Genomic DNA, 209,534 nt, shown 5'->3' on the forward strand with positions numbered 1-209,534 from the left:
TCAGCTACATCTATATTAGAGTGTTTCCTGCATGCACTCAGTAAAGCCAACCATACCATAGAATTTGCTTTCATTGGCATGCTCATCACCAGTGCTTCTGCTTCCTCAAGCTCTCCACACCGGCCAAGCACATCCACCATGCTTGTGTAGTGCTCAATCGTTAGTGTAACTGACCTTTCCTGGCCAAAGTATCTGAAGATGCACCTTGCTTTCTGTAACATACCAGAGCGACTACAGGCAGAAAGCAAACCGGTTAATGTGACTCCATTTGGATCAACTCTTTGACGCAGCATTTGATTAAAGAATGCTAGAACCCACATGCCACATCCATGCTGTGCACAACCAACAATGACGGTGTTCCACGAGACAACACTCTTTTCATTAATCCCCTTAAACACAGAAACTGCATCACTGACATAACCACATTTACTATACATAACAACTAGAGAACCTCCCACATATCCACCACTTTCCAAACCCATCTTAACCACCTCGGCATGGATCACTTTCCCCCTCTCAAGATCCTCCAATCCACAACAAGAATTCAGAGCACTGGTGAAGGAAGACTCATTGGGAATCACACCAATTCTCATCATTTGTCTAAACACCTCTAACGCCTCTGGATGCTTATCATTGAAACCATACCCCGTCAATAGTGCTGTGCAAACCACCACATTCTTACAAAGTGCCTCACCAAAAACCCAACACGCAGATTCCATCTGTTTGCAACAACTATAAAACGTAACCAGAGAAGAAGATACAAATTCATCAAAACGCCAGTCACCCAGCTTGAGAGCAGAGCAATGAATTTGAATCCCCACGTGAAAAGCCAGTATCTTAGCAGCAGCAGACAACCCACAAACCAAGCCAACAGAAGATGGACAGACACCAGAAGCCACCATGTCGCGAAAAACAACCAATGCTTGTTCACTCTCCCCATTGTGATCAAGCCCAGAAATGATACAACTCCAAGAAATATCATCCTTAGAAGGCATTTGGCGGAACAAGCGCAAAGCATCATGAACTCTACCATTACCACAATACCCATGAATCATTGCATTCCACGAAGCCACATCCCTGTCCAAAGGGTCCATTGACCAGAACAAGGCTTCAGCCTCCTCGACAACTCCCAAGCGAAGTAACCCATCGACGAGGGTGGTCCACGACACAACGGTTCGGTGGGGCATTTCGTCGAACAACTTCCTGGCGGTGACCATATCGCCGCAATGGAGACACCCCTTAATCATGGCGTTCCAGGAAACGACGTCCTTGAAGGGAATTTGACGAAAGAGGTCGATAGCTTCGCGGAGTCTGTGGTTGCTAGCGTAAGCATGGAGCATTATGGTGTAGAGGGAAACATGGGGGGAAGGGATTTGATCGAAAAAGGCACGAGCTTGGTCTAAAGTTCGATTATTTAGGTAGTGGAAGAGTGTATGCTTGTGCGATTTGATGATGGTGAAAGGATTTGAGGAAATCGATGAAGTAGAAGCAAAACCATTGGTGGCATTGGTGATTGAAAAGAATCTCCAGTTTCGAATCGCAATGCATGAAAACGTGGTGGAATGAAAAATGGACTTGGGTGAAGAACCGAAAAGAAGCATTGGAAGCAGGGATACTTCTGTGAATTAAACTTTGAACAATTGACTTATACAACACAATAGAATGAAGTATGTGAAAGGAAGAATCATAGAACATGATTTTGGAGTATGCTATGAACAAAGTCTATTCCAAAATGTTTTCATCTAGAAGTTCTTAATGGGATTGGATAAAAGTTCAATGTTGACGTTGACGTCAAAGAACATGATATCGGATGCAAGAAGTGGAAACAAACCAAATGTCGATCACTTGAAAGTTTTGTCCATATCCCTATAGTTCCCGAAAACATCAAATTTCCTTTTATTCTTCGATGCTTTTGAATAGAAAATAAATAATTTAAATTTAAATAATGCAATTATATGGCGTAGAAAAATAAAAATAATCTAAACCGAGATTAGAAGAATCTTTATAACATTCTCACTAACACTCTTTATATATCTATAAAAATATATATCTATAACAATATATAAAGAAAATTCTCTTTTTGTGTCCACATTTCAAAATACCAATTTTATCCTTTAAATATAATAATTTATTAAATTTTTAAAAATAGACAGTTACTTAATTTTAATTTATATATTAACTTAATAACATTACAATATTATCACCTACTAATATAATAACACACATATTTAAAAAATATATACGTACAAACACGATAATGCCTGTTTTTACGCTAATATATATATATATATATATATATATATATATATGATTGATTGGAATTTTATTGGTTACGTTTAGTTTTACCATTGAGAATTTTTTAAATTTAAGATAATTTGAATTGTTCTTTGTATACACTTTCTCTACTTTTTGGATGAATAATTTTAAAATTTGTAATATATATATATATATATATATATATATATATATATATATATATATATATATATATATATATATATATATTTAAAAATGTTATAAAATAAAGCAATAAAGCGAATAACATATAGAATAATAGATAGAGAAGAAAATAAACAATAAAGGATGAGAGAATATGGAGCAACTCAGGAGTGTATTATTATTGATAGGAAGAATCCTATTTATAGATACAACATGTAATCCATAAAGGAAACAAATCAACTTAGTTAATACAATACAAATATTTACATAAAGAGTAATGTATTATATGAGTATCAATCATATGAATAGATGTATCAAATCAATGGACAATCATTAATTCATAACATTCTCCCTTGATGTCCATTGATATAAAGAGAATGTGCCTCATTAAAACCTTACTAGGAAAAATCCTTTGGGATAAAAAACCTAGTGAAGAAAAAAAGAGTACAACATTATGTATTCTTTAATACAATATTGTTCATCACATATTCTATTTCTCCCCCTCCCCTCATATAAACTTACATCATTAAGGTGACGGAGTCCGAACTTGTGAGTCATTTGCTCAAAAGTTCTTGTTGGCAAAAACTTTACAAATAGACCTGTATATTTTCAGATGAATGAATTTTTGGAAATCTATATCATCCTTTCAATTGAACCAATTGAACAATACACTATTGTCTTCATATATGGTTGTTGATTCCATCTTTGTCGGGGATAGTCACAAGTTTCTTGCACATGTTGAATTATAGACCTTAACCAAACATATTCACAACTTTTCTCGTAATTTTGTATGATTAGACGATGTTGCTACTATGGTTTGTTTCATATACCATCATGAAACCATTATGCTACCACATGTGAACAAACATCTTGTTGTGATCAACCATTGTGACATTGTGAGAATATGTAAAATAACATGCATATATATAACCCATTAGGTCTGATTCTGAATCATTTGGATGAAATAATCTCATATTCGTAGTACCCTTAAGGTAATGAAACATATGTTTTACTCCAAATCATTTTCTTTTTGTAGTTGAAGAAATATATCTTGCTTAACAAATTTACAGCAAATGCAATATCATCGAGTATAATTAGCAAGATACATTAGTGTTTCTATGACACTAAGATATTGTGCTTCTGGACCAAGAAGATCTTCATCATTTTCTTGAGGTCTAAGAAGAGCATTTATCAACATCTAACGACCTCACAACTATTAGAGTGCATAATGAATGTGACTTGTCCATTTAGAACATTTTACACACCTTAATTATATAAGCCTCTTGATGCATAAAAACATCTTTGTTTAAATACTCAATTTGTAATCTAAAAAAAAAAATTGTCTTTTCAAGATCCTTAATCTCAAATCTTTTCTTTAAGCAATCAATTGCCTTTGTAAGCTCATTAGAAGTTTCAACGATATTTATGTCATTTACATAAACAATAATTATGGAAAATTCATTCTCGGATTTTTTCATATAAATACAAGGAAAAATATGGTCATTTTTATACCCTTCCTTTAACAAGTACTCACTAAGACGATTATACCACATACGTCTTGATTGTTTCAATCCATAAAGATACTTATTCAATTTTACTGAATAATCCTCTTTAAAATTTGCATTGTTAGGCAAATAAAATCCTTCAGGGATTTTCATATAAATATGATTCTCAAAAGAATCGTACGAATAGGTTGTAACATAATCCATTAGATGTAAATGCAAACCTTGTTATGCAATTAGGATAATCGAATATTGCAATGTTGTTGCATCTAATAATAGTGAATATGTTTTTTCACAAATCAATACAAGGTTTTGTGAACAACCTTGAACAACTAATTGTGCTTTGTATTTCATCATTCTTTATTTGATTTTTGCGCAAAAATCCATATGTACCCAACAGGTTTCACACCTTCAGGTGTGCGAACTATAGGTCCAAAAATCTTTCATTTAGCAAGCGATTATGCTTCTTTGCATATTTTCATTTTGGCCAATCATGTCTTTGTCGACAATCTTCAATGATCATTAGTTATTGATGCTCATTGTCATTCATAGCATTCATCATTATATTATATGTAAAAGTTTCATCAATGTTGACTTTATTTTGGTTCCATATTATATGATTCATGACATAATTTATTGAGATCTCATCATTTTCAACCATTTCAGGTACTTGAGGTTCTTCTGGAACCGAATCATTAATTATGTCAAATGAATCTTTTTGGGATTTCAACCTTTTCGATTAGGTCATTTTACATATTAACTCCCTTTCTCATTCAAGAGTTTTTATCTTTGGAACCAATAGGTCTACCACGCTTCAAACGTGTCCACATGAGTTTTTCAATCTTTTTTTTTCGCATCATAATGACTGATCATGTCAAACAAGACAATCATTTTGATTTGTAAATTTCTAGTTTACCATGACATGCATTTCAATTGTACTAATAAACTTGTAGTACAAACTATAAGAGAGTGTTGATAATTTCTCCAATACACTTTCTTTTTCAACTTAATCATAGAGATATAAAGATATTTCATATCTTTTTCATTGTTTGTCTCAATATAATATCCATTTAGACAAATATCATTGAAACTTAATAAGTTTCTATTCAACTTCTTGGTAGAAGTATAATAGCTCTTCTAGAGTCTTCAAATATATTTGTAATACTATAAATAATACTAACATCGATGTCTCACATTATCAAACAAGAGAAAAATTTATTACTCTTGAGAATTGTATAAGTTGTTGCACTATCAATAAGCACATATCTTTGCGGTACTAGTGCAAACATTCGTTTTTCATATAAATGTAAATATCAATATGAGATTTTTTATATTTTAACACTCTCATAATCAATGAGGTGATCAAAATGCTTCCATTTGCTTTAGCGAAGAAAATAACAATGTCAAGATGAGTAACATTCATATGGCCATAATCAGAATCACCATCTTCATAAGCAAAGTGTGTTTTCATGTTTTTCTCATCATTTGTAAGATGCTTTGGTGTACAATAAGTACAACTCAAATGACCTTTACCACCGTAATGACAATATATACTTTCATCTTTTTGCAATATTTTCACATTTTCCTTTTTCTTTTTTCACATTATCGTGCCACTTCTGGTAATAAAACGTGTCTTTGAAATTTTCTTTATAACCATGTCCAAAATCAAGATCATGATCACGATCATGAAAATATAAATCAAATGTTGTTACATTCACTTCTGGGAATGGAGTAGAACCAATTTGGACAAGTTTCATGATTTTCTATCAAACGCTCATTGCTTTGCTCAGCCATACAAAGGCATGAAATAAATTCATAATATTGATTGTTGCATTCACTTTTGGGAATGAAGCAGATTAGGCGGATCTCATGATTTTTCATCAAAAGCTTTATTGCTTTGTCCAGCCAGCCATACATAGGCATGAAATAAATTCATAATATTTGTGAATCCTTTCTCACAATATTTTTTTCGCATGAGCAAATTAGTTGCTTAGATGCTTTATTTCTTTATTTAATGGTATCCCAATATCCATTGCATCTAAATGTATTTCAACATTTAAAATCCATTATAAGGAATTCTTCCTTGCAATATCAAAGGTCACAAATCCAAATTTGGCAAGATTTTTGGTTTTTAGAACTAACACATAAAATAATGATATTAATAATAATAATAATAATAATAATAATATAATCAAAATAATAATATTAATAATAATAACGGTCAAAATAAAATTAAATAATAAGACGGAGATGAAAATTGATAAAGTCAAACAATTCTTATCACAAGAGGAAGAATATAAGGTAAAATTATAAATTAAGAAAAGATTAGAAAGAGCCTGGATTGAGACACGCAGAGCACTATCGTTAGAGAGAAACAACTTCTACTAGTCCTCAATTGGTTCTAGTCCTCAATTGGTTGGAGCATCGTGCTGATAACGTGTTATAAAATAAAGCAATAAAGCGAATAATATAGAATAGAGAATAATAGATAATAGAGAAAAGAATAAACAATAGAGAATGAGAGAATAGGGAGCAACTCATATTCATAGGAAGAGTCTTATTTATAGATACAACATGTAATCCATAAAGGAAACAAAATCAACTTAGTTAATATAAATATTTACATAAAGAATAATGAATCATATGATTTAATGGATCATATGAGTAAATGTATAATCTTTAATTCATAACAAAAATTTGTTTTTTTTTTAACATAACAAGTTAGTTAAAATTACATCTTTAAAGTGAGAGGAAAGAGTATTTCGGTTTTTAAATATTTACTTATAGGATAAAAATAAAATTGTTACGCTTTTAAGAAATTAAAATATATTATAATTCTTTTAAAATTTTGATAAAATTAAATTTTAAGAGAATTATAATATATTTTAAAACAAATTACGGCTGAAAATTTCAATTCAATTACTTCTCGTTTAATTAAAATTACCCATTTTAATTATGTAGGACTAGAATTACCAATATTATTTCAAGTAAGTTGAAATTATTCAAGTATTAAAAAGGAAAATAGAATAAATAATTGATTTAGTTTTTAAATGTGTGTTGTGTTGTCGTAACAAAAAAAAAATTAGTAGGTGAATATGTAAAAAAGTGTACTGCAAAGATTTTTGAATTTAATTTGTTCTTATAATATAATTTTAGGATTACTTTAGTAATAAATTAGGAATTATTTTATCATGACATTATTATATTAAACATCACATTAAATATTTAAACTCTTTAAAAATATAAATTAGCGTTATGATAAAAAAACAAGAAAATAATCTAAAAAAAAAACTTGGTTAAAAATTATAAGCTTAAATACCTTTTTCATCCTCATTTTCATACTGTTTGTTGCGGATGATTCTCATTTTGAGAGAATATTTAAAATGATCATCATTCTTAACGAATGTTTAGAATGATCCTCATTTTCGCAATTCATGTTTTATTTGATCATTTACTGTGACGCCGTTTAAATCAGTACAATCTGGGGAATTAGGGCTTGAGTTGATTGCATTCGCGCTCTTCATCCTTGGAGACTATTTCTTCATCTTCGTCTTTCTTGAGCTCGAATTTACAGAAGAAGCAGCTAATACTTGTCATTTCATCTTGTCATTTCATCGTTGGATTGCAGTCACGCTCTTCATTTCAATTCTCCAGTTAATAATATTAACGAAGTAAGAAGTAAGTGGGTTTAGGATTCTCTGGGTTGTGTTTGCTCGTGGGTTAGGGTTTTCGTAATTCTATTTTGGGATTTGTTTGTATTTGGATTGTTGTGATGTTCTGCATGGTTTCTAAATTACCACACATAACACACAATGTAATACAAACAGTGTCACATGTACAGTGCTCCGTTACTGATGTAAAGACAGTGCTCCGTTACTGATGTAAACAACTTCACATAGAATGACCAAATAAAATAACGAATTGCGAAAATGAGGATCATTTTACCCATTTGGTAAAAATGATGACCATTTTAAACATTGTGTCAAAATAATGATCATCCGCAACATAAGAACGAAAAAGTATTTAAGCCAAAATTATATTTCTTTAATTTTTTTTATCTACATTATTTTAAATTGAAAAAAAAAACGAATCAAGTTGCTTAATATATTATATATTTCGGATCGATTAACAACTAGTAAGTATATATATGAGAATCTATTTTTGAAGGTTAACTTTTTACTGTATTTTATTCATAATATATTTATATTCATTAAGATATAATAACAAATTATATTATAACTTTTAAGTATAAAATTATGTAATTTATTTATTAATATTAAATAAGCAAAAATTAAGAATATAATAATAATTATACCAAAATCAGTGCATCTTTTATTTTAATTTTTTTATCATAAAATATTTAGCAAATTTTAAAAAGATATTTAATTTTTTTTTTCTTTAAATTGTTTTTAACCACTTTACCATTGTTACTGGAAGAAATCTATCCAAAAATTAATAAATATTAATTTAAATTTAAAAAAAAAATATTTCTTTCCTTAGGCTTTGTGTGGATTCAATATTAGATTTGAGAAAACGCGAAAAAAAAGAGAATGAAAATTAATGCTATTTAGATTGAAAAATAATATAAAGAAAAGAATAAAAAGTTTGTAATTGATTTATTTATGTAATAAAATAATAAAAGCTGTAAACTATTTTAATATGAAAAATAATTTTAAAATTAAATAGAAATATTAAAATAAAATTTAAATAAAGAATTATGTGAAGTGTTAATAAAATCATATATAAAATAATAAATTAAAACAGTTTTACAATATTGAAAAACACATTAATGAAATGTTAATAATTAATAAATAAATTATAAAAAATTTATATATATATATATATATATATATATATATATATATATTTCAATATATTAGATCTTATGCCGTTATCACCGTCGGATTCTACTATAAGAAAGTCACATCTACACCATTCCCCGAAAGCACAGTCTGCGTGCTTTCAGCTCCACCAATCAAAGGGAGACAGTTATTTAGGACTTTGATTGACTCAGATGTTCTTTCTGTGCACAAATACTCACTTCTACTCTTTCAATTGCAATCAATGGCTTCCTCAGTGTTTGTGAGCTTCCATCACGAAGACATCAACTTCATCACAGGGTGTGTTCTTGATCCTCTCAGAAATAGAGGCATCCACGTCTTTGTTAAAGGTGAATCCAAAACATTTGACCTATTTCAAGCCATTGAGCGCTCTCGCCTTTTCATTGTGGTCCTTTCGAAGAACTACGCTTCCTCAATTTGCTGTTTGCGTGAACTAGTGGCCATCATCAACGCCGTTGAATCTTCTCCAAAGTCTGTTCTCCCTATTTTTTACGGTGTCCATCACTCTGAGGTGCTAATTCAGAATGGATGTTATGGGAAAGCCTTTTCGAGACACGAAGAAAGATTCAGGGAACGTAAGGAGAGGATGGAAGAAGTGCAGAGATGGAGAGAAGCTCTCGCACGAGTGGCCGGTTTCATGGGTTTGTATATGAAAATTGTGTTAGTATTCCGCTCTTGCCTCCGTCATGCATCTTAATTTATTTTCTCTATGTTTCATCATTTCTTAGTCAGTCATGTTTATAATTTTTTGATGGAGTTACTACTTAAGAATTGAAAACTACTCTTTATTATCTTCTACTGTACAAGTAAATTCTGGTTTGCTTTTCTTGGGTGATGATTTTTACATTCTTCATTTTTCTCAATATTTTCAGGACAGGACATGGAAGTTTTGATTTTGTTCCATATGCAGAACATATTTTGGGTCGTGAATTTTTTACTCCTCAAAATGAAATAATAGACGACAGTAGATATGGAAATTTTGACGATATTGTTCAATATGAAGATGGAGATGAAGTTTCATACAAGGAGCTGCGAGGTTTGGTTAGGTTAAGGGATTTTATCAGCCTCGTGTTGACTTATCCAGTGAAATTAGAAGAGGACGGCGTATTAAGATCCTGGATTAATGCATTTCCTGAATGGAAAACTCAGTTATTTTTCACTGAACGTTATCCTGTGATTTACAAACCATGGAGTCTACTAACTGAGAAGGCACTGAGATGCATGAAAGGATTCATGCCTGTGGAAATAATGGCTGAAATAGAAAGTGGTGAGAGATCCATCTTCAACCGCGATAATGATGTAATACCAGAAGGCCTACTCCCCCTAATTGTTGATCTTGCAGTTAACCAACTAATTCAAACTTTGTTTTCTGGAGATTTCTGTGCGCGCTATATCAGATTGTTGACCAGAAACTCAGCTGAAAAAGAATCTGTAGTGAGCAAAATAGTTACAGCCTTGGAAGATAAACACAACGTGTTTGGAATTGGCAAAGATTTTCTTATGGCCGTATGGATCAATGCCTTGACAGGTGAGACTGATGCGGAGGTTCAAGTTCAAGAAGAAATCAATAAGATCATGGGAAGTATTTCTATGACAGAAGGTGATGACATGTTAACCACACTAGACACTGACGAGAAGAAGAGGAGGAATAGGCTGTTAGTGGTTGTAGTGGATGCAGATAGCAACAGGAAGCTGGACCTCCAAAAAGTGCAATTTCCAACTGGGATAGTGGTGTTGATAACAACTGAGTCTTCAACACAGGCGGTTATGGATGATGACTTCGGAATTGCATCCTCAATGGATTTGAATATTTGGACCCAGGATCACCTGTTGCCTTGGAAACTCTTCTATACCTATGTGGGAAGTTGTATCAGCTGTAGCACAGTGGGTTCATCAACGACTATTCAGAAAATAGCGGTGGAAATAGTCAAGAAAAGCCATGGTCATCTTCTTGCCATTGTCCTTGTGGCAAAACATCTTAGGTATGTGAAAGATGATAAATACTGGGAGCTTGTACTTGACAAATTAAGCAGTCCGAACCCTTTCTATGATTATCAAGATTGTGATCGAATTGGCATTAGCAGAGTCATGGTCAATGCATTTGTAAATATCATTTGGGAAGATATCGATGATGAACTAAAGTTTTACCTCCGACACAGTTTACCTGTTCCCAACATTAAAAATGGAGTGAGAGATGATATCTTGGTTTCTTATTGGGCTAATGTATTACGATACGCAGAAGAGCTTGGTGAATACAAAAGACAGTTACAATATTACATCGATGAGCTTCTAGACTGTTTTGTCTTGTTGAAAATTCAAAGTGGAGTCGTCTATTTGCCAATAGAAACCTATGATATAATTAAATCATTACGCAAATCAAAATCATTAGGATTGACGGAGCCACCTTGCATTGGACAATGGCAAAATCTTGTGCAGATACAATTGATTGACGATAAAATATGTGAACTACCCCAATCACCAGACTGCCCTAAACTCAAAGTGTTGTTGTTGCAGGGCAATGCTGATTTATTGGATATCCCTGATTCATTTTTCAACCACATGCCTCTACTTCAACACTTGGACATATCCTACACTAGTATAAGGGATTTGCCCCCTTCTCTCACAAAATTGATGCAACTTAAGAAATTATATCTTAAAGGTTGTGATCTCTTAATGGAAATATCCCCGCAAATTTTTCAGCTGAAGAATCTCGAAGAGCTTGATCTTGACGGGACTTTGATAACCCATTTGCCAAAAGACATTCGAGAATTGATCAACCTGCAACGCTTAGTCCTATGCTTTGATGCATACCATCGTGTACTTAGTCGTGGTAAAAAAGGCAAACAGATTTCTAACACAATGATAATTCCTCCTGGAGTGATATCAAATCTTACTCAGTTGAATTATCTAAGCCTTGACGTCGACCCTGAAGATGAGCAATGGAGCGAGAACGTCAATAGTGTCTTGGTGGAAATTTTGGGACTAGAGAAGTTGAAGACGGTGAGCATATATGTCCCAAAGGCTGATCTCTTGGAACTCATACCCGCCAAAAAATCTCTCGATTTCCGATTGGTTGTTGGTCATCACATGCGGCGTCTAATATCCCGTGTAACACCTGAACTAGAGACAAAATTCAAACATTTTGACTACAGCATGAAGTTTGTTAATGGTGTAAATATTCCCAATGGAGTAGACATGAATCTTGGACGCTTCAAAGCCTTGTACCTTGATCGACATATGACCATCAAGAGTCTCTCGGATTTCAATTTGAGCAACGTACGCGGGTTGAAAGTTTGCATATTGGCGGAATGTAATGAAATGGAAACAATTGTTGATGGAGGTAATTCACGTGATGAACCTGTTTCTCTAAAGCTGGAGTTCTTGAGTGTATTTTATATGAAGAATTTAAGAAGCATTTGCCAAGAGTGTAGTCCCTTTTCCTACCTAAAGCATATAGCATTACACACTTGCCCCATGTTAACTACTATCTTCACTTTACATACTTTCATCAGCATTCCCTTTTTGGAAGAGATTAATGTTGAAGACTGTCCAAAAGTAACCACCCTACTAAGTCATGACTCACCAAAACATAAACTAACGTTTTTCTTCCCCAAGTTAAGAGTGATATCGCTTCTTCATCTTCCCAACTTGGTCAATATTTTTAATGGCATGCGTGTTGAACATGTTTTAGAAGAAATGGTTTTTTATTGTTGTCCAAAGCTCCAAAGTATTTCCAGATCGGAGTTACCATGGAAATATTTGAAGTTCATCAAAGGAGAAAGCATGTGGTGGGAAGCATTGGAATGGAGTGTATCAGAGTGGGGTTCTGCTGGTCGACCCAAAGTTTTTGAGCAATTTTTTAAACCAATTAACGTGGAGGCTGATATGATGAACCCACCAGCTGCACATAAAGAGACTCAGTTAAATGAATATCGAGGTAGAATGTATGAGGTAATTTTTACTTATCCTCCTTTTTCAAATTTCATGATGTTGTAGATGTTGTAATCTTCCCAGACTCAGAACATCTTTATTGAAGCTCATTCATAGGGTTATAAGATTAGAGTTTCGATCTTACAAAATCTTCCCGTCGAAGTATGCTGATAAAATAAGAATTAACATCCAGGAATAAGACCAAGAGTTAAGTTGTGACATCCCATTTAAGTAGATTTAATTCTACCGAATAACCACGTCACATAGCTATATATATATATAAACAGGGAAAACAAAAGAAGTACATAGGAAAATCATTGTTACAGTCATCCATAAACATGTAAAAGTCTTAGGCAGAAACACAGTGCCTTAAACCACAATTTAAAAGCCAAAAGAAAGGATAGTTTTCAAAAGAGACATGTCCTAGGACAAGAGTTTTATAACAGCTCTAGGGCCAAAACGTCACTCCTAGGAGCCACAAGAAACAGGTCCAGCTATGCAACACCGCTGCCCCATCGGATCTACCACCAGGATTTGCCCCATCTGCTCCCAACAGGAGGTGATCATTGCAAAGAAAAGACAGTACAGGAACATACACAAAATGCAAGGGGTGAGCTAGTGCAAACGTCATTAATCATATTATAAAACACGTACAAGACAAAGTAGATTATTAACAATGAACTTATAAACATTCCAATAATGAGAGGGCATACAAATGCAAGTTCCTATGACTCGATATCCGGATCATACACTTGATATAGAATTCTAAAGGGAGTATGCACCTGTGCTGGTTTCTAAACTCTGCAGAGTCTAGACACAAGGGGTTATTACCCAACCACACCCAGGGTTAATCCTTTAATGTCTCGGGCCCAAACTGTCCCAAGACTAGGACCTCCTGCCACTCTCACCACATAAACCATTCTGCTCTACGTGAGCGTGAAGGTCTATTAGAGTTCAGGATACCTTCCTTTATCTAGACATCTCCTATATCAAGGTATACACTAGACATGCACTTATACATACATACATACATATATATATATATATATATATATATATATATATATATATATATATATATATCTCACTAGGAGTTTTCCCCTGAAACTCCCTCTCAACACATATCACATGCCTATCCATCATCCAAATTCAGTGCATTCAAACACTCAAGAATATCATGTTTTCGTGCTCATGCTCATCACATGCATAACAATATATCTTCCAACATTCAAGACATAAATCATACATAACAACGACTGTTTTCAGTTCCATTCAAGTACACATACCAAGCATGATCACATACTATGAACAAGGAAAGTAATTAACATAAGCATAGAGTAGCATCAGCTAACACAACAGCCCCTGTCACGAATTCTCGCCTAACCTGAAGATCCTCGCCCAGGCGTTTTCGCTCAGGCGACTCCTTCTCGCCTAGGCGAGGGTCCAACAGTGACCACTGCAAGAATTTCATCGAATTCTCGCCTAGGCGAGACTGTGCCTCGCTTAAAAATCATGCTTGTCGCCTAGGCGACCACTCAAGGTGAAATTCAGGGGTGAGTCCCTGCTATTCTCGCTTAGGCGAGGGTTACCCGCTTGGGCGAGATTAGCAGGTTTCTCACCTGCCAGTACATGCATTTTCTTATCTGATCGAACACACACCCAGCAACCAACTTCATACATCAAGCCACAAGATTCAAACACCAAAACACAAGATCAATTCAAAATAGGTAAAAACACTTAAGAAAACGATTTTCCTAGTTTCCCTTACCTTGCTCAGAGGCTAACCAAAACGAAGACAATCCTGAAACTAAGGGTTACTTCAGTTCCAAGGCCAAGGCAGTGAGCTGAAACATCAGGATTCGCGCAAGATGAAGTCAGGAAACTTTAACCCTAACTTGACTAGCATTTTTCAACAGTGGAGGAATGAAAAGAATGGACTAGAAGGCCTATTAGCTCAGCTTATCTGGAGAAGTATGAGTCTTGCTAGCTCCGAGACGGACAATTTTGTGCCCTAGCAGAGTTCCTAGCAGAAGAACAAGAGGGGGATAAGGAGACAGCTTCAGAAACGGAGACAAGTGAAAATGAGAAAGCAGAAAGGGTCTTGGGGTTCCCTTACTGGACTGGTCTTAGGCCCACGAATAGCTAGGCCCAAACAAAAAATAAAACTGAAATGGGGCTTACATAAGTCATAGGAAAAAATATATTTTCTATTTTGTAAATGTATATTTTTATCAAAAATCAAATAAAACAGTTTTTAAAGTGTAAGTTTTGCAATACCTTTATATTATAGTAAAAATTGCAAAAAGATATTTAAGAACAGTGAAATTCACAAAAATTAAATAAAACCTAATAGAATGATCCTCTAATAAAAAGTATTCAGATGGGTTGGTTTTTAATATATTCCTTGATTTGTTTCTGCTATTTAAGTGAGAGAACAAATTCATATAGGGGGATATCTTTCTCATCTTCGTAAAAACTTAATAGATTAAATATATCAATTTATTAGATTAACAGTATTGTCTCTTCTCAGATTAAATTGATTTTTACATTATGTAGCTATGTAATTATTAAGGATTGCTTTGTTACATATTAAAAAAAAGTGAATATGATAAAAACAAATAGTTATTATTTTTAATATTTAAAAAAATATAGTTAATATATGTTTGTTTAGCATCATAAATATAATTATTAAAAAGAATAATTAAATCCGTAAATTAAGTCTTAAGATTATTTTTCATGATAATAACTTATTTTTCATGACAATTTAAGAGAATAATTTATTTATTAAAGAATTTAAAAAGTTTTAAAGTAAAATAACTTATTTGTAAAAACTAAAAAAAAGGAAAATTTAAAAATTTAAAAAATATTTCAAATAATTAAAATAATAAAATTTAAAATTAATTAAAAAAAATAAAATTTTATAAGTTGTGAAATTTTACAAAAGTTGACTTAGTCTGTTCGGACTAAAAGTTGACCCATCAAGTTGTGGCCCATTTTTTGGCAAATTTTGTTTGTTTGAACTTAATCATGTTTAGAGATTTAACTAAATAAACAAGTCTATTAATATTTATCTTTCTACCCATCAAGCTACAACCTCCGGTATAAATCTACAATAATTAATTTTGCTACTGCAATCATACCCTCTGAACTACTTCTTTTGTATTTAATTACTTAAATATCTTTCTTTTAGGGAATTTCAAGTTCTACCGAGTTGATGACGAAGTTACATTTGGAAACACCTGCTTTGTCGTCTTCAAACCCAGTTTTATTATCGGGTAGTTCAGAAGGTGAAGCCCATAAGCGGAAAGCCGTTATTGAGCCAATAATAGTACAACCCTTGTCAAAAACGAAAATAAAGCAGGTTTGAGATGCCTTTTTTATGATTCCTGATTGATTGCTTTTTGTTTATCTTCGTGAACACTAGTTTTATATGAGTCGAGGACAAAAGAAAATTTAAATATTTTTTCTTGTGTTTTTGTTAGAAATTTAAGTTTGAGTTTAAGTTCGTTAAAAATAGAAAGTAAAATATTATATAAGAATAAAGACTCATAAATTTATTGTCTTAAAGTTTTAGGTTTAAAGTGATATCAATGTCTTATATGGTTGAACTTAAATTTCATTAGTATTGTATCTTTTTAGTAAAATCCTTCGGTAAACCTAAGAGTTTTAACATTTTTAACATTCTTGTATACATGTTACTATTCACGATAGTTTTAATATTAATTTTCGGATTTACAAATTACTGAACGCAAACCAAACCAATTATATATTTATTTATTATTAACTATTATGCATTGAGTTTAATGATAAATGATATATACAATTAATCTAAACCGATGAAAATTTAATAGTGGAGATTTTATTTCAGTTTTCATCCAAATCCATGCATGAATACCTCTACTATGAATCAATCCAATTAAGGTTCAGATTGGTTTGGATTTTAATATTTATTAAGATACAGCTTAATGACGCTCATGATGATGGCTACAACTGGAGGAAGTATGGAATGAAACATGGTAAGCTTAGTGACAGTGACTCTTCTCGAAATTATTACAAATGCACACATCCAAGTTGTCCTGTTAAGAAAAAGCTGGTGCTATCTCACGAGGGTCATGTAACTGAAATTATTTACAAAGGAAAGCACAACCATGAACGTAAGACCACCAAAGGCACCCTAACATCAACTGAGAATTCAGATAGGTTGAAAGAAAAGATGAGTTCTCACTCGCTGTCCCAGATGGATCTAGAATCTAGTGAGGATGGACATGGTTCTGTAATAACTTACATTGAGGAAGTAGGTGGTCATGAAACTAAAGTGGATGAGAAAAATGATGAACCTGATCCCAAGAGGAGGTAAGGGTTTAGTTCATATATATAAACCTGTTCGTGGTGGGACAATTATTTGACCTTATGTGATTTTGTAAAGTTTTATTATTTGGCAGAAACACAGAAGCCAGACTCCAGGATCCAGTTGATCCAGTTGCAGAGCCTAGAATCATTGTGCACACAAGAAGTGAAGTGTCCGTCTTGGATGATGGATATAGATGGCGCAAATATGGGCAGAAACCTATCAAAGGCAACCCGTATCCAAGGTGATTTTGCTTTTCCTCCACATTCGATTGCTTATCATTTCCAATTTCAAGAAACTGTGAGGTTGATAAGGAGAGGTATATAACACCAATAAGACTTGACTACAATCACATAAAAAATTGATACCACTCTTAACTCAAAATTTTAAGACAATAGATTTATGAACTTTTATTCTTATATAATGTTTTACTTTCTCATTTCTAACCAATGTGAGACTTAAACTCTATTAGATTCCTAACAAAAACTTTGGTTCTGTGATGCTTAATTATTTTTCATACTGAGTTATGCATGGTTTTATGATACATAGGAGTTATTACAGGTGCACGACCCGAGGTTGCAACGTTCGGAAGTATGTGGAGAGGGCTTCAACGGATCCTAATGAGATAATAACAACATATGAAGGAAGACATAATCATGATGCAGCAGCAGCTGAGACTAATAGTCAACACTTGCCAACAGTAGTTCATCACAGATGAGAAGCATAGTTTCAGCAATAATGATGCGTAATGGGGAAAAGTAAAATATTCCCTTCCTTAAATGGATTTATATGTTTTTAAAATGGCTTTCAATTTGTATATTTATCTAAGACTTAAATATTAATTTGTTATTTTCCTTGAATTTATTCCTTCTAATGTTTTTCTTTTCTCTAATTTGGTTTTAATTTTCTTTAATTTGATTTTTTAAGGTGGTTTAAATAATTAACACACAATAAATTGTTTGCTTTTTTTTCTTATATTTTTAATTTTAAGAAAGTATTCAGATGTGTGGTCAATGTTTTATATCTAATTTATTTTCTATATTTGTTATTTTTATTTAATTTAGTTTCATTTTTTTAATTTTGTTTCTTTTTAAATTAAATTGAAAATAAATATTATTTTAATATTTTTATTATTAAATATTTTTATTAGTATGAAAATTTTAACGATAAGATTAACATCTGATTTAAAATTTTAATAAATAAAAAATCACATCAAGTAATCATGTTAGTCCTTATACTTAAAATTTTAAATCAATAATGTGACTCTTCACTTTTAAAAATTTTGTTCTAATTTAAAATATTTATTACAAATGTGAATTTTAATAAAAATATCAGTATAATATTTATATAAAAATTAAATTTGGTTTTAATTTGAAGAGAGAAAAAATTGTTAAAAGTTTTAAAAGAAGTTGTGATTAAATTAAACAAAAATGATAAATATAGAGTAGATTGAATATAAAACATTGATTATTTTGGTCAAAGCACTAAATTAGACGTGTGAAATGATGAAAACCCAAAAAAAAAGTTGTTCAAAGATTGACACGTACCAAAGTACAATTTTTCTTTTATATATATATATATGTAATAGATAAAGAGTCCGACAGAAAGGTTGTTGCTAAGAGTCCTTCACAACTTGCAAATAACAAGATAATTTAAACTATTATATATGATGGGAAGTCCAATATGTTAGATATTGTTTATACATGATAATCAAGATTATAGAGAATGTAAGGCCCCATTTTATTTTCTGCCCTAAAGTTGGTGAGCTGCCCTTGTAAGTGGGCCTAAGGTCGGCCCAACGTATAAAGTCCTTAGGTCTGCCCTAATTCCACACTCACTCTCACCATTGCAGAAACTCAGCAGTCGTCACCTTCTCCTTCTGCACTAGAGCTCTGCTAGGGTTCCTCCCCAAGTCTCTCGAGCTAGCTCCGAATCAGTTTCTACTCCACGTAAGTACCCCCTCTAGATCATCAGAGTACCTTTTTTTTACTTACCCTTGTATTTTCGCAGTTAGGGTTTGGTACTAATCTGCCCTGGTTCCGTGTACCTTCTGTTTTCAGCTCCTTAGTACGTTTTAGGGCTGCTGTACTCCTTGGTTACGCGTCGAACGTCCTGTACGAACCCATTTCCAGGTACGGGAAGTTAGGGTTCAAGTTTTTTATGTTGTTTTGGTCGTTCTTGAGTTAGTTACTGATTTTATGAATGAATGCTTCAATTTGATGTGTGAGGATGCCTTGTATGCTTGGTTGGTTCGAAAAACATGGCTGTTGCAGGTGAAACAGTGGCGAGACCTGTAAATCTCGCCCAAGCGAGCCAGTCTCGCCTAGGCGAGACAATCAGGGATTCGCCCAAACTCCTTTTACGCGAGAGGTCGCCCAGGCGACCCGCTCAAGATTTTGAGCGAGCAGGCAACTCGCCCAGGCGAGAGGGGTCTCGCCTAAGCTAGATCCCGCGTTGCTCATGCCCCTGATCTTGTGCCCTCGCCTAGACGGAGGGGGAACTCACCTGAGCGAGACTGTCTCGCTTGAGCTAGACCACTCAGCCTAAGCGAGGTGCTGGGCGAGACAATGTTGTGTTTGGATGTCTATTGGTTCCTGAATGATCTGTTTTGGTTGAGTATGATTGTATGATGAGTGATATGTATATAATGGAGCGTGAAGTATATTTGGCATGGTTCATGAATTGTAGATGATGGGTTGGTATGAGAATTGGCATGTGAATTAAATGAGACGGATAATATTAAAGTGGCATGATAACATGCTGAGTTGGATCTTATTTACATGGATAAACTATGAGGTGTTGGAATGAGTGGGGCCTGGATCACGAAAGGCATTGGCTTCAAAGGTTGGTACGAGTGATGTATATCTATGCGTGGTAATTATTATTTTGGTTATGTGAATGAGGTCGATCTGTGTCAGTGCATAATTCCTTGGGGTCTCTAAGTGAGACTTTCAGGGTTGCGCTTCAGTGGTCGGGACGTAATTCCATGGCTCCTGTTAGTGGGTGTCCATGGTGGTGCCCCATCTGTATAACTAGGTAAGGATTCAAGGTAAGGACTGCATCCTGACACTCTAAGGGGTCGGTTAGTCTCACTTAGAGCGGATTGACTCCTGTGGTGAGAGTAGCAGGAGGCCTGAAATTCATTAAGGGCTAACCTTGTGGTGAGGGAGATTTGATTCATCATAACACTTGTAATACATAGCTCGGAGATGAGCAGCTCAGGGTCGAGCAGGGGTATCCACCACAAGTGCAAGCATCCGCTGAATCCGACTAAGTTGTACGTATCTGGATGAGTCGAGTCGAGTCATAGTGTATTGAATGAAGAGTCATGACATGCTTGGTTGCTATATGGATATGGGATGATGATAATGTATTTGACTGTATGATGAATATGTGTTGGCTCTAGCTTGCCCGTTTTGTTGCATGGTTGCATTGTATGTGGCTGTTCTTCCTTGCGATGATCATCAATTTGATTGGTGGGAGCAGATGGGTGAAGTTCTCGTGGTCAACAAGGGAATGGTGATTCCGCTGCTTAGCCACCTGGGCTGGAGTTTTCTTCACGTTTTCTTTAGGGCTATGGCTCATGTATCTCTTTATGCATTTCTACTCTACACTCTTTGTTAGACTTGTATTCAGTCTTCCTTTGACATCTTGGTGTGCCCGGTTTGTAGGGGTTATGTTTAGGACCCCAGGACTACGCTACATTGTTATCCCTGTGTGATGTTTCCTTTAATTTTACGCATTAAATTAAATGGGGCGTTACAGAGAATAATTCAATGTCTGTTTTTATGTTTGACACAATTTATTTCTCGGTTCTCTTAAAAGAATATAGCGTCGCTTTACCCCAAACAAAAAAAAAGGAGAATTGTTCCAACATTTGGTGAACAAGAATTCTTAAAAAGGGGATTACTAAGGTTTTCTTTTTCTTTTTTACAATAATTTAGCAATCAAACACTACTAAAAAACCTAATATTTCTTGTTAATTTTGTTTTAAATTTTTTTTCGTAAGAAGTACTTATAAATTTTGTTGTGAAAAAAAGTTTGCAAGAAATTACTACCAATTTTCTTGTAAAATATTTTGTATAAAACACTTTTCACAACAAATTTTGTAGGAAATACTTATAAATTTTATAATTTTGTAGAAAATAATTACCAACAAAGGAATTATCTGTCAATTAAAATTTTTAGAAAAAATGACAGAAAAAAGTATTTTCTTGCAAATTATTTTAATAAATTTACAAGAAAAATCTCATGTAATATGAGAATTTTTAGTAATGAAACTCAAATAAAATATATATTATATATTGATGTCGAATTATTTATTTATAAATCTAAATAATGATGAATTAATTATTTTGGTTGATGGTAGGAGTGAATGGTCTACTGTATTCAACAAAGTAATCGAGAAAGTCATTCATAAAACATACAAGATTTATACAACAACTTGAGTGAAGTATTAAATTGAATATTAGTCAAACATTAGTTATATGGAGTGTTTGTGGCCATTTATTTTATAATATTTTATTCTCTTTTTTACTAATAGTTATCTTACTACGTTGGATTATCTATTACAAATTAAAACTTTTAATAAAAAATATTAATTTAGTTTCTATTTTTGTTTGATTTTGTCAATTTAGTCCTAATATTATTATTTTTTGTTTGATAAAATATCAATTTTGTTCAATTTAATCTTTTTACTAATGTCGTTTAAATAATTAACAAATAGTGAACGGTGTATGTCACGATTCAATTCATGGTTTTTTAAATTATTTTAATCTTTCTTAATTTAAAAAAAAAAAATACATGTGACAAGTCAACACTATATCACGTGACAATAGTAGTACCATGTGTCAAGGTTAGTGACATGTATCAGTGTAAGTGTCAGTGTGATAGTGCCATGTGTTAGTGTCATATATTTAATTTGATTTTTATATTCGTTACTTTTGTTCAATTTAGTTCTATTTTTTGTTTCAATTGAGCAATTAAGACCAAATTTAATTTTTATCTAAATGTCACTACTAAAAAAATTTATATTTCCTGTCAATTTTTTCGTAAGAAATACTTACAAATTTTGTTGTGAATTTTTTTTTACAAGAAATTGCTACCAATTTTTTTGTAAAATATTTTGTATAAAACACTTTTCGCAAGAAATTTTATAGGAAATACTTGCAAATTTTATAATTTTGTAGGAAATGATCACCTACGAAGGAATTACCTGCCAATTAAAATTATTATAAAAAATGACAAAAAAAAGTATTTTATGAGAATTTTTAGTAGGATTTGATTTTCAGGTTAAACTATTTAATTCATTTTCAACCAAAAGTCACAAAGTATTAAATAGTTTAATGGGTTAAATATAATTTTGGTCATTGAACTATCAAGCGATTTTGGTTTTATTTCCTATTGCAAACTATTATCTAGTTAAGCCCATTACATTTTGAAACTCGTGGAATTATAAATTTTTTGATAAAAATTGTATAACATTTATATAAAAAATAAAATTGGTTTTAATTTGGAAAGGGATAAGATTGGTCCATTTAAAAAAATTGGGATTGAATTGAAAAAAATAATGAAATATAGGGACCAAATTTAATATAAGACATTGATACTGATGTGTGGTAATGACATTGATGTGTGGCAATGACACCGAAACATGTCACGAACCCTAACACAAGGCACTGTTAGTGTCATATGGCAAGATGTTGGCTTGACACGTGAACATTTTTTTACAAAGTGACATGTGACATACATTGTTCACTATCCATTAATTATTTAAACGGCGTCAGAAAAAATTAAATTGAATAAAATTAGCGAAAATTGAAAACTTATAGAATAAAAAAATATTATGACTGATTTTTTTTTTTTAACAAAAATAGAGATTGATTTAGTATTTTAACATAGGGACGAGTTTAAAATAATTAATATGCAAAATGTCATAGATAATTGTGATATTAATTAAATTATAAGCTAATAATCATTGATGAAATTTTATTTTATTTAGAGAACAAAAATATTCATAAATATTATACGATTATATTTAATATTTTATTTACTACAAACAAATAAAAAGTTAAAAAAATAATAAAATAATTGAAACATCATAAAAAAAAATAGTATTAAATATTTAAAAAATTTACAAAAAAAAGAAACAATCAAAATATGAATGTGAGACTTTATTGAGTTAAAGAGATATTGGTTAAAAATTTCAAAGACATTTTTATCTTTATAACATCTGTTAAATGAATTTATAAACTTCTAATTAATAATTTAATAATTTTAATTTTTAATATAAAAATAATAAAATCAAGAATGATTAATTATATATTAACCGGTGTCATCTGCACCTCCTGTTAGAATTCTTTTTTGACCTAAACTTTTAACTTAATATATATATAACTTTTTATGATGATTTTTTTTATTTAGGTCGTATGCTTGTTACCTCTAAAAGAAGTCCTATCATCTATAATTTCTCCTTATTTATATTTTATTTTCTATTTTTCCCTTAAATAACTTTTTTTTAAATCTAAAAGTTATTCTTTTTTGATTTAACGTTTTTCTTTTTAAATTTAACTATTTTCTTAAATTACAATAACTTAAAAGACTTATCAATAGAATAAATAAAAATTATCTATAATAAAATTGTAAAATGTAATTATTATTTTTATTATTATAAAAAATCAACACAACATAAATTACACCTGGTTAATAACCGTTTTCAAAACTGATTAGAATAATAATTGATCAATAAAATATTTTAAAAGACTAGAACATAATATTAATTCTATTTTATATCAAATTATGAAATATAAAAAACTATCATATCTATTATAGCGACATAAGTCTAAAAATATATACATTGTAAATTGTAAATTAGTTATCTTACGAGTTTATATATATATAATAATCTATAACAATATATAAAGAGATTCTCTTTTTTGTGTTAACATTTTATAATATTAGTTTCATCTTTAATTATTTTAAAAATTAATTATTTTATAAATAATTTATTTTTAACTATTATTCTAAAAACTTCTTTTGTCTTAAACTATTATTTTAAAAAATCTTTTTATATATCTTATTTTTTTAATTTTATATTTAACAACTATTTTAAAAATTAATTATATATTTGTTTTTTATCTTAACTTAAATTTTTTTGAAAATTAAAAAATCAAACAGACAGACGTTGTGCACATTAGTTACATAAATATCACGTGTGTGTTCGCTAGTAATAATAAAACTTAAATACTTTTTTTGTCCCCATTTTCATAGTGTTTGTTGCGGATGGTCCTCATTTTTACCAAATGTTTAAAATGGTCATCGTTATCGTGGTGTTTGTTACAGATGGTATTTATTTTTACCAAATGTTTAAAATGGTCATCATTTTCGCAATTCGTGTTTAATTTAGTCATTTTCTGTGTGACACCGTTTAATCAGTAACGGACAAGTGACACTGTTTGTATTACATTGTATTAGGTATATTACGTGTACTGTATAGGTGTAGTAATTAGATATTTGGGGATAAATAGGTGTATTACAATTAATTTTCAAAACCCTAGCTTACCTATTTATCCCCAAATATCTAGTTACTACACCTATACAGTACACATAATATACCTAATACAATGTAATACAAACAGTGTCACTTGTCCGTAACTGATTTAAACGGCGTCACAGAAAAGGACTAAATTAAATACGAATTGTGAAAATGAGGACCATTTTAAACATTTGGTAAAAATGAGGATCATCCGCAACAAATACTACGAAACTGAGGACGAAAAAGGTATTTAAGCCTAATAATAATAATCTATATCTATATCTATATTTATAACAATAAAGGCGATTCCTCTTTTTATGTCTACATTTCATAATACCTGTTTTATCTATATCTATCTATCTATCTATATCTATCTATAACAATAAAGGAGATTCCTCTTTTTGTGTCCACATTTCATAATACCCGTTTTACCCTTAGTTATTTTAAAAATTAATTATTTTATAAATAATTTATTTTTGATCATTTTTCTACAAATCTCTTTTGTCTTAAATCATTATTTAAGTTTTTTTACATATCTTATTTTTTTTAATTTTATATTTAATAACTATTTTAAAAATTATATATTTATTATTGATCTTAAATTTCTTAAAAATTAAAAAATACGAATATACAGGCACAACATCGCCTATGTGTTCGCTAGTAATAATAACTATAATAACCTTAGTAACATTACGTGTGCACATTCAAGAATGTTGACCGGTCAAAATTTATATCAAAATTTTAAGAAAATTCATTAGTATTTATATTTTCTTTTTCATATTTTACCATCAAATATTTTAATTTTCCATATTTATATTTCATTAACTTTTGTCTATCGAGCTATTTTAACTTTTAATTTTCCATATCGAGCTATTTTAACTTTTAATCTTTTTTCATTTGAAATTTAATTAGGATATACAAAAATAAAATAAAAACGTAAAATGTGCGAATAAAAAAAATTGATGATGCAACGTATTTTATTAAAGTCATTTCATGAACTCATTGATTTTCGTTTTTACATTTTCTCTTTACGAGAGACTTCTGAGTTTCACCGTCTCTGTATAAATAACCCTTCCGGCATTCATAAACCGACGTCGTTGCCTATCGCCTTCTCCGACCGCCGCTGTCTCCGGCCGGTTAGCCTCTTCTGCACTTTCCGACCATTGCATGCTTCTCAATTATCGTCGACACGACGAAACCCACCACTGAAGTTTACGTAGGAACTACTATGAATACCATGCATTTGACAATACAACACAGAAAACCCCTCCAATTTTGTTGCTTTCTTTATCGTTGTCATTTAAAAATAATATGAAATCCCCTATTTTACTCTTCTTTTTAGTTTCATCCAGTGTATGGACTTCTGTTGTGGGTTTATGGAATATGTCACAGAAGTATTTTTTTTTTCTTTTATGAGAGTCATAGAAGAAGCTACTTTTCACTATTCATGGTTGCCTTCACATTTTGATGCTGATACTCTATGCGATATGATGTTGGAGGGGACTAAGTTTTATCAATTGGAGTGAAGAACTTTTTTCTTTTTTTTTGGTTGATGCTATTGGTGTTATTTTGTTTAATGAGGATGAATATTCCATTATTTATTGTTATAAGATGTTGCGTTGTATTTATATTATCTCTTTAAACATAGCTTAAACTTGTATTTTTTTTTTCTGTCCATCTTTTGCCTATTTGTTGAGACCAGATCATAAAGAGAAGAATTCTATGTTATTGTGGAACATGAGAACATGGAGTTAGAACCATGAGGTTATGATTAATGATTTAGATTGTGTGTTCAAGTATAAATTCAACCCGATTTTTTTTCCATTGTAGCAAAGAGATTAGGCAGAATTCGTAATTAGGTATGCAATCTGAAGCATTAAATTTAATGTATTGGTTGTAATTAAATGATCATTGCTCACAATAACCAATAGTTCTCACCTGACGTGTATACGTAATACTTGTGTTCGTTGTATTTGGCTTTTTTAATGGTCACTAATCTTCTATTATAGTATGCTTATATTTTGATAATGTATAATTATTTCAAGATAATATCTGTTTGCAGCCTGGATGCCTGAGTTTTGATGCGAGGGTGAATTAAATTTGTTGCAAAATGAAAACTTTTGGTGGTTGTAAGAGCAATTGTACGTCCAGTTATCCGTTTAGACTGTGGAGAATTCGAAACTGAATACAGTGCAGCTGTTGATAAATTGATTGTTCTAACCTGGTGAATTGAAAATTATCAGTGCCAAATGTCACTTTAAACAGCCTGACTAAGGTTTTGGTGTGAGAGAAAATGATACGCTGCTCTTGTTTCTGATTGTTCTGTTTCAGAATTCATTTCGAGGGGCCATGGCAAAGAGAAAAGGTAGAGGACGACCAAAAGGGTCCAGCGTTCAGAAGAAGGTTAAAGAGAGTGAAGATGGTGAATTGGTCATTCCAAATACTCCCTTGAATGTGGTGAAAGTTGAGCCTTACTTTATTGAGGAACATGAGGGAGGTACACATAGATTGACTTTATCATATTATATCCTTTTTACTTGTATACTTGTATTTTACTGTTTCTTTCTTGTTGTGAGAAGAATATGCTTACTGTTGTTATATATTAACTTTGTGATTCAGGTACAAGTAGTATGCCTGCGAAAAAAGGACGGGGACGACCAAAAGGATCACAGGCTGAGAATTTTCAAGAGAGTGTCCACAGCATTTTGAATAGTCGTATGAATCCATCCAAGATCGTTGAAGTTGGTCTTGACAGTGAAGAACCACAAGATGCAGGTATGGTTACGATAATACCTGGCTCTGATTTCTCATTTTATTGTTTTGTTCAGTTCATCTTTCCTCCACTTTACACATATTCTTATTTTTTAGAAATTTGATGGATTAGTATTGATATTAGGAGAGCCACATGGCATTATAGAACTTATTTGCCTATGACAAATATGATGTTTGATCATATCAAGACGCTTATCCGATGGGAAAAGTTTGTGATGATAGCTTTGATAGTGAGTGTTATTTTTGTTTTTCATAATATTTTTTGGTAATGATAGTAGGAAATATCAAAATATTTATTTCTTGATTTGATTGGTACGTTGATTAAGGTAATGCGACAGTTATTTTCTCAACAGAGTTATTAACTGGTGTCTCTCCTTCACTCTCCGCTTCTCCCTTCTTTGTTAGCTATGTTGAATGTAGCATATATTTTCTCAAACACCTTGGGGTCGGTACATTGAAGAGGACATGTATACTGATCAATGTCTTATATTCAATATTTGTTGCATTTAAATACAGTTGTGCCCAACAAAAATGGACAAGAACGACCAAGTGGTTTGGGGCAGTACTGTCAAGAGAATGCTTGCGAGAACTTCTATGGCAATCCATCAAATATGATGGAAGTGAGTCCTCGATGTAAGGAGGAGCAAGAAGCTGCTACCACTGGTTAGTATATGTTCTATTGTCTTCTTTATTAGCTGTATACCCTTGTTTATCTAATTAAAGGCAATTTAATTTTGTCAGAGAAAAAGCTCAGGACAATTTTAAGTATATGTTCTATATTCTTCTTTTCATTAAGATAGTTTTTCTCTCTGAAAAATATCATGTTCTATACCACCAAAAGCATAACATACTCATGTTTGGGCTGCCTTTCAAATTGCTGCAGCACACATTCTGAAGCTTCTTCAATGCATTCGGCATGGATTGCTTCGGCAAAATTAATTCTGAGGCACTTAAACATTTACTAAAGCATGTTGTTCATTTGTCTTACAATTTTCAGTTGCAGTTTTTAACTTCGCTGGTTGTTATGTCATTATTAACGTTGACTGCTTGGAACTATTTCAATAACAACTGACTTCTTTTCAACCCTTTTTCGTTTGTGTATGTTTAAGATGAAGTTGACGAGCCTAGGGAGAGGGGATTATGGCAACCAATAGAGTCAATAAATCAAGAGAATCATCAACAAAATGCAGGTGGAAAGTTGGACGTGTTCATTTAACTGGCGGTCGTTTTTTCCGTGTATAAGGCTTTATTTGACACTTCTCTTGTTTTATATCGTGTTTCAGATACGGTTGTCAAGCCTAAGAGAAAGGGAAGAGGACAGACAAAAGGGTTGTCACTTCAAATGAAGCGTCAACAGAGTGCAGATGGAAAGTTGGATGTTCTCATTCATCCTACAAAGATGGTAGCAATAGGTCCAGGCCGCAATGATTTCATTACTGATCTTTCTCTTATTGTTCGCCAGAATGCACGTCTTAATGTGCGCCAGTGGAAGAAGGTTCCACAAAGTACCAGGGATACAATAGTGCAAAATATTCTGGTACGTTATGACATTTATTATGTTTGGTTTTAATCATGATTTGTAAATGATATTTGATATTAAAGGAGATATTTGTTTTTTGTCGGCTGGTACGTGGAGATGAGGCTTATTTTAACCAATATGACAAGAGAGATGTAAATTCACCTTTGAGCAAATGGTTTTAACGAAATTCAATTAGAAAGATGCTACTAATCTATTACACTGTTATGCATGAGGAATCATCAGTTTGTGGAAGTGAAAAAAAAAAGGCATGGCAGTGTTTGTGGATGTGAGGGTGGCCCAGTTGTGCTGATAGATTTTTTGAAACTACTTAATTAGACAAAAGGTATGCGTATCGCAGTTAAAGGTTTGATGAACAAGGGTGTTGCAATGTTGATAAATTGGCGCTATAGTAGTGCTATAGTGCTACTGCATTTCAGAATTCCTCGGAATGTGGTCAGATATCCTTCCGCTTTTGTAACTGGCTGATATTGCAATCTGGATCGTGATATTTACTTTGTGATTATTTATCCAATTATTTTAGCCTATGCTATGGCATTCTTCTCTTTCTTTACTTACATAAACTCTGTTTCGTAATTTTGTCTGTTGTACCATTAATTATGTGACTATCTATGTATTAAAGCAAATATGTGTTTCGAGCTTGTTAAAATTCATGCAGTGTAATATCTATTCATTTTAGGTACTCCACTGTATTTGTGTCCATGCACAGCCTTGCGGTGTCTAAGGGAGCTTCTCATTTGTGTAGTATTCTAATGTTCTTACTCTAACTTTCATTCTACTCTAGCATTGAATCTGTGTTAAATAAACCATTAGTTAATTAGTAGTTAGAAAGTTAAAATCAGTGAAAAGTATCACATGTTTGAAAATGTAGTTTTTTGTTTTCCAATCACCTTGGTAAACAGCACCAAGGTTATCAAGGTCAAACTCTAATTTCAATTAGAGAAGTCTACAAGCACCTAAAGAATAAAACTTGAGTTTGATCCTAAATATGATAAGAGAGAGGAAAGGAGAGGATCTTGTATATTTGTGTGAAAATTGGTGCCTTTGGGCTAGGGAGGTGCAGACCCTTTTCAATTACCTTATTCTTTGTAACAATATCTCAGGTTCCTATTACTCTTGTTTTTTTCTATCGGTTATATGTATGTGTGCTATAAGAGAAAAATTACTTTGTTGTTTGTAAGGCTGTTCCATTTGGTCTGTTTTTTCCTTCATTTATTCTATTAATCAATTCAAATATGTGGGTGCTTGCGTGGATAAATTAACTTCTCTGGTTCAATTTTTGTTAACAGAACAATTGGAGACTTCCACATACAGATATGGTACGGAAGGCTATTCTGCATGAAGCAGGCCGTCTATATCAGAATTGGCGCAGCAGGCTTCATGAGTATTACTTAAAGTTTGAAACCAAGGACGAGGCCTTGAAGCATGTCCCTAATGATGTTAATGATTCTGATTGGCAATTCTTGGTTGATTATTTTAGCAGCTCTTATTTTGAGGTACAATAATTTATGCCCGTCTATACACCATTGTGCCCTGTGAATGTCAATAAATTCCATGACTTGCTCTGTGTCAATCTTCAGATAATGAGTGCAAAAAACAAGGCAAATAAGGCAAAACAGCGGGTAAAACATACTACTGGGTCAAAATCCTTTCTAGCAACCAGCTATGATGCAGTGAGATTTCTGCTTAACGTTTGTTCTTATGATTATTACGTCTAATTGTATGCGTTTTCTTTATAATGCTAATAAGCATATGATTTTAACAGCGTGACCCAGTGACAGGAACGGAGCCCGATATGCAGACTTTTTGGCAGTTGACACACAAAAGGGGAAATGGGGAATGGATTGACGAAGCGTCTAAGGAAATCAATGTAGTTGAATTTCATATTACTGCTATATTTTTCTATATAATTTGATTTGATGTTCACTGTCTTCCCTAAATGATCAATTGTTCGTAGGACAAAGCTGCTCAACAAATTAATGAGAAAAGATGCCAAATAGAATATTCTGAGGAAGGGGGAGAAACAAATGAAGAAGAAATTATTAGTACTGCCTTCCAAACATTGGTTGGGAAGAAATCATATATGCGCGGCTTTGGTCCTTTTGGAGCAGAACTAAGGTCATCACCATCATCAAGCTCCGGTAAAATTCAACAGCTGCAGGCTGAATTAGATGCCCAAAAGAGAGAGACAGAGAATGCTAGGAAAGAATGTGATGAAATAAGAGCTAGACTTGTTGAGGTCGAGTCCCATCTAGAGGATGAACGGCTGAAACGCATAGAGCTAGAGGCTCGTCTCTTGGATCGTCAAAATGAGATACAGGAGATCAGCTGTCAAGTTCAGAACACCATTCAGGCTGCATTGTCTCAGTATCTTCCTCCAGTAAGTATAAAAGATAAACATATTGATGCTCAATTTTATGCACATTGGTTTAAGCTGACTTTAATTTTGAAATAAAGTAATCTTTAATATGTGAGTGAGATTCGAATTTTCATTAATAATGCTTTTGAGTCATAAGAAGCATTGGAATGATTTTCTGAACAGCAAAATATCTGACCTTTGGTATCAGAAACGTTTGTTTTTCACGCTAATTGGCTAGATGTTTTAAATTCTTATGTATATCATAACAAGGGAAGAGAACTCTCGAACTCTAAAAAACTCACACGGAGAATTGCATTCAATCTCTTCAAGTTATGTTTTAAGGAGACTCCTTATTTACAATGGAGGAGCTCAGCTTAAGGGAATGAACAAGAAAATGGAGTTAACTTTCTTAATCAAAAGTTAACTCCATTAAACATGATTAGTACATTCTAACCTCTTGAAATTAGGAAAGTATAATGATTATATGTAAAAAGCAATGATGACTTGAGAGGGAAGCACATGGATGGTGTCTGAGGGAGTTCCAATATACACAATAAGACTCTTGAAAGCTTGAAGGGTCAAGTGGAAGAGTCGAACTACCCATGTGCACATGAAAGTGACATCTCGTAGTTTAGAAGCTCCAAAAAATGCTTATTACTTTTTAGAATTTCGTAGTTCTAACTGCTCTTAAGTTCGTCTAAAGACTTTGAAACTACTTATATACAAATCTTCTAATCTAATGTTGCAAAGCTTTGAGTCTTTCTCTAGTTAGCCTCCATTGGAATCTCCCTTTTATTTTATTTTTTGTCTTTCTTTGTCATGCTTATTGTATTTATTCCTTTAAGTTCCTCTCCTCTTTTTTCAACAAGCTCTTCTTCATTCTTATTTACACCAGAATATATATGGATTAAGCATTTATCATAGGTGCCCTTCCATGAGTAGCTTAGATTTTAGCACGAACCATATATAGAAAGTTCTTTAGGTGTTGTGTCCTTATTTATAATTTGAATCTCATCTCATAAAATGGATACTTTTAGTGTAAACTTTTACATGTTATCAAGATGAAATACTAATTTTAATCTAAAGACAGTACAAATAGGTTCCTATAAAATCAGTTAAGTTGTCCTACATTTTATTACATAGTAGTATCATACTATAAATTATAAATTAGTATTTGTCGTAAACTTTGAAAGTAGTAATACTTGGCTGCTGAGCTGAGAATTTGTCTGCAGTTAAAGGAGAGAACTGTTGTGTTTTAACCATTTAAAGATTACTATACATTTTGGGTTTTGCCTTTGATCTTGTGGAATGAGAGTAATATTTAGCCGTTTCAGCTGTAGATTTCTTTCCTTCTTCTTCATCTTGAATCTTGTCAAAGTCTCCAAAATCTTTTTTTAGACAATAGAACAAGTTACTTGCTAATTAGATGTATACATTTTTAACTATCCGTCCACTTTGTGTGCGTTTCTTCTTTTCATTTTTCATATGAATGTTGCGTCTTTAAAATTTTCCTCTGATGTGTTCTTGTTTCAAAATATTGTTGTGGATAGAAAAGCGAAACCGAGACCTCAACGAAGAATAAAAGAAAGATCGCAGAGCTTGAAGCACAGCTCCATGGTGCAGAGGATGTGATAACAGATATTAGATCAGAATTAATTAAATATCGGAAGGATCAGGAAAGTAAGGATTAGTATTAAATTTCTTTTGGACTATGCTTATTATGTTCCAATAGCTGCTACTGCTAATTGGTAAAGACTTATTTATATTATATGTCAATTTAGTGCACTGTACTGTATATGCTCGTTCAAAGTATTTACCAAACCTTTATTTGTTTAATTTTAGATAATCTATATTAGAACTAGGCTTTTAAGCATTATACAATAATTCATCGCCATTGGATTGAGTGGGTCTACATGACTTTTTAAAATTTTATTAAACACTAAATATACTTTTAGTCATATGCTCAAAATATTTCACTTTTTTATCTTTTGATTTATTATGAAAATTTTGTTAAGGGATGTCATTATTTAAGTTTATTAGATAACTTTATATAGAACGATTATTTTGGTGGTCATACACAGATGAGCAACAATAGTATTATTAATATTGTAAAACTTCAAAGACAAAAATTAGCATTTTGTAAATTTGGAGAATTGTAAAATGATTTTTTTTTTTAATTTGGGGACTAAAAGAAATAGTGCATCCAATTTAAAAGACAAAAAGCATAGTTAAATTTTTAATAAAATTTGAAAAAAAATCATGTTCTATGAAGGTTTAATTAATAATTTATTTCTTAGTTCTTATATTTTATCAAAAGTAATAAAATTGACTCTATTTAAAAAATATTAAACTCAATTAAGTAAAAATAAATATAGAGATTACACGAATCATTTATTTCTTCCTACACCTCCCTTTTCTCTCCTTAACCCATAAACCTCAAATTAGCCTCATTTAAATTATAATAAAAAGGTAGAAGTTGTCCCTTTTAAAATGAATTCGAGACTATGCAATCCCGAAAGTACTTTTAATCCAAAAACAAGTTTCGAATTATGCATTCAATAAATACCTTTTTATTATTCAATTCAGAATATATTTAAAAGTAATTATATTTTTAAACACACAATTCGAAAATTATTTTTAATTCAGGAATAATAATAAAAATTTTATTTCAACTTTTCCTGTCATCGCACGTACTATTTTTGGGTTTTATCATTTTTACATTACGCTTCATCTATTGTCATTGTGTTTTCATTTCTATTATTATCTAAACCAAAAAATAAAAATACAAAATTTTTATGCACGATATCCTTATTAAAATTCGAGTTGAAAAGAGATTGATTCGTTAAGTGTTTAGGTAAGATTCGTTTATGCGATTAACAACTTTTACATTAAATTGATTTTCTTCATTGATACCTAAACATGAAAATACCTTAGTTAGATTGAAATCAAGTGTAGGTAGATCCTATGGAAAAAAAATCATATCAAGTCGATTTAGTTGTAAACAACAATATACAATATCAATCGAGATTAAATTCTCGAGAAACACATCTTTCATTGTAAATTTGTTTACTAGTCAGAAATCCTTAGGAGTACATTTTGATATGTTGTCAATACTGTTAATATGTATAATACATCAATAGGACTTTTGGTTTCAAAACGAATAAGTAATGTGAAAAACCTCTAGCACTCTATAAGTATATTGGGAATGAGATTGATGTGACCATTTTTAGTGATGGGTGAAGTTATCCTCAAAATAGACCGCTTAAGAATAGAATGACAAATAAATTCGTCATCGTCCTTGTCTTTCATGTTTAAATTATTAAAATATCTACAATTCTCTTAATCTTTAGCTTTATAACCCGTTTTAGTCTTTCACTACATATCTTTTTTCTTTTCTTTCCTAATTGTTTCACTTGTTCTATATCCACTAAATTCACATACATCTTCAAGGCATTTTTCCTCTTATCACAACTTTTGTTGTTAAAATTGTGTATTATCAATTATAGTATTAAATAGTTTTTATGTTCCACATTTGAATATTTGCACTACTTTTTAATATTTTTATTCAATTATAGTTCAAGTGGTGTATTATAATTTTTATTATTGTATAAAAAGAAATTTCATTAGAATTTAAGAAAATGAAGTAAAAATACATTTAAAATATTTTTAAACTTTAAGATTTGTTTTCATTTTATAAATTTTTAATAATATTGATTTAATTTTATCCACTGTGTTTCATTAACGTTTGTAAATTTAATAAATGTTTTGGTTGTCATAAAATTTTATTTGGTACTATAATTTGAAATGTATGCATTTTTTTTTCTCTAAATATTTGACAATGAAGAAACAAGAATAGATAATTTTGATAATTTCATATTTTCTTTGTCATTATTTTTTTTATGAAAATTATTTATTTGATATTGAAATAGTAAGAAAACAAATCTGGATATATCTCTTACCAGGTGTGGATAAGGATGAAATAAAAATGTTATACCTATTAAATATGGGAGAATGATAAGTTAATAAAGTTTTTTCTTACAAACTTTGACAAACTACTAATTTGGGTAAAAATATTATTTTATTATTTTATTTTAGTTAAAAAATAATAAATAATCTATTTTAATTCTATTTAGGGAAAATTTGTCAACTTTGTCAAAAAATTTCTTGTGAAAAGATAATTTTCCTAAATATGTATATGGTTATGGGAATAACCTTTTTATTTGAAAATGAAGATACATAATAAAATTCGTTCCCGCCCGTTATCATCCTATTGAAGAATTTCATGGCTATCATTAAGAAAAGTAGAAGTTGAAAGTTAAATACAAAATGAAATAACAACAAAAATTCAAGGACAAGAAAATCTTTGTTCATGAGCATATATCAACATTTAAGATTTTTTTTAAATAGCACTAGCTTTAAATGCTTTACTATATGAATCTTTAGGTATAGAAATATCATTGGTGTATTAAAAGTAATAAAATCAAAGTCATTAAATTGAGTGGAAAAGAACTTGGAGAAAAACTTAAATAACAACAAAAATAAATTGTTTGATAATATTACTTCTGTGAAAGTAACATTTGATGATCATATCTTCAAGATTCATTGAGAATTAAATGTTTAACTTTCTCAATAACTTTATACGTTTGACTATTTTTCATCGAAATAGCAGTTGGATCTAAAAATGACGTAGGCAACATATTGTATAGTACGAATTTTTTTAGGTCAAAATTTGGTTTCTGGAAAGCCAAATTCTGAAGTGTATTATTTTTTAGGTTAAAATACCTTTTTTGTCTCAATTTTCGTCAAATTTTTTCAAAGAAGTCCTAATTTTGGTTTTGTGTTCAAATAGGTCCCAATTTTCGTCAATTTTGTTCAATTGGGTCTTTTTTTGCTAACACCGTTTAAATCATTAACGGCCATGAACCGTGACTGCCACGTGTCACTTCGTGATTTTTTTGAATTGTTTTTAATATTTTTTTTAAGTGTACATGTGTCAACCCAGGAGCGTGCCATGTGTCATTTTGTGGTTTTTTTGAATTTTTTATTTTATTTTATTTTGTTTTTTTTAAAATGTACATGTGTCAATCCAGTAGTGTGCCACGTGTCAAAGTCAATATTCTATATTCAATGTGGTCCCTATATTTGTTAATTTTATTCAATTAGGTCCCAATTTTTGTTAACATTAACCAATTTGGTCCCTATCGAATATGTGACCAAATTTAATTTTTATATCAAAGTTATAATGATGTGAATTTTAATATATTATATAAAAATATTTAATAAAAAATGTGAATTTTAATATAAAAATTAAATTTGGTTTTAATTTGGAGAGGGACCAAATTGGTTAATGTTAACAAAAATTAGGACCTAATTGAACAAAAATAACAAATATAGGGACTAAATTAAATTTAGAACATTGACTTTGACACGTGGCACTCTACTGGGTTGACACGTGGACAGTTAAAAAATATTTTTAAAAAAATTTAAAAACAATTAAAAAAAATTCAAAAAAAATTCAAAAAAACCACGAAGTAACACGTGGCAGTCACTGTTCATGACCGTTAATGTTTAAACGGTATTAGCAAAAAAGGACCCAATTGAACAAAATTGACGAAAATTGGGACCTATTTGAACACAAAACCAAAATTAGGACTTCTTTGAAAAAACTTAACGAAAATTGGGACCAAAAAGATATTTTAACCTATTTTTTACAAATAAATCTCTTCCTCCTTTAAATGAAAAAGGAAAAATTAATATTCAATTCAGAATAAAAAATGTTATAGCACGATTATTAATTGTATTAATCTTATTTAAAATTAAATGTTTATTTACAAGATAAATATCTTTTCAACCATCATTTCCCGAAAATTTATGTCAACAATAAAAGACTCAAAATATAAAACTTTAATTAAACAGATAAATTTGTTTATTTTAAAAATAAAATTTTGAAGACATTTTTTCTCTTATAATCTGTATTAGAAAAAAAAAACTCATGAAATGATGATATAATTAGTTATGTTTTTCATAAAATATTCTTATTGACGAGTTGAAAACTTTATATATATATATATATATATATATATATATATATATATATAAAATTTATGTTAGCTATCATGTTGAAAGATAACATCACACTCTATAAAATTTAAGAAATAGATATTCTTAGTTTAATTTTTTCTAAAGATTGAAAATTTTCATTGTATCATGTTTGAAAATCTTATGTTTCACTACCTTTATTTAAAAAATATCGTAGCATGAAAATTATTTCTTTGTCATTTTGTTACTCTGTATTTAGAAGAAAAAATAAATACAAACATGGACGTACCTTTGTAATACTTTCTTTATACCACTATAATAACAATTAAAGGATTATTTAGAAAATAATGTGTTAAAAGATATAGCAAAAATGTATTAAGTTGTTTAGAAAGTTTAGATCAATCGAAGATGTTGAGAACCAACAATGAATGCTCTAACATTCTACAGGCATGTATTACAAAATAAAAGTTTACACAAAGTAATAGAAATTTTTAAGGTACTAATATTTAAAAAAAAAAGTTAAATATATTTTTTCCAAGTTTCATAGAAATTTAAAATTAGTCCCTCTTCAAAAATTTTATCTAATTTAATCTTTTATATTTAAAAAAATGCGTGAATTTAGTCATTTTAATCAAATTTTATTAAATTGATCTAATATTTCAAACACATTTCATAATAATATTTAAATTATTTATACCGTTTAATACATTTTTATTTTAATATTAACTCAATTATTATCATAAAATTTTTAAAAAGAAATTAATTTCAAATTTTAATTAAAGTACTAAAATCATATTTATTCCTTAAAAGAAAAAAAAAGATAATATTACAGAGAAAGGCATGAACACCACAGACTTCATGCGTTGACTCAAAAAACCTCATAAGGCAATTACGAAACACCTCATTCATCATTTTGAAAAAAATCAGGACAATCTATGAAAAAGAGTTGCTGGCAGAAGTAGACACCATGAATCTTTTTTCTTAAGTGTCGGCATGGATTCTAATTCTTAACTGTTAGCAAAGAAGGTACACATGAATCATTCTTAACTGTGTTTGCTCCTGTATGTTTCCCTCGTATAGATCCCAATTCTCATGATCACTCTTGTTTTATCTAATTTCATTTTGTATACTAGTTTCGTTTTAACTGGTGCTAATTCCACACTCACTGGTTTCACTTTATGTAAACAAATATCCGTAAAACCTGTAATAAAAAAAAAAAAAAAAATTGTGCTTCTTAATGATTACATGAGATTCAATCATTAGTTTTTACAGGTTGAATGTTTGGAGTGTTTCATATTCATATTGAATAAATTGATGTGTTTGATTATGCTTCAAAATTCTATACTGCTGATGACTAGGGTTCAAGTTGTGTATCATATATATTGAGAAAATAGGTAATGTGAAGTAGTTTTACACTTTCAAGCTTTTCTTTGTTATCTTAGGCTTTCAAAATAATGTCTGGGCTTGAAGTTGTTGGCCCTCTTGTTGGAGAGATGGGATCGATTGGGGTTGGAGAAATGCATACTACAATTACATCTAAAATTGCATTTTCCAAAAATCTGGATGACAATTACAACATTTTGGTCAAAGATACAGAGATGTTACATGCAATAAAGAAGGATAAAGAGATGAAAGCTCAAAGAAACAGCCACAAAGACACTACCAATGCCTACAAACTGTGGACAAACAGGGTATCAGAGACCACAGAAGAAGTACAGAAACTAAAGCTTAAATATGAAGAAAAGACCCTGCCCTGGTGGCGGATTCAAAAGCGTTCTCATCTGAGTGAAGAAATGGAGAAGAAGAGCAATTGTATTCGTCAACTTATGAATGATGAATGTTTAAAAGATTTTCTTGTTGATAAACCACCAGAGCCTGTTTTAAAGGAGTTAAATGTTCCTCAGATAAGTGGATATCCAACCCTTCAAGGCGCCTTCAACAGTATTCTGGTTTTGCTGAAAAATAGTAAGATCAAGATCATTGGAGTGTGTGGAACAAAAGGGGTGGGGAAAACAACTATAATGCGGAATCTAAACAACAATGAAGAGGTAGCTAAATTGTTTGAAATTGTCATTTTTGTAAAAGTCACCTCTAATGATAGTAACCTTCAAGAAAAAATTGCTCATCGGTTGATGTTGGAGAAAGGGACCAACAAAGAAGATAGTGATTATGTTGCAAGAAGAATACACAGAGAGCTAGAGAACAAAAAATACTTATTAATTTTGGATGAGGTTGAGGATGCCATCAATTTGGAGATGTTGGGAATGCCAAGTGATAGTAACAATGGCAGTAAGGTGGTGATTGTCACTCGATTCCCTCTTGTTTATAAGTTGAATAGGGTGCAGAGGGTCATCAAAGTCACGGAACTATCTCCCGATGAAGCATGGAAGATGTTTAGAGACACTGTCCATGCTTTCAATCCTAAGATCGATTCCCCTGACATTCAACCAACTGCAAAACTTGTATGCAAAAGATGCTCTCGTCTTCCACTTCTCATTTACAATATAGCAAACTCTTTTAAATTGAAAGAGTCTGCTTCTAGTTGGTGGGCAGGACTTGAAGATCTTAAACCATGGCCAGAACTTCAAAGCCAAGGTTTAGAAGAGTTGTACTCGTGTCTGAAGTTCTGTTACGATGAACTCAATGATAAAAGGAAGCAGAAATGCTTTCTATACACTTCACTGTATCCTGCAGAAAGCAAGGTTTACTCTGATTATTTAGTGGAGTGTTGGGCAGCACAAGGTTTGCTTGGTGATATAAATGATAAAAGATCATATCAAAGTGCACGCAATTGTGGTGTTGATATATTAGAACATCTTGCTAATGTCTCTCTACTGGAGAAAGGAGAAGCAATGATATATGTTAACATGAACCATTGCATGAGACAACTTGCATTGCACATATCCTCTAAAGATCCTGAGTGTAGCTTTTATCTTCAAGACGGTGAAGAATCTGAAAATCTCTCAAATTCAAGAGCTTGGCAGCAGGCTAGGTGGGTCTCTATGAGACAAGTACATGATTTACGAAGAAGTCAAGATTGCAGCACGATTTTGACATTATTGTTGAGAAAAAATCCCGAGCTAACTGCACTACCAGAGAGTTTTTTTGAGAACATGAACAATCTACTTCTGCTAGACTTGTATAATAGCATGATTACACAACTGCCATCATCTCTAGCAAAATTGACTTGTCTACGGGGTTTATTCTTGAACAGGTGTGAGCTATTGGAATCACTATCATCTGAAATAGGATTACTTCAATTTCTAGAGGTCCTTGACATACGAGATACTAAAGTAACTTTCATACCTCTACAAATTGGTTTTTTGACCAAGCTAAGATGCCTGCGAATCCCATTCATTGCAAGTGAAGATAATGGAGTTCAAAATGTTCATGCTATTTCAAAGCTTCATAGGTTGGAAGAATTAACTATTCAAGTCATATCCTATGAAGAGTGGTGCAACCATGCTGAAAATGTGCTGCAACATGTGGCTTCTTTGGAAAATGTAACTCATCTCAGATGTTGTTTTCCCTCCTCAATCATTCTTGGAGAATTTCTTTCAAGAAGCAAATCATGGCATAAGAAGCAGAGTTCATTTATATTCACTGTAGGATGCCAGAACTCAAGGCGACCTCAAATACTTGAATCCTTTGAATATAAAATTACTAATTATGTGAGGTACTACAATGGTGGACAGAAGGATGACCCAGCAATTATTGAGGTACTACCAAAAACTGATGCATTTGAATTAGTCTGCCATAAAGATATAAAAAAATTGTCCAATTTTGCTGGCATAGCTTGTTTGGAACGCATTCGTGGGCTTTTGATTAAAAGATGCAACCAAGTTTTGACAATTGTGTCAGGCGAAACAAGTAACAATGCCATGAATGGAATCCAAGTAGAAACAACAGTCATCTTACCAAATTTGGAGCAACTTTATTTGGAAAATTTGCTCAATTTAAAATGTGCTTTTAGAGGCCCCCTGCACAGTGGAACATTTTCCAGATTGCAAACTCTGTCATTGAAAAATTGTCCAAGACTGAGTCAAATTTTCAGCAATGGAGCAATTCAATATTTTTCAGAACTTCAGAAGCTGAAACTTGAAGATTGTTCAAAGATTGAAGAACTTATCGCAGAAGACATTGAAAGAGAAAGGGATGTTCTTCCAAAACTGGAAATACTTCTGCTAGTTAACTTGCCTAACTTAAAAAGTATATGCGCAACTCATACATTGGCTTGGTCCTCTTTGGAGCTGTTAAGGATACATAATTGTCCTAAGTTTAAAACTTTACCACTGGAGAGTGCCAATGCAGTCAACTTAAAGTCCATCAAAGGACCGCAAGAATGGTGGGCTAACTTGGATTGGACAAACAATGAAGAGGTTCATCAGCGATTGCAACCCATGTTTGTTGCTTCCAATGAGTACTTTTCTTAAGTATTTTCTTTCATGCTGTTGAATATCAAAAATAAGATGTGCTTGCTTCTCCTTACTTTATTGGAAGAAACTAGAGAGAAAGGCAGCTTGTATTGTATTGTTTTATGGTTTATGGTGTGTTTGTGCCTAAAAAACTTTTAGACTTGGAACTAAGTCAATTAGAACCGGTAATGTTTTTTCATTCAAACTTATATTTCTTTTTATGTATATTATTTGTCTTTATAGTTAATGGGATAATGAAGTGAGAACCTCTTTTATAAGTATTATTGGAGATATCACTTCTACTAGAGATAAAGTCAAATTATATTATATTTCATCTAGTAGTTGGATGAGTGAAATTTGTGCATTTTTCGCCTAGTGAAAGGATGGTTTGCTGAGCGAGTAAATCAGAGTCTAAGTAGTTTTTATATGATCAATTGTTGAAATTTTGGGTTGTTGTGAATGATTTTTATGAAATGGTTGGTGTATGAGATTAAATTAAGAATAGTTGATACTAATTCAAGGATGATTAGTGGTGATGGGTAGTAGTGTATGCATTGAAGTAGGGGTTCAGTTAGAAGTTATCCCTGATGTTCTAATAACCATTCAATTCTCAAGTAGAGAGGAATGGGGTATGTGGTGAGAGGAGAAGGAGATCCTAGTTTAGGGGCTTTACCTTGACCAAAGACGCTAACGGTGGACTAACCTTGTGTGTGATAGGGTGAAACCCTTTAGTTATGGCTATGCAGAGTAGTAGTTGTCACCACAAGTGGACAACTTACCAAGGTCCAATATCAATGCATGTATCTGAAAAATTGAATCATGTTTAGGTCCTTGTATGAAATAGTATGATTTCAGTAATTGTAATCTCTGATGATTAAACATTTTTGTACATTAGCTTACCATTTTCTCTATGTCTTGTTTTTACTTGTGTTTTATTCTTATTTGTAATGATCACCTTACTGGTTTGAGTAGACGAGAAAGTTGTAGCTGGACCAGTTCAAGGAGTGAATGATGCAGCTGTTTAGTTGATGTTTAGGACTCTTGTGTATATTCCTTTTTTTTTTAAACTATATGTTCGTAGTTGGTTATGTATAAACCTATACTTCAGTATATCATTTAGATGACTGTAATAGGTTGATTACATTTTAGTACTCATACTTATGATTACCGATATGAAATATCTTGTTTAGTAGTGACGCTATTTACTTCAAACTTTTTTAAAAGGTGAAGATCATAAAAGCAAAATATTTTTACAAAATAATTTACAACATGTTTTCATGCACTCCAATTGGTATGAAGATTGATGGTTCGATGAACAATAGTTCTACTCCATCACAATTCATTCTTAATAGACAAAACTATCATCATATTGAAAGTTTATTGTCAGAAGACAGATCAAACAGAGTTTGCACAATTGAATATATGATAAGAAAATGAAATCAATAACATAATAAAATATTTTATGTTAGTTAAAATATATTTTATGCTTCTTAAAATATATATTTCTGTTACAATTTGTTGACCTTTGTTTTATTAAATATATTTTAGGTCGAATTCAAAAAAAATCTATAGTAGATAAATCATTGGTTAAAGATTTTAATCTATTCATAACGAATGTAACTTGAGTCAGCAAATATCCACAAATATGATGACACGACGAACTCGACAACTTATATGAAGGCGTACCTAATCCAGGTTGGTATTCATACTTAAGAGAAAAAAGTGCTTTGAAGATCACATCATGCACATGGGTCTTTCTTCTTGCACCTCCAAAATTTCTTTAAATTTCCAAAAAATTCTTTGACCATTTAAGGAAACCCGCTGACGCCACACTCCCAAAATTATGTCGACTTCCGGAAGTTAAAATATGACTTCCGAAAGTTAAAATATATCACCGGAAGTTGATTTCTAGAAGTCAAAATGTATCACCGGAAGTCGACTTCCGAAAGTCAAAATGTATCACCGGAAGTCAACTTCCGAAAGTCAAAAATTATTACCGGAAGTCGACTTTCGGAAGTCAAAAAATATTACGGAACTCGACTTCCGTAAGTCAATAAATTAATTTTATTTTTAATATTTTTAATTTTTTTAAAAATTTATGTTTTCTAATTTTTAATTGTTTTTTTAGTTTATTATTTATTATTTTACTTCTTCTTCATGTTTTCATATTTCTTAATATATATTTTTAAAAAAACATTAATATCTATATATATAATTATTTTTATTTAATATACTGAAAAATAAATATAAATATAAATATAAGTAACATTAAAATAATATTAAACTTTAAATAAAAAGAACAAAAAAATAAAAAAAAATTATTCTGCTTCATTTAATTTTATTTAATATTTAAATTAATTTTAAAATAATAAAACTTTAAATTAATATATATATATATATATTAATTTTAAATTTCATATTATATATATATATATACATATATATTATTTTAAATATCATTTTGTTTAATTCTTTTTTATTTTTATTAAAGTTATCTTAAATTATATAAAAATAAATTTAAATTTAAAAAGATAAAAAGATATATAATTGAAAAAATTTAACAATTTGATTAAAATTAAATATTTAAATTTTAAATAAAATGAAAAATTCAAATAAAATATAAAATATTATACACATGAAATATATAAATATCATAATTATAATAATATTAGTAAAATAAATAAAAGTAAAAATAAAAGTAAAATAAAAAAATAGTTTAAATTAAAATAGTAAAACTTTAACTAAAAACAGAGAAAAAAAAAATATATATATATATATATATATATATATTCATTTTTTAAAATTTAAAGTTTTATTATTTTAATTTAAATTATTTTTCAATTTTATTTTTTATTTAGCATTTTTTTACTTATTTTTTATTTTCTAAAATATTTTTTAAAAATTTATATATTTTATAATTTTTTATATTCTTAATACGTGTTTTAAAAAATAAAATAAAATAAAAAGTAGAAAACATAAATTTTGAAAAAAATTAAAAATATTAAAAATAAAATTAATCGTTTGATTTTCGGAAGTCGACTTCCGGTAATTATTTTTGACTTTCAGAAGTTGACTTTCGGGGATATATTTTGATTTCCGAAAGTCGACATCCGGAAGTAATTTTTTGAGTGTGATGTCTGTAAGTTTTCTTAAATGATTAAAGGATTTTTTGATAATTTAAAGAAATTTTGGAGGTGCAGAAAAAAATAAAAAAAATGAAAAAAATGCTTGAAGGTGTAGAAAGAAAGACCCCTTGCACATAGAAGTGTGTAACTTGGAACTTATCCAACTTCTGGAAGCCCAACCACCTCACCCCGTGTGACCCAACAAAAAAGTGTTCCTATTAACAAAGTATTGAAGGACATTGAAAATACTTTAATTTATTTTTTAGTTTAATTGATAATTGATTATTCTATTATGAAATCTCTCGTTAATAATTTAATTGATGAGATGACAACTTACTAAAATTACCAAGTAATACAACCCTGTTTCTCATATATTTAACTTTATAAAAAAATTCTTTTAATTGCTGGATTAAAATCTTTTAGATATACCTTGTATTAAAAGATTCAATAACATAATAAAACCTCAAAACTCTTAGATACATCTTTTAACATCTTCATCATCTAAACATTCTCAATAAAAACTTTAGTCTCTAGAATTAAGTTGTCAAAAGAATTATTTTTTATGTGAAAGAAACAAACATATACATGTCAGATTTCCTTTTCCACATTATTTGTTTATGTAAGGATGGTGATATTAATGTTATTCTATTGCAAGAGGGACCAACAAATTGCACATATAATAACAAAATCTCTTAAGATAATTATATTTTAGAAATATGAATAAAGCTTGTTCAATAAAAAAAGTTGGGTATGATAATAAGATACCGGTTTCCTCTCACCTTCATTTAAGTTTTGTAAAACTTAGTTTTAAAAAAGGACATGATAATGACATGTTAGAAAATATTAAAATTTATTTAGTATTTTGTTTTATCTTTACACGAGTCAATCTAACCACATTAGACATTGACACAAATTTTAACCTAAAATTTTAAGACAATGAATTTATGAGTCTTTGTTCTTATGTGTTGTTATATGGTGCTCAACTTTCTCATTCTAAATCAATGTGAGACTTAGACTTACACTTAAATTCTTACAAATTATATTACGTTGGAAATCATTATTCTTAATAACTATTTTTGAATCAATCCATTAATCCTATATGAACCTTAATTTGTTATCATCCTTATTATCTTTTCAATGGATGATAACTTAGAGGTAATCATAACACCCCTAGTTTCTTAGAGATAAATATGCTTTCCATCATCAACTTAATAATGTTATTGTAAGACTGCTATTAGCAACTTAATAATTAACCCTTTCATTCCCCCTAACTTTGGATTAAAATATTTTCAATATGATAAAACAAACATAGCTATTTCATCAACATTGAAATTGATTTCATAAATATAGCTAGGAGAATAAATAAGGATATTTCACCAACAATTTATATATTTTAAAACATTCAAATTATAACCACTAAAAAAAGATAAAATACTAAGTGTTTTTTGCATCATAATTCCCGAAAACATCAAATCTCCATATTCAAGGACATTCCTCAAGGCTTTTGAATCAACATAAAGTAATTTAAATCATGCAATTATATCGAGCATGATATAATTTAAATTGAGATTAGAAGAATGTTAACAGCACTCTCTCCAACACTCTACATATGATTGATTGAAATTTATTAGCTACGTTTAGTCTTACCATGAGAATTTTTAAAATTTAAGAAAATTTAAATTGTTTTTGTTTAAATTTTGTAATAAAAACTTTTATATAAAATTTTAGTTAATATTAAATATTTAATGTGAGAAAAAAAGTATGTTAATTTTTAAATATTTCTGTTTTATATAAAAATAATTTTTTTATCCTTTTAAGTAATTCAAATAATATTATATTTTTAAAATTTAATTTTATCTAAGTTTTTATTTAAATATTTTATTTTAGCATAAAATATTTTAATTATTTTATAAAACAAGTTAGGGTCGGAAATTTCAATTTAAAAAATTACTTCCCCTTTAATTACTCATTTTAATGACGTAGAACTAAGATCACCGATAATTCGTGTAAATTGAGATTATTCAAGTATTAAAAGAAAATAGAGTGAATAACCGATTTAATTTTTAAATGTGCGCATAACAAAAAAATTATTTTAGTAGGTGAATATGTAAAAAGTGTACCGTTAAGTTTTATGAAATTAATTTGTTATTAAAATATATTTTTAGGAATACTTTAATAATAAATTAAGAATTATTTTATCATGATATTATTATATTAAATAGCAAATTGAATAAGATTTTAAACTGTTTAAAATATAAACTAGTGTTATGATAAAAAAAACTACTCTAGAAAAAAACTTGGTTAAAAATGATATTTCTTTACTTTTTTTCTACTTTTATTCTAAGGCTTAAATATTTTTTTGTCCTCATTTGGGTAGTGTTTGTTACAAATGGTCCTCATCTTGACATAATGTTTAAAATGGTCATCATTTCTACATAATGTTTAAAATGATCCTCATTTTCGCAATTCATGTTTTATCTAGTCCTTTTCTGTGACGTTGTTCAAATAATTGTACAAGTGACACAGTTTGTATTAGGGTGTGTTACGTGCCACATGTACAATATTTTGTTAATAATTTAAACGGCGTAACAGAAAAGGACCAAATAAAATACGAATTGCGAAAATGAGGACCATTCTAAACATTCGGTAAAGATGAGAACTATTATAAACATTCTGTCAAAAATGACGATCATCCGTAACAAATACTATAAAAACGAGGTCCAAAAAGTTATTTAAGTCTTATTTTAAATTGACAATAAAAAAAGCGAGTCAAGTTGCTTAACATATTATGCATTTTCAGGTTAATTAATAATGGGTAAGTATATATATGAGAATCTATTTTTAACGTTGTTTTATGACTGAATTTTATTCATAATATATTAAAATATAATAACAAATTATAATATGATTTTTAAGCATTAAATTATGTCATTTATTTAATAATTTAATAATATAAAATAAATTAAAATGATGAATATAATACTAATTATAAAAATTATAACATTTTTTATTTGGTAGCTTTTTATCATAAAATATTTAATAATTTTTTAAAGTTATACTTTATAAATTTTTTTCTTTTTTTTAATCACTTTATGATAATTAAAGGTTGAAGAAATCATCCAAGAATTAATAAATATTAGCTTAATTTTATAAAAATTAAAATTGAATTTCATCTAACTTTTATACCATGTTTGTTTGTGTAGATGAATAACTGCGAGTAATGGTTAGTATTGATTGATTGTGTTCTTTTGTGCGTATTTAGAGGAGAGTGAAGGCGCGAAACTGTGATAGAAGACCCTTTTTCTCATCTCGTTTTCATGAAGAGATTTGCAGGTAAATGATGAGATTTTACTGAACTATCCTCACAAAAGACCATCATGATGCTGGCTGAATGGTGCAACCAACATGGATAAAACATGAAAGGTGGGGTGTGTGATGCAAAGAAGAAGAAAATGAAGTTGTAGAACGTCAATGGTGCATGGAGGCAAATACGGAATCAGTTCCAAGGACTTTTGGAACCAAATCTAATAGTTTGGAAGTGTAGAATGGAACCGGTTTTGGTTATTTTGGAACATGTTCCACTTTCTATTATAACTTTAAATATATCATCTAAAATTAACCCATCTTATTCAAAAGTTCCAACTTCATGCATCAAAATATTAAATTTTTTATATGAATTGTATTATAATTTCTATTTATTTCAATTAATAATTATTTTTAATAATTTTATTCATCATAAAAAAATAAAAAATATTTACAATTCATCTAAATATTATTTTATTATACTTTTTAACATCAACAACAAGTCATTCTACATTTTCATTTATTAAATTTACTTTTTTAGTCACATCAATCGAATTCTTCACAAATTTTCACAAAAATTATTCTAAAATTCACTCTATTATCAACTCCAAATCCATAAAAAAAAAAACATGACACTGATATTTTTGACACCACATATTTTTAGTACCATTTGATATTGTCCCTTCATTACTATTCATTTTCTCTTTTTTCTAAAAATATAAAAATTAAATCTTATTAAAATTATTTTATCTTTATAAAAATTATCAAATAGTCATGTCGAAAAATCTTTTTCCAAAAAGAACATCATTAATGTCACTTCGTCCTCTCCCTATAATCATTATCCACAAAAACACACCTTAGTGCTTAAACTCTTTAATAAAAGTCGAATAATTATCCTCAGAAGATTAAAATAAGTGTAATTGAATGAACCCTTCTCACTTTCGATTCTACCATAAGAAACGTCAAATCTACACAATTTCTACTTTTGCAATGGCAATAGCTTCTCCAGTGTTTGTGAGTTTCAACTATGAAGACACACGCCACGACATCACAGGTCTTGTTCTTGATCCTCTCAGAAGGAAAGGCATCCAAGTCTTGGTTAAAGGTGAATCCAGAACATTCGACCTGTTTCAAGCGATTGAGCACTCTCGCTTTTTCATCGTGGTCCTTTCCAAGAACTACGCGTCCTCGATTTGCTGTTTGCGTGAACTAGTGGCGATCATCAACGGCGTTGAATCTTCTCCAAGGTCCGTTCTGTCTATTTTTTATGGTGTCCATGAATCTGAGGTGCTATCTCAGGATGGATGTTATGGGAAAGCCTTCTCTAAACACGAAGAAAGATTCAGGGAACATAAGCAGAGGATGGAAGAAGTGCAGACATGGAGAAAAGCTCTCAAACGAGTATGTTCCCTGGGTTTGCATCTGGAAAATGCGTAAGTCATGTTTTACTTTATTTTGTATATGTTTTTCATCATTTCTTAGTCAATCATGTTTGTAAATTTTTTGATGGAGTTACTATTTGAAAATTGAAAACTACTCTTTATTCTCTTCTACTGTACAAGTGCATTAGGGTTTGCTTCTCTTGGGTGATAACTTGGCATTCTGCATTTTTTTTTTTTTTTTATATTTTCAGGACAGGACATGGAGGTTTTGAATTTGTTCAACACGAAATAAATATTTTGTGTCCTGAATTTTCAACTCCTCAAAATGAAACAATATACAGTAGATATGGAAAATTTGAAGATATTGTTCAATATAAAGATGGAGATGAAGTTTCATACAAAGAGCTGCGAGGTTTGGTTCGATTAAGGGATTTTATCAGCCTCATGTTGACTTATCCAGTGAAGTTAGAAGAGGACGGTGTATTAAGATCCTGGATTAGTGCATTTCCGGAATGGAAAGCTGAGTTATTTTCCACTGGTGGTTATTCTAAACCATGGAGTCTACTTACTGAGAAGGCACTGAGATGCATGGAAGGATTCGTGCCAGTGGAAATAATGGCTGAAATAGAAAGCGGTGAGACATCCATCTTCAACCGCCATAATGATGTAATACCAGAAGGCCTACTCCCCCTAATTGTTGATCTCGCAGTTAATCAACTAATTCAAACTTTGTTTTCTGGAGATTACTATGCGCGCTATATCAGATTGTTGACCAGAAACTCGGCTGAAAAGGAATCTGTGGTGAACAAAATAGTTACAGCCTTGGAAGATAAACACAACATGTTTGGAATTGGCAAAGATTTTTTCAAGGCCGTATGGATCAATGCCTTGACACGTGAGACTGATTCGGAGGTTCAAGTTCAAGAAGAAATCAACAAGATCATGGTTAGTATTTCTACGGCAGAAGGTGATGACATGCTAACTACATTAGACACTGACGAAAAGAAGAGGAGCAATAGGCTGTTGGTGATTGTAGTGAATGCAGATAGCAACAGGAAGCTGGACCTCCAAAAAGTGCAATTTCCACCTGGGATAGTGGTGTTGATAACAACTGAGTCTTCAACACAAGAGGTGAAGGATGATGGCTTTGGAATTGCATGCACAATGGATTTGAATATTTGGACCCAGGATCATCTGTTGCCTTGGAAACTCTTTAATACCTATGCGGGAAGTTGTATCAGCTGTAACACAGTGGGTTCATCGATGACCATTCAGAAAATAGCAGTGGAAATTGTCAAGAAAAGCCATGGTCATCTTCTTGCCATTGTCCTTGTGGCAAAACATCTTAGGTATGTGAAAGATGATAAATACTGGGAGCTTGTACTTGACAAATTAAGCCGTCCGAATCCTTTCTATGATTATCAAGATTGTGACAGAATTGGCATCAGCAGAGTCATAGTCAATGCATTTGTAAATATTATTTGGGAAGACCTCGATGATGAACTAAAGTTTTACCTCCAACTCAGTTTACCTGTTCCCAACATTAAAATTGGGGTGAGAGATGATATCTTGGTTTCTTATTGGGCTAATGTATTACGATACGCAGAAGAGGTTGTTGAATACAAAAGACAGTTGCAATATTACATCGAGGAACTTCTAGACTGTTTTGTCTTGTTGAAATTTGAAAGTGGAGTCGTCTATTTGCCAATAGAAACCTATGATATAATTAAATCATTACGCAAATCAAAATCATTAGGATTGACGGAGCCACCTTACATTGGACAATGGCATAAACTTGTACAGATTGAATTGATTGACGATAAAATATGTGAACTACCCCAATCACCAGACTGCCCTAAACTCAAAGTGCTGTTGTTGCAGGGCAATGCCGATTTATTGGATATCCCTGATTCATTTTTCGACCACATGCCTCTACTTCAACACTTGGACTTATCCTACACTAGTATAAGGGATTTGCCACCTTCTCTCACCAAATTGATACAACTTAAAAAATTATATCTTAAAGGTTGTGATCTCTTCATGGAAATATCCCCGGAAATTTTTCAGCTGAAGAATCTCGAAGAGCTTGATCTTGACGGGACTTTGATAACCCATTTGCCAAAAGACATTCAAGAATTGATCAACCTGCAACGCTTAGCCCTATGCTTTGATGCATGCCATGATGTTCGTGGTAAAAAAGGCAAGCATATTTCTAACACAATGATAATTCCTCATGGATTGATATCAAATCTTACTCAGTTGAATTATCTAAGCCTTGACGTCGACCCTGAAAATGAGCAATGGAGCGAGAACGTCAATGGTATCTTGGTGGAAATTTTGGGACTAGAGAAGTTGAAGACGGTGAGCATATATGTCCCAAAGGCTGATCTCTTGGAGCTCATACCAGCTAAAAATTCTCTCAATTTCCGATTGGTTGTTGGTCATTACATGCGTCGTCTAATATCCCGTGTAACACCCGAACTAGAGACAAAATTCAAACATTTTGACTACAGTATGAAGTTTGTTAATGGTGTAAATGTTTCCAATGGAGTAAACATGACTCTTGGACGCTTCAAGGCCTTGTACCTTGACCGACATATGACCATCAAGAGTCTCTTGGATTTCAATTTGAGCAACATACGCGGGTTAAAAGTTTGCATATTGGCGGAATGTAATGAAATGGAAACAATTGTCGATGGAGGTAATTCACCTGATGAACCTGTTTCTCTAATGTTGGAGTTCTTGAGTGTATTTTATATGAAGAATTTGAGAAGCATTTGTCAAGATTGTACTCCCTTTTCGTACTTAAAGTATATAGCGTTACATACTTGTCCCATGTTAACTACTATCTTCACCTTACGTACTTTGATCAGCCTCCCCTTTTTGGAAGAGATTAGTGTTGAAGACTGTCAAAAAGTAACCACCCTAATAAGTCATGACTCACCAGAAGAACGTAGATCAGCGTTTTCCCTCCCTAAGTTGAGAGTGATATCTCTTCTTTATCTTCCCAACTTGGTCAACATTTTTAATGGCCTGCGTGTTGATCATGTTTTAGAAGAAATGATTTTCTATTGTTGCCCAAAACTCCAAAGTCTTTCCAGATCGGAGTTGCCATGGGAATATTTGAAGTTCATCAAAGGAGAAAGCATGTGGTGGGAAGCATTGGAATGGAGTGTCTCAGAGTGGGGTTATGGTGGTCGACCCAAAATCTTTGAGCAATTTTTTAAACCAATTAATGTCGAGGCTGACATGATGAACCTACTAGCTGCACATCAAGAGACTCAACTAAATGAATATCACGGTACAATATATCAGGTAATTTTTACTTATCCTCTTTCTTCAAATTTCATGATGTTGTAGATGTGTTGGAATCTTCCCAGACTCGGAACATCTTTATTGAAGCTCATACATAGAGTTATAAGATTAAAGTTTGGATCTTACAAAATCTTCCCGTTGAAGGTCGAAGAGATTGAAATGTTTCTTTTCACACTTGTGTTTTTTCATTCAAATAATTTCTTTTTTCATTCATTTCTTCCTATCTTTTCTCTCTCTACCAAACGGAACATATACATAATTCATAATTTATTTAATATTTGAAATTAAATGATTTAGTTTGTAAAAAATAAATATTTAATGTCACTTAGATAAATGCTTATACGAATTTCTCGCATCACCACATTTGTTAAAATTGGGTATATTAATAGCAAGACTATCTTTTAAATGAGCGGATCAAAATCAAGCCATTAAAGCCTGGAGGACCAAAATTACTCAATTTTCAAATGTACGGATAACACGGAGCAATTCAAACTATAGCAATCAAAATCATTCGCACACTAAACTGGAAAAACCAAAAGTGCAATTAAGTTAATTTTTTTTTTATGAATAAACAAAATTAACTTCACAGCCATCCTTCTTGGTGCTTGTTGAACTGTGGCAAATTTTTTGTTTGCTTGAACTTAATTATTCATATTTATCTTTCTATCCATCAAGCTACAATCTCGGGGTATAAATCTACCATAATTAATTTTACTACTGTGATCATACCCTCTGAACTTCATGTTTTGTATTTAATTACTTAAATATCTTCCTTTCAGGGAGTTTCAAGTTCTACCGAGTTGATGACGATGAAGATACATTTGGAAAGACCTCTTTTGTCCCCTTCAACCTCAGTTTCATTATTGGGTAGTTCTGAAGGTGAAGCCCAAACGCGGAAAGCCGATATTGAGCCAATAATAGGACAACAACCGTTGTCAGAAAGGAAAATAAAGCAGGTTTGAGATTTCTTTCTTATGATTCGTGATTGATTTTGCTTTTTGTTTTCGTTCTTGTATGAATGAGTTGGTTTTCTCGTATAATAAAGGCATGTTTGATAAACCTGAAATTTTATGTTAGATCTTGTGCTGATAAGCTCATTGGCGAAAGGTGTGGAGCTGATTTGTTTTTTCGATTATTCTTTCTAGTAGCCTTTTAGTTTTAAACGAAGGCCAAGTAGCTGATAGACTCAATGTTGAAAGGTGGACAGTTTCTTCCTGCACCCTCATAGATTTGATGAAATAACCGTCTTACTTTCTTCTTCAACTTTTGTACTAGCCCATGTTCCCCCACCTCCAGATCCACCCTGCACACCTCCACTCTCTTCGATGCTCACCTCAAGGCACTACAGAAAACTTATTTTTGTATAGTAAATATTTGTAAATATTTTTTATGACTTATATTTAAATATTTTTACTCATTTTTAATATTTTTATATTTCTTTTTCTTCATAAATAAAATGTTTAATTATTAATTTAAGTATTCAATAGCATAAATACTTAATTTATTGATAAATGTCAAAAAATTATCTTTTTTTATTGTTTTTTTCATTTGAAGAACTTTTTTTGTTTTGATAAAACAATTTTGATTATCTTTCAATAGTTTGACTAATTTGATATCTGAAAAGATTTTTTTTATTTTTTTATTTTTAAGGTATTTTTCATCTTTATCATACCCTTAATTTTACATTTGTTTTTCTTTGTGCGATTCCGTTGCTAAGACACATATTTGATTACTTCTACTTCTTTTTAATATTTTTATTTATTGTTTATATTTATATGTAGAATATTGTTTTGATACTTTTTATATAATTATTTTTATTTTCTAATTCATTATCATACATGTAATTCTATCACTACAATTGTATTAAAAAATTTATTTACTATAATATAATATTGTCATGAATCTTGTTTATCATCATTCAACATATATTGAAGTTTAAAAAATGAAAAATATATGCTAAATTTCAATAATTTTTGTTTTTTGTGTGATTTCATTCAAGTGTGTATTATAATTTTTATTAGTGTTTAAAAACTGAGACTTCATTGGAATTTAAAGAATGAGAGTAAATAGACATTTAAAATATTTTTAAATTTTAATATATGTTTATTTTTTATAATTTTTAAAAATATTTTTAAATTTATCAACTTTTTTTTATCAACATTTGCAAATTTAACAAATGTTGTGGATATCATGAAATTTTACATGATACTCTAATCTTAAATGTATACAATTACAATTTGTTTCTAAATATTTAATATTAAAGAAATAAATATTTAATAGTGAAGAAACAAGAATGCGTTATTTTAATATCGAATATTTGATAATATTATGTTTCCGTTGAGAAAATTTTTATTATTTTATAAAATTAATTAATTGATATTAAAACCATTTATTTAAATTTGAAAGGCAAATCCAATTTTTTTAAATGATTAACATTTTTAGTGAAATATTAACTCCTTTTGTCCATTCTTATTCCAATCCAATATCTTTAGTTTAAAAATAAATCAATGTTTTCAATATTATAGTACCAAGTAGGACTTGAAAGTCTTTCAACTTTAATACAATATTCTTTCCAGTCCAAAGTTATCGATTGTTCGATTAATTCAGTTTTCAAACTACTCATAATAACAAAAAAAAAAGTTATATATATATATATATATATATATATATATAATTTATAATAATAAAGTTTAGAACCCAGTAATACAAATTAAAATACTTTTTAAGAAAATCTAAATCTTTTTAGGCTTTAGATAATTTGATGTCTAAGGCAATTGCCAAAATGTCCTTGGAGTTGTTCTCACGAGTCATATTAAAAGTGATTCTTATATGGATTTGAAGCTCCTAATAATACTCAAAAAAATTAGTTACTGTTTTCCTTTTTAAATTGTTTAAAGATGTGTTATTATTTTAGTTGGTCAACTCGACTGTCAATTTGAATTAGAGAGAGGTATACAGGTTAATCCAAAAATTCAAATTAATTAAATTGGCTGGAACCTTTAGATCCAACAGATCAAACTAACTCAATTGGATGATGATTGTTTTAGTATTGATTTTCTGATTTGCAAATTACTGAACTCAAAATACCCAATTATGCAGATTTCTTTACTGTTATTTATTATGCATTGACTTTATGATATAATTAATCTAAACCAATGAAAATTTAATATTTCAGTTTTGATCCAAACCCATCCATGAATACCTCTACTTTGAATCAATCCAATTAAGGTTTAGGTTATGTACTAAAATACAGCTTATTCAACCCAATACTATGTGATATTTACACCACCTAGTTTGATTCATGTATAGACATCAAATATTGTTAAGTGAAGTTGTGTCCTGAACTGAAGACGTTTCGTAGTCTTGAAAATGAAATTTCACGAACATGACATATTGAATAAAGGAGTATTCTGGTTTTTATTTTTGGAATGACAATTAACAGGGTCGTGAAGGAACAAGTCTTCACCCCGAAGCTGTGAAAATGATACGTACAAATAGTGAACAGGTTTCAGATAGACTTTCCTCGATAAAATATGAGCAGAAGGACATTTCTGGAGCTAAGTATCAGAGGTTAGTTAAAAGCTCTGTATTCATTTGGCTTTCTCTTGTTATTAAACGCGTTTAATTAATATGTTTGGTAGGATAAACTTATATAATCTCCATTTGATTTGACTGTCACAAAAAGGTTCATCTAGAACATTAAAAGACTACAATGAAACTTGAAAGGTAGGATAACGTGCAGATTGGCATGTACTGTTTCAAGGATTAATCATCCAAAACTTCAAGCTGTTAGATGATGAATAATGAATAATGTGGAACATTAACTAGAAATATAATTAAATTATAATATATAAATTATAACAGTCACAACACAATGCATAAACTTCCTTCTCAATGCATAAATTAAAACGGGTTTCTATTAATATATTTATTTGCTATTCTTACCGTACTAACTTTGCCAGTCTAATTTTTATACTTTTTCTTTATCGGCACCAGTCTAATGTTTATACCAAGAGTATATAAAGAAGATACTTTCTAGTTTTACCGAAAAATAGTATTTTTGCACTATCTAAACTGATAGTACTAAGTATTCAACTATTGAGTTCAACTACATTATAAAATAATGGGAATTCATTTCAACATCAAATATGTTAAAATAGGTTAAAACAATCGAATGTGTGAACAACACACGACATGTCCGAGAAAATCCCTCAGTCATTTGTGGTATATGCTAATGTTGACGTGCTTCTTCGTTGACTTGCTAAACTCTACTTCTTTGCTTGCAATTGGTCTCCCACACAGTTTCCACTATTCACTTTCTTTTAAACTTCACAATTTTCATTCATCTTGCACTCATTTCTCCTCTTCTTTACAGCTCTCATACTCATTTCAACTTTCTAACTCACAACCACCATGAACCTTACTAAGTATGTCACAACATAACTCTTCCTATACTCAATTTTGTTTCTTGGGTTTTGTTTCAAAAGTCATAAACTTGAAACACTTGAATTGAATCTCTTACAAAGCGGATTTTAAGCGTAACTCATATATGAGAAAATCTCTCTCAACTCTTTTTTTTTCTTTCCTTGCAATGGATCTTTCACACAGTTTCCGCTATTCACTTTCATTTAAATTTTGCAATTTTCATTCATCTTGAACTCAATTCTCCTCTTCTTTACACCTCTCATACCTCCTTTCAACTTTCTCACTCACACAACCACCGTGAACCTTATTCAATTGTATGTCACAACTTAACTCTTCCTACACTCAATTTTGTTTCTTGGGTTCTGTTTTTTGTTTCAAAAGTCGTAAACTTGAAACACTTGAATTGAATATGTTAAGAAGTGGATTTTAAACTTAACTCAACTTTACAAAACCGACTTGTAAGGTGAGGTTTGCATCCGTTAGTATATTATAAACTTGCCTTATCTCTCATCGATATGGATCTCCAATACACAGTTTCATGCTGCTGAGATATATATATCTTGAACGTGAGATTAAACATTAATTATTGGTCTAATAGTGAGTTGAGTGGAACAATAGACTCAACCAGCATCAAATTTCATAAATTTCGCTAGTATAGGCACTAAACCATGGCTCTGATACCAGAAAAAAAGGAAACAAACAAATAAATAAATAAATCAAAAGTAAAAATCAAAAGAAAAAATATACCTCATCTTATAAGTCGATTTTATAGGGTTGAGTTAGGTTTAGATTTCATTACTTAGAGTCGTAACCAACATGTTTGTTTGTTTGTCTCTAATTAACTTTGTGTTGTGAATTTGTTGTGATTGCAGATTTAACAGTGGAGTTGTGCAAGCACATTTTGTGACAAGCTCTCATCTTCTTCTAAAAGCATGGGATGCTATCTCCTCACGTGATGAAGATGTGGTTCCACACATGGGGAACGGATTGTTCTGGAAAGTTCGTGAGGAATTGGATGGGATGGTTGTGGTGTTTGAGATCAACAATGATTTTGATCTTTATCAGAAATTGGTTTCTTCTTCTAATCTCAAGGAGAACAATAACTTCCACCGCTTTGAGTTTCTATGTACCAAGAAAATTCCGGAGTTCTCCGTTAATGGGTCTGCAGTTTCGCTATTCATTGATAATCTTGACGAGCTTGATGAGTTGAAGTCCAAGGTACATCTTCTCCTTCCCCTTTCATTATTTTTGTGGTTTCTATTTGAAAAATTGCAATCTGAACACAATAGATTGATTGAGATATTGAATTTCTTGTGTGGCCCGCATGACAAAATTTGTGCTACAAGTCTAGAGAGGCATTTTGGTAAAGATCATGGGTAACTTCCTTTACCCGAGACAATTCTGCATGAGTCAGATAGGATCACTATAAGTAGAGATGAGTTTAATTTTACTTAATCATTTACTAATACAATGACCTTTTGATGTAATTATTTCAAAATTTGACAATTTTCAATTATATGACAATTCATGGTTGTAACATAAAGTGACGTGTGGAGTTTAAGGATTAGATTGATTTTCATCTTACTTTTGCTTTTAAAAGCTAGTTTCCCAATGACCAAATTTTCATCCACAATGTATCAAGTTTTGAAATTTGTTTCTGGGACAAGTGTTTTTAAAAGCAGAAAAACTGAAGGGGAACTGTATCCTCTTCTTCTGATTTATAGTCCCAGCTCAAGAGTGAGTCATTAGGTGTGAGTCATGGACTTAGTGTGAATATTTGTTCTGTCATCTTTACTTTTTTTGAAAACTAAATAATTTTTGAAAGTTGAAAGCAAACGTACTTTGTTTCTTTAATTTCCTTAGAATTTATTGTTCTTCCTATGTGAGCCCTTGTAACAATGGTAATACTGATGCAGGTTAATAGCAGCTCCCATCCATTGATTGTTACTGGACATGGTGTTGGAGGAGCAATTGCTTCTCTCTTTACTATGTTGCTTTTAGGGAGCATTGGTTCAGGAAAGAAACGTCCTCTCTGCATCACCTTTGGTTCTCCCCTTATTGGTGACAAAAAGTTGCAGGAAGCCATATCACGAAGTTCTACATGGAGTTCTTGCTTTCTACATGTTGTCTCTTACAAAGACTCACTTCTAAGGAATTTTAATCCCCACCCAGCTGATTACATGCCTTTTGGGACATTTCTCTTCTGTTCTGATTCAGGTTCTACTTGTTTGGAGAACCCCGAATCTGTTTTGGAACTACTTCTTGTGAGCTCTATCAATGATCAAAGTAAAGGTTTTGAAGTAGTAGATTATGGAAAACTTGTGGAAAATCTCAAACGTAAAGCAATTTGCAAGGACTTTACTCCACGGGGGATTAACTTGACAAATTCTACTTCACTGAATGCAAGTATCTATTTGCTGTTGTGTGCAGCACTAGAATTGACGTCAGATATGCAGGTCGCTAAATATCTTTTAAGTTCTAAGCCGCATGCATTTAAAATAAGAACAGAACTTATAAGCAATACCATGAGTGCCGTGTTCTTATTAAATTAAGAGTTTGAACTTGATAATATATGATGAATGAAATATTTCATTAAAGACTTGAAACTCTAAATTTGATTAGAGAACAATGTCTACGATTCTGCATATGTATGCTCACTAAATCTTGTTAGTCTTGTGTGTAACTAGACCAGAATTTGGTGAGTAAATTTTTTCATAATACCTTATCTGAATTTGATTTTACAGGAGCTACAACAACAGAACATTGATATAAATGCTTTGGCAGCAAAGTTGGAAAGACTGGAGAATAAATTCATGTTCCAGAAGAAGGTGAAATTTGATCCATCCAAGAAATTGAATGTGATGAAGACAAACATGGCAACACTTGAATGGTACAATAAGCATTGTAAAAGTCTGGGTGTTGGTTACTATGACTCCTTCAAAAAGGCCTTCTCAACAATTGACCAAGATGTTGTTTTCTGCCAGAAAAACCTCAGAAACTACTGGAGTGACATAGTTGAAGAGGCAGAGATGAAACCTCAGACAGAAGCTGCAGCTTTTCATACTAACTGGCTTTTTGCTGGAACTAACTATAGGAGAATGGTTGAGCCCCTAGAAATTGCTGAATACTATGCAAAAGGTCGTAAGGACTATGAGGCTAAAGGAAGGTCTAGACATTATGCAGTGTTGGAGAAGTGGCTGAAAGAAGATAAGAAAGAAGAAGGTGATTCAGAATTGATTTTAACATTTGATTCTTGCTTTTGGGCAAAGCTTGAAGAGGCTCTCCTTTTGTGTGAACAGTTGGAGAATTTGAAAGAGAATGAAGAGGCAAAAAGCAAGTTGCTTGAATTTGAGAACTATGTTTATGAATCACTCAAAATGTATAAAGTATCACCAGAAATTTTCTTGAAGGAAAGCAGTTACATGACTTGGTGGAATAAGTATAAAGGGTTTGCAGATAATCATAGACTAGCAAGCTTCATGAGCGATCCTCAACATTTTGATCAGTATGCTGAGGGAGCCTATTTTTTCCCCTGAAGTACAGTGAATGCAATGTGGTTGGTTGTACAATAAATTATGATTTAATCATTCTACATTTCCTTTGTTGATTTTGGTAGGGATCTTGGTTTTATCCCTTTTGGTGTCTTAATTGGGAGCTCTTGCAGTTGTCTTTCCCTTGTAAACTTCCACTCTCATTGTTCTGGAAAATTTGAGTGTAATGGAAGCATTGTAACGCATTAACTTACTTTGGAGTTACATTATTACTAATCACTTCACTAATCACTAACATAATAATTGATGAGTCTCGGTTTTGTAGAGTTTTTCTAGGCTAATTTTGTCTTCTTGAGATTTAGTTTGCTGTTATTTCCTGGTTTTAGTTCATATTTAGATTTTCTTTAATAAATTGCTAATTTTCTGAAAATGTGTTAACAGAGTGGAATTAAGTAGATTTAGAAATGAAATTTTGCAGGCTTTCTGAAAAATACAAATTCAGTTTGAATTTAGTTTTGAAAGTGAAGAGTCAACATTTCAGCTCAAATTTCAGTGCAGTGTGAATTTTAAGGTTCTTGTGCTGTGGACTGTAGGGTTACTGTTTGGAGAGCTCATTTTCAGTGTCGTGATGAAGTATGCAATGCAAAGTTCAGTCCAGTTGAGGAAATTATTACTCAGCACATGATTAGCTTGGAGCAATCATTACTTCAAGTATGAATGCAACTTGCTACTAGCAGTTTTGAAGGTTGAAGAAGCTAAATCAGTGAGCAAAGTAACCTGCACCTGCCAGTGAAGATGAGAGTAACCTGCATTTACCTTTGAAGAAGCACTGAGCAACCTAAATCAATTGTAATTCGAGACCTGAAACCTGCTGAACCAGTGAGCATCACTTGCTGCTGCCAGTAGGGAGTGGAATGGACAAAAATAGCTCAGTTTAGAGATAACTAGTCACTGCCAGTGTTATACATATAGGATAAGAGAAAATATTGGTGACCCAAAAAATCATTATAAAGTTATAATGAAAATCGTAACGGATTATATTGGGAAAATTGCAGTAAAAATAAAAATAATGTAATACCACCATATATAATTTTAATAAAAAAGTAATGATATTATGTCCAAAAGTTCAATTAACGATAACATCATATCAAAACACTATAAATTTAAAGTTCAAAACATAAAATAATAACAAATCATAAAATATATATATTAAGTTTTTTTCTAATCATCAGGTTCCCTCCTTGTCTTTCTTTTTTGAGAGACTCTTGTACGTAATTAATTTTGAACTTGAATTTACCTTTCTTGGGTTGTGTTAGAGTTGAAGTTGTAACTGAACCTTTCTTAGAAGCATAGGAAGATCAAATAACAATACCATCACTTGATGGTTGCCTTTTTTTATTAGTTGTTTGTCTCCTTGTATAAAGTGGTTCTCCAATACTTAAAGCTTCATAAATAATTGTCCAATCAAGACTGGGATCATCATCAAAAACCAACTCATTACCCCATCTTCATTATTGTTATCATCATCAATTTCTCCCATTAACCATTCATTACATTCATCAATGTCATTCAATAGAATAAAGTCTAATTCAATCTCACTAAACTGACTTGTAAGGTGAAGTTTGCACATCATTTATATATTATGAAATTGTGTTATCTCTAGTCGATGTAGGACTTCCAACACGCCCCCTCATGCCGAGGCATATTCATCTCGTGCGTAAGTCTAGAAATGGATGGTCCGTTAGCGGTCTGATGGATGAAACAAAATGTCTAAAAAAGTTCGCTAGGATATACTCTAACTTTCTCGTGCGTAAGTCTAGAAATGGATGGTCCGTTAGCGGTCTGATGGATGAAACAAAATGTCTAAAAAAGTTCGCTAGGATATACTCTAACTTTCTCTGATAGTATGTTAGAAGTAAGTTTTAAACCTAACTCAATCTCAATAACCGGCTTGAGTGAATCACACATTCAAAAATACTTGGTTCCATTTAGAGAATCAAATTTTGTTCCAAGAACGAGAATTGTTAGAGTAACAGAGAATGGACACGAGTGTAGTCGAAGAAGAAGCAGTTGCAATTCGCGGCTATGAACTTCACCTCATTCGTTGCACCCTCAATTCTGAGCAACCACAACAAGTTTGCGCCTTGCAGAAATGTGATCCTTTGGATGATTCCATCAAGCACCTCTTGGATTTGATTCAGTGTGGCAGTTATATTCAAGCACTCACCTCCCAACCCTCCTTTCACCTTGTTTTCCGACTGGCCGCCCTTGACTCACCGTCACTCAGCGACCCCGGTCACCTCTATCCTCTTTTGGTTGATCGCGCTGAGTGCTTCATCACCGCCGCAGCCAGCGACGCCGTTGAACAGCGACGTAGGGGCATGCTTGTCACGTGCATCGTAGTGGCCGCGTTTCTTGGCTTCACTCAAGCCAATTTCACCTGACCCTTCAAAGGCGCAGAGCTACCAAGATGTCCTATGCGTTTGGATGGTGATGACGAAGAACGAGACAATTGGGCGCGGAATGAACTTATATCTGCTGGTTCTGACTTGGTTGGGAAGTTCTCCAATCTTCAGTAAATAGTTTTTGCGAAGATGTTGCTTATGCGGGTGAAGGATTTAGACGTTGAGATGAAAAGCCTTTGGTGGTGGCTTGCGCGGGTTTTGGATGAGCGGTGTTCCTCCTTGGCAGGATGATTTACACGTCTCTGTCATTCATTTGGAGGCTGGAAATATTGAATCCTAAAGATGAAAATGGTGGCCATGTTACTGCTACTTTGACAGCAACTCAACAAGCTGTAATTCTGGCATTTTGCATTTTGATCGAGATCAAGACCGTGATGAGTTGCAACTATCAGGTGTTTACTAAGCAGCGTGCCTTGCTGATGATGGATGACTTGGTTAAACATATTTATGAGCCTTCTCCAGCATTAGCTGATAGAATTGCTTTTAGTTATGCTGTTTATATGCCTAGTATTCTTGAATTGAAGAAGGTATATGGCTCACTTTGTGGGAGTCTGCACTTGCAATGAACTCAATGGATCCTGATGGTTGGTTTGCACTTGGGACTGCTGCATTGAAGGCTCCAGATCCAGGAAAGGCTCTAGATGCGTTTACTCGCGTAATTCAACTTGATCCTGAAAATGAGATGCTTGGAATAACATTGCATGCTTGCAAACGATGAAAAAAAAAAAGGGGCAACTTGAGTGTTGGGTTTTTAATAAACTTAAATGTATTAACCATTATGGGTAACTAGCCGTTGTAAGAAACTAGCCGTTGTGAGTGGTTAATGCACTAGTAATCGGAGTCTAAATAGTTAATAAGTTAGTCGTTTATAGCAGTTTATAGTCGTTGAGAGTACAACGGTCAGGAGATATGGGTGTATAAATATATCATGTATTGTATAAATAAACAACAGCAACAACAAGAGGTGAATAAAGTTGTTTTACAGCATCACAGAGTTGTTGTCTACAAAGTACCAAGGAGGCATTCATCACACTCAAAGAATCCTTGGAATTCAAACAAATCAGCTTGCATTTATGGGAGAGATATAGTCTTGTTGCGAGTGGTTTTTTTCCAAAATCACTTTTCGTCTTCTTTTTCTTCGCTCTCACCCCTTGAAAAAAGTTAACCTTCATTAACTTATCCTTCAATCACATGCCACTAACTCTTTTGCAAGTAAAAAAAATTAAAAATCATTTTTCACCTTAGTAGTCAAAAATGCGTAGTCATTGAATATTTTCCTATTATTATTATCATGGTTGATGTTATTATCCTTATTAATATTGTATCGTTGAGATTCTTAATACATACATTTTACTTTAGCAATGACTCATACATACACATTTCATGTTACTCTACTTTTTTTAATATATATTATTTTTGTTTATAATATTTCAAGTTTAACTTCTTCTTTTTTAATTTTATATGGCTAATTTTTTTTAAATATTGTCTTTAGTTGTTTGTATCAATTTGTGTTTCTATGAACAAATTTTAAGCTCAATTTCAAATGAACAAATTTTAAACTCAATTTCAACTTCATGTATTTATTCTGTATATACCTACATTTTACCTTTGTACAACCATGTAGATCTCATTTAGAGGTATAAATTTTAATTATATAAAAATATTATTTTATTTCACATAATTAATACTATAATACAACTATTAGTATTAATATGATTACTATTAATGAATATTTAGTATTATTAATAGTATTACTTTTATTCTATTATTATTATTTTTTTTTTACGAGATCTATGATCTATAATATATAATATATCTATATTTTATTTTAGTAATAACCGTATATATGCATTTATTCTAACTTTTTTAATCAACATTACATGTCACAATAAAAACAAAAAAAAAATTATATATATATATATATATATATATATATATATATATATATATATATATATATTATACATGTGTGACTTTTGATTAGAATAATTTATATTTAACTCTATATTTTTATGATTTCATATGATCAATTTATTTTAAATATTAATTTAGGTTTATATATATATATATATATATATATATATATATATATATATATATATATATATATATATATATATATATATATATATATCTTTAAAAAATTGAACATAAACATCATCTTGTATTTTGGTTTTTGTACAAAATTCATTACACAGAATATTCCTACGTCTTATTTTAAGATAATCCTATATACAAATTTTGTTTTAATTTATTATATAACTCAAAAATTTAATTATAAATTTGAGTTATACGATAATATTATTTTACTACACCTACACTATTTCTATTATTAATATAAATAGTATTGATAAATATTTATTGTTATTATTAATATTACTATTATTATTAATATTATTATTATATTATATTATATTATTATTATTATTATTATGTAAGGAATTCATAATTCATAATCATCGATGGATTAAATTTGAATTAATATTATTATTATTAATATTATTGAATATTTAATATTATTATTACTGTTTTATGATGAATTTATAATATGGTTACATTTTATTTTTTAATATATATATATATATATATATATTGATAAATATTGATTTAAGTGTTTATTTTTATATTTTTGTTAACAAATTTTATCATCATTTATGTTTTGTATTTTTATGTTGTACGGAATCCATAATAAATAATATATCTATATTTATTTTAACAATGATACCTGTATGTGCATTATATTTTAATATAATATATAATTTTAATGTTTAATTATAAATTTTAAGCATATAACAATATTGTTTTAATATTGATATTATTGTCATTAGTTGAATTATTATTAATATAATATAATATTATTAACATTTTTAAATATTTTATATATATAAATAATTACACAATTATAACACTTAAAATATAATTATATAAATAAATTATTTATTTGAAAATAATAATAATAATTTTCATAATCTAAATTTAAAAGAAAACAGAAAAAAAAAATTATTTTGCAATAATACCTTATCAAACATATTTTTTTTATTTAAAGTTAGTCTATCAAACAATAATCCAATTCTAACCACACATCCATCAATTAATGTCACTATTTACATCAAAAACATGTTAATAACCAAAATAGTATAAATAACTACTAAAGTCAATATAAAATCTATTATATTATTTTTAAAAATTATATAAAAAAATATTACTTATTTATAGTTAAATAATCTATTATTTATTATTTATTATCTATGAAGAAAAAAATATACTATTAAAATTATCACATTACCCATTACACATTTATAATTATTTAGTCATTTTTTTATTATTTGATCTACAAGACCTGACTTCAAATCCAGCAACATCCAATTTGTTTTAATTTTTTATTTTTTATTATTTATAATTTCAACTATAATATCTATTATAAATAATATTATTATATGTGATATTAAGTATTATTGTTATTATAAATTTTATTAAAATAATATTACAATTATTATCGGTATTAGATATTATTATCATTATAATAATTATTATTATTATATGTATTATAATAATAATAATTATTATATGTATTATTAGTGATAAAATTATTAATATTAGTATTATTACTATTATTATAAGTATTATTACTATTATATATTACTACTATATAATATATGTTATTATTATTGTTAAATTTATTAATATTATTGGTAGTAAAATTATTAATATTATTATTAGAATTATTACTAAAACTAATATATATACTATATTAGTATTATTATGGTTATTTTTATTAGTACTTTTACTAATTATTGTTAGAATTAGTCAAATTTATTATTATTGTTATTGTTATTATTAAATATATTAATATTATTAAAATTTATTATTATTATTAGCAATATTAATATATATATATATATATATATATATATAATGTATTCATGTAATTATTATATATTTTAGTATTAAATTTATAATATTATTAGTAATATTATTATTGTTGGTATTATTTGTAATATTAATGTATAATATATTAACTAGAAAAATTATTATTATTATATTTGATATTACTATAAGTATTATTTATAATTATTAGTAATATTATTATTATAAATTTTATAAAAATAAATATTACAATTATTATTATTTTTATTAATATATATGTTATCAGTGGTTAAATTACTAATATTATATATAATATATTATTATTATTATATTTATTAATATAAATTATTAATTTTTATAAGATCAATTTATTTTTAAAATATATATAATAAATTTTAAAATAATTGTTAAATAAAATAACTGTTAAAAGAAAGTTTTTAGAATAACGATCAAAATAAAATACTTTATAAAAAATGGTTAAAGATAAATTAATTTTTAAAATAATAAATAAAAATAAAATTAAAAAATGAGAAGTGAACACAAAAAGAGTCCTTTATTATTACATATTATAAAATTATTATTATTATTATTATTATTAGCAATATTAATATATAATCTATTAATATTATTATTATATATTAATACTAGAATTACTATTATATATTACTATATTTAATATATATTATTAATATTGTTGTTATTATTAATATATTTATGTTATTAATATTATTAGTAGTAAAATTATGAGTTACAGTGAATATTATTAGTAGTATAATTATAACGCTTAATAAAATTATATAAATAATTATATTTTTAAATATAATAATTATTTATTATTTTTCTTTAAAATATAATATAAAAAAATCATGCATATGTAGGGATCAAAACCTAGTTACAGTTACAGTGAATAAAGTAGATATAAAGAACCTTTATTTGTTTAATTTTAGATACGCGAACCCGGTTTTTAAGCAATATAAAATAATTCATCGCCATTGAATAGGTGTAATATTTAACCAAGTTACATGACTTTTTAAAATTTCATTAAAAATTAAATATAATTTTAGTGATATGATCTATTTTTTGTAAATTTTATTTTTGATTTATTATGAAAATTTAATTAAGTACACCTTTGAGTTTTGGATTGTCTCGGCCTCCTTCAATGGACCATTAACGTCGGCGCGAACTTCATTCATGGCAACGTGAAGGTTCTAACGGTTAACCTAGATTTATCCCATACACACTTCACCATTCCTTAATTCTATCAAGTCCCCAAAATAAAACTTAATAAATGACTATTATAGTAATCAGAGAAAAAAAATTGCATCTTTGCTCATTTTTCTTCCTTCAACTTTTCCTTTCTCAAGCCCTTCATCCTTTTCGTTCTACTCTCAATATTATCTTCCATTTTCATCTATTTCAAAAATTAAATAGTACCATGTAAAAATTCAAGTTCCAATAACCATTTTAAACCGATAAGTTTTTTTTTTTTTTTTTGAGTAAATTCTACTCTCTTTTTCTATTAACAAAGAATAAATTTTAATTAAAAAGAGCATTTAAGGAGTGCTTAACCCTTATACAAAATATCTTATATAATTTGATGCTCTAACTTAGCACTATAACACTAGCAAAAGAGATGTTAGAATCAAAATCAATTGCTGCAGGACCCAATTTTGTAAATCATGATCAGGAAGGCAAGCAATATATATGTCCCATTATGTTTAGACTTGGCATATTCTGCCAAACAGCCTAGACCAATTGTTTGAATGCTAGCCTAGTGTCCCTTTCTATTTATAATGCGTCCAGCCCCACAACTTTTGCAGTGTTATATTAGATCCAACTCTGTCACAGATACCAAGCAACAACAAGATCCAACTAGTTCTAAGGGTATATCACTTTCCTAACTTTGCCTTGGATATCAGTCACTTATACCAACATCAAGCCCCTTCATACATTGCTCCTGTAACCTTTCTAAAGCAACAATACAGACATATATGATGGTGTGCAAAATGTACAGCAGTGAGGAAAAGAGCCTCTACATACATTGGAAAAATTTCTTTGTCATTGACAGTATACCCAGAGTGTAGCATCTCAATTATCCTTTTTGCCTTCAACCACTCGTGCATCAGCCTTATGCCTTGGATACTTGCTTTGGGTTTCCTTTATATATAGGCAACACCTATATACTATTCCCCTTTAATATTTAAAGTTATCTTTATCCTTGTTTGAGGAACCTGCATTTGGTTACCTATCAACCTGAAACACACTGAAACACACAACATTACCATATCACGGTGATTTTAAACAAGTATGCGGCGATAGGTACCAATCGCTATATGAGAACATCACAGCTGGAATCTTGTGTTTCATCCACACCCAAGCTACCATTTGAGCATGACTAAAGATTTCTATAGGGTCAACTTTTCTATGCTTAAAGATCACTCTATTCCTATAGTTCCAAATTTCTCCTATAATAGCTAACCACATTCCTTGCCAAGCTAGATTTTGTCTGCTATTGAGGTCAAGAAGGTGAAAATGTTGAAAGTTAACCTTAGGTTTGATATGGTGTATAGTACTCAACCCCAACCACCTGTCGCACATATTCCACACCACTTGGGACACCTTACATGAGAGAAATAAATGCTTTGTAGTTTCTTCGTGTGCATTACACAAGTTGCAAAGACTATGTTGTAGTTGGACCCCCTCTTTAGTAGGTTATCCTTGGTTGGTAATTTATCCAAGAATACCCTCCAACCTCGTATTTGAGTCTTTAGGGTTACCCTTGTGTTCCATAATATTTTAAGCACTTTGCATATACCTCTACCATTTTTTTTCTTTAAATCAATTTGTCTAGCACTTTGCATATAGTCTTCTTCGATTATATTCTATTTTCTACCTTTTAGATTTTATTATATCCAATTGCAATCTTATAATCCACAATTAGAGCAAATCAAAGAGGAGAAGTTGTGTATGTCACACTCCAATTTTTTGTTCTCTAAAATTATAATTAAGATATTGACTCCTCTTTCTAACCTCGCACATCTCTCTTAACACTTTTACTACTTCAGTATAAAATATGATCATCGTATGTGAAAATCGCAACAATAAATAGGTAAGTGAGAAGACGTAAATAATAGTTGTCATAATCATAATTTTCATCTCATTATAAGTTCAATAATAGTTTTCAATAAAAATCATAAACTCAAATAACATATCATACAAATAGACATTGTTCTTATTAGTGACTTGAGATGAGCCATGGGACAAGTGACAAGATCCTGATGACTTTAATGATTCTTATAACTGGAACAAGGGAATCAACTAGAAGACTCGATATAGGAACGGGGGAATCGACTAGAAGACTCTCCAATGCTCAAGAGTCAAGAGTGATGATCTTTTAGAAAGTATATAAGAATGTAATTATCATAGAATGTGAAAGAATTAAGAGTGAGTATTTTTTTTTAGTTAAATATTATATGTATTTATAGGATATTTGAACCCTTGTGATTTATGTAATAAAAGCATAATAATAACAACTAACTAAATATGATATGATAAGATAAAAATTTACCTGATAACCGTATATTTTGGAGATATATGACATTAAACAATATCATAACCTAATCAAATTACCGAGATTTATTTACATTTTCTTTTATTAAATGAGAATTGTGCCAACAAATATATTTTAGAATATTATTTAACCATTTCAAGTTAATAATGTTGAATGAGTCTTTTTGACCATATTACTTAACATATGTTGTTGAGTTGGTTAGGTACCGAGTCGAAGCTGGCTTAATGTTTTGCAGGCTCAATCCTTTGTAATTTTAGAAAGTTTATTTTTTATTTTTTCAAATGTTATATCTTTTATATTTTTCACATTTAATTATATTCAAAATTTATTTTTAAACTTAAAATTATTATTATTATTATTAAATATCTTTTAATATAATATATAATTAAATACCTTTTATTATGATATATATTTTCTAAACGCAAAAAATAAAAGTATAATGATACTTTAATCCACTTTTTTTGACCCACTTTTAACCTACAACTCTCATCACCTTTAGATCATCACATCACATCACTACAAAAAATTAAAATAGATGATCTAAAGGTGATAAAAGTGGTGGGTTAAAAGTTGGTCAAAAAAAATGGGTTAAAATATCACTATCCAAAATAAAAACACACATAAAAGTAATATTATCTCGTGGGTATGCACATGTTTAAAATTAGTTACTTATAAAAACTTTAAATCAATTTTAAATTTTTTAAATTAATGACTAAAATAATTTTAAGTAAAAGTATATATTTCATATTTATAAACAAATATTAAACATTTATATACCTTTTACCCTATTTTTTTTCTTTTATAATTTTAAAGTTAGTATTTTTAAACAAATTTTTTGTTTTTGTTTTATGTAACATTTGAACTTTACTTTCATTTTTTCCTTTGACCAATTATTTTTCTTTTATGTGGTCAAAGTTTCTCTTTTACAAAGGATTTCAAAAAATATTCAATTTTTTATTCTTTTTCACAAAAAATATTGAGGAAATATTATAATTATATATATATATATATATATATATTTCGTTTTTTTCTTTCTTAAATCAAACTTGATATATGTTTGTTATATGAGATGCAAGTTCATCAATTCCATCAATCTTTTCAACTTATTTAGGTTTCTTAATTATTCTTACTCTTTATTACGCGACATTAAGTTTAAATCAAATAATAATATGTACTTATCATTTATAATTCAATATTTTCTAAATATTTATTTTAAATTATTCAATTATTTATTGTACAAAAATATTTAACTATTTATTACAAATAATATAACAATATTTTTTCACACATATCAGTTATTTTGTTCAATATGTTTAATATCTAAAATTATTCTACACAAATATTTAATCACAATTCATTTTAATATATATATATATATATATATATATATATATATTAAATTTTTAATTACTTATTATTATTACTCTATTGTTTGTTACTATTAATATTAATCTTTTAATTTTAATATATTTAATTATTTTTTTAAAATATAAAATTTATAGTTCAAATTAAATATTAATACATATTATAATATGTTCAGTGCGTTTCACGCATACAAAGACATGTATATATAAAATAGAAAAGTTTACATCAAGTGATAGAAGTTTTTTTTAAAAAGGTAAAGGTACAAAGGTTATCTTAAAATAAGACGCCAGAGCAATGTGTTGACTTAATGAACTCAACCAGCAATCGTCAAACACATTATTCATCATTTTGAAAAAATCAGAAATCAGGAGGATCTGTGCACAGCAGTTGCTGGCAGAAGTAGACACACATGAATCTTTTTTCTTAGTTTCTTAGCTGTCATGGATTCCAATACATAACCGTTGACAAAAAGGTACATGAATCATTCTTAACTGTTGCTCCTGTATGTTTCCCTCATAGATCTCAATTCTGGATCAATGTTGTCTTACCTAATTTCATCTTGTATACTAGCTAGTTTATTTAATTGGTGCTAATTCCACACTCACTCACTCACTCACTCACTGGTTTAACTTTATCTAAAACAATATCCCAAAAACATGTAATATAAAAAAAAATTGTGCTTAATGATTACATGCAATTTAATTTAGTAAAGGGTGATTAACAAAGGGTTCAATCATAATATTTTTTCATGTTCAAGTTTTAGAGTGTTTCATATTCATATTGAATAAAGTGATATATTTGTTTGTTTCAAAATTATATACTGCTGATGTCTGATACCTAGTGTTCAAAATTGTGTGGCATATATATTGAGAAAATAGGTAATGTGAGGTAGTTTACACTTTCAACATTTTTTGTGTTAACTTAGGTTTTCAACCTAATGTCTGGGCTTGAAGTTGTTGCCCCTCTTGTTGGAGCGGTGGGAACGATTGGGGTTGAAGAAGTACGTACTACAATTGCATCTAAATTTGCATTTTCCAAACATCTGGATGACAATTACCACATTTTGATTAAAGATACAGAGATGCTACAAGCAATACAGAAGGATAAAGAGATTGAAGCTCATCAAAACAGTCACAGAGATACTACCAATGCTTACAAACTGTGGACAAACAAGGTATCAGAGGCCACAGAAGAAGTACGGAAGCTGAAGCTTAAATATGAAATAAAGACTCTACCCCGGTGGAGGATTCAAAAACGTTCCCGTTTAAGTGAAGAAATGGAGAAGAAGAGCAATTGGGTTCGTCAACTTATGAATGATGGATGTTTAACAAATTTTCTTGTTGATAAACCACCAGAGCCTGTTTTAAAGGAGTTAAATGTTCCTCAGATAAGTGGATATCCAACCCTTCAAGGCGCCTTGGATAATATTCTGGATTTGCTGAAAAATAATAAGATCAAAATCATTGGAGTGTGTGGAACAAAAGGGGTGGGGAAAACAACAATAATGCGGAATCTAAACAACAATGAAGAGATGGCTAAACTGTTTGAAATTGTCATTTTTGTAAAAGTCACATCCAATGATCGTAAGCTTCAAGAGAAAATTGCTCACCGGTTGATGTTGGACAAAGGGACCACAAAGGAGGATAGTGACGATGTTGCAAGAAGAATACACAGAGAGCTAGACAACAAAAGGTATTTATTAATTTTGGATGAGGTTGAGGATGCCATCAATTTGGAGCTGTTGGGAATCCCAAGTAATGGCAGCAAGGTGGTGATTGTCACTCGATTCCCTCGTGTTTATAAGTGGAATAGGGTGCAGAGGGTAATCAACGTCGAGAAGCTATCTCTTGATGAAGCATGGAAGATGTTTAGAGATACTGTTCATGCCTTCAATCCTAAGATTGATTCCCCTGACATTCAACTACCTGCAAAACTTGTATGTAAAAGATGCTGCTGTGGTCTTCCACTTCTCATTTACAATATAGCAAACTCTTTTCGATTGAAAGAGTCCGCTTCTAGTTGGTGGGCGGGACTTGAAGACCTTAAACCATGGCCAGAACTTCAAAGCCAAGGTTTAGAAGAGTTGTACTCGTGTCTGAAGTTCTGTTATGATGAACTCAATGATAAAAGGAAGCAGAAATGCTTTCTATACACTTCAATGTATCCTGCAGATAGCAAGGTTTACTCTGATTATTTAGTGGAGTGTTGGGCAGCACAAGGTTTACTCGGTGATATAAATGATGAAAGATCATATCAAAGTGCACGCAATCGTGGTATTGACATATTAGAACATCTTGCTAATGTATCTCTACTAGAGAAAGGGGAAGCAATGATATATGTTAACATGAACCATTGCATGAGACAACTTGCATTGCACATATCCTCTAAAGATCCTGAGTGTAGCTTTTATCTTCAAGACGGTGAAGAATCTGAAAATCTCTCAAATTCAAGAGCTTGGCAGCAGGCTAGGTGGGTCTCTATGGGACAAGTACATGATTTACGAACAAGCCAGGATTGCAGCACGATTTTGACATTGTTGCTGAGAAAAATTCCTGAGCTACCAGAAAGTTTTTTTGAGAACATGAGCAGTCTACTTCTGTTAGACTTGTATAGTAGCATGATTACACAACTGCCGTCATCTCTATCAAAATTGACTGGTCTACGGGGTTTATTCTTGAACAGGTGTGAGCTATTGGAATCACTATCATCTGAAATAGGATTACTTCAATTTCTAGAGGTCCTTGACATACGAGATACTAAAGTAACTTTCATACCTCTACAAATTGGATTTTTGACTAAGCTAAGATGTCTGCGAATCCCATTCATTGCAAGTGAAGATAATCAAGTTCAAAATGTTCATGCTATTTCAAAGCTTCATAGGTTGGAAGAATTAACTATTCAAGTCATATCCTATGAACAGTGGTGCAACCATGCTGAAAATGTGTTGCAACATGTGGCTTCTTTGGAAAATGTAACCCATCTCAGATGTTGTTTTCCCTCCTCAACCATTCTTGGAGAATTTCTTTCAAGAAGCAAATCATGGCATAAGAAGCAGAGTTCGTTTAGATTCACTGTAGGATGCCAGAACTCAAGGCGACCTCAAATTCTCGAATCCTTTGAATATAAAATCACTAATTATTTGAGGTACTGCAATGGTGGACAGAAGGATGACCCGGCAATTATTGAGGTACTACCAAAAACTGATGCATTTGAATTAGTCTGCCATAAAGATATGAAAAAAATTTCCAATTTTGCTGGCATAGCTTGTTTGGAACGCATTCGTGGTCTTTTGATTAAAAGATGCAACCAAGTTTTGACAATTGTGTCAGGCGAAACAAGTAGCAATGCCATGAACGGAATCCAAATAGAAACAACAGTCATCTTACCAAATTTGGAGCAACTTTATTTGGAAAATTTGCTCAATTTAAAATGTGCTTTTAGAGGCCCCCTGCACAGTGGAACATTTTCCAGATTACAAGCTCTGTCATTGAAAAATTGTCCAAGACTGAGTCAAATTTTCAGTAATGGAGCAATTCAACATTTTTCAGAACTTCAGAAGCTGAAACTAGAAGATTGTTCAAAAATTGAAGAACTTATCGGAGAAGACATTGAAAGAGAAAGGGATGTGCTTCCAAAACTGGAAATACTTCTGCTAGTTAACTTGCCTAACTTAAAAAACATATGCGCAACTCATACATTGGCTTGGTCCTCTTTGGAGCTGTTAAGGATACATAACTGTCCTAAGTTTAAAACTTTACCACTGGACAGTACCAATGCAGTCAACTTAAAGTCCATTAAAGGACAGCAAGAATGGTGGACTAACTTGGATTGGACAAACAATGACGAGGTGCATCAGCGATTTCAACCCATATTTGTTGCTTCCAATGAGTATTTTTCTTAAATATTTTCTTTCACGCCGTTGAATGTAAAAAATAAGGTGTGCTTGCTTGTCCTTCCTTACTTTATTGGAAGAAACTAGAGAGAAAGGCAGCTTGTATTGTATTGTTTTATGGTTTATTGTGTGTTTGTGCCTAAAAAACTTTTAGACTTGGAACTAAGTCGATTAGAATGTTTAATATGTGATTGAGTTGAAAGAGAACCGGTAATGTTTTTTCATTCAAACTTAAATTACTTTTTATGTATATTATTTGTCTTCATAATTAATGAGATAAAGAAGTGAGAACCTCTTTTAGAATTGTTATTCGAGATATCACCTCAACCAGATATAAGATCAAATTATAATTTATAGGTGAAGTGCAAATCTAACTTACAAATCGGGTTTTGTTGAGGTTGATTTAGGCATGAATTCACTTGTTAAGATAGTATTACAGTCTATCAAAAGTCTATTCTGGCAAAATTTGTTGGAGTTATTATGCCACAACCATCTCATACTTAAGCAATAATTTTATAAGTAGTTTTATCATTACAGAGATCTAAATTGTTACTCAAATTTTAGTAATTGTTGAATTAACAAAATAGATTCCTTACAAAAACAATTGTAAAAAATATTTTTTTATCATTATCTAGCACATATACAAGCCTATATACTGAGGTCTTATTAAAAAGAATGTCATCATTTTATATCTCAAATAAGTAAATTGTGATCACTAGCGTGAACATGCTTTTGATTGAAAAAAGATCATTCCAAAGACTTTCTACGAAGCTTTAAGCAATCAAGTAGATGAAAATACTAGCCTGAAAACAGAACATTACTGCCAATAGACAAGTAATAGTTCTGCTAATACTGCTTAGCATTGTTGACTCAGTCAGAAGGCTTCCGTCTAATTAAGTCAAGCACATCAAGCTTATCGATCTTAGCAGCAAGTATGAAGTCATTTTCTGTCAACCCTCCTGCAAAAACATGAATATAGGTAAATGCTCGTTTATGGTATTCTATGTATTAGATAGTAAATTTAAGAAAAATAAATGCTTAAAATAACCAAGGAAGCAAGTTTATTGAGCCTCCAAATCTCTGCTAATCTTAAAATAGAGCATGGTTAAGCTATGACGTTACTGAAACCATCTACTACAGATACAAATGAGTTTAATATGTAGCTATAACCAAGGCTTAAGAGACACACAAAAAATCATTATCAAAGATCTAAGAAGTATATCATAATATCATTTACTACCATTTGTGCCATAAGAATGAAATTTTCTACTAAAGGTATAAATTAGGGTGCAGCTTTACAAATTTAGTAAGAAAATGGAAAGAAGACAGAAAGGGACGGAAAACCGGTAAAGCATAATTAACAAGACTATGGAAAGGAGTATTTAAGAAAAAAAGTTGCACAATTTCTGTGAATATGGATAACATGAAGAAAAATTAGTACAGGATTCAACTAACTTACCTATTTACTTTAGTGATCTGTACGTCGAAAATACATAACATTGATCAAAATGTTTATTTGATTCAACTCTTTTCCGTCATTGTCTAAATGAGGAAGATGAACGTAATATCCAAAAAGTAGGGTTTACTCTGAGAAAATAAAAACCAATTTTCATCTCTCTTGTTTTTTATTTTTAATTACAAAATGTTACTTTTTATTTTATTTTATTTTTGAAAAGATTTTACTTTTATTATTACCTGTAGGAATATTTGAAAATAGAAAACAAAATAAAAACTAAGCATGTCCTAAATTTTTTTCGTATAGCACATTTTCATATACTGTGTTCACTGTTAGCCATTCCACGGCTTCATTAATTTTACTTCCAAAGTACCGTATGCTCTCAAACGGGGTTTTCTAGATTGTCTTCATTTCATGCTTTTCTCACGACACACACTTTCTGCAAAAGATCAAATAGAAACTGAAGCTTATTTTTTTGTGATAGGAGCTTCTAGGGGAACTCGTGTAATCAAAAAAGGGTAAGTTTCATAGATCCACTGAGTATGCTATTTTTCTCTCTCCAAAGAGGGAGGAACTTATTGCTTTCCAGAGAATAATTCATACCAATAGCATGTGTCCAAATCTCTATAGTAACATTATTCCAGCCGACAAGGTGAAGATCGGGATGATGACCTGCATTATAAACATCTCTTGGTCACATGTTGTGTTTTCCCTTGAAAGTGAGATCAATAACAAAATGAAAACAGAACATAATACCTTCACTTTCAGCAAGAACAGATACTATCCTAAGAAAATCCAGTCCCTTGGAGAAGGTCCTTGCTGTCCATGATCGCTTCAGTTTCATGACACCACCATCGTTTACCAAATTCCACTCAGCAACCTAACCACTCAATATCAATAGCCAAGACCATGAGTTATGAGACTTATTAACCTTGAATTGACAGATACAAACCTGTGGCATTAGAGTCTGTGCTGAATCCTCACTCATGGGCCGTAATTCCTTCAGATTGCATGGCACACATTTCTTATCTGTCAGACCTAAGGGAGGACAAAAGAAAATTCATCTATAAAAATCTAGAAGCTCTTTCATAATTTTCATATCTCAAAAGTACAGTATAAAATCAAGATTTTACTGTAAATATAATGAATACAAAAAACTTGAAAGACTAATGATTTATTATTTACTACAAGTACATGAGGTAGGCTGGATCAGAATGCACTTTAACTTCAAATGGCTAGTCTTGTTATCCAATATAAAACTATGGAATATACAATGTCATACACTTGTTCCTTAATTAAAGAAGCCATGAGCAAAGTATGCAAAGCAGTTCCAGGTAAAGAACATGCAGAAGAGAAGTATATACATATATAAACATATTGTATGTACAATGACAAAATTCCTAAACAACACTGTCAATCAACAAAATTCCCTGGGGACAAAACTCCTTACCACTAGAATAGCACAAAAGATCAACCCCACAAGAGAAAAGGGTCAACTTTAATTTGTGTATCACATGCAACAGGTTCTGCAACATCAACTAGAGTAACATTTCACAACCACAACACACAGACATGAGTAGCATGTCCAGTTTCAATAAATTCATATCCCATTCAACAGTATCTGTCTTGATCGTCACATACTACACATTTTTTCTAGTCTTGGTGATGCAAATGTTGTAAATCTAAAGAGAGATCCAATTTGATGAAACTAAAAACATGACCTTTATACATATGATCGGCATGACGAGTACCAAAAAAAAAATCAATCAGCAATGAATACACATTTATATAGACAGGAGGAAAGCATGAGCATATGAGGAAGCTATTTAATGCAGCAACGCACGTGTAAGCGATGTGTGAGAAGCAGCCATGTCTGGAGCAAGAAAAGGTAATGGTAGATTAGGTTGGAGAGAAGCACAAGGGAATAGGAATCGAAATTGGAATAAATGTACACAGAAAATGGATGAAACAATGCAGAGGATGTCACTCTTCTTTGTCTGATCCGAAAATGAGGCACCGCCACGCGGGACCTTAAATTAAATTATGTAATTGTTTTAGCTATTTACAAAGAAAAAATATAATTAATACGTTAAGTTAATTATTTTTTCGTAAATAATTTTTTATATTAAATGTTTTTGAAACAATTTTTCATTTTTGTTTTATTAAATGTTTATAAATTTCTATAATTAAATCTTATATTTAATTAGTATTTTTCTAAATTTTAAAGTTTTCAATGTAAATTGTCAGTTAGTAATGTCTTGGTAAAAATGTATTCTCGTGTGATCTTTTAACCATCAAAATAATACGTACTTAATAGAAAAGCAATTAAAGTGTATCAAGTGATATTTGCTTAAAAAATAGGTATTATAAAATATTATGTTCATATATAATTTGGATCTAGGTTGAATATCATTTTGAAGTTATTAAACATGTAGAACGACTCCTCGCATTTGTAGTTTTATTTAAACGGAAATTATTTTTTATTTTATTTTTAGTTTTAGTTCATTTCCTTTTATGAATAATATATATGGATGAAGTGGATAAAACGTTGAAATATTCCTGAAAAACCAATGACATCTATTATCAACAGATATATCCTTCCCTGATAAATATTTAGTTAAAGTTATAAATTTTATAAATCAATAAATGTCCTTGATGAAAAAAAAAGAAGAAAGAAGAGACAACAACATAAAGAAGATAGAAAGAAATTGTTTGAAAAAAATTATTTAATTCTTAATATATATATATATATATATATATATATATATATATATATATATATATATATATATATATATATATATATATATATAATGAAACATGCTATGTCAACAATATTAATAACATTAATGCTAATTTTATGTATTGAAATAACTAACATAAATTACAAATTATTGTTATTATGGATTGATTTTGAAATCTAACTTGATTATAAATCATCAAATATATGCAAAATTAAACATAATAATATAACTTTTAACTACACGAGTGTGTTTATTTGTTCCTTAATGGACTTGTCAATATAACATAATACATTTTGAAACTGGCCATATATCAAAAAAATAAATTATTGCTTTTTGCACTTCCATAATAATTATTGTGCCCAACGTAGAAAAAAATGTTTCACGACACCGTCACAACTTTCACTACAGCCAGCCAGTCTGCGGCATCAATAGTGTGGATGAAGGAAGCAAAAAGAGGAGAGAGAAAGCGGGAGGGGTGAAGAGAAGAGAAAATGTAAAAATAACCTATTTCTAAAACATATCTTATGTGGAAAATTATTTGTAAAATATATCTCAGAAAACTCATTCAAGAAACATTTTATGAGTTTCACAAAAGCTTTTTTTAAAATTTAATTCCAAATAAATTATTTCCAAACATATTTCATACATTTTGAAAAAATCTATTCGGAAATCAATTTTTTTCCAAAATCCTATTTTAGAAATTTCAGACAAATTGCAAGTTTAATCATTTAGGGAAAAATGTCATTTTTGTAATTATAATTACAGAAAAAAATATTAGTGCCTTTTAACTCTCAAAAAAGACCGTTTTCAATATCACTATGCTTTGCAATGACAATTAATAAGAGTCAAGGCCAAACGCTTTCGAGGATTAAACTTTATCTTCCACTTTCAATATTCACACATGAACAACTATAAGTTACTATTTTTAGTGTTAAAAACAAAAAAAGTTTAAAAATACTTATTCTAAAAGAAAATGAGAATGTGACCAACACAACAAAACATTGTGTACAAACAAATTTTTGAAACTCTTTAAAACAAAAGAGATATAACAAAAAAATAAGATATGTGTATTTCACTCTGTATTTATAATTCTTTGTGAAAATTTTTGAACTCTTTATCTTATTTTTTGAACAACTTATTTGCTTTTGATTTTTGTACGTGATTTGGTTATATCCAATACATCAAACAATAACTTTGTGCCTTATAAATTACATAGTTTGGTGCCTTGACTAATAAATATTATAGAAACCAAAAAGGCATGATACTTCCAATATATATGTCATTATATGTACACCATTTAGTGGTATTTTTGTAATTTAGTATTATTGTCACTATAAAAATATTAGAATAACTGAAGAAATTTTTTTGACAGATATATTTTTCTCGGTGAATTTGAATTACTAACGAAACATTCAATGTAATTAAAATTTTAATTATTGACTTAAAAATTCGTCAGTAAAATTTGTTGTTAACATAGATTTCAATTATCGACAGAAACGTTAATCGATAAAATTTGTCAATACTTACATAATTTAATAATTGTCATTAAAATTTGTCGATAATTTTTTTTTACCAATGGATCAATGCGTCGATAAAAGAAGCGGGAAATTTCCTACCTAAAATTCACCTTAATAGGTTGCATCATAAATATAAAACAAGAAAAAAAAAAGAAAAAGAAAGAGGAAGAGGAAAAGAAGGAGGGTGAGGATGAGATGTCGCGAAGGCACAATAGTGACAAGGCAGTGGCATCACACAGTGCTTGTGCAATGGTGGTGCAACGGTGACGCGGTGGTGACATAATATGGGTGGTTAAGGAGAAAGAAAAAGGAAGAAAGAAAGTATAGTGAGAAAAGTGGGGAAGGATAAGGAAGAGGAGGAATAGACGACAACAGTGACGATGGTCGTGGCAACGATGGATCTATTGAGGTGCAGTGGAAGAGATTCTATGCCAAGAAAAAGTTGGAACATATACCCTAAAGGAAAAAAGAAGAAAAAAGGAGAAGGAAGAATATGAACCAATGTGCGCTATTTATTGACAGATTTTTCGATCGATAAATTTTACTGATAGATTTTTCTGTAAGTAATTACCAAAGGATTTTATCAAAAGATTTTTTTGATCGGTAATTATTGATGAAACAAAAGTTTCGTCAGTAAAATTTATCGATAAATTTTGACCGTCGATAATCCATTGGTGATTTTGGATTGACGGACCAACAACAGGATTGTGACATCCAATTTAATAGCAATTTTGTAACAAATAAAACATCACATAATATAGTCTAATAGAACAAACTAATATTAATATACTATAATAATTAGTATAGTCATCCAAAATATATTAGATAAACATAAGGATCAAGGGCGCAAAACAACCCAATAAGCAAATTACGAAATAACAAATTTGCAAAAGATTGCTCAATGGAGCATAAAAGACACAAGACAAGTTCTTCAAACGGTGTTAAAAAACATATATCTAAAATGTCTACTCTAGACAGCAGTGCATCTACCATCTTGATGATGAACAAGTGTCTCCTCATTTGCTCACACCGACATTGGTGGTCATTGCAAAAAGAAAACAACAATACAAAAAAAAAAGGTAAAGTAGAGAAAATAAGTTAACAGATAAATAAACAAGTTAGAAACATAAGCAACATGTGATAGCAAGCAATAGAAGACTCTCTAACTCAATCACCTAGATACATGTAATGAAATCAAATTCATTAGAAACTTGCACTTATAGTGACCTCTACTACTATGCAGAGCCATTGCCAATGAATTTCACCCTACCACACACAAGGTTAGTCCATGATCATTTAAGGTCATTATCCTACTAGAGATAGAATCCTGCTACTCTCACCACGTGAACCAATATGCTCTATGTGAGTGTGACTGATCCATTAGAGTGTCAGGATGTAACCTTATTTGAATCCATAAGTCATTACATACACTATTTTATGACCAAAATAATTTCTCCATTAAATGCTTACATACTCCACATGTTATCTTAGAATAATCATCCCATGCTACACACATCAAGTACAATTTTAAAAAGATACTATAATATATGCATAGTCACATATTTCATGCTTTTAAAGGTATTTCGGTCAGCCACAAACTCAATAAGAGAATTATAACAAATCTGCATCATTTTCACTTAGGCTATAAAGTCTCGCTCAAGCAACAACTCGTTCAAAAAATCAAACAGAAAGTACAATAAAAATCTATGAATTTCTCGCTTAGACAAGATTTATTACTTTTATTAACATAATTTAAAATTAAAAGAATCATTAAAAATATTTAACTTGGAATAGAAAGACATTTCTGAAAAGAAAAAAAGTAATTGAAATTTAAAATTGAAAGATAATGTGTACCATTTATGTTATACAAATTACCTGGTAACGAATAAAAAAAAGTTAATATATATATATATATATATATATTTTTTTTTTTTTCTTTTGATTGTTACGTAAAATTAGAGAGTGGATATAATTATTATCTTAAGCAAATGAGATATAACCCAGTCTCTTAACATATCAAAATCAAAATGAATATTACGTGTAAAAAAAATATGAGCAGGTCATTGACTTAAAGTTTAAGAACAGTAGTTACGGAATTCAAAATATCCAAGTTTTCATTATAAATTGCATTAAATATAGACCGGAAATTACATTAAAATTGTGTGAATGATATTTTTTAATGAAAACTTCGATTTCAATTCTTTACCTGTTTCTATCAGCATTTTCCATATTAATAAAGAAAAAAGAGTAAAATTGTCTCATACAAACTTATTTCAAACCATATCTTTCGTAATTTTGCTTTCAATCTTTACAATTTAGAATAGTTTTTTTTTTTTCAAAATTTATATTTTAAATCCATGTAATTTTAAAATATTAAGTTTAATTTATTTGTGTAAAATACTATTAAAGTTTGCCAAAGAATTGGAAGTACCATATAATAACTTATTTTAAGAATTAATTACTCCTTTAATCTTTATCTTTATAGTTATACAAATTTTACTTTTTAATTTATACAGTAAATATGATCTATTATAGTACATACATATATTATTTTGTCTTTTATAGTTTTATAGACTTTTCTATTTTGTTTTAATTTTTAACTCAGAGAGACTAAAATATATTAAAATAATATATATAGACACTAAATTATGCTTTTTTAATATGATAAAAATAATCACTGTTTAACCATAAAAAGTAAATAAATAATAAAACTCTACTCTAATTTTACATTATGACTATCATACACTTTGCAAGATGTTTATTTTTTAAAATATTAATTTTAATGTCAATAAGATATATCGCATTTGAGTAGAGAGACTATAATTTTTTTTTTCTAAATAACATAATTAAAAAACAATTCAAAGAGTAAAATATAAAAGCAAAATGAACACACATCTAAACCTATATTTTTAAAACAAGCTTAATTTTTTTTTTTTCTAAAATAACTAGTTAACCATAAGAAAATGCGAAGGTTAAGACCCAGGCATGAAAAAAAATAATGCATAGCATAAAAAGAGAAGAAAAGGTTAAAGAAGGAAGAAGTTGAAAAAAAACCAAAACCCTTTGTACCTACGAAGAGTGTGTTAGCGAGTGAAGCCCTAGACTGCACACACATACTCCCTCCAATGGCGGTTGTTGCGCAAACCCCTGACATCGCCGGCGAGCGGCAGTCCGGCCAGGACGTTCGCACACAAAACGGTACCGTTTCTGTCTCTATCTTTATCTGGTTATATTCTTCGTCTTCCACAACGAATAACGAAGCAACCATTTTTAACATCGTTCCTTCATTTCTCGGTTAACGCAGTGGTAGCGTGCCAAGCCGTTGCCAACATCGTCAAAAGTTCGTTAGGTCCCGTTGGTCTCGACAAGGTACTCTCTCTCTCTCTGTAGTTAGATCTTAGATGAAGTTGGCAATGTTTGAATCGATTCGCTGCGCGCTTTTTTCAGATGCTCGTCGACGACATTGGTGACGTCACAATCACCAACGACGGTGCTACGATTCTCAAGATGTTGGAAGTGGAGCATCCTGCTGCCAAGGTGAACGAGAAAACTATTTTTTTTTGCATTTTTATTTCTCGTTTCTTCGCTGTTACTCACGTGCGTGGTTTTTAGGTTTTGGTGGAGCTTGCCGAGCTTCAAGACAGGGAAGTAGGAGATGGTACTACCTCTGTCGTCATTGTAGCCGCTGAACTTCTCAAAGTAACTGCGACGATCTCTTTTTGCTACTCTGTTTGCGTTGTGTTTGTCTCGGACGCAACGGATGTAACTAACGAGTGTTATTTTTCTGCAGAGGGCAAATGATCTTGTCAGGAACAAGATTCATCCTACCTCGATCATCAGTGGATATAGAGTAAGTGTCTTTTTATTTCTTGAACTTAATTTATTGTCGATTGCTTTTTCGAACTTTGTAGCTAGTTATGAAGTTTTGATGTTCTTCTATAAGAACGGGGAGCTTGCATTGTTTAACTCCTTTTTGTGTTTATTATTCTGGATAGCTTGCTATGCGGGAGGCCTGTAAATATGTAGAAGAAAAACTGTCTGTCAAGGTAAGATGTTCCTAACCTTTTTAATTTTGTGTGTTTGAAGATGTTAATCACAATTTGTATGTTCCAAGATGCCGTTATAATCTCTTTCTTTTAAGATCGTTGATAGGTGTTATTGTTAGTTTAACTGAAAACCAATAATGTTAGTTCCATAATGGTTTCTCTTATAACCGTTTTAAGTCATGGATTTGTAGAGAATTCTGAGTTGCATTCCACTCATTAGGTGTTCTTATGATTTGTTTTCCTTAACTAATCCATTGCCCATAAATCACACGTGTAAAAAAATTATCGTTATGCTTCCTGTATTCGATTTTGCATCAGCATAAAAAGTTTAGGCTGTGAGGATGATATTTAGCATCTGTTCGCTATTGATTCCCAGTGTTATTTTTTTCATAAGCTTACTTTCATAGCCATTTTCTGTACCAATATCAATGCATTTGCAAATTGTTGTGTATAATGTGTTACTCAGTCAGATTGTTCTCTTTACCTGTAGGTTGAAAAGCTTGGAAAGGATTCACTAATTAATTGTGCCAAGACCAGTATGTCCTCAAAGTTGATTGCTGGTGATAGTGACTTCTTTGCTAATTTGGTATGTTTGTGATTGCAATGATCTTAATGAATGTTGGGTGTTTATTTCGCATGATTAAATGCACACCATGTTCTGCTTATGCAAAATCTAGTTCATATCCAATTGTGTAAAGCTCATATGCATTTTTCTGCTTCATGAATCATTTTGTAGTTGGAATAGTAGTTGAACTCGATATTGGTAAAGCTATATTCTTTCAATCCTCATCTCATTTTAAAATCTGTTATTTATAGTAAAACATCCTAGTTTTTTTACTAAATTTTACACTTCATTCCTGCTTGAGAGGAAAGGAGGTGAAATATTTTCTTGATTTCATGTGTAAACTTGTTTGTTGTTGACTATATTTGGCTTGGAAATATTGAGTATTTTCACATGAAACTGAAATAAAAGATTTATTATTGATACCATGAGAGTTATAGAATCAATCAAAATGATTGCAATGTTAACCAGAAAGTAATTTGTTCAAACTGTGGGTGTCATGGAAGTTTTGTAGTTAAATAAATTAATTTTTAAGCAGTATTCTTTGGGGTGGGGGTTATTGGAATATGTGATCTCATGTGTTGAATTCAACCCTAATGCAGTTTGAATTTTGGGGTTATGGGTCCCTGTGGATTTTGAAAGAGGTTACGTTAATCATATGTAGGCTTATTGTTCTGAAGTTATTATTTAGTTATGGAAACAGTGCTAACTACTATTTTAGGACAGGGTTTTCTTCTGATGACTGTAGGTATTAGTAATTATTTTATGTTTTGAAATTGACTTGTATGTGCAACTTACACAGGTTGTAGATGCAGTGCAATCTGTTAAGATGACCAATGCTCGAGGTGAAGTTAAATACCCAATCAAGGTTGGTAGTAGAATTTCTCTTTTTCAGTTATTTTCCTTGAGGAAAGATGCCAGTTTTTAGTGGTATGTTGGATTTGAATTGATTTAATTCCTGTTTCTTTTGTGACTCATGTTCCAGGGAATCAATATCTTGAAAGCCCATGGAAAAAGTGCTAGAGATAGCTTTCTGATGAATGGTTATGCTCTAAATACTGGCCGTGCTGCTCAAGGAATGCCTCTCAGGGTTGCCCCTGCAAAAATAGCATGTCTTGATTTCAATCTACAGAAAACAAAAATGCAATTGGGTGTTCAAGTTTTAGTCACTGATCCTAGGGAGCTAGAGAAAATTCGTCAAAGGTACTGTCAGTAGGATCATATGGCTTCTAACACTATGATACCAACCTTACTGAATTCATTTTCTTTCGATATGAGAGTAAATTTATTATCTTACTATGAGAATAAACGTATTATCTTACTGAAAGTAATAAAATAGAATTTTGGATGACAGGCATGAAGTCAATCCAAAGCCTCTCAAGTGTTTAGCTAAATAACATAAATATTATGGTTATCTGTTAGTTTGTTGTAGTTCTTTTGATAAATATTGATCTAATTGTGCAATCCACCTTATTATGTTAAGTTTCAATATAGGAATTCACTTTTGCCTGGCTCGGGACAATTCTTTATCCATATCATCTTGTAAGATAAAATAACATCTATAGTACATTTTAACAAATTGCCATTTTTGTAACTGCAGAGAGGCTGATATGACTAAGGAACGGATTGAAAAGCTATTGAAAGCAGGAGCTAATGTTGTTCTGACTACTAAAGGAATTGATGACATGGCACTTAAGGTATGCTTCTTTGTCGTACTCTTTTAATGATATTTTTCTTCAAGCAAGATGATTCATTTCAAATCTTACATTTAGGCTGTCAGAGAATATGTTTGACTTCATCTATCTGTATTATATCTTTTGACAGCTTAAAATATCATTGTTTTTACCCTTGTATGTATTATGCTTCCTGATATCCAATCTGATAGACGATGCAAACTAATGGTCTGATTTAAGTGCATCCAAATTAGAACATGTTTTATTATTCTTGAGATTTATTTCTTGATTATCGTCATCATCATTATGGGGTCTGGTTATGTTGCTAGTAAACTAAAAATAGCCTCTTTCTGAGCGGTGAAGACTGACATATTTGTAGAGCATGCTGGTGTGTGCACACATTTTCGGATTAATGTTGAATTGAGCAGCTACTCCTTGTACTGTCAATCGATAAATGAAAGTACACAACATTTGCTTTCTTTTTCACATCTTGGAGGTGGGAAAATGCTCGTGTCTTTATCCCTTCTCTCATACTCTGTTTTGTAGAATATTAGAGGGAGGAACATACCCCCTTCCATATGTTTCCCTTTACTGTCTATATATGTCCCATCTAAATATATTAATGCGTGAATACAGTAACTATGGCCTGTTTTTAAGGAAGTAAATGTCTTACCTTATTAGTTTTACTATAGAATGATGAAATTATGAAATAATATTTAGTAGAGCCCTAATGATGAAGTTACACCAAACTTGTGTGTACCTCTATGCCTATGGATCTTTAAACTTGGCTTAGTGACTTCTGATTTTCTTCTGTTTTAATTCGTGTTTGTTTTTAAATTACATGTTCTTCTGATGAATGACATAAAAAGTCACGAATTTATCTATTTCTTTCTGACTATTTAATTTTCGTCTCAGTACTTTGTTGAGGCCGGGGCAATTGCTGTAAGACGTGTGAGGAAAGAGGATATGCGTCACGTTGCCAAAGCTACTGGTGCTACATTGGTAGGCTTTTGTTTATTTTAAATTTCTTGATTTAATTGCAATTTAAGTTTGTAAAGCTGAATATTTGATACTATAGACTGATGATGTTATAGTTCTCCATTCTTTCCTTTTCATCCCCCCTTTTTTCCAGATGATAAAATTGTTGCTATTTATATGGGTTCGAGAGAATGCAACGAATGTCTGATTCAAATCATTGAATTGATCATTCTGAATTCTACCAGCCTAGAGTCTTTAGGCTTTTTAAAAGCCTGTCATCCCAAGAAGCCCCTTTTTCTTTCTGAAATATGAAGTGTTTTCAGCTTATTAACGTGAGGTTTAAGTTGAACGAAAGTAACCTTATTTTGTTACCATGGTGTCTCTGTTTTGTTGGAGGGAGTGAGCTGTATTCTGTGATTTCGGCTGTAGGCTGGCTTCTAATTCATTGCATGACTTCCCTGAGACATTTTATCTGGGTCTCTTGTATACACCTGATTATGTCTTAATTAGCAATCAACAGGGATGAATTTGTAGTAAATAAAATGCCGCAAGATTCAAGTAATCAGGATCCTTGATTCTATCTGTTTCAATTTGTATTTATACACCTTCCTCAATAGTCATTGACTGTCTTTGATAGAAGTTTACAGTACCAGTTCCTTTATCTATTGTCTGACTTAATTTTTACTTTTGACACAGGTCTCAACATTTGCTGATATGGAAGGAGAGGAAACTTTTGAACCATCTTTTCTTGGATCTGCTGATGAGGTTGTTGAGGAGCGAATATCTGATGATGCTGTAGTTATGATCAAAGGGACCAAAACTACAAGTGCAGTAAGTAATTTGATTGACTTCACCTTTTTTTCTTTTCTCAACAAAAAAAAAGTAAATTCATGACAGAAAAGCACAAGGAATTTAAAGATTCAAGAATCCTTGATGGCCAAAAAAGGGAAACTGCTTAAAAGAACACCATAAAGCATGAAATGAATTAAAATTGGACAATGCCTATACTTACCTCTTAAGGTGTTCTTTTTAAGAATCCATGTTCAACATCAAATAGAAGCTAATTGCCTAATCCTATAATGGCTTAATTTGTGCGGAATTGGTATGCAAGCCCATACAGGTTGTACTGGGTAATTGCATTTAAACATTGAATACTGAAAATAAAACGAATAACTACAAAATTCGATAAAATTTATTAACCTCTGAAGTAGGCTTTCATATTTGATCTCTGAAGTATCATGAAAATGTGGACCTGCTTGTGCTCTGGTTATAATTCCTTCATTGCAATGGCCATTAAGTTGCATCAATGCATTATTGATAGAAAAGGTCATCTTAATGGAGTTCTTTTATGAGAAAAAAAGGAATAAAATCAATCAGATCCAAAAGTGAATCTAGTTAACAAAATTGTCTATCGTATGGAATTTGAACATTGTAGGAAGTGTGGATATGAGGAAAACGGATGTTTATTTCTGGAATTAAGTGGTGATCATGGGGTCATGAGAATCGTATATTAGTATTATATTATAAAAAAAATGTCTTTCTAGCCGTACCGTTTCTCCTCTCTATGAAGATAATTATATATTATTTAGATTCATAATTTTAATTTATTGAAAAGTATGTTTTTTTTATTATTATCTGTATATGATACAATTCATTAAATTAATTTACCATTATTTACATAAATTGTGTTTGCTTAGATCAATCTACTATTTATATTCAATGGTATATAAACCCCACAATTTTATTTTATTTATTTAAATTAGAAACACATCAGAGAATTATTCCTTTATCAAAATAGACAAATACAATTAAAATTTATATATCAAACCCTCATACAAATTCTTAATAAATATATTTTTATCCTACGTATAATTAATTAAATTTTGATCTCATTATCGAGACACTTAATTACGAATTATGTTTAAAAATTTAAAGAAAGTGCATCATGGGTTATTATTTTGAAATTTAATTTTAAAATTCAAAAAGTGTGTTTTTCCTCATTTTAGGTATTTTTTCTCGTGATTCTAAATCATCGGATTCTCTCAAACCAATTGGTGTTCTCACTAGCTTTTTCATGAAAAAATGACATTTTTTGGTGATAATTAATTTCTTATCTGTCAAATACCTGTCTTTTAGAATATTATTGTTATTATTATTATTATTATTATTAAAATGTATTAATAGTCATATTCATGTGTTTACAATATCACCTGATTCTGTTATTCTTCTATTAAAGGTATCTTTGATTTTAAGAGGTGCAAATGACCATATGCTTGATGAGATGGATAGAGCCCTGCATGATGCGTTGTCAATTGTCAAGAGAACTCTTGAATCAAACACGGTATCCTGCTTTCTTTCGCTTTTATCCTACTTTGGTTAAAGTAATTATGTTACATTAGATTAATTTTTTCAAATGATATTTGAATTGGTTTCTTCCAGTGAAGTTGACCTCACGATAAGCCTTCGTTACTGTTGTAATATAATTTGCCTTGTTATGGTTCTGTACCGCACATCCAGCATGAAAGCTATTATAACTTTAACAATGCACTTGAAAAGATACAAGATTCTAATTATCAAGAGTCAGAATTTAGGTTGTGTGCCTGCTTGTTATATATTCTCTTGAAAAAGAATCACTTTTTTAATTGAAGAATTGGCTTTAAAGGTTTGTCATATGAAATCAGATGTTAAAAGCAAATTTTTAAAATAATCAGAAGCACTTACAAATAGCTTGTCATAAAATTAGTTGTTTTTAAAAGAAATTTTATTATTGTAAGCAAACATAAATTAGTTTTCTCACTTCTCTAAATTCTTAAAAAATATCACTAATTTTATTCAGATCAGAATCTTTTTTCGAATTTATAAGAAACTACTCCTATTTGGTCACTGTCAGTGGCAGCGAGGATTTGCAATTAGGGTTTGATGGTAAAAAGGTTACTCCATAAAATTTTCATTGATGATTGTGAACTTTCTCGTGTATATGTAGCCTACATTTTTGTAGATACACTTATTTGTTTTTTCAAATTTCCTATTTTGTTTGCCTTGTGCTTGATTTTTCGAAATATAAAATTCAGGTGGTAGCTGGTGGAGGTGCAGTTGAAGCAGCTTTGTCAGTTTATTTGGAGTACCTTGCTACAACTTTAGGGTCTCGGGAGCAATTGGCTATAGCAGAATTTGCTGAGTCTCTGTTAATCATTCCAAAGGTAATTACAAATCTCTAGGGTGTAGGGGCTTAATTCCAAAGGTTTGGTCTTCATCCAACGTTCAATAAATAGATTTGACTGTATAGTTATATGATTCTACACTAGGTATTCTGTAATTTTAGTGCAGTTGAGCTTTCAAGTTTGTTGGACATGTTAACAATTTATTAGTTGACTTGATATTTAACTTCAATTGCTTTGATTTTTGTGTGAATCAATTTTGATAGATTGGTTCTTGTTGCCAACCATTTTCAAATGTATATATTGATGTCACTTCACTGGCACAGGTGCTTTCGGTTAATGCTGCTAAGGATGCTACTGAGCTGGTTGCAAAATTACGGGCCTACCACCATTCAGCGCAAACTAAAGCTGATAAGAAACATTTATCAAGGTATTTGCTTACTAATAATAGTTTCCTTTGTATTTGGAGGGTTTTTGTTGAATTTAGCTTTGCTGTGACATTATATTTCTCATCGTTAGTATTTTCTTGCAACATGTGTTGGGTAATGGTAATTCCGCTAGTAGGTTTTCTTAACCATTCATTTGACGTGAATCTATTGACATGATTTTGCATTGTCATGTGCATTTATTTGGTATTTGGGCGTTGCGGGTCAATAATATATAAAAAACAAGATTTAAATTTTATCGTCGGATTTGGACAGGTAAAATAAGTTTGTGCATTTATATATAATATAGAGATTCAAGTAACAAAGGAATGTTTTAACAACGGAAATAGAAAAAAGTAACAATTGAGAATACAGATGAAATGGTGCTCGATAAGCTTTGGCTTATTTTCTATTCCATTAAAATACCGATACTGTTTTGCTCTTTCTTTCCCCCAGCATGGGTCTGGATCTTTCTGAAGGGAAAATCAGAAACAACTTGGAGGCTGGAGTCATTGAGCCTGCAATGAGCAAAGTCAAAATTATTCAGGTATGTACTTAGAATATCAGTAATTGTTGACTTCAAGAAATAGCTCCATCTTAATGTCTGAGCAAACTTTTTTGGTTATTTATTTCAGTTTGCTACAGAAGCTGCTATTACTATCCTACGAATTGATGACATGATCAAGCTTATCAAGGAAGAAAGTCAAAATGAAGATTAGTGTGATTGAATTTAGAAAGCGTCTTACTTCCTGGTTCTTACAGAAAGGGAAGGTTTTGCAGGTTGTGCTGGTGTGCATTTGAAGAGGGTATCTGCATTTTATCTTCAATGCCCTTGTTCTTGAAGAGAAAATGTTATAATTGATTTTATTAAAGTAGCGTTTATTAATATTTATAACTAGTATTTTATCTTCCTACAAATTTTAGGCACACATTTTTGGTCATGCATTGGCTGGTTGCATGTTTGTACATCTGAGGCAGTGTTTGGTTTCTGGAATTTTGGTGTTTTATTTGTAGTAATTAGTTTTTAATGTATGAACTAAATCCGTGTGCAAATTGGATTACGATGCCATTTAATCTTTTCATATCAAGAGGATACATACACATAATTTGGCTGTGATGGATATCATTGAAGGGGTGGGGCCGGTAACAATAGGAACTAACATGAATATAGGCGAACCATGTATTTAATAAAATTAGGGACGGTTTTTATGCTAATGTTCATTGATTACTAAATATTTAATTTCCCATCGATTGCATTGAGGAAAAATTTGTTATATGTTGGATAATACATTTTTAATACAATTGGCAAAATTTTCATGCACCGTATATTTCGAAAGTTAGATTAAGTTTTAAGTATTATTTTAACCAAATTGTAAAAGTAATATCATTATTATTTAAATAAAAAAAATAATTGAAGATGTGTAATTAGATACTCTATTATGACGAAGAATAAGATTTTGTTTTAACAAACCAAATTATATTTTTTAATTGAAGAAAAGGCGGTGGAGATTTTTAGTAATCTATTTGTAGAGTAAGAAATGTGTACATAAATAGATTCTTTGAAGAAAGCTTTTAACAACATAGAGTTTACATGACAATGACAAGGAATCACAAAATTTTCATTTTTATATTATACATTAAATGCTTTAATATTTTAAATTTAAATTCCCATTTTAAACTTTAATGTTTTCTAATAAATTCCAGAGGTATGTGTTTTTTTTTTATCAAAAAATTCTCACTTAATTTATTTATTTTTTCATGTTACAATATTAAATTCTCAAATATTAACTTTATGTAATTTAAATTATTCGGTATTAATTTTTTAAAAATTTAATATTAGTCCAACTAAAAAGCTGCTTTGTTCTACATATTAATCATAGAATGTTTTAGAAGGTATTTTCTTGTTTTTCAAGAAAATTAACTGTCTCTTGTGAACACAAAACCCACGCCGTCCGTAGATACAGTCATCAATTTCAGCACGGGAACATCTTACCTTGATCCGCAAGGTTCATGCCTACGCCCACACTTCATATATAATATTCTACATTTGCTTTCGCCCATTGCTAATGACACATTGAACTTAAAAAGGGAAAACAAAAAATTAAGAAAAACTCAATTACGTATAAAACCATCTTATTTTAGAGGAAGAGAAAAAATGCAGCGAATAGAGAGTTGGGTTGGGAAGGGATTAACGAAAGTAGAAAATGAAAGTGAAGAATACGAATCCATTAAGAATGGTTTCTTGAAGGGTATGGGATTTATGGGACATGCCACAACTATCATGGCCATTCACAAGAACGATGTTTCCTCTAGTTTGGCAAGGCAAGCTCGTTGGGATTCCTTCAACATTTTCTCCAAGGCTGTGGCAATCAAATCTGGTGGAGATGCTAATGTAAGGTACGCTTGGTACGGTGCTTCATTGGATGATCTTCTAGAAATTGTATCTGAGGGATTCAATGGATGCAAAAACCACGATGATGATGATGATGAGTCTCATGGTGTTGGGATTCCCTTATTTTCTGTCGATTTCTCCATCGATAGGTGCGTGCGTATGAACCAGTTCAATTTTCCATTCCAATGCTATGTGTATGAGAAAATAAATAGATCTAAGAATTTGTTTACTTCATTCACAGTGCTATGTGTACAGTTGCAGATGAGCATGGTTTGAGACATGTGTTACTATGCAGAGTGATTTTAGGGAAGGTGGAAGCTGTTGCTTGTGGTTCAAAGCAGAGCCAACCTAGTTCTAAGCAATATGACTCTGGTGTGGATGATATTTTAGCACCTACAAAGCATATTATCTGGACTGCTTTTATGAATTCACACATTCATCCTAGTTATGTTCTTAGTTTCAAATACAATTACACAAAGGGTAATTAATTAATTGGTGTTACCTTTTGATTTCTTCCCACAATTCTCAAGTTTCAGCAGCATTTAATTCGTATTTGTTTGCAAGTGCTTGAATCAAGGGTTAATCATTTCTTGTGCAGATTCAGTGATACATGGGGCACTAAAACCGCAATCACCGTATGTGTTGTTTCCCAATTTAGTAGCAAGAGTTTCAAATAATTTGAAACCAGCTCAAATGACTATGTTACTCAGAAGCTACCGAATTTACCAAGTAATCATCAATATTAAATAATTGTCTTTTCAGGTTCTTACTACCCACTGCTTTATTTGTAACGTAAATTAGCACTGAATGAGTTTAACACTGTTTGGTATCAGCAACGGAAGATTTCACGACAAGTATGGATAAAGAAAGTGAGATTGATTGTGGGAGACACGCTGCTGCATTCAGTGATCACGAACTCCAACTACGATGTGCACATTCTTTAGTCTCTCTTGAGATTCTTTAGTTTTAAAACAAATTTCTGGAATGGGTTTTTCAAACACTTATCTGTTCTTCTTCTTTCTTTGCAACATTCTCTCTTCTTTTTCCATTGTAGTAGCAGTTATGACGAAAGCGACAGAGGTAACTATGGTGACAGTGATGACAGCAGCAATAGCGATGTGATATAGTGGTGAAGGACGTAGTTAGTAATTGTGGGGGTGCTGAAGGCAATAGCCATTGGGTTTACATTGTTACTAACATTTTATACAATACAATAGAATACAACAAATTCACATGAGTAGTACAAATAATAAAAAATTGTATTATGTTGCTTTTTTTCCTATCTTTGCTTCTTCAAACTTCACAGTTTTCTTTAAATGGTCCTTTTGTCTAAGCAATTCACTTTCAGTGTAAATTATGTTGGAGATGAATATTTATTTTCCAAGATTCAGTTTATCCATTGTCTTGTTAATTTTAAATACGGATTTTTTTATCTTTATATTTATTGTTTGATTAAATTCCGAATTTCACAAATTCTTTTATCAAAATTTAAAACTAGTAAACATTACCACAAATAATAGATGTGAAATTATAAGAAAGAATTGTATATGTGCAATTTATTTGATTTGTACTGGGCTAGGTATGCCTAAGTGGAAGACCATCCATTTTTGTGTTTCGTTCTAGTGTTTTTCTTCATATATCCCGTAACTGCTATCTGCACCACCAAGTTATGGTGATTATCTATTCCAGAAACATTCTGAAACATCATATTTTTTCATAAAAGAAATTTTGAACAAGATTTCCGGAATAAGTTTAACATGAAATATTTTCCGAAACAAGACTTCTGAAATAAGATTTTAAGAATAAGTTTTCAAGCACATTTGAGGATATGTAGATAGTAATATGGAGGTGTAGGAAGCAAGAACCGTCGTTTTGTTTTATATATTTTTATCTTTACGTTATTTTATATTTCTATTTGTGTGGAAAGATAAAAAAAAAAACAAGAAGGTTTAAAGGAAAAGAGAAATTGTTTGTTCATTAAGGAAGGAGAAAGTTTGAATTTAAAGTATGGATGGAAATAAACATACAAATAACTATTTCCTTCAATTGATCAAAAAAACTGTTCCACTTCCACCAGGCATCACCATTCTTCATAATTTTTTTTTAAGTAAAATCCATCCATTCATACACATTCCAAGGAAGGAAATTTCAATTTGCCTCTTCCATTTTCCTACATATTCCACCCCTTCGATTTCAATGCTCATTTATAGTATTTCAACTCAAAAGCCTCTTCTTTCTCTAGATACATAGCACTTTCAAATCAAATGTTCTTTCTTATCTTTTGCACCCAATTGTTCTAAATGGCAAGAAATTATCTTCTTAGCTCATAATAAACAAAGCAATCAAAAACATTCTCAGAAGTTCATCAATGAAGTCCTTATTGACCCGTGTCAAATCCTTCTTCTCAAACCATTTTCTACGCTTCACCAGTAGAAACACTCTTCTAATCCTCGATCGCTTTCACTGGAATGGAGAAACCTATGATCATGACCTCTTTCTGCTAAATGTCAAAGAAAAAAAGCTCAAACCACTCAATGTTCCAAAGGTCACGGATTCTGAAATGGGTTTCAAGATGGTGGGTTCATGCAACGGTTTACTCTGTGCCATTCACTATTCTTTGGATCCTAACTCTACCATCATTCTTTGGAACCCTGCCACAGGACAAACCAAGCGAATCATGGAACCACAAACCGCTTTGCTTCCTTACATGGTGCCACCACACTGTCTTGTAGGCTTTTACTTCAACAAAAGTGACAGTGATTATCAAGTGCTTAGGGTTCACTCTTTTGAGGACACAAACGGAGAAGTGTGTTTGGGTGATTCTCTTACAAAAACTTGCGCTGTTCGAGTAGAAAAGTACTCTCTGAGTGAAGGGTTGTGGAGTGAAATCCAATATTGTGACAATCAATGTGTGAGTGTGAATGGGTGTTTGTTTTGGACTGAGAACAGTGTGACAGTGAGGGAAACTTTGTTTTGGATGGCTATGGAGATAAGTGAAAAGGTTAGTAATGAAATGATCATTTCTTTCAATGCATGTAGTTATGTTCTTAGCAAGATTGGGTTGCCCCCTTTGGTTGCTGGTGATGCTGAAGTTCATAAGAAACTTGCAGTGTATAAGGATTCGGTTGCAGTGATTATTTGCTTGGAAACTGAAAATGTGGCACAGTGTTTAGATTTGTGGGTTTTCTATGATAAGTACGAAGGTGTGGAGTGTTGGTGTAGAATGCACACAATAGAAATGTTATTAAGGTTAGAGCGTCCAGTGGGTATTTTGAAAGATGAGATTCTTATGTCAACAGATAAAGTGATACGTAGTGTTAGTGGAACCATAGCTTTTCTTCCTGAAGATGATGATGGAGCTGAATTTTCCTACAACGTCTTCAATTATGTTGAGAACTTTTTATTTGATGGAAATGTGGTTGTGGAAGAAGATGATTCACTTGAAAATGATGGGCTCTCGTTGCTTAATTCGTTCATCAGCAACATTGGCAAATTAAGCATTGAAGATTGTGTGTGCTATTGAATAGCCTTTTTTCTTTTCCTTTAGGTTTTATGCATAAAACTTGTTAAGGTGATTGTGTAGTTAAAGGTTCCATTTGTTTGATGTTTGTTTTTCTGATTTTGTGGGATGCTATGCATGATTACACACGGTAAAACATGACATTAGAACCAAAAGTTTGTTTGAGTACATATTTACATATCCTTATTATGATTAATGGACTTTTATTTACATCCTTGATATATGTTGTATCTGAAAAACATATGCATTAACTTTGCTGTTTCTATGACATTGTTTCGTGTGTGCCCCCGAAGAGTGTATGATAGGAACATTTTCGGACAAACCAAAAGGGAAAAGCAAATTAACATTTATATCAATGTCTTCCCACTAAAAGGGTGAAATCTATACATTCTCCTGACAAACATTGAGATGTGAGAAGCAGAAAAGTTCGTCTTTAAGATAGTAGATTGAGTTGTTAGGTAATATTAAAAAATCTTTTACACTTTCAAGATAGAAGTCCCTATGCATCTAAGCACCAGAATGACATACATGGGTTTCTCAGCATTTGCAAAACAACCAAGTTACAGGGAACTCTTACCAATTTCACAAAATCTAGAATAATTTTCACATAGACATTATTTATCACAAGCACTCAAATCAATATTTGACAAATAAGTTTAAGGTTGTTGTCATAAAAATACAACAATCATAAAAAAGGTTTTTGCAAAAGACAGTAATGATTTGAGTGCCTAATGTATAATGTAATAATATATGTGCCCATATAAAAGTTTGTCCTAATTCTATCCACAGCGAAATTGATAGGTTCATGCTGTCCTAGAGAACCATGTCGACCATGGATGGCCATGGCCAAGGTATGATCCATGTATGTATGTGAAGCCAATCAGGCCAAGAGCCAGAAATTTCTGTGAGTTTTTGAATTGAGAACATAACCTCCATTTTGGCCTTTTCTCTGTACACTAACACAGGTGCAGGAGCAGTTTTGAATCAAATACTCTGCTGTGTCTATGGGTTTCATCACTTTCATAGTTCCTCCTGGTTGTCGCTTATATCTGTTTCCAAGCAACATAAATCATCAGCAACAGGGTTATAACTTCACCATCACATACATAAACATTGAATAGTAGCATAAACAATGTTTAGACCGGTAATAATAAATCAGAGCTACATTCTACTAAAAGTATTCAAATAAAAAGTATTCTACTCACACAAGGCTCATTTAACTTAGGTAAAATTCCGATCACCTAGAGCATACACAAATGTTATCTCCTTTTTTTCTGTCTCTAAAGGATTTTTTATCATTCTTGTCTCGCCTCTCCATTTCCCCCTCTAATGTCTTTCATTTATTGATTGAACCTCTAAATTTCCCTTCAGATCTCCTAAATTATGATCATTAAAATAGTCGATTTCCATTATTCAAAATAGGTTATATTCTACCCAATCAACATTAGACCTAACACCACACACTTCCCTACGCCTTAGCTTTCTAAAGAGTAAGGCTATCAGGATATACGAAGATCTTGATCCAATCTTGATCCAATCGGCTTTAGGCTATATTGACCCAGACTAACACCACAAACAAAAGTGTCTCACACGCAAACATCAATATCATGCAAAGTTAGATAGACAAACAAGAACATATTCCATTTGGAAATAAATAACACATAACCATATCTAGATAACATATATTTATAGTTTTCAATTACAAAACAAAATTAATAACGCTTAGATGTCACCTAAAATATTTTCAGCAAGACCTGGAATGAGATGTCACAGATATTGTTTTTTCAATGAAAATTGAAGGTTGATCTGATTAAAATTTGATGGTGAGATAAAATGATAGGTAATATGAATGAGAAAAGGAAGTTTGTTATACGAACCCTAACAATGCAGAAGAAATACTGCGTTTCTGGCCTATAACTATGACATCCACCCCATGGGTTTTGGTGAGGGAGAGAATGGTGGCGGCCCTGTCTCTTCCATCCATCTCAACCCTCATTACACGCACTTTAATCTTTGGCTGAGATGCCTTGCAAATTTGCTTCATCTCCTCCAGAAAATCAACCCCTTCTCCCTCGGCCGCAGCGGCGCCGCCGCTTCCGCCAATTTCAAGGGACACGGTGTTGGAGTTTCCCAAGGAAGGCATCTTGAGGAAGGTGGAAATAGTGTTGCGCCAGGAGCTAGGGTTCTCAACGTGCAGGAGAATCAACTCGTCTTGTTCGATGACGGCATGCGAGAGCGCGTACTGCAACGCGCCCGCAGACTCGCGCGTGGGGTCCGCGACTACCATGACCTTCCTTGCCTCGGCGCTGGAGTTCCGGTTACTAGCCATGCCTTGCGCCATGCCTAAGGTCGCCGACGACGCCGCCAGCCGAAACTCCTAGAGGGGTAAAGAGAAGAAAAACTAAGGTCGAAATGAGTTGTGATGAAAATATTGATGGTGATAATATGAGAGGTTCATTATTTTTTGTGATGCTACCGACTACAATGGAACAGCTATCATCCATCGTCCTTCTTCTCATCTTTCTTCTCACTTCCTCTATTTTTAGCATCTCTTCTCTCTCCCTCTGACTCGCTCAATTCCTTTTCTTTTCTATATTTCTCTTTTTATTATTCTATGCTTTTTCTTTCTCCTAATTTTATTATTTTATCAACTATATCTCATTTTAACTTTACTTTCTTTTAAAAAGGAGATTATAATAACTGAATTTTACAAAAATAGACGAAAATGTTTTTTATACTCAACATATTCTTTCATGATTTTGAAACCAGTTCTTCTATCAACTTCTTTTGGTTAAGTTGCTCCAAATAACTTATCAAAATCAATTATTTTTAAAATCTTTAACTTTGTCAACTGCGACAAAGAAACATCCTTTTGATATTAGATAAGTTTGGTCGTATGTTTTTTTAAAAATATAATGTTGGTATCATTTACTTATTTTAAAAACAAATAATTTTATATTTTTCAATAAGTAAATCGTAAATATTTTAAATAACATGTAATTTTAAGTTATTCATTTTAAAAATAGTTATTTTAAGTTTAACTAAACTGGGTCATTAGCTAACTTCAAAATTAATTAGGGAGGTATCATTGAGGGCAATGTACGTTGATCATAATGTTCTGTCGACCTTTTACTCTTGAATTCATGATTTATTTGTCAGAACGATGGCATGTCTATTATTTTAACACGGTGAGGTGTCATCGAAGTAAGGAGTGGCACAAAATGAAAATCTAAAAACTGCGTTACCAAGTTGGGTATATCCTTGAATTGGAAAATTCATAGATTTAATCACAGAAGAAATTCACAGGGTTTCAAAACGATAGTGGCAACCACCAATAATCATTGAGGCAATTGAAATAGGTATTTGCTTCTGGAGATAAAAAAAGACTGATCAAATGTGACTGCGCAGTGAATGAGGAAATCGTTCGAGGTCTGTTAATCAGAAGACCATTGCAACAGTTGTTTTAAGGCGTTAAAAGAGGAAAGGAGAAGAAATTAGTAAACAAAACATGTTTTATTATTCGATAATTTTAAAAATACGCATATCCTTTGATGTCAAATAACAAGTCCCAAACTTATAAAACAGTATTAATTACTTCCTTTACTTGAATTGTGAAAATTGAAGAGAAAAGTAGATAACAAACGATCGATAAGAAGATAATTATAATTATACTTTATAATTTGTGTTCCCCTTAACCTTTGAAGATTTGAAAAGGTTGGATAAATGGATACGAAGAAGGAGGAAACTTACTTTCCACTATAGGGAGATGCGATGCGAAGAATGTTGAGAAAAAGGGTAATGTACGTTGTACACCAAATTAGCACACTTAATTAAAACCTAAGTTAAAGATGAGGAGCATAATTTATATTATATAGAATACAACTTCGCACAGGGTGGCGGCCATATACGGTGTCTTCTCTTGGCTTGGGACCAAACAATGCTACATTTAAAGCCTGTGACCGGTGACTTTCAAACTCACATCAAGACCCTTAATAAAAACCGGGAGGTGAATAGGAAGGAGGGATTAGTAGCTGTTTTGCCATATTTGTTGGGTCTGTTTTGGTGGTTGGCTTTGAGAACCACCAAGGCTTGCTTCCCTAGGATTCTGCTGAGGGTGTTCCAGAGATACACCACTCTGAGAGTGATAGAAATTAGGGTAACCAAGGGATCCAAAATGCTGAGAAGCCTGTTGTTGACTTTGCCGAAATCCCCCACCTTGTTGATTCTGTCCCTGCTGGAAGCTGTAATACGTGCTGGGAGGAACTGCAGACATTGTTCGAGAGCTAGGTCCATGAACCCACATCGGAGAATTCTCATTCTGACACAACCAAACACAAAATCAGCACGTCCTTCTTTAATAACCAACCAATAGGGACACATCTTAAAAATTGTATGTATATGCCCTTAAATACTACCTCCCTTCCACAATAACTGTATTTTAAGGTTATTCCAAGAACAACAATAAATATACTACTTTTTGAAACAATTTCACTGAAATAGCCTTACTCTTCACATAAATACGTTACTCTAAATAAGAAAAAAAATTATTGGTTTGAGGGAATATTAGGAAGAAAAATAAATTAATGCTTCATTAGAATGTGAGAACATCAATCATTATTTTTATATGACTAAAACTGCAGTTATTTTGGAACAGAGGTACAATAAAAATTAACAAATAACTCCAGTTTGTAAAGGTGGAAATGTTAGCGTTGAATAGGCTCAAACCGTAAGGCATTGCACATGAAAAAATTAAAAAAGCAGTTAACTGAAGACCTTTTACCTGCTGCAGTGAGATCATATGATTAGTGTCCTTGTACTGAGAGTTTATAACATCATCATATCCGATAGTTGTACTAGTAGGCGCAGCAGGTGGATTCAATGGATAGTTTCCTCCAGGAATGCTGGTGGAACTTCCGAAACCATATCCAGATGCAACAGCAGCAGACTGAGGTAAGCTACTGACAGAAATGCTATTTTTATATTGAGGAAGCATGGCAGCCAAAGATTGGTGGTATGTGTTATTGCCAGCAAAAGCCTGCTGAAATGCTGATGGCATGTAGGTATAACTCTGAGGCAAGAATGGATAGCTAATCATATTAGCAAAATGTCCCAGGGGAAGGGTGGGCTGGGAATAGGGATGCAGAGCAAGGTGTTGTTGGGGAACTGCAGGCCCAGTGGCAACATTGGCACCAGGTAGAGCTTGTGGATTAGGTTGAGGCGTTGAAATGTTATTAGCCCTCAGAGCCTACAAGTTGACAAATAATATTAGTGACAATGAGTACCATGTTCTTCTCCCTCGTAATAAACATAATTATGAAATCATAATACAAATACGGATACGAATGATAAACTACAAATGCAACTGTTGGCAATGCCAATATAAAATGCACCCATGACCTGGGATTATTTTAGATTCAATATGATAAATCCCATGTTCGCTTTCACAAATGTAAGGCACAGATACTTGTACGAAATCTCCACATTCATTATAAATACTAATACAATTACACCCCATATCTGGTCTTATATTATACTCTGTTTTCTAATATCCAGTAACCACAAAGTACTGGCCAACCTCGAGTATTACACTTCACACGGACTGGGCAATGGAAAAAACCGTCAACTTGGATTGGAATAGGATAAGCAACACATTGATAAATATAATTATATATTTTTACATAATATATATATATAAGCATATTTTATTTAATATATAATGTCTCACCAGGATCTTCATTTTTAAAAAATCATAGTATTCCAGTGCCTTTGCACAATATATATACACATAACAATGTCATCCCTAAATTATCCACTCCCATTTTTATGGGAATACCAAACTGATTAGTAACACAATGGACATAGAATCACTCAAGGTTTATCACAGGTAGATTGCAGAGCAAAGTGCAGAAATACTCAAGATTAAATCAAACAAAATGCAGACACAGGATACCATCCTTGCAGGAACGTAGGCATAAAATCCAAAATGCCTCTTCTCACCTAATATATCCTTTTAAGTTGCTAATTAAGTAATTAATACAAACTTCGTAGGTGTAAACAGTTATTGGACAAATATTGGCTCATGTGAAGACTCTATTAACCATCAATACTCACTCAAGTAGCTCAAATCAACACTTCCCTAGTGCTATTATGTACCAGAATAGAATATAACTGCAGTCCACAAATATAATGAACATGCAAACACCAGTAGACATTTTCTTTGACTAAGAATAATTAAGCTGTCTCAAATGCTAAAGAAAAACTAAGATAAGCAGGAGCAGAAGTTCACCTCTGACATGGTTATAGTGGGACCACCAATTGAAGAAGCAATGTTGCTATATTTCGCAGGCATTGATTGTGTTGCAGGGAAGGGTGAGTATGGGATATCCTCCCTTGCTGTTTGAACAGTTGAAGCCAACAGAGCACTGGGCAAAGAATTGGTATAAGCCTGCAAAGAAAAAACACTATAAGTTTGGTCCAAGTAGCAAAATAGCTAGATAACATTGAAACGAAATGAAAGAAACTACAGTGATACAAGTTATTACTACATGACAGTAAAACAATAAATGGCCCTGTACAATATTTTAAGTCACTAGTGATAACTTGTTACCCAAATTTGTGTAGTAAGTTCACTCAGCATAAATAAGTGTGATAGAAAAATCATAAATCATGCCAGTAATACGGATGACATATCAAATGGGGGAATTTCTATCCTCAATTTCATCACAATAATTGATAAAAATTGCCCATTCAAAGTGCGCTTTTTACTTTGAAATAGAGGTGATGTTTCGCCATAGTCCCTGTTGTCTTTCATGTTATCATAGCAGCAATTGCTTTGCAGAGAAGTTTTATGCTCACTTTCTCTGGTGACATGCAAGTTGTTTGTGTCCTGGTCACAGCAGAAGCCGGAGAGCCTAGCTATAACCAATGGACATTCTCAGAAGTGGATGTCAGATAGTTCAGTGTGCTCTAGGCTTTCTATGCAGGAGTCAGGTTATTTATTGTCTCATAAAGCATGGCCATTTTGATGCCGCCAAGACAATCCAAGTTTAAAATGGTCCTCATTATCACTGCCTACAAAAGCTTTGAACTCTGATTTTGTTATGTATATAGTGCAGAGGTCGTTTAATCAATTTTCTGAAAGTTATAACAAAGGGGCACATTCCTTCCTGGAAGTAGAGCATGAGATAGTTCAGTGGCAATCTATACCTCCTATGCAAGGTGGTTTCTGTCTCATAAAGTATGGCAATTTTGATGTCTCTAAGACAATCCAAGTTATGGTCCTCGTGATCACTGTCTATGAAAGCTTCCGGTTAGCAACACCTATGTAAACTGTAGAAGTTGTATAAATATTTTTTTGCAAATACTTTACTCGACACTGTTGCCTTTAAGGACCGACATCCAGGTTGTAGTTCAAGAAGAGGCACAAACGTCAAATCTTCAGTCAATAGCTCAGAAAGATGGATTTGTACCAGATGTCAGTTTCCTTATCTCGAGCCTTGGGGACAAGGCTGTTCATTTAGTGGCAGGTAGGGTTATAACAATGAATTTGGGCCTATGCTCCCCAACAGCTACTTATTAGGAGTTAAAGAGTAGCTGATGTGGCAGTTAGTTAGGATATGTGACTGGTTATGTGGAAGGGGCATGCATGTAATCATCATCCCGTACTTTTGAGGTAGTCCTTAGGGACTGGGCAGAGAGAGTTATCTCTTCTCTCAGGTGCATTTGCTCTGAGATTACAGGGATCTTTCCCGTGTTATTTCTTGTTTTTCTAATCAAGAATATTGTTGTGAGGTTCTACTGAATCTAGTTCCAACAATAACAAAATCATTTCAGAACTAACTCTATATAACTAACAGATTCAGACACGAAAATGTTGCATAATGGAATTCAAAAGATTTAAGAATTCTATGCATTACCATTACACTAGAGAAGGGAGACAGGTTCTGTATCTGTGAGCTTGTCTGTGAATGGGGGAATGTAACATCTGGTTGTTGGGCATTTTCGTAAGCAAACTCGTGCTGAGAAGAAGGAAATGAATATTGATTTTCCTGAGCAGTTTCAGGGGGTTCAGATTTTAAAGCCTCTGATTGTGAAATGGTGGAATGCTCAAAAGTCCCAGCATCTACGCCAGATAAGTGAGCTAAATTTGCATCCGAGGTTGAAGTCAGATGCTCATCCCCATAATAGTCAGGATTTCTGCAAGAACAAAAAAACAAATAAGTAAGATGAACATCCCCAAAATCCAGAATATTGCAGAAAGTATACTGATATTCTAAGCACTTGCCTGACATCAGAGGATCCAATTGTTGAAACGTCAGTTGTTCCAGATGTATCCTCCAAGTTACTTTTCAAGGGCCTAGAAGGATATGGTCCAGGTCCAGAAAGGGCGGCATCATTAGCAGATCCAAAACTTCCAAAGCTCAGATTCAAGCATTCAGGGGTATGCAGTTGTAAGTGATTTGGAATTAAAACAGAAGAACTTTCCTCCTCTTGTTCTGTCCCTTGATCATTTGAGTGTAAATTTAGATGCTCTAAATTTGCAGCAACTGATGAAACGCCTTCAACTGAAAGGAAGAAGTTACAAAATTAGGACCTAAATGAAGGCACTAGCTTGATATGATCATGAACTTCAAACAATATTATAATAACAATCTAAACCAGTACAGATCATACATAGGCAGGTCTGTGAACATACTAGAAATACAATAACTCTTTTTAAACCAATCATGAGTACAAAGGATGACAAAGAAAAAATAATAACAACAATAATCAACCCATTGGATTGACAAGTCAATAAGACATTACAATTATATCAATTGTGGGTTGTGGAAAATGGCAGAAAGCCAATAATCCACCATACCATTTAGCAGATACTTTCAAGGAAAAAAGCAGAAGTTGCATAATAGTTTTCAAAAACGATAAAAATCAATGAAATATAAATAAAAAGTCATGCTGTGTGCCAAACAAAATGAACAAAGGTTAGATAATATGTCAAAAGTCCAATCACTCATGAGAAATGACAAGATATGGGACACATGACACAACCAAGACACCCATGAGCAGACGGAATTGCAATTGCAGATCTAAGAAATTCCCCACTACAATAGTTCTATAGCAGATATTTAACACCACTGATTAAAGTAATATTTCAGTGTGCTATGTCTGTGACTTAGATGATTCCAGACAATTCTAGCAACAGCAAGTGTAATTTTAAGAAAATCACCAAATACAGAAACAAAAGGCATATAAACATGAAAAATAAGCAATAACAAAGCAGCTTTATACGAAAATACTTGTACCATCATTCCAATTACATGATAACTACGACTCATTCTGTAGAAACTTATCAAAAAGCACTAATAGAAGAAGATAAAAAATAAAATAAATCAGACTTCTTCCACAAATTAAAATAACTTCTGCACCTCATCTTGTTTAGAAGCTCTTTGGTATAATTCACCTTTCCAAACACTAAGGTGCACAATTTAATTCTTAAGCGAGAAGTTTGATTATTCTACCACCTAATCATGAAGCCTATCTATAATGGTTAAAAGAAATATATATATATATATATATATATATATATATATATGAAAAAGTAGATGTTCAATATAAATAGAGATAGAGATACAAGACAAGCAACAAATAAGCATCGTAGTCACCTTCATTATTTTCAAAAGGGTGCAGATGAGGTTGGTAGGGATTCATGTCATTGTACAAGCTACCATCAAAAGCAGATGTACTTTCAGGGTTCTCTTCAGATGTACTTTTAACAGATCCAGCGTTGTCTGGATTCTCAACAGGATCATCTTCAGCTACAAGTTCATTTACATGGGTCTTCAGCTGCTGGTTAGCTTCAGCAGAGTTAGAAGAGTTTGTATGGTACTCAGATGTTGGCTGATCATCTACAACTGAGGATACACAAACAGCTGAGTGGTGCTCAATAGATGGCCATTCATCATTTTGTTCAACATTTGAGTTAAAACCAAAGCCTTGATCATTGTTTGTCTCCGACACCTTAGAAGCATGACCTTGCAATGAATGCAAATTGTGTTGTGAAGATGCTGGGGGTGCAAAAACATGCTGATGGTTACCACTGTGGAGAGAAGAGTTGGGAATGGATGCCTTTGCCTGTGGCCTACCCATCCTGACGATATCAGCCATTGATACTTGACCTGGATTTGCTGCCCATGCAGATTGCAATCCACCGTGTTGAGATGAAGATAGCCCATCACAGACACGGACAGAATCACTGCAACAGTTTTGAACATTTATGAAACACTCCTAGCTTACATTCTAAAAATGTGATTAGTACCCAATCACTTACAGCAAAAATTGTTTTATAACATAAAAGAGAAGACAAATGAGTAAAGTGAACACCAACTTTGGCCACCTCAACCTATATGAAACATCATATTGGTCCTTTAATGATATCTAATGCCATAAAATTCATTCTCCAAAAGCCAATTTGATTACAAACATGTCAATTTGAAAGATAATTTGATGTTACATATTCCATAGGAGGAAAAATTTAAATTTAAAATAATTATATAGTTATAAAAAGAGGAGATTTTTATAAATAGAGTAGCAGATTGTAATCAGTTTGGTGTCTTGTATATCTTTAGAAGACAAAAATAGACACTAATTTGCTTTGTTATAAAGTTCACACCGTGAGATAAAGTAATCAAGAGAAAAAAGGCACATAATGCATCGACTGTTTGAGGAAAGAATAAAATTGAATCTACAGTGCTTGCAAAAGTTGCATGCTTTAAAAGCCAACCTGCTTTTTAGAAGAAACAGGAGGAACCATAACAAACACCTCCTAGTACATGAATAGAATTAAAATCCAAGTTAACACAAGTCGGCAGAATTTTCTTTTTACTTGCATAATAACCAGACCAAACTCGCAAAGAGATCATAACCAAAAGAATATCATTAGTTCTACTCCAATAATGAACAAAATTGTTGAAGGAAAATATACCTGTAGGATGGTAGTTGCCTGCTTGCACTATTATCCAATGCGCTAGGCGCAGAATAAGTAGAAACTCCATAACCAGGCGTTCCATTTTCCTTTTTCAATACAGGTTTTCCCTGCAGAAGACCAGAATCTGACCTCCAAACAAAGGTGATGATGATCACAACCACAACAACAAAAAATCAACAACAGATATTAAAGAAAACTTTGTCACGTACAAAGCAACATAAGACAAAGCGTTATTAAAAAAATAGCAACCAGCATCCGCTTACCACCACTACTACTGAATTGAGTAGCACCTCCACGCCCAACGTAGCGGTCTGCACTAACCCTAGCGCCGCCACCGCTGCCACGACTAGACGTATTGCTTATCCCTCGAGGCCTTGAATCCGTCGTGTCCTTAGTCTGGAAATAATATACAGTTAAATTCTCATCGTGAGCATCAGAAGCAAATACATAAACAAAGGTACCAACTAACTCCGCATAACACACATCTACAATAAAAAACGAAAACGAACTGAACGTAGCTACAAACACACCTCCTTTTTCTTCTCTCGCTTGCTCTTGACCTCATGAAAAGGATCTACGCAAAGAGCAACGAAGTTACATAAGATTGGACACGTTCGAAGAAAGCGAAAAATGAAAGCAGTGATTGAATTGAAAAACCCTAGTGCAGTGTAGTGTTATACCTTGGGAAAGGAGTCGACTAACGGCTTCGTTAGGGTCCATGTTACAGTCTTTGAGGGTGGCGTAGATCTCATGTTCGGGGATGTTGCTCACTATCTCCTTCAGACTCTGAACCATCTTCCGACTCGCCGGAGGAATCCCTGCCTTGTGGCCCCCACCGCCTTTGCCGCTCATCCTCCTCGTTCGCTCTCCGATCTGCCACCGCCCCCGCCGCTCTCCTCACTAGGGTTCCGCCGCGATGAAAATATCTCTGCTCGCTGTTTCTCTCTCTCTCTCTCGATGATTTGCACCCGAACGGAAAGAGAACAATACCGAACTAAACCCTCCTTTTCACTCTTCTGAGTTTTCCCTTTTTCCCCCCTTTTTCGGCAAATTACCATTAATCCATTCTGAAAAACTTCGTGTTAAGTAAATCAGGGATTTGTTTTGGCTTTTAAAGATGATTAATATTATTTTTTTTTTTGGAAAATAATCGGTATTTATTCGGAATATAATATCTCTCTGTTCAATCTGATTACAGTGTATAGAGTCTATAGTAAAAATATTAATATCAATAATTGATATACCAAAGGGATAGTCGTCTTTATTTTACACTGTTTTTTATTTCTTCCATCTAAAAATTACCACATTTTTTCATAAAATATCGAACTTTAATTTCTATTCTTTAAAATAAATTCCGTGTATATTTGTAGCAAGTAAAAGTAATGCATTTTTAATATGAAAATAAAGTAATTTTAATATTATTTACGAGTAACGACGTATTAATTAACTATGGGGTTCCTTAGAGACCCTGTTAGCATCATAATTTTTAACCACTGCATAGAAACCATAACTCAATATTTGGACAAAATAAATTAGGTTCAATCATCCAAAAAATTAGAAGCAAACAAAACAAAAAAAAAAAAACTTAATTTATTAGAAAAAAAAACGAAAATAAATGCTTAATCACCATAAAAGCAGAAGCAACAAAAATTAACCGTCAAGGGTAGAAGTTGAACGTGGTGATTAGCCACTTAAAGATAGAAGCAACAATCCAACATGAACAAACAATCACTAAAATGAATCTATCTTTAGAAATAAAACTAAAATTTGAAAATTTGCATCTTTATTATCTGTTAATCATAAATATTACTTATTAATTTTTCAAGTGTGACATTTTAAATTTTTTCAGTTATTAATGTTTTATTATTTTCTACTCTTTTATAGTTATTAATGTATTCATTTGTGTCATGAATATTTAGAAAAGTAACCTTAATTGTGGAGAAACTGGTTTATTGTTGAATTCTTATATATTAAGATTCATTGGAATTTGGTAATACGGTTCATGGTTAATAAGAGGATTATTATGTTATAATTCATTAAATTTAAACAATAAAATTATATTTTTAATCCATTGTATTTAATTTATTGTATTTTATATATTTTAGTTCATTTAGTAGGGATTTGGTGTGATGAGCAATTGAAAAAAAGTCTAAATTCGATGATAATGATGTAAATTAGTAAAAAAATTAATGACAAATCATGTAACTTGTTAGTGAAAAACGTTTACAAATATAATAAGTGTATCCCATAGGACAAATATTCGATATACATATATGTTTATTTTAAAAATAATAGGATATGGTATGTAATATACGCATATAGATAATTTTTAAAAATATTATAAATATATAATTTATATTGTGTGAATCCAAATTAAAATCATTTGTATTAAACGTTATTAACATAAACTATTATAAGTTATTAGCATAATAAAAGTACTATTATTTTATAAATTAGATATTTTTTTAATAAGTATCGATAAAGTATCTTAAAATAAGTATCTGCCACACAAATACAATTAAAAAATCATGTTGGTAAATGTTGCAAGGATATGATTGTTTGGAAGACTAAATTCATGTGAAATATTTATTTTCTGAATGATAAAAACTTTCAATCTTTCTATACATTAACTGATTTTGATTATAGTAATTTTTTAAATTAAATGACATGGAATTTTAAAAATATAATAAAACGAATTCTACTTATAAAAATGAAAGATGTACTTTTACTTTTATAGTGTTTACGTTCTAATTAGACGTCTAGTGAAGAGTTCAAACCTCATTCTATTAATTAGAGTATATTTATTAAGAGGATGCATGGTACATTATTCATGCTTCTTCGATCGTAAAAGAAGAAGAAGAAAAGAAGTTAATTATGTACCTTTTAGTACATAATTATAAAGTGCCACAATCAATAATCGTCACTAAAACTTGAAACCTACCTTTGTGTGAGGTGTCCCCTAGAATTCCCCCAAAAATTGAAACCATGTAATGTACATATATTAATAATGTGGGGAATAAATGCACGGTACCATAGAAACACTTTTATTTTTCTCTTATGTTAAAGGTTAAATGCATGGAGACATAGTAGCGTTCAAATGCATGTAGCGTAAGCTATATTCTGGAATATTAAAAATATTTAACAATGTAGGAAAACATGGTTGATAAAGCACATGAAGATAGATAGGTATGACACCATGTTCAGTGAAATTGAAATAATAATAATAATAATGGGAAGTGAGCTTTAACTTTGAAATATTAGGTACAGGAGTAAAAGTGGGACCCAGAAGAGAATTTTGTTTTTGGTACAGGAGAAAAGAGTCTCGAGTATTGATCCACCAAGACAACACCAACAATGATTAACACTAATATTTATTATGTTTATTGCGTACACACACTTCCCACTTCGCTCAAACCGTATCTTCTGTACTTTTGGATCACTAGTTGAGTCTTGTATTATATGAGTTTGTGACTATGGCTGAATAGGATTTTTATTTCAGAGTCAACTTACTTCCCTCACCAGATCAATTTAGCATTTCTAATTGAACTCAAGTATCCAACTTGTAACAACAAATTTTATATCAACTTCTATATACAGTAATGTGATAGCTTGTACACATCCATTCTTTAAAACACAAATACTCATCCAACGGTCGTTAAACATTATTTTTCTACAGTAATTTTTTCTTTTATTAAATATTAAATAATAAAATAATATATTATAAATCAATTTATCATTAAGCATTTTCAAATGTTTAAGTGTTTTTCTTTATATTATTACTCTAAATCTTTTAAACTTCACGATTTCATCTGTTTAAAGTTTGACTGTATTGGGTTCACGGTATTTTTTCATCTCAAAATAATTAATCTAATTATTTTACACAAATTAAGAACAAGAATAAATGTTATTTAATGAAATGATTTTACTGATTTTTTTTTTTACTTAACACATATTTTTTAGTCTCTGAAGGGAAACATTAGTTTAATTTATTTAAGAACAAATTGAAACTAAAATGAAAAACTAAAGTTCAATTGAAAATTTATAATTTAACACTTACAGATTAAAATTACAATCATTTAGGACTAATGAAGCATTGACTAACAAACTGCAAACCTAACCACCATTGACAATAGACAGATTCACCTTATAAGCCAAAAAACAATAACTATTACTCGTTGAAAATTACCAATTCTGAAAAATGGGGAAATGATCATGCATTCATTATGGGCATGGATTTGGAAACCTGGAATGTATCTTGTTAATTTCATCAATTACTTCAGATGTGAGCTCGATCTTGCATGCATCTAGAACCTCCTGGAGTTGCCATGATTTGGTAGCCCCAAAAACAACACTGGCAACAAGTGGGTGTCGCAAAACAAAGGCTGCTCAAAACAAAAGAAGAAGGATAAATAGAAAAGAAAATCTGACACGCATCAAGCAAATAAACTAATGCCCCAGAAGTCCATAACCTCTAACGGATAAGCTCAAGGACCACAATCAATAGAATAGACAATGGGCGTTTGAAAAAGAAAATTAAAAAGCATTGGTTAATTGCAAATGATGGATAAAACTTCATTATTCGTGGGCATGAACAATAACAACATCCAGAAAATCTAATATACTACTAAATTAACCATTTTTTTGCATCCTTTTAAAGTAATAAGATAAAAGAAAACCCATTACATTCTTGTTTATTCAGAAGAAGCCAATATATGGCATCCAACAATATCACGAGGCGAGAACGCCAACTTCGAAGGCATGGCTTATCCCCATTTACCAAACCTCTATCAGTATTCAAATTCGACTGAGGGCCCATAACTAAATTCTACATAAGCACTGATCTTAATTACCTACAAATTTACTTAAAACATAGGCCTGGGAGATAAAAGAAAGAACGGATAAAATATGTTCTTGTAGCTCTAAAATATATATAAAGTTTAATTTTATCTTTCTAAAAAAATTGTGCAGTTTTAATACTGTAATTCTTAGAGCTTGAAGGACTAAAGTAATATAATTTAGAAAGACCAAAAGTGGATTTCAAAAAAAAAAAATTGAACTTTACATTTTACAGAGATAAAAAATATTTTTTTTCCCAAAAAGTAACTTCGGCACAAACACAACTAACAACCTACTATGAGCATTAGTAATCCCTCCTACTAAATTTTAAACGGCATCAACAAGTACGGTCGACCCAGCACAAAATTTAATACAATGGTCGTTTGGAGTCATGCAAATTACTGAGATACCCCACCCCAAATCACTCAATATAAAGGAAAGATTGGGAGGGGGGCTTGCATTTGCAAATGAAGATCTAGGAAAAGATTATTAAACCTATAGCCAGAGATACATGATGAAGACCATATAATAGAAGAGAGAAAATTTTGGTGCCCAACACCTTGAATATTTCTTATTGTATTTTATATGTGATTTTATCACATAAACGTTACATATATTTATAATAATTAAAGTTTCTAAAAATATTATAACTCAAAATACTTTTACTGTAAACAAATATAGTAAAAAAATAATAAAGACAAAAATTAGTGTTCTTCATTAAACGAAGGAAAGTAGGAGAAATAATCATCATTGTTCTTAACATTCCCCTCAATGATTATTTTCTCGTTAATATAAGCCTTGTTGTCATACCAAGGTGTCTTCTAAACTCTTCAAATTTTGAACTGCCCAGACTTTTGGTAAATACATATGCAAATTGACCTTCAGTGTTGATATACTTCTTTTTTATTTCACCTCATAACACTTTTTGTCTAATGAAATGATAATGCACCTCAGCATGCTTGGTTTTAGCATGAAAGATAGGGTTCTCTATCAAACAAAATGTAGATTGATTATAACAATATAATTTGATTGACTGCATAACGAATCGGTTGAGGTAAAAGAAACTGCATCAACCACACACATTCTTGAGCAGTCATAGCCGTTGTTCTAGACTCTGCCTCTGAACTAGATCAAGAAATTGTTGGTTGTCTCTTGCTACACCAAGATACAAATCCTGATCCTAGTGAAAATATATAACCAATCGTCGACTAGTGTCATCATCAGCATCGCAATGTCTTATCACTTCACTGCTCACTTCTCTTGAAAAATATTCCATGATACCTTTCACATATCTCAAAACTCGACACATAACTTCCAAATGCCAATCTACAATTCGTTTGGCAGAGAACCCTCTCTTCCATGCTAGAACCAAGGTGAAATCAAAATGAAATATATCAACACGGAAGGTTAGGTTGCAGATGTATTTACCAAAGGTCTATGCAGTTCAAAATTTGAAGAGTTTAGAAAACAACTTAGTATGACAAGGCCTATATTGAAGAGAAAATAATCATTGAAGGGGGGCGTTAAGAATAGCAATAATGATTTCTCCTATTTATCTTCACTTAAGGAGAAACACTAATTTTGTCTTGATTATGTTTTTACTATATTTATTTACGATAAAAGTATATTTAGTTATAATATTTTTAAAAAGTTTAATTATTATAAATACATGTCACGTTTATGTAATACAATCACATATAAAATACAAGAAGAAGTATTTAAGGTGCAGGGCACCAAAATTCTCTCTTTTCCATTATTTGATATTCAAAATCCCAACCCCAAATCACTCAATATAAATGGAAGGGAAGATTCGGAGGGGGGCTTGCACATGAAGATCTAGGACAAGATTATCAAACCTATAGCCAAAGTCACAGGATGGAGACCATATGTTTTTGCAATATTAAGGTATTCCTGTAAAAGGGGAAACATGAATTTGGAAATTAAAATTAGTATGCAGAAGAAATATGTACGAAATTCAAAGAATTTTAGAAACTGGGGGGACATTCAGATTCAAAAGTAAGTTAAAGTATTAGAATTGTAACAACGTTGAGGATAATCCACTTACCATGGTAGCTGCCTCTATAATTTTACTGGACAAATTGTATCTAGATTCACCTTCTGAATACTTCCCTATGAATAATAACAATAGTATTAGTTGGATAAACTCATGCATACCATGTCACTTCTTTTCACTTTCCTTCCTTCATGTTGGGAAGGAGGGTACGAGATGAAAATGCTTGATAAAACAAAACGTGTCCCAAAAGATGTCAACTAACCTTTAAAACGATTTAAACGAGCATCTGTTGGACCACCGCCTGGGGAAAAATATTTCCCTGACAGTATACCCATTGCCAGGGGACTGTAGGCCAACAAGCTAATACTGAAAAGAGAAATCAATTATTCAACAATGAGGTTTTCACTAAAAACGCAGGAAAGCGACTTAGGCCGACAAATGTAGCAAAAGTTATAAAATTTCAAGCATTAAGCTTTCATTGTTCCATTCATCTGATTGAAATGGAATTTTAACACCGTGCCTGTATTAAAGTTGATTTATATAATATAAATCTTCTAGTTATTGTTTAACTCATAACATTATATATCTTAGATACGCTTCTTTAAGGGAGCCCAAACATGAAGTAAGCTGGAACTTTTATTTTAATAATTGTTATGAACCAACCATCATATAAATTAAAGTTGTTGGGTGAAGAAACACAAATTATTTGTATGAAACATGTCCCCTTATGCAACCTTAACCTTAACCTTTGAACATAAAGGGTGGACAATGTACTAGTCCACCTTGTAATGAAATTTTACTTTTATCCAAAAGAATAGGGTCAAATATCAAACTCTAGACCACTTAGTCATAGAATATGTTTTCATATCAAACGATAATATAAAATACCTCTCCTGATGGCAGCATTCAGCCATTGCAGAATCAAAAGTTCTACAAAGAAGGCTATATGAATTCTGTCACTAAACAAAAGAAAATTAGTGTCAGGAATACATTTTGCTCCTACGGATTGTAGTATTGAGGGTGAGACTTCCATGACGAAAATAAAAAAACAATACAGCAGGATTTGAACGATAGTAAGTAACCAAACCTGCAGAGATACTATCTTGAGGTGTGAAGCATATTTTTCAGCAACCTGAATAAACTTCATCAAGCCATAAGGTGTTTCATTACTGAGACCAATGTATCTGATCTGCAAAAGTGCGTTCATTTTCATACTCACGAACAATGATTCAGGAATCACAATAGTGACAAGTTGACAATTGAAACTATTTAACAATACCACTTGCCTTCCCAGCTTTCACAGCTGTACTGAGAGCTTCAAGTTGTTCATCTATACCAACTGAAGCATATTGTCGGACTGGGTCATACTCGGTTTCTCCAAACATTGGAACATAGCTACAAGAATTGGTGTAACATTTCAAGAGTTAAGATGCATATATGTATGTTCATTGGGCAGAAAATGAGAAAACCGACCAACAGGAAATGCTCAAAAACAATGTAAACAAACGCCTAAATACTTAAACTAACAAAAACATACAAACCGATCAGGCCAATGAATTTGATAAAGATCAATATAATCCATCCTCATCCGCAGCAAACTGCACAAATCCAATTGCGTAAGCTATCAGCGTTTATTACTAGACAGAATCAAAAAGATGCAAAACTTAATTTTATCTTATATATCTTCAGAACAGCACCCCTACTCCCCACTTCCACCCGGACCAGCATATTTCTCAGGAGTGTATATTATGAGCCACCGCAATCTAAATCTCCACTATTGTTCTGATCATTTTTTTTTTCTTTCTTATTTGACAGTCTAGGTGAAACTAAACAAGTTAAATGAAAAAGCTTCTACAAAAGTTAAGTGCATGAGTTAATTTTAACCTATTAAATAAAATCAATTCATTTTAGCTTTGTTAATTTTTAACTTGTGTTTATGGAACAAAAAAGACCTAAAAGAGTTTCTACTGGTATTATTTATCCACCATCTACTTATAAACAAGAGGCAGTCATTAGGATCGTGACTGTAACCACTATTAGTTTGACTCTGCATATACGATACAAAAATGACTCCGCACGTAGGACATGAATTGAGAAAGACTTAAGAGAGCAACTAACCTACTATCAATAGCTTCAATAATATTAGCGGCGTCCAAACATTTAGGACCACCTCTAATCCAAGTCATCTGCCCCGATGGTCCAGCAACCTGTTCTTGCGTCAACAAACATTAATTAATATGCCACATAACAACTTGAGCAAAACAATTGTAAAACACCGAGTTTAGTTCCTGGAATTGCAAGGCAGTATCACATTAGTCCGTCAATCAACCAAAGTAAAAAATAAGTCCTTAAAAGTTTAAATAACCAAATGTTAATCCGAAATTAAAAAACGTAACTTGTATATAACTAGGCACGAAAATAACAGTAAGTTTTAGGGCATTAGTAGTGATTTTCAGAGTTTTATACATACTTGATTATACATTTTATTACAAATTTCACCGTCCTAGATCCGATTTTCAAAATGCATAACGGAGTGAAATATATTGTGCAAAAAGAAAGTTAAAGAAAATTACACAGCCTCAATTGAATACTAATCTAATCGCGCATTCAATTTTAGAAACTACGATGACTTTTAATAGCGAACAAAAGAGACAGCGCAACATGCATAGCGAAGAAGAGAGAAGACCGGAACTTTAGTGGCAATAACGACGCTATCCCTGGGGATATTCCGGTGAGCAATCCAACGGCCGAGATACTCCTCGCTCCTGCCGCACGTGCGACGGCGCTGAGGCACGGGATACATTTCGGCGGAGTCGAAGAAATTGATGCCGGCATGGAAGGCTTGGTCGAGAAGGCGAAAGGACTCGCCCAGCGTGTTCTGCTCCCCAAAAGTCATGGTTCCTAAGCAGAGCCGGGAAACGGTGAGATTGGGAGCGAGGTTGAAGAGAGGAACACCACACATTGCCTTCAATTACAGAATCAAACGGTTAACGGAATTTACCGTGAACGGTTGAGGAAGAAGATGAAGAGTGAGATGATTGAGTTACCTGTGTAAGCGGAGGTACCACAAACGAAAGTGCAGACAAAATCGATGGATGGATAATGTGATAGCGATTAAAACATTTCAAGCGCAATTCAAAATAAAGGATTAAATATATTAATAATTCATTAATTTAACTCGTATTTAATTTTTATTTTAATGTTATTTAATCTATCCTAAACATTAGATCATTCTGGACATTAGACTAGGGATATTATTAATTTGGAATATAGCATGGAGCTTTTATTAAAAGAAATACAATAATATTTATTAAAGTAAAAATAAATAAATACATGTTATTTTCCAAAACTAAATTTAATATCTTCAAAACTTAAACATATTTATAAATTTAAAATAAAATTAACTAAATATACAATATTATATCATTCACAGTAGTCTAAATTATGCCACGTTTCACTTGTGGAAAACGAAATTATACAACGTAACATTATATACTTGTGTACTTGTCTAAATGTTGAAATTATGACAAAAACACATTATTCATCGGTATTACACGAAAATTTATTAAAAAAATAAAATTAAAAAAAATACAAAATAAGAAAATACTACATTAAATTTATAATAAAAATCATACTTCACGAAATATAAATGAACTAAATTTATTATAAATTTTCTGAAACATTGACGAACTATATTTATTATATAAGAAAAATTTAAATAAATATATTAAACCACTTATATGATTAATTATAAATAAAAGTTAAATTAATTATTTTATTATTATAATTTTCTTTTTCACAAAAAACATAAAAAATTTTGAATTTTTTATGCTTAAAAAATGTCACCCCTTCTAAAACTCTAAAAAACCATATATTGATAAAAGAAATTACAAGAAAAAAAAATACCAATTAATGTTTTCACAGCATAAATGACACTTTCCAACTAAAGTCTTGTGATTTCATAAACTCAATATAAACAAAAGTCTACACCAATACCCTAAAAAGCTAAAAAATTATTCATATATTTATCTTGATTTCTTTTAAAAATACCATTACCTCGACTTCCTTTAAAAATACCATTATCTCGACTTCTTCTAAAAATATCAGTACATAAAGTTAAATTAGGATAACCCCGGTATCACAATGAGTATTCGCCTTAAGCCAATTAGCCTATAGACTATGTCATATTATGTTCATAAATGAAACAATCATACCCTTCTTTGGTTTAAATATTAAAACATTTTTAGATTTAATTCAAAAAATATGCACCAACTCCTTATTTTGAAAAATAGCACAAGGAAAAGCATTGGATTATGAAATCTACTGTGATTTATCATCTTCCAAATTATTTAAATAATCACAGCAATGATTACATTAAGCAAAAGATTACACATAAATTTCATAAAGTAAACAACCAAATCCAAAGAGAAAAACTACAATTTCTAAATAACTTTCTCAATCAATTCAATAACTGTAAGTAATAGGAAATGAAAGAACAAATGAGAGAAATATTCAACTTTTCACACAAAGAATGCATAGAACATAAAACCATTTTTAAACCCTAAATCAACAAGTACACAACCATAGAACAATTTCTAAAAAACCAAAATTTTAACTAGTGACACAACATTCAACCAAATCAAGTTTCCGATCCACACATTACACACCATAAGAGTATAAATTTAAACATTTTTTTGAAAAGAAACATGTAAGTATCATTCATAATTCAATCAGGCACGTCTTATTCTCATTAATCATTAAAGAAAAAAATCATATAAACTAACAACAACAAACAAAACATTTAAATTAATATTTATCCAAATAGAACTAACAATATAATATAACCTTTATATAAGTAAAAAAATTATAACCATTTTAGATATACAAATATCCGAACAACAAATATTCGAACAACGATCATTTAAACAATTAATACGATCACTCTTACTAAGTATAAAAATGTATTTTCAATAATATCAATATATTCACTTTTAATATCATACAGAGTTGACAATGATTTAAAAAACATACTTATACTTAAAGAATTAAATACACATTAATTATTATTATTTTTGATTCTTAACCTTTTTCGCTGTAAAAAGTTTGAATTTAATTTAGGTGAGTTTCGGTGTATGATCCAATAAGTTATTATAATTATTGAATTGTTGCGTACGTGTGATGATGAGTTTATTGAAGAATAATTTTTCTATCAAAATATTTATATGTTAAATGATTATAGTACTAGTCAAATTAGCACTGAATGGACAAAATTACACATTCATACAAAAATTAACATATTTCATATCCTAAGAGAAAAAAAAGTAGGGTGAAATGTTTTTGAAAATGAAATTAAATAAATCCAGAGAAAGTAACACAAATACATTAAATAATCCACAAAATTAGGAAGAGGGTTTGCATTGCATTTTGCGGTGTTTGGTTTGGTTGTGTTTTGGGGTGTTGGTTAGGTAGGAGATGAGAGTGGGATCCACCTATGGATCACGTAACGGGTGACTCTACATGCATTCTTTTCTAAACAAGTAATGAGCTAATTAAAGAGAAGAGAACAACGCCAACACATTTCACTAAGAGAATGTGAGTGAAGATGAGTGGCTATCTCTGTCTCAAACTCTCGCCGCCGCCGCCGCCATCGCAACCACCGCCTTCAACTCTCTCCAAACATCATCTTCCCCTCCGCAACACTCTCCTCGGCGCCGCCCTCTCCTTTGGCCTCCTCTTCTCCTTCCCCTCCGTCTCCGCACTGCAACTCCCTTCCCAACCGTGTCCTCACCGCCAGCCTCCGCAAGAGACGCTCCAAACCGCTCCCGAGGTTGTCACTAACCAGGGCCTCGTCGAGGAAGCGTGGCAGATTGTCAACGACACCTTCCTCGACACCGGTCGCCACCGCTGGTCTCAGGATACGTGGCAGGTAACAGACTTCAACTACTCATACTGATAATACTCTCGCACGCAGTGTCTGTTACTACTGCGTTATGGTTTGTTGATGCTGATACAGCGCTTCTTTGTCGATTCCAGCTGAAGAGAGAAGCTATTTTGAGCAATTCCATTCAGACGAGGTCGAAGGCGCACCAAATCATCAAACGAATGCTCTCCGGTTTGGGCGATCCTTATACGCGCTTTCTCTCCCCTGATGAGGTAATTTGTTCGTCAATTTTGCATGGGTCATTTGTTGGACGCTAGTATTAGTGTTGTCGGATTCAGTTATTGGAGTGCTGTTGCTTATATACTTTATAGGTAACTTCACTCAAGGTCATTTTGCTTTGATATGCAATCTAACTTGATGACACATCGCTTACACCCTTCTCCATGTTCTGCCATCACCTGTCCGATACGTAGAGGGGCTTTTTAGAATGAGTATGGGCACAATTCAATACCAAAAGCTAAAGTTAGCTAACAAGTTCACAGTTGCATCCTATTGTTCACGGTCATATAACAAGTTAATGTGAAATGAGCACTTCGGGCATTATATTAGCAAGCCTGGACATTTGCATGTAGTTGGCTGGAAATGACTGAGTTGAGCTAAACCAAACTCGATTTAATAAGAATGTATTTAAGTGAAAAACTCAACTCGAGAACCTCTTTTAGCAAGTAGTTGATTCGATTCAAACTCATGAGCGACTCGGTTAAAATAGTCTCACACTAATTTTGAATTGCTTTGGTTTATTATTGGTCTTAGGTGACACAATGAGCCCGACAACAACTAGATATTGATACTATCATAAAATTTGGGTTTGAGCCTGATATATCTGAAAAACTATTCTTACAAGATGAGGATTGTACTCACTTATAAGTTATATGTACGATTTTGTCATATCATTAGTTATTTTGTCATATCATTAGTTAGTACGGGTTTTGGAGCAATAGGTGAAAGTGCCACATGATTTGCCTCAATTCTTGGATGCAATTTCTATAGATGTTGGACAACTTCACGTAATGCAATTAGTTTTAGGATGAAAGCTAGTATATTGTTTAAAAGAAAAACTAATAGCACACAAATCACATACACATCTTCCAAAACATGTAATCCTCAAAAATATTGCTTCCCTTGCATATTATTGGAGAGAATAAGAAACTAGTGATGTGTTTTTTGTATTATCTTATTCTTCACTGTTCTTTGTTTTAATTATGTATGATTATATAGACTGGTGATTTCTACTGCCGTGCTTCTCATGTTTCTTATTGAATTGCATGCGAACTTTTCCCACTGTTGAAAGTTCTCCAAGATGGCGAGGTATGACATGACTGGAGTTGGAATAAACCTCAAGGAAGTTCCTGATGAAAATGGAAACTTCAGACTGGAAGTACTGGGAATTATACTGGACGGTCCTGCTCATTCTGCTGGTGTTAGACAGGTAGACAGAGTTGATGGACATTCTTCAAAATTTGTGAATCTTCAAATCATCATTTGCACATTCAAAAATCTGCACCGACAGCGCTTGTCTTTGCTTTTGTGCTTTTTTGTCAATGAGATAAATATGTTACAGTAAGCATTCTATGCATTTATAATTGCTACATAAGCAATCTATCATATTCATTACTTCTACAAACAGAGTATAATATATTTCTTTTTATTTGCAAGAGTATTTGTAGTCAGTATACTACTAGGTAGAAATAGGTGAACAAATTTTTTTGGTTCTTTTGACCATTCAAAACAATTTCCCTTCCCCGCCTTTACCATTTATAAGCATAAACTCTGCCCTTCACTATCTCCTATTGCAAATGGGGTAGGCACACAGAACTATTTTGGGTTTATGTTAGAAATATAGGTTAACATCTTTTGTTATTTGTTATATTTCTGATACTCTGCTTTGACGCTGAAGCGTACTAAACTTTAATTTGTTACAAGAAAGTAATCACTTTCCCATAAATTGTAAATAAAAAACATAAAAATTGAGATCCACCCCAAACAATAGTTGAAAAAACTACTTGAGATGTTGGAGAAGTTGGTGATAAAAATAGCTTTGCCAAATAGCTGACATGATCTGCGGCAATTCATGGCAAGCAAAACAGGTCTGCCCTTCTCAAAATCACATTTAAAAGCTTCAAACTAGTATTGTTAGAGACCTAAAATGTTTAGACTTGAAAAATGAATTTTTGGAATAGAGACAATGCCAATGCATTCTATAAGATCTAGTGCATGTGGGACAAAGCCGGGACTAGGGCATTTGGCAAAAGTCGGGATCAATGCTTCTGGAGGGCGGAGCATCTAGAAAAAGCTGGGATCATTGAAGGGTGGCGGGCATTGGGTGTGTCAATAGAAATGTCTGACCATGGTGAACAACTGCTGGTGGCAAACCAAATTAGGTCATGATGCAATGGTGGCGGTCATACTAGAAATACGAGTAACATTGAAAAAAGTGACTAATTTTTTATCAGAGCATTTTTGTTGTTGTGAGGAACTTAAAAGCGGAATGGTGACAGAACAGGTTGGGAGGATGGTACCATTTTGATGCCATGTTGAATTTGCTGAAAACTGTTAGAATTTATTCTTATTTTATATTCTGATTTATTTCCTTATTTAATTAGGATCATTATAGGAATATCTAATTAGATTAAGATTTATTAGAATATTATTTATAGACATATCATATCATGTATACAGGAATAAAATATCCTATAATTATTTATAGAGCTTATACAAAATGGATTTTGTTGTGTAGTCCAGACACAAATTCCTACAGCTTCCTTCATCTTTTTTCTTCTTCGCCAGGGGGATGAAATTTTGGCTGTCAATAACATGGAGGTAAAGGGAAAATCAGCATTTGAAGTATCATCCCTTTTGCAAGGTCCTAGTGGAACATCTGTGACTATTCAGGTTTTGGATTCTAATTCCAAGTTAGTTTGGTACCTGCTCTAGCCTTTGTTCTTTTGAAATTAATAATGTTTGATGTTCTAATTTAATATTTGGATTACTACTGTCAGGTCAAGCATGGCTACTGTGGACCTGTCGAATCAATAGAAGTTCAGCGGCAACTTGTTGCTCGTACACCAGTCTTTTATCGGTTGGAACAATTGGACAATGGTGTTACTCCTGTTGGATACATACGCCTCAAAGAGTTCAATGCATTGGCCAGAAAAGATTTAGTCATTGGTCAGTTTTTCTTAGCTTCATGTCTGTTTCTTTTTCAAACTAAAATAATGATACTATCTCAATAAGAAACATTTTTTTGCTTATGCTTATGTATTTTTATTTCAATAGCAGTGGAAAAATAATTAGCAGTCCTCTGTCACTAAATAGCAACTTTTGCATAACTAACTTGACATTGATCTGCGGAGGGGGTTTTATTTGCCTTATTTTGTCAGTAGTTTAAAAATTTATCTGGGCTATGTAGCTCATGTAAGAATGAATACCATATATTGTTAAAAGAAAGTTAAACAATGAAAGCTACCACTTTTCTGGATCCTTATATTCATGGGTATGGTACTGTTACCCGTGGACTTTCCTTAGTTATTTCCAGTTTCTTATACATGACACCAGAACAAATAATGTATTTTGCAGCAATGAAGCGACTTCAAGACATGGGTGCTTCATATTTCATATTGGATCTTAGAGACAATCTTGGTGGGCTAGTACAGGTTGTTTTTCCATATATCCCTATTTACCTTTCCTACATACATGATATTTACAGGCTGAGTGCTGGCAACTTGTAATCCTCTAGATATTTTTGTCAATGAAACACAGAAATCAGTGTTCAGTTTTCAGAAAATTTATTTGCAAATCTCTGTCATTGTGCGAGTGATTCCATCATTATAATGAAGTATATGGCTTGGACATATCCCATCATTATAACTTTCAAAAAATTCACATAACATGATAATCTGGTTAATGTCTATACTAAAATATTTTACTGCATACCTAATAATCAGTAAGAAGCACAAATAATGGATCAAGTAGCCCATCATTAAATAATTTCTGTCGGGAGATGGACTCCATTTTTTTAGCAGGGCCCAACATATAGCTTGAACATAAATCTGCATATATTTTGAATTTGAGATGTTTAAGTATGTTTACCATAGCAGAATTTAAGAACTGATTTAGAGCTTTGAAGCTCTTTACTTTTGAGTCTCTTATTGTGAACAAATTGAATTTGTGTCTTTTCACTTGTTTGTACATATTTGTCTGTTTGCCTATGTAAACACATGCGTTTTGCAAGATATTGTGGCACCGTAAAAGAATTTCTGTTCTCTTGTTTTTTTAAATTTAAGATGACAAGATCAATGATGCCTGCATTCTGTTAATTATAGTTTTTATTTGCCTTTAAATTGCCTAATTTGTTGCAACTTTTAACTTATTCAGGCTGGAATTGAAATTGCAAAGCTTTTCTTAAATGAAGGAGATACGGTATGTCAGTTTTGTGCCCCTTACTGATTGTAACAGTTTTGATCAAGAGTAAATTGTTGCTAACCTCCTTGAACTTATGCGTACTCGATGATTATACCTTAGGGTTTGAAAAGTTGCAAACAAGCTCCTTTCCTTCACATTTTATGGGGAAAACACTCTACCATAAGAGGCAACATCTAATATTTAATAGAATTATCATTTGACGCCCAAAACAATGATTTGAAGTTACAAATCAATGAGGTGTATTATGTCAGGTATCCACTTAAATGTTGTTTTTCCCCAAAACGATATAATGAGGTTAAAACATGTTTTTATCCTTAAGTTTTTTATTTTTTTTATTTTATGATCTGTGTTTTTTCCTGTAATAATTTTGGTGTCATGTGAAAGTCACATGATAATTTTTTCTTAGATATTTATTGGTTTACAAGTGGGGTCCCATGCCCCACCCCTTTTCTTGCATAATGAGGAGATCACATTTGGGGATTACTTATTTATTTTCAAATTCTAACATCTCATCCGAACATACGTCAAGTTTGAAGCGTGTATACTCCAATTTAGCCTATTATTATTGTTGTAGTTGTTATTATTTCCAGCTTGTCCAAGGCTTGATATTTGCTTTTGAATTCTGAATAAAACATGAACCATAATTGAATTGTGTATGCTTTGATTTGCTCTTTTATTTATTCATTTATTATTGTCATTCTTATAATTATAATTATTATTTTTATTATTATTACTACTATTGTTAATAATTATATAGTTCATCTAGCAGAGCAAAGGACTTGATTATTCTTGGTGTGATTGTATAATGGTAAAAGGCTTTTTCTAGGCACTTCAATTGCTTTGGCATCCTGTTCTGATTACTTTGTTTTCAATATTTATTTTCTATCGCATGAACTCAGTTCAGCGTTAGAAATTGTGTATATAGCTGTTACTTTATTTTATTATACTGTAGGAAACCTTGATCATAAAAAGGTCTGCTACGTTGTGATACTTATTCAACTGTTCTTTTGAACATCTTAGCTTTTTTTTTTTTTCTAATGCCTTCATGACAGGTGATCTACACTGTTGGAAGAGATCCTCAGTTGCAGAAGACTATCGTTTCAGATACTTCACCATTGATTCAGGCTCCTGTTGTTGTAAACACATTTCTATATCTTACTTTCTATCATTGAATTAACCTTGAATTAAATTATTCTACTTCTCAATTTCTTTTTTGGTTTATCATCAGGACAGGAAGAGTTCAAGGACATTTCTTTGACGATATTATTTATAATTTGACTGATAAATGGTGACTCTAGATGCCAATTTGATGAACTTTGGTAACATGAACCTTAGAAATTACAAATGACACCTTCCAAAATACAAAAGACAGCAAAACACCTACAATTCATTTATTTATTGTGGATTTTTCTCTTTTAAATACAGGAGAAGATAAAAACTTGAGATTTGTTCAACAGGAAAAATAACGCATGTTTTATATTAACCTATTAAGATAAGGCCAGATTGCCCAATATTGTTATTGTTTGTTGGGGGAAAATAGATTGAACTAACTCAGGGGTCTAGTACTCTAGTTTTGTGGGACTTAAACGTATGAAGCTATATGGTAGATATGATATGTATGATATTGATAGGTAATGATTTGAGTGCAAACACATTGAGGGTTATCGGAATTTACTGTTATTGAAAACAATGATGGATATGTTATCTATGATGGGTCATTGATTTGTTTGAACCGTTTGAGTAAATATCTTTCACCTTACTATTGAAGGTTCATAATTGGTACTTTCAGAGACAGTGCTCAGTTTATGCTTTTTTGTAGATTTTGGGAAATAAGCTTTTGAATTCAAGTGTTTTTATTAAGAATACAGAGTTAATTTTAAAACGTGGACGCCAAGGCTGCAGCACTGGAAATTAGGTCGAGGCATTAAGAATACCTTACTTTGCAAACTCGTGATAAGGAGAAGTACAAGAAGTTGATTGAGATGTTGTCTATAGTCATTGGAACCTTGAGTGGCATTGCTTCTGCTAGGTAGCCAACAATGACGCTCTTGGATTTAGCGTTGGGTAAGTTCTGTCAATCAATGAAGAAGGTCTAGTTGCTGATGCTCGACAAAAATCCTATAGGTTGGTGTCTGTTGAAGTTTATTTCTATACTTAGGGAACCACCCTGACATGAAGGTGAGTTTGTGTTGAACTTTGAAAGGCTATGATCCATTTGAATTGGGCCAAGCTTTTGGGATACAGGTTTGACAAACGCAAATCAGGACCGGAGAGTGGAGGTGTACAGTGAGAATAAGTTGCTATCTATCATTGATGGATTGAAGGGAAATCCATCTAAACTTGGTTCCTCTAATCAAGAGAGGTACTCTTTTGTATGAGGGTGTATTTGTGTTGTCTTCAATTTTCTTACGGAGGATTCTGGAGATGATAATGGAATTTCATGAGATACCACAAGGGGCCCACTCAAGATATACCAGTGTGGAGGAGACGCTACCCTCAGAGTTGGATAGTGACAATGTTTTGCCACTTGAACTTGAAATAGTCTGGCTAGGAGGTGCATCATAGAAGGTGGAGAATCTGTTATTCAATTGCTCATCCAATTGAATGGGTAAAGCATGGAAGATGCAACTTGGGAAGGGGGGTTCAGCATTAAAAGTCAATTTCCCCAGCCGAGACTTGAGAACAAGTCTAATATTGTTGGATTGGTTGTGTGTGCTTGGAAATAGGAGAGTGGCTCAATGTGGACTGTTCTAGGAGAAACAAGGGTATGAAGAGAAGGGTTCATAACTGTTTTACCAAGAATGTGAGAGGGGAACTAGGGTAGATACGGGAATTGTGATGAGAGTGGGGTACCAGAATAATATAATTTTGTTGTGGACAGAGGGCATTAGCCTCTCTGATAGGAGCTCAGCTCTCAGTGGGATCATCTCCTGTAATTTCTTTTTGTCAGTGATTAATACTAACATTCCCTCGATTACTATTCCATCTTTATTTTTGTTTGTTTGGACCCCTAAGAAAAATACTTGGGAAACTGTTCGAAAGGGATTTATTGAAAAAATGGATTTTAATTGGATCCAATACTTCAATGACATCATTTGGTCAAAACATCTTGCTCAGTGATGGCTTGATAGTTAAAATGTTCCACAATTCATTGTAAATAAATAAGTTAAAGAACGTCTCAGATTTGAGATTATGCTCTAGTTTTATGGACATTTTCATTACCCCTTGCACTTGACTAGCTAAAAGTTTGAAATAAGTTGAGATCTTATATGTTTGAGTGTATAATTACATGTTTTCCCGTCATGATGGCAATGCTTATAATCCTTTTTGGTTTGAACCCTTGCAGGTTTTAGTAAATGACAAAACTGCCAGCGCAAGTGAAATAGTACGAAGCTCAGTTTCTTAATATATTTGTTTGATTTTTCACTCTTCTTATGATGACACAATTGGTGTTGTGCTTATTTCAGGTTGCTTCTGCACTTCATGATAATTGTAGAGCTGTTCTCGTTGGAAAACGGACATATGGCAAGGTTCATAAATCTATGATGTTTTTTTTTTCCACCGGTGCTGTATGGTTCAAACCATGTAGACTTTATCTGCATGCTTTTGTTCTGAAAATCCCGTGCATTTGAATGCATTTTCTATTAAACACACGTTAGCTTTCTTTTAAGGTGTATATATTTTTTGAAGGAGCACCACGATGACAGTGCAACATTTTATCTGCTTCTATAAACGGGTTTCTTTTCTCGTCTGCTTCTCTTACTAAAGGGAAGATAATAGAGGAAAATCGTATAAATATCTATAACTGACTTGTTATATTTGCAATGGTTTTTCTCTCACACAAACTCTTCTTGACACTTTAATGTGCAATGCTTCAAACAGGGTCTAATCCAATCTGTATTTGAGCTTGACGATGGGTCTGGTGTGGTTATCACTGTCGGGAAGTATGTAACACCACATCACAAGGATATAAATGGCAATGGAATAGAGCCTGACTTCCAGAAACTTCCAGGTACAATTTTTTTCCCGTCTTTTCTTTTTCACCTGCGTGGTCAAAAGTTGTAATATGGAACGTGATCTGAGCCCCATTTTGCAGCATTGGATGATATCAGCCAACATCTTAAAAAATGCAGTATGCCTCAACAGGGATAAAGCAGTTTCTTTGGTATTCCAATGCATTCTTTTGCTTTGGATTTATCATTTAATTTGAAACTTTTGAAGAATCTGCTTCTGGAAGTTGCCATATATATCTCAAGAGTTTCAGATTAATATATATGCATGAAAGGTGTACCTAGCCAACAAGGACATTTAATTTGACATACATTGGCTTAACACCCAAGATTGGCTTGGAAGATTTGAAGTGTTCCGTGGAAGATAAAGTGTATAGTGAGTTTGACATGAGAAGAAATGACCTATGAAGCATGCAAGAGTTTGCATTCAAGCAGCCAGTGCAGCACTGAAGTGAGTTGGGTTTAATACATACTAACAAAGAGAAACTTTGTTATACATTTCTATATGAATCTTTTGATACCATGTTTCTATTTTTGCCTTACCTCTCAATATTAAATTGTATCAGAACCAATTAGTTGATTGTTTAAGCACATTGAAAATGCCACTTCATGGATAAAGAACTCGTACATATTGACAATGATGAAAATAGAAATTGCAAATAACTTATGCTTCTTCTTTCACTATTTTGTATGTCATTTCTTCAGTTTTCTGATGTGAACAAGAGAAGTCCCTTGCATCAGCGTTGAAACGTGGCGTTAATTTAATTTTCGTGCCTTAGTTATCATATATGATTTTGTTCATTTCTTACATCGAGATAGCTTTTTATACAATTCAAAACCGTATTTTGAAAATTGTATCGAAAGGCCTGTCAGACTCAAAAACCTATGAATAAGTAAAGTGATTGATTCACATAACTTACAAAATCTACTTGGACAAAAATGGTTAAAAAACTGGAAAACCAATAAAAGTTATTTTGTAACAGTTCAATGGAAAATATTTAATATAACATTATTTTAATTTTAAATAAACGAAAATAAACATTAAATATTTGTTATTCTCTTTTTTATTCTAAATATGAGCTCTCCATTTATATATATATAACTTTAATTCAACTAAACAAGTCTCCAAAAATTAAGATTATTAAATAAGGATCTTTAAAATGAAAGAAAATAAGTCTAACTAATGGGGTTCCTCTATGGTGTGATCTGAGTTTCTTTCCAGACGAAAAATCTTTCAAAGAAATAATTATAACCAATCATCTTTTAAAGTGCGGTTATGATTTTTTAAAACAAAGAATCATTACAAGAACAAGATATTAGTATAAATCTTAAAAAGCAACAATTAAACTTATTATAAATAATAAATTATTACAAAATGAACCTTTTTTTTAAAGGATCTTTTTCTCAATTATTTTTTTTAGTTAATTTTTTCGAAAATGTTGAATGTGATTTGGAAAGAAAATTGTTATAAACAGTACAATCCATCATTATAAGATTATTAAGTATGAATTGAATTATCTATAAAAATTACACTATTATCATAAATTCTGAAGTAATTAATCCAAAACCTATTTTATATTCCAAATTAAAATAAACATTTTTTAAAAATAATTTCGTTTAGTGATTCTCAACTCAAAATAAGCCTTATTTATTTAAAATCCAAAATAAACACACCCGAATTCAATGGTTATAAAATAATAAAACTTACATAACATCAAAAGTATTTTTGAGTCTCAAAAACCTTATTTGTGTTTGGTTTAAACATTAATTTTTAGATTTACCAAATAGTATGTGAATGAAATTATGTTTTGATATATAATTAGCATTGAAAAAGTCAAAGTCGCGTGACAAGAAGCCACTCATCACTCATCAAACCTTTCATTTGAAAAGGATAGTTAATAACATAAGATATTTGTTATTATGTTTTCAGTTTACATGGATGAGACTTGTATATTTAAAAAGATTAAATGATAAAATATTTATTTTAATTTTAAAAAATATTTAATTTAAATTTATAGTTATTAAAAAATAAAAATAATACAGTAATTATTTTAATTTAAAAAATATTACTTAAAAAGATGAAATGAAAAAAGAAATTGTAGGAGAATCTCTTATGGTATAAATGAAGTTACATGCCATTTCACATCAAATCTTAGAAGTGCCACGTCTACGTGACAAAAACAGATATCATATTGTCTCCATTGATGATTCAATTCAATTGAAAATTGATAACCCATAAGTGATAAAACACTCAAAGTTAAATAATTGGATACTTGAAATTAAATTTTCGATTTTTTGAAGTTAATTAAGAACAATTTGAAAGTGTATTAGTCATAAATTTGTCATTTAATTATAGTAATAATGATTTCAGAGTCTGAGCATATAAATCACATGTTCGTGTAAAAATGAGAACACAACACTACCAAGGTTCGAGTAAAACAACTTCAGTGTCTCCTCTGCTCTGCGTTTGTAGTAATTTTCTTCCTATTCTGACTCAAAACAAGTTTGTTAGCTTTTACTTTTAAAGAAATTCTCTGTTTTATTCTTAAGATATCTTTACAAATTTATATTTATTTTTCTGCATTTGTAAATATATGTTTTAAAAACTCCTTCTTCTAAAGTCTAAGTATATAGCATTTTTGTATTCATCGAGAAAAAAAAGAAGACGATGGTAGTATTTAGTAGACACGTTAATAAAACACAACTACTCTATTTGTTTATTATGAATAGTAACTTATTCCTTTTCTTTATTTATTGTTAATAAAACATATTCCAAAATCAATCTCCTATTTCTGTTCTGTTTGCATGCTTATAATTGACATTTTGTTATTGACTTTCTATTTACAAAATGCATACCCTCTTCAAAATGAATTCTTTGCTGCAATACTTATATTGTAGTCTTTATGAAATTTCCCTTGTGATTTTTTGCAAATTCCTAACACAAATCTTCCCTTCCATGTTTATTATTACGTGGACAACAAGAAAAATGCTAAAGATGAGAAAGACATTTTACGAAATCTTACACGATTCTACGTGTAAATTTTTAATAAACCATTTCTGATAAAACCGTTGGTTACATTTTTGGTAGCCCTTATAGTTGATAAAAGTATAATGTAATTCATTCTATTCTTTCACTGTATCTAGTTAAACTTGATAGCGTTACAGCCATACTTCTCTCTAATTCTAGACTATTGCAAGTGAGTTGTTAATATTGTTACATTTGGGAATTTGATATACTTGTCTTTTTTATTTATTTAATTGCATGATATTATTTATAGCAGAAGTAATAGAAGTTATGCAATAGAGAACTTATTTGGGTTAGAATAGGCAACATAGTTGAGACAAGGAAGCTTACGCATGACAAGACTATCCTGAGTTCTTGTTGAACAAGGCAGCAGAAGCAGCAGCATAATAACTTGAGTTTCTTAGGAAAGGAATCGTACTTGGAAAACAAAATAGAGAAACTAGTTATTCAGAGAATAGAAAATGAGTTTTTGTGTTGAGCGGTGGAGGAAAAAAAACAATAGAAGGGAGACAACTTTCTTCATTACAAACCTGAAAGGCAAAACCACTTGCTCAGGCTTTACTTTTGGGTTCAGTCCCATGAAACAGTAGAAAAGAGTGGCATAAAAGAGAAAGGACGTTGCAGAGATGTCACCGTCACATAAGTTATATAAATATTGCACCTCTTAAGCATCAGATCACTCTTTCACCTTTTTCCTTAGCCATGCACCTTTTCCCCCCTCAGTTTGCACCTTCTCTTGCTTGCTTATTTCAACTATCCCATGTCTCCTTTCTCAAGTTTGCTTATATTCTTCCTTCTCTCTTTGATCCAAGAAAGCTATGATTCTTCGACATTTTCTCATATATAAAATATAAAAACATGTAATGAAATTCCTCTTCACAGGAACGGACAAGGTGCTGGCCTAGTTTAATAAATCTTACCGCGTAAACATTTCCCCAGAACAAGAAGGAAACACCCGCAATCTAAGCACAAGCCAACCTGCAGTAATGGGTACTAGAAGCTGCCACCTCCTGTTATTCTCCTTGTGTCTTTTCTATGGTTCAGGTAACATTAATAAGGAAGATTTTTTTACTTAGCTTTTTTTCTACATGCATAAACCAACTTTCATTATTAAGAGCCGTTTGATTTTGAGGATAGAATTTATCAATCGAAAACATGATCGAAGTTTATCTTCAGGCACAAATGATGACAGTTTCCAAACCTAAGAGATGTTAGTCATGCATGCACTCTTATTAGGCACTACTGTAATGAACTTGACTAGGCGCAATTTGCAAATTGGCAGTAGCTTTAGAAAGGGTATATACCTAGCTCATGTGCATCACATAATTATTGAATGAACGTGAGTCCAAGAATCACATATACCCGTCACCTTCAGTGGCAAATATAGAGAAAAAAAATGGGGTTATCTGATATCAATTGACCAGTTCAGTTTCAGCATGGTTATTCTCATTTGTCCTACTGAAGCATTAAGTTACCGTTCCTTTTTCAGGTTTAGGAACAGCCAAAATATTAACGATTAACAAAAACCAGGAAATATTCTCATCTTCGGAATTGGGCACTCAATTGGATGATGTTCCAATCGTCAATCCCACAGATCCAGACACAGGAAATCCGTATATGGGAAACCCTACAAACCCTCAACCACCTGACATGTCAGGACAAAACCCCACAACCCCAAACACAAATCCAACCACTCCAAACACAAACCCAAACCCAACCACCCCAACCACAACCCCCACAACACCAACCCCGACTACTCCTACATCATCAGGTGGTCAATGGTGTGTCGCTAACCAAGGAGCTTCAGACACTGCTCTACAGGTTGCTCTTGACTATGCTTGTGGATATGGAGGTGCAGACTGCTCACAAATACAACCAGGAGCAAGCTGTTATAACCCCAACACTGTCCGTGATCATGCTTCCTATGCATTCAACGACTACTACCAGAAGAATCCAGCACCTACTAGTTGTGTATTCGGAGGGACGGCGTCGCTTACAAGCAATGATCCAAGTAAGAATTTCTTCCAACTTAAAACCACAATTATCCTCTTGTCATCATTTTCTTGCTTGTGGTCATGATATGTAAAACATTTTACGTGTCCTAAAATCGACATATAAAATTTGCATAAAAAATTGAGTCTGCACAGCAAGGGTAACATGTAGTCTCCGGTACATATCAAGTATCCATCCAATGAATATCATCAGGCAACCAATATCTCAGATCTGTTGGGAATTTCGGGTACAGCTTTTGGATAGCTGAAATCACTATTTTTTCATATAAAATGTGGATTCTTATGGAACTTTCTAGAACACGAGAGCCAGTTTAAGGACTTCAACAAGCACCTATAACCCACTAGTTGGATTACCCCATCTCCAGCTCTAGTTTTTTAAAAAATTTAACTAAACATCTTGACATGCCTATAATAAGATTTTCTAAATTACGGTATCTCCGTACGCATAACTTACCGGTCCAGGAACTTATACTTTCATCTGTGGAGCAATCTGCAACGCATCAACTGACTTCATTTCACAAAACTTTAGGTTTTATTTATTAGAAGTAATGAATACCCTTCCAAGTAACCAACTAGAGTAATAATGACTCTTCTTTCAGTTACTGCTGAAGGTCCAGCCACTGTTGAACCCCTTTCTCAGTAAGGGATAAATCATGAATGTCTTCAGAATTTGATCCGTGTGCTTAGCTTATTGTTTTCGCATTAATTTGTGACTCCAAGGATTGCGGGCTTCATTTGTTTTGTTGTTTTTTTAAGGGGATTAGATTAGACTTCGTCTGTATACAATTTCTACTTTATTTTATGTCTGTTACTTTTGCTTCTCCAAATAAATATAGAAAATAACATCTAATTCCATCACAGGTAGTGGGAGTTGCAAATTCGCATCACCCAAGGCAACAAGGTGAGAATATTTGCAGCACCTATATCTCTTCTTTCACCACATAATGAAGGTGAAATCCTAATGCATCCTAATATATTATCTTATAAATGCAGCGTAAGTCCACCACCACCAATATTTGTCAGTCCACCAAGTCCACCAACTCCAATGACTCCTACTCAACCAGGCTTGACAGTTCCTGGTGTTCCTAGTGGTGACGGATCAACTGTCTTTGGTTCAGAACCAACAGGAAGCCCCAACGCTGCCACATCTGCCTTTTATTCCCTGCCGCTGTTGCTCACATGTGGCTTGCTGGCTTCCCTTCAAATAGCAAATTACATCTAGATGATGAACAAGGTCCAGTCATTCTTTATGTGATGTGTTGGAATTCAATCCGTCTTCCAGCAGTTTTTGCAAAGTTTCAAGGAGTCAGAGTCCACAAGTCTTGCAATTAAAATTACCTCTACCTTTCATCTATGTATGGCTGTTAGTTGATCAAGCCAAAAGGATTTATAGGTAGTAGACAGTTTTTCTACAGTATTAGCTACTCTTCCATAGAAAATCCTTGTAATTAATATCAGCCAGCATGCCATTTTATTTACTAAACAGAATAAAATACATTAAAGAACTTGAAATCATCGCCTTTGGACTAAAACAGGTTATTGGTGAGATTTGATAACACGACGCTCAGATCCTTTGGAAAAATCTACTTCACAATAGATATTCGAGCAGGGTATGTGATCACACAACACAAACTGGCTTCATGGTTTTAGTTGCAGTTTTTATCAAACGACTTTGATTTTAAATAAGACATAACAAATTCAACATATTTACACTTAAATGTGCTCATTCAATTCAATATAAGTGAATGCTTAACTTGCCACAGTTCGAAGGCAATATTCATTTTATTACACATTTTAAAGACTGATTAGTCTTTAGTATTTTATGGTTCAACGGGATAAACTGATTAGTCTAATTTGGTTCTGATAAATATGATAATAAACATGTTCTAAAAACAATTTCTATGACAAATACCAAATACTGATTCCAACTTCATTATTTGAATTAACAAGTGAAAAGTAAAAGATGGAGGATCAAACATAATCCATACATTTTTTATATCAACATTCTAACAAGGATTGTTCTTATTTACAACATATTAGGGCGTATCAAAATCCAACTCAGACCAGAAGTAACAAAGATACAACAGTGATAGAAATGACAGCTAAGGTGGCAACAATTGAACCTTGGTCAAACGATTGCTGTAAGCTTGTTCTTGAGAAGTGCTGGAAAGCCAAATACACCGCAATCAACAATGAAACCACAGCACCTTCTTTTGTGTGCCTGACAAAGAAAGATGTAGAAAAATTTTATTTTACCTTTTTGCAAAATGTAGAAGAGGCAACAGCCCAAAGTCCTAAAAAAGATGGACTTGCTTACCTTAATTTCGTAACCTCATAAGGAGCTATCATAACCAAGAGTAATGCCAGAAACGGCAACTCAAGCTCACCTAGAAATAAAAAAGACCCAGAAGATAATTTTTCCTTCTTTAAATCAATATTCAATAAGTATGAAACACGAAATGCACAACTTATTTGTACTATTTATTACACTCCACAATCAGGATTTTATTTCTCGTGTTTTATAATTTATACAAAGAGAAGATATAAAGTCGATCCTGAGGTTACTGAAACAATGCATACATTTATAATAACTTCAACAAGCGCTATACATCTTGACACTTCAGGTACGTAATATCCACTGTCTCCTGTGATGCTCAGATGCATCAATTTGAGTCACATCATGATCCTTTAGTGATACTCATCGATAAAGTATGTAATCTATAAAACACTAATTTATAACTTATCTCACTATATGATACTTTAGTGATACTTTTAAGATTACAATGCTTTATAGTTTATTTTGAAAATGTCTAAAAATGTGATTTAATTTAATTGGGATTCTACACACACACACACACACACCCATATATATATATATATATATATATATATATATATATATATTATGTTATAACAATTTTTAGACATTATATGTTATGTAACATATCCTGTTATTTTTTAGAATAAGTATAGCTTTATCAGATACACATTATACCTAATACACGGATGGTATCCCTGCATCATAAATCATCTCTCTTTCAACATTTCTTTTATCACGCAAGATGAATAAGAGAACATACCAGGAATATAGAAGAATAGACGAATCAGAAGTGCCAAGAATGCCGTCCACACACCATATCTACCTCTGTATGTCCAATTGGCAATTGGTGTACGAAAGTAGACCCATTTAAAAAAGCGTTGATAAGAAGAATAATACGCAACAAAGTTTGGTTGAACGAATTAAAGAATGTCGAATATTCCACCATATAAACTCTCTAAGAAAACACAACAAGAGAACGAGCGACATACTTGATCCAGGCAACGACACCAGCAGGTGCTTGCAACGCAAACAACGGAACAATATACGATTTCGGCACCGCAGTGCCTTTTGCCAGTATCAAAACCCTACAAACAATGTCCCGAACAGCCATCAGTCACATATAAATATTTTAGCATAATTTCGCATAGAAAGAAAGCACATCAATCGAATCACAGCTTTATACACACACGAAAAATTACCGCCAGCGAGAACAAACAATTCCGTTTGGAAAATCAATCGAAGATCAGAAAGAAAGAAAGAAATAAAGAATTGTCCGATAATACGTTTCTTTCAGTCGTTAGAAAGCGAAACGGAAAAAATCACAAGAATTAATATAATACTATTTAAAAATGCTAATATTATATACATAACTCCATGAAACTCAATTTCCGAAAATATAATAAACGATAAATAAATAAGGCGATTGAATAAGTAAAGGAAGTGCACGAACAGTGACGAAACGGTAGAGATCCATCGGAGATTGGGAGGAGGGAGAGGAGCGGGAGCGTAACAATGGATGCGAAACGCGGCGTTTCGGTTACCGGTACTGGATTTGGCAAAGCTAGCGATTCCGTGGTGACCGATGAAGGACCTTAAATCGGAAAAGCTAAGTGAGAAATGAGAAAAGTGTGAGAGAGATTGAGATGAGAATGAAGGTAGGGTATACCTGAGGGGGTTGAAGGTGTGAGAGAGCGATGGCGGTGAAGAGCGAGAGAGAGAAGGTAGATGAATGCATGAAATTGAAGATTGGTGCTGGCGGTTGAGGAGAGAGAGTGCAGTTAGCGGTGAAGCTGAAGCTGAAGCTGGAGAAGACACAAGCATTGCCATCGCCATTGCTGACGTTTCTTCTTTCTCTTGTTCGTTTCTATGGTTAGTTCCAAATTTTGGACCGGTTCGGTTCACCGATTTCGTCTTCAAATCTGTAGACCGGAGTAAAGTTCACCCCTTTTAATTTATTTATAAATAAATAGTTATAAGTTATTGTCTGGTTGACTCGTAATTAGATTTTGGTATTCAGAAGAAAAAAAAGTATCTCTGTTATCTGACTAATCTAAATTTGCATAAGTATGGATGTGTATTTATTAATGTTGATTGTATTAATTTTGGATTAATTTGTATAATCCATGGATTTTAGGGACAATGAAGTTTTTAAAACCTAAAATCTATTTAAATGCATGCTATACGAGCTAATATTTGTACTATAGATTTATAAAGTAACCGAACCTATTTGTTTATGTACGCAACTAGTATATTATTAATTAGCCTTTTGCTTCTGCACCCTATCTTTATTAAATGCACTCACACTAATTTAAAAAAAAAATTAAAATAATCTCTTTTTGTTGTACCTGATTTTTTTGCTATTAGTATCATTGTTGTCACCGCAGACGAAGAACAGATGAAGAACATTACAGAAGAGAGGTAACGTATCGTAAAAAAAGAGCGAAAACAGATAGAAGAGTCAGGAACAAGTAAGAAAGCATTTATTTTCTATTATATTTAAGTATTTTGATTGATTACAAAAGGGAACAAAAGCCTATCTTAAATAGGTCGATAGACAAAACAGAAAATTCTAGAAAATTAATTGAATCAGTTATTGTATAATTTTAGGAGAAAAGTAGAAATCCTAAACTAAAGGTTTCGATACTCTCCCCTAAAGTTGATGACGATGAATACTCAACATCCCTATCTTGCAAATATTCATCTTGAAATTGGTACTATGAAAGGTTTTCGTGAAAAAATCGGCGAGTTGGTCATTGAAGTAGATCGGAAGAAGGTAGTGATAACGGTTAAGAATCCAAATGTGAGTTTAAGTCCCACATCGACAAGAAATGAGAAAGTAGAGCACTATATAAGAATTGAGACTTATATTATCTTAAGGTTTTGGATTAAGAGTGGTGTCAGAGTCTTATGTTTATGTGGTTAGGCTTAGATCTCATTGGTGTTGTTCTCCCAAGTGAAACTCCCTCTATAAAACCTAAAAATAACATCCATAGAATCTCTGGCTAATAGCGCTAACAGTTTTATGAACAAAGAGAGAATAATCAGATTAAGATCGGACAAAACCAAAATTTAGAAAAAAAGAGAATAGTCTTGCAAACCACTGTTAAATTGCCTGTTTAAGTCCACATAAAGACTTGGTCAGACGAAAAACTTGTCCTTGCTTAGGAACATTCAGCCCAAGTGGAGATGTCATATAGACTTCTTTTACTCTCCAGTGTTTTATGAAAATATTTTTCCCCACAATTCTTTTGAAAGTGACACTGAAAATATTGAACAAATGGTCCAAGATCTTAGTTTTTTGAAGAATTCCCAATGTCATGGATAATTACATCATTTCTAAAGATTTTACAGGGAGAAACAATGATGATGAGGATATCATTACTACTCCTGAAGATATCAGGATAAAAGACAATGCTAGAAGTCTTGAACAAATTGATGACCAGTCTAAATAAAAGTAGAATAATCAACAAGTTGTTGATTTTATTGAGCAAGAACAAAATGATGATAATGCCCAAGGACTAAGACAATCCAAAAGAGATAAGAAGATTTTGAACTACTTGAAAGATTACTAGATTAATGGTTCCTTTACTATTGATAATTCTTATAGTTCCATGAATATCGGTTAACATAAGCTCACTTATAAATATGCTTACCCTATCAATTCTGTTATGACTTATGATAGTCTAATAGAATAATTATGGATTGAATTTTTAATGATCCAACAATTCACATTCATTTTGGATCCAAATAATTGGATTAGATTTTCGATCCAAACCTATTTTTTCAAAAAAAGTAGATTGAATTTTTTAAAAATCCAGATCCAAATATTTAGATCAAGTTTAAATCCAGATCTAAATATTTGGATCAAGTTCAAATTCCAAAATCCATTTTTCATAAAATAAATTCAAATTAAATTTTTTAAAACTTGTGTCAACAGGGCTGACACCATAGAATTTGGTAGACTTTTTGTCGATGCCAAATTTTAGCATGGGATGAACTTGGATGACTTTCGAACGAATTTCGGTCGGAGACAACATGACCAAATTTGGGCCAAGGTCGACTTGACAAAATTTCAGTCGAGATCGACTTAACTGGATTCGACTGAATTTCGGCCAGGGTCGATTTTGTCTAATATAACAAAATTTTGGCCAGAGCCGACTTGGCCAAATATGACCACATTTGGGCCAGGGCCTGATCAGTCAAATTTCGGTCAGAGTTGACTCCACTAAATTCGTCGGCGGGGGCGACTTGACTGAACAAAGCCAATTTTCGATCACAGTCGACTAAGTTGAATATAGTCAAATTTCGTTCAGGACTTAGTCAACCGAATACGGCTAAATTTGGGCTAGTGCCGACTCGACCAAATTTTGGTCATGACCAACTCGACTGAATTTGGCCAAATTTAGGTCAGACTGACTTGCCTAAATATGACCAAATTTCGGTCGCGATCGACTCTGCCGAATACGACCAAATTCAGGTCAGGACCAACTTAGTCAAATTTTGGTTGAGGACAACACGATCGAATTTTGACCAGAGCCGACTCGACTGAATTCGGCCGAATTTCGGTCGTGGCCAACTCAGTTGAATACAGCCAAATTTTGATCGTGACCGACTCATTTGAATACGGCCAAATTTCATCCTAGGCCGTTTAGGCCGTCTCAGCCGAATACGACCAAATTTGGGCCAGAGCCGACTCGGCCAAATCTCAATCGGGGCCAACTCGATTGAATTCGACCGAATTTTGACTAGAGCCAACTAGGCTAAATACAGCCAAATTTTGGTTGCGGTTGTCTCGGCCGAATACGGTCAAATTTTGTCTAGATCGACTCAGGCCAATGTAGTCAAATTTGGGTCGGGGTGAACTCAATCGAATACTTCCAAATTTTGTCCAGGACCAACTAGGCCAAATTTCGATCAGGACCGACTTGACAGAATTTGGCCTAATTCAACCAAATTTTGTATAGGGTCACGTCAACTCAATCAAATACGACTAAATTTGCGCTAGTCTGTCTCAACCTTTAACCAAACCTAACCAAAAATATAAACTGAAAATTTGGATTGAATATTTTGATTATCCATTTTGAAAATCTAGATTTAGAGTATGGATATACAATCCATAAAATATATAAAATGTAGATCAGATTGATATCCAAATCCAATAAAATGGATTGAATTTTTAATAAAATGAATATTAAATGGATTGGATCATAGCAAAAATGGATTGGATCATGAATATTAGATTTTTTGTCCATCCTTAGTTTGACTTTTCAGATCATCATCTGCTTCCTTTCGCTCATTTAAGAGTTCAATAAATATAAATTATTGTTGTTATCCTTATAATTTTTATTTTTATGTGTTAAATACACATTAATTATTACTTTTACCCTCATATTTTTATTCTTTCAATTTTATATGTATTTAATCTCTTTTTATTAATATATTTTTTACAAGAGTATAATTTAAATTTGTTAGTACAAATTTATGGATACATTAACAATTCTTTTATTAAACTTCTAAAATTTTCAATTAAATTGTAAGTTTTAAAGTTTATGAATATAAATTTAAAGGTTTAGTGTTTACGGACGTCTCATGTCTCACGTCTCATATCGCACGTCTCACATCTCACATCGCACATCGCACGTCGCACGTCTCACGTCGCACGTCTCTCACGTCTCACGTCTCTCACGTCCCACGTTCCACGTCTCTCACGTGTCTTACGTCTCACGTCTCACATCCCTCGTCCCACGTCTCTCACGGTTCATATATTTTTCTAATTTTTAATTTTGTTCTGTCTAAATATTTCGTATGCAACTTTTAAATAAATATTATTTCATAATTGAAAATTTTGAAAAATAATTAAAGGAATATTCTACGTATTTAAAATATGCACATATGGTATTTTTCTTTAATTCTAACCGTAAAAAATGACCATTTTTTTTAGTGAACGCTAGACTGAATTGGTTATCAAAGTAATTTTTGCAATGCTTTTGTTACTTGTGTTCCAGAAACGGCTTATATTTTTTTCATGACATATTTTTTATTAAAACATGTTCCAACAGTATGATAATCGAATGAAATTGTGACAAGAAAAGCAAAGACCTTCACAAATAAAAAGAAAAAGAACTTGAAAAGACCACTCGCACAATGACAGAGATTTGCAAATAAATTTAAACAGAGAATGAATATTAAATAAATTGGATCATAGAATAAATAGATTACATCATAAAAGTTGGATTTTTTGTCCACCTTTATAGTTTAAGGAGCATATGAACTACACTTTTGCTATTTCTATCAATCATGAACACCAATCTCTTATGTTGAAGGCAACAAAAATAGTGAGTGGATTACTACTATAAGTAAAGAAATACAAGCTTTAGAAAGTAACAAAACTTTTTGGTATCTCACTTTTCTCCCGCCGGAAAGAAATCTATAGGATGCAAATGAGTTTTTAAAATAAAATATAATGTTGATGGTACCATAGAAAGACATAAGATTAGGCTAATTGCTAAAGATACTCTCTATTTGAAGGAATAGACTATTTTAATACTTTTTTCATGTGGCTAAACTTAGTACAGTGATGGATTTTGATAACTTCTGAGCTAAAGTAGAGATGGAACCGATTCCATTCAAGTTTGTTTATATTTATGTTGGGAACCGATTCCCTTCGTTATGGATCCGATTCCATACATGTATTTTTATTTTACTTCTTTTGTGATTGAGAATGGAATGATAAATTAATTATCCATGAAAAGAAAAGTGCTAACAACTTATCCTCTCAAACGTATTCTGGTTTTTCTATTTTTTTTTAACAGTGTGACACCTAGCTCAAAAGATTAAATGTAGTTTAATGAGTGCATTAAAGTTATGCAACTAGATTCTTCCTTGTGATCTTCACTATAGATAGAGTTCTCTTCCGTTGTGTTAAGTTTCTTTTCTATATTTGTTTTTGCTTTGTTATTAAATTTTATTGTCTTTTTATCGTGTTCAGTTTTTTTTTTTTTAAATTTTATTGTGCTATCATTTGTTGAATATTAAAAACATACTGTTTTTAATATTTTAAAGATAATTTTAATATATTTTAAAATTTTAAAATAATGATTTATCTGTGTATTTTGGGAACAGATAAGAGAAACAACGTAAAACTAAACTCCTTTTTATCGTTATTGTTTTGATTACTTTCTTTTTTCAGATAATCTCTCTTACCACCATCCACCTATTTTTACACGCATCTCTCATTTCCCTTTTCCTAAATACTTTTGTTTTTGCTAATATACTATCACTTCAAAAAAAAAAAAAAAAAAAAAATATATATATATATATATATATATATTACTTTTCTGTAAATATTCATCAAAGTTATATATTGAAAAAAGTAAAAAAAAAAACTTGTAAAAGTGAGAAAATCTAAATATACTTAACATCACCACAACTCAATAAATTTTTTAGCTGTGTGTAGAGAGCTTGAGTACTTGTATAAGATAAAATTGTTATCCTTATGAAAGTTATTAGAAAGTTTACCTTCTTTTTATAAAAATTGTATGAGGGAATTGTAATTTTCTACTTACAAAAATTATATATGGAATAATAAAATATTTTTATTCAGTTTAAGATTTGAGGTGAAAATCAGATTAAATTTTACTGTGTTTAATATCTGGATACTTCCGCTTGGTGAGATACAAATTATGCTAATTCTTCCTCTCTTTATTGATAATCGGTCCATACGATTAGTTGTAAATAATAAAAATTATTTTAATTTTCATTGTGTATTTGAATTGTAGCATTTGAAAGTCGTTTTCCTTTGAATAATAGAAAATAAATAGAGTCTTCTCTCTTCTACTTTTAGTTTTGCAAATGTGAAGTTTCATCTTAATCACTTCGTTCATCTTCATCAACTTTGCTGATATTGTGGTACATATAAATCTAGGGTATATTTCTTTGTGATTGTTAAAAAATAATCATTTTTAACTAATTTTCATATAAATAATATTTGATGTGTTTGTTTAGGGAAAAAGGAGTCAATTATCGATAGTATGATAAAACATTATATATAAAATTTTGAGGATAATTTTGTCTAATAAAAAAGTTATAAATATATTGTTTTTTTCTTCTTCTTTAAACTAGTCTCTCTATTGTGTTTTCTTTTTTAGATAAGTTTATATAAATATATTGAAAATCATAATAAGTCTACAGCTTAAATTCGTTGACATCATGTTTAAAGTCTTTAAATATAACTAAATTTCGAATGATACTTGTAATATGGTTGATATCATTATTATAAATGGTTACATTTTTTTTTTATTTAAAATTTCAACTATCTATCATTACGTAAATTTGACAATTTTTAACAACAGTACCTTTATATTGATTAAACCTTAAGCTTATACGAATTATACAAATTTTTAACAACAGTACCTTTATATATAATTAATTTATACAAATTTAAATATAATTTATGCATAAATTTTAATTAATATATAAGTTACTTTTAATTTATGAAAAATATATTTATTATTATATTTATAACTATTTATTGAAAAATATGCAAATATATATATATATATATATATATTGTCTGCATTTACTTAAACAAATACATGTTCTCATATTAAAAGAAACAAAATTTGATTAGTTCACGTTTTAATTATTATTTTTGATATACAATTTTTAGTATCTTTTGATTAAATACGTTACTTCAAAACTTATTTTTATATTAAAAGTTGCATTACATATACATGTGATGATATCCACATAATTGCCTCTATAAGTGGAGGCATATCTTGTTAAGAATCTAAGTGTAAGTCTAAGTCCCACATCAGTTAAAATTGAGAAAGTAGAGCACTATATAACGATAAAGACCCATTAACTCATTACTTTAAGGTTTTGGATTGAGAGTAGTGTCAATGTCTTATGTGATTAGACTTAAGTCTCATTGGTGTTTGTTCTTCTCAGTGAAATTTCCTCGTTTCAGCTAGGCAGAAAAAAAGGGGAGGGTGAGATTGTTAAAAATTAAAAAATTTAAGTGTGAGTCTAAGTCCCACATTGGCTAAAAATGAGAAACTCCCTCTATACACCTAACAATCCTTTTATCAATTTTACATTTTCTAGAGTGACTTAAAGCATGAGTTAAAACCAGAAAATATGTTTTTGCTTTTGAAATTAAGAATATAATTTACATCTCATTAAGCATTATAAAAGTACGTACACATGAAGGGTGCTTTAAGTATTTGAAAATTAAACTTGTTTCCGACAATCACTTGGTTTGAAGTTGAAGGTGGTAATTAGTTACACTATTTACTTAATTTGGTTAGTTTTGGTAGTTAACATGTACATCTTCTGGACCACACATTTTGTTGTTTCATGTATTATTGTAGACAATGTTCACATATGCTTGTGTCATTCAGAGTGCGACACAATTGTCCATATTCGTTTTTCACAAGTTAAAAAAATTGACAAGAAGAGAAAGAGCATCTTAAGCACTAAGTAAAGATAAAAGGAAATGAGGCGAAAAAGAAAATTACAAAAAGTTTAAATGATGTAGTAACACTTTCGGTAGAAAAGGATGTGTTCATATATATAAAAAAAAATATTATTTAGATAAACGTAGAAAAGGATGTGCTTATTAAAAAAATATTATTTACATAAATTTATATGACACGGTTTTTAAAAATAAAATTGTGATAAACTTCCAAGTTCCAAGTAGATAGTACTTTACATATGTGGTATAATTGATTTTAATAATTTAAAGACTTGATATGTTACTTAATATGTTAAAAGTTCCAAGGACATAAAAAAGTAAATTTAAAGACATAATATACTTCAGAATCCACCTCATAATTTAAATACACCTTCCTCATAAAAATATTTTTTTTCAAAAATTACGAAGTGTTAAGTTTTAATGTAGATAATATTTGATAATTCATCGACTTGAGATCAAAAGAATGAGAGAATTTTCTTTTAGAGGATTAGATTATATATAAAAGATAATTTTCCCTCTATAAATTAATAAAAGTTACAATATTTGATTGGTCCTATGGTTCGAAAATCTCAAATATGTTCTTAAGTTTTAATCAATCTCCATTGAATTTTTATTTTTGAAAATGTGATGTAATTTTATCATTTTTATTAGTACAATATAAGTATCACGTGTAAATTCATGATTTTTTTAAATTTTTTATTTAAAAAATTGTTATGTGTCAAGAGAGCCTCATGCCAGTTGCAAGGTAATATGATGTGATAGTGTCACGTGTCAGTGTTACGTCAAGTGTTATGTAAAAAATCTCAATTTAATTCATATATTGTTATTTTTATTTAATTCGGTCCTAATTACTTTTCAAAATAGAGCAATTATGTCCTTCTCCTCATTGGGACCAAACTTATATACAAATGTTATATTGATCCTTCTATTAAAATTGTTATTTTTATTAAATATTTTTAACAAAGTTAATTTTATTTAAATATATTTCACATTGAACTTTATTTAAATTTTGTTTTTAAATTTTAAATATATTTTTATTGATATTTTATTACATCATACTTTAATATTGTTTTTTTTAATTTCAGTTTATATTTAAATTATTATATAAACTTATAAATGTATACAAATATTTGAATATAAATTTATAAATCTCTATAATCTTAAAATTCATTTTAACAAAGAAACACAAATACTCCATATTTTATTTCTTTTTATATTCATACTTATATTAAAATTATATATATATATATATATATATATATATATATATATATATATATATATATATATATATATATATATAACAATATATAAATAGATCCCTTCTTTTGTGTCCACATTTCGTTTTTTCAGTTTTATCCTTAATTATTATTTTAAAAATTAATTATTTTATAAATAGTTTATCTTTAATCGTTATTCTAAAAACCTCTTTTATTTTTAATAGTTATTTTATTTAACAATTATTTTATATATCCTGAAAGTAAATATTATTGATCTTAACTCAAATTTTTGTGAAAATTAAAAAATGCAAACACACAAATGCGATAACACTTGTGTTTTCGCTAGTATAGATTCATATTAGTAATAGAAATTAAAATATAAATTTATAAATTTATAAATCAATATAATAGAAATTAAATTTATACAAATATTTAAAATATAAATTTATAAATCAATATTCATAATTGAGTGAAAATCTATACAAATATTTAAAATATAAATTCATAAATCAATATAATGGAAATTAAATTTGATATCGATTTAGAAAGAGACGAAATTATTCAATTAAAAAAATGGAATTGAATTGAATCAAAATAGAGAATTTCCACGGTGACATTATATTGATACGTGATACTGTCTTTGTCACTGTTATATTACACTGCTTCTACCATGTGACATGATGCTCTCTTGACACATGACACTTGAATTAACATCTTTGGTATAATACTAATTAAAATGACTAAATTATATCATATTTTAAAAAATAGAAACTTAATTGAAATCAATCAAAAATATGTGAATTTACTTAAAATTTTTGAACAAATAAGAGTACGAACCAAATATTTTAACTATGAATAAAATAAGTTGGATTTTTTATACATGATATAGAAATGCTAAATAAATAATATATTAGAGATGAAATTTAACATTAATGAGATGTATGATCCATATTCACGTTACAACGCGTTTCTCACGGAGCAAGAAAGTGGCAATATTTGACTGAAACCACAAAAATAAAAAAGTGGGATGGATGAAGGCTCGTACACTAGGGTGGCCATGCATGCAGCTTAACGAGGAATATAGTCAAAAAGCAGAAAACGAATTGAAAATAGTAATATAGTAATGAAAAACTTAGACAACAAAACTGGTGGAGTATTAGGTACATATTTGTGGGTAACATCTACTTACATAAAAACAAAATACATGTAAAAAATATTTTTTTATTATTTGATTTGAGACCACATGTAGTTTAAATATTAATTATATATTTGAGTCGCTGCTCTATTGATAAAAAATCCTTTTTATGAATCTTGATGCTGAATTAGCTGTTCAATATTTATTATTAATTAACGTATCAACATCAATATACATATAATTATACTCTCTTTTTTTGTGTGCGCACGTTTTTTTACTTCACTTGTTATTTTTAAAGTTTTAAAACTCACAAGTTCATATATTTTTCTAATTTTTAATTTTATTGTGTATTTCTGTCTAAATATTTCGTATGCATTTTTTAAATAAAATATTATTTTATAATTGAAATTTTTGAAAAATAAAAGGAATATTCTACGTATTTAAAGTATGCACATATGGTATTTTTCTTTAATTCTAACTGTGAAAAATTACCATTTTTTTTTTATTTTTAGTGAACGCTAGACTGAATTGGTTATCAAAGTAATTTTTGCAATGCTTTTGTTACTTGTGTTCCAGAAACGGCTTATATATATATATATATATATATATATATATATATATATATATATATATATATATATATATATATATATGAGAATTTTAATTCAATTAGCAATTTCTAAACTTAATGAAACTTTTTTTTATAATAAGTAATGATCGGTTAAGAAAAAAAAATCACAGTTCGAAATGTAATCTTATAATGTAAAGAAAACCATTTTAAAATTAATATTTCACAAGTATTTCTAAAAACAGTTATTTTATTTCATTTTACATGCGTACATCCCCCAAGTTCATGAGCAAAGAATAAAAATAATTTCTTTGGTTCCAACTACAAACCTTAGTTTTAATAAGATAAATTTAGGATAAGTAAAGAAAATATAAATAAATATCGAATTAAGTCAAAATACAATTAAAAGAAGTTCCTCTTCCCATTTATTTATAAAAAAAAAAAAATGTAAACAAAGAATATATCCATTCAAATAATCAAACACTTTCTTACCATTTCTTTAACTACATCAACCATTGTTTTATCATCACTCGTGCTTATTTTTAAATCTCATTCCTTTTTCAGGAGAAGTGAGCCATGCTATATACAAATAAAAATGTGATAAATTAAAAAAGTATTTAATATAACGAGAAAGAGAAATGTGAATGAGAAATAATAGTTTTTTTTTTCCTGCAAAACGTCAAATCACTTGATGATAATGCAAATAATAATAAGTAATAATGATAAAAGTGTGGTGAAGAAGCCTTTAGGGTTCATGATATATGATAAATGAACAGAAAAACACATTCATGTTAACCCTAGTCCAAAATTTCGGTTAAGCACGATAGCAGCATCAACAATTGGCGAGTTTCTCTGTATTCTGAAGCAACATATATATAAAAGAAAGTCATAGTTTTGAAAACTGCTCTTTGTCTATAGTATGAAGGCTATGAAATGGGTTCCTAGGGTTCTCATACTTCTTCTTCTTCTTCTTCCGCTTTATGTTACATCTTCTCATCAAAACACAGATCAGAAAACAGTCTCATCAGAATTCCATGTCACGAAAAGGGTTCAGACTAATGATCATGATGCTAAAGTTTTTTACAAACACACTTGGCCGGTAAGAGTGCTTGCTATGCATACTTTGAGTCAATTGCAAGTAAACTACATATATAAGTTTCTAGATCTTTGAATGCATCATTTATACGCTTTGTCTATATCTATTAATGTGTAGGGTCTTTCTGTTTCTGTTTTTGGTTGTGTATTTTGGAGCAGCAGAACAAATTTATGGCTACTGCTTTAGTTCCATGTGCATCTTCTTTTTAATCTTTGATGGATCTCTAGTTATTGACTGTCATGTTTTGTAAGGTTTCGATGTCAAGCTTTTGCATCTTTTTCACAGATTATTGATCTTTTTGTAAAAGAGTTAGAGCATTTCATAAGTGTTCTTCTTTAATTTATTTATTCTTTGCTGAAAAAAATAGACCAAATATGTAGCAGAATCTTTTTTGGATACAATGTTTTTTTAGATATTTTCACTAATAGAAACTAAAAAACTTTTGTATTCATATATAGAATTGTGATTATCTTTTTGTTTTTGGTTGTAGAGGATGAAATTTGGGTGGAAAATAATAGTGGGAAGCATAATTGGATTCCTAGGATCATCATTTGGGACTGTTGGAGGTGTTGGTGGGGGTGGTATCTTTGTACCCATGCTTACCCTAATTGTTGGATTTGATGCAAAATCAGCAACAGCAATATCAAAATGTAAGAACTAGTACTATTTTTTATTTCTTCAATTTTCTAAAACTTGCTCAACGGGTTATGAGATTCATGGCATGAGGGTTGCTTCCTTATTACTCCATGCTCAATGCCAACTTTTTAACTAGAGATTCAATTATTTGCATGTTTTGGTGTGCAAGTACTTGGGGGAAAAAGATTAATTATTTTACTAATTTTAAACTTTAATTTTTTTAAATGTTTCATCCACAAGATGAATTAAATACAGATCTATGATTTACAGCGAAATTTATTATTTTTTTAACTACGCATAAAGGATTTTAGAAATTTTCACTGGTTATTTTTTTTTTCTCCTGCTCACTGGTTCGTTTTCACGGACTTCAAAGAAAAATAAAATTAAAACTAATTAATTTTGTTAACATGGATTAATTTATCAATTTTTTTTATTTGAGTTAATCCAATCTATTTAACAGGAGGTTGGTTCGATTTGAATCAATAAAGTTGAATACTAAACAAATGTACAAAGCTCTTAATTGGTACAACTTTTACGTCAAATATTTAAGATTAGGTATGTCTGTTAGGAGTTCAATGTCGGTTAGGAGTTAGAAGCGAGAAATGAAAATTTAGGAAGAATTTTTTCTTCTACATAAATTTAGGTTGAAGTACATATTTACCGACATAAATTTATGTTTTACTCACTAAGGTTTAACATAAATTTTTGACATTATTTTTAAAATTTAAATGATTTCAACTTAATATTGTTCTACATACATCAAACACAAATGACATCAATATACAAAAGATAAATTAAAAAAAATTTGAACATGAAAGCGTGGATCATCTAATATGTTAAGCTTTGACATATAAATCACTATTTGGTGTGAAGAAACTACACAAAAAATTTTAAAGTCTTCTAAGAAGTATAGGTATGTAAAAAAGCAAGGAAAAAAAAAAACCTTCCTGATAAAGATGTCTAACATAAAGTTATAAAAAATATATGATTAGTAAAGTTGAAAATTTAAAAGAAACCATATCTACAAGCGAAAAAATTTAATCACCAACTTATAATGTAAAAATTATGAATATTCAAAATTAATGAAGTGGTAAATAGAGGTATAACACTACATATAATCCTAAGCATATTAAATAGTCTTAATTAAATAAACATATTATCTATAAATACTAAATACTATTTAAAAAACGCAGTTGGTCTACCTCATTGACAATGTAAACTAACATGTATACATAGATTCAAGATTATTATAAATTAAAACATGTAATAGTATGAGACTAATATTTAAAATTTACTTAATACTAACTTAAATTCATATATGATATTGGGTGAGAGTTGGACGCATTTGATTTATGAATGTAGCTTGATGGCGATAAAACTCTAATTCTCTTGAAAAGTTTTCTTCTTCTCACTTACTAAGAAAATTATTGCAAAAGAATGTTGGGAATAATTTAAGTATGAGTCAAAAGTCCCACATTGGATAAAATAGACAAAGTTAAATACTATATAAGAATAAAAAGACCCATAACAATATTGTCTTAAGATTTTGGTGTAAAACTGGTATTAAATTCCTTATATGTGTAAGAGTAATGTCCTATATATATATAAAACCATAATCTCTTAATAACTATAACCATAACCCATATATAACCAAAACATATAAAATAATATATAACCCAACAAAAATATATAAAATCACAATCTCTTAATAACTATAACCAAAACATATGAAAAAATATATAATCCTACAAAGAGGTGTTAAGTTGTTTAAATGAGACAAGTAATCCCTATAATATACTAATATATTAAAAATATTTTTAAGGTACTCGTAGTAAAAGATCGGGACTCTATTTTAACAAGTTTTCTAAACACGTACATAGAAAACTTGCTTTGGGAATAAAAGCATGTTATATATCAACTTTGTATTATGAGTGTCCGTATCTTTGATAAGGGTGAAATTTTGTATTGTTTTGGTTGGTTAAGGCATGATTACGGGTGGAGCAGCAGCAACTGTTTTCTACAATTTGAAGCAAAGGCACCCAACTCTTGACATGCCTGTGATTGACTATGACCTAGCACTTCTTTTTCAACCAATGTTGATGCTTGGAATCAGTGTTGGTGTTGCTTTCAATGTCATTTTTCCTGACTGGTTGATAACAGCTTTGTTAATTGTTGTTTTCATTGGTAGGTACCAATATATATTGCTTCAAAATACATGAATTTCTGCTCTATTTTTTGTTTTTCTTTGTTTCCCTTTTGAAGTAGTTTGATTGTGAATCAGGCCTTTCAATCAATGCATTCCTTAAGGGTGTTCAAACATGGAAAAAAGAAACCATTCTTAAGAAGGTTGTTTCAACACATCTTTTTCTATTAAACTTAAATTGTGTACTGAATCATTTTTCATCCCTGTTCTTATTTCAGGAAGCTAGACAGAATGTACGGTTAAATGGTAAGTGGAAATTTATGTGGTTTTCTGCTATAGCCTTGTTAAAGGAGAGAACATTTATCAAACATGTTATATGCTAACTTTTAGTTTTATCAGATACTGCAGGAACCAGTAATGATGCTGATGATCCTCAAACAGAGATGGTCGATGAAAGTCATATAAATACCAATCAAACGAGGAAAAAAGTAGTATAAGTTGCTGCTATTGTTTTCATGTCCAACATCTATTGTTTCTGATAAACCTGAAACTTCTGTGCAGGTTTCTGTTATTGAAAATATTTGTTGGAAGGAACTTGGAATTCTTGTATCTGTGTGGATCTTGATACTTGCATTGCAGATAGGAAAGGTGAGTGTCTTGTTTTTATGAAGAAACACATTTTTGAATCATGAAGAGATGTCTTATGTGAATAGTTTTATGAATATTTTACTTGTAGAATAAAATTATAACAAAATTTAAATGCCAAAACCATCTCCGTCTTAAAATTAAGATAAACTTCCTAAATTTAATTAATAAGTTTATATTCTTATTTTTCAAAACCTTAGTCTAATTTAATTCCCAAACTTTATAAATGCGTGAATTTAGTCTTTTTAACCAAATTTTGTTAAATTTATTTGACGTTTCAAACGCATTTTATGATAATTTTTGAGTTAACATTGAAGCAAAAATGTATCAAACGGTGTAAACAATTCAAATACTATCATGAAATGTGTTTGAAACATCAGATAAATTTAATAAAATTTGGTTAAAAGGACTAAATTCATATGCATTTCTAAATGAATGACTAAATTGGTTAAACGTTTGAAAGAAGAACTAAGTTCAAATTTTATTAAAACTTGAGAGACCAAAAATATATTTAACTCTTCTTATTTTTACCAAACAAATATTTTGAAACTTTAAACCAGCAAAAACCAAATTGTTCAAATTCAAATTACAAGTTTATGCATAGATTTTCAACTCCGGTTGTTACTTCGATATCCATTAAATGATATTCAATTTTAAAGTTTTAAATTTAATTTTTCCTTTTTATTCTTAAATACATAAAAAACATCAAATATTGTGTTATGTTTTGAAGAATAATTAGTTGTTACAAACTATGTTAATTTGAATTTTTCCAAGTGATCTTTATAAAAAATCTATTATATTGGCTATGTATTTATACTTGTTAGAAACACAATAAGTTGTTTATTCAAGTTAGATAATCTTGTAACTTTGTCTAAGTTAAGTACATGACAACTAATATGTGAAGAAGACCACATTTAAAAATTGTTAGGAGTTTAAGTGAAAGTTGAAGTCTTAAGTATGAGTTGAGTAATATCCTCCCTTATACGTTGTTAGCTACCCATTGGTCAAAATCTCTCAATTATTTTCTCCAACTGAATTGTCCAATAAATGGTATCGAGTTAAGTAAAAGAGATTCCAGAAATAGAAACAAATATATATAAAAAGTGAATAATAATCCTAAACATATGAATTAAATTATTAATTTAACCAAATAGTTTTAAATGAACAAATATATTATGCATAAAAACTTCGTAGAACAAAATAAAATAAGACAACAGAATTCAAATACTAAAACTATTTTAATTTTAAAATCAAACTAATAATTTCCAAAAGTCTAAATAAAAGTTGATGTGAATCCTAAAATTTCTAACACAACAAACCTAATCATTCAAATTCAAATTATGCACATATATAGTCTCAATATAGCTTCTACAAAAAATTCATACATGTATTATTTCGTGTTGGTACATTTTTGCATTCCTTATATTTGTTTTTTTAGTACATCAACTGAGTTTACTTTGCTGTATGCTAATATATACACACATGCAGAATTACACGGCAAATTGCTCAGCGCTATATTGGGTATTGAATCTCCTGCAGGTACAAATCACGTATAAACTATATTGAATACTAGTGCAGAAAACAAAAGTTTGTTGTTATGCTTTTCATTGACCAACTTAAACAAACATGGGCTCGGGTGAAGAGATAGATCGTTAGTTAGATCGAGCGCTTACTACTAGATAAAAAACTATAGTTATTAGTCAGGACGGACGTATAGCAGTCCAAACGTTACGATTCGATTGTGACCTGGTCCACTTGGCCTGTCACAGGACAATTGATGTCACCTGCAACAATTTTTACATTGTTACGGGTTGCACAATTGCCCCGTGACGGAGGCCAGGTGAGTCAAGTTACAATCCAAGTGAGATTCCTAGTAGGACAATTGTTGAGGGAGAAATTGTTGTAGGTGACATCAATTGTCCCGTGATAGAGACCAAGTAAATCAGGTCACAATCGAATCATGATGCTTAGACTGTTACGCTCTTAAGTAAAAAGAGTTGCACCCTACCTCAACAATATTGTCCTACTAGAAATCTTACTTGGATTATAACTTAGTCCACCTAACCTCCGTCACAGGACAATTGTACAACCCGCTACATTGATTTAGTGTTAATAACGTAAACTTTAGTCTTAGAATGAATGAAGCACAGGAAGATATTGTAGTGGTGATTATCTTGTTGTTGATATCAGGTCCCTGTGACAGTGGGAACAACTTTTTACGAGGCAGTGCTTCTGTACAAGGGGAAGAGAGTGATAGCATCAAAGGGTGATGAACACACACGTTTGCATGTGGGGAAGTTAATGGTTTATTGTACGTGTGGGTTGGTCGCAGGCATAATTGGTGGATTACTAGGTCTTGGTGGAGGATTCATCTTGGGGCCACTTTTCATTGGCCTAGGAATTCCTCCTCAGGTACGTTTTTATCTTCTCTGCTCATGTTGCTCCACTTGGAATTCACTCTCATTCACCACCAACTTTCCACCCAGCTAGGTCTCCAGTGCTACCTCCACTTTTGCCATGACGTTTTCTGCATCCATGTCTGTGGTGGAGTATTACCTTCTCAAACGTTTTCCTGTTCCTTATGGTAACTATATTTATATATATTTGTTTATGGATGAAGCATCATCAATTAAAGGGGTTATCAATAAGTTAACCATTATATCATGCCCACTCATTCCTCTTTCGTGTCATCATCACTTTATTGACCTTTTATCAATATAATACACTTAAAATCAACGTTCGTATTGAAAACTTGCATGTTAAAGGAACTATTACAGTATTTGAGAGGACGTGGACTTTAATAAATTTATCACTTTCAGATGATGATTAATTAGTTTGTTAATATATACTAATAATAAATAAATAAATTAATAAATAGATATATGTGGGAGATACCACGTCCACTAAAAATAAAATAAATTTATAATATATATAACTAGTTTAATAAATTTATAACTTCTATAGAAGATGATGATTAATTGGGCAATAATAATAATAATAATATAATAAGGGAAAATGATTTTTTATTATTAAATTTTGACAATTTTTTCTTACAACCTTAGGTGACATTTTTTAAGTGGTTTAGTAGTTTTTCATTTTCTCATTCTCAATATTCCAAAATCACTTAGAAGATGACACCTCATATTGTAAAAGAAAGTTGTTAAAATTTATTAATTAAAATATCATTATTTTATAGTAAGTAGGTGTATGTTGGAGATACCACATCAATAAAAAAAGTTTATAGTATATGTAAGTGGAGGCAAATCTTATTTTATAAATTAATTTTGTAATTTGGGAGATTGGCTTAAACTTTTCTTTTTAAGATAGAATTCAAATTATTCAAAATCTATTCCATAGTGAGATATTTGTTATTTATTGGACTTATCACATTATTTGTTTTTGAACCAAATAACATGTTACACTTATGATGTATATACTTTGACATGAGGAGGAGTGTTGATTTTGTCGTGTTTGTACATATTATGTACATTTTTTTTCCCAACGGATAAAAAGTGTTTCATTTCTTGAGTAATGAAATTACTTTATCAAATAGGTAGGTATAGATAAAAACTTTCACTATAGTACAAGTGAATGCATAAATCGAGAGAAAGGGTTGCTGATCTAAGTAGAAGAGTGCTAGAAATACTATTTAACATAACTCTAAACAATTAGTAAATTTAACATAACCCCTAAAAAGAACATGCATAACCAAAACACTATGTAACATAAAAAATTTATATTAAAAGTTATATGAATATGAAATAAGAAGTGGAACGTACGTATACAGCTTTGTATTTAACAATTAATTGTTTATCAATATCTACATAGTATATTTAACTAAGAGTAAAAGATAACTTTTCTTACCTAAAAGTACAAAGTTACTTGATAATATGCAGCTTTCAATGTTTAATGTCTGATTTTTGTGCAGCACTTTACTTTGTAGCAGTAGCCACTGCTGCTGCACTGGTTGGGCAGCATTTGGTGAGAAAGGTTATTGCTATACTTGGGAGAACGTCTCTGATAATTTTCATCCTTGCACTCACTGTTTTCGTGAGTGGAATATCACTAGGCAAGTGCATTTTGCACCATTCCTTTTTAAACAACAATGATATTTTGACTACTAAATTTTAATAACTTTCTCTTACAATATGATGTGTCATCTTTTAAGTGATTTTTGAATATTGAGAATGAAAAAATGTAAAAATGAAAAATCGCTTAGAAGATGACACCTAAAATTATAAGAGAAAGTTGTCAAAAATTTAATAGTGAAAAAATCATTTTCGTTCTTTTTTTATTCTTCTTCCTTTTTAGGAGAGTAGTACCATATCAGTACCACACACACTATACTAATGTTAGTAATAACTAGTGGTTCTTGTTCACCCATATCTTATTTTATTAACACATATATCAACAACTTGTCGTGCTTTAAGTTGCAGAGAGAGTAAAAGATATGCTTATTTATTCATTCAAAAGTTGGAATCAGTTGGAATATCCTGATAGGATTAAAGTGTTTACACCATCATCACAATGGATTCTCATAAAGATACACTTTTATTATTTAAACAGTCAATACAATGCATTTTTATATTCAATCAATATATATAGTTTAGAAAAATTACAGAAAATTTATTCATATGATTATGCTTTGACATTTCAAATTAGTAATAAATTACAAATTACAAATGACTTAACGTTTTCTTTTACTGCAGGAGGAGTAGGCATAGCAAACCTGATTAAGAGGATTGAAAAAAAGGAGAACATGGATTTTGGAGATCTTTGCTCTTACAGGGTTAGAAGTTAAAGATAGAAAAATGTGAAGCTCTTCACAATATTATCCTTTAATGGGTTGTGTTAAGAATACAACTATTTAATTTAAAAGCTGCATCAGCATTTGAATAGTTTATGTACAATTAATGTTTGTGTAAAACGTTTTCAGTATTGACAAAATAAATTGTTTCTTTTTCTGCACAGACGGAATAAATTCTTTTGTGATCAATTATATTCTGAAGTACGAGTTTTTAAATAAAATCACGTTTTCCATAGATGTTATATATGTTTTCCCCAATTAATTAATTAAATGAAAGGAATATTCAAAAAAGGCTGCGTACGTACGAACACAAGTCCAGATCTTCTACTGATTTTTTTGTAAAGTACTCTGTTGAGCATTAAAAATACACTGACATTTTAAATATTTTTTTCATATATTTTAAAACGTCAAAATTAGTGGTAATCAGTATATTATGGAGACACAGTAGAAAAACAGCACAAAAAAACTCAGCAAAAAATCCAAATTCGTAGGAACACCGGTCATTTACATAAATACATATAATTTTTAATTCCTAAAAGTATAATATTTTGAAATGTTGATGTGAATTTGAGAGATTTTAAACATTAGAACATTTGGTTTTGGAAGCTCCACAAAGCGTAGTGCATGTGGCATATTTGAAGCACTAATCAGTTTATTAGGCCAAAGTAAGTGGGTGTACACTGTCCACAAACAGCCAAAAAAGTATGTGTAATTGTATAAAAGATATAAAAGATGAATGAAACCAATGAACACAGAGAATAGAGACCATGTTGTTATCAATACTACTCTGACCGAACATGTTGTTTTCTTGTACCTAAATTTTGATTGAATACTAAAACCCATTATCAACAATATTACCGTACAAGTGTACACTTTGAAGTGATGAACAACACTTTCTTAAAATTTCTATATATATGGTCCTCATGGTTCCATTTTGAAGCAAAGTACAGCATCTTAGTTCTGAAAGGACTAAGATTTTCAGCTCAGAAAAACTGGTCTGTTTCTGAAGAGAGTAATTAATTATCAATGGCTGTGAAATGGGTTGCTGCAAAGGCTTTCATTGCTTTTGTTCTTCTTGTTTCGGTCTCAGCAGCAACTCCTTCTTCTCATCAGAATAATGCAGACAACAAAACACCATCAAATGGAACTGTAGGGGTTGATTATCATGCCAAAGTGTTTTACAAGCACCATTGGCCGGTAAGAAATAATGTTCATTTTACAGTAACTTTTCATCACAGATAAAAAAAAAAAAGTTTCTATGAACAAAGTTCTGTTATACTCCAAAATTTTTCAGTCCATGCATGCATGCGTGCATGCATGTGTGTGGATATTTTTTTTTTTGCATTAAATTGGATTAAATGGATAAAGGTTTTTCATTTTTGTTTTGGTGTTGTGTGCAGAGTATGAAATTTGGATGGAGACTAATAGTAGGAAGCATAGCTGGATTTCTAGGATCAGCATTTGGAACTGTTGGAGGTGTTGGTGGTGGTGGCATCTTTGTGCCCATGCTTACCCTTATTGTTGGATTTGATCAAAAATCAGCAACAGCAATTTCAAAATGTAAGAACTTTTATATATATATATATATATATATATATATATATTTATATTGTTGGGTTTATATATTTTACATATATGATTATAGTCATCGAGAGATTATAGTTCTATATATTTATATGATATGAGTCTTACACATATAAGATATACTTGACACCACTTTTATACCAAAATCTTACAACAATGATGTGTTGGGTCTTTATTTTTGTATAGTGTTTAACTTTGTCTATTCTATCCAATATGAAACTTTTGACTCATACTTGGACTATTCTCAACATATATATACATACATACATATATATATATATATATATATATATATATATATATATATATTATTTTCTCTAACAAATTAACATTCCATCTTCTTTTCCTTGATAATAGAGGTTTAAGATTCTTTTTTTTATGTCGTTATATATATTTTTAATTTTTCTTTTTCCATATTGATTACATTAAGAGTGTAATTAAAAAAAAAGTTATGTTACTTTGAAATTTTAAAAAATATAGATAAGAAAGAACAATTTTTGGTTGAAAATGTATAATTATAAAGGTACGATTGGTATAAAAAAATTAATATAGCATTTGGGATGGGTTAATTACTAGATCTGTGTGGGACATTGATACCAAACATGTGGGAGTGGTACTAGGTTGATTTCATTGTCCAAATCTCAGTGCCAATATTTTAATGAAACATGTTCTTTATAGTATTCTGAATAATTTATTTTTCTTTTAGACCTTACGAATGCATACATTTTTAATCAAAATATCGTTTTCCCAGTTTTCTTTTCATCTGTTATGACTCTGTATTCTTTTAACATATACATACATGACTACTTCCTAGGAATATTTAAAAAAGTTATATTTTTTTGGTTTAGTTGTTAAAAGTATTTAAATTTGAACTTTTTATTTTTCCAATAATAACACTAGATATATTTGCAAATGGTTTTGTAAGAATTTTTTTTTCTTCATCTAATCCAATCTCATGTTTTGACGATCGTAATAGGTAATTTATATTTGATAGTTTGATTAAAAGAAAATAAACTATGGAAATAATTTAAATTTATTTTTTAAAATATAACTTGATTTTTTTTTTTCATATAATCGTATATTCATATAGTTTATATGTTAATATTTTTCATTAGTAGTTTTTATGGATATGTAATGGAATTTTTTTCCGTATTTTAGAAGTCAATTGTACGCTTAATTAATTTAATATAAATATAATATTATCCGGAAAAAAAAAACAACGTATGAAAAAATTTATTCTAATCAGAATATAATTTGTGAGGCAAGAGTGAGTATCATGAACATGAAAGAGAAAACAGTAACGTGTAAGAAAAAAAAGAAATATTTGAATTATCAATAATTTATTTCAATATATAATAATTTTTTTTATATTTATATACACATCTCCTATTTCTATTTTATTTTTAACTATACTTTAAAGTTATACAAAAATAAATATAAACTTCTTTTATACTAAAAGTAACTTTACGCTGCAAATAATTCACCATCGCATTTTGATGTAATATATCAGCAAAATCTAATTGTACACAAAATATAATTAAACAAATTAAATAAAGAGATACATTTTTGAACAAATAAATCATAACTTATATATTAAAATAAAACAAATAAATTATAAGACAACAATTTTAATTATGCTTTTTTGGTATTTTCTTATCATAAATATAGATTACATCAATATAAAAAATCAACCAACTTTTAATCTACATGTTAACTGTTTTAGCAACAAATTTAGTACTCAAGGAATATATAATCCCTTTTTTAATAGTAACACTTGGTGGTGTCTTGGTTATGATTATGACAATTTTGTTCTTGATGTGCTTATACAAGCCACCGATTACTCTTATTAAATTAAATGTGATTTAACTCTAACTAAACAGTGATACATCATTCTCTTTTTGAGTTAGATTAGGGTCATACTTCACATTATTAAGCTTTGTTTTGAATTGAATGTTCTTCTTTGGAAATTTACACATGAATGGAATTAGGCATGATTACTGGTGGAGCAACAGCAACAGTTTTCTATAATTTGAGGCAAAGACACCCCACACTTGATTTGCCCGTGATTGATTATGACTTAGCACTTCTTTTCCAACCAATGTTGATGCTTGGAATCAGTATTGGAGTTGCTTTCAATGTCATTTTTCCTGAGTGGATGCTAACAGTGTTGCTGATTATATTTTTCGTTGGTAAGAATTACTGGTCAAGCTTCAAAATTTAGACACTCTTGATTTGCTCAGTTAATTTCTTTCCTCTGATGTGATCTGAATGTTAAACAGGCATTTCAATTAAATCCTTCCTGAAGGGTGTTGATACATGGAAGAAAGAAACCATTATGAAGAAGGTTAATTAATTGCTTCCTTAAACATCACCCTCTTTTATGATTTAAATTTCTTTCAAGTTTTGCATTCTGATGCTTGTGCTTGCATCCATGTTATGATTCCAGGAAGCTAAGAAGAATTCACGAATTGACGGTGAGCTGTTTGATAATATTTCCATTCCACCTTTTTGCATATAAAAGTGTTTATCAGACATGTTATGCTATTTTTATTTTTTATGTAATCAGATATTGGAACTCCTGAAGGTGCTGCACATTATATTCAAACAGAAGACCCTGCCAAAGATATTAATGAACCAAAGAAAAAGGTTGTACAAAATACTGAAAGTTATTGACTCCATATATGTGCAACATCTATTGTTTCTAATGAAATCTAAAACTGTCATGCAGGTTTCTCTAGTTGAGAACATTCGTTGGAAGGAACTTGGACTTCTTTTTTCTGGCTGGATCATGATTCTTGGATTAGAGATTGCAAAAGTTGGTATCCATGACTCAAAATTTGAGTTTTTCATTTTCTGTTAAACATAATGTGATGATAACAGATGCCTCTGTTTTGAAATCAACAGAAACACACAACAACTTGCTCAAGGTTATATTGGTTAATGAATCTACTTCAGGTATAAACTACTCTAGGAGAATTTAATGAGCCATTACAATCATTATCATGGTGATTGCTGATCATTTTACTTATTTATGTACTTTCAGGTTCCCATAGCTGTAGGAACGAGTTCATATGAAGCTGTGCGTCTATACAAAGGGAAGAGAATCATAGCATCCAAGGGAGATCAACAAACACATTTTTGTGTGCTGCAGTTGGTTCTATTCTGTGCTTGTGGCACACTTGCTGGCATGATTGCTGGTTTGCTAGGCCTTGGTGGAGGATTCATCTTGGGACCCCTTTTCCTTGGTCTAGGAATTCCTCCTCAGGTACCTTTTTTTTGCCTTAAACTCTATGCAGATTTTACATGGAATTCACTCTAACTGAGGAGTTTTCCACACAGGTTGCAAGTGCTACATCCACTTTGGTAATGGCTTTTTCTGCATCTATGGCAGTGGTGGAATATTACCTTCTTAAACGTTTCCCCGTTCCTTATGGTAAGTTTGGATGAACAAACACCACTCTTTCCATAAGATTTTTACCGGATAATTAGAGAAAAACTTAATCAATTTCTCTATAACATAAAATAGTTATTATTGAGTTAATGAAACACCAACTTGTTACAGAGAAAATTTTGATGTTGAACTTTGAATATCATGTTGCAGCTCTTTTCTTCGTAAGCATAGCCACTGGTGCAGCACTAGTTGGACAGCATTTAGTGAGAAAGGCCATTGCCATACTAGGAAGAGCATCTGTGATCATTTTCATCCTAACCTTGACACTCTCTGTTAGTGCAGTTTTACTAGGTAAGTGTAAGATGGTTTTGTTTGCAGAGTGTGATAGTGCAGTTTTATGAGGAAAGTGTAAAATGGTTTTGTTTGGTCACAGGTGGAGTAGGAGTTGTACACATGATTCAAAAGATTGAACATAACGAGTACATGGGATTTGGAGACCTTTGCACGTACAGGGTCCACAAATGATGTTCAGGGAAAGGTTTGTGAACATTCAGAATCTCATATCTATCTACAAAGACCAGATTAGAAGAGAGAGAAATGAAGAATGTAATAAATGATTAATGTGAAAAGAGAGAGAGGGATGAAGAGAATTTGAGAGTGTCAAATGAATGTTTACAATGATAAAATGTTGATATATCAATGTTCTAAGGTTCCTGATGGATGGTATTTATTGTAGAACTATATGTTTAGTTAATAAAAAGCTATAGAAATTTATGAAAGTCGATACAAAATTAATCCAAAACTATGAAAACAGGTCAAGTTCTATTGGGTTGATCTTCTAATAGAAAAAATAGATTTCATAAAATTAAATTAAATTAAACATACATATATAAATAGCTTAATACGAATTTCATTTGAATGTTATTTCCTATTAATATTAAAAACTAAATTTATAAAACAAACTCACAATACAATAAACATTTTTTTTATTTTTTTTAAATATTAAAATCTTAAAAAAATTAGATCTTAAAAAAATTATATAGAATTTTTTAATATAATTTTAGCCTGATTAAATTTTAAATCTTTGATAAATTTGAGTATTCTGAATTAAATCTTTATTAAAAAATTTCCTTTTATCGAATACTCAATATTAATATATTTTTTCAATTGAATTCTTGGGTGATATAGGGTTACTTTGCATTGTTATTGTTTTTGCATACTTACATGAAAAATAACAAAACCGATTGATTAAGTTTTAAGCATTTCATAAATACATAAATTTTTAAGTGAGTTTTTTTTTTCTATATTCAAAATATTCTTATATTTCAATGGATAATGATACAATGTCTCAGTTATTTGACTCCAATCTTACCCGTCTACGTGGTATCCATTATTTTAATATTTTTAAATGAAACGGTAATTGGAGGCAGCGTCCCAGGTAAGTTTGCGTCATGTGCACGCGCGGTGAATTGGAGAAACATTTCAAAAAAATATAGTGTGTTGGTTCGTTTTCCCTCGTCCTTCTCCTTCCTCGCAAGTTTCTTCTTCGAGCAGGTCACACAAGCACAGAGGCATTTGTATCGCAAGAGTTTTTTCTTCCCCAAAAGGCTATCCTTCCATAAAGGTTGGTGTTGTGGGTCGCAGTGGAAACAAATAACGGAGTTCTCGAGAGTGGTTTGGGTTGTTGGAGGCGGCGGGTTCGGCGGAAAGTGGTGGGTACCGTTCGGTGCATTGCTTGGGCGCACTCTTGTTGGCGTAGTTGTTGATTTATTAAAGGCCATTCACACAACGAACATTGCCATAACATGATTTTTGAGATAATTTTAGATAGGGATACTTAGATTGAGGTAGACGAAGGATAATGAATAGTCATTGTATATGTATTTTGGAAAGTAGGATGAAATAAGAATTGATACATTGGAATATGTTATTTAACTTGCAATGTGTTATGCAGTCTTAGAAGTAAAAGTGTGATTGAAAAAGCCACTTATGTTGGCACAATTGTATATATTGTTGAATCATTTGTTGGAGTTAATATGTAGTTTGTACATTGATAGATATATTCATGATTTGATGGTAATCTAACCATCAATATACTTAATTTTAGGAAGGCAATTGTGTTATTTTTGATTGTATTAGTAAACTTGAAAAGGTGTTCCAGTACTGCCTGTACAAAAAGTTGAGTATAAAAAGACAGTTATGGAATTAGAAAAGTAGACTTCATTATCGTACCAGAAAAATTGGTTTTTATTTTCAATCTTCAGTTCCAATAGCTTGTTAAAGTTGTTTGGTGATGATTCATGGTGATGGAAATATTTGTATGGCCTTTGGATTGTGTCCAAACCAGAAATTATGTAAAAATACACTTGAAAAGCAGTTGCAGTACTGACTGTACAAAAAGTACAATGTAAAAGGCACTTATGGAATTACAAAAGGACACTTGATTCTGGAACCAGAAAAGTTGGTTTTTAATTCAATCTTCAATTCCAATTAGTTATTTAAGTTGTTTGGTGATGATTCATGGAGATGGAATTATTTGGATGACCTTTTGATTGTGTCCAAACCAGATTTCATGTGAAAATACACTTGAAAAGAAGTTGCAATACTGCTTGTACAAAAAGTTAAGTGTAAAAAGACACTTATGGAATTACAAAAGGACACTTGATTCTGGAACCATAAAAGTTGGTTTTTAATTCAATCTTCAATTCCAATTAGTTATTTAAGTTGTTTGGTGATGATTCATGGAGATGAAATTATTTGGATGGCCTTTGGATTGTGTCCAAACCAGATGTCATGTAAAAATACACTGGAAAAGCAGTTGCAGTACTGCCTGTACAAAAAGTTGAGTGTAAAAAGACACTTATGGAATTACAAAAGAACACTTGATTCTGGAACCAGAAAAGTTCGTTTTTAATTCAATCTTCAATTCCAATTAGTTATTTAAGTTGTTTGGTGATGATTCATGGAGATGAAATTATTTGGATGGCCTTTGGATTGTGTCCAAACCAGATGTCATGTAAAAATACACTTGAAAAACAGTTGCAGTACTACCTGTACAAAAAGTTGAGTGTAAAAAGACACTTATGAAATCATAAGAGGACACTTGATTCTCGAACCAGAAAAGTTGGTTTTTAATTTAATCTTCAATTCCAATTAGTTATTTAAGTGGTTTGGTGATGATTCATGGTGATGGAAATATTTGTATGGCCTTTGAATTGTGTCCAAACCACAAATTATGTAAAAATACACTTGAAAAGCAGTTGCAGTACTGTCTGTACAAAAAGTACAATCTAAAAAGACACTTATGGAATCATAAAAGGACACTTGATTCTCGAACCAGAAAAGTTGGTTTTTATTTCAATGTTCAATTCCAATGACTTGTTTGAGATGTGTGGTGATGATTCATGGTGATGGAATTATTTGGATGGCCTTTGGATTGTGTCCAAACCAGAAATTATGTAAAAATACACTTGAAAAGCAATTGCAGTACTGCCTGTACAAAAAGTACAATGTAAAAAGACACTTATGGAATCATAAAAGGACACTTGATTGTCTAACCAGAAAAGTTGGTTTTTAACTCAATCTTCAATTTCAATTAGTTATTTAAGTTGTGTGGTGATGATTCATGGTCTCATGGAATTATTTGGATGGCCTTTGGATTGTATCCAAACCAGAAATTATGTAAAAATACACTTGAAAAGCAGTTGCAGTACTGCCTGTACAAAAAGTACAATGTAAAAAGACACTTATGGAATCATAAAAGGACATTTGATTCTCGAACCAGAAAAGTTGGTTTTTATTTCAATGTTCAATTTCAATGACTTGTTTGAGATGTGTGGTGATGATTCATGGTGATGGAATTATTTGGATGGCCTTTGGATTGTGTCCAAACCAGAAATTATGTAAAAATACACTTGAAAAGCAGTTGCAGTATTGTCTGTACAAAAAGTACAATGTAAAAAGACACTTATGGAATCATAAAAGGACACTTGATTGTCTAACCAGAAAAGTTGGTTTTTAACTCAATCTTCAATTTCAATTAGTTATTTAAGTTGTGTGGTGATGATTCATGGTCTCATGGAATTATTTGGATGGCCTTTGGATTGTATCCAAACCAGAAATTATGTAAAAATACACTTGAAAAGCAGTTGCAGTACTGCCTGTACAAAAAGTACAATGTAAAAAGACATTTATGGAATTACAAAAGGACACTTAGCATGCAGAGGTATTTGCGCCATGCCGCCACTGAGTTTCATGACACAATATTTTGTGTGAGGTTGACCAAATATCAAACTCGAGGGTCTCATCTGGTATATGTCAAGTTTTAAATATTCATTAAGCACACGTTAACCTCACATAAATTAGGAAACCTAATACTTATTTATTTTTTTTTTTTTTGCCAATCAGGACCTTAACACCAAATTTGGTACCTTGATCAGGAGCAAGCATATCAATCAAGTCGTTCTTAGTGGTCCTAATACTGTGGTAGTATGCAAACTTCTAATTTCAGATTCACCCCGCTCGACCAAGATAGGGGTAGTAAAACATACCAAATTGCCCTTTGATTTGGAGAAGAAGAACACCAAAATTAGGGCTTCCAATTGTCGACGAAGCTATGGCAGTGATCCACCTCTGTTATTCTTTCCCAAATTCGCACTTTAGCTTTCACTTTTCCCTAAACCGCACTCTCGTCTTTAGTTTAAACTGCAACGTTCAGTTCTTTTTTTCTTACTTTTCCTCTGCAGCGCGTGTATCCCAACCTTAACATTCACACGAACTTCTCTCACGCGTCACTGCTCTTCTCATATTAAAAAATATTAAAATAATAAATGCCACGTAAGCGGATAAGATTGAGGTCAAATAACTGAGGCATTGTATCCTTATCCTATTTCAATTACCGTCAATCGGGGAGGGTGATGTCACGATTTGATTTTGCGGTCATAAAACACCACAAACTTGATTAATAAAAAAAGTTCAGAAATCCTTTCACCTTACCGGACACTTGTACTTTGACGGCACATTTTTTTATTAGCATTTGATATTTTCTCTTCTTAATATTCAGTTACTCTTCTTTCTAAAAATATAAAAGTTAACTTTTTCTAATACTATTTTACTCTTATAAAATTATTAACGGTCAATTGTCAAAAATCCTTTTTCATTGCCTATAGTAGGACTCATACACTGCACCTTTGTCGCAATAATAAAATATGAATAACCCTCGCATGCAATGCAACTTTTTTATTCTTTTTTCATACAGTTTCTTCTTTTATTGTTTTCAAATTCTGGAAATTTAGATTTCACTTAAACACATACATTTCTAAGAAATTAACATGCACTAAGGGACGAGATATTGATTACATGCAGCCTCTTAAAAATACAGAAACCAAAGATTGCTTCGATTGAATTTGAAGGATAAAGAAATGAAATACATATACAAAAACAGAGAAAACAACTATTCTTCTGGCCAAAGCCCTGGCTCCCTGAGAAAATATGAACTTAAAATATTTCTACAGGATCAATTGTTGGAATTTGAGGACTAATACAAGGAATTTTTGTGTTTCAAGTGAACTAAAAGTATAAACCAACAAAAAAAATACAAAAATGTGTCACCAATGTAACCAAAGACAATACAAAACTGCACCTAAAATATTAGGCCTGATGATTTCTAATTTTTAGCAGTGTACATGCAAAGGTTTCCAAATCCCATGTACTCCTTGCGTTCAATCTTTTGAATCATGTGATCAACTCCTACTCCACCTGTCATGTCACCAAATAAAACCATTTTACACTTTCCTCATAAAACTGCACTAACACACTCTGCAAATGAAACAATCTTACACTTACCTAGTAAAACTGCACTGACACAAAGTGTGAAGGTTAGAATGAAAATGATAACAGAAGCTCTCCCCAATAAGGCAACCACCTTTCTCACCAAATACTGTCCAACAAGTGAAGCAACAGTCGCTACACCTACCAAGCAAAGGGCTGCAACACCATATCCACACTTTAACATTATAATCTCCATTAAATATCACAACTTATTGCTTCATTATAAGCTTCTCTTAGTCCATTCAAATTATCTAGTATACTATGCACATGCTCTTGGAAGTAGGCAAATTACTCGTCATTCAGCACATTTTGCATTCATTCCTGCATACTTACCATAAGGAACGGGGAAACGTTTGAGAAGGTAATATTCCACCACAGCCATAGATGCAGAAAATGCCATTGCCAAAATAGATGTAGCACTTGCCACCTTTGTCAAAAATTCCCCAATCAGAGATGGTTTCCAATACACAAATTTGATGAGAGAAAGAAGAATGAAAGGTACCTGAGGAGGGATTCCTATTCCAAGGAAAAGGGGTGCCAAGATGAATCCTCCACCAAGGCCTAACAAACCAGCAAGTGTGCCAGCAACTGTGCCACAACAACAGAATACAATTAACTTCCACACACTCCAACGTGGTTGTTGATCACCCTTTGATGCTATGCTTCTCTGCCCTTTGTATAGTCTCATTGCCTGGTATGCGCTCATTCCTACAGCTATTGGGATCTAAATCACAACAATAAACAAACAGTGAATTTTCGCTATGATAATGACATTGATGGCTTACCACACTTTCAAATATATGATGACAACTATGGTTTTCAGAAATTGAATTCTCCTATAGTAGTTCCTACCTGGAGTAAATTCACTGCCCAATATGCTCCGGAGCATGTTGTCGTGTAATTCTGTTCCAAAATAGAGGCATGTACTATCGTCATATTATGTTGATCAATGAATCCCAATGCAAGAAATGAAAAACTGAATTTTTGAGTGAATAGCTCATAGGGTACCAACTTTTCCAATCTCTAACGCAAGTATCATGAACCAAACAGCGAAAAGATGTCCAAGGTCCTTCCAACGAATGTTCTCAACCATAGAAACCTGCATCACAGTTTTACATTTCGTTAAAATGAACAGACGTTGCACATATATGAAATCAATAACTTTCAGTATTTTGTACTACTTTTTTCTTTAGTTCATTAGTATCGATTTTGACAGGGGCTTCTGTCTGAATATAATGTGCACCATCTTCTGCAGTTGCAATGTCTGACAAGATTAAAAAATAGCATGACACATCTGGTAAGCACTTATATATACAGAAATGTAGAATAGAAATAGTGTCAAACCACTTACCTTCAATCCGTGAATTCTTCTTGGCTTCCTGGAATTATAACATGAATGCACGCATGAGCATCAGAATGCAAAACTTGAAAGAAATTTTAAAACATAAAAGAGGATGAAGTTTAAAGAAGTAATTAATTAACCTTCTTCATAATGGTTTCTTTCTTCCATGTATCAACACCCTTCAAGAATGATTTGATTGAAAGGCCTGTTTAACATTCAGATCACATCAGAGGAAAGAAATGAATTTAGCAAATCATGAGTGTCTAAATTTTGAAGCTTGATCAGTAATTCTTACCAACGAAAAGTATTATCAGCAAAACTGTTAGCATCCACTCAGGAAAAATGACATTGAAATCAACTCCAATACTGATTCCAAGCATCAACATTGGTTGGAAGAGAAGTGCTAAGTCATAATCAATCACGGGCAAGTCAAGTGTGGGGTGTCTCTGCCTCAAATTGTAGAAAACTGTTGCAGTTGCTCCACCAGTAATCATGCCTAATTCATCAAACAAAGTTTCAAGAGAATTATATTCAAAACAAATAATGCGATGTTACTAATAATATCAACAGATTTTCTTTGGTTGGAGTTTCTTGAAATCGTATTAATGTCTAATTATAAAGAGGGCAGAATGGTAGTTCTTACATTTAGATATTGCTATTGCAGATTTTGTATCAAATCCAATAATGAGGGTAAGCATGGGCACAAAGATGCCACCCCCACCAACACCTCCAATATTCCCAAATGCTGATCCTAGGAATCCAACTATGCTTCCTACTATTATTTTCCATCCAAATTTCATACTCTGCACACAACACAAAGTTAAATACAATTCACCGTGCTTGAAATGAAAACACTAATCCACATGCAGAGTATTTGTGAGTTGTCTTACCGGCCAAGTGTGGTGGTAGAATACTTTAGCATTGATATCAACCCCTTCAGTGTGATTGGATTGTGAGTTGGTGTTCTCGGCGGAGACTGTAACAAGAAGAAGCACAGCAATGAGAACCTTTCCAGTAACCCATTTCACATCCCATCTTTGTGATACATCATGCACACCCATTATGGTTCTTTAGATACTTAGCTCTTCACCTCTCAAAATTCAAAATCTTACTCCTTTTAGTACTATGATGTTGCTATGCTTAATTTGCCTCCAATGAGCAACACCACAACACTTATATATATATATATATATCTCTTCAAAATCTTTACTTCAAATAGGAACTTCCCTAGTTGATCATGTTATTTTAATTCAATCAAAATTTAGGTGCAAGAAAACAAATCTCAGGTCAAAGTATGCAGGTCTCTGTTACGCTTTTATTATTCTCTATCTCATCTTTTATGTATTGTGCTTCAAAATAATTGTGAATTTTTTTTTTTTGGTACTATGGTTTCTATCATAACTCCATTGGAATGTTTCTTTTGTAGTTACCACTGTTTGGGCTTAATATTGGAATATTACAGAATATAAATAGGAATTTTGTCAAAATACCTTGAATTTTCAATAGGTGAGATTTTTCTTTACTGCAACATGCACATTTACCCAAACAAGCAAGACATTTTTTGGCACCCCTTTTATGCTAACCCTCTAACTTTATTGGTTTTGACGCCTAGTTCAAGATCGATTCTCTTAATTGTATTACTCGAATGTTAGTTATTTTCTAATGTTAGTATGGCTCAAAACCAGAATTAATGGTAAGCAAGGAGCATATATTTGTGGCACTCATGAAATACAAAAGTTCTTCATATTGCCTTTTCAATGAAAAACTATTAGGATGAATAATTATCAGTGTATCTCTAATGATGAAGATGAATGTGGGCAGTGACTCACAACCCTTCAAATTTCGTTCATCTCTTGTTTCACAGTTCTTTGTTTCCTATCTGTCGACATTCACAATTGCTTTCCTTTTTTTATATAATAATTAGTGTCTCATTCCTTTTGTTTTGTTACCAAAAACAGCATGAATGGATATTTTTTCTTGTAAGGTGTTCACTTTTTCATTTCTATCTAATAAGGGGATTGAATCCACACTCAGAGAGAGGTTACATAAATATGATTTAAGCTCAATCCACGTAAGAAATTAACAACATTTTCAACCGAAAATTTTAAAACAACGAGTTTATAAGTGTGCTCAACTTTGTCGTTTTTATTTGATGTGAAATTTAGACTCAAAATTTCTAACTATCACAACAGTCTGCATTGTGGATGTTTATCTCTTCTTCAACCCGATTAATGAAGTGTATAAATGACCTTAATAAATTCAGTTATCTCGCAACTCATTTTTGCTGCCTTCAAGTAAAACACAGTTGCTTGCTCTCAAATCAAATTTGTTTCTGTTCTCTTCAATGGTTGATGCAAAATAGATGCGTCCAAAAACTTTTTAAGTCAGTCAAATCAAGTTATGACAATGCAAATATGAAAAGGACTTTTATTGTTAATAATAGGAGAAGGAAGCCTTTTTATTAGATAAATGGCGTGAGTCACAATGTATGACCATAACACTTTGGGTAGAAGGGATTAATGCAAGAGACAACGAGAAACATTCAATACGTGATGTTTTCTTTCAACAACAAAGCTTTGTTGGAGAGTTTTAATGCATGTAATGCTTAAAGGAAAGGGTAATATGTGTTTGGCTATGTGACAAGAATAACATGTTCTACTTTTATCATAATGTACATGAGAAAAACTTTGTTTAACGTAATCGAGAACCTTGCTAGAAGGATGTCCTAATTGAGATTATATTTGTTAAGGGATTTTGTATCCTTGTACGAACAGGTTAACCTTTTCGTAACAATAGTATTAGAGTCTTACAATGAATTCAATGTCTCGAGTTCGAACCTATGGTATAAAACCTAGACCATATTGAAAACTGGCTTGTCCATCATCTTCAAAGAAATCATTATTTTGAATTTGACAAACATTTTGTAAAAGAAGTGTGGTTCATGTGTCACCGATCCAAGATAAATCAGTATTATTTACTTGCTCACTACCAGAAACAGTTAACTTACAGATGAAAAAAAATCTGTCGAAAAAATTCGGTTATTTTTTTCTTCATATTATGTGCGATTTTGATATATACTCTCTTGCGATCCAATAAAAATCCCCATCACATGACATCATTTTCCGGAGTCAAAATTTTCATCATCTTGTGGAGGTTATTTATGCCCTAAAGCAAGTCCATGGAATATTACAGTCTAAAGCTACATTGCATGTCAAGCATGATGTTGATATTTTAACCAATTCTTTGTATGTTGATGGCAGGAACAATCTAACATTGGTCTTATGACCCATTTTCTGGACATGGAATCATTTAAAACAAGAATGAGATTTTTCTTTGTCAACAAAAATATTCAAAGGAGATCCTGAAAAGGTTTCAGCTACATGAATGCAAAGAAAATGACAACTCCTATGATTCAAAAGGAGATAATTGTTATAGAGGATGTAGCTGATAAAGTTGATGAAGCACATTTTAGAAATTTTGTTGGATGTGTCTAGTGTATCTCACATTTACAATACCATGGTATCAAGATTGATGCATTATGCCAATGAGATTCACTTGAAGGCAACAAAATGAGTTGTTAGATACATCAAAGGGACCATCAACTATGGAGTTAAATACTAACATGTACAAGAATTCAAATTATATATTTTTTCTTATATGCGTTTTCAAAGAAGCAAGAGGTTGTAGTTCAGTCAACTCCTAAAGTTGAGTTTATTACAGTTGTAGCATCTGTGAAAAAGTCGCAGCCTTAGCCTATGAAAAAAGGGTCACAAGATAATTGTCTAAATTGATGTTGATTTAATTTTAACACTAGAAAACAAATGTAATCACATTTATACAGTTAATTAATCATCTCTTGCTCCAAATGCATTTGGGTTGAAGAAGAGATAAACATCCACAATGTTGTGATCAGTGTAATTTCGGTCCTCGTTCAAGCTGTCATATGACAAAACAAAAGGAATGAGACAAAAGATTGACAACTTGGTTAAGGAAATGAGACAAACTAATTCTTTTATTAAAAAGGAAAAGCAATTGAGAATGTCGACAGATAGGAAACAAAGAACTGTGAAACAAGAGATGAAAGAAATTTGAAGAGTTGTCACTAACCACATTCATCTTCATCATTAGAGATACGCTGATAATTATTCATCCTGATAGTTTTTCATTGAAAAGGCAATATTAAGACCTTTCTTACCATTAATTCTTGTTCCCAGCAGTTTAACATTAGAAAATAACTAAGATAAGAGTAATACAATTAAGAGAATAAGAGAATCAATCTACAGGGGCGCCAAAAAATGTCTTGCTTGTTTGGGTAAATGTGAAAAATGTTAGCTATTGAAAAGTCAAGGTATTTTGACCAAATTGTTATTTATATTATATTCCAATATTGAGCCGAAGCGATTGTAACTACAAAAGGAATATTCCAAATGAGTTATGACAGAAATCATAGTACAAACCACCAAAAAATAGAAGAAACAGAAATACACAACTATTTTGAAGCACAAGGCATAAGAGACGATAAAGAGAATAAGAAAAGCATAACAAAGGCCTGCTTATTTTGATCTAGGATTTGTTTTCTTGCACCTAAAACCATAACATGATCCTATTTGAAGTGAAGATTTTGAAAAGATCTATATAACAGTTATGGTGTTGCTCATTTGAGGCAAATTAATCATAGCAACATCATAGTACTAAAAGGAATAAGATTTTGAATTTTGAGAACTGAACAGCTAAGCATCTAAAGAGGCATAATGGGTGTGCATGATGTATCACAAAGGTGGGATGCGAAAAGGGTTTCTGGAAAGCTTCTCATTGCTATGCTTCTTCTTGTCACAGTCTCCGCCGAGAACACGAGCTCACAGTCCAATCACACAGTAGGGGATGATACCAATGCTAAAGTATTATACCACCACACTTGGCCGGTAAAACAATTCACAAATACTCTGCATGTGGATTAGTGTTTGTATGTCAAGAACGTTGAATTGTATTTAACTTTGTGTTGTGTGCAGAGTATGAAATTTGGATGGAAAATAATAGTAGGAAGCATAGTTGGATTCCTAGGATCAGCATTTGGGAATATTGGAGGTGTTGGTGGGGGTGGCATCTTTGTGCCCATGCTTACCCTCATTATTGGATTTGATACAAAATCTGCAATAGCAATATCAAAATGTAAGAACTGCCATTCTGCCTTCTTTATTATTCGATATTAATACGTTTTCATGAAAATCCGATAACAGAAAATCTGTTGATATTATTAGTAACATCATATTATTTGCTCTGTACTTTTGCTATTTTTCAGCTACTGTTTTGAATATAATTCTCTTGAAACTTTGGTTGATGAATTAGGCATGATTACTGGTGGAGCAACTGCAACAGTTTTCTACAATTTGAGGCAGAGACACCCCACACTTGACTTGCCCGTGATTGATTATGACTTGGCACTTCTCTTCCAACCGATGTTGATGCTTGGAATCAGCATTGGAGTTGATTTCAATGTCATTTTTCCTGAGTGGATGCTAACAGTTTTGCTAATTATACTTTTCGTTGGTAAGAATTACTGATCAACCTCTAAAATTTAGACACTCTTGATTTGCTCAATTGATTTCTTTCCTCTGATGTGATCCGAATGTTAAACAGGTCTTTCTATTAAATCCTTCCTTAAGGGTGTTGATACATGGAAGCAAGAAACAATAATGAAGAAGGTTAATTAATTGCTTCTTTAAACATCACCCTCTTTTATGTCTTAAATTTCTTTCAAGTTTTGCAATCTGATGCTTATGCGTGCATTTATGTTATAATGCCAGGAAGCTAAGAAGAATTCAAGGATTGATGGTAAGTTGTTTGGTATTATTTCTGTTCTACATTTCTGTATATATAAATGATTATCAGATATGTGATGCTGTTTTTTAATCTTATCAGACATTGCAACTGCAGAAGATGCTGCACATTATATTCAAACAGAAGACCTTGTCAAAGATGATACAAAGGAACTAAAGAAAAAGGTAGTACAAAATATTTAAACCTATTGATTTCATATATGTGCAACTTCTATTCATTTTAACGAAATGTAAAACTGTGATGCAGGTTTCTATGGTTGAGAACATTCGTTGGAAGGACCTTGGACATCTTTTCGCTGTCTGGTTTATGATACTTGCGTTAGAGATTGGAAAAGTTGGTACCCTATGAGCTATTCACTCAAAAATTCAGTTTCTCATTTCTTGCATTGGGATTCATTGATCAAGTTATTATGATGATAATATATGCCTCTGTTTTGGAACAGAATTACACTACAACTTGCTCTGGAGCATATTGGGCCGTGAATCTACTCCAGGTACCAACTACTATTGGAGAATTCAATTTCGTAAAACCCCAGTTGTCATCTTATATTTTTTAGTTCTCTTTGATGAAGCTAATATGGCATCATTGTTGAATGTGTGGTAAGCCATCAATGTCATTATCATAGCGAAAATTCACTGTTTGTTTATTGTTGTGATTTAGATCCCCATAGCTGTAGGAATGAGCGCATACCAGGCGATGAGACTATACAAAGGGCAGAGAAGCATAGCATCAAAGGGTGATCAACAACCACGTTGGAGTGTGTGGAAGTTAATTGTATTCTGTTGTTGTGGCACAGTTGCTGGCACAGTTGCTGGTTTGTTAGGCCTTGGTGGAGGATTCATCTTGGCACCCCTTTTCCTTGGAATAGGAATCCCTCCTCAGGTACCTTTCATTCTTCTTTCTCTCATCAAATTTGTGTATTGGAAACCACTCTGATTGGGGAATTTTTGACAAAGGTGGCAAGTGCTACATCCATTTTGGCAATGGCATTTTCTGCATCTATGGCTGTGGTGGAATATTACCTTCTCAAACGTTTCCCCGTTCCTTATGGTAAGTATGCACGAACGAATGAATGCAAAATGTGCTGAATGACAGAGTAAATTGCCTACTTCCAAGAGAATGTGCTTAGTACCATATAATTTGAATGGACTAGGAGAAGCTTATAATGAAGCAATAAGTTGTGATATTTAATGGAGATTATAATGTTAAAGTTTGGATATGGTGTTGCAGCCCTTTGCTTGGTAGGTGTAGCGACTGTAGCTTCACTTGTTGGACAGTATTTGGTGAGAAAGGTGGTTGCCTTATTGGGGAGAGCATCTGTTATCATTTTCATTCTAACCTTCACACTTTGTGTCAGTGCAGTTTTACTAGGTAAGTGTAAGATTGTTTCATTTGCAGAGTGTGTTAGTGCAGTTTTATGAGGAAAGTGTAAAATGGTTTTATTTGGTGACATGACAGGTGGAGTAGGAGTTGATCACATGATTCAAAAGATTGAACGCAAGGAGTACATGGGATTTGGAAATCTTTGCATGTACACTGCTAAAAATTAGGGTTCATGAGGCCTAATATTTTAGATGCAGGTTCTCTACTGCAGTTTTGTATTGTCTTTGGTTACATTAGTGCCACATTTTTGTATTTTTTTGTTGGTGTATACTTCTAGTTCACTTGAAACACCAAAATTCATTGTATTTGTCCTCAAATTTCAACTAAGGATCCTGTACAAATATTGTTTTCACATTTTACTAAAAAGCCAGGGCTTAGGCCACAACTGCACTTAGTGCTACAAAGGCATGTGGGGATTAGCCTTGGTGATTCAAGCTCTTACCAAGAAATTTTGGAATCTGTGTACTAATATGATACAATTCATTGTTTAATGTAGTTGATTTCTTGAAGAATATCTAAGATACGAAAAAGACAATTCTTCGGGAATCTTTCTTTTAAGTCTTTTCATAAATCTCTTGCATTGTCAACGAATATGATGCTCTGTAGAATCTACATGAATAAAATTCATGTTGTGCACAAAATCACTATCACGTTATATCGTTTTCGGTGTCCAAATTGCCATCATATTGTAATAAATGATCATTTGTAAAGTTTGGACTTTCAAAAAAGCTAATCTATATCGATGCTGATATTTTAATCATATCTTTGTGAGTTGATGATCTTTTGGTGAGAGGAACAGTTTATCATATTAGAATATAAGTCAAGTGTAACGTTTTGTTGTTGCCATCTGTTATAACACCCACACCTGTCATAACTACTTTTTTACTTTTCTGTTTCTAGATCTCTTGTTTTCTGTATATAATACAGCTTCTGTATAACGTTTCTAATAATGAGAATACATTGAATTCTCTCTCTCTGTACCACTCTACTTCTTTCTCCTAAAATCCTATATGGTATCTAGACCTACGATTGTTAAAAGGGGGCACGTGGGTTTATCGATCAAGAAACTGCCATGGCTGGAGTAGGAGGAATGATGCAGGGAGCGTTGCCGGTGTTTGACAGAAAGTCGTTCGATGACTGGCACATCAAGATGCAAGCCATCTTTGGCTTCCAAGATGTTGCAGATGTTGTGCTTGATGGATTGCCTGAATTGGGAGCAAAGGCAACTGACGAAGAGAAGAAAAATTACAAAGTCCAGCAGAAACTTGACAGTAAGGCTCGTTGTCTTCTTTACCAATGCGTGGGTCCAAAGGTGTTTCACAGGATTTCAAAGGCTGAAACAGCCAGAGAAATATGGGAGATCTTAGTCAAGACCTATGGTGATGGTGATCGAAGTAAGAAGGTGAAAATGCAAACTCTACGAAGGCAATTTGAGTGCTTGGCCATGGAGGATAATGATACTGTGGCATACTACTTTGATAAAGTGCAAGAGCATGTGAATGCTATGCGTGCGTGTCGGGACACAATCACTGATCAATATGTTGCTGATAAGATTCTAAGGTCACTCCCACCGAGATACGATCACATAGTGGTGGCTATTGAAGAAACACGAGATATGGAAACCATGGGGTTGGAAGAGTTGCAGCATACGTTGGAGTCACATGAACACAGGCTAAATGAGCGCAGACAGTTTCAAGATCAAGTTCTGCAGGCTCGATCTCAGTATCGTGGAAAAGAAAAAGGGTCCAAGAAGTACAACAAGAAGAATGATAAGCGTAAAGAAACTCAAGAACAACACAAGAAAGACTCGAGTGATCAAGAAAGACGTAAAGATCACAAGACAGATCAAGGTTCTGATGGAGAACAGAATTGGAAGTTCGACAAACGGAAGGTGAGATGCTTTAACTGTCAAAAGTTGGGTCATTTTGCCAAGGAGTGTTGGAAGAGAGATGGAGCTAAGAACAAACCGAAAAACCAAGCACACCTGGCGCAAGATGAAACGTCAGATTCTGAAACGTCAGATTCTGAACCAGTCATGTTAATGGCTAAGACTGATGAAGATGAGGCAGAGTGCAGTTCCTGGTATTTGGATTCGAGGTGTTCAACCCACATGACTGGCCGAAAGGAGTGTTTCGTGAAGATGAAGGAAGTTGCTAATGGAAAGATCAAGTTTGCAGATAACAGAAGCTTGACTGCAGAGGGTTCTGGAAGGGTTGTTTTGCGGGATAGTAGTGGAAAGGAAGTGGTGATTGAAGAGGTATTATATGTCCCTGGGTTAAAAACGAATTTGCTAAGCCTGGGACAACTTTTACAAAAAGGTTTCACGATGCAGATGGAGGACAATTACCTCAGTGTGTTTGATCAGAATGGGAGGTTAACCATTAAAGCAAAACTTTCCCAAAATAGGACTTTTCGTGTTATAATGAGTGTTGTCAATCATCAATGCTTTGCTCTTTCAGAAAAGGATGCAGAATGGTTATGGCACATGCGTTTTGGTCACTTGAATTTCAAGGACCTATCTCGTTTGAGTAAAGACTCAATGGTTAAAGGGCTTCCGCTGGTTAAATTGCCTGAAAATGTGTGCAGAGAGTGTGTTCAATGTAAACAAACAAGGGGAAGTTTTTCGAAATATCTGCCACAAAAGACAACAAGCAAACTTGAAGTAGTGCACTCGGATGTGTGTGGTCCCATGCAAACAGAAACTCCTGGAGGCAACATGTACTTTGTGCTTTTTGTTGATGATTTAACAAGGAAGGCTTGGACATATCTTGTTAAGCAGAAGAGTGAAGTACTCGAGGTGTTTAAATGTTTCAAGGCCTTAGTTGAAAGACAAAGTGGTGAGAAAATCAAATGTCTTAGATTATATGGGGGTGGAGAGTACACATCTACTGATTTTAAGAAGTTTTGTGAGGATGAGGGTATTGTTCATGAGGTCACACCTCCTTACACTCCTGAACACAATGGAACTGCAGAGAGAAAGAACAGGACACTGCTGAATATGGTACGTTGCATGCTCAAGAGCAAAAATCTTCCAAAGTTTCTATGGGGAGAAGCAGTTATTACAGCAACATATATTCTTAATCGATCTCCCACAAAGAGGTTGAAGAATATAACAGTAGAGGAAGCATGGACTGGTGTTAAACCAAGTGTGGAACATTTGAGAGTGTTTGGTTTTGTTTGCTACAAACATGTGCCAGATTAACTAAGGAGAAAGTTAGATGATAAAAGTGTACCGTTGCTGCTGATTGGTTTCCACTCTACTGGTGGATACAAATTGTTTGATCCCAACACAGGGAAAGCAATAGTGAGTAGAGATGTGGTAGTAGATGAAGTTACTGAATGGGATGAGAAGACTAGTCAGCAAGCACAACCGACTATTGTGATAAATGAAGATGGTGCAGATAAAAACTCTGGTTCTGGGAATGATGATGTGAATGTTAGAAAATCATCCAGAACCACTCAGGTACCATCCCATCTAAGGGATTATGATTTGTCTTATGAAGCAGCTGTGACCTCAGATGGAGATTTTGTGCACTATGCTCTCATAGCTGAGTCTGAGCCACTGAGTTATGAGGAGGCTGTGTCTGATGAAAGGTGGTGGAAGGCCATGAAAGAGGAAATTGAAGCAATTGAAAAGAACCACACATGGGAGTTAACTGAGCTTCCATCTGGGAAGAGGCCAATAGCTTTGAAGTGGGTCTACAAGTCAAAGGTAAACCCACAGGGAGTCGTTACAAGGCACAAGGCCAGGCTTGTGGCCAAAGGATTTTTACAGCAAGCTGGAGTTGATTATGGTGAAGTGTTTGCACCAGTGGCTAGGATTGAGACTATCCGATTAGTAGTCTCTCTTGCTGTACATTTTCACTGGTCACTACATCAACTTGATGTAAAGTCTGCTTTCTTGAATGGTAATCTTGAGGAAGAAGTCTATGTAGTACAACCACAAGGTTTTGAGGTTAAAGAGCATATAAACAAGGTGTATAGGTTGAGGAAAGCTCTTTATGGACTCAAGCAAGCTCCAAGGGCCTGGAACCAGAGAATTGATAGCTTCATGAGTAGTATTGGATTTGGAAAGTGTGTGTCTGAGCATGGTGTTTATGTCAGGATTAGTCACAAGGATGGAAAAATTGATAAGTTGATAATCTGCTTGTATGTTGATGATTTACTCATCACGGGCAGCAGTGAGGAGTTGATTTCAAAATTCAAAGGTGAAATGTTAAATGAATTTGAAATGAGTGACTTGGGTAGGCTGAATTACTTTTTGGGCATAGAATTTACAGAAACTCAATCTGGTCTGGTCATGCATCAGTCAAGGTATGCAAGGGAGGTTTTGAGGAAGTTTGAAATGCATCAAAGCAATTCAGCCAACACACCAGCTGAAATGGGTTTGCATCTGGAGAAAGAACCCAAGGAGATGAGTGTAGATCCTACTGGATACAGGAAGATAGTTGGGAGTTTTAGATACTTATGTAATACAAGGCCTGATCTATGTTTTAGTGTTGGACTGATCAGTAGGTACATGCAGAACCCGCGCCAGTCACACTTAAATGCTGCAAAAAGAGTGTTGCGGTACTTGCAGGACACTTGTGATTTTGGAATTCTTTTCCCGAAAGTTGAGGCTGAACCTGGGTTGAGTTTAACTGCATATTCAGATGCAGACTGGTGTGGGGACAAGTGTGATAGGAAAAGTACAGCTAGGTACATCTTCTTCCTTGGAGACTCACCCATCTCATGGAGTTCAACTAAGGAATCAGTGGTGGCTTTGTCATCTTGTGAGGCTGAGTATATTGCTGCCTGTGAAGCTAGTTGTCAAGCAGCATGGTTGAGTTCATTAATGGAGGGACTGAAGTTTGATTTAGGTGGAAGAGTAAGGCTACTTGTTGACAACAAGTCAGCCATTAATCTGGCAAATCATCCTGCTTCTCATGGGAGAAGCAAGCACATCGAAACAAAGTACCACTTTATAAGTGAGCAAGTGAATAAAGGGAGGCTTGATCTTATACATTGCAGATCAGAAATGCAATTAGCAGACATACTCACTTTGAAACAGGACAGATTCAAGGACTTAAGGAACCTGATTGGTGTTATAAAGTTTGGGTGATGTTTTGGCTTAGGGAGGTGTATTAGAATTTAAGCCAAGTGTAGCGTTTTGTTATTGTCATCTGTTATAACACCCACACCTGTCATAACTACTTTTTTACTTTTCTGTTTCTAGATCTCTTGTTTTCTGTATATAATACAGCTTCTGTATAACGTTTCTAATAATGAGAATAAATTGAATTCTCTCTCTGTACCACTCTACTTCTTTCTCCTAAAATCCTATATATCACTAATTAATAAATTCAAACAAGATTCGAAGAATGTCTTCAAGATGACTAACCTTGATCTTTTTTTTGACATGAAAATCATTAAAAATACGAATGCGATTCTTGTTTGCAAATAAAAATATGCAAAATAATAATAGTGCTAACACTCAATTTCATTTTGCAAGTCTTGCCGCCGATGCTAGACCCATGGCCGCACCCGTCGTCAAACCAGGCGCTTCCGGCAGCCACACGCCTCTTGTTGTAACTCCATGGAGCTCGCCGCCGGCACCAGTTCCGGTGGGTTCTGCACCACATTTCATTTTCTTCTTACTGCACCTGCGACTTTGGGCTGGGTCTCTGTGTGCACCCATGTTCTTCTAACTTCACCTGCTGTTGGTGGTTGAGCTTCTTTTCAGCGAACACCTTCTATTTCTTCTAAATTCATCTCAAGATTTCTGAGCATACCCTATTTTCTTCTAAAGACACCTTTAAGGATTCTTTTTTAAGCTTTTCTGAATGCAACACTTTTTTGTTAAATTCCCCCGTAAGGCTTTCCTTTTTTGAATTTGAACCCATTTGCAATATCTATCCGAATTTTAAAATTAATCTAGTTTTATTAATTTCATATGTCTGTAAGATTGCATCATCTGAAAACAGTTGTTCCAATCTAAAAGCAATAATTTGAATATATGTATTGCATCATTTTATATTTGGTATCCTATTCCCATCAAAATTAAAAGATATTTTTCCTTTAAAAGTCAAGCAACGATTTACAGTATTGATGTATAATTTAATACTATTTTTTACTTATTGTCTGATTATTAGATATCAAATTATATCCTAAACGTGAATTATAAAAGTATTAAATTTCAAAAAAAAGATATAAGAGTTTCAAAACTACAAAATATCAACAAATCAAAAAAATATTCTCTAACTTTGATTTTTATTATGAATGAAAATATGAAAAAGTATAAATTCAAATAATTTTTTTATAAATAGTTTTTAATGAAAAGGTAATAAAAGTTATTTGTGTTAGATATTTGAAAAAAAAAGTATTTAAAAATTATATTAATTTTACACAATTAAAATAATCATCTTAGGACAAAATTAGGCCCGATCGAGTTAGGCCCAGTTGGACGAATTTGGACGAATTAGGCCAAATTCTGTCAAGTTGGTCCCGATCGAGATTTGACCCAGTTGGTCCTGGACAAAATTTGGAAGTATTCGGCTAAATCTGTCAAATTCTTTGGTGTCAGCCATATGGACACAAATTTGGATCCACATCCATTATTTGGATTCAAAATGGATGTGCATTAGATTTTCGATAGGGTTGATACCATAGAATTTGACAGATTTTTTGTCGAGGCAAACGAGGCCAAATTTCAACATAGGATGAACTTGGATGACTTTCAAACGAATTTCGATCGGGGACGATGTGACCAAATTTGGGCTAAGGTCGACTCGACAAAATTTCAGTCGAGATCGACTTAACTGGATTCGACTGAATTTTCGCCAGGGCCGATTTTGCCTAATACGACCAAATTTTAGCCAGAGCCGACTTGGACAAATATGGCCACATTTGGGTCAGGTCATGATCAGTCAAATTTCGGTCATGGTTAACTCCATTAAAGTTGTCGGCTGGGACCGACTTGACTGAATATGGCTAATTTTCGATCACAGTCGACTAAGTTGAATATAGTCAAACTTTGTTCGGGACTTAGTCGACCGAATACGGCTAAATTTGGGCAAGTGCCGACTTGACCAAATTTTGGTCATGATTAACTCGACTGAATTTGGCCAAATTTAGGTTAGGACCGACTCGACTAAATATGACCAAATTTCGGTCGCGATCGACTATTGCGAATACGACCAAATTCAGGCCATGATCAACTCGGTCAAATTTTGGTCGAGGCCAACATGACCGAATTTTGACCTGAGCCGACTCGATTGAATTTGGCTGAATTTCGGTCGTGGCCGACTCAGTTGAATACGGCCAAATTTCGATCGTGACCGACTCATTTGAATACGGCCAACATCTAAACACTTTTCTAAAATCATTCATGTAATGATAGTAAACATCAGAAAAAACTTCAAATTATTGTTGTTGCATAAGGTTAGCTTTCCTATTTCCTGTAAAATAATGTTCTTTCTCTTCTTTCGATCAATAAGAAACTTGAAGAAGGATAAACAACAAAGAAGACCCTTAGTTATACTGTAAGCAGTAAATCAAAAAACCGTTATTTTATGAAAGAATCAAGTATTTTAGTACAATAATATGAGACGTGCGACATGGGATGTGAGACGTGTTACGTAGGATGTGGAAGGTGAGACGTGGGACGTGCAACATGAGACGATAGACGAGAGATGTAAGACAAGAGACGTGAGACGTGACACATGAGACGTGAGACGTGGGACGTGAGACGTGGGACATGGGACGTGGGACGTGGGACATGGGACGTGGAACGTGGAACGTTGACGTTGGACGTGTAACGTAGGACGTGAGAACTAAGATGTGAGATGTTGGACGTGGGACGTGACACGTGTGACGTGAGACGTGAGACATAGGACGAGGAACGTGTCACGTGAAACGTGAGACGAGAGACGAGAGACGTGAGATATGACACATAGGACGTAAGACGTGGGACGTGAGACATGAGATGTGGGACGTGGAACATGAAACATAAGACATGGGACGTGGGACGTAGGAAGAGCGACGTGAAACGTGAGAAGTAAGACGTGAAACGTGGAACGTGGATCATGAAACGTGGGATGTGAGACGTGAGACGTGGGACGTGAGACGTAAGACGTGGGATGTGAGACGTGGAAAGTGAAACGTGCGACATGAGATATGAGACGTAGGACGTGAGTTGTGACACGTGAGACGTTGGACTTGAGACGTGAGATAGTATGACGTGGGACATGAGAAGTGAGACATGAAACGTGAGACGTGCTAAGTGGGACATGAGACGAGAGACTTGAGATACGTGAAAGACGTATGATGTGGGACATGAGACTGAAACGTGAGACGTGAGACGTGGGACGTGAGAACTAAGACGTGAGAGGTGGGACTTGATACGTGGGATGTAGAATGTGAGATGTGTGACATGGGACGCGAGAAATAAGATGTGAAATGTTGAACATGGAACGTGACACGTGGGACGTGGGATGTGAGACGTGAGACATGGGACATATAAGGTTGGACAAGGGACGTGCAACGTGAGACGAGAGACGTGAGTCATGACACGTGGGACGTGAGACGTGGAACATGAGACGTAGGACGTGAGATGTGACATGTGGGACGTGAGATGTGACACGTGGAACGTGGGACGTGAGATACGTATGACGTGGGACGTGAGAAGTGAGACATGGAACGTGAGACATGCTACGTGAGACGTGAGACGAGAGACGTGAGATACGTGAAAGACGTATGACGTGGGACGTGAGACGTGAGACGTGAGACGTGAGACGTGCTACGTGGGACTTGAGACGTGGGACGGGTGACGTGGAACGTGTAACGTGGGACGTGGGACGTGAGAACTAAGATTTGAGATATGGGACTTGATACGTGAGATGTGTGACGTGAGACGTGGAACGTGGGACGTGCGAACGTAGGACGTGCGACGTGTAACGTGAGAAATAAGACGTGAAACATGAAACGTGGGACGTGACACGTGGGACGTGAGATGTGAGGCATGGGACGTATAAGGTTGGATAAGGGACGTGCGACGTGAGACGAGAGACGAGAGACGTGAGTCATGACACATGGAACGTGAGACGTGCGACGTGGGATGTGGGACGTGCGACGTGCGACGTGGAACAAATTTTAAAGTCGATCGTGATCGACTCATTTGAATATGGCCAAATTTTACCCTAAGCCGTCTCAGCCAAATACGACCAAATTTGGATCAGGGTCGACTCGGCCAAATCTCAATCGGGGCCAACTCGATTGAATTCGACCAAATTTTGACTGGAGCCAATTAGGCTGAATACAACAAAATTTTGGTCGCGGTTGTCTCGGTCAAATACGGTAAATTTTGTCTATGTCGACTCAGCTCAATGTAGTCAAATTTGGGTCGAGGTGAACTCAACCGAATACTTCCAAATTTTGTCCAGGACCAGCTGGGCCAAATTTTGATCGAGACCAACTTGATAGAATTTGGCCAAATTTTGTATAGGGTCACTCCAACTCAATCAAATACGACTAAATTTGGACTAGTCGGTCTCATCTTTTAGCCTAACCTAACAAAAAATATAAACTGAAAATTTGGATTGAATATTTTGGATTATCCATTTTGAAAATCTAGATTTAAATAATGGATATCCAGTTCATAAAATGTATATTAGATTGATATCCATATCCAATAAAATAGACTTTAAATGGATTGAATTTTTAATAAAATAGATATTAAATGGATTAGATTATAGAAAAAATAGATTGGATTATAAAAAATAGATTTTTTGCCCACCTTTGATTAGAATTTTGTGACACATCTTTTAGCATATTGAGACGTGAAACGTGGGACGTGGGACATGAGACGTGAGACGTGAGAGGTGGGAGGTGGGAGGTGGGAGGTAGGACGTGGGACGTGGGAGGTGGGACGTGAGACGTGGAACGTGAGACGTAGGACATGAGACGTAGGACGTGAGATGTGAGACGTGGGACATAAGACATGAGACGTAGGCCGTGGGACGTGATACGTAGGACGTGAGATGTGAGACATGGGACGTGATACGTGGGACGTGAGACGTGGGACGTGCGACGTGCGACGTGGGACGTGGGACGTGGGACATGGGATGTAGGACGTGAGATGTGAGACGTGAGATGTGACACGTGAGACGTGAGAGACGTAGGACGTGAAATGTGGGACGTTGGACGTGAAACGTAAGAGACATGCAACGTGCGATGTGCGACGTAAGACGTCCGTAAACACTAAACTTTGACATTTATATTCATAAACTTTAAAGCTTACACTTTAATTGTGTTAGATATTGTTTGATATTATTAAGATATTGTTAGATATTGATAACCACAATATCAAACAATATCTTCTATTTAATCTTTTTATTTTCAGTTACTCTTTTTACTTGTACCTCTCTCTATTATAAATAGATTATCCTATGTGTGGTTTATACACAAGGGAGATTAATCTCAATCCCTATTTTCTTTATTCTCAACATGGTATCCAGAGCTTAAGGTATCTTTTCTTTTCGTCGTCGATGCCTCTGCCTCTGTCGTCGTCGGACCACCGCCGGACCTTCGCCGGACCTTCGCCGGACCACCGCCGCCGGACCTCTGTTGCTGGAGTGCCAATTCTGACCGGCAACCTTGAAGCCGTGCCTCCTCCATGGCGTCTTCCGCTGCCTCTTCCCATTCTGAAAACTCTTCTAGTGTGTCTGACCCGTCCATCTACACTAATTATGTTAATGTACACTTATCCATTGACAAGTTAACTGGCCATAATTATGTCACATGGTCATCAGACGTCCGCTTATGGCTTAAGAGTCAGAGGTATCTTGATCATCTTGCCCCGAAAGCATCTACTCTCACTCCTGCTGAGAACGACCGTTGAGAAACCATTGATGCTCAATTATGTGTGGTTCTTAAGGGTACTCTTGATCCTTCGTTAAAGCAACTTTTTCGTTCCTAGGAAACGTGTGCTCAAATCTGGGAGCATGCCAAGTTATTATACACCAATGATACTCAACGTCTCTATGGTGTCTGTTCTAAATTTGCAACGCTTATTTCCTCTAAACATCAAGACTCTATGACTGATTATATGGGCAAAATTCATGCTCTATTTCATGAATTCAATGAATTATTGCCTCCTTCCCCCGACCCTACCACGGAGATCGAACAACGCTCAAAGTTCTTCATGCTCGGAGCATTACACGGGCTTGTTGATAAATATTCACATATTCGTGATCAAATTTTGGATTCCCCGGTTGTCCCCACCTTAACTTCAACATGCTCTACTCTTTTGCGTGTACCAGAACAACCTAACACTGATACACCTGCTTCTGTTGATGATTCTTCTGTATTGGTATCTCATCGTGATGACCGGACTCGCCCTCGCAAACAGGGAAAAGGGCGTCCTAAGTGTGACCATTGTGGCAAGCTCAGTCACAAGATTGACAAGTGTTATGCATTACATGAGTGTGAACATTGTGGCAAGCCAGGTCACAAGAGTGACAGGTGTTATGCATTGCATGGACGTCCTCCTCGCTCTGCTGCAGCTGTTCAGACCAACCTTTCCCCACCTTCCTCTACTGGGGATCCTCCTTCTGTTTCACCTGATACACCTGCTATGTTCAACAAATTTCTCAAATGGTATAAGGATCATGAGTCTTCTAGTTCCACTGCATCTATCGCTCACACAGGTACATCTTTTGTTGGTCTGACTCGATCTTCTTCTCTTGGTCCTTGGGTGTTTGATTCAGGAGCCACTGATCATATTACTGGTAACAAATCTTTGTTCTCTTCTTTATCCTCTCCTAATCATTTACCTTTTGTTACACTGGCTGATGGTTCTAGAGTCTCATCTCATGGTGTTGGCACTGTTAAACTTTTCCCTTCTTTAACCATTGATAATGTTCTTTATGTCCCTGGGTCTCCTTTTAACCTGTTGTCCATCAGTCGTCTAACTCGTTCTCTTGATTGTGTTGTTTCTTTTACCCACAATTCTGTGTGTTTACAGGACCGGAGTTCGAAACAGGTGATTGGCATAGGATGTGAGTCTCGTGGTCTTTATCATCTCCGTCCTTCTACACAAGTTGGCGCAATTATGGAGTCTCCCTCTTTTCTTCATGCTCAGTTAGGTCATCCAAGCCTTGCTAAGTTACAGCAGCTTGTCCCTGCCTTGTCCAAATTATCTCATTTGGTGTGTGAGTCATGCCAATTAGGCAAACATAGTCGTACTTCCTTTGCTCGTAGTGTCACACGTGGTGCTTCATCCCCTTTTGCCTTGGTTCACTCTGACATTTGGGGTTCTAGCCGCGTTAAGTCTATTTTAGGTTTTCAATATTTTGTTACTTTCATTGATGATTATTCTAGATGTACTTGGTTATTTTTAATGAAACATCGTTCGGAATTATTTCATATCTTTCAATCTTTTTTTCATGAAATTAAAACTCAGTTCGGTGTTTCTATTAGAGTTTTGCGCAGTGATAATGACCGTGAATATCTTTCTCATTCTTTTAAACAATTTATGGCTTCTCACGGTATTCTGCATCAAACTTCTTGTGCTTATACCCCTCAACAAAATGGTGTAGCTGAACGTAAAAATAAACATCTTATTGAAACCACTCGCACTCTTTTAATTCATGGAGCGGTTCCTGAACATTTTTGGGGTGATGCTATTCTTACTGCATGTTATCTTATTAATCGCATGCCTTCTTCGGTTTTAAAGAATAACATCCCTCATTCCATTTTATTTCCTCATGACCCTCTTCATCCCTTACCTCTAAGAGTTTTCGGGTCTACATGTTTTGTTCATAATTTCAGTCCTGGTCTTGACAAGCTTTCTCCTAGATCACATAAGTGTGTTTTCTTAGGATTTACAAGATCACAAAAAGGATACAAATGTTTTTCTCCTTTTCTTAATCGTTATTTTGTGTCTGCAGATGTCACCTTTGATGAGTTTTCCCTTTATTTTAAGAGTCAAACTTCACCTCTACCTCCATCTAGTCCTGACACCTCTTCTAATACCTTTAATGTTCCTCTTGTTTGTGACCCTCTTACTGTGTCTTCGTCACCATCGGTTCCTGCTCCACAGTCCGTTTCTCCACCACCTCTTCAGGTTTATAGTCGTCGAAACCGATCACAACTACCACCATGTGACTCCACTCAAGTGCCAACTGCTCTGTCTCCTCCGGCTCTGACACCTGAGTCTGACCTTCCCATTGCCCTCCGAAAAGGTATGCGTTCTACCCGTAATCCCTCTCCCCATTATATTGCTTTGAGTTATCATCGCTTGTCATTACCTTTTTATACATGTCTTTCCTTTCTTTCTTCTGTGACCATTCCAAAAACTGTCCGTGAAGCTTTAGCCCATCCTGGTTGGCGTCAGGCCATGACAGATGAACTAAATGCTCTTCATAACAGTGGAACTTGGGATCTGGTCCCGTTACCGTCTGGGAAATCTGTTGTTGGTTGCAGGTGGGTGTTTGCTATCAAAGTTGGACCTGATGGTACTATTGATCGCCTCAAAGCTCGTCTTGTGGCCAAAGGTTATACTCAAATTTTTGGTTTGGATTATGGCGATACTTTTTCCCCCGTGGCAAAGATGGCTTCTGTTCGTTTATTTATCGCCATGGCTGCTCTTCAACAATGGTCTCTTTATCAACTGGATGTTAAAAATGCTTTCCTCAATGGTGATTTGCAAGAAGAAATCTATATGGAGCAACCTCCAGGGTTTGTTGCTCAGGAGAAGTCTTCTGGGATGGTATGTCGTCTTCGCAAATCACTATATGGCCTAAAACAATCTCCTAGGGCATGGTTTGGAAAGTTTAGCAATGTTGTTCAACAGTTTGGTATGACTCGGTGTGAAACAGATCATTCTATTTTTTATCAACACTCGAGTGCTGGATGTGTTTACTTGATAGTATATGTTGATGACATCGTTCTTACAGGGAGTAACAACCATGGCATCTCTCAGTTGAAACAACATATCTGTCACCATTTTCAGATAAAAGATCTTGGCAAACTCAGATATTTCTTGGGTATTGAGGTGGCACAGTCCAATGATGGTATTGTTATATCTCAAAGAAAGTATGCCATGGATATTCTGGAGGAAACTGGGTTGGTGAGTTCAAAGTCTATTGATACACCCATGGATCCCAATACTAAACTTCTACCAAATCAGGGGGAGCCTCTATATGATCTTGAGCAGTATAGAAGATTAGTTGGAAAATTAAATTATCTTACCGTTACACGTCATGACATTTCTTTTGCAGTCAGTGTGGTAAGCCAATTTCTTAATTCCCCATGTGAAGATCATTGGAATACAGTCATTCGTATCTTGAAGTATATTAAAAGATCCCCTGGAAAAGGATTGTTATATGGTTCTAATAACCATTCAAGAGTTGTTTGCTATTCAGATGCTGATTGGGCAGGATCTCCTTCTGATAGAAGATCTACATCTGGGTATTGTGTCTCCATTGGTGGTAACTTGATCTCGTGGAAAAGTAAGAAACAGAGTGTTGTAGCAAGATCCAGTGCAGAAGCAGAATATAGAGCTATGGCCTCAGCTACTTGTGAACTTGTTTGGCTCAAGCAATTGCTTCAAGAGTTATAATTTGGAGATGTTACTCAAATGACACTTGTGTGTGACAATCAAGCTGCTCTTCATATTAGCTCTAATCCTGTCTTTCATGAGAGGACCAAACACATTGAGATTGATTGTCATTTCATTCGAGAAAAGGTTTTGTCTGGAAACATCAAGACTGAATTTGTTAACTCAAGTGATCAGTTAGCAGATATTTTTACTAAGTCTTTACGGGGGCCTAGAATTGATTATATTTGTAACAAGCTTGGCACATACGATTTGTATGCTCCAGCTTGAGGGGGAGTGTTAGATATTGTTTGATATTATTAAGATATTGTTAGATATTGATAACCATAATATCAAACAATATCTTCTATTTAATCTTTTTATTTTCAGTTACTCTTTTTACTTGTACCTCTCTCTATTATAAATAGACTATCCTATGTGTGGTTTATACACAAGGGAGATTAATCTCAATCCTTATTTTCTTTATTCTCAACAAATTGAAAATTTTAGAAGTTTAATAAAAGAATTGTTAATGTATCCATAAATTTGTGCTAACAAATTTAAATTATACTCTTGTAAAAAAATGTATTAATAAAAAGAGCTTAAATACATATAAAATTGAAAGAATAAAAATATGAGGGTAAACGTAATAATTAATTTTTATTTAACACATAAAAATAAAAATTATGAGGATAAAACCAATAATTTATATTTACTGAACTCTTAAATGAGCAAAAGGAAGCAGAGGATGATTTGAAAAGTTAAACTAAGGATGGACAAAAAATCTAATTTTCATGATCCAATCCATTTTTGCTATGATCCAATCCATTTAATATTCATTTTATTAAAAATTCAATCCATTTTATTGGATTTGGATATCAATCTGATCTATATTTTATATATTTTATGGATTGTATATCCATACTCTAAATCTAGATTTTCAAAATAGATAATCCAAAATATCCAATCCAAATTTTCAGTTTATATTTTTGGTTAGGTTAGGCTAAAGGTTGAGACGGACTAGTCCAAATTTAGTCATATTTGATTGACTTGGCGTGACCCTATACAAAATTTGGCTGAATTAGGCCAAATTTTGTCAAGTCATTTCCGATCGAAATTTGGCCCAACTGCTCCTGGACAAAATTTGGAAGTATTCAGTTGAGTTCACCCCGACCCAAATTTGACTGCATTGGGCTAGGTCGACCTAGACAAAATTTGACCGTATTTGACTGAGACAATCGTGAATAAAATTTGGCTATATTTAGCCTAGTTGGCTCTAATCAAATTCGGTCGAATTCAATTGAGTTGGCCTTGATTGAGATTTGGCCGAATCGGCCTTGACCCAAATTTAGTCGTATTCGGCTGAGACGGCCTAGGATGAAGTTTGGCCGTATTCAAATAAGTCGGTCACGATCAAAATTGGGCCGTATTCAACTGAGTCGGCCACGATCGAAATTCGGCCGAATTCAGTCAAGTCGGCTCCGGTCAAAATTCGGTCGTGTTGGCCTCGACAAAAATTTGACTGAGTTGGTCCTGACCTGAATTTGGTCGTATTCGGCAGAGTCGATCGCGACCGAAATTTGGTCATATTTAGGCGAGTCGGTCCTAACCTAAATTTGGCCAAATTCTGTCGAGTTGGTCATGACCAAAATTTAGGCTATTGGTCGAGTCGGCACTAGCCCAAATTTAGCCGTATTCGGTCGAGTAAGTCCTGAACGAAATTTGATTATATTTAACTTAGTCGGTTGTAATCAAAAATTGGCCATGTTCAGTCAAGTTGGTCCCGAACGACGAATTTAGTGGAGTCAACCCTGACCGAAATTTGACTGGTCAGGACCTGACCCAAATGTGGCCATATTTGGTCAAGTCGGCTCTGGCCAAAATTTGGTCGTATTAGGCAAAATCGGCTCTGGCCGAAATTCAGTCGAATCCAGTCAAGTCGATCTCGACTGAAATTTTGTCGAGTCGACCTTGGCCCAAATGTGGTCACGTTGTCTCCGACCGAAATTCGTTCGAAAGTCATCCAAGTTCATCCCATGTTGAAATTTGGCATCGTTGGCCCTGACAAAAAATCTACCAAATTCTATGGTGTTAACCTTATGGACACAAGTTTTAAAATTTTAATTTGAATTTATTTTATGAAAAATAGATTTTGGATTTTGAACTTGATCCAAATATTTAGACAAGAATTTAAACTTGATCTAAATATTTGGATCTGGATTTTTAAAAATCCAATCTACTTTTTTTGAAAAAATGGATTTGGATCGAAAATCTAATCCAATTATTTGGATCCAAAATGGATCTGGATTGGATCATTAAAATCCAATCCATAATCACCCCTAGACTCAACCTTCAGGTAACTTGAGTCGACTTTTGACTTAAGTCCATTCAACTTGACCTTTGACTTTGACTAAAGGTCGAGTCTAAGTCAGTCCAAACACATAGTTGAGTTGAGTTGGCTCAGATTAGATGTCGAGATGACTGGGTTTGAGCTGAAGGTCAATATGAGTCTATTTTCTGGACTGTTTTTATCCTAACCAATGAAGAAATTCTACAATTTGTAGAATTTCAATTTCCTATTTTTTTTTAGTGAATTTGAAATTCTATTGTTTAAAATATTTGAAATACCTTCTTAAAATTTTTCAATTCAATTTTCATTTAATTTTTTTTATCCAAACAAGTCATTTTAACTCAAAGAATTTTAAATTCTTCAAATAAATAAATTACTCTCTTAAATTATCTCATCCAATCACAATATCAATGTTTTCGGTCAATTTTCTCCAAGTGGGTTTATTGCAATTGTGGGAGCTGTAAATCAAGTTATTTGCTTGAGGAATATTTTAACATACTTGAATATGAAGCAGGATAAAAGCATGGAAGTTCTTGTTGATAACCAAACAGCAATTTCAATTTCACATAATTCTATGTTTCATGGGAGACCAAGCATTTTAATTTGGAATTATTTCACTTAAGAAATGTTAAAGAAAATGGCGATACAAATTTGGTTTACCACCATACAGAAAACCAAGCTGTTGACATGTTAATCAAATCTTTTCCACTTAGTAGTAGGTTTAAATTCTTAAGGAAGAAGCGAAGAGTTTGCAACTAATGAAAGTTCAAATGTAAGTTTAAATCTTGAGTAAAAGTAGTAAAATCGAGTGATATATAAGAAAAAAAACACGTAAACTTGTTACTTTAAAATTTTGAGGTTTCAGATAATATCAATCACTTATGAAGGTTGGATTTACATCTCATTGAAATGAAGTTTTTCCTGTTGATCTAAAAATATTGTCATTTTATTTGGAGTGTAAATTATGAGGTGAAGAAAGTCGCAGTCTTAGCTTTTATGTGAGAAGGGTCACATCACACGAGTCCATTGCATACGTATAATTTGTCTGAATTGATCTTGATTTAATTTTAACACTAGTGAAAAAAATCTAATACCATTTATACACTTAATTAATCATCTCTTTCTCCAAATATATTTGGGTTGAAGAAGAGATAATTATTCATTCTAAGTTTTGCATCGTAAAGGATATATGAAGACCTTTTGCATTTCATGAGTGGCAAATATATGCTCCTTGCTTACCATCAGGAAATAACAGCGTACGAGTAATACAATTAAGAGAATCATTCTTTAACTAGGCGTCAAAACCAATAGAGTGAGAGGGTTAGCATAAAAAAGGTGCCAAAAAATGTCTTACATGTTGGAGAAAAGAAAAATATTAGCTATTGAAATTCTTATTTGTATTCTATTCCAATATTAAACCCAAGCAGTACTAACCACAAAAGGAATATTCTAATGGAGTCATAATAGAAATTATAATACAAAACATGAAAAAAAAAAAAAAACATTTACTTTGAAGCACAAGACATAAATAAAAGACGAGATAGAGAATAATAAAAGCATAACAGAGAATCCAAATTCTGCATACCTTGACCTGAGATTTGTTTTCTTGCACCTAAATATTGATTGAATTAAAATAACATGATCAACTAGGGAAGTTCGTATTTGAAGTGAAGATTTTGAAAAGATATATATATAAGTGTTGTGGTGTTGCTCATTGGAGGCAAATTAAGCATAGCAACATCATAGTACTAAAAGGAGTAAGATTTTGAATTTTGAGAGGTGAAGAGCTAAGTATCTAAAGAACCATAATGGGTGTGCATGATGTATCACAAAGATGGGATGTGAAATGGGTTACTGGAAAGGTTCTCATTGCTGTGCTTCTTCTTGTTACAGTCTCCGCCGAGAACACCAACTCACAATCCAATCACACTGAAGGGGTTGATATCAATGCTAAAGTATTCTACCACCACACTTGGCCGGTAAGACAACTCACAAATACTCTGCATGTGGATTAGTGTTTTCATTTCAAGCACGGTGAATTGTATTTAACTTTGTGTTGTGTGCAGAGTATGAAATTTGGATGGAAAATAATAGTAGGAAGCATAGTTGGATTCCTAGGATCAGCATTTGGGAATATTGGAGGTGTTGGTGGGGGTGGCATCTTTGTGCCCATGCTTACCCTCATTATTGGATTTGATACAAAATCTGCAATAGCAATATCTAAATGTAAGAACTACCATTCTGCCCTCTTTATAATTAGACATTAATACGATTTCAAGAAACTCCAACCAAAGAAAATCTGTTGATATTATTAGTAACATCGCATTATTTGTTTTGAATATAATTCTCTTGAAACTTTGTTTGATGAATTAGGCATGATTACTGGTGGAGCAACTGCAACAGTTTTCTACAATTTGAGGCAGAGACACCCCACACTTGACTTGCCCGTGATTGATTATGACTTAGCACTTCTCTTCCAACCAATGTTGATGCTTGGAATCAGCATTGGAGTTGATTTCAATGTCATTTTTCCTGAGTGGATGCTAACAGTTTTGCTAATTATACTTTTCGTTGGTAAGAATTACTGATCATCAAGCTTCAAAATTTAGACGCTCATGATTTGCTAAATTCATTTCTTCCCTCTGATGTGATCTGAATGTTAAACAGGCCTTTCAATCAAATCATTCTTGAAGGGTGTTGATACATGGAAGAAAGAAACCATTATGAAGAAGGTTAATTAATTGCTTCTTTAAACTTCACCCTCTTTTATGTTTTAAATTTCATTCAAGTTTTGCATTCTGATGCTCATGCGTGCATTCATGTTATAATTCCAGGAAGCTAAGAAGAATTCACGGATTGAAGGTAAGTGGTTTGACACTATTTCTATTCTACATTTCTGTATATATAAGTGCTTACCAGATGTGTCATGCTATTTTTTAATCTTGTCAGACATTGCAACTGCAGAAGATGGTGCACATTATATTCAGACAGAAGCCCCTGTCAAAATCGATACTAATGAACTAAAGAAAAAGGTAGTACAAAATACTGGAAGTTATTGATTCCGAATATGTGCAACATCTAATCATTCTAATGAAATCTTAAACTGTGATGCAGGTTTCTATGGTTGAGAACATTCGTTGGAAGGACCTTGGACATCTTTTCGCTGTCTGGTTCATGATACTTGCGTTAGAGATTGGAAAAGTTGGTACCCTATGATCTATTCACTCAAAAATTCCGTTTTTCATTTCTTGCATTGGGATTCATTGATCAACATAATATGATGATAGTATATGCCTCTATTTTTGAACAGAATTACACGACAACTTGCTCTGGAGCATATTGGGCGGTGAATCTACTCCAGGTAAGATATACTATTGGAGAATTCAAGTTCTGAAAACCATAGTTGTCATCTTATATTTGAAAGTGTGGTAAGCCATTAATGTGATTATCATAGCGAAAATTCACTGTTTGTTTATTGTTGTGATTTAGATCCCAATAGCTGTAGGAATGAGCGCATACCAGGCCATGAGACTATACAAAGGGCAGAGAAGCATAGCATCAAAGGGTGATCAACAACCACGTTGGAGTGTGTGGAAGTTAATTCTATTCTGTTGTTGTGGCACAGTTGCTGGCACAGTTGCTGGTTTGTTAGGCCTTGGTGGAGGATTCATCTTGGCACCCCTTTTCCTTGGAATAGGAATCCCTCCTCAGGTACCTTTCATTCTTCTTTCTCTCATCAAATTTGTGTATTGGAAACCACTCTGATTGGGGAATTTTTGACAAGGTGGCAAGTGCTACATCTATTTTGGCAATGGCATTTTCTGCATCTATGGCTGTGGTGGAATATTACCTTCTCAAACGTTTCCCTGTTCCTTATGGTAAGTATGCACGAATGAATGAATGCAAAATGTGCTGAATGACAGAGTAATTTGCCTACTTCCAAGAGAATGTGCTTAGTACCAGATAATTTGAATGGACTAGGAGAAGCTTATAATGAAGCAATAAGTTGTGATATTTAATGGAGATTATAATGTTAAAGTGTGGATATGGTGTTGCAGCCCTTTGCTTGGTAGGTGTAGCGACTGTTGCTTCACTTGTTGGACAGTATTTGGTGAGAAAGGTGGTTGCCTTATTGGGGAGAGCTTCTGTTATCATTTTCATTCTAACCTTCACACTTTGTGTCAGTGCAGTTTTACTAGGTAAGTGTAAGATTGTTTCATTTGCAGAGTGTGTTAGTGCAGTTTTATGAGGAAAGTGTAAAATGGTCTTATTTGGTGACATGACAGGTGGAGTAGGAGTTGATCACATGATTCAAAAGATTGAACGCAAGGAGTACATGGGCTTTGGAAATCTTTGCATGTACACTGCTAAAAATTAGAAATCATCAGGCCTAATATTTTAGGTGCAGGTTCTCTAATGCAGTCTGTATTGTCTTTGGTTACGTTAGTGCCACATTTTTGTATTTTTTTGTTGGTGTATACTTTTAGTTCACTTGAAACACAAAAATTCATTGTATTAGTCCTCAAATTTCAACAATTGATCATGTAGAAATATTTTGAGTTCATATTCTCAGGGAGCCACGGCTTTGGCCAGAAGAATAGGTTTTTTCTCTGTATTTGTATATTTATTTCATTTCTTTATCCTTGAAATTCAATCGAAGCAGTCTTTGATTTCTGTATGTTTAAGAGCCTGTATGTAGTCAATATCTTGTCCCTTAGTGCATGTTAATTTCTTAGAAATGTATGTGTTTAAGCGAACTCTAAATTCCCAGAATTTGAAAACAATAAAAGAAACTGTATGAGAAAAGAATAAAAAAGTTGCATTGCATGCGAGGGTTATCCATATTTTGTTATTGTGACAAAGGTGCAGTATATGAGTCCTAGGATATATTTTAGCAGATTTCTTAAAAGAAGAAGCAAAAATTCTTACAAAAGAAATTGACATGACTAATATGAATCATTTCCTGTGATTTGAGCTGGAGAATAATAAAACAACTATTAAATTTATTAATATTACATCAAATGTTTTATATTACTAAGTTCAGTTATATAATACTAATATCGGTCTATATAAATAATAACAACTTGAATTTCTTACTCAAGTGTTTTAGGTTAAATTTGAGTGAAGTCACCTTTGGTGGCTACGGAATAAATTTCTTTTTTGCGTCATATCTTATGGGATTCTGATTTCTGGTCTATTAACCCGACATATTACATATTGGTGGAGAGGGACAACATAACTAGAGGTGTCAATTTGGTCAATGGTCAATGAACTATCTCTAACCGACTCTTCATTAAGTCCGTTTTAGGAGGTCTCCCAAATGAGGGGATTAAAGAAAAATCTCGGCCTCCAAAGCCCACTCTCAAACGGGTCAAGACCAAGGCTAAGCTAGGTTTGATCCACCTAAAAATAGTACTTGAGTCTGTGTCAAAGATCAAGCTAAACCCTTTCGGACATGTCTGAACCGAAGATCAAGATTGATGGGTCGGCCTAGGCTGACGGCCAAGACGATCCTACCCGAGCGAAAGGTCGACACGAACTTATCCAGTCCGACGACATAGACGAGCCGGCTCGACTTGACGACAAAGTTGATCTAGTTTGAGCACACGACCCAAACGAGTTGGTCCAAGCACACAACCCAGATGAGCCGTGACTATAGTCAAGACGGGCTAATTGTCGAGACAGGTCGGATCGGACCTGTGAATGATACGGGCTGACCCGGACCCATGACACAAATCGATCGGCTCGAGGCCCACAATTTAGATGGGTCAGGTCGATCCGACAATCGAGACGAACCAATAATTGAGACAGGTTGGGTCAACTCAAGCCGATGGTCGAGACAGACTCGTCTACCCCAACGGCCAAGCCGGATTGGGTGGCCAAGCTGAGTCGACAATTGAGACATGTAAGCCCGAGCCGATGGTCGAGATGGGTTGGATAGGGTCAACAGCCTATACGGGTTGGGCGAGGTCCGAGTCGGTGCTCAAGACGGATCCATACATGAAAATTTGTATTTCAAATTATCAATATTTTGGATTATAAAATCAAAAATAAAAAATAATAATTGTATTATAGATTAAATCTAAAATTCAAAATAAAAAAATACATTATAAATTACACAAAAACAAATTTGATTCGAGAATGTACGATCACAATATTGTATTTGACATTATATATGCTAAAATATAACTTTATATTCTAGATGTTACAATCCAAAATACAAAATAAAAAATTCATTCGAAATTACACTATTTAAAACATTAAAACATATTTTTTTTAATAAGGTAAGAAGACAACACCATATTGGAGGTGTATTAACTTAAAGAAGGGTTTGTTAGCTTTGGCAAAGTCCTTAAAAAAGAACTAAACTTGCAAAAAAAAGAAACCAAAACGGCAGAGAATGGAACTTCATTTGCGAACTTGCATAGAGGATCCACGGTAGAGAATTAAAGTAACAACTAACATTTTTCATGCAAGCTCTTAAAACATACACAAATCAAAGATTGCATCGATTCAATTTTAAACATATACATATACAGATACATACTGAAATACATATATCTATACATATACAGAGAAAACAATGTTCTGGCCTAAATATTTCTAACGTATTAATTGTTGAAATCTAAAAACTAATACAGTGAGCTTTTGTTTTTCAACTGAACTAGAAGTATACACCAACATAACAATACAAAACTGTGCCACTAACGTAACAAAAAACAACACAAAACTGCATTAAAGAGCACTGCCCTTTAATATTAGCTAGGCCTGATGAACCCTAGTGTTTAACCTTGTACATGCAAAGGTTTCCAAATCCCATGTACTCCTTGTGTTCAATCTTTTGAATCATGTGTGCAACTCCTACTCCACCTGTCACCAAATAACAGCATTTTACACTTCCTCATAAAACTGCACTAACACAAACTGCAAATGAAACCATCTTACACTTACCTAGTAAAAATGCACTAACACAGAGTGTGAAGGTTAAGATGAAAATGATCACAGATGCTCTCCCCAATATGGCAACCACCTTTCTCACCAAATGCTGTCCAACAAGTGAAGCTGCAGTGGCTACACCTACCAAGTAAAGGGCTGCAACACCATATCCAAACTTTAACATTAAAATCTCCATAAAATATCACAACTTATTGTTTCATTAAGCTTCTCTTAGTCCATTAAAATTATATATATAGTACTGAGCACATGCCCTTGGAACTAGGCAAAATTACTAGTTATCTACCACACTGTTCATTCATTGAATCATTCATTCATGCATACTTACCATAAGGAATTGGAAAACGTTTGAGAAGGTAATATTCCACCACAGCAACAGATGCAGAAAATGACATTGCCAAAATGGATGTAGCACTTGCCACCTTTGTCAAAAATTCCTCAATCAGAGTGTTTCCAAGAAAAATGTACATAGAAAAAAAGTTGATAAAAGAAAGAAGAATGAAAGGTACCTGAGGAGGGATTCCAATTCCAAGGAAAAGGGGGTGCCAAGATGAATCCTCCACCAAGGCCTAACAAACCAGCAATGGTGCCAGCAAGTACACCACAACTACAAAAAAGAATTAACTGGCACACTGGCCAATGTGTTTGTTGATCACCCTTTGATGCTATGGTTCTCTGTCCTTTGTATAGTCTCATGGCCTGGTATGAACTCATTCCTAAAGTTACAGGGACCTAAATCACAACAATAAATAAACAAGTGAATTAAACATTCACCATGATAATGACAACAATGGTTTCCAGAAATTGAATTCTCTTGTAGTGGTTCCTACCTGGAGTAGATTCAATAACCAATATGATCCAGAGCAAGTTGTTGTGCAACTCTGTTGCAAAACACAGGCATATGTTATCATCATTTTATGTTGATCAATGACCCACTATGCAAGAAATGAAAAGCTCAATTTTTTAGTAGAAAAACTCATAGGATACCAACTTTTCCAATCTCTAATGCAAGTATCATGATCCAGATAGCGAAAAGAAGACCAAGTTCCGTCCAACGAATGTTCTCAACTAAAGAAACCTGCATGACAGTTTTAGAATTCATTAGGAAGAATACACTTTCCACATATGTGGAATCAATAAATTTCACTATTTTGTACAACCTTTTTCTTTGGTTCATTAATATCTTTGACAGTGTCTTCTGTTTGAATATAATGTGCAGCACCTTCAGGAGTTGCAATGGCTGATTAGAATGAAAAACTAGCGTGACATGTCTGATAAACACTTTATATACAGAAAGGTAGAATAGAAATAATACCAAACAACTTACCATCAATCCGTGAATTCTTCATAGCTTCCTGGAATCATAACATGGGTGCATGCACAAGCATCATAAAGCAAAACTTGAAAGAAATTTAAAACATAAAAGATGGTGAAGTTGAATGAAACAATTTATTAACCTTCTTCATAATGGTTTCTTTCTTCCATGTATCAACACCCTTCAAGAAGGATTTAATTGAAATGCCTGTTTTACATTCAGATGACATCAGATGAAAGAAACTAATTGAGAAAATCAAGTAGTGTCTCAATTTTGAAGTTTGAGCAGTAATTCTTACCAACGAAAAATATTATTAGCAGAACTGTTAGCATCCACTCAGGAAAAATGACATTGAAAGAAACTCCAATACTGATTCCAAGCATCAACATGGGTTGGAAGAGAAGTGCTAAGTCATAATCAATGAGGGGCAAATCAAGTGTGGGGTGTCTTTGCCTCAAATTGTACAAAACAGTTGCTGTTGCTCCACCAGTAATCATGCCTTCACCGAAAGAACGAAAACATACATATATTCAGCTTGAAAAGAATTATATTCAAAACAATATCTGAAAAACAGCAAAACAGCAACATGGACAAGTTTGCCTTTTTTTTCAAGGTGGTTTTTGATGTTTAGAACACCCCTGTGGTGGAGAGGTCAAGAGTCATGGAGAACTCATGAGAAAGTTCAACCATTCCCCTTTTCTTTATCAGAATTTAAATGGACATATACCTTAACTAACCAATAGCATGTCAAGGTCATGTCAGCAAAATATTTTAATTTAAAATGTCTTGTTGTTTATTATGTATGTTTAGAAAGTTTTAAAATATTATATATCATCATCTCAACCAAGTGGTCATGTCAATGCTGTTTTGAAGTACGACCTGAATCTAACTTAAAGGCACATAATGGAATGAATGTTGTCACTGTCAGTGCCACTGATAAATATTTATAACGAAAAGATAACTATCTATGCATATGAATATTAACATTTAAATCATGTGATAAATATACGTTTTATAGGGATTGTTTCTTCCTACTTGAAGTTTATAGACAATGTCAAGATCATCATATCTAAACTCTTCTTGAAAATTAATGTACAAACACTTTTTGTGTGGTGAATCATGAAGTGTTTCTAAACAAATTCGTAATGGAATCACAAGTACTTAAATGTTATGTTACTAATAACATCAACAGATTTTCTGCAGTCAGATTTTCATGAAAATATTAATATTTACTTATAAAGAAGACATGATGCTAGTTCTTACATTTTGATATTGCTATTGCTGATTTTGCATCAAATCCTATAATGAGAGAAAGCATAGGCACAAAGATGCCACCCCCACCAACACCTCCAACATTCCCAAATGCTGATCCCAGGAATCCAACTATGCTTCCTACAATTATTCTCCATCCAAATTTCATACTCTGCACACAACACAAAAGTAAAAACAACACAGAGTTAATCCCAATTTAATGTTCTTCACATACAAACACTAGGCCACATGCATTGATCTGAATAAAGTTTTTACTATAGTGATTATTTGAATTTGACATGATTTTATAATAACATATTTTTTTATGAAAGTTGCTGTCAAAGTATTTGTGAACTCTCTTACCGGCCAAGTGTGATGGTAAAATACTTGAGCATGATGATTGGTATCAACCCCTATAGTGTGATTGGATTGTGAGGTGATGTTCTTAGCAGAGACTGTGACAAGAAGAAGCATAGCAATGAGAACCTTTCCAGAAACCCATTTTTGTGATACATCATGGACACCCATTGTGTCTCTTCAGATACTGAGATTTTTTCAAAATTCAAAATCTTAGTCCTTTTAGTACTATGATGTTACTATGCTTAATTTGCTTCAAATGAGCAACACCATTAGAGTTAAATAGAATTTTTCAAAATTTTCACTTCAGATAGGAGCTTCCCTAGTTGATGATACCATGACAGTTAAATAGGTTTTTTCAGAATCTTCACTTCAGATAGGAGCTTCCCTGGTTGATGATGTTATTTTTAATTATATCGAAGTTTAGGTGTAACAAAACAAATCTCCTGTCAAAATAAGCAGGCCTCTGATATGTTTTTAATGGTCTCTATCTCGTCTTTTATCTCTTGTACTTCAAATTCTGAATCCTGGTTTTAATAATTGTGTTATTTTTTTTTATTTATTTTGGATTGTACTGTGATTTCTACCATACCTCCATTGAAATATTTCTTTTTGTGGTTACCTACTATTTTGGCTTAACATTGGAATAGAATTAAACAACAATATGTCAAAATACCTTGAATTTTCATTGTTTTTAACTATCTCAGAATGTCTTTTTGTTCTGCAAGTATACATATGGACAAACATGTACTTCTACCAAAACAAACAACACATTTTTTGGCACCCCTTTTATGCTAACCTTCCCATTTTAATGATTTTGATGCCTAGTCCAAGATTGTTTCTCTTTATTGTATTACTCGTATGTTAATTTTTGTTCTGATGTTAAACTGATGGGGTCATTGTTCTATGGCTCAAAACAAGAACTAATGAAAAGCAAGGAGCATATGGTGAGTGAGAACTCTTAGAGGACTAATTATCAGTGTTTCTGTAATGATGAAGATGAATGTGATGAGTGAGAACTCTTCTGTTTTTCTTCCATCTCTTGTTTCATCGTTCTGTGTTTCCTGTGTCTCGGCATTCTCAATTGCTTTTCTTTAGTAAATAAAAAAGTATATATCAGTAACCTTTTCAGAACAAGAAAAGTTTAAGAGCAATATAACAGTTAAGAATATGAAAAGAAAGGGTGCAAGCATCTACAAGCTTCACACTATATCAGTAAAATCATGATACATTGTCATCATCCTCGATAGTATCATGTTGATCAATTTTATAAATCATTTAAAAATTTGCTACATTTAAAATTTATTACTACACGTGAAAACTGTATAGATAAATAAATTGGTGATCATGTAGCAGTTTCAAGATTTCAGCCCACCTTGAGTGTTTTAGGTTATTAGAAATCAAAATGTAAGTTTAAGTCCGAGATGAAGAAGTTGAACATGAAGAAAATCAATAAACTCATTATCTTCGGATCAAGATATCAATATCTTATGTAAGTTAAACTCATGTCTTATAAGTATTATCAGTAGTGATGTGTATATACCATGAATCCTCTATAGAGATTAGTCATAAATTAATCTCAAGTGGACATCAAAAGATAAAAAAAAAACAGCAAAGACCAGCACATCGAGATGCTGAATTGCTTAATTTAGTTGTCAATTTTTTGTCTCATTACTTTTGCTGTCATATGACAGGGATCGAAGGTGCGGCGAAGTTACTCTGATCACTACATATATACTGCATTATGGAAGAAAAAGAGATGGTTAATTAAGTGATAAACGTGATTAAATTTGTTTTAATATAGTTAAAAATAAATTAACATGAATATGGACAATTATCCATACGTAATAACCTAATGTGACCCTAGTTTATAGGCTAAGGCTGCAACTTTCTTTACCTCATAATTTCTTCCACACGTCAAATAATATGAGAATATTTTATATACATTCACTTTTGAGAACTTCATTCTTGGCCTCCATCATCTTTGGCATGTACCAAATAACCCCTTCTAAAATGTGAATTTCTTTATATTATTCTCTTCAAATAACACCTCCCTCTTTGCACCTCCCGAAAAAAAAATGTGGACGTTTATGGGAAATACAATCTGCACATATTTCCAAAAATATGTATCATGATAACATAAATTATTTTCACATTAACAGATTTGTTAATTCAAATCATGGTTATGGCGGTATGTACGGTAAATATTGATATTAATTATAATTTATGGTACATTGTATTTACATATTAATGACTTAAGTTTTAAGTATCATAAACGTGTATTTTCAATTCAATGGAGTTCTATTAAAAAATATCATTTGATTATTCAAAAATTTTAGTTTTGTCATTTTTTCCTTTTCCAATATTCTTCAATTTTCCGACCAACTTGCTCATGAAGAAAAAGAAGCGATGTGGGACTCCGAAGTTCAAACCACAGAAATACAGCATGCATGTATGTTTGACGTGGGTCCCAACAATTTCTTAGCCATTACAACTCTGAAACTTTCTTTCTTCCATTTCTAAACCTTAAGCATGACTGGAAGAACTATATAGTCTACTAAAAACTATAAAAATAATTATATAATAAACTGTTTAATATAAGAACTTCTGACAGTGTAGCAAACTAAAAAGTAAAAACAATACAACAAGTTGGTTCAAAGACTAAAACATAATATTGTATTACAGTTAGTCTTAACAACTTGTCGTTTCTATTTAAAATATAAGCATGACAGTATACTATATAATGAATATTATGTTTTTTAATAGATTTTATAAAAAAATTTAATGTTATATAATATTTATTTTTTGTTTGGATACATTCAATAGTCTCACATCACTTAGGATTTGAGATTAAGTGCACTCTAAATACTCCTTCCTCTTCTCATTCTATCTTTGAGATGCTTTTTAAAGGTAAAATCATGACAATGCAGTGATTGTTCTTAAAAATGAGAATATGATGATTGTTCTTAACAATATTGTCGGACGGACTTTGATCGGGTTAGAACATTTTTTAATCTTGAATATCCATGGTTCAGTGCACCTTTCAAAACTTTGATAAAATGTTAGAGATCTGAGTATTAATTGGATCTTAGATATTGTTTCCACCAAATTGGTCTGCTCTCAGCTAGCAAAAAGAGTGATAAGTTGACTTGCGAAATGGCAACATTCATATGGTATTATTAACAACAATGAGTCCAAATTTTGAAACAGTAATGGTGATAATAATACATATGTTTAAGAACATCAAAATTTATCAATGTTAGATTTGTATACACTCGTTGACAAAAACAAAACACAATTGGGTGCTTAAAATCTTAATTACCAATTCACAAACTCGATTAAATTGCACACTCAACTGAAACTACAATAAGCAGATTGAGGAATTGATGCTCTAAAAATGTATTAAAAGATAGAATGACACTTTCAATGCTTTCTAGAAAGAGGCAATGATAATCCCGGTAAAAGTACTTTTTTTTAATAACTTATCCTTCTTCAAATTTTCTAAATAATAAGCTTTGACAAAATTGATTTTGAAGTAATGTAATTTATATTTTTATATTTTTATTAGATATTTAGATACATTGTGATGTGCCCTCTTTTATAACAATTTCTTTTTGCCCCATTTATTGAGAGAGAAATATTTCATTGTTATATTAGTCTAACCAAAAGATTAAATTTTACTTTAGTCAAT

The 209,534-nt window shown here is 32.3% G+C and overlaps 21 protein-coding genes, 1 long non-coding RNA gene and 3 pseudogenes across 37 annotated transcripts in view; 16 read left to right on the forward strand and 9 right to left on the reverse strand.

The window, feature by feature from the left end:
- Positions 1–1,786, reverse strand: part of LOC114177288 (Pentatricopeptide repeat (PPR) superfamily protein) — a 2,993-nt gene extending 1,207 nt beyond the window's left edge. Inside the window, exon 1 of the mRNA XM_028062567.2 lies at positions 1–1,786. This exon is cut by the window's left edge and continues 1,207 nt beyond it. Coding sequence (XP_027918368.2) covers positions 1–1,601 — 1,601 coding nt within the window. The 5' untranslated portion in view covers positions 1,602–1,786.
- A 7,154-nt stretch (positions 1,787–8,940) lies between these two features.
- On the forward strand, positions 8,941–17,920 carry LOC114178693 (uncharacterized; annotated as a pseudogene). Its single transcript, XR_014993766.1, has 6 exons — positions 8,941–9,442; positions 9,655–12,733; positions 15,903–16,073; positions 16,674–17,065; positions 17,155–17,304; positions 17,610–17,920. The product of XR_014993766.1 is annotated as an uncharacterized LOC114178693 (transcript).
- Positions 17,921–25,626: 7,706 nt separating this feature from the next.
- On the forward strand, positions 25,627–33,206 carry LOC114177494 (uncharacterized). Of its 3 annotated transcripts, none has more exons than XM_085671095.1 (12): positions 25,630–25,730; positions 26,657–26,818; positions 26,926–27,091; positions 27,214–27,369; positions 27,883–28,029; positions 28,476–28,556; positions 28,650–28,903; positions 30,193–30,399; positions 30,484–30,576; positions 30,669–30,773; positions 30,861–31,283; positions 32,813–33,206. In XM_085671095.1, the coding sequence occupies exons 3-12, from the start codon at positions 26,944–26,946 to the stop codon at positions 32,951–32,953; spliced, it is 1,755 nt and encodes a 584-aa protein (XP_085527221.1). In that variant the 5' UTR covers positions 25,630–25,730; positions 26,657–26,818; positions 26,926–26,943; the 3' UTR covers positions 32,954–33,206. The 3 variants fall into 3 exon arrangements, with proteins under 3 accessions (XP_027918668.2, XP_085527221.1, XP_085527220.1); XM_085671094.1 differs by having other exon boundaries at positions 25,646–25,810; XM_028062867.2 differs by lacking the exon at positions 26,657–26,818 and having other exon boundaries at positions 25,627–25,730.
- Positions 33,207–38,139: 4,933 nt separating this feature from the next.
- LOC114178005 (disease resistance protein At4g27190-like) lies at positions 38,140–42,908 on the forward strand. 2 transcript variants are annotated; one of them, XR_014993767.1, is made up of 2 exons: positions 38,140–38,327; positions 42,689–42,908. XR_014993767.1 is itself a non-coding variant. In XM_028063666.2 (2 exons), the coding sequence occupies exon 2, from the start codon at positions 38,756–38,758 to the stop codon at positions 41,732–41,734; it is 2,979 nt and encodes a 992-aa protein (XP_027919467.2). In that variant the 5' UTR covers positions 38,151–38,327; positions 38,744–38,755; the 3' UTR covers positions 41,735–41,925. The 2 variants fall into 2 exon arrangements, 1 of the variants encoding a protein (XP_027919467.2); XM_028063666.2 differs by lacking the exon at positions 42,689–42,908 and adding an exon at positions 38,744–41,925 and having other exon boundaries at positions 38,151–38,327.
- A 6,146-nt stretch (positions 42,909–49,054) lies between these two features.
- Positions 49,055–60,871, forward strand: LOC114178794 (uncharacterized). 2 transcript variants are annotated; one of them, XM_085671093.1, is made up of 8 exons: positions 49,055–49,577; positions 49,778–52,841; positions 53,621–53,797; positions 56,284–56,411; positions 58,139–58,484; positions 59,183–59,722; positions 60,011–60,156; positions 60,251–60,372. In XM_085671093.1, coding segments are annotated over exons 1-8 (4,911 nt in total). In that variant the 5' UTR covers positions 49,055–49,068; the 3' UTR covers positions 60,252–60,372. The 2 variants fall into 2 exon arrangements, with proteins under 2 accessions (XP_085527219.1, XP_027920685.2); XM_028064884.2 differs by having other exon boundaries at positions 60,011–60,871.
- A 1,925-nt stretch (positions 60,872–62,796) lies between these two features.
- On the forward strand, positions 62,797–63,453 carry LOC146887449 (uncharacterized; annotated as a pseudogene).
- An 8,886-nt stretch (positions 63,454–72,339) lies between these two features.
- LOC114177987 (disease resistance protein At4g27190-like) lies at positions 72,340–76,141 on the forward strand. The gene is made up of 2 exons (XM_085671438.1): positions 72,340–72,497; positions 72,951–76,141. Exon 2 carries the CDS (start codon positions 72,963–72,965, stop codon positions 75,924–75,926), a length of 2,964 nt encoding a protein of 987 aa, XP_085527564.1. The 5' UTR covers positions 72,340–72,497; positions 72,951–72,962; the 3' UTR covers positions 75,927–76,141.
- LOC114179529 (pterin-4-alpha-carbinolamine dehydratase 2, mitochondrial-like) lies at positions 73,312–79,390 on the reverse strand. 3 transcript variants are annotated; one of them, XR_014993953.1, is made up of 6 exons: positions 78,824–79,185; positions 78,326–78,411; positions 78,130–78,253; positions 77,977–78,045; positions 76,721–76,876; positions 73,312–73,463 (listed from the first exon to the last, which is right to left on the reverse strand). XR_014993953.1 is itself a non-coding variant. In XM_028065900.2 (5 exons), the coding sequence occupies exons 1-5, from the start codon at positions 79,242–79,244 to the stop codon at positions 76,788–76,790; spliced, it is 396 nt and encodes a 131-aa protein (XP_027921701.1). In that variant the 5' UTR covers positions 79,245–79,390; the 3' UTR covers positions 76,620–76,787. The 3 variants fall into 3 exon arrangements, 2 of the variants coding, with proteins under 2 accessions (XP_027921701.1, XP_027921700.2); XM_028065900.2 differs by lacking the exons at positions 73,312–73,463; positions 78,824–79,185 and adding an exon at positions 79,217–79,390 and having other exon boundaries at positions 76,620–76,876; XM_028065899.2 differs by lacking the exon at positions 73,312–73,463 and having other exon boundaries at positions 76,620–76,876.
- A 5,273-nt stretch (positions 79,391–84,663) lies between these two features.
- On the forward strand, positions 84,664–93,558 carry TCP-1 (T-complex protein 1 alpha subunit). Its single transcript, XM_028065508.2, has 17 exons — positions 84,664–84,832; positions 84,939–85,003; positions 85,082–85,171; positions 85,247–85,333; positions 85,425–85,484; positions 85,630–85,680; positions 86,171–86,266; positions 87,045–87,110; positions 87,228–87,445; positions 87,843–87,939; positions 88,831–88,917; positions 89,590–89,724; positions 91,130–91,234; positions 91,965–92,093; positions 92,378–92,481; positions 92,933–93,023; positions 93,112–93,558. Exons 1-17 carry the CDS (start codon positions 84,760–84,762, stop codon positions 93,193–93,195), a joined length of 1,638 nt encoding a protein of 545 aa, XP_027921309.1. The 5' UTR covers positions 84,664–84,759; the 3' UTR covers positions 93,196–93,558.
- A 1,003-nt stretch (positions 93,559–94,561) lies between these two features.
- Positions 94,562–96,105, forward strand: LOC114179551 (putative inactive poly [ADP-ribose] polymerase SRO2). 3 transcript variants are annotated; one of them, XM_028065927.2, is made up of 5 exons: positions 94,562–95,017; positions 95,110–95,348; positions 95,467–95,597; positions 95,702–95,797; positions 95,923–96,105. In XM_028065927.2, exons 1-5 carry the CDS (start codon positions 94,632–94,634, stop codon positions 95,923–95,925), a joined length of 855 nt encoding a protein of 284 aa, XP_027921728.2. In that variant the 5' UTR covers positions 94,562–94,631; the 3' UTR covers positions 95,926–96,105. The 3 variants fall into 3 exon arrangements, with proteins under 3 accessions (XP_027921728.2, XP_027921726.2, XP_027921725.2); XM_028065925.2 differs by having other exon boundaries at positions 95,926–96,105; XM_028065924.2 differs by having other exon boundaries at positions 95,702–96,105.
- An 821-nt stretch (positions 96,106–96,926) lies between these two features.
- Positions 96,927–98,798, forward strand: LOC114178650 (uncharacterized). The gene has a single exon (XM_028064670.2). It carries the CDS (start codon positions 97,237–97,239, stop codon positions 98,389–98,391), a length of 1,155 nt encoding a protein of 384 aa, XP_027920471.2. The 5' UTR covers positions 96,927–97,236; the 3' UTR covers positions 98,392–98,798.
- A 16-nt stretch (positions 98,799–98,814) lies between these two features.
- Positions 98,815–100,963, reverse strand: LOC114176560 (Adenine nucleotide alpha hydrolases-like superfamily protein). Its single transcript, XM_028061635.2, has 2 exons — positions 100,266–100,963; positions 98,815–99,437 (listed from the first exon to the last, which is right to left on the reverse strand). Exons 1-2 carry the CDS (start codon positions 100,727–100,729, stop codon positions 99,269–99,271), a joined length of 633 nt encoding a protein of 210 aa, XP_027917436.1. The 5' UTR covers positions 100,730–100,963; the 3' UTR covers positions 98,815–99,268.
- Positions 100,964–102,035: 1,072 nt separating this feature from the next.
- On the reverse strand, positions 102,036–110,421 carry LOC114177080 (uncharacterized). Its single transcript, XM_028062313.2, has 10 exons — positions 110,050–110,421; positions 109,900–109,943; positions 109,633–109,765; positions 109,367–109,493; positions 108,048–108,637; positions 106,673–106,952; positions 106,305–106,584; positions 104,675–104,833; positions 103,169–103,633; positions 102,036–102,706 (listed from the first exon to the last, which is right to left on the reverse strand). The coding sequence occupies exons 1-10, from the start codon at positions 110,219–110,221 to the stop codon at positions 102,413–102,415; spliced, it is 2,544 nt and encodes an 847-aa protein (XP_027918114.1). The 5' UTR covers positions 110,222–110,421; the 3' UTR covers positions 102,036–102,412.
- A 2,949-nt stretch (positions 110,422–113,370) lies between these two features.
- Positions 113,371–119,334, reverse strand: LOC114176650 (uncharacterized). Of its 2 annotated transcripts, XM_028061760.2 has the most exons (11): positions 119,267–119,334; positions 118,912–119,184; positions 118,338–118,426; positions 117,761–117,817; positions 117,506–117,614; positions 117,307–117,408; positions 117,108–117,172; positions 116,482–116,585; positions 116,271–116,335; positions 116,062–116,116; positions 113,371–113,751 (listed from the first exon to the last, which is right to left on the reverse strand). In XM_028061760.2, exons 2-11 carry the CDS (start codon positions 119,179–119,181, stop codon positions 113,591–113,593), a joined length of 1,077 nt encoding a protein of 358 aa, XP_027917561.2. In that variant the 5' UTR covers positions 119,182–119,184; positions 119,267–119,334; the 3' UTR covers positions 113,371–113,590. The 2 variants fall into 2 exon arrangements, with proteins under 2 accessions (XP_027917561.2, XP_085526725.1); XM_085670599.1 differs by lacking the exon at positions 116,062–116,116.
- A 2,339-nt stretch (positions 119,335–121,673) lies between these two features.
- On the forward strand, positions 121,674–131,255 carry LOC114178289 (Peptidase S41 family protein). The gene is made up of 12 exons (XM_028064110.2): positions 121,674–122,145; positions 122,253–122,372; positions 123,452–123,589; positions 124,948–125,052; positions 125,160–125,328; positions 125,737–125,813; positions 126,535–126,579; positions 127,635–127,718; positions 129,929–129,967; positions 130,050–130,112; positions 130,465–130,594; positions 130,679–131,255. Exons 1-12 carry the CDS (start codon positions 121,822–121,824, stop codon positions 130,732–130,734), a joined length of 1,350 nt encoding a protein of 449 aa, XP_027919911.2. The 5' UTR covers positions 121,674–121,821; the 3' UTR covers positions 130,735–131,255.
- Positions 131,256–134,454: 3,199 nt separating this feature from the next.
- On the forward strand, positions 134,455–137,146 carry LOC114174999 (Carbohydrate-binding X8 domain superfamily protein). Its single transcript, XM_028059750.2, has 4 exons — positions 134,455–134,661; positions 135,107–135,628; positions 136,491–136,530; positions 136,623–137,146. The coding sequence occupies exons 1-4, from the start codon at positions 134,604–134,606 to the stop codon at positions 136,849–136,851; spliced, it is 849 nt and encodes a 282-aa protein (XP_027915551.2). The 5' UTR covers positions 134,455–134,603; the 3' UTR covers positions 136,852–137,146.
- Positions 137,147–137,600: 454 nt separating this feature from the next.
- LOC114175000 (cold-regulated 413 inner membrane protein 1, chloroplastic-like) lies at positions 137,601–139,868 on the reverse strand. Its single transcript, XM_028059751.2, has 6 exons — positions 139,616–139,868; positions 139,400–139,540; positions 138,939–139,034; positions 138,710–138,774; positions 137,947–138,016; positions 137,601–137,850 (listed from the first exon to the last, which is right to left on the reverse strand). The coding sequence occupies exons 1-6, from the start codon at positions 139,780–139,782 to the stop codon at positions 137,688–137,690; spliced, it is 702 nt and encodes a 233-aa protein (XP_027915552.2). The 5' UTR covers positions 139,783–139,868; the 3' UTR covers positions 137,601–137,687.
- Positions 139,869–151,149: 11,281 nt separating this feature from the next.
- LOC114179456 (sulfite exporter TauE/SafE family protein 3-like) lies at positions 151,150–159,835 on the forward strand. 3 transcript variants are annotated; one of them, XM_028065803.2, is made up of 12 exons: positions 151,150–151,446; positions 151,934–152,093; positions 154,063–154,263; positions 154,361–154,425; positions 154,501–154,528; positions 154,622–154,710; positions 154,784–154,870; positions 156,356–156,406; positions 157,058–157,279; positions 157,354–157,451; positions 158,796–158,936; positions 159,577–159,835. In XM_028065803.2, exons 1-12 carry the CDS (start codon positions 151,267–151,269, stop codon positions 159,602–159,604), a joined length of 1,350 nt encoding a protein of 449 aa, XP_027921604.2. In that variant the 5' UTR covers positions 151,150–151,266; the 3' UTR covers positions 159,605–159,835. The 3 variants fall into 3 exon arrangements, with proteins under 3 accessions (XP_027921604.2, XP_027921602.2, XP_027921603.2); XM_028065801.2 differs by having other exon boundaries at positions 157,358–157,451; XM_028065802.2 differs by having other exon boundaries at positions 154,631–154,710; positions 157,358–157,451.
- A 762-nt stretch (positions 159,836–160,597) lies between these two features.
- LOC114178098 (sulfite exporter TauE/SafE family protein 3-like) lies at positions 160,598–165,428 on the forward strand. The gene is made up of 12 exons (XM_028063810.2): positions 160,598–160,871; positions 161,075–161,234; positions 163,247–163,447; positions 163,538–163,602; positions 163,705–163,732; positions 163,825–163,904; positions 163,987–164,073; positions 164,163–164,213; positions 164,302–164,523; positions 164,598–164,691; positions 164,860–165,000; positions 165,083–165,428. The coding sequence occupies exons 1-12, from the start codon at positions 160,701–160,703 to the stop codon at positions 165,172–165,174; spliced, it is 1,392 nt and encodes a 463-aa protein (XP_027919611.2). The 5' UTR covers positions 160,598–160,700; the 3' UTR covers positions 165,175–165,428.
- A 4,732-nt stretch (positions 165,429–170,160) lies between these two features.
- On the reverse strand, positions 170,161–172,881 carry LOC114178667 (sulfite exporter TauE/SafE family protein 3-like). 2 transcript variants are annotated; one of them, XM_085671230.1, is made up of 12 exons: positions 172,711–172,881; positions 172,464–172,623; positions 172,116–172,316; positions 171,961–172,025; positions 171,830–171,857; positions 171,660–171,724; positions 171,491–171,577; positions 171,331–171,381; positions 170,981–171,202; positions 170,812–170,905; positions 170,494–170,634; positions 170,161–170,406 (listed from the first exon to the last, which is right to left on the reverse strand). In XM_085671230.1, exons 1-12 carry the CDS (start codon positions 172,879–172,881, stop codon positions 170,315–170,317), a joined length of 1,377 nt encoding a protein of 458 aa, XP_085527356.1. In that variant the 3' UTR covers positions 170,161–170,314. The 2 variants fall into 2 exon arrangements, with proteins under 2 accessions (XP_085527356.1, XP_085527355.1); XM_085671229.1 differs by having other exon boundaries at positions 171,660–171,742.
- Positions 172,882–175,453: 2,572 nt separating this feature from the next.
- On the reverse strand, positions 175,454–184,870 carry LOC114178101 (uncharacterized). The gene is made up of 3 exons (XR_003603265.2): positions 184,513–184,870; positions 175,928–175,971; positions 175,454–175,756 (listed from the first exon to the last, which is right to left on the reverse strand). It is a non-coding gene; the product is annotated as an uncharacterized LOC114178101 (long non-coding RNA).
- LOC114178099 (sulfite exporter TauE/SafE family protein 3-like) lies at positions 176,572–179,440 on the forward strand. The gene is made up of 12 exons (XM_085671226.1): positions 176,572–176,718; positions 176,830–176,989; positions 177,167–177,367; positions 177,458–177,522; positions 177,625–177,652; positions 177,740–177,822; positions 177,905–177,991; positions 178,101–178,151; positions 178,319–178,540; positions 178,615–178,708; positions 178,889–179,029; positions 179,117–179,440. The coding sequence occupies exons 1-12, from the start codon at positions 176,572–176,574 to the stop codon at positions 179,206–179,208; spliced, it is 1,371 nt and encodes a 456-aa protein (XP_085527352.1). The 3' UTR covers positions 179,209–179,440.
- A 4,694-nt stretch (positions 184,871–189,564) lies between the features above and the next one.
- On the forward strand, positions 189,565–192,945 carry LOC146887450 (uncharacterized). The gene is made up of 5 exons (XM_085671434.1): positions 189,565–189,735; positions 189,996–190,937; positions 191,043–191,229; positions 191,968–192,788; positions 192,898–192,945. Exons 1-5 carry the CDS (start codon positions 189,565–189,567, stop codon positions 192,943–192,945), a joined length of 2,169 nt encoding a protein of 722 aa, XP_085527560.1.
- A 4,829-nt stretch (positions 192,946–197,774) lies between these two features.
- On the forward strand, positions 197,775–200,538 carry LOC114178680 (sulfite exporter TauE/SafE family protein 3-like). Of its 2 annotated transcripts, none has more exons than XM_028064726.2 (12): positions 197,775–197,945; positions 198,033–198,192; positions 198,340–198,540; positions 198,634–198,698; positions 198,801–198,828; positions 198,916–198,998; positions 199,081–199,167; positions 199,277–199,327; positions 199,456–199,677; positions 199,751–199,844; positions 200,025–200,165; positions 200,253–200,538. In XM_028064726.2, the coding sequence occupies exons 1-12, from the start codon at positions 197,775–197,777 to the stop codon at positions 200,342–200,344; spliced, it is 1,395 nt and encodes a 464-aa protein (XP_027920527.2). In that variant the 3' UTR covers positions 200,345–200,538. The 2 variants fall into 2 exon arrangements, with proteins under 2 accessions (XP_027920527.2, XP_085527745.1); XM_085671619.1 differs by having other exon boundaries at positions 198,934–198,998.
- Positions 200,539–202,454: 1,916 nt separating this feature from the next.
- On the reverse strand, positions 202,455–206,102 carry LOC114176817 (sulfite exporter TauE/SafE family protein 3-like; annotated as a pseudogene). Its single transcript, XR_014994058.1, has 12 exons — positions 205,850–206,102; positions 205,499–205,658; positions 204,534–204,734; positions 204,378–204,442; positions 204,248–204,275; positions 204,081–204,160; positions 203,912–203,998; positions 203,751–203,801; positions 203,430–203,652; positions 203,249–203,342; positions 202,918–203,058; positions 202,455–202,836 (listed from the first exon to the last, which is right to left on the reverse strand). The product of XR_014994058.1 is annotated as a sulfite exporter TauE/SafE family protein 3-like (transcript).
- Between the last annotated feature and the right edge of the window lie 3,432 nt (positions 206,103–209,534).

This window comes from Vigna unguiculata, chromosome 3 (genome assembly GCF_037176805.1).
Source record: "Vigna unguiculata cultivar grain cowpea cultivar isolate G323 ecotype 2 chromosome 3, ASM3717680v1, whole genome shotgun sequence".
NCBI lineage: Eukaryota > Viridiplantae > Streptophyta > Magnoliopsida > Fabales > Fabaceae > Vigna > Vigna unguiculata.

Coding starts and splice junctions, on each gene's coding strand:
- LOC114178289 (XM_028064110.2), top strand. CDS start 121,822: ATGAGTGGCTATCTCTGTCTCAAACTCTCGCCGCCGCCGCCGCCATCG. Junction 125,814..126,534: donor ATCTTGGTGGGCTAGTACAG/GTTGTTTTTCCA, acceptor TAACTTATTCAG/GCTGGAATTGAAATTGCAAA. Junction 127,719..129,928: donor TGATTCAGGCTCCTGTTGTT/GTAAACACATTT, acceptor GAACCCTTGCAG/GTTTTAGTAAATGACAAAAC.
- LOC114177494 (XM_028062867.2), top strand. CDS start 26,944: ATGGCAAAGAGAAAAGGTAGAGGACGACCAAAAGGGTCCAGCGTTCAG. Junction 27,370..27,882: donor TGAAGAACCACAAGATGCAG/GTATGGTTACGA, acceptor ATTTAAATACAG/TTGTGCCCAACAAAAATGGA. Junction 30,400..30,483: donor TTAGCAGCTCTTATTTTGAG/GTACAATAATTT, acceptor GTCAATCTTCAG/ATAATGAGTGCAAAAAACAA.
- LOC114178005 (XM_028063666.2), top strand. CDS start 38,756: ATGTCTGGGCTTGAAGTTGTTGGCCCTCTTGTTGGAGAGATGGGATCG.
- LOC114178099 (XM_085671226.1), top strand. CDS start 176,572: ATGGGTGTGCATGATGTATCACAAAGGTGGGATGCGAAAAGGGTTTCT. Junction 177,653..177,739: donor GAAGAATTCAAGGATTGATG/GTAAGTTGTTTG, acceptor TAATCTTATCAG/ACATTGCAACTGCAGAAGAT. Junction 178,541..178,614: donor GAATAGGAATCCCTCCTCAG/GTACCTTTCATT, acceptor TTTTTGACAAAG/GTGGCAAGTGCTACATCCAT.
- LOC114176560 (XM_028061635.2), bottom strand. CDS start 100,729: ATGGCGCAAGGCATGGCTAGTAACCGGAACTCCAGCGCCGAGGCAAGG. Junction 99,438..100,265: donor ATTTCTTCTGCATTGTTAGG/GTTCGTATAACA, acceptor GCTTGGAAACAG/ATATAAGCGACAACCAGGAG.
- LOC114178794 (XM_028064884.2), top strand. CDS start 49,069: ATGAACCCTTCTCACTTTCGATTCTACCATAAGAAACGTCAAATCTAC. Junction 58,485..59,182: donor TTGATGAGTTGAAGTCCAAG/GTACATCTTCTC, acceptor ATACTGATGCAG/GTTAATAGCAGCTCCCATCC. Junction 59,723..60,010: donor AATTGACGTCAGATATGCAG/GTCGCTAAATAT, acceptor TTGATTTTACAG/GAGCTACAACAACAGAACAT.
- LOC114175000 (XM_028059751.2), bottom strand. CDS start 139,782: ATGGCGATGGCAATGCTTGTGTCTTCTCCAGCTTCAGCTTCAGCTTCA. Junction 139,541..139,615: donor CACACCTTCAACCCCCTCAG/GTATACCCTACC, acceptor TTCCGATTTAAG/GTCCTTCATCGGTCACCACG. Junction 139,035..139,399: donor ATCTCTACCGTTTCGTCACT/GTTCGTGCACTT, acceptor CATTGTTTGTAG/GGTTTTGATACTGGCAAAAG.
- TCP-1 (XM_028065508.2), top strand. CDS start 84,760: ATGGCGGTTGTTGCGCAAACCCCTGACATCGCCGGCGAGCGGCAGTCC. Junction 85,485..85,629: donor CGATCATCAGTGGATATAGA/GTAAGTGTCTTT, acceptor TATTCTGGATAG/CTTGCTATGCGGGAGGCCTG. Junction 88,918..89,589: donor AAGCTACTGGTGCTACATTG/GTAGGCTTTTGT, acceptor CTTTTGACACAG/GTCTCAACATTTGCTGATAT.
- LOC114179529 (XM_028065899.2), bottom strand. CDS start 78,908: ATGTTGCAGAACCTGTTGCATGTGATACACAAATTAAAGTTGACCCTT. Junction 78,046..78,129: donor TGTTCTTGCTGAAAGTGAAG/GTATTATGTTCT, acceptor TTTATAATGCAG/GTCATCATCCCGATCTTCAC. Junction 76,877..77,976: donor GATTTGGACACATGCTATTG/GTATGAATTATT, acceptor ATGTTTTTGCAG/GAGGGTTGACAGAAAATGAC.
- LOC114178680 (XM_028064726.2), top strand. CDS start 197,775: ATGGGTGTGCATGATGTATCACAAAGATGGGATGTGAAATGGGTTACT. Junction 199,678..199,750: donor GAATAGGAATCCCTCCTCAG/GTACCTTTCATT, acceptor ATTTTTGACAAG/GTGGCAAGTGCTACATCTAT. Junction 199,845..200,024: donor ACGTTTCCCTGTTCCTTATG/GTAAGTATGCAC, acceptor ATGGTGTTGCAG/CCCTTTGCTTGGTAGGTGTA.
- LOC114177987 (XM_085671438.1), top strand. CDS start 72,963: ATGTCTGGGCTTGAAGTTGTTGCCCCTCTTGTTGGAGCGGTGGGAACG.
- LOC114178098 (XM_028063810.2), top strand. CDS start 160,701: ATGGCTGTGAAATGGGTTGCTGCAAAGGCTTTCATTGCTTTTGTTCTT. Junction 163,733..163,824: donor GAAGAATTCACGAATTGACG/GTGAGCTGTTTG, acceptor TTATGTAATCAG/ATATTGGAACTCCTGAAGGT. Junction 164,074..164,162: donor TTGGATTAGAGATTGCAAAA/GTTGGTATCCAT, acceptor TGAAATCAACAG/AAACACACAACAACTTGCTC.
- LOC114178667 (XM_085671229.1), bottom strand. CDS start 172,881: ATGGGTGTGCATGATGTATCACAAAGATGGGATGTGAAATGGGTTACT. Junction 172,624..172,710: donor TCTACCACCACACTTGGCCG/GTAAGACAACTC, acceptor TGTTGTGTGCAG/AGTATGAAATTTGGATGGAA. Junction 170,635..170,811: donor ACGTTTCCCCGTTCCTTATG/GTAAGTATGCAG, acceptor ATGGTGTTGCAG/CCCTTTGCTTGGTAGGTGTA.
- LOC114178650 (XM_028064670.2), top strand. CDS start 97,237: ATGAAGTCCTTATTGACCCGTGTCAAATCCTTCTTCTCAAACCATTTT.
- LOC114179551 (XM_028065924.2), top strand. CDS start 94,632: ATGCAGCGAATAGAGAGTTGGGTTGGGAAGGGATTAACGAAAGTAGAA. Junction 95,349..95,466: donor CAAATACAATTACACAAAGG/GTAATTAATTAA, acceptor TTTCTTGTGCAG/ATTCAGTGATACATGGGGCA. Junction 95,598..95,701: donor GAAGCTACCGAATTTACCAA/GTAATCATCAAT, acceptor GTTTGGTATCAG/CAACGGAAGATTTCACGACA.
- LOC114174999 (XM_028059750.2), top strand. CDS start 134,604: ATGGGTACTAGAAGCTGCCACCTCCTGTTATTCTCCTTGTGTCTTTTC. Junction 134,662..135,106: donor GTGTCTTTTCTATGGTTCAG/GTAACATTAATA, acceptor TTCCTTTTTCAG/GTTTAGGAACAGCCAAAATA. Junction 136,531..136,622: donor GCATCACCCAAGGCAACAAG/GTGAGAATATTT, acceptor TTATAAATGCAG/CGTAAGTCCACCACCACCAA.
- LOC114176650 (XM_028061760.2), bottom strand. CDS start 119,181: ATGTGTGGTGTTCCTCTCTTCAACCTCGCTCCCAATCTCACCGTTTCC. Junction 117,818..118,337: donor ATTGAAGCTATTGATAGTAG/GTTAGTTGCTCT, acceptor GGATTTGTGCAG/TTTGCTGCGGATGAGGATGG. Junction 117,615..117,760: donor CAAATTCATTGGCCTGATCG/GTTTGTATGTTT, acceptor CAATTCTTGTAG/CTATGTTCCAATGTTTGGAG.
- LOC114177080 (XM_028062313.2), bottom strand. CDS start 110,221: ATGAGCGGCAAAGGCGGTGGGGGCCACAAGGCAGGGATTCCTCCGGCG. Junction 108,638..109,366: donor AGGCAACTACCATCCTACAG/GTATATTTTCCT, acceptor AAACTGTTGCAG/TGATTCTGTCCGTGTCTGTG. Junction 106,953..108,047: donor CCCTTTTGAAAATAATGAAG/GTGACTACGATG, acceptor TCTTCCTTTCAG/TTGAAGGCGTTTCATCAGTT.
- LOC146887450 (XM_085671434.1), top strand. CDS start 189,565: ATGCCTCTGCCTCTGTCGTCGTCGGACCACCGCCGGACCTTCGCCGGA. Junction 189,736..189,995: donor CCATTCTGAAAACTCTTCTA/GTGTGTCTGACC, acceptor TTTCGTTCCTAG/GAAACGTGTGCTCAAATCTG. Junction 192,789..192,897: donor AGGAGAAGTCTTCTGGGATG/GTATGTCGTCTT, acceptor GGTGTGAAACAG/ATCATTCTATTTTTTATCAA.
- LOC114179456 (XM_028065801.2), top strand. CDS start 151,267: ATGAAGGCTATGAAATGGGTTCCTAGGGTTCTCATACTTCTTCTTCTT. Junction 151,447..151,933: donor TTTACAAACACACTTGGCCG/GTAAGAGTGCTT, acceptor TTTTGGTTGTAG/AGGATGAAATTTGGGTGGAA. Junction 154,871..156,355: donor TTGCATTGCAGATAGGAAAG/GTGAGTGTCTTG, acceptor ACACACATGCAG/AATTACACGGCAAATTGCTC.